Source organism: Fistularia commersonii, chromosome 15 (genome assembly GCF_037954325.1).
Source record: "Fistularia commersonii isolate RoL2024-O1a breed Wild chromosome 15, RoL_Fcom_v1.0, whole genome shotgun sequence".
Taxonomy (NCBI): Eukaryota; Metazoa; Chordata; class Actinopteri; order Syngnathiformes; family Fistulariidae; genus Fistularia; species Fistularia commersonii.
The window spans coordinates 310,649-547,596 of record NC_141298.1 but is presented as its reverse complement, the minus strand read 5'-3'; the positions used below and the strand labels follow the sequence as shown (position 1 = coordinate 547,596).

The 236,948-nt window shown below is 43.0% G+C and overlaps 12 protein-coding genes, 1 long non-coding RNA gene and 2 pseudogenes across 23 annotated transcripts; 8 read left to right on the top strand and 7 right to left on the bottom strand.

Moving 5' to 3' along the window:
- Positions 1-11,128: 11,128 nt before the first annotated feature.
- Positions 11,129-22,551, bottom strand: LOC147226201 (arf-GAP with Rho-GAP domain, ANK repeat and PH domain-containing protein 1). 3 transcript variants are annotated; one of them, XM_086160225.1, is made up of 26 exons: positions 22,440-22,551; positions 21,749-21,858; positions 21,504-21,562; positions 19,989-20,201; positions 18,386-18,463; positions 18,114-18,306; positions 17,932-18,024; positions 17,513-17,614; positions 17,165-17,225; positions 16,970-17,090; positions 15,666-15,930; positions 15,200-15,399; positions 14,957-15,042; positions 14,659-14,841; positions 14,510-14,578; positions 14,110-14,212; positions 13,969-14,025; positions 13,746-13,872; positions 13,156-13,255; positions 12,864-13,065; positions 12,728-12,773; positions 12,461-12,657; positions 12,097-12,306; positions 11,823-11,928; positions 11,579-11,720; positions 11,129-11,434 (listed from the first exon to the last, which is right to left on the bottom strand). In XM_086160225.1, exons 2-26 carry the CDS (start codon positions 21,826-21,828, stop codon positions 11,387-11,389), a joined length of 3,141 nt encoding a protein of 1,046 aa, XP_086016351.1. In that variant the 5' UTR covers positions 21,829-21,858; positions 22,440-22,551; the 3' UTR covers positions 11,129-11,386. The 3 variants fall into 3 exon arrangements, with proteins under 3 accessions (XP_086016351.1, XP_086016350.1, XP_086016352.1); XM_086160224.1 differs by having other exon boundaries at positions 21,749-21,855; positions 22,440-22,505; XM_086160226.1 differs by lacking the exon at positions 22,440-22,551 and having other exon boundaries at positions 21,504-21,524; positions 21,749-21,844.
- An 886-nt stretch (positions 22,552-23,437) lies between these two features.
- Positions 23,438-33,857, top strand: csf1rb (colony stimulating factor 1 receptor, b). 3 transcript variants are annotated; one of them, XM_086160228.1, is made up of 21 exons: positions 23,438-23,650; positions 26,813-27,061; positions 27,231-27,536; positions 27,608-27,744; positions 27,874-28,033; positions 28,114-28,402; positions 28,498-28,613; positions 28,697-28,805; positions 28,900-29,066; positions 29,151-29,260; positions 29,555-29,684; positions 29,874-29,975; positions 30,065-30,175; positions 30,316-30,472; positions 30,758-30,831; positions 30,920-31,005; positions 31,074-31,196; positions 31,922-32,033; positions 32,109-32,208; positions 32,315-32,424; positions 32,645-33,857. In XM_086160228.1, exons 1-21 carry the CDS (start codon positions 23,599-23,601, stop codon positions 32,674-32,676), a joined length of 2,832 nt encoding a protein of 943 aa, XP_086016354.1. In that variant the 5' UTR covers positions 23,438-23,598; the 3' UTR covers positions 32,677-33,857. The 3 variants fall into 3 exon arrangements, with proteins under 3 accessions (XP_086016354.1, XP_086016353.1, XP_086016355.1); XM_086160227.1 differs by having other exon boundaries at positions 32,315-32,432; XM_086160229.1 differs by lacking the exons at positions 32,315-32,424; positions 32,645-33,857 and having other exon boundaries at positions 32,109-32,212.
- Positions 33,858-34,438: 581 nt separating this feature from the next.
- tmprss15 (transmembrane serine protease 15) lies at positions 34,439-51,143 on the top strand. 2 transcript variants are annotated; one of them, XM_086160231.1, is made up of 24 exons: positions 34,439-34,623; positions 34,701-34,837; positions 35,018-35,137; positions 38,817-38,922; positions 39,021-39,130; positions 39,256-39,396; positions 39,473-39,622; positions 39,946-40,051; positions 40,457-40,604; positions 40,678-40,819; positions 40,954-41,043; positions 41,232-41,357; positions 41,441-41,584; positions 42,378-42,488; positions 42,624-42,747; positions 42,827-42,925; positions 45,108-45,157; positions 47,599-47,658; positions 47,739-47,883; positions 47,955-48,136; positions 48,418-48,513; positions 48,586-48,725; positions 48,801-48,855; positions 50,685-51,142. In XM_086160231.1, exons 3-24 carry the CDS (start codon positions 35,059-35,061, stop codon positions 50,810-50,812), a joined length of 2,532 nt encoding a protein of 843 aa, XP_086016357.1. In that variant the 5' UTR covers positions 34,439-34,623; positions 34,701-34,837; positions 35,018-35,058; the 3' UTR covers positions 50,813-51,142. The 2 variants fall into 2 exon arrangements, with proteins under 2 accessions (XP_086016357.1, XP_086016356.1); XM_086160230.1 differs by lacking the exon at positions 34,439-34,623 and having other exon boundaries at positions 34,673-34,837; positions 50,685-51,143.
- Positions 51,144-53,313: 2,170 nt separating this feature from the next.
- LOC147226198 (A disintegrin and metalloproteinase with thrombospondin motifs 2-like) lies at positions 53,314-73,937 on the top strand. The gene is made up of 25 exons (XM_086160884.1): positions 53,314-53,495; positions 53,824-54,296; positions 56,496-56,676; positions 58,483-58,586; positions 58,661-58,744; positions 58,825-58,908; positions 59,200-59,353; positions 59,472-59,577; positions 59,969-60,112; positions 60,372-60,504; positions 60,848-60,961; positions 61,174-61,319; positions 61,389-61,478; positions 65,331-65,413; positions 65,723-65,856; positions 66,950-67,073; positions 67,150-67,230; positions 67,322-67,485; positions 67,557-67,716; positions 67,803-67,935; positions 68,407-68,614; positions 68,686-68,815; positions 68,884-68,955; positions 69,031-69,178; positions 72,824-73,937. Exons 1-25 carry the CDS (start codon positions 53,411-53,413, stop codon positions 73,398-73,400), a joined length of 3,912 nt encoding a protein of 1,303 aa, XP_086017010.1. The 5' UTR covers positions 53,314-53,410; the 3' UTR covers positions 73,401-73,937.
- Positions 73,938-75,208: 1,271 nt separating this feature from the next.
- ndufa2 (NADH:ubiquinone oxidoreductase subunit A2) lies at positions 75,209-76,787 on the top strand. Its single transcript, XM_086160577.1, has 3 exons — positions 75,209-75,367; positions 76,045-76,151; positions 76,599-76,787. The coding sequence occupies exons 1-3, from the start codon at positions 75,264-75,266 to the stop codon at positions 76,688-76,690; spliced, it is 303 nt and encodes a 100-aa protein (XP_086016703.1). The 5' UTR covers positions 75,209-75,263; the 3' UTR covers positions 76,691-76,787.
- Positions 76,788-77,665: 878 nt separating this feature from the next.
- On the top strand, positions 77,666-85,815 carry ik (IK cytokine). The gene is made up of 19 exons (XM_086161027.1): positions 77,666-77,810; positions 78,479-78,545; positions 78,632-78,724; positions 78,797-78,856; positions 79,211-79,378; positions 79,543-79,657; positions 79,874-79,944; positions 80,037-80,083; positions 80,158-80,321; positions 80,651-80,759; positions 84,144-84,183; positions 84,252-84,420; positions 84,608-84,699; positions 84,839-84,922; positions 85,004-85,061; positions 85,151-85,239; positions 85,322-85,430; positions 85,510-85,544; positions 85,613-85,815. The coding sequence occupies exons 1-19, from the start codon at positions 77,801-77,803 to the stop codon at positions 85,638-85,640; spliced, it is 1,608 nt and encodes a 535-aa protein (XP_086017153.1). The 5' UTR covers positions 77,666-77,800; the 3' UTR covers positions 85,641-85,815.
- Positions 85,816-88,455: 2,640 nt separating this feature from the next.
- On the top strand, positions 88,456-109,031 carry chm (CHM Rab escort protein). Of its 2 annotated transcripts, none has more exons than XM_086160182.1 (17): positions 88,456-88,562; positions 90,915-90,981; positions 91,188-91,260; positions 91,353-91,477; positions 91,644-91,729; positions 93,807-93,859; positions 93,946-94,104; positions 94,362-94,478; positions 94,556-94,667; positions 94,756-94,978; positions 99,018-99,095; positions 99,927-100,034; positions 100,389-100,452; positions 100,529-100,622; positions 107,484-107,582; positions 107,808-107,953; positions 108,028-109,031. In XM_086160182.1, exons 1-17 carry the CDS (start codon positions 88,511-88,513, stop codon positions 108,238-108,240), a joined length of 1,869 nt encoding a protein of 622 aa, XP_086016308.1. In that variant the 5' UTR covers positions 88,456-88,510; the 3' UTR covers positions 108,241-109,031. The 2 variants fall into 2 exon arrangements, with proteins under 2 accessions (XP_086016308.1, XP_086016309.1); XM_086160183.1 differs by having other exon boundaries at positions 88,459-88,562; positions 93,961-94,104.
- Positions 109,032-113,510: 4,479 nt separating this feature from the next.
- rps14 (ribosomal protein S14) lies at positions 113,511-116,210 on the top strand. Its single transcript, XM_086160580.1, has 5 exons — positions 113,511-113,554; positions 114,727-114,878; positions 115,006-115,167; positions 115,235-115,311; positions 116,106-116,210. The coding sequence occupies exons 2-5, from the start codon at positions 114,730-114,732 to the stop codon at positions 116,171-116,173; spliced, it is 456 nt and encodes a 151-aa protein (XP_086016706.1). The 5' UTR covers positions 113,511-113,554; positions 114,727-114,729; the 3' UTR covers positions 116,174-116,210.
- Positions 116,211-119,234: 3,024 nt separating this feature from the next.
- On the bottom strand, positions 119,235-140,142 carry camk2a (calcium/calmodulin-dependent protein kinase II alpha). Its single transcript, XM_086160260.1, has 18 exons — positions 139,904-140,142; positions 138,273-138,367; positions 136,369-136,428; positions 131,686-131,740; positions 131,442-131,507; positions 131,185-131,257; positions 130,980-131,082; positions 130,679-130,762; positions 130,163-130,257; positions 129,944-130,066; positions 129,778-129,861; positions 129,028-129,070; positions 128,193-128,233; positions 127,551-127,599; positions 124,416-124,491; positions 124,090-124,184; positions 123,660-123,888; positions 119,235-122,882 (listed from the first exon to the last, which is right to left on the bottom strand). The coding sequence occupies exons 1-18, from the start codon at positions 139,963-139,965 to the stop codon at positions 122,879-122,881; spliced, it is 1,437 nt and encodes a 478-aa protein (XP_086016386.1). The 5' UTR covers positions 139,966-140,142; the 3' UTR covers positions 119,235-122,878.
- A 5,637-nt stretch (positions 140,143-145,779) lies between these two features.
- On the bottom strand, positions 145,780-150,128 carry sra1 (steroid receptor RNA activator 1). Of its 2 annotated transcripts, XM_086160324.1 has the most exons (6): positions 149,864-150,128; positions 149,283-149,387; positions 148,041-148,121; positions 147,827-147,963; positions 147,212-147,320; positions 145,780-146,731 (listed from the first exon to the last, which is right to left on the bottom strand). In XM_086160324.1, exons 1-6 carry the CDS (start codon positions 149,886-149,888, stop codon positions 146,469-146,471), a joined length of 720 nt encoding a protein of 239 aa, XP_086016450.1. In that variant the 5' UTR covers positions 149,889-150,128; the 3' UTR covers positions 145,780-146,468. The 2 variants fall into 2 exon arrangements, with proteins under 2 accessions (XP_086016450.1, XP_086016451.1); XM_086160325.1 differs by lacking the exon at positions 148,041-148,121.
- A 930-nt stretch (positions 150,129-151,058) lies between these two features.
- Positions 151,059-165,783, top strand: apbb3 (amyloid beta (A4) precursor protein-binding, family B, member 3). 4 transcript variants are annotated; one of them, XM_086160760.1, is made up of 12 exons: positions 151,059-151,370; positions 153,810-153,982; positions 154,079-154,131; positions 156,742-156,790; positions 157,331-157,480; positions 157,603-157,730; positions 158,145-158,259; positions 160,681-160,762; positions 160,838-160,921; positions 161,587-161,654; positions 164,268-164,447; positions 165,050-165,783. In XM_086160760.1, exons 1-12 carry the CDS (start codon positions 151,322-151,324, stop codon positions 165,290-165,292), a joined length of 1,374 nt encoding a protein of 457 aa, XP_086016886.1. In that variant the 5' UTR covers positions 151,059-151,321; the 3' UTR covers positions 165,293-165,783. The 4 variants fall into 4 exon arrangements, with proteins under 4 accessions (XP_086016886.1, XP_086016885.1, XP_086016887.1 ...); XM_086160759.1 differs by having other exon boundaries at positions 161,539-161,654; XM_086160761.1 differs by lacking the exon at positions 156,742-156,790 and having other exon boundaries at positions 157,345-157,480; positions 161,539-161,654.
- A 13,024-nt stretch (positions 165,784-178,807) lies between these two features.
- LOC147226190 (homeodomain-interacting protein kinase 1-like) lies at positions 178,808-181,698 on the bottom strand. Its single transcript, XM_086161088.1, has 2 exons — positions 180,920-181,698; positions 178,808-178,897 (listed from the first exon to the last, which is right to left on the bottom strand). Exons 1-2 carry the CDS (start codon positions 181,658-181,660, stop codon positions 178,808-178,810), a joined length of 831 nt encoding a protein of 276 aa, XP_086017214.1. The 5' UTR covers positions 181,661-181,698.
- A 2,468-nt stretch (positions 181,699-184,166) lies between these two features.
- Positions 184,167-187,382, bottom strand: LOC147226189 (uncharacterized; annotated as a pseudogene).
- Positions 187,383-217,767: 30,385 nt separating this feature from the next.
- On the bottom strand, positions 217,768-223,693 carry LOC147226188 (uncharacterized; annotated as a pseudogene).
- A 1,055-nt stretch (positions 223,694-224,748) lies between these two features.
- LOC147226187 (uncharacterized) lies at positions 224,749-232,408 on the bottom strand. Its single transcript, XR_015107202.1, has 3 exons — positions 232,296-232,408; positions 227,793-227,866; positions 224,749-227,702 (listed from the first exon to the last, which is right to left on the bottom strand). It is a non-coding gene; the product is annotated as an uncharacterized LOC147226187 (long non-coding RNA).
- Positions 232,409-236,948: the final 4,540 nt, after the last annotated feature.

Sequence of the window (236,948 nt, the reverse complement as noted above, 5' to 3'; positions counted from 1 at the left end):
TCCATCCTGCTTGCTGGCACTTATTGACCAGTCCTGTGTACTTGGAAAGCTTCCTTTCAAAAGCCTCTTCCAGGCAGTCTTCCCACGGGACGGTCAACTCCAGCATTATCACTTGCTTGGTGGCCTCTGATACAAGGACAATGTCAGGACGGAGGGTGGTGGTTGCAATATGGCTAGGGAACTAGCAGCCTAGCTCCAGCTGTTTGTACGGCCTCTTCTGCCTTCCACTTTCTGCCCGTCCTTACCTGGATTCCAGCATTAGTCACCTTCGGATCGCTGGAATCCCTGTACAGCACCACTTCTCTGGCTCTGGCAACCTTGAACTCCTTCTCCAAGGACTTGAAGGGCAGCTGCAGTTTGTTGTTGCGCCCATAGAGAGCAATGCTGCTCAGGCTCTTTGGTAACCCCAGCCATCTCCGGAGGTGGCTACTGACTTTCCTCTCCAGGGTTTCTACTGTGGAGAGTGGGACGGCATAGATGAGGAGCGGCAACAGGATCCTGGGGAGGATGTCGTGCTGGTAGACCCAAGCCTTGAATTTTCCAGGTAGACTGGACTTGTCCACAGACTTCAACCAGACATCCAACTCACCAAAGCTGTCTTGATGGATGCTGCATCTTTGAGAGAGCTGTTGAACATCTTGCCCAGACTCTTGACTGGCCTCTCTGAAATTGTAGGGATAGCTGCACCTGCGATGTTAAAGCGAAACTTGTCTTCTACCTTCCCTTTCCTGAGCACCATCGACCAAGATTTGGCAGGTTTGAAGCTCATTTGGGCCCACACCATCATCTTGTCCAGCCCCTTCAGAATCTACCAACATCCAGGAACTGATTCTGTGGTGACTGTTAGGTCATCCATAAATGCCCTAATGGGTGGCTGTCGTTGTCCAGAGCTCGTCAGGGGCCCTCTGCACTCTGGCTCAGCAGACTTGGTGAGCATATTCATGGCCAGGGAGAATAGCGTCACAGAGATGGTACACCCTGTGATGATGCCAATCTCCACCTTGTGCCAGCTGGATGAAAATGCTCCTGAAGAAGTTGTTGTAGTAGTCAGCGATGAGGTCTCTACATCTGCTTGGCACATGATGTTTCGCCAGAGTGAGCTGGACTAACTTATGGGGTATGGAGCCGAATGCATTGGCCAGGTCGAACCATAACACTGACAAATTGCCCCTCTGCTCTCTGGCCTCCTGGATTAGCTGCGTCACTACCCCTGTATGCTCCACACAGCCTGACATCCCTGACACGCCACCTTTCTGAACTGATGTGTCGATGTAGGTGTTTCTAGCCAGGTATGAGCCCAGTCTCTTGGCAATAGGGCTAAAGAAGATCTTTGATTCAACGCATAGGAGGGAGATGATGCGGAACTGGTCAAGCTGGGTGGAGCCTTCTTCTTTTGGAATCCATACTCCTTCGGCCCTTCACCATTGCTCTGGTATCTTCCCCTTTCTCCTGAAGACTCAGGATTTTCCACAGATGAATAAGCAGTTTGGGACAGTTTTTGTACACTTTATACGAAGTGCCGTTTGGTCCTGGAGCAGAGCATTCTCTGGCTTTATGGACAACCTCCTTGATTTCCATTAGCCTCAGCTCCGACATGTCAAACTGCACCTCTGGTGCAGAGGGATCAATGAAGATGCAGCAGTCTTCCAGCTCCATTTCTCTTCTGGGGTCGCCAAACATCTATTAGAGGTCTTGATCGATGTCTTCCCTTGAGGAGGTAAGTTTGCCACCATGTTTCTGGCCTAGTACATCTTTTGTAAACTTGAAGGGGTTCTCGATAAAGGTGAACCCCTTTATCGGAATCCCCTCCTGCGTCCCACCAGGTGGAACACCTGTGCGTTGTGTTGCTCCTGCTTCCCCCAAGCACTTCTTCTGCCTGGTGGATTTTCAAGCCGTGCATGTTTTGCAAACCTTTCCACAAATACACTGTGAGCTTGCAGTCGTTTGTCCATTGCTTTGGTCTGTTACCAATGAATCCGTCCTGTTGGGGTGCTCATCCCCCCCTCGGAAAAATTTACACAGCAAGCAGTCTTGTTCGTGGTGCCTTCACATTGTTGCCCCAGGTACATCAACCACCGCCCTCCATTTCTGCAAAGATTCTAGACTGACAATGCAGGGGTCCTATAACCTTGCCAGCCAGAACCTGTGATTGATACAGTGAGAGGTGATGCTCAAGAGTCTCCCCCAACATCTTTGTGCTCAACCATGACAGTATTGGTGCTGAGGTTGGTGTATTTTCAACCCAACAGTCCTGGATAAGCAGATGACACCAGGGTGGCCTCTGTGGTTCCTATGTTGGACATCTATCTGCCCTCCTGGCTCTTTGTCATGGTGGTTGCAGGGGTGCACTTGAGGCCTGGCTGGTTACCTCCTCATTGTGACTCACCATGTAGTCGGTTTGACAGGCTATTTCTCTCATACTGGGAGCACATGCTCCTGCCTCAAGATTGTTCTCCACTCGCACTGCCAAGGTCTTTGAAGTTCAGAGGCAGATGTGTTGCAGGCCCCGGATAAAACCTTTAAGGGCCAGTTCTTCCTGCATTGCAGTGCTGAAGGTGGGGTGCATGGACCTGGAGATCTGCACCATAGGCAGAATCAGTACTGTGGCTATAGGTCTTTGATGATACTACCCTCAAGGCAAGGGCAAAATGGGTTGCTGTTTCCTCCAGGGACCAGTTATAGAGCTGTACTTCTAGTTTCACTTGAAGGTGTTTTTCCGTCATACTGGGGAAGCTTCATCATCTTCTGCTGGTCCTCTGATGATGTCTGTGGCAGAAATACCGCATGGTGATTTTGCAAGGATTTCCCCAATTTCTCCATGCATTCTTGCCATGTGCTTCCCAATTTCAGCCAATATGACGTACACTTTGAGGTAAGCTGGAGCTGCAGCATTAAATTGACATTAAAGATTCACTTCTTTGTGTGTAACGATTATTACTGATATTGCGTGCAACAATCATACATCAAATACAAAAAACCTGAGGCCTAATTCACACAAAAAATCAGTCAAATTCATGGTACCTTCATTCTGTCCTCCCTGTCATGCAAAATCACAGTATCACCTGTGCACCTGTAAGGACACCCAAATAAACACCTGAGCTTTCAGGTGTTATAATACAGGAGACCAGCAAATTTCAGTGTCAAAGCTAAGAATGCTGGGAAGACTCCCGTGCAGTCTTCCCACAACACATCACTACATATTTGTTTTGGTGAGTTAGCATCTCATTGACCCATGAAGATGTCAGAGGAGAGCAATGATAACCTGAGCCCCTCTTCATTAATCTTTTCATTAAATTTTCAAATGTTTTGTCACTTTTAACCCCCAGCTAAAATGTGCAATCTAAGAGATAATATTAAAATCAGCAATATTCAACATCCTGTCTTGTTCATGGACAGCTTTGCTTTGGCCAAGTCAGTAGGCGATAAGAGAGTGCCCAAGGAAACAAAATAACTGATGGCATTGTCATGAACTTGCAAATGTAAATTATGTTTTATATGAATGCAGCTTGAATGGAAGTGTGTATTAGAAATGGCATGAATATAAGTCTAATTGTTCGGGCGTTCTGTTGACACTTCATTTCTGAAAGTCTCTTTAGTCACAGTTGATGGATTGTTCAAAGTGCCTAGAGCATGCCTGAATACTTGCTATTTATGTGGTTCTTTCCTATTCAGTCTCAGGTAGATATTCTCATTGCCCATGTAGACCTATTTACAGGTCAGACGACTCAAGAGACATGCTTGACAATTGCTTATTGCTGTACACCAGTGCTTCTTAATTATCTTCTGTTATGCCCCCCCCACCCCCGGGATGAAGAAAACATTTTGCGCTCCCTCTCTCCGCCGCAACAAGTAGTATAATTTGTCTCTAAGATTGTTATATGTACGCCTCTGCATAAACATTGTATCCTTATTAACATTAAAGAAAAGAAAAAAGAACGAAATATAGATCAACTTGCATAAACTTTATCGCACTATGCCACACCTTCCCCCTTTTCAACCAGAGCCACTTTGAAGCCTTCTCAGCTGCTTCCAAGATGTTCTTGGTGGCTCTTCACCTCTGCAGTCCGCAAATTCCCAGGAGTACAAGGGCATGATGTAGGGATCTGCCTGTGAAGCCCCTGCAGCCCACCTCAATGGGTCGGCAATCGTACTTGTCAGAGTTGAGCAGCCAGGCCAAAAGTGCAACAAAATGATAATGGTCAAGGAAATTAAGGCTTACAAGGTACATTCTTCAGATCTAAATTTCATTACTAACTGAAATAAGGCCAAAGAAGCCATTGAAACAGTTCACAAGGGAGGAAACTGACTCGGAATCTATAGCTGAAGTAAAAAAACAGTTTAGCCTTTGAGCCCATTATCCCCCTGAGAAAAACACAGCCCCCAAAGGAACATAGAACATGACCCATTGTCACTTCCTTAAACATACTACACGGATTGTTTTACTAATTTAACATGTCCACTTTTAGCAGAAACCAGCGTATTTCTGTTAAAAAAATTCCAACAGATGAAATCCCCTTTGAATTTATATAATTATCTCAGAAATTGGTTGTGGTTTGTAACTTGGTAGTTTAAACAAAACATTTTCATTTAATATTCAGAGTTGTCCTCTTTTGGCTTTTCGCTTCAGGGGTCACCACAGCGAATCAACCACCTTATCAAACTCTATCCTCTGTGTCCTCTCCTCTCACACCAACTAACTCACTCTTTGCTCTTCCTCTAGACCTCCTGCCTGGAAGCTCCAACCCGAGAATCCTTCTACCAATATATATGCAATATCATTCCTCTGTACGTGACTGGATCCATCTGAGTCTGGCTTCTTCAACCTCATCTCCAAAACATCTAACATGTGCTGTCTATCTGATACTTCCGATCCTATGCATCCACATAATTTCCAACGAGAGCCTCATCTTCTCCGCTGCTACATGCAGGTCTGTCTTCAATCTTTTCTTCAATGCCACTGCCTCCAAACCCTACAGCATCACTGGTCTCAACTGTTTTGCACGTCTCCCCTTTCATTCTGGCTGATATTCTTCTATTGCATAGTAACCTAGCTGTTCCAAATTGCTCTAATCAATTTTCATCATCTCTTTTGAAACACTCAATTGTTCTGGAGCTCACCTCCACCTCGAAATTCTCTGTCACACCTAGAGCACACCTCATCACTCTCTCACATCTCGCATACATGTCCTGCACCAGACAAATTGTCACGAGGCGCTGGGGGGTGGACTCGGGCAGGGAACCACACCTTCAAGGCCGAAGTCAGGGTTGAAGCGCTTTCTTTAGGTAGACAGGCAGGTAGGGTGTCGCTGGCAATTCCCTGGCCCCGAGACAGAGTCGCACAAGGCTGGGTCTCACCAGGACGGGCCCCCGGGCAGGGTGGTGGCAGGGCTGGGTCAAGGCTGGATCTCAGACAGGGTCAGGGCAGGGCAGGGCAGGGCAGGGCAGGGCAGGGCAGGGCAGGGCAGGGCAGGGCAGGGCAGGGCAGGGCAGGGCAGGGCAGGGCAGGGCAGGGCTCCGGTCGTGACAGGGCTCCGCAGTGGTCAGGGTTGTTGGACAACCACAATCCCCCGGCACCAGGCAGAGCGTGCTGCTGCCCTTTATAGGGATCTTGATTAACGGCCACTGCTGCAGCTGGCGACGATTACGAATTGAACCCAGGCATGTCTCCTCTCGGCTGCCGAGAGGAGATCCTGACACTAACACAGCTTCTTTGCCACTCCAGACTTTCTCATACAATACCATAGTACATACAGTACCATATCTCAGCACTCTGTCATATGCTTTTCTAGGTCTACAAAGGCACAATGCAGCTGCAACTGGCCTTCTCTGTGCTTTTCTACAAGCATCCTTAAAGCAAATACTCCATCTGTGGAACTCTTTCTGGGCATGAAATACTACTGCTCACAAATGCTGACTTCTGCTCTCATTCTTGTTTCCACTTCTCTTTCCCATAACTTCATTGTAGGGCACATTAGACCTAAAATACACCTAGTGGTACAACCTGGACACATCTTCAGTGACATTCCCATTTTAAGACTAATGTCTTAAAATGGGCACCCTTAAACTTCTCCATTCCTCAGGCATCTTTTCACTCTCTAAAATCTTGATAAACAAACCAGAAACTCACTGCCTCTCCTCGGCACTTCCATACCTCCACAGGTATATGATCAGAACCAAATGCCTTTTCACTCTTCATCCTCATCAGTGCCCTCATCACTTCACCTTTACAAATTCTGCTCTTTTGTGGTCTACAATAGTAACCTCTTCTACCCTTCACTCTTTCATGTTCCTCATTCATCAGCTCTTCAAGCGCTCTTTCCCAAAAATACTCTTTAAAAAATGTTCTGGTTCCTGGAACTTTGGTTTCTGGAACTTCCCTGGTTCGATTCCCAGTTCCTCCTAGCCTGTCAAAGTGCTGTTGAGTAAGACACTGAACCCATAACTGCTCCCCTGGCACTGTTCTTTAGCTACCGTCTGTTCATGGTGCATCCATGATGGGTTGAAATCCAGTGGTCAAATTTTACTGATGTTGTGTTGTATGTGACTATAAAGGCATTTCTTCATCTTCCCATCACTCTTCTAGCATCTTTCAATACATTTCCCTCTCTATCCTTAACCACCCGAACCTGCAGTACATTTCTTTCTCTCTGTTGACACCTGTAAAAATCATTCTCTCCTCCCTACTGTCCAACCTAGCATACAAGTCATCATATGCCCTTTGTTTGGCCTTTACTCCCTCTACTTTAGCTTGCATTGCATATCCCTATACTCCTGTCTGTTCTCTTCAGTCCCCTCAGTGTCCCCCTTCCTTTTTGCTTCCACTAATGTCTTTGCATATGTTCCTGCACTTCCTCATTACATCACCAAGTCTCCTTATCTACTGTCACTTCCATACAACATACCAAGCACTCTTCTACCTCTCTCCCTGATCACAATGGCTGTATATGTCCAACCATCTGTAAGCAATCCCTGACCACCCAGAGCTTTTCTCAAGTCCTCCTTGAAAACCACACAACTCTCCATTTTCAGCTTCCACCACTTTGTCCTGTGCTCTGTCTTTTTCCTCTGTATCTCTCTGGTCACCAGATTGATCCTACAAACCACCATACTAAGCTGTCTGGCTCCACTCTCACCTGCCACTACTTTGCAGTCACTGATCTTTTTAAAATTATATTGTCTATACCAGATGTAGTCTGGTATAGACAATATAATGCTCATACCCCAGCTCCCCTCAGTTACCCTATGTTCCTGCCTTTTCTGGAAAAAAAATATTCACCTCAGCCATTTCCATCCTTTTTGCAGACAACCACCATCTGTCTCTCAGTGTTCCTATCCCAGATATCAAACCTGCCAATCACTTCTTCATCACCTTTATTGCCTGCACCAACATGTCCATTGAAGTCTGCACCAATTACCACTCACTCAACTCTGCAGATATTCTGCATCACTTCATCTAATGTGCTCCAGAAACTCTCCTTATCCTCTAACTCACAACCCAATAGTGGGGCATAGCCACAAACAACATTGTACATCACACCTTAATTTTCCATCTTCAGATTCATAATTCTAACTGGCGCTCTTTTCACCACCATAACATTCCTAACAAACTCCTCCTTCATAAGTCCTACTCAATTTCTCTTCCTGTCAATGCCATGATACTACAACTTCATACCTGCTCCAAAACTTCTTGCCTCACTACTTTTCTACCTGGTCTCCTGGACACACAGTATAGCCACTTTCCTTCTTTGCCTAATGTCAACCAACTCTCTAGCTTTTTCTGTCACCATCCCAATATTCAAAGTCCCTCCTCTCCTCTCTCTTTTCCTCTCTTCTCTCCGCTTCTGACATGCCTTCCTCCTCTCCTTCTTCAACCCACAGTTGTCACCTCTTTTAAAGGCACTGCTGGCAAAGATAGAGGCTTAGCCTCCAAATAACAGGTATTATCTCTGTAAATCACTGGGTTATGTGTTTTCCTGCCATCACTGTCTGCTTTGGATACTTAATTCAAACAATGACAAAGTCAAAAGGAATTTCATACAATTTCAGGGTGGCAATGTTGAAGCAGAGGCTCTGATGTTATAAGATCACGTACAAGGTTAACCGTATCAACAATCCCTTGTCATTTACTTCAAGTACTGCTGCTCCTATGAAGGTTAGAAAGAGGTAAACTGAAGACACCATAGCCTCCCAAACAAAGCAACATCCTGATTGTCAAATAAGTATTTTCACCAGACTAGCCCTGACATAGAATGAACAGGCCCTCAAACTTGAAGGGACATTGGGATACGGTGCACAGGCCTTGTCATCTGTCACGTGTCGCTGGGGCGGACTTGTCCCGTTTGCAACCCGTCCTGCCTGCAACCCGTCCTGGTGAGACCCAGCCCTGTGCAACTCTGTCTCGGGGCCAGGGGCTTACCAGCGACACCCTACCTGCCGTTTCAACGCAATAAAGCACTTTTGATCCAGATCCCTGCTCTGAAGTGTGGTTCCCTGCTCGAGTCCGCCTCAGCGACACGTGACATCATCACAGCATTGCAAGGGTGTGTTCAAACTGCATACTAATGTAATTACATAATGGATGTTTCTCATATGAGACTGTTTATAAGGAAGTTAGGTGGTATATTTTAAGCCGAATGAAAACCTGACTCTGAAGGCATCCTCAGACCAAGAATTAAATGAATCATGATGACTGGTTAGGACAATGTTGAATATCATGGTAGAGCTATGCTGCTGCAACCACATAATTGATTCGGATCCTATCTACATCAATGAGTAAAACACAAAGCTGACGTTCAGTGTGATGACATGAATTGACAATTATGGGTCCAATGTTTGGGCCTGATTTGCAGAAGAAAAAAAATATGATCATTTACTGTAGCAGGCAGTTGGCAATGAAGATACCAATGTGGAATAAAATAGATGAGACCCATAAAACACTTAAATTTCTCCACAGGTCTCTGGATCATAGGAGAAACTGTATTTCACTGCAAAATATCAGAGACAGACATCTATTTATCGCCTATATCGAAAACTCATATTCCTTAATGCAAGAGTCGGAATTTGCCTGAACCGTTCCGGACAAAACAGAAGAAGAGGGTCGATCAGAAGCTGACAGAGGCAGTATATCACAAACTGTATTAAGTAATTTCAACCAGCCAGCAGGTGGTGCTATGACCAAATGCAAATAAAAAGATGTTGACGTCCCAAGGTCTACACCGGAATGCAGGTGAAATGTAACATGTAATGTAAGACATCTGACTGAGAGCATGGTTAGTATGGAGAGTATTGTTACAGATGTTTGATTTCTCACAGATTTTTGCTAGAGCCTGTCTGATGGTAGGTTGTAAAAATTCATCCTGTAAATACATAGAGGTGAGAATGAAATGTGAATATTGTGTCAGATCTGACACGGAGGAGTCATGTTTAAATGTCAAAAATCAAAGTTTCCAACGTTCGCCTCCCCCACACTAGATAACAAAAAGTAACCATTTTCATAATGGCGACCAAATGAGGGGGATCAAATAAAGGGCAAAGGCCTTTTTGACCAAATGAGATGGATCAAACAAACCGGTAAGCAGTGGCATGTTAAAAATAAAAAATCATTCTCTTTGGCCTGTAATGAAACTTTGTGCATAAAGGTGACATGGAGAGAATATCTAATTCAACAATCTTCCTTGGAGAACTTAAGAAGCACTTTTGTACATCCATGATAAATGAAGATTATCATTTAATCGGAGGGAAATTTGTTGTGTTGATCATTTAAGTTTTTTTGGGGGGGGGGGTTATAAACATGTACATTTCACCACATATAACTGAAAGGGAAGAAACAACAAAATAACATACTAAATCGCTCATATAAATATTACTTTGGGACCTCAATAAAAAGAAGAAATTGGTTTCTAGACTGCAATAAATCTCCTCTTTATATCTTATTTATTTGAACCAGTAAAAGAAGGCCATTCCAAGCATAATTAATGAAGTTTTGGGTGGATTTGTCTTTTTCCACATTCTTCAAGCAGGTCTTGCTGTTTCACAGTGTCATCTAGAGGCAAAATGACTTAACATCTCAGGGGACCTAAGGGAGGGGATTTTGAAGTGGGCTGTCTTTTTCCCTGTACATTTTTGTAAGGATGTTTTTCCCGACAAGTAGAGCCATGGAACATTCTTACATGGACAGTATAATTGTGCAGGGAGAGCCAAGACACTGTGCAGGGGAAACTCATTTTGACTGCCACATATTCGTGGTCTTGTTTTTTCAGTCACATGACTATAGGTGGGGTTGGGAATGTAGATGGACTGGAAATGGAATACTTTACCTTTTGGGTCAGCTCCTTCTTTACCAAGACAGAGCCATAAAGAGTCTGAATTCCTGCTAACAAGATTCAAAATGTGTATTGTCTCTTTGAATCTTGTTAGCGAGAATGCTGGAACACTACATCATTATTCCTGTCAATCTTCTGCTCTCCCTCACACATGAACAAGACCCTCAGCCAGCAGACATTGTGATGACATGTATTCACATTAACCTGTGTCTGGGCCTGATTTTGAGATGACAAAAAAAAAGTTACTTTGGCAGACAATTGACAGTGTACATATCAATCTGGAACAAGGGTGGAGATTTTTCTGTTTTTGTGGATAGTAAGAGAACTGTTGTACTTTACTACCATGTGATACAGAGCGTTCAGTCACTCTGCTTCCGGGCTCTGGAATTCACCTCCCCCTGATATGAGAAATGCTGCTCTCTCCCTCTGCTTAGGTCAAAACTCAGAAACCATCTGTTCAAAATTGCCTAAAAGGTGTTGATTCCAACAGTTGTTAATCTTTTTCACCTTTTTTCTTTCATTTACCTTACTTGATGTTTTGTGATTTGACCTTGGGTTTAAAAAGGCACCCAAAAATAAATTGTGTTGTTATGATAATGATTACTGAATCTACATTTCAGTGGCAATAAAGAACAGCCTCCACCATGTTACCCACTTCAAGGGCAGGGAGGTCACAACAATTAATCTGAATACAATTTATTCACACTATAAATACTTAACATAAATGTTACTTCTACTCTGTTATTTTTAACTATATTGTTTACCAAGGATAGTAAATTAGAACTGTGGAAACACCGTAATGAAAGTTTCAAGTCACATTTTTTTATTAACTTTTAATTCTCTTGAATATCTTGACAGGAATCAAAGAATCACATATTCAGCTGTTGTTATAGGCAATTTAGTTATCATCACCTATCTCAGATTTTAGATTTCATAAAATAATACAAACTAATAACCTTCAAACACCAGCAGGAAGATAATAAAAATATGAAAAAAGAAAAAAAATTCATGATGGCAACAATTATACTTGGATTCAGATGTAGTTTGTCTCCTCTGCTTCATCCCTACAGGATTGTAATCTGCTCGTACTCTTCGTCATCCTTTTCAGGTTTCTGCAGGTGATCAGTCAACATATTAATAACTGTGTATGCGTGTGTATGTGTATGTGTATGTGTATGTGTATGTGTATGTGTATGTGTATGTGTATGTGTATGTGTATGTGTATGTGTATGTGTATGTGTATGTGTATGTCTTACCAAGAAGAGCAGTGAGTGGTGGATTATGAATTCCCAAGTGAGTCTCAGTAGGTCTGGACTGTGAATCTGGAAAAGAGACGGAACCAGAACCACAGCCAGATTGTGAGCTGACATCTTATTCACCTGCGAGAACAGCTGGACCCTGAGGGGAAAGAAAAGGGTTTGCCATTGATATTCTGTGTGTGTGTGTGTGTGTGTGTGTCTGTGTGTGTGTGTGTGTGTGTGTGTGTGTGTGTGTTTCTACATGTAAAAGTGTCCAAAAAAGGCGCTGAGCGTTGCTTGCTTATTGACAGACTGTTGTTGTATCAGCTCACGGTACGATGAAAATCTGCTGCGCTCGTCTGAAATGACTGAAAGAAAAAATTTAAAAAATAACAGTATTTCAGTCCTGCTACTGGTTTCGCATCTCATTTTGTCAGTGGTACATATTCTACAGCTTCTTATGTACTGGTGGATCTAATCAAATGTAGTCACAAGTGCTAAAGTACCAGATGAAAAGCTTTCAACTACTTCCTCACCGGCAGCCTGCAGCCAATCGTGTCTGTCTTTCTCTGGGAACAGCATTTCTTGTTGCCGAATATATTGTTTGAGAGCAGCAGCTACATCCAACACGCCTTGCTCATCACATTCCAGAGGGGCAGTGCTGGGTGATATAATCAGGGCCTCTACTAATCGAGCCACTTTAGTAGCAAGACCACAGCGACGGTAAATTCCCTCTACCTTCAGACCTTTGGAGATGGATAACAACATGAAGATAAGGGGAAGACACATGAGGATGGGACAACCAACGGAAAAGAAAATGAAGAACTCAGTAATGTTATGTAAAATAGAAGAAGTCCAGTAAAGACCATGACATTGCCAAGGGAGAGGAATCTTTCTAACCATGAGTCTTGATATGATTGATACAGCGTTCAACTGCAGGTGACACTGAACCTGTCATGCCTGCTCTAACCTCTGGGTATAAATGCGACATTTTATGACCGATGGTGGGAGCTGGAGCCATTGTTTGATTGGCTCCTTGCAGACAGCTGAACCAGGCATGGCAACTGTACTCCTCCTCAAAACGAAGTAACACACACCTGTGAGAGACAAAAATGTGAGCTCATTTAATTTCAGGACATGTTCTCTGGTGAAGAAATGTGGACACACCTGTCTGCAGTTGTCAGGGTGATGACATTCTCAGACAGATCAAGGCCTAAAAGAAAAGCAGAACATATCTATTTACATTTACATTTTGAGATAATAATGGCATGAAAGGTTGCATAAAGAGGAGAAGGGGAATTACTATGGTGACAGAGCATTCCGGGTTCTATCCTTAGAGGTTGTTGTATGCATCGCTGGACTGGGTAAATGCTCACTCCACCTTCCCACAGCAATAGCCAGGCATCAGACTGGTGTGGGGCTCTGGCTGCCTCAGCGACACACACCTTACTGACAGCTGAAGCCCCACCAACCTCTGCATAGGACACACCCGCTGGCAAGATCACCTGGACATAAAGTACCAGATAAGTCTGACTACAAAAACTGGAGGACCAATTATATTGTGATCAGACTTGAGTTGATGTCATCAGTCTGACCTTCATGATGTGCAGCAGGTGGGTCAGAAGTTCATCTTCATTGTCAGCAGCACAGATCAGCTGACTGTCTAATGTCACCATCTCAAACTGATGAACTGCCCTGAAGACAGCAAAATGCAATTTAATTTTGATGGAGTTTTGAAACACATTTGTATGGATGTCTTATTGGCATTCATATTGACAGTATACCCATATTAGTACTGACACAATTTTGAAATGATGACTAATGCAGTATTGGTGTTACATTTCTGCTTAAATCAGTTCTCCTGCTAGTTCTAAAATTATTACTGATATTATTACTTATCATGAAACTGATCTGATTACTGATATTGTGAGTGCTTAGATGAGTGCAAACACAGTACTGATGCAGAACTGACTTTGGTACTAATATTATGACAGTTTCAATACTGATACACCTTCCCTTATTCGTGTTGGAGCAGTTCTGACATTACTAGATATGTGTAAGTCATTTCATAAGTAGTAGTTTCTGCACCTGTATTAGTCTTAGTATCATTATTAGTATTATGAACGCCAGTAGAGATGGTAATGTCACAAGTATTAGTTGTATCAGAAGGGTCAGTAGTACTTACGCATCTTTGCGGAAGATGGAGAGAACCTCACGCAGATCAAGGACGTCGCATGCGGCTGAGTCATTCTCCAATGAAAACAGGAAACGATCATCCTCGAGCTTCCCATGAAGTTCCTCCTCCTGCTTACCTATATAAATATGCAATTGTTTGGAATAGTTAAATGACTTCCACATATTGTTGGCACATGTTTTCAAATTAGATTCAAATATCCAGATTTTCATACCTGAGAGGTTATAGTCAACTCTCCTATTGGTTAACTGGGGTTGATAGGGTGGGATCTCTGATGAATGAATCACAACAGGCGTTGTGACTGCCAATCAGTTTTATAGCAAAAGTGACATCAGTGCTGAAAGAGAGACATTACCTGTGTACTCATTGAGTCGGAGCAGCTCTATCTGCAGAGCCTTTCCAGCCCTCTCTGCCATCTGGATAGGGTTTGGGCTCCCATCCAGTGCTATTCGGCACACCTGGAGGCAGGTAATGAACCTCAGATCTCATTTAATCTCTTCCATTGATGGGCCTTTCAAATATCAGATCAAGTGCTCCTGTGCACCAAGTTACCAATAAAATGTCCAATCATCCAGGACATGTGTTAGTCATATTAATGATGCTCTGTCACACTGATTCAGTTCACAACTAAAATATGAAGTAAAACTATTCCAAACTTATCTGTGGATTCCTGGAAGCCCCCCTGGAGAGGCATCACTGGTTCCTGCCATACTTTAACATTTATGGTTTCAGTGATTTTATACAAAAGTACTAACCTTTGCCCCTGAACAGATGAGATACATTGTCTCCTCAATGTCATTGGTGCAGATTACCTCACGCAGCCTCTGAAACATATATACATGCAAAAAAATATTACACATACCTGTATTGATAATTCTATCAGGCTAGTCAGTGACTGACTCACCTGGTCCATTAGTTTCTGAGATGAAGCCAGTGCATGAACACGCCTGTAACGCCCCCTGCTATATTTATCTTGGATAAACTTTGACTTCTCCTTGTCAGCCCAATCTGGTTGCAGCTGCTCTGATGCTGGCACAACTGGAGCCCATATTTGATTGGCCAACCAGTTACCATAAGCAACAAATAGCTGAGAAGGGGGTGGGGTAGAGATCAGTGACAAAATAGCGATTCCTTCACTTTTATACCACCTGCAGATACACAAACAAACACCACATGTTGTGACTCAGTATGCTCTTCCTCACCTGTATTAGCGGTTCAGTCCAGACCTTGCTGTCCATCTTCAGACTTCGAACTTTTGACAGGTTGCTGCCCAGAGCACGATGCTGACCTAAGATTAATTACTGTCTTCAGCATTATGCATTACAATCCATTCTTCCTTAGCTATGTTAGTTTTCTGTATTAAACTCAACAGATCACTTAGTGATGTATTATATTTTAGGTATGGTTAGCTATGGTAGCTATGGTTAGCTATGGTAGACTCTGACCTGCACAGGACTGACAGATGACCAACAGCAGGTTGACTGATGCCCATTCAGGGCTGGCAGCACCGCAGTCCCCACAGACTGTGTTGCAGGGGTTTTCCCACAGACGCATAGCCACCTGGCTGTTTGACAGAGCACTGCAGATGGATGAGGACAGACAGTCCAGCCACGTAGGCAGATCCTTGACGGAATCAACAGACAGACTACAGCAAAAGAGGGATGGGGGCCATACAGAGACAAATCAGAGACAGAGGAAATCAACAGAGGAAGTAGAAAGAGGGGTATGCTTAAGCCAAGGGTCTCAAAGCTTGGCTTATGGATCCGCTGATGTTACTGGGGTCTCCTCGTTGAATTTTTGTTATAATTGACATACATTTTAAAAATACCTTCAATTGACAACTGAAATAAGTTACTGAACTACAGCACATTGCATGTCACATACAGGCAGCAAATTAGCTTTGATTCAGACCTGAAGCTCCTGTATGGTGTAATCAGTTGAAACGAGTGCCGTCCTGTAGATTTGACTGATGCAGTGTTCAGGGGGATGCAGTAAGAGGCCACACCCAGCTGGAAACCCTCTTTATTGGGATATATCCAGAGGTCGTGTCCCAAGACAGCACCATACACTTTGGTGCGAGGGTCTTTGATAGTGATTGGTCCATGGATTTTTGGGGAAGCAGGGCTTGGTTGACCTCGAGATGCGAGCAGAGATGTGACCCAAGTGTTCTGAACCTCTGGGAGACCAAAACAATAAGGTAGAAACATCAGGCACCAGAAAGTCCAGTGCACACTATTACAATCTGAAAGGTCCTTTACAGTGCATCATAGCCTGTTAGACTCTAGTGTAGCTTATCTTAGAAAAGGCATAATCACTTCAGTTGCTGGTCTTGAGTGATTGCTTTCCACTTGATGGGAGTTTTTAATCAAATTAAAAAGAAAAAGTTATCATATACATCCCAACCATCTATGCACTGAGCAAACCATCTCTCAAATGAAACTCTGTCTAGACCAGGGGTCGGCAACCCGCGGCTCCAGAGCCGCATGCGGCTCTTTGATCTTTACACTGCAGCTTGGGAAAATAAATTATAAATATTTAATTGAAGTGTATTTCACTTGTGTTAATTCCTTTTTTTTACTTTTAGTTCTGAGTTGGAAGATTATTGTGATCTTGAATTATTAAATGAAATTATGTTTATTATTTTTCACCGCTCAAAATAACGTCACACTCGCGGAAGCCGGTATACCCGCCAGCCGGTAAAGTCACGATTTGGAGATGCTGTGCGCAGAAGTTAAGGAGCAGAAGTCCCATAAACCAGGTAAAATAAATATTATATTTTGCAAATATTTATTTTTTATTGTTTACTGACACAGTGATTTTTTTCCCAATTTATTTTTAAAATTCAGGTCAAGGCTTCGCTACACGCTCTGAAAGCCCAAAGCTCAAAATGAGTTAATTACATAAATAGAATTTAATTTTCTCTGTAATACTTTGTACAAACAAGTGTGGAATGTGTTGCTTCTGAAATTCACAAAGTGTAAAGGTAATAAAAAGCAATATATACAGTGGTACCTTTATTTTAGACATCAAAAAGTAATTTCACCTCCCCGTGTTTTCTTTTCCGAGGAAACCGGGTCCAAATGGCTCTTTGGGTGTTAAGGGTTGCCAAGCCCTGGTCTAGACTATTATGGTCAAGCTGAATCGAGTACAGTCAAACAAGATGTAGAACTGTCTTTGACAGTCCATAAGAGTCCAGCAGAGTGAGTTTGTCTTACCATCATTATGAGCCATGAAGTCATAATGTTTCTTCCTGAAATAAATTGAAAATCTACACTTGTCTTGTTTTTTCACATTGGTTATGCTTGAGACGTGAAACAGGACCTCACTGAAGTGATCCTGTTGGAGAAAACAAATATGACCATCATTCATACGGAACAATGGATTGAGATAGAAGTTACAACATGACTTACTGTGCGCTTCTTCCACAGAGACATTAGCTGTCCATCCAATGTTGCCCATATGACGTTGTGTCTGTTAGAAATAAAGAGAATGGGTTTCTTATTGTTCTATTAATCTCTCTATCAATCCGCCAGTCCATCTGTCAATATAGTTATCAATCTAGTGATAACATTTAGCTTGTGAATTGCAATTAGACCCAATGTTCTCCAGGGATCCATCATATTACTATAATCTCTAATTAAACATCCAGGTTTTTAAAAAGTATCAAATATTTTAGAAAACAAGAAGAGGAAATCAGTGTTGTTCCTTCCATCTAACAGTTACTGATTTAAGTCCTGCAAAACAAAAATTATCATTACTTGAAGCCCTTCCAGACATCCAGCCAGCTGGATTGGATGACAGTGCCCTGTGGAACAGTAGTGCCAGCTTCCTTTTTCCGAGACACACGAATGGTTGCAGCTCTGCAATAAAAAATAAAGTAAAATAAGAAAATAATGCTTACTTCTGTGATTTAGTCTAACTGGCTACGTTCATTCTACATAAAACTAGGTCTAAATCAGGTTGGAAGTGGTTTAAATGAAGACAGACTTGCTTAGATTAAGGTTTAGGACTATTTGTAAGTTCAGATAGTAGTGGGTCAGGTACAGGCAGAACAGGATTTAGATCAAGAAATTAGTTTGTTCAGGTCTAATTAGAATAACCATATGTTCCTTAATAACAGAATTTGGTCCCAGGAGGACTAAGGTTCAGGTTAGCAGCAACTGTTGAGTAAATGTACCTTGGGGTCTTGTGTTTTCCTATCCTTCCTGGTAGACTGGAAGCACAAGGAGGAGGTGGGGCTGGCCGGGTTGGGATAGTACGACCTAAATTACTGAAGCGAAATGAACAGCTCCTCAATAGTAACATTGGTAGTCAATACAGTATTGACAGTATTGAGCAACTATTGTACTACTTGCATACTTGCTAGTATTGGAATGCTCAGACACAGGATCGTTCTTCATTGGTCCTTCAGATCCAGAGGTGGTAGAGTTTAATCCTGTATCTTCTTCTTCACTTGATAGCTCTGTATCTGCTTCCTCTTGACCCACCCAACAGGATAATACAGTTATATAAGGATTATATTCTTTAGGGATCATGGGTGGAGCTGCTGAACCTGGAAACAGGACAGAAAATTGAAATCAAAGTGGCAGGAAAGAACGTCCAAGAAGGGATGGAATGTGATCACGCTATACCTTCTTCTGCTGGCTTAGCAGTGCCCTCCACTGGAGGAAAATTGACATCAGTCACAAACTGTGACAACGCCCCCACATCTGGAAACACAAGAGCAGAAGATGGGGACTATGATACACATCTGTTGAGTGGTTCGGTAAGATCCGGCTCTAAACCTGGTCCCTGTGGAGTAAGCTTGTCTTAAAGGACCAGGATGTCTATTTATAGGACTTGAAAGTTGAAAGTAATGGATGCCAACCAGCACAAAACATGGCAGAGGAAGGATCTATATTGTAACCGTTGACTGACAGAATGGTCATATTGGGCTTGTCCTATTTGGGAGGTTTGTTTCGGTGGGTTGTTTTTTCTTCTCTTTCCAGGATCTTTACTTGCATGTAGTTTTTTTTCTATGTACTACACTAAAAATACAACGTTCTATTAGTTTGTACTGTGGTCCTTAAAGTTCCCACTACAAAAGGTTTCCATTCACAAGTAAAAGCCTTTCCAGCTGGTTAACTGCAGGAATTCCTGCAAGGAATGTAAGACTGTTTTTTTTCTTCCAAATTCTCCGTGGATCCCAATGTGTGTGTGTGTGTGTGTGTGTGTGTGTGTGTGTGTGTGTGTGTGTGTGTGTGTGTGTGTGTGTGTGTGTGTGTGTGTGTGTATGTGTGTGTGTGTGTGTGTGTGTGTGTGTGTGTGTGTGAAAAACAGGAGTCTGAGGTTTGTTTGAGGAAAATTGAATTCTCATTCAGCCATCAATTTTATTGCAGACTGTGAAAGAATTTAGCTAATTCAGGTTATGTTTTTTTTCCTCACTGCTTCTTGTTTAACTTAGAGGTGCTTTTTGTTCTGCTACTAATAACGGTGAGTTGATGTTTTTCATTTTGAGTTGATATGGCCTTGTTTCTCTTTGCCTGTAACTGTAATTAAATTAGACTGTGTAATTTCAATTCTTTTCGTGCTTAATTTCTTGCCTAGTGTTTGAATCAAAGGACTTTTAAAACTCAGACTGTTTTCATTTTAAACCTGTCAAGCATTCTTCCTGTATGATCATTTGTGTGTTAACTTTCTTCTGGTGTATTAAACCTTTGAGTTCCACTGTCTTTCTTGCAAGATTCTTGTGCTAAAGTGTTTGACCCTACTTTTGGAAGCTTTTAGATCTTCTTTGGGGGTACTTGATCCAGATTAAAAGTTCCTAAACTTTTGTTAGTGTCTCACTTTGTTTCCTTAAAAGCATGGAAAAATTACACAACATCTGATCTACATAGGTCTAGCTAAAACTAATTATATTTCAAGTACTACTATGGAAATGTCATTTTTGGTTTAGTTCAATGTTGAATGACAGAAGAAATGTATTATAACCAGTTTGCTGATCTAAATGGCAGGCTGATTATTGATCAGTTGTTTGATCAATGAACCTGTGGTAAAATTGGTTCTGGTGACTTTAAACGGATTTCTTGTTGTATAAGGCAGACCTGATGCAGTGGCTGGGGCTGTTCTGGAGCTAAAAGTAGGGTCAGTCATACCTGCCAACTAGATATGGTAGCAAATGAACTAAATCAGATCTAGTTGTCCTGCTTGAAGTGGCCACTGTGGCAGCCAGTTTAGCTACAATGCTAGCAGCACCTTCAAAATTAGGTGTGTGGCTGTAGTTAGTCACACAGTCTGTGGACAAAGGGGCTGTTGGGGAAGGCGGGTCACCGCATCTGATGGAGGTAGCAACACCATTCAAAGAGGGATTTGCAGCAGCACTGATATCAGTGACACCGGCCAGCGTAGGGTAGACCATGCCATGATGTCCCCCACTGGTAAGAGGAGGAGGAGGAGGAGCATCTTCATCTGTAACCATAATGATATCATCAACATCCATCATCAGTATGGGAAAACATCAGGGGTTAACACTCTTGTCTTACAAATTAAATTTAGTAAAACAAAAAAAAATGAAACAAATTTTACAAGACAAATGGTATGAAAAGACTTTTTGTTTTTGCCACAGTAACCAGAACATCCATCATATCTGCACTTAGGGTCAAGGGGATGTTGGAGCCTATCCCAGTTGCTACCGGGTTACACCCTGGATGGGTCGATAGTCGATCGCAGGGGCAAACAACCAGTCAATCTTTCATTCACACATCTAGACAAGTTTTCCAATTAACCTTCTGCATGTTTTGGGACTGTAGGAAACCTATGCAGACACAAGGAGAACATGCAAAATCCGCACAGAGTTGCCTGTTGGAACCAGGGTCCATTGTGCTGTGAGGCAGAAGCACTAACCACTATCCCTCAAGTGACTGGAGAATATGACCTTACTCCTTGCCTTACCTTCAATTTTGCCTGCAAGACACTTTGCAAATTCAGGTAGATGCTGTTCTCTGTCAGATCACCAGACACTAATTGAACATGAGCATGCAGCTTTAACACAAAAATGTGTTGGCATTATTAGCATGGAATCACCTGTTGGAGCTGTTCAACCAGTTTCACCATGAAAACAAAATGTTCAAGTTTCATGACATTGCTTTTTATAGTCAGGTTGGGCTCAGGGCCAGAACTCATTTAGATCAGATCAGAATCAGGACTATGAGCATTCCTAACTCGTTCACAACAGTTTGTTTGTGCATGGACATTTTGTATTTGATTTGGCTGATTTGTAACTGATGGCTAAAATGATAAAATCAGTGAGTTTCAGGACACACTAATGCAGTGGTCCCTAACCCCCGGGGAGAGAGGAGAGAAAAGGAGGAGAGCTTGTGAGTCTTAGCAAGATCACAAACATGCAGAAGCTGAAAGAAAAACAGCTCTACGTGATATGCGATATATTAAAGTTTCTTGACATTGACTCCATATTCTGAAATGTTTGAGATGTTCATGAAAGTATATATTTTTTAACAACTTTATTTTTGGCAGATCTGAATCTTATTTTGTAGGGATATTTAAATGTTACAATAGCAACAGAGGGCTCTGAGGCCAACCCCCTGGGCTGCAGTGACATTGTAGCGTTGAGCGGTCTGCGGTGGTAAATGGGTTTGGGACCACTGCACTAATGACACAACAAATGGTTTATCAACCAAAATGAAGCAAATTATTGGGTTGAGTAAACAACACCATAAAACTAGACTTTTTGATGGTATGTTGTGTGCTTACCTGCAATCAGATGATTTCCACCTGAGGAAGATTCAAATGGGTCAGGGTCAGTAGAGTCTCTGAAACACACACATTATATACATAAGTTTGTGGGTTGTGAGGGTGAATCCCTGTCTTATTGTTTTTGTTAGTGTGTACATGTGTGTTTTTGCAAGTATGTGAACTTGCATCTCAGAGTTTGCGTCTTTGTGTATATGTTCAAGATTTTGTGTCTATTGGTGTGTGTGTCTTTGTGTGTGACTCACTTGTGTGCAGAATGAGCGGGATCTAGGCTGTCCCAGCTGTATCTAGCCCGAGGTTTGGGTACTGGTGGAGGCGGAGCCATTATGAGGAAGTTTACACGTTGACAAGGCTGCTGATCAGAAGGAGAGTTACCTCAACATCAAAATCTTGCCACGGAGAAAATATTTCTTACAAGTTAAAAAGAGGACTGTATATAATTTAAAGTAATGGTCTATAATTCATATTTGGACCCTCAGTGGTCAAAAGACAAAATAAAAGCATTATTACATTTTAATCCTGACAATGCCCTGAAAGCAATCACAGTGTTGCAGCTGGAAAATTTACAGGAGAATTGTTTAAAATGATGAATATCTTTAATTTTTTATTACATGTACTCTGTTAGCTGGCCTATGTAAGAGGAATGATCACAAAATGTTGTATTATTTAATTACAGAAAATTTGGAAAGCTGTAGTTTTTGAGTTTTTCTTGTTTTATTTTGTTAACTCTAATAAATATCAATTGATATTGAGTTAAAATGACATTTAATGGTAAAAGCATATGCTTAAAGGAATACCTATGTTTAACACATGGAAATGACCAAGGTAAATCAAATTTTACAAATGGTCTTGCAAGTGGCCTTGATCATAGTTTTTTTGAACAAACATTCAAGTTTAGACAGCGTGAAACAGCAAAAAAGTAAAAAAGAGCTTTACCTGAGAACTGATTGAATTTCAAGCTGTTGCGTCTCTTTCTGCTTCACATGCTATCCTTCATTCTCATAAACAATATGGCTGATTCAACAACGCTTGCTGAACCTGCTGCAGGAATGTAGGCAGGTCCAAGTGTGTTTCCGTGTGTGTGTGTGTGTGTGTGTGTGTGTGTGTGTGTGTGTGCTTGTTATTGCAGTCAATTCTTATCTGATCAGATAAATAAGAATGGGAAGATAAAGAATGTCTCTTGCTCATCTGAAACTTCCTCATGAAAAATATTGTTCGAGGTAGGGGATTTCATAGAAAATATGTTTTTATGATATATTTTACAAAAAAAATACCTTCTCATCAAAATGGATCAATAAGATAATTTGTAAAGAAGACAAAATAAAGTAAATATAAGTCTCTCTTCCTTTTTCGGAGAACATTAAAAAAAAAAAGTTGTGTCAAAAGCCTTTTCTCAGATTTGAAAATATTTTTTTACAGTAGAATATTTAGATGGTTGTCCATACTGTAAGTAAAAATATTCCACCAGACAATAATTACTTAATCTGTCCCTTTCAGGGACTGACAGTAAAGCATCCAGTATAACCTGCAGAGCCTCCCAGAAGCTGATGATGTCATGATATTTTCTCTGTGACAACAGCCAGAAAAAACATGTAATACACTAAATAAATGAATCTATTTGAAGCAAAAACAAATTGAACAAGAAGTCTCAAGGGCTTGTTCACGGGCTCCTTTTGTTTCCTTAAGCCTACTTTGTTGACACAGGTTACACAAATTTTTAGGCGACATAATTTGGGTTCAACTGTCAGAGCAATTTAATACTTAAATCATTGTTCTAGCATCACCCTCTGTTCTACATCACCATTTTGTCATTGTGTTATAATAGCTGATTGTATTTTCTCTCCAAGCCATCTATAATATAATGAAGTTGCTTTCACTTCCCCACTAAAACTTAAGCTTCTTCCAATTCAGACTCACACAAGATGGAGCAAGAAACTCAGGAGCAGGACAATGCTTGTGACACTGGTCAGAGATTTAAACACAGGCACTTTCTGTTCCTGTTTTTGGACCAAACATATTAGGGGTGGGGAGTGTTGGATGAAGTTGTGGCTGACAGGAGGAAAATCTGTTTCAGTCTGAATAGCGAAAGACAAAGATGATGGTTTATTGTCTGTTGATATTTATTTTCCTTGGCTGCACAGCTGGAGGTGAGAAACTGACAAATATCAGGAATTACTGGCAATGTATGTGTTATTAATTAGCGTGCTATATAAAGAGTTTGTATGTCTATGAATAAGAGTTTGGTGACAGTTATATTCCTGGATATTGACTCTTGATTTAAAAAATATGCCCGTTCTTTAATGTCTGCAAGAAGGTAACAACACTAAGACATTGTGCAAATAAGTTGGGTTAGGGTTAAGGGTTAATTCGAGGTCTTCAAGTTGTAATTAAAGTGATGAATGACAGATTCAAGCAGTATATATGAGAAATATTTTAGGTACAGTAAATCCATAGGTAACAAAACATGTTTTGTTATGAGGCTGAAAATTGAAAGCAAAAATATTGAAACTTGCTTATTCTTATTGTTCAAAGATAACGTTGCCATCAGCACATCGTATTAGCTTCCAAATAAAGTGCTATTTTAAATTTGAGGATGATTAGAGCACCTTTCCAAACATTTCACACAGAGGAGTGTTGCCTTTTTATTTTATTTTTTTTAATATCTGGCTTTGGTTTTTGAATAAGAAGCACTTGAAAGTGATAGCGGCAGAAGTCATGTGCATCAAGTTCTATATATGATATAAGTAGGTGCAAATAGCCCTTTTGGTTCTGTTACATTTTGGGAAATTTTTTATGCACTGTCTATATTTTAGTTAATGTCAATGTTTAGCAACAATGAGTTTTCATGTCAGCAGAGGAGACAGCAAAAGTAGAAAAATTATAATAATGAAGAATAAAAGCAGCAGGTAAAGGAATATTTATCAATGTTGACTTTGACAAAGATCAGTCAGAAGATATTTACTGGAGTGATGCCTGGTGTAGTTGTTGTGTAGCAGCACCTTTATTAGGCATACTTTTTAATAATCTTAGTGATGCAAAATGCCCAAACATATTTCCATGACAATGGCTGCCTGGCACAGTACTCAGGAAGCATTTATGTGTATCTGTGTAAAATGTATTTCCTGAGGTTTCATCACTCCCTCAAACTGTTATATAATCAGCAAAAACCTTGTATTGCCATGTTATCCATTTGCGGCTGAGCTGTCACTCTGCTTGATCAATCAATCAATCAATCAATCAATCAATCAATCAATCAATCAATGTCAGTTTGAATTGTGTGAGATAAGTGAGAAACATACATTGTAAACATGACACCATCTCTGCTTTATAACTATATCTGAAAAAAATCAAATTAGTTGGAGCCTATTGGCCTATTAGTGAATAGGCACTCCTATCTCAAAGCACTAGGAGTCGTGGAAGGAGTAATAACTAAATCAAAACCATAAAGTAAGCAAGGAGGATGTAGCAAAAAGTAATTTCAGCATACCGACACATTCCATGGCTTCTCAATATTTTCAGAGTCTGTACTAGGAATAAGTGGATTTGAGATTTTCAGAGAAGGATAAGGAACAAAAGAAGAGGATCTGATTTCTTCCTTAGCAGAAGAAACTGCTGACAGAAATAAAACAGGGTTTCACTTCTGGTTTTCAATGAATGGACACTTACTGATTGTGAAATTTCGTGACCTGAATCCTCAACCGTTACCATCACAAGACAAAATTATTACATTCAGATACAAAGAGTATATTTTTCTGTTTACTATCAATTGCTTGTTTTAATCTGCAAGAAGAAAAAGCTAGAAATTATATTCACCTTGAATTTATTTCTTCAACAAGTTCTGTGGAGCAGCAACAATAATAAATCAACAGAATAAAAGCATGCCCAAACTTAAAATATTTAATTAAAAATATTTAACTGCAATTTGAAAGTCAAACGTAAAAACAGGTTTCTATATTTTCCTAATAATGTATTTCATTTTTTTCAATGTCTCTGAGAGACTCCTTCAAATATTTCACTAAGTCTTGGCATTTTTTGGTCAATGTCTAAGTAATTAACATGGTAAAATTCCATGTCTGGGGATTTGACTCTGAAATTTCCCTGGTGTTTTTCACCACCCACTCTCAAGTCAATGAAATAGCTGTGGATTCAGTTATGGCCATCAATCAAAGCAGATAACCACTCCATAACAGGGCTCTACTCCAAAAAATCATAGGAAAAAAACCTTTAGATTATCTTCACTGCAGGAAATCTCGCTGACAACCCACCCTCTGCCATGATGATGGGTGCCTCCAGCTCTCCTTTCCAATCAGGTGGTAATGTAGAGCAGCAGGAAGTACTCTGGCGGAAGGAAGTTCTGGAGCTTCTTAATCGGCTGGTCCAAATCCAGATTGACACTGCAGCAAGACACAGCGAGGTCATCAGACTGCTGGGCATGATGGACACTCAGGTGGGTTCAGACTCATGTGAGAGTAAGTTTAGACTAAGTCTGACTTTCAGCCTGATATGAACCTGTTCTTGTTTGGCTTGCTTCCCTTTGTGGTCTAGTCCCAGTCTCACCTATGACATTTTAATATTGACTTATGTCTAATGCACTGAAATGCATATTGAAAAATGTTTTTTTCTGCACAATAATATTTCACTGCTCTGTATAGCTGATCTCAATAAAGAAAAAACATAATCTAAAAATTGAAACAAAAAAACTAGTGGTGCATGTTTCCTCTATATGTTTAGTAGTCTAAGTAATTTTGCCCTAATCTGACCTCTGACTTGATGTAGCACCACACGATTCTGACCTGTAACTTGTTGTTGAGTCTCCAGGTATCCCAGCAGACACTGGCCTTGCAGAATGCTGCACGTCACCAGAGTCTCTTGAATGAACACCAGCAAGCCATGCTACTGCAGTTGTCTCGCATCTTCTCTGAACTCCAGGACTTGAGGAAACCTTCCACACCAGCTTACCAATGAGATTCTTCTATGATGTGATGATGCAGATCAGTCCTACCTTGGCCACTGTCAGTCAGGTCATTTCAACATCATATCATTGGTCAAAGTTTAGCTTCAGCTTTGATTTGAATAAATCTGAAATATGTACTCGTGATCAGTGACTGTGGATTAATCAAGTGTATCGCCTTCTTTTCAAGTATAATAAAAGTTTCTCAAAATATATGTGTTGCTTGTTCCATTCAAAATGGTTTTACTCACACATTCTGAAGCACAGTGGTGGGAATGGGGAATTTCAGGGGGTTCCTTGAACATGGCCATTTAGCAAACATATCAGGAAGTCTTCTTATCTCTCTTTTCTGTTGCAGATGATCATCACCCAGAGATCCAGCTCAATTCTATTCGAGTTCCAAACCAGACAGAGTCCGTTCTGACTGCTGGGACTGCCTTCAACCTCAGCTGCCAGGGAAATGACTCAGTTGGCTGGGTTACAAACGCAGTCCGTCCACTCAGGGGGCAGCTAAAAGTGCTGACGGTACTAGAGTCAAAACCTCAAGATACTGGAACCTACCTTTGCGGGTCACCCATACAGGCCTGGGTCCACTTGTACATCAAAGGTGAGGCCATTTTGCACTGACTCTACTTGATCTTCATCTTGTGCATTTTACCATGAGAGATAGTATCACCCATTCAGGCAGGTGTGAGGTCACACCCTCACATGGGTTTGAGCGCCTCAGAAAGTCTTGGTCAAACTTACCAATGAATCGTTGTGGCTCTGTCCTTTAGACACAACTGACCCATCCAGTGTGTTTGTCACACCACACCGCCACTCCAACGCCAAGGAGGGCAAGGATTTTCTGTTAAAGTGTCTGCTGACCGACCCATCTGTCACAAACGTCACCCTCCAATCAAGTGGGCATACTGGTGGCCAAGGAGGGGGTCTGCCCAAGGGCATGAATGTTACCTTTGATCCACGGAAAGGATTTCTAATCCAGAAAATGCAGAAGAGTTACAGTGGCTCTTACGTGTGTTCAGGATGGCAAAATGGACGAGAGACAAAATCACGTGACATTGACCTGTTGGTGATTCCAAGTAAGTCCCTGTCTTTTTCTTGCCTGTCTGTCTATCTGTCTCTCTCTTATCCGCTTGTCTGTCTCCCTCAGCACTAAATCATCCCCCATCAGTATCCGTCAGTGGTGAACAGTTTATCCATCTAAAGGGAGAAAAGTTTGAGGTTACCTGCTTGACCTCTAATCCCAACCACTTCTATGATGTAACCTGGAGAAACCAAAACAAAGAGGTGAGAGGTCAGAGGCCAAAGCTATTTTTCAATTACAAATTTTGAACTACAGTGTCAGAAGTTTTTATTCAGAAACAGAGGAACTGTGTTCACACCTGTGGTCACCTGACCTCCTTATATTCTTCTAAGGTACAAAACACCACAATCACCCTTCACTACAACAAACAATTATATATGAACAAAACACTGAGCATCGCAAACGTTACTCAATCCCACAGTGGGCAATACAACTGCACAGCCCGCAATGAAGTGGGAGTTGCTGTGGCAACTGCACATCTCAAGGTTTTAGGTAAGTAGTAAGTGTTTATATAAACAACCTGAGAAGTTGTGGCATTTCACAAAATTCCATCATCTTTTGTTCATCACCAGACGGTCCATACCTGAGGATTCATCTACAGCTAAGCCCTAATGCTAACTTTAAAACACTGGTGGTTCACGATGCCCAGTCCGCTAACATTAGCAACAGTACGATGGAAATTGACATGGCTAGCACGAATAACATAAGCGGCCGAATGGAGGTTTTTGAAGGGCAAGACGTGATGCTGAATGTCATCATTGAGGCATATCCTTCAATCATCAGCTACCACTGGATGATGCCAACTCACTCTAACTACAGCAGCGCAGTGCGCAAGCAACACTACATCAACAACACTTACAGGTTAGTAAATGGCCACATACTAAAATATATATATATATATTGTTGGCCAGCAAAGCTTGATGCAGAATGTCTAGGTGATATTTTCAATGGTGCAGGGCAGAGACAGGCCTCCAAGTGCTGCGAGTTCGTCCTGAGGACCAAGGAAAATATTCGCTACACATCAGTAACTCATTCTTCTACAGAGTAATTAACATTGACCTGCGAATATTTCGTATGAAGACCCTCTTTATCTTCCAATATATTTTAAGTTGATGTTTCTTGTAAAGGTGATAATCTGTGAAAATTATCTTCCAGGATCTCCTGCCACCACTGTCACTCAGGAAAACAACACTCTGACCTGCAGCAGTTCTGGATATCCCCCTCCCATAATCCTCTGGTTCACCTGCAGTGGCATACAGGACACGTACGTATGCGTAACTGATGTACTTGTCAGTTCATCCTGATTAGTGCCAGAACAAAGTGGTGATGAATCTTGATAGGTTTCAATAACCCTTCAGGTGTAGCAATTCCTCCAGCTATAAGGTTCCTCCATCTGATGCGATGTTATTAGATGAGGAAGAGGTGAGAAAGCCCTTGCCTTTGTCTGCACTGCCTGCTGATAGTGCCACTGCGGAGTGTGTGGCATACAACGATGTGGGACTGTCTCGCAATGTCTTCATCCTGCGTGAGTCATAAAACATTATTCATCTGCAGATGTTAGAAGGGAAGTGTTTGTTATCAATTTGTCAATTCCGTCTCATGTTCTTAGCAAACAGAAAGAAAAAATTGACCCTCCTCAACCCGACACTGATTGGAGCACTGAGTACAGCAACCATCCTCCTCCTCCTCCTTCTGATCGTATCCTACAAGTTACAACAGGTGCATTTGGTGACCGGTGGCAAGATGTGTGACTCCTAATAAGCACAGTTTCCATTATATTCTCACCTTTTTTTTCAAGTTTTCTTAAATACACAGGTGGAGTGATTTGTTGTTATAATTTCACGGAGCTTCATTTACCTTTCAATTATTTTTTCAGTCCTCATTTTGTTGGTCTTTGTGTAACTTTATGCAAATATTAACTGCTCATTATGTTTTATGGTTGTCATTACTAATTTTAAGATGTGAAATTCTTGCTACAAATACAAATATTTAAATGCATGGTACTTTTCTCAGAAACCCAAATATGAGATTCGCTGGAAGATCATTGAGACTATCGACGATGGAAACAATTACACCTTCCTGGACCCCAACCAGCTGCCCTACAACCACAAGTGGGAATTTCCCAGAGACAAACTCCGCCTTGGTGCGTTGCTCCACTCATGTTGTCAAGTTATCCAATTTACCCACCTGACAGCAGAATCAAAGTTTTAGACAGCATCAGTGGTAGCTCCTGCAGAGGGCTATGTAGTGATGTCATGCATGTTATGATAATGTCAATATAGCTGTAAAGGAGCTGTGCTGTTCATATTTTAACTTTGGGCCCTTCCATCAGGTGCTGTCTTAGGTTCTGGGGCATTTGGAAAGGTTGTTGAGGCAACAGCTTACGGCCTGGGAACCAACGATGTTACACGAGTTGCCGTCAAAATGCTCAAACGTCTGTGTAGTTTTGATCAGCCTTCAGCATCATCAAGACACAAAACTGTAACTATGGTAACTATTTCCACTTCATGCTCTCATGAACAGCAAGGGCTCACTCAGAAGAACGAGACGCTCTTATGTCAGAGCTTAAGATTCTCAGCCATCTTGGTTACCATAACAACATAGTGAACCTACTGGGGGCCTGCACCCGAGGAGGTGAGGTCATATGCTGTCCCTGTTGATGTCACTGATGAAGTATAGGACTATTTGTGATTTGAAAAAGTGGTAGTAATACATAATCTGATAAACACGAACAATGTTGTTCATGTGACCTTTCATTTGTTTATCTGCACTAGGTCCTATGCTGATGATCACAGAATACTGTAGTCATGGAGACCTACTAAACTTTCTGCGGGCGCACGCCCAGGATTACAAGGCGTCCATCCTGCATGTAGACGAAGTGAAGGATGGAGTTCACTACAGAAACATGAGTCAAAACATTTGGTCCCACAGGTTTGTTGAATCAAGCATGCAATATTCAATGTTCTTTTAAAGAAGAATTTGAGTTCAATTCAGAAGATAAGTGCATTTTAAAAGACACTTTGACACACTGGTAGGAGCAGGGAACCTAAACAGGAATGCTCGGTTGCAAAGACGATTGCTCTATCTCTTGTGCCACGACGCCTTGGTTGTTGCCTTTATTTGGAATGTCTCTCAAAAGAGCTAACATCAGTTTGTTCCCCATGGCAAATAACTTAAATATTCTGATGACTCTTGTTGTCTCTGGGTTTGGTACAGCGACAAGGGGTTCTTATGTTGCTCAGATTATCTGGAGATGCAGCCAATTCTGAGCCCAGGACACGAACATTCTGGTAAGACCTAACCTTGAAACTAAGCTGACCACACCGCACTTGAAACTTGATTTAAAGTGACATCTGAAGTCATCTGTTCATCTTTCAGGTGAGAAGGACAGTCTGTCTATGAGGGACCTCTTGAAGTTCTCTTACCAAGTGGCTCAGGGCATGGATTTCCTTGCAACTCAGAATGTAAGAATGATCAAGCACACAGATAAACACTCACAGGCCTGGTAGTCACCTACTGTTGTCTCTGTAAGTGTATCCACAGAGATGTGGCAGCTCGCAACGTCCTGCTGACAGACCGCCATGTTGCAAAGATCTGTGATTTCGGTTTAGCAAGAGACATCCGCAATGATGACAGTTACATCGTCCAGGGCAACGTGAGTGACAGCATTCAATTTTACATTGAAGAAAAACTGAAGAAAAATTCTGCAATGTTTTTTTTAATTGAAGCATTTTGTTTTCTTTGTAGATGGGTAAGTTCCTTTGTTGACATTCTGATTTGCACAGAACATCCACTGGTCCTCATCCTTGAATCAGCCTTGAAACAGAATGCATCAGGCATATCCTTGAATAACTGATTCAAGGATATGCCTGATACATTCTGTCAAAACATAGGTTAATCTTTATTTTGCAGAACAGCCTCCTACATTATATTTAGAAATACCCATCTGAATGAATAAGATTATGACAGTCAGTTTCTGTGTTTTACTTTGCATGACCAATCTGCTGGTCAAGACGATGCTTATTTAAGATTCTATTATTTTATCAAAAGCATTTCCCTGTCAAGATGTGTTTCATCTGCACAAGCCTTTCTTCTAGTCTCCAAGATGTCTTTTATTTTGATGGTGACATCATGTATTTTGTTGTTTAAGCTTGTCATAGTAACTGGACACCTTCAGTTCAGAATTAGAGACAAAACTATTCAAGAACCTTAATAAATACACTTGGTACACAACGACTTTAACTTTGACAGCCCTGACAACCCAATAAAGACTGTTTTAATTCAGTTTAATTTTATCTACGTGTTTATTTTAGTACGTTTTTATTGTTTGTTTGTTAGTTTTTAATTTTCACAGTAGCTTCCTTTAATTTATTTTGACAGGCTCGTCTACCCGTAAAGTGGATGGCTCCAGAAAGTATCTTCCAGTGCATTTATACAGTGCAGAGTGATGTCTGGTCGTACGGTGTGCTACTATGGGAAATTTTCTCCCTGGGTAATGACCATCACATTCATGTATTTAGTTCGATGTTCAATTCAATTACTGTCTCACGATGTTACAACTCCTCAGGTAAGAGTCCCTACCCAAACATTGCCGTGGATACCAACTTCTACAAGATGATCAAAGATGGTGGTCATATGGAGCAGCCAGACTTTGCTCCTGCAAAGATGTGAGTTCATCCAATTAAGTGTGTACTGACTGTTTGCTGACAGGCCAAATGAAAAATATTTTGACTGATATCTGACTGCTTTTAATGAAGTTATTTTGAATGACAGGTATCAGTTGATGATGCTCTGCTGGCGTTTGCAGCCAATAGACAGACCCACATTCAGCACAATTGGTCAGTTTATCAGCTGTCTCCTCCCCTCTGTAGGTGGAGGTAAAGGTAAGCAGGTGAGGAACAATCACACAGTGTTGACATTACCCAAGCAATCTGATTATCTATTCATTGTAGTTAATTATTTTCCAGATTTTTACAATTGTCTCTAACTCAGTGTGAGTCTGTTAATTCTGCCACTAGGAGCACAAAAGTGCATACATGTTTTTCCTGATGTTCACATCTCGTCTTTCCCCCATGTTCACATGTCTTCTTTAACCCCCATCAGGGAATCTACAGGAACATCGAGTCATGCCATGAGGAGGAAGAAGACTTGCTGGAGATGGTAAAAAAAAAAAATGAGCAGCTGCCCTGATGGCCTCATCGGTGATTCACTGGAGGTGGTTGATGTCCACCATCGGACTGCAGGAATGTCTTACTATGACTGTTCAGAAAGTTTCTTTAACTGACATCCAACCCATCAATCCAAATTTAGAAGAGGCAGGAATCCAGGAATTTGGAATGTGTTATCTTACAATTGACTGGTTACCAAAAATAAAACAAAACCAATCTAATAGCTGAATGTCAGTATTTTAGAATGGCACACACATGCACACACACAAAATATTTTTATTCTGCCAATTTTCATAGTCTGTAAAACCCATGCAATTTTTGCAGGTGTTCTGTTTTTTTGTTTTTTTAGTCAGCACTTCTTGTGGGGTCCCTGCTTGCTATTTTCATTTGGGAAATAACAGATTTTTGTATTTCCAACATTTAAATAAAATATGAGACCCAGCGGGACAAAATTGTTATTTAGATAGATTTGGTACTGTTGGGATGAGAAATAGCATTAATATGGAAATGAAGATTATTATCATTCAAATGATCAATGTATAAGAAGTCAAATCCCAGGCATTTGATCATGATCTGGGGACCTTCTTAGCTACTTATTACACTGAATAATCACTAATGATGATAAAACTAATATGACACAAAATGAGAAATTGATTGATTTTAATCACAATGTATACCATCATTATGTAATCAGTTCTTCGGGACCAATTCACAGTTGGGGATGGGGTGGGGAGAGGTCACAGTGAGCTGAACTCTGTTCACACATTTGACAGGTTTACAGCCAATGAACTTTAGAGCCTGATAAGAAAAAAAACCTGCATCTGGGTTCAGGTGACAAATCAAGGTGCTTCATACTTGACAGACAGGGGAGGAGTCCTAACCATATAATGTTGTCTATATGTCATGGAGTTTTTCCATTCCTGTGCTATTCATTCACATGACAGGTGAGGACCTATGAGGACCTATGTCACAATTATATCATCAAGGTGCATGCTAGTTTGACATTCATTTCAAGAATCATGACTCGTGGTTAAATGAGTTCCTGTTCAATGTTGTTAAAGATCATGGATCACTGGGCGGAGTTAATATTAATGATTATCAGTTTTGGAATATGAACTAATAAAAGCAGCTGACGGATCAAAGATCAACACTTCCTTTTTCTCATTTGTAAAGACAAAGCATTAGCATTTTACTAAACCCTCTGGATTTCCTCATTCTGGATATTGAAGTAATCACATGGTATACTACTTTGTCTTTTTCATTACCAATTACAAAGTTTGAAATGGGTATTCTAACTTCAATAACAATACACCTGTCCTGTTGATGAGTTAGGGTTCTCGCACTTGATTACAAGGTAGAGTATATGCGCGGTTATTCCAGTCACTCAAGGCTTTCAAAGATGAAGCGTCCCTCACTTCTGGAGTTCATACTTGCCATCACCTTGTTGCTGCTGGTCTGCTGCGTTGGACTTATTGTTGTTTGCTGGATCATTCTTCATCCTGAAGGTAACAATTATTTGCTGCTTTGCCCATTGTAGATGCTCATCGGTGATATGTATAAATGTGTGTGAAGTTAAAACAGGCCCGGCAGCCCTCAGCGGGACCATGGTGATCACAGACGGAGCCATTTTCTCAGATGAACTGAACAATCCCAGCAGTCCCCAGTTTAAAGCCCTGGCCTTTGACATCCAGCAGCTGGTGAAAAAAAAATGTTTCAGATTCACAGAGAGATGATCGAAACTGTTAGACTTTTGGGGTGTTGAGATTGGTCTCTTAAGTCTGAGATGAGATTGTTTCCTTGAAATTGGTCAACTGGTCATGATTTGTTGATGTTGATTGGTCTGTAGGTCTGGGAGGCATTCCACCATGGCAACCCCAATTCCCATTTCAGGTGGTGCCAGGTTACACACTTTGGGTGAGTCTCTTGTAGTTTCTTGATTATTGATTGTTGTCATCCATAAACGTGATGGATGATGGTCTGTGTGCCTTCAGACAAGGCAGTGTAGTGGTGACCTTTAACCTCAAGTTTGATAAGCTCATTGACCCAGTGGAAGTGCAGGAGCAATTAAGCACAGGGCTTCAGGACAGCAGGGGATTGGTCTTTAATAAGGAAAGCATCAACATTACAGGTGAGGTCACATGCTCTCTGTCACCCAATCACTGCAGCTCCTTGAGTTGTAATATCATAAATATAACTTCAGAATTCAAAATTAGTATTTTGATTTATTCCAAAACCAGTTCATTTTCTCATAAAGTCGGGGGTTTCTCGTGAGCTATAAGGGTTTCTGATGTATCACCTACATCCCCAGCATCATGTCATCCTCATCATGCTCCGTGCCCCGATCAACTGATGTGTATATCCACCGATCGCTTCTGTGACGGCGTTGAAGACTGTCTTGGTGGCTCGGATGAGGATGCCACTCGCTGTGGTCAGTGATATTTAATACCCCAATTATTGTATGTTTTTTATTCTGATTTTGTTGCTCTAGAGTCTAGATAAATCTTCTTCTTCTTCTTCTTCTTTCGGCTCTTTTCCGTCAGGGGTCGCCACAGCGAGTCAACTTTCTCCATTTAACCCTATTCTCTTTATCCTCCTCTCTCACACCAACTACCTTCATATCCTCTCTCACTACGTCCATAAATCTTCTCTTTGGTCTTCCTCGAGACCTCTTGCCTGGCAGCTCCAATTCCAGAATCCGTCTACCAATATATTCTCTATCCCTCCTCTGTACATGACCGAACCATCTCAGTCTGGCTTCTTTGACCTTCTCTCCAAAACATCTGACATGTGCTGTTCCTCTGATAGACTCATTCCTGATCCTATCCATCCTGGTCACTCCCAAAGAGAACCTCTACATCCTCATCTCTGCAACCTCTAGTTCTGCCTGCTGTCTTTTGGTCATTATAACAGTTTCTAGTCCATACAGCATCGCTGGTCTCACCACTGTCTTGTACACCTTTCCTTTTATTCTGGCTGAAAGTCTTCTATCACATAGTACCCCTGACACTTTTCTCCACCCATTCCAACCTGCTTGGACCCGTCTCTTCACCTCTTTTCTACACTCTCCGTTGCTCTGGACTGTTGACCCTAAGTACCTGAAATCCTCCAGCTTCTTGATCTCCACTCCCTGTAGCCTCACCATTCCACCCGAGTTCCCCTCATTGACAGACATATATTCTGTCATGCTGCGACTAACTTTCATTCCTCTCCTTTCCAGAGCACACATCCACCTCTCTAGATTTTCCTCTACCTGTTGTCTGCTCACTACAGATCACAATGTCATCCGCAAACATCATGGTCCATGGGGATTCCTGTCTGACCTCATCTGTCAGCCTATCCATCACCATTGCGAACAAGAAGGGACTCAGAGCTGATCCCTGATGGAGTCCCACCTCCACCTTGAACTTCTCTGTTACCCCTACAGCACACTGTAGGACAGTGTCTCATAGCTAGCATACATGTCCTGCACCAGTCTAACATACTTCTCTGCCACTCCAGACTTCCTCATACAATACCAGAGCTCCTCTCTTGGCACCCTGTCATATGCTTTTTCTCGGTCTACAAAAACACAATGCAGCTCCCTCTGGCCTTCTCTGTACTTTTCTATTAGCATTCTCACAGCAAATACTGCATCTGTAGTACTCTTTCTAGGCATGACGCCATACTGCTGTTCACAAATGCTGACTTCTGCTCTCAGTCTAGTTTCCCCTACTCTTTCCCATAACTTCATTCTATGGCTCATCAACTTTATCCCTCTATAGTTGCCACAATTCTGCACATCCCCTTTATTCTTAAAAATAGGCACCATCACACTTTGTCTCCATTCTTTAGGCATCTTCTCACTATCTAAGATCCTGTTGAATAATCTAGTCAGAAAATCTACCGCTGCCTCTCCTAGACACTTCCACACCTCCACAGGTATATCATCAGGACCAACTGCTTTTCCACTCTTCATCCTCTTCAATGCCTTCCTCACTTCACTTTTACTAATTTGTGCTACTTTGTGGTCTACAATAGTACGTCTTCTACCCTTGCCTCTCTTTCATTTTCCACATTCATCAGCTCTTCAAAGTACTCTTTCCATCTTCCCATCACTCTTCTAGTATCTGTCAATACATTTCCCTCTCTGTCCCTAATCACCCGGACCTGTTGTCCATCCTTCCCATCTTTATCTCTGTTTCGCCAACCTGTATAGATCATTCTCACCCTCCTTACTATCCAACCGAGCATACAAGTCATCGTATGCCCTTTGTTTGGCCTTTGCTACCTCTATCTTTACCTTTTGCCGCATCTCCCTGAACTCCTGTCTGTTCTCTTCAGTCCTCTCAGTATCCCAGTTCTTCTTTGCTAACCGCTTTCTCCGTATATACTCTTGCACTTCCTCATTCCACCACCAAGTCTCCTTATCTACTTTCCTTCCAGATGACACACCAAGTACTCTTCTACCTGTCTCCCTGATAACACTAGCTGTAGTTGTCCAATCATCTGGAAGCTCACCCTGACCACCCAGACCCTTTCTCAACTCCTCCCTGAAAACCATGCAATACTCTTCCCTTTTCAGCTTCCACCACTTTGTTCTCTGCTCTGCCTTTGTCCTCTTCATCTTCCTTGTCACCAGAGTCATCCTACAAACCACCATCCTATGCTGTCTGGCTACACTCTCACCTACAACTATTTTGCAGTCACTGATCTCTTTCAGGATACCTCGTCTATACAAGAGCCTACCTGCGTGCTCCTACCTCCGCTCTTATAAGTTACCCTATGTTCCTGTTTTTTCTGGAAAAAGGTATTCACTACAGCCAATTTCCATCCTTTTTGCAAAATCTACCACCATCTGTCCCTCTGCATTCCTATCCTGGATACCATATCTGCCCATCACTTCCTCATCCCCTCTATTGCCTTCACCAACATGTCCGTTGAAGTCTGCACCAATTACCACTCTCTCATTTCTGGGAATACTCTGCATCACTTCATCCAACTCATTCCAGAACTTCTCCTTCTCTTCAGATTCACATCCCACCTGTGGGGCATAGCCACTAACAACATTAAGCATCACACCTTCAATTTTCAATTTCAGACTCATAAGTCTATCTGACATTCTTTTCACCTCTAGGACGTTCTCACAAACTCCTCCTTCAAGATAACTCCAACTCAATTTCTCTTCTTGTCAGTACCATAATAGTACAACTTAAAGCCTGCTCTTAAGCTTCTAGCCTTACTACCTTTCCACCTGGTCTCCTGGACACACAGTATATCCACTTTCCTTCTCTGCATCATGTCAACCAACTCTCTACCTTTTCCTGTCATAGTCCCAATATTCAGAGTCCCTACTCTCAGTCCCAGGCTCTTTCCTTTCCTCCTCTCTCTCTGTTTCCGAACACGCACTCCTCCTCTTCTTGTTCTTGTTCTTTGACCCACAGTAGCCCAATTTCCATTAGTACCCTGTAGGTCATCAGTACCAATGGTGGTCGTTGTTAACCTGGTCCGCGACCGATCCGGTATGGTATAGTTATGGTTGACTCGCATGTTTGGTTTTGGCAAAAGTTTTACGCTGGATGCCCTTCCTGACGCAACCCTCTGCAATTATCAGGCCTTGGGACCGGCACAGGGAGACACTGGTCCGTGTCCCCCCAAGGCAGGCTTGGAGAGACACTGCCGCCCTGCCGCCCTGAGGCTGCATATCTAGAGTCTAGATAAATACATTTGATTATTCTGGCTATGGGGGCAGCATATGGTGCAGATTGCTTTGAATCCCCCATCTTATGGACATTTCTAAAAGGAGTTTGCATACAGAACTGTGTCTCCAGTTATCATCCCATGTCCAAAAACAGTCAGTAGGTTAAGGGAAGACAAAATTTTCCATATGATTGGATGAAAGAATGAATGTTTGTATGTCTGCAATTTTGGCCCTGCGATAAAGCAGTGACAGGGCCAGATGAAAACCTACCCAGCATTGCATGACCCCCAGGTGGCTAATTGGTACAGACACTGAACAACATACTTATCTAGCTAGATAGAAGAAAGAACCAACCATTTGATATGATTATATTCCCTAAAGATTTTCATGATGCCTATCAAACTTTACATCCTAATCATTGTCTCCATAGCAACGCCATGTGACGGACAGTTCCTGCTGCATGGACCCAGTGGCTACTTCAGCTCATCAAACCAACTAGAGATGTACAACAGCAGGTTCTGTCGCTGGATCATAAGGTCAGAGGTTACAGTACTGCGAAACATGGTACGACTGCAAAAGAAAGTAACCAGTCAGTAGATGCTAGAATATTATATGTTTTGGAAAATGATTTCAGAGTTGAGAGGGATTCCTCGATCCAGATTGATTTCCTGAGTTTTGATACAGAAGAGAACCAGGACCAGCTGAGACTTTATGAAGGAGTTGCAAGCAACAAGAAACTGACAGGTCTGGACTCTTAGGATCCTGTCCTGGACCAACACAAGGAACAGGGCCTGACTAGGATCACATCTCTAACCAGTAACAGGTCTTCGGTCAGGTGAATTAAATTACTGACTCATATGATTATCTAGCTGAGCTATCAGGCTCCATCCCTCCTGGGACCGTCTGGCTCCTGTCTGACCAGTCAACAATAGAGTTTTCCTCTGATGATGTCAACAACCTATCAGGGTTCAGTGCCACGTATCGCACCATCAACCTGTCAAGTCTCTCTAGTAAGCTTGACCTCTGCCCTTTTTATGACAATTTGTTGCCATACAAGATGTCTCATGTTCTATATTTTTTTTTAAGACAAGGAAAAGGTGTCTTGCACATTTGAGCATGGAATGTGTTTCTGGCGGCAGCAGCTTGATGATGATGCTGACTGGATTTTGATGCACGGACCCGCATTTCCTCTACTCACTGGGCCGAGTATTGACCACACGCTGGGAAACCAATCAGGTTGCTGTCATTGAAAATAAATGAGGGGCATAGACTAAAAGTGGTAGTACTGTGGTATCAACTGTACAAGTCTTATTAATAGCTGTGTAATCAACAGAAGTAATAGTAAGATTTTGTAAACTTATTTTTTGTTTCAGTACTATCAGTAGTGCAACTGTCGCACTTTGTGGCTGTGATATCAGCTGTACTAGTATTATCAATAGTATTAATAAGAGCAGTAGTATAAATAGCAGTAATGTCAGATGTACCAGTGGTATGTATTTTTCAGCACCAGCAGCACCAGTTGTAATAGCAGGGGTAGTATAATATTATTTATGTTGCAGGATTCTACCTCGTCACTCCCTTCAGTCCAGGCCAGTGGCTGAAGAGCTTCAGGATCCAGAGCTTACCCCTGGATCCATCCACCCAGCCCATGTGTCTGCACTTCTGGTAAACAAGGAGGCATCAACATACACACAGATCAAAAGTCATAATTCTGGATCAGGACCAGGTTCTGGGTTGGGCTTTAAGCAGAATTCCATCCGGAGAGGAACAGTATCTGTTTTGTTTCCCGAATTTCTGTCTCAGTTTCAGCTCTGTGTTCAGAGAATCTACTCTCTGGTAATTGTCATTGTTTTTGAACGTCTCTGCACCTTCTTAGAATAATTATACTTGCTTCTCAGGATCTTGCACTCTTTTGGATCTACCCACAATTTCTTCCTCCAGCCAAAACCTCCGTGCAAATACTTGCACAAACGCACACATAAATACACTAAACTAAAATTGGCTTCATCTTGCATTCTTTAATGGAGTGAAAATCTAATCAAAATCAATCAATATTTTATTGATTGGCAGGTACCACATGTTTGGAGAGGATGTCCATAGTCTCAGAGTCCTGCTCTTTCAAATGTCTTATGTCACACTGGCATTCCAGAAAGTGGGTAACTTTGGCGACAACTGGAACTACGGCCAAGTGACCCTTGACCTCACAGCAGAGACCACGGTTGGTGACGTCTTCCTGAATGTTGGCATCTGATCCCCAATCAGTCAGCTCAATTGGGTTCGGACTTCCCCAGGTGGTTTTTGAAGCTCTTAAGAATACAGGGATGCAGAATGATATCGCCCTTGATGACATAACACTGACTGATCAACCCTGTGGTCCCGCCCCTCCGGACCCTACCAATGTTCTTCCCCCTACACCACCGCCCCTTTTACCAGGTGGGACAAAGATGTTCTGTCTCCTTAAACCTCGCAAGGGGAAAAGTGTGAATGATGTGATGATGATGAACTGATAAAGGTCTAAGTGTATCGTGATTGGGTGTGTGCATATGATACCAATTTCTCTATTCCAGCGGATTGCGGAGGACCCTTTGAGCTTTGGGAGCCAAATTCAACTTTCACATCTCCAAATTACCCACATTCTTATGGGACCAATGCTCGCTGTGAGTCCACCTTAACTTTCAGTGTCATACTCCCTAATTTCTCTTGACAGAAAACATCATAATCTTTGAAAGAAAATTAAAAAAAACTGTTCTTTTGCACAATTTGAAGGACTCCTTGTTTAATGGAAACAAAAAGTATATGAAAAACATCAGTCACTACACACACAAAGAAACTTGTTTCTGTGAAGGTGTGTGGATACTCAACACCAAGCCAGGACAGAACATTCAACTCCACCTTCTTGACCTGGACATTGAATCCACCTTTGATGTTTTGGAGGTGCGAGATGGGGCTGGGCCAAATTCTACCATACTGGGTGAGCAGTTGCTTGAGTTTGGTGTGTCACCTCTCTGACATCCGTGACGGAGGTTCTTACAGATGTGCTTGTGTTTCCATCAGTTGTCCTCACCGGCGACGATGTGCCCCCTGGAGACTTTTTCTCCTCAGCCAATGAAATGACAGTTCGGTTCTTCACAGATGAGTCAGGTTACAGGCGAGGCTTCCGGGCCAACTTCACATCTGGGGTCAACTTGGGGTCACCAGGTGAGGCTTCAACTTCAAAACTGGTTCTGTTTCTGTTAAGTTGCTTCAAATATTGTAATTCTTTCAGAAATTCTTTTAAGAACATGAATAGAACTTGGTTTGGTTTCTTGAACATTACAATTATGTCACTTTGGTCAGAGAGCATTTTGAAAGTGTACAGTGTTGAACACAGAAAGTACCGTTTTGAAGACATACCCTCCAGCTCCTTTAAATGTTCTGGGAAAATCAATGCATGATGCCCCTTTCACCCCCTCACCCACCAAATAGCTTAATTATTGAAATCATTATGGACACTTTTCAAGGAAAACCTTGCTTAAATATTTCAGTGGGAACTTTCTAAAATGGTCTCAAAATGTTGAATCAGAACCCAGCAAGTCAGTATACCCACTTTAAATATGACTAAGTTAATGCTTAATGCAATATCTTAGACTTTTGTGGGTGCATTTTCTTTACATACATACAAAAAAACAGAAGGCCCTTTAATGTCAAGCACAGGGCTTTAAAATGCAATACTTTCATTGCAAGAGATCTTTTTTAAAATTCTTTAATGCTCCTGAATTCTCATTTCAATACTTTACGAATCACTCACTTCATCTCAAAAAATCTTTAGAGAACTTGAAGATAATTTTACACAAGACTCCACTCCTATGGTGGGCTCATTAGTTTACAGCTGTGGTTATTTAGTAACTACTCCTTAAAAATTGTCAGTATATTTTTCCCCAAACAAAAAAGTCAGTAAAATCTCAGTCTGGGCCCCCTGACCACTCTTCCCCTCTCTGCTCCTTGTGAGCAGTATCATGTGCAGACAGTCACTTCCAGTGTCAGACTGGAGAATGTATCCATGGCAAACGTCAGTGTGATGGAGTCGCTGACTGTCCCGATGCCTCAGACGAAGCAAACTGTGGTAGGTCAAAATAATAATGGCGTAAGATAAGGCCTAATCATTGTGGAGTGAACTTAAATTCTATATTCAAGGGACTTGTGCTGAACTGTCATTACTTGACATTAACAGATTTTGCTAGCTTAAAATGCCCTACAGTTATTTTGCAGGGTGAAGGTTCCGGTCGCCTCCACATTCAGGTTAATTCTTTGCTGCTCAGCGTCTGTTCAGATGGCTGGAACTCTCAGCTCTCCTCTTTCACTTGTCAGTACCTGGGATACAGGTAATCACCCTTCCAGTTTCGCCTGCCAAAGTCAACTCTCTCTCACCCGTCAGGATTACAGTACCTATCTGTCCCATAGGTCTGGTGAAGCCTCTTCACTTCCTGCTCTGCCTGAAGAGTCCTTGTTTGCCATCTTCAGAATTACCAGCAATAATGGGACCCTAGAGACCAGTATAAGGTACTTAAGACTAGAGTCAGAACAACAACTGTTACTGTAGTCCGTAGCATGTATGTGGAGATTCTTAGTCATCCAGATCATGGTGAATTCTTGTCAAAATCTTCTTGTCGTGGCAACTGGACTTGAATTTCTTCTCTTGAAGACATTTCACCCCTCATCCAAGAAGCTTTTAACTCTAAGGGAATTGTTACGCTAATGGGGTGTCGTTTCTTGGGATAAAAGAGCAACTTTTGTGATTACCTGAAATGAGTGATCACATGAACTGAGGCGCATGTGGAAGAAAAAAACATCTCTGAATAGAGAAGGGGGTCTAAGACACAACCTTTAACAAACGTATAATGCCGTACTGGGATCAATACCAAGACAGATTTGTACACGTGGACCAGGCCCATCTGCACCTTCTAAACAACCAGGAAAGATTCACCGCTAGAACCATTCCTGGTAACTTCCACATGAGTCTGAGTTCATGTGATCTAACAGGTTTCACTCCTTTATTTAGCTTTACCTTTTCACATTCCAATCCAGGTAATCCCACAAAAATTGCTCTCTCGTCCCATCGAACGACACCTCCATTAGCATAACAACCCCCTTAGTCCTAGTATCTGCCGATCAACTCTTACATTTACATAACAAACCAGCATGACCTAGACCCGCCCAAAACCCTGGCACATATATTCGGACACTGCCCCCCACATCATTAAAACTGAAGAAGTCCCTCAGGGAGGTGAAACATCTTCAAGTCCATTTACCATAACAGAAAGATTTTTACTGTAATCCATACAACTTTTTTTTATCAAGCGCAGCTTTATCGGCATTTACAGTATTCAGAGTCAAACTCAATAAGAGGAATTTTTGATACAACCCCTTATGTTTTAATCGTTTTTAATGGGGAGGTCTTTCGATATGGTCACCAGGCAGGGGAACATAGAACATAGAGGGAAGCAATGCAAGGGGACATGGGGAACGAAGGAGAACCCAGGCAGGAGAACATGGAGAGAAAAAAGGAATCGAAGGGAGAGAACAGAGGAAGACATACAGAGAAGAACAGGAAAGGGAACCTGGGATGAAAATATGGAGACAGCACAGAGAACCCCGGAAGGAGAACATGGAGAAAAGAGAAAACACAGGCAGGAGAACAAGGAGACCATAGAAAGAACCCAGGCGGGACAATGTGGAGATGAACCTTGGCAGGAGAACACAGAGAATAAACAAAGAGAACCCCTACAGGAAGACATGGATAGAACATGACAAAAGAAACCAGGCAAAAGAGCATGGAGAGAACAGTCAGCAGAACAAAGAGAAATCCCAGGAAGGAGAGCTTCCCCAGACAGGAGAACCTGGAGCAAACCCAGTCAGGGGACAATGGTGAGAACACACAAAGAGAATCCAGGAGAGAACTCCAGCTTGAGAGCATGGAGAGAACGCAAAGAGAGAACCCATGGAGGAGGTGAACATGGACAGAGCCCAGGCAGAAGAACATGGAGAGAAAGCAGAGAACCCTAGCATGAGAACAGAGAAGCCCCATGCAGGAGAACATAGAGATAGAACCCCGGAAGGGAACATGGAGACAACACAGAGAACACAGGCAGGAGAACAAGGAGAACATAGAGAGAAAATAGGCAGGAGGACATGGACAGAACATGAGAATTGCTCTACCAAGAAGTAGGTATGTTATATGCTTTGTTAATTCAAATAGCACCAGAGATACTTACCTTTCCAATTGGATCAGTTACATCCATTTTTGACATACTTGTGGCAAAAGTTCTCTGAGAGGACTTTGCACAACCAAATCACATCCTTTATACGTTTAAAGACTCATATCCCTTGATGGGATGTGTTCCAAAGTAGGGGTATGGATAAATTAATGGGATCTGGGGGGTGGCTACTATGCTGCTTTATCAGCGGGTCACATCATCAGTTGTGTTGGTCAGCATCACAGGGTGCTTAGGCCCTTTGTCACAAGATACCCTCTGCTGAACTAGGCCTTCCATAGCTTGATCAAGCCTGGGTGTGTCTTTTGTGGTTAATTAATCACCTTAGCTACCCAAGTGGTGTCACTTATAATTTGAACCAGAAGGAGAAAGACACTAAGATGTCAAATACAGTGGTCTGATGAAAGGTTGAATATCCCATGGCATATATTAACTGAAATTCTCATTCAATTTATTCTTCTGTTTTACAGTGAAACCTGCATCAGTAAGCGAGTGATTTCTCTCAACTGTGACAACCACCGTGAGTGAATATTTTACAATTTGCAGCTTGAGTAAATGTTAGGAGCAGCAATCAGATGGGGTTAAAGTAAGAATGAAAAACATTTTATGATATCCTGCACAGAAAAAGTATGCAGAGACCAGAAACCAAGATTAAAAGGGTTTTCTTCTCCTTTCGGCTTTCCCCTTGAGGGGTCGCCACAGCAAATCAACCTAATTCATCTAACCTTATTTTTTACTGTATCCTCTTCTCTCATTCCAACTACCTTCATATCCTCTCTCATTCCAACTACCCTCATATCCTCTCTCACTACGTCCATAAATCGTCTCTTTGGAGTTTCTCGAGACCTCCTGTGTGGCAGCTCCAATACCAGCATCCATCTACCAATATATACACTATCCCTCCTCTGTACATGACCAAATCCTCTCAGTTTGGCTTCTCTGACCTTCTCTCCAAAACATCTAATATGCTGTTCCTCTGACAGACTAATTTCTGATCCTATCTATCCTGGTCACTCCCAAAGTCATTGTGTTTTCGTCAATGTAACTGTTTCTAGAATATTCAGCATTGCTGGTCTTACCACTGTCTTGTACACCTTTCCTTTCAATCTGGCTGATAGCCTTCTATCGCAAGGTACCCCTGACACTTTTCTCCAACCATTTCAACATGCTTGAACCCATCTCTTTCCACACTCTCCGGTGCTCTGGACTATTGACCTCAAGTATCTGAAATCCTCCAACTTCTTGATTTCCACTCCTGTAGCCTCACCATTCCCCCCGGGTTCTTCTTATTCAAACACAAATACTCTGTCTTGCTGCAACAAACTTTCATTCCTCTCCTTTCCAGCTCACACCTGTACCTCTCTCGATTTTCCTCAACCTGTTCTCTGCTCTCACCACAGAGCCATCTGGTCCATGGAAATTCCTGTCTAAGCTCACCTGTTAGCCTGTCCATCACCACCGCAAACAAGAAGGGGCTCAGAGCTGATCACTGATGGAGTCCCACCTGTCATATGCTTTTTCTAGGTCTACAAAGGCACAATGCAGCTCCCTCTGACCTTCTCTGTGCTTTTCCACCAGCATTCTTAAAGCAAATACTGCATCTGTAGAACTCTTTCTAGAAATAAAAGACTGCTGCTCGCAAATGCTGTTCTCAGCCTAGTTTCCACTTCTCTTTCCAATAACTTCATTGTATAGCTCATCAACTTTATCCCTCTTCTTTTTCTCCTTTCGTCTTTTCTCTTAAGGGGTCGCCACAGCAAATCAACCGTCTCCATCTAACCCTATTCTCTGTATCCTTCTCTCTCACACCAACTACCTTCATATCCTCTCTCACTACGTCCATAAATCTTCTCCTTGGTCTTCTTCAAGACCTCCTGTCTGGCAGCTCCAATTCCAGCATCCATCTACCAATATATTCACTATCACGCCTCTGTAGATGACCGAACCATCTCAGTCTGGCCTCTCTAACCTTCTCTCCAAATCATCTAACATGACCATTCCCTCTAATAGACTTATTCCTGATCCTATCCATCCTGGTCAGTCCCAAAGAGAACCTTAGTATTTTCATCTCTGCAACCTCTGCCTCTGCCTCCTGCCGTTTTTCATTGGGCAATTACCACTCTATCATCTCTGGGGTGATTCTGCATCACTTCATCTAGCTCATTCCAGAACTTCTCCTTCTCTTCAAATTCAAATCCCACCTCGAGGGCACAGCCACTGACAACAGTGAGCATCACACCTTCAATTTCCAGTTTCAGACTCATACTGTAAGTCTATCTGACATTCTTTTCAACTCCAGAACATTCCTAACAAACTCCTCCTTCAAGATAGCTCCTACTCCATTTCTCTCTCTGTCAGTAACCATAATAGTACAACTTGAAGCCTACTCCCAAGCTTCTACCCTTACTACCTTTCCGCCTGGTCTCCTGGACACACAGTATATCCATCTTCCTTCTCAGCATCATGTCAACCAACTCTCTACCTTTTCCTGTCATAGTCCTGATATTCAAAGTCCTTACGCTCCATCCCAGACTTTTGCCTTTCCTCTTCTCTCTCTGCTTCCAAACAGGCCTTCCTCCTCTCCTTCTTTGACCTACAGTAGCCCAGTTTCAATTGGTACCCTGTAGGTCATTGGTACCAATGGTGGTCGTTGTTAACCGGGGCCTCGACCGATCCAGTATGATCCGGTTATTAGGTTTGATTCCCATGTTTGGGGGGGCAAAAGATTTACGCCAGATGCCCTCTGTGACGCGATCCTCTGCATTTATCCGGGCTTGGGACCGGCTCAGGACAACACAGACCCCGTGCCCCCCCGAGCCCGAGGCTGGCTCAGGGAGACACCGGCCCTTGCTGCCTTGAAGCTGCATTAGCAAAATTAAAAGGATAAGCCTCAATAAATGTTACAACTACCAAGTGTTTCAAGTTTTGAATTTTAATTTAGACTTTCTGTCTGTGTGTCAGCATGTGGTGTTCGTTTTGCCATCAATGACACAGCAGGGGAAAAGCAGTCAAAGAGTCATGGTAAGAAGAAAACTGTTAGCAATGTTTGTGATAGCATTAAATCTGGAAGTGGGATTTTTTAATTTTTGTCTAACTGACAGGTGATGTCAAAGTGGTGGGTGGAGTGGACACAGAAAAAGGCGCATGGCCTTGGATGGTGTCTCTGCACTGGAAAGGGCACCACTGCTGCGGTGCATCAGTGCTCAACTCTGACTGGCTGTTGACTGCTGCACACTGTGTGTACGGGTAAGACACTGTCAGCGATGGTGCTCCTTGTAAACATGTGATATCACAGTGAAATGTGAACTGTCATACAGTAAGAACCTACACACCCAGTGGTGGACTGCCAAGTTTGGTCTTCATGCTCAGAATGAGGCAAGCTCTTCGCAGGTTCAGATTCGGCACATTGATCAAATCATCATCAACGGACAATATGATCGTCTGACAAAACAGGCTGACATTGCCATGATTCACCTCCAGCACCCGATCAACTTCACAGGTCAGTAGTCCTCCCTTAATTTGATGTTTCTCTTGTTCATCTGAGATTTAAAAAGTTTGTGAAAAAAGAATGGATGACTATGGCAATTCATTGAGGACATAACGTTCTAAAAAAAAACACTGCAGCAAACAAAGGTCATGCCCATCTTCATTACTTCCTGATTTTATGAGTGTCTTCATTGGTTCCTTCATGTGTGTGTGCGTGCGTGCGTGCGTGCGTGCGTGCGTGCGTGCGTGCGTGCGTGCGTGCGTGCGTGCGTGCGTGCGTGCGTGCGTGTGCAGACTTTGTCCAGCCAGTTTGTCTACCTGAAGCAGGCCAACAAGTCATTGCAGGAAAGATGTGTTTCATCGCCGGTTGGGGGCGAGATGCTGAAGGGGGTGAGATTGTCAGTCAATTTCTTGTGTTTTTATCTTATCCATCTGTTTAATTTTCACCTTGGTGTCTCGCAGGTTCCTACCCTAACATCCTCCAGGAGGCGCAGGTTCCTTTGTTGCCCAATGCTCAGTGTCAACGTGAATTACCCGAATATGTGATTACATCTAGCATGGTTTGTGCTGGCTACCCATGGGGTGGAGTGGACTCCTGTCAGGTGACCTAAAACACATAGCAATTTGTTCCACAGATAACTGAAGTCCTTCTTGAGTAAAATTTGATTCATATCCAGGGAGACTCGGGTGGTCCTCTGATGTGTCTGGATGATGGATACTGGACTCTCATTGGTCAGTTGGAAGCTAACACACACACACACACACACACACACACACACACATACACACACACAGGCACACACAGAAGCAGACAGAAGCAGACAAAGAGAGAAAGAGAGAACAAACAAATTAAATTCTTTTGTCAACGGGAAAGAAAAGGCAATTTTGCAGTCCTTATTTTGCTGAATTTTTTGAGATTAAGGTCAAAGGTATCAACTTGTGAAGCACAAATCGCCTTTCCATTCAAAAGTGCTTTCCACCTGTTCACATTCACCAATTCACTCTCAAACAAATGGTGGCAGAACTTCTATGCAAGGCACAAGATTATCAAGAGCAATTATTTAGGGTCGTGCCAAAAGACTCCTCCCTGAGCTTCCACCCTATCGTGATGGAGGGGTTTGCATGTCCCAGTGATCCGCGGAGTTATGTTGTCAGGGGCTTTATGTCCCTGGAATGGTCACCCAAGTCATATTGGTCCCAGGTGAGGGACCAGACAAATCGTGACTCAAAGACCCTCATGAAGAACAACATGATTGGACACAGTATTCTCCTGCCTATACACAGGCGACCCCCGCCCCCACACACACACACACACACACACACCCCTTGAGCCAGGCCCAGGGGCGGTGATGGTGAGGGCTGGGTGGCTGGGCCTGCACCCAAGGGGCTCAGGCGGGCACAGCCCAAAGAGATCGCATGGGTCACTCTTCCCCTGGGCTCACCACACATGGCAAGGACCAAGGGGGTCAGGTGCAGTGTGAGCTGGGCGGTGGCTAGAGCAGGGGATCTTGGCGGTCTGACCTTTGGCTGCAGAAGCTGGATCTAGGGACATGGAACGTCACCTCCCTGGTGGGGAAGGAGCCCAAGCTGTTGCGTGAGGCGGAGAGATTCTGAACAGATATATTTGGGCTCACCTCGATGTACAGCATGGGTCTGGAACCAGGCATCTTTAGAGGGGTTGAACTCTTTTTTACTCTTTTTTAATCTTTACCCTGGTGAACAATGCCGGGCAGGTGTGGGCATGTTGCTTGCCCCCCCGACTCAGCGCCTGCACATTGGGGGTTCAAGAGGTTAGCCTCCCTCTGCCTTCAGGTGGAGAGACGGGTAGCGACTGTTGTTTGCGGCTATGCACCCAACAGCAGTTCAGTTTACCCACCCTTCTTCGGGTCCTTATAGGGGCCGTTAGAGAGCGCTCCTACTGGGGACTCCCTTATTCCACTCGGAGACATCAACACTCACGTGAGCAAAGTGGTGTTTTGTTATTGGACTTCTGTGGCTTGTCACCTATGGCTTCTCACCTATGGTCACGGCTATGGGTAGTGACCAAAAGAACGAGATTGCAGATACAAGAAGCCGAAATTCATTTTCTCTGTAGAGTGGCTGGACTCTCCCTTAGAGATAGGGTAAGAAGTTCGGCCATCCGGGAGGAGCTCAGAGTAGAGTTGCTGCTCCTCCGTATAGAGAGAAGTCAAATGAGTTGGCTCGGGCATCTGGTCAGGTTGCATGTCCATCTGGAAGGAAGCTACGAGGAAAACCCAAGACGCACACACTGGAGAGACTATATCTCCTGGCTGGCCAGGGAGCACCTTGGGATTCCCCCAGAAGAGCTGGACCATGTGGCTGGACCATGTGGCTAGGGAGACGGAAGTCTGGGCTTCCCTGCTCTGGCTGCTCTCGCGACATGACTTCAGATAAGCGGCAGAAGATGGATGGATGGATGGATGTTGTGCCCAAGGACACTTCAACATGCAGACAGGAGGAACTTAGAATTTAACTGCCAATTCTGCAGGGAACAAAATTTTGTTTTGGAGATCATTTTTCCTTTTCTTTGGGTCCTGCAGGTGTGACATCATTTGGTGTTGGTTGTGGGCAACCAAAAAGACCAGGAGTGTATGCCCATGTGTCATCCTTTATCAACTGGATCAGTCAGATGCGACGGTCATCCCTCAACATGTCCTGGTGGAGCTGATGACATAACAGACCCGTGGCTCCTCAGATTTAGTGCAGTTTGCTGTTCAACAGCAAGAGATAGGCTGGCAGAAAAAAAAATCAATAAATACAATTTTGGTGAAATGACTGTAAAGCCTGCATTGCTGTAATTTAGAGTCTGTGTTGCAATGACAATGCAAAGAACTTGAAACAGAATGGAATTATCACTGCTGATGAAAGAAGGTCCATGTTGACTTGAGTGCATAGATTTTATGATCTAAAATACAACTGTCCTTCTTGACCTTCACTGGGCAAATTAAAACAGTATAAATTCCAATTAAAAAATCTGAGCAAAAAAAAAATTACCTGAGTTGATTCTGTTTTGATGACTCTACATGTAATTAACAAATATTAACATTAACAGTGCGGCGCAGGAGGTAGCCCTATCGTCTTTGGAACCTGGTTCGATTCCCGGCTCCTCCAACAGTGCCGAAGTGCTTTTCAGCAAGACACTGAACCCCTGACGGCATGCCCACTACTCATGGTTCATCCATGATGGGTTAATTACAGAGAGCAAATTTTCCCACCAGGATTAATAAAGGATGAATTATTATTCTTAAAGCATTCTGGACTGTATGAATACAAAGGAGGTGAATTCTGGAGGATGATAGCAACCCATTTGAACATGTTTTGCTGAGATAATTACATTAGAAGACTCTGCATTAGCTGAGCATGATAGAAACAGCTGAAAAAAGTTTGCCTGAGAAGCATAACTTTTGGGTTGTTGCATCTTTTATTCTGCACAACACACATGACTGAACAAAAAAGAGAAAGAAAACTTAAGCTAATTCTCAAGTTTCTTGTTGAGTTGAGAACCAGGAGAATGAGAATAAGAAGTAAATGTTAATGTTATCTTTCCCATGGTGAACTGTGGCTTTGTCTCCAGTTAGGTTACCACGTTACCACTGGAACTAAATATCCCAACTCTGAAAAAGACAAAAAAATAGCTGCCAGGAAAAAAGCATCACTTCTGGTTGGCTGGCCTTTTATCTTCTAAGGCAGTTTTAAACTCACCCTACATTCTTCTGCCTCTTGGCAGAAATGATGTTTCTGTGCAATATGTGTATTTTGCATCCATATAGCATCTGACCCCCTTCCTTGCACTTCGATTTGCTGCACAGTCTGTCTGTCCTCTCCAGCTGGCAGCTTTCTTTGGTCTTTCTGCCTTGTGGCTCCAAACCTCTGACATCTGAGAATCATGTAAATACAGTCCTTAAAAGAAGAATTACAATAATTACATGTGTCTCAGGCTTTGGCTACTATGAAGTTCACTTAGTCTCCTGAGCTGAGTCTGTGACCACAAGCATGAAGAAATACATCATTTATTTTCTGTACGTTATTTGGTAAAATAGTTTATCAGCAGTAAAAAAATATAGTGCTTTTCACCTGTTAAATAGATAAACCATTCAAATAAATAAATGAAAAAAAATTGTTCTCTGCATTTATTTAGAAAATAAATACATTTTCTATATTAATACAAATTAATTTATAGGAGTTTGGTGGCCACATTCACAAAGTTTGGTGGCCACATTCACAAAAGAAATATGGCAGTTTTTATATTTCTGCTGTGTAATATTCATTCAAATATCCAACCATCCATTGTCTATCCCACAGTGGGATGCTCGAGCCTATCCTGGCTGCCATCGGGCGACAGGTTAGGTACACCCTGGACTGGTCGACAATCAATTGCAGTACCACATAAACAGACAACCATTCACTCTCATTTGCACATATGAGCAATTTTACCAATCACCAGCTGCGTGTTTTTGGCCTGTTGGGAGGAAGCAGGAGAGGCGGAAGGAAAACCATGCATGGATTAAACTAGTGCCCCTCCAGTTGTGAGGCCTAAGTGCCACCGTGTTGCCCCTCATTCAAATATTTTTAAATTAATTGGTGGTAAAATACTTGTTTTATTTTGTCATGTTAAAAAATGGTGAATTGATTTTAAGTCGTACAGCAGAAAAGTAAAGTAGTATCAGTATAGTAGTAGGGAGTCGGTATTTATAATTAATAATAAAATAACTTATCCTTTATTAATCTCCGTGGGGGAAATTCATTCTCTGCAATTAACCCATCACGGTTCAACCATGAGCAGTTGGCATGCCGTCCACCAGCACCAGGGGAGCAGTTAGCAGTTCAGTGTCTTGCTCAACAACCCTCCAACACTGTAGGAGGAGCTGGGAATCGAACCAGAAATGTTCGGTTCCCAAGACGATTGCACTACCTCCTGCACCAAAATTATTAGGCATTTCTCATGTGAACGATTAAGTAAAGAGACTGAAAGTACTTTGCCGTCAGTGATTTTTCCTCCCAGTTGTGAAAAGAGAACCAGATGTGCTGAGTGGGTGGAGTCAGGAACTGGGTGGGTGGGGTAGGGTGCCGAGCAGGTCGAGTTGAGTGGGCAAAGCCTCAGTCATGTGGGCGGGGACTCCATCAGACGGATGTGGGAGGAGATGATGACACAAACAGACTGAAGTTCAGGGGGATCACAGTTCAGTTTCTTTCAGTCTCACCGTTTGCCTCTCAAAAGTGGATAGATCTGAATCTTCACTCTCCATCTACCTTCGTCTGCCTCAGGATGGGCATGTGTCATTTGGGATTACTGATTGCGATTCTGCAACAGATGAACTCTTTATATGCCACATATATCACTGACAGCACAGGTGAGGTATTAATGATACTACTTTCATTATATAAGCATTAGGAAAGAAAAACTAGTAGCATTGTCACTAAGCATTGTTAGCTTTACTTGTGCTTCTTGTAATACTCTCACTACTGCAAGAAACTGTACTGATACACAAGTACAAGTGTTAGTACCTCTTCTACTGACAATCCTGACACTTTTAGTGTAGGTTTTACATGCACTACTGTCACTATAACCACCCAAGTAATGTGAAGGATCCATCTGAGAACAGATCACATCTTATTTTTTCTTTTTTAAATTCTTTTGTGATGACATAATAGTCTCTGCAAATTAATCTTCTCTGTTAGATTTCCTCCATCAGGTTCTGTCAGAGTTTGAAATTGTTCGTCCAATCAGAACTAGCTCAGAGGGAAAATTCTTGTCAGCATCAGTCTCTGCCAACCACATGCGCAGCAAAAGACACACCTATTCTGGTGAGGACACACCCGCTGGCATTAATAAGGACAGGCCCAAAGCAGAAGTTACACGAGACACCTTGCTGATGGACACACCCCAAGGGACATTGTCATCAAACCATACAGCTTGGGGGGACCGAGGTCACTTGGCTGAAGTCTTCTACAATGTGACAGTTTTTGGGAAGGAGCTCCACTTAAGATTGCTTCCCAATTGGCGTCTGGTTGCCCCTGCTGCCACCATGGACTGGTTAGAAGAATCAGGACAGAAATATTCACAGCCAATAGGAGACATTGGCTGCCTCTACAAGGGAGAGGTGTCCAACATGGAGGATACTTCGGTTGCTATTAGCAACTGTGATGGATTGGTAAGTGCCACCTCAGTTCTGAGAGAAAGCTTCAAGCACTAAACATTTGCTGACCTAAACAAGAGAGGTGTGAAGGAACATATTATAAAGTTGGAATAAACAAACTAAGTGGATCATTGTTCTTTGTTGAAACTCGACCATAACAATTCAACCATGTAAATATAATAATTAAAGTATAAATATGTTATATTTCAACTGATGGAATGATGGGAACTGATGAAAAAACAATTTAACCAAGCAATGTTAAAAAACAATAATAAACATATAATTGTGACCACTCAGCTCTGCAAAAATAGGTCAAACATGTAAAAATTACAATCGCAACTAGCAAACCATTTTTATTCAACCAAGCAAATGTAAAAACGCAACCAACATCAAAGTTGTTGTGCGATGATGCAAACATGGAAATTCAAGCAGGTTGTAATTCTCAATAATTCTCATTCCCTCTACCATGTCAGTGATGATGATCACCATAATAACCCAGACTTAATTTGTTGATTAATTAATGATGCAGTCACACAATTATAGTTATATGACAGTGCAAACATAGTATTATTTGAACATGGCAATGGTTTACATGTATTCAACCAAACTAAAGCAATATTCACTACATAAATAGTTTCAACAACACAAATTTATAAAGGTGACCTCACGTTAAGCTTAACATTAAATAAACATTTGAATACATTTTATTATTCAACCATTCAAGCATAAAACATTTTTCAGTCATACACATGATTAATTAGCCCTTGACACATTCAACAAGTGATTGAACAAGTACAAAAATTATAATTCTACAAAAGTAACCCCTTTGATTTTTTTTAATAGAAATATAACTATATTTGTGCATGTGTGTGTGTGTGTGTGTGTGTGTGTGTGTGTTTGTCTTTACCACTTAGATCTTGCTGCAGGGTTTTTTTATTTTCTTATTTTCTTATTTTTCTTATTGTTGCTGTTGCTGATGCTCGTTAAACTTTTCTGTTATTCAGATTATCTTTATTTGCTAGTTCTGAGGCAGACTTCTGCTGATGTGAGGGCCATTTCTTTGCGATTTTCATCATGGTGCTGTCTTGTGTTTGCGGTTGGAAATAAACCGATGCTAACCAAGCTTTTATTAAACCAGGGCTTGCGAAATGAATATTTCCAGGATGATTCCAGTCAGTCTCATGTGTTGGCCCACCCGTTCTTAAGCTCCTTGATGTTTGTTCAGCTGCTGCTTGTTTCTGAGCTCCAGAGTTTCCATCCCACTTCAAGAAACAGGACAGAAAATCAGCTGCAGATTCATCCGCCATCTTAAATCACTGACAGGCGGAGCGTCAAACCCAGCGCAGCTGAGATTTCAGTTGATATGACGCCACGTTAGCAAGCATGTGTGTGCAAGTGTGTGTCTGTATGCAAGTATGTGTGTGTGTGTGTGTGTGTGTGTGTGTGTGTGTGTGTGTGTGTGTGTGTGTGTGTGTGTGTGTATGATTGAATCCAGATGTGGAGGTAAGATGAGATTTGTTTAAAGCCTGATGAAGGAAACGGACATAAACAGATTCTGTCAGAATCTGCAGGTGGACAAAATAACAGGAATGCCATTTAACCCATGGGTGCAGCCACAGAGTAAAGGGCAATTGAAATTAACTCTTGTTATCTAAAATGTCCTCATAAGATGCAATCTCAACTTTTTTTAAATGGTCTATAATGTTGATATAATATCTTGAAGAGAAGTTGATTTTTCTTATTTCTGTAAAAACATAACATTTTATATCAAGAGATAAATGTGTCCATGTCAGCTTTCCTGCACACTTGGTCATTTAGAAGATGGTGTCATTCACTGCTACAATTGGGTAATAGACAGGGTTAACCTAGAGTGTGGAACATAGGGCTGGGTCAATGTTCCTTTTCAACCTTTTTACATGTGTTTATTCTGTACCTCTGAAGGCACCGGTACTGAAGCAGAATCAAACATGAAAGTACCCTCTGAGGTAGATCCCCCAAAACTTTCACTTTCAGCACATCCTCAGTAGACCCTCACTTTTTTTCTTTTGTGAAACAGAACCTCCATTGACCTTTAGTAGCTCTTTACCAGAGCCAAAGCAAAACAATTTTTAGATACTCACTAAATCCATAACAGATCATTAGTAGATCAGCAATAGTTTCTGTAGATCTTTGGACAGTTATAATAATACCTCACTGGATCCTCTCTGTGTGCAGGCTGGCATGATTCGGATACATCAGGAGGAGTTTTTCATCGAACCGTTGGACCGTAGGAAAAGAAGAGGAGCTGGCCAAGATAATGAGGAGGAAAGACTGCAGCATATCATTTATCGATCATCGGCCATCATCAGTGGGAAAAACACTCCCATCAATGAAACTGGTACAGACTTCCTGTCAGGTGAGATTATCTGGTCAGGTTGATGGGAGGGTCAGACTTTTCTCATCTATGTTCCGATTATATGTCTGTCAACTCACAGTTCTCTAGGTCCTAAAACCCCTGCTGATGATATTGAATTGGGTACTGTCAACAGCAGAATCTTTAGAAATGGAAGCATAAGAATATGAGAGCCTGGGAATATTAGATCCTTGGGGGGATTAAACCCTCAGAATATAGGATGCTGGAAATACATAACTATGGGATACAGTGCTGTACAATTAGCCCTCCTGATAAAAGACTCCAGTGGACACAGTATTATAGGAATTTAAGACCCTTGGAATGTAAGACCCTTGGAATGTAAGACCCTTCGGACAAACTGGAAGATGGGACAAGAGAAGTTGGGACATACAATCTTGGAGGCATGAGACTCCTAGGACAACAGACTCTGGGCAACAGCACAATTACTCAAAGGTCTGTCTTGGATTAGAGAACGACTGACTGGTTTTGACCTCTAATCCACATGTTTGCTTATGTGGCTCATTCAGACATCAGAAGCTGCAGAATAACACACAAAAACCCTGATTTGTCCTAGAGTCCTAATCTCAATTTAACTTAGGTTTGTGCCAGAATCCTACAAATATTAAGTGACATTAGCGTTTCATTAGGGATGCAGCCTTTTTTTCCAAACAAACACACAATCTTATGATGAATATCAGCTGCAGCAGGGGGAAAATAGCCACACCCACCTACAAACACACACACACAAACACACACATGCACAACTGCACACATAGCAGATACAGACTCACACACAAAAAAGGTATTTGCACATGCACAAACACAAATACACATAAATAACATGAGGGAGGTTCAGAGTTTTAAAGGTTTCAGAGTTTTAAAGGTTTCTCAAGCTAGTTCTGAAAATCAGAAAATAATTCCTTCTGCTGAAACATTACTGCTAATATTGTTCCAAAGACAACAGCTTCAACAGAAATAAACCATAGTGAATTGCATTGTTTTCAGAATAAAAGCTTTTTTGAGACTGTGTCTTTTAGAACAAAAAGCTGCTGACACCTGCTAAAATACAGGTGTATGGTGAGATTTTTACTGCTGTGTACATTTTATCTAAATTTCAAATTGTTTTCAATGTCAGATCACAGCTAAGTATTTTCAGACCAGTGTGGCTCATTAACTATGATTCTGTTTTGCCTCTCAATGTGCTTCTCTATCTGTCAAACACCTGTATTCATAGACAGATTTTATGTTAATTAACAGTTAATATTAATATTGTAAGCAACAACAAACTTAAACTCTAACAGAAATACAAATTGTCCCTATCATCTTTGAATAGTTGTTTGCAGTTGCCGCTGGTTATCTCAAACAAACCAGTGATGAAAGATGAAGTTTCATGCAGCTGCAGGATAATAGAGATGTTAATAAAGGATGATGTAAATAATAAAATTGCTATACAATGTGAGGCAACTCTTAAGCAGTCAGTATGGTCACTCGCCACCAAATAGTGAAGTTCTGTGTTGTTACTCTGCCTGAATATAATTTAATGCCATATGAAGTCACTGTCAGTCAGCTGTGGCCAATATATAAAGGTTGTTTAAGGTTACGATATTGAGGACACTATAGGTCAACTGAGGTGACTTGATAAAGGTCAGCAGAGGTCAGCAGATGTAATGCAGCTGTAATGAAGGGTTCCGGAAGTCAACTTAGGTTTATATATGAAGGTCATCTGAGGTCATAATTAGAAGGTCAGTTCAAGTTAGATGACATCACCTAATGAGAATTTTCATTGTCTCTTCATTTCTGTGTCTCCAGCATCCCTTCTTGCATCTCTGAAACTGAATGCGTCACTGTCCAAGTTCAGCTCATCTCACAAGCGTCGCCGTCACATTGAGGAGGCAGAGCTGTTTCACATAGAGGTCAGAGGTCATCTCAAGGTGATGGTATGTTGACCATGTGAGTACAAACACTAAAGCTCTGTGTGGTACTGTAGGTCCTGCTGGCAGTTGATTATTCTGTGGTCCTGTTTCATGGCCGAGAAAATGTCCAGATGTACCTGCTGACTTTGATGAACATTGTGAGTCAAGTTAAAAGGTTCCATTGCCAAGAGAATTGCTGTCTTTGTCAATGACTGATGGTCTTCTCCTTAACTTATAGGTGAATGATATCTATCAGGATCCTTCTTTGGGGGCCAACATCAATGTGGTCCTGGTCCGTATCATCATGCTGTCTCCATCTAAGGTACAGTCTAACCAGAAAACATATCTTTGAATATAATCTCAAATATGAAATCGTCTGATAGACTTTTAAAACACACAAATCATTTTCATACAGAAATGTGGTATTTTCATCCAGGTCTATAAATTAATTTCCCAGGCAACTAATCACTTCAACATCAATCCTCAAAACATGATCAATGCTTAAACCACAAATTACATTTCTGACAACATTATACTACCTCTGTATTGACCTGATGCTGACCCTGTGTGGATGACATGATGCCCACTGAGTTTTGACACAATGGTTTTGCAGTCACAGCAGCTGATTTCGGTGGGAAATGCACAGAAGAGCCTCGAGAACGTGTGTGGCTGGTCATACCTGCTGCAGACAGAGCAGCGTCCTGAGGAGCAGCATGATCACGCCATTTATCTAACCCGGCAGGAATTTGGCCCTGTGGGCATGCAAGGTACGAAGATTTTTTGGTTGAGTGGACTAGTAAAAGTTCTAATTGTGCAGCTGATACTGCAGATCTTACTGTACATCATGAGCAGCACCAGCTGCTTACCACCTCCCTTGTCCTGCAGGTTATGCCCCTGTCACTGGAATGTGTCAGCTCCATCGAAGTTGTGTTCTAGTGATTGCAGACGGGTTCTCATCTGCATTTGTAGCCGCTCATGAGACAGGACATGTGTAAGTCTCTGAACCTTTGACCATTATGGTTATCATGAATTCCTAAGCCTTTTCTTTAATTTTTCTTTCAAAGCATTATATTATTGGATTCTTCCACAAGAGATGGACAACTGAGGGGCTTTCAGCACAAATGCAATTTCATTTGGCTAAATGGATAACATATCCAACGGAAAGTAAATGACATGGCAAGCCACCATGTTGTTCAGCAGTTTGATTTGATGATTTTACTGAAGTTCACAGCTAATTTTATGTCTGCATCCAATTATATTGCTAACGTTTGAAATAATCAGAGACTCATTTTCACTTATTAAGACACAATAATGTCTTGTTTCTTTTCCTATTTGTCTATTATTCTCTTTCTTCATTCATCTGGCCATTCATTTGTCTCTAGATTGGGGATGGAACATGATGGTGAGGCCAATGACTGTGAGGATGATGTCCCACTGGGCAGCATCATGTCTCCAAATGTTCAGGCATCCTTCTATCGGTACCACTGGTCACGCTGCAGCTGGAGAGAGTTGCACCAGTACCTGCAGTGAGCTCTTTAACTGCAAATAGTCCTGAAACTGCACATGTTTGGAACAAATACCTCAACTACTACTGTACACAGATGGAAAAAATATGCCACTACAGTCAATTTATTTAGTAGAACGAATATTCCTTTTTTAAATGTAAGTGATCAGCATGAGTACAGTGGAAAAGCATCAGGAAAAGCAATCGGGTATTAATACTGTGTTACAGTGTCACAATAGTAGTCTGAGAGTGTTACATTTAAAATGTGTTTGTTTTCTTAGCACCTATGACTGTCTCCGTGATGACCCCTTTGATCATGCCTGGCCAGCTCAGCCTCAGCTGCCGGGATTCCAGTACTCCACTGACCAACAGTGCCTCTTCAACTTTGGACCTGGACACAGCACCTGTACCGTTGTATGACCTTTGACCTAGAATTGGTTTCAAATTGCAACGTCAGCATGAAACTACATGAAAAATAGATGTTAGTGGGATTACTGAGGTTAATGTTCATCAGACTTTTAGATATTGCATTTTATTTTTCATTTACATATATTTTCATTTTAATATTTTTTTATATGTATATAGAAATCATTTTTTGTTATCTGGATTGGTTATTTTCTTCTTACTCTCTTACCTTTTCCTAGTCTACAGATTATATAATCAGTAATTTCTTACTATCGATAGTTTTGGGTTAAATAAAGTTGTTCTCATCTCATCTCATCTCATCTCATATTTTTTCACTTTTTTATGACTTCAGTACACCATCCTGGAGCCCTGCAAGCAGCTGTGGTGCCGTGACAACAGCAACCCCTTACATTGCAGTACAAAGAAAGGTCCACCACTTGACGGAACCAGCTGTGGGCCAGGAAAGGTGAGGTCACAGACATGACATCATAAGCTGAGGATGAGCAAAGTCCTATTATGCTTGTACAATATATGTACAACATGTTTGTATAACTGTTACATGCTAAGTTAAGCAAGGACATGCTTTATTATGCTCACCTGACAGACATTTATATTATTAACATTGGAGGGAGTAGATACCATCATCTCCATGGTAATGGGTCTCTGCTTTCCTCTCAGCATTGCTTCAAAGGTTACTGCGTTAAATTAACCCCTGAGCTTCTGAAACAAGATGGTGGCTGGGGATCTTGGAGTTCCTACGGCAAGTGCTCCAGAACCTGCGGGGGAGGTGTGCGATTCAGGGTCCGATTCTGCAACAGCCCAGTGTAAGACAATTGCCTGTGATGTCATGGGTCCCATGTGCGAATCAGACTATGACCTAAGATTGTCCTCAGTCCAGCCAATGGAGGGCGCACCTGCCTTGGAAACAGCTATGAGTTCCAGCTGTGTAACCAGGATGAGTGCCAGCTACTAACTGACTTCAGGTCTGTTGATCTACATTTCTGATTGTGGTTTTGTCTCTAGATTATAAGACGAAAGTAAGCAGGAGTTGAATAGGAACCTATTGTAAAAAGCTCTGATTCATTGCAGATTGTGATGAGAGAACATTAGGTACTTCAAGCAACATACATATTTAGTGTTCAGGGGACCTTATTTGTAGCTGCTAGTATCTCTTTTACCTTTGCCCTACAAAATTCCACTCCACATCTGGTGGGGGTCGAAAAGAATGTGGTATCTCTCCACTAAGTCCCATAAATTACCACTCTCTATCTAGACAGTTGTTTATGTCGAAGACTGTCCTGCTACAGTTACTATGGTTGTATGAGTTTAGCCCACAGTCTAACAAGTGCATGGCTATGATTCTCCCTTTTTTCTTGTTTCATTTTACTTGTTGACCATAAAGGTTAATTAGACTCCCTCTTCAAGTCTCTGCTGTGTTTCCTGTGTTTGAATTCCCTTTCCACTGAGAGCTTCTTGTGCAGACCTGACTTCTCAGAGCCTGTTAGAAGCAGACTGAATTATTGGCAAATAGAAATGAACAAACAAAGCCTAAGTTACATACTGGCAGTATATTGCATTCTTTTGTAAAGCTGTAACTAGTAAATGTCAAATTTAAGCAATGATGAAAATAGATTGCCTCCCCCCCACCCAAAAAAAAAGTTATTTATTTCAACAAATTTCTCTAGACAATGGATTTATCATTTGTGACTGGCTGTAACATTTTCAATCTCATTGACATTGAAACATTCATCAGTGCACTCACATCAACAGAAAACATAAGATCTGCCATCCAATTCATATCTGAGAGCTCTGGAATGTATTTTCTTCTCACAGAAGTCTTGAATCTCTACTTTCAAGTCCCAAACTCTTTTCACCACTTTACTGGGGCTGAGTCATCTGACAGCTATGTGGTTAGCCAATGTCACTATGTTCAGTCTCATGCTCTTCCAAGAGTCCAACACACTGTCTATGATTCAATGCTCGCGCCTTGATGAAATTTACTATTTTGGTTACAACTTTACTGATATGGTTTATTTTTAGGACTGACTTGCACAGCATATTCTCATATATAATACAATATAAAAATACCTATTTCCTATCACTTTATCTTGCATCCATTTCAAAAGTCCAACATTTTTCCCTGTCAGATTTGGGCAATTTTCTGTTGTGTTACTTGCTAGTCTGTCCCATTTCAGTCTCAACTGCTGCCACATCCTCTGTAATCTTGAAGTCCTTCAATATCCCATGGACAAATATGAGTAACTGAGGTGTGCCACATGTCACACCTCTCATTCAAAGCATAGGAGAAAAAGTCCAAATGGACAGGAGAACATTCTCATTTGTTTATTTTCTTCTTGAGTCATATTTGCACTACAGAGTTCACCAAGAACTCCTTGATGAACTCCCCCTCCAAGAATTACATAATGGTTTGAGGATTTTGGAATATTTTGTGGGATATCATAAAGCTGGTGTTGGTTGCTATGTCCCTGGATCTGTAAAGCTTGGTAAAATAGCATTGTTACATTTAACCGCTCAGCAAATTTCAGAATAAAACCAATGCAGAGGTAAAAATGCAGAGGTAAAAATTCTACTTTCACCTCATGTAAAAATAGAAAATGTGTTTATTTTTGGGGTCTGAATAATGCCCGGTTTGCCAAAGGCAAACATCAAAAACTTCAGATGTACTTAAGGAAACTGAAGACTGACTCAGCCTAATCGCAAGATCATAAGGTGCATTAAAGATGTGTCGCTCATAGAACTTTAGACATCCCATCAGTGAATGGATATTGCTTCTGCACACTGAATCAAGGGACCTTTAAGTTAACAATGTGGCTTCCAATTTCTTGGTTAATGGAAATATTGGAAACTGAAGATAATTATTAACTATGGATGACATTCCTGATTCTTAAAAGTGTATTTGATTAGGATTAATGACCAGTCTTGAGGTAGAAATAGATAACTCATGGTCCAGGCGTGCTGCTGAATGCCAGCCTCTACAAAAGAACGCTTGTGTTAATTGGGGAAAGCAATGAACATGCAAAGCAGGATTTCTTCATCCCCTTTCTCGACTGATACCATAGATTGGACGCAAATGGATCCTCAAGCTTTATACCCAGTTCTTTCAATGTTAGATCCGCACCATTTTCTGTAACCCTCAATTCTGATTTATTCTTGCCTTTTATCAGGAACTCCCATATCAACAACCCAAATGCTTCCTAACCTGTCTCAGCTGAGAATTTCACCTCTAAAATACATTAAGGAGCATAAGATCCTTGCCAACTAGGTTGAATGAAAGTATGCAAATTACTCCACATATTCATGTTAGATAATCTAACACAAGAAAATTGTAAAGTTGAGTATGCATATTATGGTGAGCCAGGGTTGCAGTAGGCAAATAAGGTAGAGGAAGATTTCTTTTTCAAGGATTATGCTCTTTAATATGTTTGTAGGTTAGAAACCATGAGACAAATAGAAAAGCCTCAGAGTGTGATTAAAAACACATTCTTATTCATGGTGCCTTCACATTCTGCCATACAGTCATGTAAAAGTAAAAATCCGGTATGGAAAAGCATCCAGTGACATTATTGTACTCCTCAAGAGGTCGATCCAAGGATGTCATTATCCAAGCCTGCCATTGCTGCTCCCACTGGCTCTCTCCCTCAATAAGTCTCTCCAGCATTACATAGGTGCTGTTTCATCTGGTGTCACCTCCTGGATCAGCTTCAGTTTGGGCTTCCCCATCCTTTCCCGAACAAGTGAAAGCCTCGTTTAAACATAAAATAAAATAAAATAAAGTTAGTAAAACAAAATTGTTGATGAACGTGCAGCAATACAAAACAGATAACATTAATAGATGAAAAGTAAAAAAAAAAAAAAGTGAAGTAACTTTTGCAGCTTTGCTGCTCCGGAAATACCACCAGCCTTTGCCCAGATAGAGGACAGCACAGCAGTCATATAGAGACCCTTCAAGCAAATTAAAGGTTTGCGCAATGCAGATGGCATGGCGCACCCTCAGTGCTTACCAAAGGCAATCATGTTTGCTGCACTATCATTGACAAAACAAGTCACCTTTGATTTAATGCCCCATTCATCCATGAGGGATGTTTTCACACTTGCCAACTGTGTGTGCATCTGGGAACTGCACTACTCTTCGTGCAGTTGATCTGAGATGGGTACATTCATCAATAAAATGACAAGTTAAAGCCAGATATTTATCCCTGTTTATGAATGTCCACATATCTGAGGTCAAACTAACAACTGTAATATTTTGGAGCTGTTGTTTGGCCTTTTGCTCCTCCTCCTCACATTTTGCCTTAACCACAGCCTCTACAGCCTAATGGAAAAGGAGTGGTTAGGCTTTGACATATATTCTAACGCTACTGTTATACAGTATTTTATCACCTAACACACCTTCTTTGTTGGGATTACATAGGTTGGATTCAGTTTGGCAGCAAATGATCTAAATCCCTGATCCTCCACAATGCTGAAAGGCTGGGTGTCTCCAACAATCATGGAGACCAAGATCTGATCCAGCTCCTTCTGCCTGTTTGCTGGCAGAAAACTAAGTCCTCTAAGTTCCATAAATTAATATTAGCTGTCTATACAATTATATGGTGAACCATCTTGCTATTATGATATCATTGAAGAATGTTCCTGGTTTATATGAATGAGGGTCATACTGCAACAATCACATGCCTTGGCTTGGCTATCAGATATTTGCTGGAGTTGATTTACAATCATAATGACTTTTTAATCCCTCTGCCTTTTTCCTTCAGACAGGAATACATGACTTTTCTGGATGGCTTTTTGTGATAATTCTGACTTGTGTCTTTCAGGCAGGATCAGTGTGAAGCTTGGAATGATTTCTTCGAATTTGAAGGAAAGAAGCATCACTGGATGCCCACTGAACACCCTGATGGTGAGGTCAAATTTTTGGCCTCAATAAAAGTCTTTAGTTTAGGTCAAAGTCACTGAATTCTCTCACACAGGTCTGTTAAGGTAATATACAATATAGGTCCCTAAATATGTCTGTAAAGTTCTTACTTTAATGATACGAATATGATGTTGCCCTTCAATCTAGCTACTCAAGTTGCTGCAAGACAAAGATTTTGACAAGAATTTAGGATAACATAACTAATAATTTGTCTGTCTGTTTTAACCTGTATGATATGATCACCGTGCGATCACATCATCTGTCTCTGTGAAATGACATCATTTCTTTCTGCAGCTGATGAACGCTGTCATCTCTTCTGTCAGTCCAAGGAAACGGCAGCAATAGTGTCCATGAACAGATCGGTGCATGATGGGACACCTTGCTCCTATAGTGATCCCTACAGCATCTGCGTCCGAGGAGAGTGTGAGGTCTTTATTTTGTTTTTTTAGGTCTTACTGGTAAACTCAAATATTCAGCCCCAAACATTCAGTTTGTTTTTTGTTCCCAATCATGCATTGTACCTAAACAGTTCCTTTTGCGCTGACCATATATATGTGCATTGTTCTGCATCTAAATTGTTCCAAGTGTGCTGGTCTAGAGGTTTAAGTACAGAATGAGACTATTGAGTAAAAATATACAAATGTTACTGCTCTGAAACAGCTTATTTAGATGTTTGATTATTCTTTCAAATATGAAATTCTTAGTGACATAAAACTTTTTATTCCTACAAATATTTATTCCTACCCAACTATTGTTGCCTTTTTGTGAGAAGGTTTGGCTGTCATTATGATTATACAGTGGACAATCCATCTTTGTCTCTGAAAAGCAGTGTACAACTGATACCACTGGAAGGGAGTGGTATTGCTCCATTGCTAACTCCTTGGCTTCAATGAGTGATACACACACACAAACACATACTCAATATTAACTCTTAGGACAAAGATTCTGGGTTGGGGCTGGATATTCCAGAGGAAGAGGGGACACTTCATGGGATCTCAATGAACAATGAATCTTCAGAGCTGATGTTGTATACACAGATTAATTAAAGGGAGACATATGAGCCAAAGCACTAATGATAAGTGGTAGATGTATTGTCCTGGAGGGATTAATAAGTCTGGGGGGAAAATGAAAAGACTGATTTGATCAGTGTCTGGAGATATATATCACGCTATTTACCAACATGTATGTCACACTGGAAGAAACAACAATCTTGCCTTACAAATTTGAAATAATTGATGATGGAGGAAGAGACTTGAGTGACACAGGAGAATCAATGAGAGTAAACACAAAGAAACAGAAGGAAACAAAAACTAGACCAGCAGTTTCCTGAAACTACAGACCAGTGACAGATGGCTTAGCCTCTGTTCTTGATTGACTACTAATGAAAAACTCAGCACAAGGGATGTGGAGGGGCGATTTGGTGGTGGTTACATTCCAGAATCAGGCAGAGGAGCCTTAGTGCATCAACAAATGATTGTGTCCTGTTATATCAACTATCTTTGTCTCCTCAACTCCACACAGCATGTTGGTTGTGATGGTCAGATTGCATCTGATAAGCAGGAGGATCGTTGTGGTGTCTGTGGGGGAGATAACTCCACCTGTAAGATCATCAGAGGAAACTTCACTCGCAGCACCAATAGGACAGGTGAGGTCAACGATCATGTTCTAGGTTGAAGATTGAGTTTAATCTTGTTTGTTCTCTGATTGACTCTGTGTGGCAGGTTTCCTCAAGATATTGGAAATTCCCAGAGGAGCCCGTCATCTACTGGTCCAAGAAGTCAGTGGGACACTGCATGTCCTGGGTAAGGGATGAAAGGACAGATTATGTGTTCAATATCATATCGTTGATCTCTGGTCTGTTACATACTGATGGAATCTGTTTCTTGTGTTCAGCACTGAAAAATCAGGATACAGGCCATGTATTTCTAAACAATCAGGAAGACTTCCCAAAATCACGTGTTGTGATTGAGAAGGGAGTTGCCTGGGAGTACACAGGCAGAACAGAGCAGGAGTCTATCCAGACTATTGGACCACTGAGATATGGTGTCCTTCTCATGGTAAGTTCCAGAACATGGGTTCAAGTAGCTTGGTCTAATTGGTTTCATGCTGACTCTCTGTGTGTCACCAGGTCCGCTCTGATGGTGATGCCAAGGTAACAGTGTCATACAGATTTGTGATCCAGGACAGTTTGCATACAGTGCTTGAGTCCAACCTGCTGCAGGAGGATACTGTCTTATACGAGTGGGGGTTGAAGAAATGGTCACAATGCTCCAAGCCTTGTGGCCATGGTATGCACCTTAGCAGCAAGCAGCTCAATCCAGTTTTCAAGGAAACAGTGAGTAACAGGCTAGTCAATGTTTCCTCTTTTTGCCAGGGAAGCAGTACACAAGATTTGGCTGCAGAAAGAAAGCTGATGGGGCTATGGTTCCTCGAACACTTTGCGCCAACATTGCTAAGCCCCGGGCTATCAATCGCAGCTGCAACACTGATGCCTGCAGCTCATCACGGTAATACCAGAACTGTCACTTTGCAGGTTGATATGCTTGCAATCATGTTACTCAGTAAGTCAACCGCGGTGAATACTCACCCAAAAGAATTCTGAAAATTCACAGCCTTGATGATTGACCTATGATAGAAATCCCTTTATATTCATATTCAGTTACACATACAGCACAACACAGTGAAATTTGACCACTGCATTCAACTCATCATGGAGGGGTTCAGTGCCTTGCTTAACAACACTACGACAGACTAGGAGGAGTGCAGGAATCTGACCAGGAATGTTTAGTGCCAAGGACCATTCTATCACCCTGCACTATACCATTGGGGCTTAAAGTGGTGCTTGTGGTTTAAGCAATGGCAGCTTTACCATTGGCCTGTCATTTTGTCATTGTAACAACTCATCATCTGTTGTCATTTCTCATCCACTTCTGTTGAAATACAAATGACACAACAGCGTTTCAACCCTTTCTACTCAGCTGGGTCACCAGCAGCTGGCAGCCCTGCAGTGCCACCTGTGGACAAACTGGTTGGCAACGGCGATACGTCAGTTGCCAGCAAGCGTCCACTAGTAGGCAATGGCGCTCAGTAAACAGCAATCTCTGCACTGATCCACGGCCCGAGACCAAGCAGCCCTGCAACCGCCATCAGTGCCCCCCAACATGGCGTACTGGGCCATGGACTCAGGTATGATGTGTTAACAAGTAAGTGACACCAAAACTGCAAGCACTTGTTGGTACGTTTGTGTCCCATTTCAGTGTTCTGTCAGTTGTGGAAATGGAACACAGGAACGTCAGGTGGCATGTGTCACACCTGAAGGGTCACAGGGACACTGTACCCAAATAAAGCCAATTACCATCCGCACCTGCAGAGCTCTCCCCTGTGGAGGTAGGCATCAACTGATCACATGGTAGATTTGAGTAGGTGACCAAGACTGACCATTTTTTTCCCACCAGGCGAGAAGAACTTCATCACCTATCCATTGCTTAAGTCTCGATCAAACATCTCAATTGCAACAATCATTTCCAGTAAGTCTCCGCCTCTTGTGCTCCAAACATCCAGATGTAGTATCTAATTGTAAGCTACTCCTGCTCTGTCTCCAGGGCAGCGTTGCCAAAGTGATCGCTCCATGCTCTGCAGAATGGAAGTGTTGAGTCACTACTGTTCCTTTGCTGGAGTCAGACAGATGTGCTGCAAGTCCTGCAACAGCTTCAACTCCAGCTCCAGAAGTCAACTAACCAGCAATAACAGGTTACAGCATTCTAAGAAAAAAAACATGATTTTGAGCTGGAAATAAATCAGAAAAATCTGATCAGATTGATATAATTTTCATAACATCAAACAAAGTTAAGTGACATGGTGCGGTGATTCAGACTTCCTTAAGCATGTTCCCGCTGGCTTCCATCAAGGTTCTCTTGTTTCCTCCTACAACACCAATACAATCAACAAAAATGACAACTGAGGTTTAACAATAGGGTATGTCTATTCGATCATGGTTAATTGTCAAATCTTGTCTTGGCAACTGGAATTGATTTTTTTCTCTATGGATGTTTCACCTCTAATCTGAAAAACTAAAGACACTTCTTCAATGAGAGGTGAAACATTCTCAAGAAAAAAAGTACAATTGTCATGACAAGATTTGACAATCCCCTTCTTTCGGCGTTTCCCTTCAGGGATCACCACAGCAATTCAACCCTCTCCATCTAACCCTAGTGTCTGTATCCTCCTCTCTCACACCACCTACCTTCATATCCTCTCTCACTACATCCATAAATCTTCTCTTTGGTCTTCCTTGAGACCTCCTGTCTGGCAGCTCCAATTCCAGCATCAATATACCAATATATTCACTATCTCTCCTTTGTACATGACCGAACCATCTCAGTTTGGCTTCTCTGACCTTCTCTCCAAAACATCTAACATGTGCTGTTCCTCTGATGAATTCATTCCTGATCCTATCCATCCTGGTCACTCCCAAAGATAACCTTAGCATCTTCATCTCTGCAACCTCTACCTCTGTCTCCTGTCTTTTCAGCATTGTAACTGTTTCTAGGCCATACAGTATTGCTGGTCTCACCACTGTCTTGCACACCTTTCCTTTCATTCTGGCTGATAGCCTTCTATCGCAACGTACCCCTGACACTTTTCTCCAACCATTTCAACATGCTTGAACCCGTCTCTTCACCTCTTTCTAGGCTGTCTTGCTGCAACTACCTTTCATTCCTCTCCTTTCATGCGCATATCTCCACCTCTCTAGATTTTCTCTGTTGTTCTTGTTCTCTGCTCTCACTACAGCTCACAATGTCATCTGCATACATCATGGTTCATGGAAATTCCTGTCTAACCTCATCTGCCAGCCTGTCCATCACCATTGCGAACAAGAAGGGGGTCAGAGCTGATCCCTGATGGAGTCGCGACTCCACCTTTAACATCTCTGTTACCCCTACACTGTACCACTGTCTCACAGCTAGCATACATGTCCTTCATCAGTCTAACATACTTCTCTGCCATTCCAGATTTCCTCATACAGTACCAGAGCTCCTCTCTTGACACCTTGTTATATGCTTTTTCTAGGTCTACAAAAACACAATGGAGCTCCCTCTGGCCTTCTCTGTACTTCTCTATTAGCATTCTCACAGCAAATACTGCATCTGTAGTACTCTTTCTACGCATGACGCCATACTGCTGTTCCGAAATGCTGACTTCTGCTCTCAGTCTAGTTTCCACTACTCTTTCCCATAACTTCATAGTATGGCTCATCAACTTTATCCCTCTATAGTTGCCGCAATTCTGCACATCCCCTTTATTCTCAAAAATAGGCACCATCACACTTTGTCTCCATTCTTCAGGCAGCGTCTCCCTCTCCAAGATCCTGTTGAATAATCTAGTCAGATAATCTACCACTGCCTCTCCTAGACACTTCCATACCTCCACAGGTATATCATCAGGACCAACTGCTCTTACACTCTTCATCCTCTTCAATGCCTTCCTCACTTCACTTTTACAAATTTTTGCTACTTTGTGGTCTACAATAGTCACCTCTTCTACCCTTGCCTCTCTTTCATTTTCCACATTCATCAGTTCTTCAAAGTACTCTTTCCATCTTCCCATCACTCTTCTAGCATCTGTCAATACGTTTCCCTCTCTGTCCTTTATCACCCGGACCTGTTGTACATCCTTTCCATCTTTATCTCTCTGTTTCGCCAACCTGTATAGATCATTCTCACCCTCCTTACTATCCAACCGAGCATACAAGTCATCGTACGCCCTTTGTTTTGCAATTGCTACCTCTATCTTAACCTTTTGCCGCAACTCCGTGAACTCCTGTCTGTTCTCTTCAGTCCTCTCAGTATCCCAGTTCTTCTTTGCTAACCGCTTTCTCTGTATATACTCCTGCACTTCCACCACCAAGTATCCTTATCTACTTTCCTTCCAGATGACACACCAAGTACTCTTCTATCTGTCTCCCTGATAACACTAGCTGTTGTTGTCCAATCATCTGGAAGCTCACCCTGACCACCCAGACCCTTTCTCAACTCCTCCCTGAAAACCATACAACACTCCTCCCTTTTCAGTTTCCACCATTTTGTCCTCTGTTCTCCCTTTGTCCTCTTCATCTTCCTTGTCACCAGAGTCATCCTACAAACCACCATCCTATGCTGTCTGGCTACACTCTCATCTACAACTACTTTGGAGTCACTGATCTCTTTCAGGTTACCTCGTCTATACAAGATGTAGTCTACCTGCGTGCTCCTACCTCCGCTCTTATAAGTTACCCTATGTTCCTGTTTTTTCTGGAAAGAGGTATTCACTACAGCCATTTCCATCCTTTTTGCAAAATCTACCACCATCTTTCCCTCTGTATTCCTATCCTGTATACCAAATCTGCCCATCACTTCTTCATCCCCTCTATTGCCTTCACCTACATGTCCATAGAAGTCTGCACCAATTCCCACTCTCTCATTTCTGGGAATATTCTGCATCACTTCATCTAACTCATTCCAGAACTTCTCCTTCTCTTCAAATTCACATCCCACCTGCGTGGCATAGCCACTAACAACATTGAGCATCACACCTTCAATTTCCAGTTTCAGACTCATAAGTCTATCTGACATTCTTTTCACCTCCAGAACGTAACAATCTCCTCCTTCAAGATCACCCTTCCACCTGGTCTCATGGACACACAGTATATCAACTTTCCTTCTCTGCATAATGTTGACCAACTCTCCACTTTTTCCTGTCACTGTCCAAATATTCAAAGTCCCCACTCTCAGTCCCAGACTCTTGCTCTTCTCTCTCTGCTTCAGAACCTGCCTTCTTCCTCCCCTTTTTGACCTACAGTAGCCCAGTTTTCATTGATTCCCCATGGGTCATTGGTGTCAATGGCGGTCTTTAATAACCCGGGCCTCGACTGATCCGGTATGATGTAATTATTATGATTGATTCACATGTTTGGTTTTGGCAAGAATTTTACGCCTGACGCAACCCTCCGCATTTATCCGGGCCTGGGACCAGCTCAGGGAGAGACTGGCCCATGGCCCCCCGAGGTTGGCTCAGGGACACACCGGCCCGTGCCGCCCTGAGGCTGCATTACGACAAAATTTGACAATGATTATCAATAAGGCAACTTTGGCTCTGTGATTGGTCAATGACATGCCCTGCTATTTGTTCAATGAAAGCTGAGATCCAGGAACCCAATGTGCAGTTTAAATGATATAAACAATGAATGAATGAATGCCAATTTGCGTGAGGTAAGTATTTAAGATGTTTATACAAAATTGATTAATTTAAAAAAAAACACTTTTCCTGTTTCACCCAAACTAGATGCTCAAAAGGCAGTTATGACAGGATCCGCTTCGTAAGTGATAAAAATGTCATCATCTTGTTTTTGTTTCATAGTGCCTGGTTTACAACAGCACCAGCATATAGCACTGCCGCAAAGTCTTCCTACAGCAAGAGCATTCCAATGACTAGCTCCACGGCAACTATGCCGCCCACCAGCAGAGGAGTTACCGACTTTGTTTATGTGGATTATGTTGATTATGAGGAGTATCCATCTTATGAGGACCAGGCAACCACTGTAGCCACATCTGCAACAACACCCAAGCCAGCATATGTACACACAATGGTCCCCATGGCAACAACAGCTTCACTTGTCGAGACTTTGGCTAATTCAGAGTTTCCTTCCTTGCCAAAAGTCAATGTAACATCCTCACCAAGAAGGGCATCGGGTATGGAGAGAGCATTCTTTGACTCACAGAAGGACAAAGTTGACGAAGTCTCGTACCGAGTTGTGGGATTGGACACTGATGTCCCCAGGGTACAGCAAAACTTCTTTGTACCCCGGATGCCCCCATTTCGCGAGAGAACACAAAACAAGAGAATTCAGCAGCTTCTGAATGAAAAGTGGCAGCAGGGACTCCTGAGGGGGCAAAGCAAAGGTGGAAAGGTCGAATCAAAAGATGCCAGCTTATAGAAACAAAGCCATAATGATGCTAACATTTGCTTGCTTCCTGCTCATGCTGATTAAGTCTAAACTGAACCATTTTAATTGGTAAGAGGGACTACAACAGTGAATGGTCTAGACTCAGATCCTGGTCTTGATCAAGGTTCATATCCTAGCCTTTGTCCCAGTTCAGGTCAAGGTTTAGATCAAGGCCTGTGTCTAGCCTGGTCCAAGTTAAGGTTCAGGTCTAGGCCCATGTCTTGATCTTTTTGCAGATTTAGAACAAAATCATATCTTCGACCAATACCCATGTCTAAGTATTGGTCCACTTCTAGATTATTTTAAGACCATGCTCCTGGTCTAGATCCTGATCAAGTTCAAGTAGGTTTGTACCATGTTGTTGTTTGTGACTTGAATAAAACAAAGTCTCATCCGATTATTATTGAATATGATATAACCTGATCCTGGTTTCAGGAGAGTCAGTCCTTTCTCCACACAATGAGTCAAAGCATGTAATATATCAGTTAATGATAGGAAGTATTTTATGGCTTTGTGATTACAATGATATCAAGAAACTAAAATGTGTTTTTTTTTTTAAATTGCATCTTTAAAGTTTACAATTTCCACATATTACTAATATATAATAATAACATATTTTATGTTATTATGTGTACATGATACAACTTATTTGTATAAGCTGTATCTTCAAGGGACCGGTATTTCCTCTAACTGTTTGAGTTTCAGGGAATTGACAGTCAGCTAATGAGGATTTAGGTGTTTAATATTTACACTACTTAAAATGGTCTACTGCACTCTGACAATTTTCATAGTTGGATTTCCCATCATTTAAAAAAAATTATTGCTGGGAGCCATTTTTTCAATAAAAAATACATAAAATGGCACTATCTAAAAGGAAAAACATTCCTGAGACTATAAAGATTCTCAATAGCCTAAACATTATCAAGATGTCTATGTAGGTAAAAAACTGTAATGGTAATAGTGCTCTTATATATATATATAGTAGCATTTTAGTCAGGGAAAGACCCGGTGACGGTAAAACATCTGTTACAATGAGCATGAGCTGTTGTTGGCCACAGCCACATCAAATGAGCCTGAAATATAACTAACTGTTCCCGCTCAATTCCAGGTAAAACAAAAACAGAATTCATTGCACCCCAAACCACACCCACATCATTCCCAGCAACCCCAAAATCACACAGAAAGCAAGCATCAACTTAAACTCATTCATTCATGACTCATTATACTTTATACACACACACACACACACACACACACACACACACACACACATACACACATACACACTAACACAAACACAAATACACACTAACACACACACACACACACACACACACACACACACACACACACATCGTAGTGCATTATGGGAGTTGTAGTATTAAGGGTGCTTGCCACAAGCTCTAATGGCTATTAAATATTGTCCTGCGGGCCAACGCTACTCCCACCATGGCCCGATTACGGCCTTGAGTATGACATGTATGCTCTCGGTCTTCTGCCTGGCACTTTCAGCCTCAGCAGCCTTCCACTAATGTATTCACTATTTCTCTTCTGTACATATCCTAATTATCTCAGTCTGGCCCCTCTGTTATCTCCAAACTCCGAACATGTGCTGTCCCTCTGTTGGACTCGTTCCTGATCCTATTCATTCTAATCACTTCCAAAGCGAACCTCAACATCTTCATCTCTGCTAATGCAGTTCCTTTTCCTGACATTTTACATGGTGGTTATATCCACAACTGTTGAACAAAATGCTCACAGCTAAAATACTAAAATGGTCGATAGGGGACGCTTTACGCGTCTCGGGCTGCTAAAAACGTACATAGGAAGAAGAAACAAACGCATCGATTGAAAATGGCCGCTACCGTAGTTCGTGGCCTTGGCTCTTCTTTTGGGAGAAACCTCCGAGAGGTCCGCGTCCACCTCTGCCAGACGTCTCTAGCTAGCCAAGGGGTCCGGTGAGTATGTAACTCGCAAACTGGGAAGCTGAGGAATAATTTCTCTGAAAAGAAACCGTTTTTAGAGTGATAGTGAGTTCTTTGCTAACGTCACCATGCTATCATACGCTAATATAACTCAGGATGACCTGCTGTACTTGCTGCCTCAAACGTCACAGATTGCATTCATGTGAATACATGCTAATTGTTAATCAAAACATTTTGTGAATTTCCCTTGATTGTATTCTCTTGGTATTTTTGTTTACGATCAAATGTTTATATCAAATCTTGGTAAATGCTTCCATCAAGCTGATTATTTTCAGGTCTTTTATCAGAACATTTAGTTTATCGTTCTTTGGTGGCAACAACCTGGAATTATTGCAAAGCGTTACTGTCTCCTGGCATTCAAAAGGTTTAGTATCACCCCTGCTTGTTATTGTGAGACTCCACATTGACTGATATCAGTAAAACACTGTCAAGGTTGTTCTATTTACATATCCTAATCCATAAGCCCTTGTTTTCACTCTATCTTGTATGAATATTACTAGATCAAAGCTATATTAAATATTTGTCAACCATCAGTAAACTTGCCCATCATACCCCCTGTGGAGCTGGTATTACGTGAATGCATACTTTTTTTGAGTGAGAAGTGTATTTGGTCCTCCGTCCTGTGTTTGACATCTCTGTTGGTATTTTAGAGACTTTGTGGAGCAGCACTATGTAGATCTGAAGAGGTCAAACCCTGACCTGCCCATCCTGATTCGGGAGTGTTCAGGGGTCCAGGCACAACTCTGGGCTCGATATGGTAAAACATTAGGGTGTTTTAGTTTGTATTCTACACAGCCTTGCCTAGTTCCACCATCCAGGAAGCTTCAAAGTTCTCAACCTCTTGGCCCTATGACGTTTGTCAAGTTGCCTCTGTATCTTGTAAATCACTTAATGTTTTTAAATTGATCTCTTAATCGGGATGAATTTTTTGATCCACTGGTTTATAGATTATTGTAAACTAAAGTGCTTCAAGAAATTAGTTAGACCCAAATGTGTTGCCATGTTTTTCTACCTTTATTGCAAAACAATTTTTGCTGCTTCCTTGTTCTTGTCTTCTTTGTTCATGTATCATACTGGTTCTGTTTATATCAGTATTAACACAATTCAATCTAAGAACATATGTATTTTAGACATATTTCAGGCCTCAGGTACGATTAGTTATAGTAATGTGTATTAACACTGTCATTATGCTTTCTTTCTCCAGACTTTGGGAAGGAGTGCAACATCTCACTGGACAACATGTCAGCTGACCAGGTGGCTCACAGTCTGCAGAGGCTTGCCTTGTCCAAACCATAACATCCCCTGCTCCCTGCTGCAGTGGTCCTGTCAGCCTCCTCTCAGTTCAAATGTATTGTGTTATCAATGTTTGATGTGAATAAATATTAGAAACAAATTCTTTGATTGTCTTTTTTTACAAACAGCTTGACCATGGTAACTGCTTATGGAAGGGTAAACCTTTAAATTTAAGCACCAGCTGGTCAATGTGAGCCTGTTGCTGTGACCCAGTCACCTGCAGTGGCAGCACTGAATTGCTAAGGATAATCTATTATAATAATCAAATCATGTTTTTTTGTTGTCAGTTGTTTTCTGCAGGTCATCAACTGAACTGACTTCAATGTCCTTGAAAAAAGTATTTTGTAAAATGCCAGTTACACCTTAAGTGTAGCCCTTTGTTAGATACAGAACACACACACATGCGCATACAAAGTAGAGAGAATTGGGGTAATTGCACTCCTTACTGCCTAAATAGTCCTGGAATACAGGAAATGTTGCACCCCTGCCGTAGATTTGGTTTCATTTGATTATTGTATAATAATAATGACTAATAATTTATTAATCCCCTCATGTGGAAATTTGTTCTCTACAATGAACTCACCATGGATGAACCATGAGCAGTAGCTGCCGTCCCTCAGCACCAGGGGAACAGTTAGGGATTCAATGTCTTGCTCCAAAACACTACGACAGCCAGGAATCGAACCAGGAATGTTCGGTTCCAGCGAGATAGTTGTTTGATAGGAGTTACAATTCTCTGTTTTCGAAGAATTTGTATGGACTTGAATTTTGTTGCTCGGTCGTCAGTGGTTATGGACGTAGTGAGAGAGGATATGAAGGTAGTTGGTGTGAGAGAGGAAGATACAGAGAATAGGGTTAGATGGAGAAAGTTGACTCGCTGTGGCGACCCCTGACGGGAAAAGCTTAAAGAAGAAGAAGGTCGTCAGTGGTTATACAAATAAACATCAGGGGGCGCAGTGTCGTGTCAAAATTTTAAGACAGGAGTGGGAAGTGACGTAACAGGACGCCGGTGACCAACAAGCCAAGTAGTCAACAAAATCACAAAAAGAAGCATTTCAATCGGAATACGCGTGTCCGCAATTGTTGAACCGACGGAACTTATCGTCCACAGAAATGCCTGAGAGTGAGTCCCAGCTTTGTTTGCAAGGCTGCAGCTTGCTTTGCACGACGTTCGCCTGTGACCGAGCAAATGCTAACAGTTAGCAAGTTGCGTGTTACCAAAATGTTAATTTCAAGCCAAATATTGAAAATGACGATAAAGTCTTCCTTTTTACAAATCGGGCGATTGTCTTTTGCTTGGATTGGTTGCGCTTCTGCCTTTTAACATCTTATATTCACTTTCTCCGCCTATGTGTTTTTTAGTACGTTCGTTATTGTATCAGATCAGTCTGGAAATGCGCAATATGTGTATACAGTAATGTAACTGTATAAGTTACATGTAGCCCGTACAAACTGAGTGGATTAAAAGGCTCTGGCCTGATAAAGCGTCTTATGAACCCCTCTTGTCAAGATTGTCTTTCAATTTCCCTTAATAGGTTGCACGCACAGACACGAAAAATCGGCCGCAAAAGTGCATGAAATGTTGGAGAAAAATCGATGAGATAGTGCAGCACTTTAATCTTGTTTCTAACGAAATGGGAGGATAACCTATTCACGAATTAGTCTAATTCGTGAATAGGTTTCAGTGCACACAGTTGCATTTTAGATAAGACTCTTTTGCAAGATAATGCATTAAGATATTTAAAGAAAATATTGCCAGTCACTCAAACACCATTGCAACTCTGTCTTCAGCGGAAAGTTACTCTAACCCCCTTGCGCCTGAAGGCCATGACGTGGACGACCATCGCGCGGCGGCTCAGTAAGTATGCTGGTGCGTGCGTGTGTGCGTCCGTGTGTGCATGTGTGAGTGTGTGCTTGTGTTACCAGCAGCTCATGTGCCCACAGGTCAAAGCTGACCAACGATGACTTCAGGAAACTGCTGATGACACCACGAGCAACACCCTCATCAGCACCACCCTCGAAATCACGACATCATGAGTAAGTATATCTCAATTTGGGAAACTTGTCTTCAATTGTAGTATAGAAATGTCAATATTTTGTTGTTTTTAGGATGCCAAGAGACTACAATGAGGATGAAGATCCTGCAGCGAGGAGAAGGAAGAAGAAGAGGTGAGGTCAACATTTTAACCTTCATTCAACAAAAACTATGGGTGTGTCTGTGAATACTCTCAGACATCAAGGTCATCATCAATTGCTGTCAACTTTTCTTGTGGCAACTCCACTTAGTTTTTCTCTATGAAGACATTTTACTTCTCATTCTGAAGGCTTCTTGATCTGAAGAAGGCTTTTGAATGAGAAGTAAAATGTCCTCAAAGAGAAAAAGTAAGTCCAGTTATCTCGAAGATTTGACTACAATTAATCTTGATCTTTAATCTTAGTGCCAACTGAATAGTAACACATAGTTACATGCATCTGGTATGCAAAAGCCATCACTTCTAATTCATTATTGATCTCATGTGATAGCTACTATGCTAAGCTACGTCAGCAAGAGATGGAGCGAGAAAGAGAACTGGCTGAGAAATACAGAGACAGAGCCAGAGAGCGTCGCGACGGTGTCAACAAGGACTATGAAGAAACAGAGCTGATTAGCACGACAGCAAACTATCGAGCTGTTGGCCCCACTGCTGAAGCGTGAGTAAAGTGAACATTCCTAACAGTGATCAGTTGTGGCAAGTCTGATAATGCTAGCAATTTATCACTGCTATCACAAACATTTCTTAAAAATTTTTTAAGTGAGGCTGCCATGAATGTAGTTTCTGTGCTGATCTTACTAACAGGACTCTTGTCTCTTTCAGAGACAAGTCAGCTGCTGAGAAACGACGTCAACTGATCCAGGAGTCCAAATTCTTGGGTGGTGACATGGAGCACACTCACTTGGTGAAAGGTCTTGACTTTGCACTACTGCAGAAGGTATGTGTAGAAACAGATTAGTACTTCAGTAGCAATGTGGTAAAAGATCCTATGAAATTAGTAACACACAGCCTGCACTTACTTAAAGCTAGTGTGAGTTCGGGGACCCAAGGTGATTGTTTGTAACAGGCTGTGTTAAATTTAGAAATAGGTGCCATGAACTTGGTGATGTCGGTTCAGTAACTACTGGTTTGTTTGACAACTTCCTTTGTTCAGGTCAGAGCTGAAATCACAAGCAAGGAGAAAGAAGAGGAGGATATGATGGAGAAAGTTCAGAAGGAGGCCAAGTATGATATTGTCTGTCAGAAAATTTGTGGCATTGTCAGTATCTTACTGATTGTGTATGCTAACAACCTCACTCTTGTGTATCCGTCAACAGGAAAGATGTTGAACCGGAGGAGAAGATGGAGTTTAAGACTCGCCTGGGTGAGTTTGATTATATGATATAGGCTTTTTTATCTATTTCTTCAGGGCCCTGGTTACATGTCTACACTCCTCAGGCAGGAACATCTACCGCATGGTGTTCAGGTCAGGCATGGTGGAGAGGAATGAGCTTTTCCTGCCCGGCAGGATGGCCTACGTGGTTGACCTTGATGATGAGTTTACAGACACCGACATCCCAACCACACTGATTCGCAGCAAGGCTGACTGTCCCAGTATGGAGGTATACTGATCTGTTGCTAATGATCTGAAATCAGTGCTTGTGTTGGCCGCATTAAATAGGAATTATGTGTTAAAATATAACCGCTGTTGATATTACAATCCCACACATTCCCCACAATTGAAACCATTGTCAGTGTGCTGCACCCTAAGATGGTAAATGTATATCCTCAGTGTCAGAACTGTTGCATTGTGACTTATAAGATAAATACACTTTCTTTGCATACCTTCATCAAATTACAGATCCAACCAATGGCTGACCTTGGTTTAACGACTTAGGTTGTCTTTGTATTTGTTATGGCAGCAATCTGAAAGTTGTCTTGTCATTTCCAGGCACAGACAACTTTGACCACCAATGATATTGTGATTTCGAAGCTGACCCAAATCCTGTCGTACCTCCGCCAGGGCACCCGCCACAAAAAGATCAAGAAAAAGGACAAAGGTAACACACTTTGCTAGTTAACCAGTCTTACAGTTAACCAGTTACAGGTACCTAATATGGTAATGGTACATACTGTAGCATTCATTTTATTATACATAGCATATACCATAGCACATATGGAAATTGGGCTACTGTGGGTCGAAGAACAAGAAGAAGAGGAAGAGAGCGTGTTCGGAATCAGAGAGAGAGGAGGAAAGGAAAGAGCCTGGGACTGAGAGTAGGGACTTTGAATATTTGGACTATGACAGGAAAAGGTAGAGTTGGTCAACATGATGCAGAGAAGGAAGGTGGATATACTGTGCGTCTAGGAGACCAGGTGGAAAGGTAGTAAGGCTAGAAGCTTAGGAGCAGGCTTTAAGTTGTACTATTATGGTACTGACAAGAAGAGAAATGGAGTAGGAGTTATCTTGAAGGAGGAGATCGTAAGGAACGTCCTAGAGGTGAAAAGAATGTCAGATAGACTAATGAGTCTGAAACTGGAAATTGAAGGTGTGATGCTCAATGTTGTTAGTGGCTATGCCCCACAGGTGGGATGTGAATCTGAAGAGAAGGAGAAGTTCTGGAATGAGTTGGATGAAGTGATGCAGAATATTCCCAGAAATGAGAGAGTGGTAATTGGTGCAGACGTCAATGGACATGTTGGTGAAGGCAATAGAGGGGATGAAGAAGTGATGGGCAGATTTGGTATACAGGATAGGAATACAGAGGGAAAGATGGTGGTAGATTTTGCAAAAAGGATGGAAATGGCTGTAGTGAATACCTTTTTCCAGTAAAAACAGGAATATAGGGTAACTTATAAGAGCGGAGGTAGGAGCATGCAGGTAGACTACATCTTGTATAGACGAGGTAACCTGAAAGAGCTCAGTGACTGCAAAATAGTTGTAGGTGAGAGTGTAGCCAGACAGCATAGGATGGTGGTTTGTAGGATGACTCTGGTGACAAGGAAGATGAAAAGGACAAAGGCAGAGCAGAGGACAAAATGGTGGAAGCTGAAAAGGGAGGAGTGTTGTATGGTTTTCAGGGAGGAGTTGAGAAAGGGTCTGGGTGGTCAGGGTGAGCTTCCAGATGATTGGACAACTACAGCTAGTGTTATCAGGGAGACAGATAGAAGAGTACTTGGTGTGTCATCTGGAAGGAAAATAGATAAGGAGACTTGGTGGTGGAATGAGGAAGTGCAGGAGTGTATACAGAGAAAGCGGTTAGCGAAAAAGAAGTGGGATACTGAGAGGACTGAAGAGAACAGACAGGAGTTCAGGGAGATGCGGCGAAAGGTAAAGATAGAGGTAGCAAAGGCAAAACAAAGGGCGTACGATGACTTGTATGCTCGGTTGGATAGTAAGGAGGGTGAGAATGATCCATACAGGTTGGCGAAACAGAGAGATAAAGATGGAAAGGATGTACAACAGGTCCGGGTGATTAAGGACAGAGAGGGAAATGTATTGACAGATGCTAGAAGAGTGATGGGAAGATGGAAAGAGTACTTTGAAGAGCTGATGAATGTGGAAAATGAAAGAGAGGCAAGGGTAGAAGAGGTGACTATTGTAGACCACAAAGTTGCAAAAATTAGTAAAAGTGAAGCGAGGAAGGCATTGAAGAGGATGAAGATTGGAAAAGCAGTTGGTCCTGATGATATACCTGTGGAGGTGTGGAAGTGTCTAGGAGAGGCAGCGGTAGATTTTCTGACTAGATTATTCAACAGGATCTTAGATAGTGAGAAGATGCCTAAAGAATGGAGACAAAGTGTGATGGTGCCTATTTTTAAGAATAAAGGGGATGCGCAGAATTGTGGCAACTATAGAGGGATAAAGTTGATGAGCCATACAATGAAGTTATGGGAAAGAGTAGTGGAAACTAGACTGAGAGCAGAAGTCAGCATTTGTGAACAGCAGTATGACTTTATGCCTAGAAAGAGTACTACAGATGCAGTATTTGCTGTGAGAATGCTAATAGAAAAGTACAGAGAAGGCCAAAGGGAGCTGCATTGTGTTTTTGTAGACCTAGAAAGTCATATGACAGGGTGCCAAGAGAGGAGCTCTGTTATTGTATGAGGAAGTCTGGAGTGGCAGAGAAGTATGTTAGACTGGTGCAGGACATGTATGCTAGCTATGAGACACTGGTACGGTGTGCTGCAGGGGTAACAGAGAAGTTCAAGGTGGAGGTGGGACTCCATCAGTGATCAGCTCTGAGCCCCTTCTTGTTCGCAATGGTGATGGATAGGCTGACAGATGAGGTTAGACAGGAATCCCCATGGACCATGATGTTTGCGGATGACATTGTGATCTGTAGTGAGCAGACAACAGGTAGAGGAAAATCTAGAGAGGTGGATGTATGCTCTGGAAAGGAGGTATGCTCTGGAAAGGAGAGGAATGAAAGTTAGTCGCAGCAAGACAGAATATATGTGTGTGAATGAGGGGAACTCGGGTGGAACGGTGAGGCTACAGGGAGTGGAGATCAAGAAGCTGGAAGATTTCAGGTACTTAGGGTCAACAGTCCAGAGCAACGGAGAGTGCGGAAAAGAGGTGAAGAGACGGGTCCAAGCAGGTTGGAATGGGTGGAGAAAAGTGTCAGGGGTACTATGTGATAGAAGACTTTCAGCCAGAATAAAAGGAAAGGTGTACAAGACAGTGGTGAGACCAGCGATGATGTATGGACTAGAAACTGTTACAATGACCAAAAGACAGCAGGCAGAACTAGAGGTTGCAGAGATGAGGATGTTGAGGTTCTCTTTGGGAGTGACCAGGATGGATAGGATCAGGAATGAGTCTATCAGAGGGACGGCACATGTTCAATGTTTTGGAGAGAAGGTCGGAGAAGCCAGACTGAGATGGTTCGGTCATGTGCAGAGGAGGGATAGAGAATATATTGGTAGACGGATGCTGGAATTGGAGCTGCCAGGCAAGAGGTCTCGAGGAAGACCAAAGAGAAGATTTATGGACGTAGTGAGAGAGGATATGAAGGTAGTTGGTGTGAGAGAGGAAGATACAGAGAATAGGGTAAGATGGAGAAAGTTGACTCGCTGTGGCGACCCCTGACGGGAAAAGCTGAACATAGCACACATCCTGTATTGAAGCTGGGTGCATCCCAGCTGTGACTGAGCAATATGTGGGGTATACCCTCAACTGGTGGGCAGTTGATTGCAGTGCATCATTGAGAGAGATTCAATCACTTACTCTCTCATTCCCACATCTGAGCAATTTTATTGTCTCTAATGAACCTACTGCATCTTTTTCGACTATGGGAAGAAACTGAAGAACAAAGTCCAAACAGAAAGGCCTCCCGTCAGGATCAAACCAGGGACCTTGTTGCTGTGAGGCAGAAGCCTTAATCACTGTGCCACCATGCTGTCATCTGTAATATTGTTATATTCATTGTTTCACTCTACAGGGAAAATGGATGACAAACGAGCTCCAGAAGCCGATCTAAGGTCAGTGTCTCCAATTATATGTTGGATATAATATTTCCAACTGCCTTTGACCTCATCTTCCATTGCAGCATCTTTGAAGACATTGGTGACTACATCCCATCCAGCACCATAGCTTCCAAATTGCCCAAAGACAAGGAGCGTCACAGAGAGCGAGACAGGAACCTGGAGCGGGAACGAGAGGAAGACAAGAGCCGCCGCCACACCTACTTTGAAAAGCCACGCGGAGATGAGCATCAGGTGGTTGATTGTGGCAGCAGTGACAGGACAATATCTATTACATTATAAATTGAGCGTGCGTGCGTGCGTGCGTGCGTGCGTGCGTGCGTGCGTGCGTGCGTGCGTGCGTGCGTGCGTGCATGTGTCAAGAACAAGCATATTTTACATGTTTTCTGATTGTATCAATTTGTTCATGTGACATCTTCAGGAGGTGGATGCAGGTCCAGGATCAGTCAGAGAACAGATTAAAATGATCAATGAGAAGTTTGCCGGAGCAGCAGGCAGTCAGTGGCAGGACCCATATCCTTTAATGATGAGTTATGGGTATCAAATATGTTTGGAAGTGACCTCGCTTCTGCACTGTGTTGACTTGAGCAACGTTTAGAACTTTCCATTCGTACCAAGGGTCATTGCTGTATGACTTCCTGAGCTACATTACTGTGTCTCAGAAGAGGGACAATAAGGAGCAGTTGGGAGATTTCTTTGGGGGATCAAACTCTTATGCTGAGTGTTATCCTGCAACGTAAGACATACACATACACACACACACAAACACACACACACGCTCATCATTGGCTAAATGTTTGTGTGTGTGCATTTCTAGGATGGATGACCTGGCTGTCGATAGTGATGAAGAGGTGGACTACAGTAAGATGGACCAGGTAACTATTTGCTCCTGCATTTGTTTAACCCCCCCCCCCCATCATGTGACCAAGTAGCCATCTTGTCACTTGCATATGTTGTGTCTCAGGGTAATAAGAAAGGCCCTCTGGGTCGCTGGGACTTCGATACCCAGGAGGAGTATTCTGACTACATGAACAACAAGGAAGCGCTTCCCAAGTAAGTCATTTCCTGTTACATGACTGCCATTCTGGCCCCAAGGTCTGACCTCTGGGTTTTCCTCACCCATCGTTACCCTTAGGGCAGCCTTCCAGTATGGCATCAAGATGTCTGAGGGCAGGAAGACACGGCGCTTTAAGGAAACAAACGAGAAGGCAGAGCTTGACCGTCAATGGAAGAAGATCAGCGCGGTGAGTCTCAATGTATTTGTCATGTCATGACATGCTGTTGAGGGCGTAGTGTAATGTCATGCGGTTTGCTGTGTTTCAGATCATCGAGAAGAGGAAGAAGATGGAGGCTGATGGGTGAGTAGACACAACTTGCAGACTCTAAAATGGAGAATCCGCAAACATTGATTCCTTTTGTCTTCCAGGGTTGATGTAAAGCGGCCAAAGTATTGAAGATACCAGACAACTGATACTGATCATTTATTGATCAGCTATCAGCTTAGTGCTGTTGTGTAAAAGTCAAAGTTTTCAGTCAGAATATGACCTGAGTGTATTTGATATTATTTGTGATTTCTTGGTAAAGATTTAATGTTATTTGATTGGGAATAAAGTTGTCTGACACTTTTAATGTTGTTCAATTGGTTCTTTTTCTCTAAAACACATAATTTCATATGTGTTAATAACTTATAATTTATACACAGTAACTACACCTCAGTAACATACATCCTTAGGTCTTGACCTCACAACTTCATCCTGAGAAAAGAGCAACAGCATGTGTTTAATGAGTGCTGGCTGAACTAGTTAAGGATCTTCTGGGAGATCTTCAAATAATTGTTAATAAGGGCTATGTTAATCAAAGAGATTTGTGGTTATTTATATCTGAATGTTCTCCAGCAACAAAGATGAATTTTGTAGTCTGAGCTTTTCTGAGTTTTGTTGTGATGTGGATAATGTCTTGTCTATTGCAGACTGAGTCACATACACTGCTGGAAATTAACTGGATATCTTAGAAACAGGGTTTCATCTATCACAGAATTTTAAATAAATGAAGTAATATACCTTTCTAATGAAAAATAGGCAAGTGCATTGTCTTGAAGAATGATCAGGATCAGATAGCACACCAAACTATGACCAAACTGACAAGGCATTGAATGATGGATAAGAAATATTTTGAGAGAGACATAACAACAATAATCATTATGAAGCCTCAGGAGGCACGAGCTCATGACCATAGGTGAGGATAGGAACATAGATCAGCCGGTAAATTGTGAGCTTCGTCTTTTGGCACAGCTCCTTCTTCACCATATGCAGGGTCCACACCATTGCTGACACTATACCGATCCTGTTCCATCCTTCTCTCACTTGTGAACCCCAAGATACCTGAACATCTCCACTCCAAACCTCCTCCCCTTCACTTTTTTCTGGCTGAGAACCCTGGTCTCAGATTTGGAGGTGCTGATCCTCATCCCAACTGCTTCACAGCTGTGAACTGCTCCAGCAAGAGTTCAAGATCTGATGAAGCCAACAGAACCATATCATCCACAGTAATCAGACACAATCCTGAGGTTAACAAACCAGATCCCGTCAACACCCTGGCTGTGCCTAGAAATTCTGTCCGTAAAAATTCTTGTCAAAATCTTATTGCCATAGCAACTGGACTTGATTTTCTTCATTTGAAGATGTTTCGCCCCTCATCTGAGAGGGTTCTTCAGTTCTACTGGCCTGTGGGAAATTTTCAATTATAACTGCCAGAGTTGGGGGTGGGTCTAGAATCTCATTGGTGAAAGTCATTCTTCATGGTTGCATAGTACCTATTGGCTGCCTCCGCAGTCCCACAGGCCAGAAAGGCTCAGTAGGACTCCTTCAGCTTGATGGCATCCTTCACTCCTGGGGTCCATTAGCAGGTTCAGGGGTTACTGTCTCGACAGGCACCAACTTCCTTAAGACCGCAGCTGCTACCTCGACAACGGAAGCACGGAACATGGCCCACTCGGACTCAATGTCCCCCGGCTCCCCTGGGACATGGTTGAGGGTCTGTTAAAACTCTTTGGGACAGGGGATTCTGCCAGATGTTCCCAGCAGACCCTCACGATGCATTTGGGTCTGCCAGGTCTGGTCATCCTCCTCGACCATCGGAGCCAGCTCACCACCAGGAGGTGATCAGTTGACAACTCCACCGCTCTCTGCACCTAAGGGTCCAGAACATGCTGCCTCAACTTCAATGATATGACCACAAAGTCAAGTCAAAAGTCAAAATCTAGGGTGTGCTGATGCCATGTGCTCATGTGCACACCTTTGAGCACAAACCTGCTCCAAACATGGGTTTTTTTATGGATAGTCCATTACGAGAACAGAACTCTAGTAAGAGAACACTGCTTGGGCTCAGATCAGGAGGACAGTTCCTCCCAATCACACTTTTCCAGGTCTTGCTGTCACTGCCCAGGTGAGCGTTAGAGTCCTACAGTAAAACAAGGAAGTGCCTGACAGGGGTGCACTCTAGCAGCCCCGTTAGGAACCCCAAAAAGAGTGGTTAGTCTAAACTGCTGTTGGGTGCATAGATACACACATCAGTTAGAGCCCGTCCCGCAGCCCGAAGGCAGAGGGAGGCTATTCTCCTATCCACCAGGTCGAAGTAAAAAAAAAAAAAAACATCTCATGTGGTCTATTGAATGGTATTATGGGTGTTGTTTTTCATTACAAGATAAACGCTTCTTAATATACGTGTATTAACCTTTCGAGTTGATTGTCAAAAAAATTCAAGAAAAATAATTAGATAAAATAAAACTCAATCATCTCGGTTTCATATCAAGAGAATCACATTAGCCTTTAAGAAGCTGATAAATGTGCAGGAGATATCAGCTTCATGCGCACACTCGGGTTTGAATTTCTGGCTGAATCAGGACTAAATCTTAGAAGTGTACTTTTAATCCATTGAAATTATTATTTTAAAACGTGTTGAGTTAAGACATGTTTTCTTATTTAAAGGGTACTGAAAAGGAAAAAAGTTCTAAAATCATCCATCTATCCATCTTCTTCCGCTTATTCTGCACTCAGGGTCGCGGTGGATGCTGGAGCTTATCCCAGCTGTCATCGGGCGAGGTACACCCTGGACTAGTCACCAGTCAATCGGGGCAATTTTTCCCAATTTACCTGCATGTTTTTGGAATGTGGGAGGAAACCTGAGTGCACCCACGCAGACACGGGGAGAACATGCAAACTCCACACAGGAAGGTCCCCTGGTCGGAATCGACCGGAGTCTTTCATGCTGAGGCGCTAACCGCAGCGCCTGTCACGTGATCCGGAGTGTTTTCTCGGTCAACAACATGGCGACGGAGGCTCTGCCGTCTGAGTTCGACGTTGTCATTCTGGGCACAGGTACACACAAACATGTCTGATACGAACGGGTCTGTCAGGGTCAAATATATCGTGAATTCAGACGTTGCTGTGACGACAGACTGATATGGTGATTTGCATGCTTTTTGGTACGCAGCTAAAGACCTGCTGGTGTTCATTGAGGGAAGCTAGTGGCTAATCTTAGTTTAATGATAATGCTTTGTCGTTACCTCATTGCGCATTGCGGCTGTGACAAACCCTAAGTCCATCCGACTCTTTGCTTCTAAAATCACCATCACAATTGAACGTTTCGTATGTTTTAACCCAATACTATCTCAGCGATCGTGTCTGACAGGCCTGCGAGGCACCCGGTAGTCACGTGATGTTAGCAATACGCTATTGTGATGAATCGTGGACTCTCAGTGATTATTGATCCAAGGTGATCTAGCAACACGATTTGAAGCAGAGTACTATCCTGTTTTGTTTCCCAATGATCTATCTAATAGTTGATCATGGAGACGCAACTAATGACCAGCTGGGAATCAATATCTGAGAGACAGAGACAACAGTTCTCACCTGGCGGTAATACATGGTAGGATCTGTGACATGATAGTGTAAAACAGGGGTGTCAAACTCATTTCTCATCGCGGGCCACATACGACCTAGGTAGATGTCAAGTGGGCCGGACCATTAAAATGGTAGCATACTCAGCAATAAACAACCAAAATGTCATGTCTTCCCTCTGTTTTGGTGTAAAGAAGTACAAGGGCATTAGGAAAATCTTGGAATTTAATGAACAATCCTTTAACAAAACATTTCATGAAACACCTCATATTTCCTTAGACAAACGTGTAATTTACTTTTATCACTCACATGTATGCATTGTAACTGTACAAAAGCGCAAAACTTTAACATGTAATTGGTATTGAAAAATATAGGAATGCACTTTAAGATTAAATAAGACTTATAAAGAAAGGGATTTTTAAACCATTTACACATGTGCATATGAAATCTAAACTGAATCCCTGCCTACACCTTACAAACTTAAGATAGTGCTACTAAATGTGTAAGGAAGAAAGTATTCACCTGTCCTGTAAATGTGTAAACTTCATACATGAAACATGCATACACATACAATACATACTGAAAATGTATGGAGTTGCATGAACAGTAGAATTCCACCATATTCTTTTAAAGTGAAAGTTATCTCTTCTCAGTTGTCCTTGCAAGCTGTCAGATTTTTCGCTGTTATGAGTCTCGTAGTGGCGCCGAATATTATATTCCTTAAGTACAAAAACTTGATGCAAACACACCAAGCACAAAGGTTTACCATGCGTCCCCGTAAATAAATAGGATTTAGTCCATTTTTCTTTGAAAATTCTACACTCTTTGTCTACTTTTTTCGGTTTTGATAACGACATTTTGGCTTATGAGGGAATAGCGGGGAGATAGAGAACAGGGTAGAAACAACGTAACAAGCAGCAGATGGCGCATTGATAACGCTGTTATGAGTCTCGTAGTGGCGCCGAATATTATATTCCTTAAGTACAAAAACTTGATGCAAACACACCAAGCACAAAGGTTTACCATGCGTCCCCGTAAATAAATAGGATGTAGTCCATTTTTCTTTGAAAATTCTACACTCTTTATCTACTTTTTTCGGTTTTGATAACAACATTTTGGCTTATGAGGGAATAGCGGGGAGATAGAGAACAGGGTAGAAACAACGTAACAAGCAGCAGATGGCGCATTGATAACGTCTGCTGATATGTCTGTCTCAGTGATGCGGCTTGTCTTCTACTCTGACCAAAATAATGCACCTCCTTGCGGAAAATTATTGAATTGCATTTAATTAAAAAAATTAAATCCTTGTCTTTTATGCATTTTTTCGCTTTCAAATTATTCTGTGAGCCTGATCGACCCCTTGCGGGCCGCCTCCAGCCTGCGGGCCGTATGTTTGACACTCCTAGTGTAAGACATGTCATTGGTCCTTGCTCCAACCCCATCTCCCCATAGCCTGTTACTACTACTGTCAAAGATTGGCTGCGGGTTCAACCTTATCAATGTCCTCTGGTTTGCATGGTCTCATGGGTTGAACTAGCTGTCCAAAACTAGACTTAATATTCTTTAATGCTGAAATGCCACCCATCTTTAAAGGAGGAAATTATTTCTGGATAAACTGTTAAAATGATCTTAAATCAAATCTGACACTCTGCCTCCTGTATTACCTTGATCTGTATTACCTAGACCTTTCTTGACACTCTTTGAGTGTCAAGAAAGGCGCCTTCAAATAGAATGCAATTTTATTATGGTTCGAGTTCCAGACTCTGTCAGGGTGTGAGACAACGGGTAAAGTATTCATGACTGATTGTCGATCCGCGATTGATTCATCAGGTCTGATTGAGTCGGTGGTGGCAGCTGCATGCTCCCGAGTTGGCCAGAGAGTTCTTCACCTAGACAGGTGGGTGACAGAACTATCAGTCCATTAAAGAATTACTGATACAGTATAATTCAGTGTGTAAGTTACTTGGCGGTATCAATCTCTCATTCATTTCAACACAGTCTCCATTTTTTCCCTTCAGTTGAATTGTCTCTTACTCTGTGTGTGTGTGTGTGTGTGCGTGCGTGTGTGTGTGCGTGCGTGTGTGCGCGTGTGTGCGTGTCCAGGAGGAGCTTCTATGCAGGCAACTGGTCAAGCTTCACCTTCAATGGCCTGCTGAACTGGATACAACAGTCAAGTGTTAGTGCAACGCAGCAGAGGGTTACCTCATGGCTGCTAAAATTACAAAGTGGTTAATCTTTGATCTGTATTGATCTAACCTGTCTCTGTAGGAGGAATCTCAGCCGGATGAGGTCCTGGATTTTTCAAGTCTGTTAGAGGAAGGGGAGGAGCTTATTTCCCTATCAAATCCAGACTCCCTCTCTATCAGGAACCTGGAGGTCTTCTGTTTCACCAGGTCAATGTGTAATCTAATTCTGATAATAACTTGATTACATTCTCTATTACCAGATCAAATATTAATTTGCTCAGTTTGATTCTCTTTGATCCAAGAGTTTAACTCCATGTATTTTACATGATGAATAAGGATGTAACTAGAACTTACTCTGTCATGTTCTTCCCAGTGAGGCAGATGAGGAGGAGAAAGTTGTAAACATCACAGAGGAGACGAGTGGAGCTGAAGAACTAGGGGTTCAAGAAACATCTGAAGGTACACTAACTACTGTGCAGCACGTGTTAGAAGGGTGTTGCACTTCCAGACTGTTCAGTTGTTTTTTTTTTAATTGCTGTCATATTCCCCATGTGATGTAAACTGGGTAGCATGGCTCAGGGAGGTTAGAGTGGTTGTCCTTGGAACCAAACATTCCTGGCTTGTTTCCCCACACTCCTCCTAGCCTGTCTAAGAGTTGTTGAAAAATACATTGAATCCCTACTCTCTCCCCTGGCGCCACCAAATGACTGCCAAACTGCTCACGGTTCATCCATGATTGGTGAGAGGCAGAGATATAATTTCCGGGGATAAATGGATTTTAATTAAATAAAAAAATTAATTATAGTAGCTCGAGTATCTTAAAGTTTCAGTGTAGACCAGGGGTTCTTAACCTTTCTGACCCTGAGGCCCATATTTTTCAGTACAGGGTGGCCCAGGGCCCAGTAAATATAATTTTAATATATATTATTTCTTCTTCTTCTTCTTTCGGCTTTTCCCGTTAGGGGTCGCCACAGCGAGTCAACTTTCTCCATCTAACCCTATTCTCCGTATCTTCCTCTCTCACACCAGCTACCTTCATATCCTCTCTCACTACGTCCATAAATCTTCTCTTTGGTCTTCCTCGAGACCTCTTACCTGGCAGCTCCAATTCCAGCATCCGTCTACCAATATATTCACTATCTCTTCTCTGTACATGACCGAACCATCTAAGTCTGGCTTCTCTGACCTTCTCTCCAAAACATCGAACATGTGCCGTCCCTCTGATAGATTCATTCCTGATCCTATCCATCCTGGTCACTCCCAAAGAGAACCTCAACATCTTCATCTCTGCAACCTCTAGTTCTGCCTGCTGTCTTTTGGTCATTGTAACAGTTTCTAGTCCATACATCATCGCTGGTCTCACCACTGTCTTGTGCACCTTTCCTTTTATTCTGGCCGATAGTCTTCTATCACATAGTACCCCTGACACTTTTCTCCACCCATTCCAACCTGCTTGGACCCGCCTCTTCACCTCTTTTCCGCACTCTCCGTTGCTCTGGACTGTTGACCCTAAGTACCTGAAATCCTCCTATTTATTATTATTAATTATATTCGATTATATATTATTTAATATGTATTATTTAATATATATACACTGTATAGGTTTATAATTATGGTGAATGGTTTCTTACTTTGTGCCACACGTCTGGCTACGAGGTAGCCAGCTTTCAGTGCACTTTTAGAGTTGCCATTCAGTGACACGATCGATCTTTTCTGCATCTGCAGCTCATCTTCTTTTCTCTTGAAAAATTCCACCGGCTTTCCCACAAGCGTCGGATGCTTGGTCTCTTGGTGCCGCTGTAGTTTTGACGGCTCAAGTGCTTCGTTAGACAGCGTTAACCCACACTCCACACACTGGGCTCTCGGCACTGCCTCGCTACCTCCGTTTACGAAGTCGTACTTAATGAAGTCGGGATTGTACTTGCGCAAAAATTTACTTTTTTCGTTTTAAATATTTCTCCATGTTGTTTGTTCACAGCTAGCTGAGTGTCTTCTTCTCCTTATTTATTGAGCTGGTTAAAGTAACAACTGACTGATGCATTAGCGCCACTACATGGTCGGGAGTTGTTATTGCGTCCCGCATCCCTCGCGGCCCACACGTGCAAAACAGATTTTTTGCGCCCCACTAGGTGGCGCTCGGGGCCCAAGTTTGGGCCGCGACCCTATGGTTAAGAATCACTGGTGTAGACGATAATGTTGGCAGAACTAGAGTTTCAGATTTTTCATTTGTGTGTGTTTTCAGCTCCAAAATAATAACTTCAATTTCACATAATACTGTTTTATCATCATTTTTTTTTTATTGCAGTAAACAGCGAAATTAACTTTTTTCATGATAAATCCATTTAAAGACACTAGAGCCTAATTAGGGAAATTTGGCTGGAACATTGTGATGATGCTCCTTGTTCATTCATGTAATTATCAAATTTTCCTGCATGGATCAGTTTCAATACAGTTTCCACCTTACATAATATCCTCATTGACACGACTGTAGTCACATCATCAGTAGCATCTTCCTTGAAAAATGTTTTTATTTCAGACAAGGACAAGGGGCTGGAGGATGTTATCAATGGAATGGGAGGAGGAGAGGAGGTGAAAATCAAATGATTTGATGATAATTTCACCACATATGATTGGTAATAACTTCAGAATAACCTTACTACAGCAGCATGATGGAGTTTGTCCAATCACAGGCTGTCCGGACAGAGAAAAAGGAGCAAAATTTGCAAACATGCCATGTGAATACTCTGAGCCAGCCAGAGCAAACCAGGAAGAAGATCAGCTTTGCTCAACTGGTAAAGGAAGGACGACGGTTCAACATCGACCTTGTCTCTAAGGTAATAATCATCAAAATCTAAACAATGCAACAAAGCAGAGACATTGATTTTATCTTCACTTTCCCCTTATATCTGCAGAGACAACAGAGACAAATCCATTTTGTTGGTCTTTTAAGGGCTGTGTGAAAATACACCCAATCTGTTTTTGGTATTATGATTTGACATTGCAGCAGATCAGTGAATTGTTATGACATCAATTCACTGATTTATCTCCAGCAAATCATGGGGCTGCGCTGATTGTTTCTTCTCCTTTGCAGCTCGTTTTTTCTCGGGGATCGTTGGTCGATCTTCTTATCAAATCAAATGTCAGTCGCTACGCAGAGTTCAAGAATGTTACCAGGATTCTAACCTATCGTACTGGAAGTGTAGAGCAGGTGAGGCAGCACATTGTTGTCTCTGCTCTCTGTATCAGCGGTTGGTGTCTCAACTGTCTGCCTCTTCTGTTCCTCAGGTCCCCTGCAGCAGAGCTGATGTCTTTGCCAATCGTCAGCTGTCTGTGGTAGAGAAGAGAAAATTGATGCGATTCCTGACTTCCTGCATGGAGGAGACTGAGGAGCAGCAGGGTGCAATGACCTCCCCTGCTCTTGTGACATCATCAGTCAAAGATGAGTACATCATAGACAATTTTGTCTTTTGTTCTTCTCCATCCAGCTTACTTTAGCCGGCCTTACAGTGAGTTCCTGCGAGACAAGCAAGTTGGCGACAACCTCCAGCACATCCTGCTACACTCCATTGCTATGGTGACTGAAGATGTTTCCACAGAAGAAGCCCTTGCCTCCACGCGTCACTTCCTGCGTTGCCTTGGCCGCTATGGCAACACACCATTCCTGTTTCCTGTGTATGGCCTTGGAGAGATACCTCAATGTTTCTGTCGGTAAGATCCCATTTTAGCACCAGGCCAAACTCAACAAAGTTGTGGCTCAATCTAATTCTACAGATTTCTTCATTCTCTGAATGATCCTGAACAAATTTATGAAAAGGAACTGATTCATTATCAGTACTTAAAGCCTGGTCCTGTTCCCAGTGAGCTGGGCTTGTCAATGAAGGGGAGTTGGGGATTTTTCAAACTCAAGTGAGCAGTGTTGCTGGAAATGTGGTTTCTTGTCTGATATCCTCCAGATCAAACTTACTGATGATCAATATATTTAGATATATATTTAGATTGAGACTTCACATTCTCTGTGACAATGTTTCAAAAAGACATTACTAGAAATTTGTGATAAACTGTTATATGACAGATATTGTTCCTTCTCACTCAGTATCAAATTAATCTCCCTTTTATTATCTTTATCAATGCTTTTGATTCACAGTCTATAGACATATTTATACACAAAAGATTTTTACTTAGTACCAGTCTTAAGTGTTTTCATCAAACCCAGTCAATTTTTCTCATGGTGGATGTTCAGCGTTAATTTAATCCTCACATGGCTAACCTGGCCTGTGTACAAATATCCCAGGTCCCCACCCAAAATGGTTTATCTTTGAACCATAGACACACACACACACACACACACACACACACACACACACACACACACACACACACACACACACACACACACACTTAGCTTGGCTTTCTGACTTTATAGTGACCAAAGAATGAAAAAGAATGTGAGCACACTCCCAGAAAGGTATGTGTGCTCAGGGCAGGTTATTTAATGTAAGTCTGATTTATGGAGTGAGACCATTAATTATTAGTTACAGGGGCAATCAGCCTTTTCTGTATTTGTACTGTTTTCAGTCTGACTGAAGATGAAAAGGGACTCTCATTCATAGCAATTTGTTTTATTTATGTTTTGCATCATGTTTGGGAACAGTGTTATTTAAACTTTCCCGTGCCAAATCACAATAGAGTTGGTTCATGACACTTAACATTAAAAGCTGGTCTGTATCACACTTGTTAAAAGGATTTACAGAAACCCACCATTCCCTCATGAGCTAGCACTTTGCGACAATAGCTCTGTCTCTCTTTACGAGACAGAGACCTTGGACAGATTCGAGTTTAATGTCGGCGGTCTTCTGTCTCAACCAGTTGACATAGAAAGAGATAGTGAACAAAGATACGAAGCAAGAGTGATAGTGTGACACTGTCCAGATAAGCTATATCATCAGGTATGGTGTTCTTATGATATTCATAGCCCATAATGGATGACTTCTGTTTTGCTGGAATTAAGACAACAAAGACAACAAAAAAAAGGTCGTCATCCACATTTTAATGTCCTCAAATCATTTCTCATTTTTAAAGAACCCACTGGTTTCATCTGGCTTCAATGATAGGTACAACTGGATGTTGAAGTGAAAATGTATCGTGCACTTCCTCGTCATATTGCCAATGGGAAAAATATGTTGGGCAAAGTATTGGTCCAAGCTCAGAACCTTGCAGAATTCTGCAGCTTAGTTTAGTACACGCAGAGGATCTATTGTTTACATCAATGATTTGGAACGTCTCATGTAAATAGAACTCGCTCCAGTCCAGTGCAGTTCCTCTGATGCCAATCGACTATTCCATTTTTTTTTTTTTTATTTTGTAAAATTTGATGATCAATGATCTGGAATATAGCAGTGAGATCTAAAAGGACCAGAACAGAGATTACGGTAGTCCCTTATTTAGTACAAGTAAAAGCTCTCAAGAGTCTGAGAGAGAAATGGGAGATTAGAAACGGGTCTATAGTTAACCAAAACCTATGGATCAAGGTTGTTTTTTTAAGGAGTAGTTTTATTACAGCTACCTTAAATGTCTATGGTATCTGTTAGAACAGATGGATTGATTGTATCAAGGATAGCATCGCTAACATAAGGAAAAACATCTTTGAGCTGGTTGATGGGGCACTGATCTAAGAGACATGTAGTCGAGATGAAAAGACCGTTGAAGATAGTTGATTGGTTTGGATAGATCTGTTGTGTCGGACTAGGTGTTGATATCCCTTGCTAAAAGCATACCTAAGGCACCAATGAGACTTTGTGGGCTTTAAGTGAGCAATGGCTTCCTTTCGGGTTGCCAAGTGAGCGCCCTCCTTCATGGATGTTCGCTGATTGGCCCACGACATCCCCAGAGGGTTCAGCAGTGAATCCCAGTGTCCCAGTATCACTCCCTAGATGCCATCAGCTCTCTTGAAGGCCCAAGTTGGATCTTTTCTCTTCAACCACAGCCACTGGCTCCCGCTCTCAGCAGCCCTGGAGAGTTCCTTGACTGCCTGTCTGTGGGTGTGTCCTTGTACTCCCATCTCTCTGAGTAGCCTAGATGTTGAGGTGGCCATGAAACCTCTGCAGCCTACGTCCACTGGATGAACCTTCACTTTCCGGCCTTGTTGCTGAGCATCTACAACAAGTTCAGCATATCTCAGCTTCTTCCATTCATAGGCCTCCTCCACTGCACCCTCCCAGGGCACCGTGAGCTCTATGATGTAGTTGAGCCTTAGTGACGATGACCACAGGTCTGGTTGCAGGTTGATGGATGGGATCTCAGCTGGGAAGCAAAGTTTCTTGTCCAGGTCCGCCAGCAGCTTCCAGTCCTGTGCACTGCCCAGTTGCCCAAGGTTAGCTCTCATTGGGGCGAGGCTGGCACGAATACAGTTGCGTGCCAACAGGATGATTGGGGAGGAAGGGCATTCATGCTTGTCCGGCGAGTTTCCAGCACAGCTGCAGGACATTTTAGTACCTGGTTGTGCTGCCAGGTATAACGGCCTTGGGTGAGGCTGGTCTTGCATCCCGCTAGGATGTGCTTCAGTGTTGCTGAACTTGAGCATAGAGGGCATGTAGGGTCTTCGCCACACCACTGGTTTAGATTTTCAGGAGAAGGCAGGACATCATAGGCCGTCCTGATGGTAAAGCTCGCCCTGAAGGCCTCCATCTCCCACAGATCTTTCCAGGAGATCTTCCGCTTCTCCACTCCCTCCCATGTCATCCACTGCCCTTGCTTTGCCTGTGACACAGCTTGTGCGCACCTTCCTGCTTCCTCTTCCTGGTGAACTTCCTGGACCACCAGCTTGCGTCTCTGGACTGGATTGACCTTGCTCCAGGCTGGTGTACTGGCCCAGAGGCCAAGTCCACTCCTCCCCTCCTGAACTCGGCCCATGATGTCCCTGTGTCTGAGGGCTGCCTTTGCCTGTTCAGTTGCAGCCAGCGGGGTCCACTTCTTCCCATTTGCCAGGATGGGCGGAGCTTGGGCTATAAATGGGTCGCTTGAATCCAATAGCATCATCTCCAATTATCTTGCCAATGTGGAAGCGATGGTCAAACAGTTTGCCCTTGACAGTGGAAATACTTCTGGACTTTCTCTGCTTGATCTTCATGCGAGCCAGCTCAATGTTATCTTGGAGCTTGCCAAGTAGCCGTAATGTACAAGCCTTGGTTGTGGTGAGTGTTGTGAGGTCATCCATGTAGGCTCTGACTGGTGGCAGCCTCAGTCCAGGTCTTATTCGCTGTCCACCAACCACCCACTGCGAGGCCCGTATGATGACCTCCATGGCCAAAGTGAAGGCCAGGGGGGAGATGGTGCAGCCGGCCATGATTCCCACCTCTAGCTGTTGCCATGCTGTGGAGATAGGAAAGAATCATTCTAGTCTTAATAGATTGTCCTTGTGTTGGTAGTTGGGGCAAAAGTTGATTAATTTTCTCATTAAAAAAGTTCAAAGTTATCACTTCTGCTTGGAGTGCTGAATAATAAGTTGATTGATTGCAAAAGGCATGGTTGTATGTTTTCACACTCTTTCCAGGCTACGCAAGACTTCCAATTTGGAGGAATGCCATTTTCTTTCTAATTTTTGGTGTTGTCTGTTTCAGTTTGTGGGTTGTACCATAGCACAGGTTTCCTGTGTTTTATAATCCTATTTTTTACTTCTTTTCACTTCTGTACTTTTTAATTCATAATTAACTTTTGTTATTGAGGTAACATACTACAGTTTCTGTTACAGGATGTGTGCTGTATTTGGAGGAACCTACTGCTTAAGACATTCAGTCCACAGTCTGCTTGTGGACAAGGATACCAACAGGTACTAGGCTGACCACCAGGGAGAGAACCAATCTGTCATTGTGTCTTTCCGTAACATTGTGTGTCTCTGCTGTGGAATATTTCCATAGAATAAGTGTTCTAAGGACCAAAAGAACAACTTTTCATTTGATTTTATTTGGGAAAATTCAAAAAAAGACAGAGTGCCTGAAGACATGCTGACTTTTTACCCCCCCAACCCCTACCCAGGACACATCCAGACTCAGTGAAACTGATTTTCAGCTTTTGTTCAATGCAGATTTTTCTGCTGTTGCTTAGTAATACCTTTCATATTATGTGATAGTGTAAAGGAAAACATCTTCATTGTAAATAATTAAAAGTCTCATTGTACGTGCATGTTCAAAGTTCATTTTTTGGAAGATTGGTGATAACCAGTAACATTTAATTCATGGGGAGGAAATTAAGGTCATAATTGATACTTCTCATCATCCTGTGTATAGACTGTCATTACATACATGGAATATGTTGCAGTGAAGAGATCAAGGACAAATAAAATTCAGTTTCTGCTGCAAAAAAAAACATTTTGAACTCTGAACTCTGAAGAAAAAGACTCTGGGCTAAAGGAGGGGCTTTCTTAATCTGTTTGAGTTCTCCTTATGTAGTGGGGTGTGCTGTCAGCTGTCACCCCAAATAAAAGAATGACTTCTCCACAAAACACTGCAAAATATATCTTTTCAAATGAAATTGCTAATTGAAATATTTATCATACCTGATTAATGTGATTTTGGCTCATGAACCTCAACACATAGCATCTATATGTCAGGGCAGGTCATCAATGTCATGCACATCTCAACTTTTACCCCATCTCTGTTAGGTGTAAGGCAGTGATTGACAGCCGTGGACAGCGCATCAGCTGCAGCAATTTTGTGGTGGAGGACAGCTATGTGGCGGCGGAGTGTAAGAGATTGACCACACCCCTGAGGTAAGAATCCCCTATTTCCTTCAGCACACATATGTATAACTATGTTACCTGTTAAACTTCAAGATGCTACTTGTATTGTAGGAAAAGAGTCTTGAACATAAACCTGCTCACTCTTTTTGATATGGCAAAAAAAGTTCTGTTCAATATCTGGTATATGATCAGTTCCAAGTTTTCATCATGAATCTCTGCCTTGCTACTAAAACAGTTGAGAGTGTGCCTCCCTTGTGCTGCTGCTGCAGGTGAAATGTCTGATCAGTCTGACCTGAAATGATGGTGTTGAATGAAGATAGGAGTTCTGTTACGCTGGAAGTTTAAACTTTTGACATAGTGTTCACATCAACCAACTCTCTGCAGGTACATCTCTAGAGCCATTCTGATTACTGATGGCTCTGTTTTGCCCTCTGAATCGGACCAACAGGTATGCACATAAGGATACAAATATTTGCATAAACTTTATAGGAATGGTAGATTGATTATTCCACATTTCCTTTCAGGTGTCTGTGTTAACAGTCCCTCCAGAACAAGGACGTCCTGCTGTGAGGGTGGTGGAGCTCTGTCCATACACCATGACTTGCATGCCTGGAACATGTGAGACCTAATTATGGCTTGCCATATATTTTTTGCGATTTTTGCAATTTTATTCAAAACTTAAAACTAAGATATCACATGTGCCTAAGTGTTTACAGCTTTTGCCATGAAACTGAAATTGAACTCCTGTTTTACATCCTGTTTCAACTGATCATCTGTGAGATGAGATCTTTCTGCAGCTTAATTGGATCCACCAGTGGCAAATTCCGTTGACTGAACATTTTGGAAAGGCACACACCTATTTACATAAAGTAATCTATAGATTAGTAATCCACCAATCACGTCTATATGGAAGAGTGGCCAGATGGAATTATCTCATTAGACAAAGATTTAACTTTGAAACGTGAAGTTGCTCAAGGTGCTGCTCATCACTTGGCTTATATTAACCAGTGAAGCATGAAAGTTGCAGCATCATGCTGTTGGGCTGTTTTTCAGCAACAGGAACCTGGAAACCAGTCATAGAGGTGAAAATGAATGCAGCGATTTACAGACATAGTAATTGAAAACCTGCTCCAGAGCGCTCTTGACCCCAGACTGTGGCGACAGTTCATCTTTTAGTAGGACAACTCTTAGCACAGAGCCAAGATATCAAACCAGTGGCTACAAGCCAACTCTGTAAATATTCTTGAGTGGCCCAGTCAAACCCAGATGTGAATTCGATTGTCAGCCCTTGAGTGATCTGAAAATGGCCGTGTATCAATGCTACCCTTCCAAACTGATAGAGCTTGCGAAGAGGGATGGGCGAAATTGGAAAAAGTATGCTGAGCTTGTGTCATCATATTCAAGAAGAGTTGAGGTTTTAATTGCTTCCACAGGTGCTTCAACAAAGCACTGAGAAAAGGCTGTGAACACAGATTTACATGTGATATCTTCGTCTTTTTCTTTTTAATAATTTTCCAGAAATGTGAAATGTTTTTGCATTGTCATTATGAGTAATTGTGTGTTGATTGTATTTTTTGGGAGGGCGCGATGAATTTCATCTATTTTGTAATGAGGTTTCGACATCGGAAAAAATGAGGATAGTCGAATAATAATCACACACTGATTCAAGGTTTTATGGACCACTTAAATCAGATTCTTTTGGTAACAAGAAATAGGAATATTGTAAATATTTATAAAAATGAATTGTCATTTAGGTTGAAGGGGGAATTATTAATAATCCTTTTGAAGTAATAGTTTAAATAAAGCAAACCCAATCAAACCATCACATTTTGAATTTATTTTGAACCTGTTAATTTCTTCACTACTGTAATGATGTGTATTATGCTACAAGTGAATTTCTCCATTGTGAGATCAGTAAGTCTAATCTTAGCTTAAAGGTGAACAACTGATCAACTTTATACATTAGCAATAAGTGATCTTAATCATGTATTTGCTTTGAGAATACGAATAGAGAAGTACAGAGAAGGCCAGGGGGACCTGCATTGTGTTTTTGTAGACCTAGAAAAAACATCTGATGGTGCCAAGAGGGGAACTCTGGTATTGTATGAGGAAATCTGGTGTGGCAGAGAAGTATGTTAGACTGGTACAGGACATGTATGCTAGCCATGAGACAATGGTATAGTGTGCTGTAGGAGTAACAGAGAAGTTCAAGTTGGAGGTGGGTTAACTGTGGGTTAAAGTTAACTGTTTTGGTTACAACTTACACGTTTACAACATGTTACATGGTTACAACACGTTACAACAACGTGATTCACTTTTTAACACTGACTTGCACAACACTTCCTGATGTATAATACAATGAAAAAATGTAATTTCTGCTCAGGGTTCTTTACTGCCACCTTGTCTTGGATTCTTTTTAAAAGACCAACCTTTTTTCCTGTGAAAATTGGGACAGCCATCTGTTGTGGGGACCACCAGTTCCTCCCATTTCAGTCCCAAGTTTTTGACACTTGCATTTACCTCGGTTAAGAAATCCCTCTCCGTTGTTGACCCTCTCATTGACTGTATGCCTGCCAGCTCCTCTGTGATTGTAAGATAAAAAACTTTATTGATCCCCATCTGAGAAATTCCTTTGTCACAGCAGTGTAACAGTTATAATGTCAAAGAATAAAAAAGTAAAATAAATATGAATATAAATACAAATAGAGAGACCAAAGACAGCAAGACATCCACGAATAAATAGACAGCAGCACTGCCACCAGTTGAAGATGGTCCTGGTTCAGTCCCACCACCGAGTGGGCTATCCTCACTATTTTATTGAGCCTATTGACCTCGCCAGTCCTGGCACCGCCCCACCAGCACATTATTCCAAAGAGTGCGCTCGCTACCATAGACTGGTAGAAAGTCTTTAAGAGCCTGCTTCAGATGCCAACAATTTTGAAGTCTGTGTTGATCCCCTACACGAAGATGACCAGCTGGCCAGTGTCCCGTATATCACAGCTCTCATCCAAAGCTAGAGAAAAGTACTCAGAGTCATTCAGGCTGTCTTTCAGTTGTAGCTCCAGGTTTTTTTGTGATGTCCTCAATCCTTCTCTTTACAGTGCAGCAGGAAAGGGAGACGTTCTTAGAAGCCTCTTTTTCAGGACATAGCGCAGACGGGTCCACCAAACTCTCCTTAATGAATTCCCCATCAGAAAATGGTTTGCTCTTTCTAGCAGTCTTGTGATATATGACAAAACCTGTCTTGACTGCTGCACCTCTGGATGCCAAGCGTTTTGTAAAAAGTGTTTTGAGTTTACAACTTGGCTAGCAATACAGACGACTCTGTGGCTCGTTCTTTAACTGAAAGGCTCTTGTATTTCTCCTCATGTTTAGTCACGTAGTGTTGATGGAGATTGTAACACATTTACTTGTGTAAAACAAACTAAACACACAGCTTTACCTTTAGACTTCTGTAAACAAATATTCCGCTGTCCATCTTCTTCTCCTATCATCTTTTCCCTTCAGGGATCGCCACCTTCTTCATCTAACCCTATTCTCTGTATCCTCCTCTCTCACTAACTACCTTCATATCCTCTCTCACTACGTCCATAAATCCTCTCCTTGGTCTTCCTCGAGACCTCCCACCTTGCAGCTCAAATTCCAGCATCCTTCTACCAATATTCACTCTATCCTCTGTGCATGGCCAAACCATCTCAGTCTGGTTTCTCTGACCTTCTCTCCAAAACATCTAACATGAGCCATCCCTCTGATAGACTCATTCCTGATCCTATCCATCCTGGTCACTCCCAAAGATAACCTTAGCATCTTCATCTCTGCAACCTCTAGCTCTGTCTCCTGTCTTTTTGTCATTGAAACTGTTTCTAGGCCTGGGTTGGGCAAACTTTTTGGTTCAGGGGCCGCATTGACTTTTACAATTTGACGGACGGGCTGAGTCAGCACAAGATACAATACATATAAAAAAAAAACACATTTCTTAACAGCAAATTTCAGACTCATCTGACATTTGCTTTGAAAATAAAACCAGCTTGATTTTGAAGGCTCTGACATTTGCTTGCGTTTCATGAACAAACTGTTTTTTCCCTTGTAGCTTCACGTGCAGTTCATTCATGTGTGTCAGTATGTCCACAGTAAAGGCTAAATCACAAAGCCAATCTGAGTCATCTAGCTCAGGAAAATTCTTCAGTAGCTCCAAAAATGAAATAATCTCCTGTTAGTGCTCCCTTATTCATTGATCCAATCATTCACATCAAGTATGAATTCTGTACCGATCTTTGGCGGGCTGGAGGAAAGAGACCAACGGGCTTGATGTGGCCCGTGGGCCATAGTTTGCCCACCCCTATTCTAGGCCATACAGCATCGCTGGTCTCACCCCTATCTTATATACCTGTCCTTTCATTCTGGCTGATAGTCTTCTATTGCATAGTACCCTTGACACTTTTCTCCACCCATCCCAGCCTGCTCGAACCCATCTCTTCACCTCATTTCCACACTCTCTGTTGCTCTTGACGTTGACCCAAAATACCTGAAATCCTCCACTTCTTGATCTCCACTCCCTGTAGCCTCACCGTTCTACCTGAGTTCCTCTCATTCACACGCATACTCTGTCTTGCTGTGACTAACTTTCATTACTCTCCTTTCCATCGAATGCCTCCACCTCTCTAGATTTTCCTCAACCTGTTCTACCTGCTCTCACTGCAGATCACAATGTCATCTGCAAACATCATGGTCCATGGAGATTCCTGTCTAACCTCATCTGCCAGCCTGTCCATCACTACTGCAAACAAGAAAGGGCTTGGGGGCTCCCGGCTCAGAACTGATTCCTTATGGAGTCCCACCTCCATCTCCACCTCTGTTACACCTACAGCACACTGTCTCATAGCTAGCATACATGTCATGCACCAGTCTAACATACATTTCTGCCATTCCAGATTTCCTCAAACAATACCAAAGCTCCTCTCTGGCACCCTGTCATATGCTTTTTTTAGGTTTACAGAAACACAATGCAGCTCCCTTTGGCCTTCTCTGTACTTCTGTGTTAGCATTTTCAAAGCAAATACTGCACCTGTAGTACTCTTTCTAGGCATGAAGCCATCCTGCTGTTCACAAATGCTGACCTCAGCTCTCAGTCTAGTTTCCACTACTCTTTACCATAACTTCATAATATGGCTTTATCCCCCCTATAGTTGCCGCAATTCTGCATATCCCCTTTATTCTTAAAAATGGGCACCATCACACTTCGTCTCCATTCTTCAGGCATCTTCTCACTCTCTAAGATCCTGTTGAATGAACTAGTCAGAAACTCTACTGCTGCCTCTCCTAGACACTTCCACACATTCACAGGTATATCGTCAGGACCAACTGCCTTTCCATTCTTCATCCTCTTCAGTGCCTTCCACACTTCATTTTTTCTAATCTTTACTTTGTGGTCTACAACACTCACCTCTTCTACCCTTGCCTCTCTTTCATTTCCCACATTCATCAGCTCTTCAAAGTACTCTTTCCATCGTTCCATTACTCTTCTAGCATCTGTCAATACATTTCCCTCTATATCCTTAATCACTTGGACCTGTTGTACATCCTTTCAGTCGTTATTACTGTGTTTTTGTGTATTTGGTTGCGTGGTCACTTCTGACCTCTGACTACTGGTACCTCGGATCTTCGGTGACTGAATTGCACTTTTTGTAAGTCGCTTTGGATAAAAGCGTTTGCCAAATGACCGTAATGTAATGTAATGTTTCGCCACCCTGTATAGATCATTCTCTCCCTCCTTACTGTCCAACCGAGCATACAAGTCATCGTATGCCCTTCGTTTTGCCTTTGCTACCTCTATCTTTACCTTAGGTTGTATCTCCCTGTATTCCTGTCTGTTCTCTTCAGTCCTCTCAGTGTCCCACTTCTTCTTTGCTAACCGCTCTCTCTGTATATACTCCTGCACTTCCTCATTCAACCACCAAGTCTCCATATCTACTTTCCTTCCATGTGATACACCAAGTACACCAAGTAAACTGCCTCCCTGATAGGAATAGCTTGTAGGTCTCCAATCATCTGGAAGCTCTCCCTGACCACTCAGAGCCTTTCTCAACTCCTCCCTGAAAACCATACAACACTCCTCCCTTGTCAGCTTCCACCACTTTACCTCTGCTCTGCCTTTGTCCTCTTAATCTTCCTTGTCACCAGAGTTCTCCTACGAACCAGTATCCTATGCTGCCTGGCTACACTCTCACCTACAACTACTTTGCAGTCACTGATCTCTTTCAGGTTACCTCATCTATACAAGATGTAGTCTATCTGGGTGCTCCTACCTCCGCTCTTATAAGTTACTCGATGTTCTTGTCTTTTCTGGAAAAAAGTATTCACTCCAGCTTTTTCTATCCTTTTTGAAAAATCATCCACCATCTGTCCCTCTGCCTTTCTATCCTCTATACCAGTGGTCACCAACCTTTTTAATCACCACGGACCGGGGGGTTTCGGTACACATAGATTGTTTATATTGTGACTATAATAACAAACATGAATCCACTGTGTGGATCCACGTATTCCCATTCGAACATAAACTTTCTGTCTGACTAACAAACTCCTCTTTCAAGATAACTCCTACTCCATTTCTCTTCCTGCCAGTTATATAATAGTACAACTTAAAACCTGCTCCTAAGCTTTTAGCCTTACTACTTTTCCATCTGGTCTCTTGGACACACTGTACATCCACTTTCGACCAATTCTACCTTTTCCTGTCATAGTCCCAATATTCAAAGTCCCTACTCTCAGTCCCAGACTTTTGCCTTTCCTCTTCTCTCTATGCGTCCGAACACGCCTTCCTCCTCTCCTTATTTGACCTACTGTAGCCGAGTTTCCATTGGTTTCCTGGAGGTCATCTGTACCGGATGCCCTTCCTGACGCAATCCTCTGCATTTTTTCTGGGCTCGGGCCCATGCCCCCCCCCCCCCCCCCAGGCTGGTTCAGGGAGACACCGACCAGTGTCGTACTGAGGCTGTATTAAATATTTCGCTGTCCATGCATTGTTGAAAACGTGACATTCACAATGAACAACGAACTTTACTTCTTTTTTTTTACCATGAGTTGACATTTTAGGGGGATCAGGGATATTTGGCTGCTAGCAAAACTTGTCCCTGTGTAGACAGTAGCATCAGTGTGTCGTGCACTAAACAATGCGTCAACCCTTCTCAAAATGAAAGAATGTTGCGTCACATCCACACAGAAATACATGTTTATTCATGACTGGTGGAACGCAGGCTGGACAGGGACTGTAGTCTGCAGGCCGTAAAATGCACAGGTATGCTCTTGAGTATCGTGGTACTGCTGTATTGTTGGTACTTGAATTAATATGAATTAATTGCATCATCACAGATCTGAGTTTTTTATAGTTCAGATGAAAAACTTGTGTTTAATTTATTGATCAGTTACTCAATCTTTTGACCAGTTGATTAAATCATACCATTTTTGTTTTTCTCTCTACAGATTTGGTTCATTTGACCTGTCAATCAGTTGGGTCAGCTTATGAGGACCTGTCACCGCTGGTTACTACCATGTTCTCCACAAAAGAATCACATGATGAAGGTAAAGTAATATGCACACACACACACACACACACACACGCACACTAAGGGTGAAAGGGACAGGTTTGTTCCTCACTAAAGGATTAATTTACCAGACCTTACCATGTTTCCTGCAATGAGACATTGGATAAATCCAATGGGCTCTAGTCTGGCAGCTTGACTTTAAGTTTAACTTATTCTCATCCTTTCTGAGTGGGACAGAACTGATTATTCCCTCCATCCACAGACAACCGTCCTTCTGTCCTCTGGTGTCTGTACTTTAACATGGAGGATGGCGCTGGGGTGATGGTTGAGGGTCACGATTTGCCGCTCAACGTGTATCTATGCTCCGGACCAGATGGAGCTCTGGGACACGAACATGCCATCAGACAGGTGGGTTTCTGCTGCTGAAAGATGATGCAAATGTTCTAATAACAATTATTTTTATTAACTCTTTGTTTCTCTAGGCTGAGTGCATCTTTCAGAAGATTCTCCCTGGCGAGGACTTCTGCCCTCCAGCCCCAAATCCTGAGGACATAATCTACGATGGTGACAACTGCTCTTCCCCCACAGGAGATGAGAAGACAAAGGAGACTGATGAGGAAAGGGAGGACACAAATGAGACTGATAAGGGAACAAAGGAGATAAATGAGGATAACAGGCTCGAGCCTGAAGAGTAACTTATAATGAGCTTGATGCAAAAGTGCATTCAGTGCAAAAAGTGCAAAAGTTGCCTTTATTTAATCTCCTACCATTTCTCCATTTTAACTCATTGCCTTCTTGCTATACATCTTAATACCAGAGACATGAGTGACGTCATACTGCTTTGTTTCATAATTGAAAGAGACATTGGTTTGTTGTGACACAATTACATCAATGGATGTTTGTGTTGAACTGGAACCATGTGACAAATAAATGCCCTTAAAACATGAAGACCTAATATGGATATATAATGTTAACAATCACAAAATTGCTCACAAAGTTTTTACAGGCAGAACAATAATTGAACATTGTTGTATGGGGACAGCAGCTGAAAATGGCCTGTTTAACAATAAGTCAGAATAATGATAGAAAAAAACATTTATGGCTAGAGGATGTATTGCGAAGAAACTGAAGAGAATAGAAGGTTCACGTGAGCCTGTTCAGTATCTGAGCTAGTCGGCAACAAACCTCAGTGGGTCTGGTTGTAGCCATGTACTGGTTTGTAGCATGTATGTGTGTACATGCGTGCCCTTCAAGTATTCAGCTATCCCAATCAATGGAGTCAATTAAAATCAGTCATAACCCAGATGAACACTGGATGAGGCTCCTGTTACCTTGATCCCCCCAGATGCATCTTTGATGAGGACTTGAGACAAGAAGATTGGAAAAAGATATGGGAAGAACCTAAAAATATTTTTCTATTTATGTTCATATTATTTCTTGTCAGCAGAGATTTTATTCTGTGAAACATTAAAATGCTTCAAAACACTTTTACTGACTACATTTTTTTCTTTTTGCCTCTTATTTCAGGCCATGAACATGGCTAATAAGCAGCAAGCATCGCTATCCTGTAGCACTGTGAACACATCCTAATATTTATTCAAATCAACTGTTAAAGTGTTAAAGTTATAAATCTTTTTGTGGGTTTGTTATGTCTTTGTAGAGCAGGCACTCCTACAATTGGATGGTTGGCATTTTGATTCCAGACTGGATACCGAAGTGTCCTTGTACAAGAAACTGAACTCCTGTCCTGTGGACATTTGATGCACATTTGAAACCACAAGGTGTTTAAAGAGCATTAGTATTATTATTACAAATTTTTTGTGTCCAGGAAAACCGTCCCACCCACATGCAGAAGCACACCTTCACTGCCGTTTACATGGATGTCATGGCAAAATAAATCACATTTTAACATGCTTTTCCACTTTTAAACTCAAAGTGCTAGAAATTAAAGTTTCCTAAACAAAGAACATGAGGATTATACTGATCCCTAAAAATAGTGAAAAAAGGTCTTGTTGAAATTATGTGCTGACCTGATGTTGCAGACCAATAACACTTTGATTGGCAGTAATTTATTTATATAAAAAATCCGGTAGGCATAGATTATTATTTTAAGTAAATCTACTTTTGAAATAATAATTCTAAAAACTGGAAGTCAACTCCCCACTGCTGGCAGAAGGTCCTTTCAAAACCCCCATCCCTGGAAATATTTCTGAACATCATAGATTAAGAAATTGCAAATTGAGTGTCAATGTTATTTTAGGTCTGGCCAAGTTCTTCATACACAAGAATGCAAAAATGTTCCCCCAATTTTACATTCTTTATAAACAAATTTGAATTATATAAGCGATCCTTAAAACTTATGGAAAAATCCAAAAAATATACAGTTTTATGACTGATATTCCTTTAAATCAATCGAGTTAAATACTTTTCAATACATTTTTTAAATTGTTATCATCATTAATTTTATTATTTTAATTTAGTAATTTTTACTCTTACAGTTAATTGATTGCATACACAATGAATGTCCTCCTGTTTCCTCGTACCTGTTTATATAATTGACTTCTTCTTCTTCTTTCGGCTTTTCCCGTTGGGGGTCGCCACAGCGAGTCAACTTTCTCCATCTAACCCTATTCTCTGTATCTTCCTCTCTCACACCAACTACCTTCATATCCTCTCTCACTACGTCCATAAATCTTCTCTTTGGTCTTCCTCGAGACCTCTTGCCTGGCAGCTCCAATTCCAGCATCCGTCTACCAATATATTCACTATCTCTTCTCTGTACATGACCGAACCATCTCAGTCTGGCTTCTCTGACCTTCTCTCCAAAACATCGAACATGTGCCGTCCCTCTGATAGATTCATTCCTGATCCTATCCATCCTGGTCACTCCCAAAGAAAACCTCAACATCTTCATCTCTGCAACCTCTAGTTCTGCCTGCTGTCTTTTGGTCATTGTAACAGTTTCTAGTCCATACATCATCGCTGGTCTCACCACTGTCTTGTACACCTTTCCTTTTATTCTGGCCGATAGTCTTCTATCACATAGTACCCCTGACACTTTTCTCCACCCATTCCAACCTGCTTGGACCCGTCTCTTCACCTCTTTTCCGCATTCTCCGTTGCTCTGGACTGTTGACCCTAAGTACCTGAAATCCTCCAGCTTCTTGGTCTCCATTCCCTGTAGCCTCACCGTTCCACCCGAGTTCCTCTTGTTCGCACACATATATTCTGTCTTGCTGCGACTAACTTTCATTCCTCTCCTTTCCAGAGCATACCTCCACCTCTCTGGATTTTCCTCTACCTGTTGTCTGCTCTCACTACAGATCACAATGTCATCCGCAAACATCATGGTCCATGGGGATTCCTGTCTAACCTCATCTGTCAGCCTATCCATCACCATTGCAAACAAGAAGGGGCTCAGAGCTGATCCCTGATGGAGTCCCACCTCCACCTTGAACTTCTCTGTTACCCCTACAGCACACCGTACCAGTGTCTCACAGCTGGCATACATGTCCTGCACCAGTCTAACATACTTCTCTGCCACTCCAGACTTCCTCATACAATACCAGAGCTCCTCTCTTGGCACCCTGTCATATGCTTTTTCTAGGTCTACAAAAACGCAATGCAACTCCCTCTGGCCTTCTCTGTACTTTTCTATTAGCATTCTCAACGCAAATACTGCATCTGTAGTACTCTTTCTAGGCATGAAGCCATACTGCTGTTCACAAATGCTGACTTCTGCTCTCAGTCTAGTTTCCACTACTCTTTCCCATAACTTCATTGTATGGCTCATCAACTTTATCCCTCTGTAGTTGCCACAATTCTGCACATCCCCTTTATTCTTAAAAATAGGCACCATCACACTTTGTCTCCATTCTTCAGGCATCTTCTCACTCTCTAAGATCCTGTTGAATAATCTAGTCAGAAAATCTACCACTGCCTCTCCTAGACACTTCCACACCTCCACAGGTATATCATCAGGACCAACTGCTTTTCCACTCTTCATCCTCTTCAATGCCTTCCTCACTTCACTTTTACTAATTTTTGCTACTTTGTGGTCTACAATAGTCACCTCTTCTACCCTTGCCTCTCTTTCATTTTCCACATTCATCAGTTCTTCAAAGTACTCTTTCCATCTTCCCATCACTCTTCTAGCATCTGTCAATACGTTTCCCTCTCTGTCCTTTATCACCCGGACCTGTTGTACATCCTTTCCATCTCTCTGTTTCGCCAGCCTGTATAGATCATTCTCACCCTCCTTACTATCCAACCGAGCATATAAATCATCATAAGCCCTTTGTTTTGCCTTTGCTACCTCTATCTTTACCTTTCGCCGCACCTCCCTGAACTCCTGTCTGTTCTCTTCAGTCCTCTCAGTATCCCACTTCTTCTTCGCTAACCGCTTTCTCTGTATACACTCCTGCACTTCCTCATTCCACCACCAAGTCTCCTTATCTACTTTCCTTCCAGATGACACACCAAGTACTCTTCGACCTGTCTCCCTGATAACACTAGCTGTTGTTGTCCAATCATCTGGAAGCTCATCCTGACCACCCAGAGCCTTTCTCAACTCCTCCCTGAAAACTTGCAACACTCCTCCCTTTTCAGCTTCCACCATTTTGTCCTCTGCTCTGCCTTTGTCCTCTTCATCTTCCTTGTCACCAGAGTCATCCTACAAGCCACCATCCTATGCTGTCTGGCTACACTCTCACCTACAACTACTTTGCAGTCACTGATCTCTTTCAGGTTACCTCGTCTATACAAGATGTAGTCTACCTGCGTGCTCCTACCTCCGCTCTTATAAGTTACCCTATGTTCCTGTTTTTTCTGGAAAAAGGTGTTCACTACAGCCATTTCCATCCTTTTTGCAAAATCTACCACCATCTGTCCCTCTGCATTCCTATCCTGGATACCAAATCTGCCCATCACTTCTTCATCATATTGCCTTCACCAACATGTCCATTGAAGTCTGCACCAATGACCACTCTCTCATTTCTGGGAATATTCTGCATCACTTCATCTAACTCATTCCAGAACTTCTCCTTCTCTTCAGATTCACATCCCACCTGCGGGGCATAGCCACTAACAACATTGAGCATCACACCTTCAATTTCCAGTTTCAGACTCATAAGTCTATCTGACATTCTTTTCACCTCTAGGACGTTCCTAACAAACTCCTCCTTCAAGATAACTCCTACTCCATTTCTCTTCTTGTCAGTACCATAATAGTACAGCTTAAAGCCTGCTCCTAAGCTTCTAGCCTTACTACCTTTCCACCTGGTCTCCTGGACACACAGTATATCCACCTTTCTTCTCTGCATCATGTCGACCAACTCTCTACCTTTTCCTGTCATAGTCCCAATATTCAGAGTCCCTACTCTCAGTCCCAGGCTCTTTCCTTTCCTCCTCTCTCTCTGCTTCTGAACACGCACTCCTCCTCTTCTTCTTGTTCTTGTTCTTCGACCCACAGTAGCCCAATTTCCATTAGTACCCTGTAGGTCATCAGTACCAATGGCGGTCGTTGTTAACCCGGTCCGCGACCGATCTGGTATGGCATAGTTTTGGTTGTCTCGCATATATGGTTTTGGCAAAAGTTTTACGCCGGATGCCCTTCCTGACGCAACCCTCTGCATTTATCCGGGCTTGGGACCGGCACAGGGAGACACTGCTCCGTGCCACCCCAAGGCAGGCTTGGAGAGGCACGGGCCAGTGCCGCCCTGAGGCTGCATTTGTTTATATAATTGACATTCGATTTTATTCAGGCGTGTTTGTTTGTTCATATGTTTTATCTGTTTATGTTTAAATAAATAAATCAATCGATCAATCAATCAATCAATCAATCAATCAATCAATCAATCAATATTAAGAAATTGCTTGAAAACAAACTGCATTTCCAGTTCCGACCGCGTATGGGCAGCAGCAACTCTTAAGCCTTTGCTTCTCTACATTAACCCCGGAAGCGGAAGTTCTTTCCTTTTCTTGTTTCTCCTGTTACAGAGACGCACAAAGGTAAATGCTCCCGAAAATTGTATCGCCTTCCATCGTTGTTTCAGCATATAATCGGGCTTTGCTAACCGTTTTATTCTTGTCTATGTTTTTCATTTCGCCTGTCTGCGATGGAATTGTTCCCCTTTGCCAAATACGATGTTATATTTCGATATGTGATTTTGTGTGTCCGGCGTCCAAACGCCATCTTACTACAACGGCTGCATCAGCGGCGCTAAACCCCGGTGTTACTGATACTTTTTTTTTCCTTATAAGGAAGACTTATTGGTAGCTTTATAGCGCTGTAAGCCGTGATTTGAGACAATGTGTAAGCGGGTAAGCTAACATTGGCATGTGTAGTGACTGCATCGGGACCTGGACGACCTATTTGTTTGCCTGGTCTTTATTAGACCTACGCATGGGAATCTTCGACATGAAGTAATCACGTTGCTTTGCTGCTGTGAGGTGCGTGTTAACATGCGGGTTGTTGGTTATGACAATGATTGATGGCTCGTTGGTGCTAGTTGCCATTTCTGTGTTTTTGCGGCCTTTCCGCTGCTTCCCAATTGTCGTGGGCATGGAAAAATGCCCTAACCAGCTATTCTCAGATTCAGGTACAGTGTTATCTTTCACATTAATGCTAGAGATTATGGTGAGTCTTCTGGACGGTCAATGGTCAGGCAACCGGCACACGTCTAAAATTGAAATATTCACTCGTGTCTAAAGGGTCCAGGAGAATTACTTGACCAGAATTTAAGTGTGAACCAGTTGAACCAGCTGTTTGCTTGTCTCAGTCAATTTTTTGATACATTATCTTTTTTTTCCATTGATAGCTTAGGAAAACAATATTTTATATATTATTATTTTTCATCGTTTGGAGTTTACACTTGAGCTTCCAGGTCAAAGAACTATTGTTAATGTGTTAATTGCTTCCGGATTACAATGAAACTTATTTCTCTGATTATCTAGTATACATTCATATTCTTTGAACGTCTCCATGGATGATGTTAGTGTATCAGTCCAGCCCTTATTTAATTTAACAGTTGCATTAACCGTTAGCAATGTCAACAAGTTATTTTCCTAAAAGCTAATATCAACATGTTTTCCGAATGATATACTGACATGAGAGCAATGCTAATTTATCTTAAATTTGTATGTTGCGGTGGTAACCACCATGTTGATGGTCTCCTTTCCAGACAATGGCTCCTCGCAAAGGCAAGGAAAAGAAGGAGGAGCAGGTGATCAGCCTGGGTCCTCAAGTGGCTGAAGGAGAAAATGTCTTTGGAGTTTGTCACATCTTTGCCTCTTTCAATGACACCTTTGTGCATGTGACCGACCTGTCTGGGAAGTAAGTTTCTCATCAATGCAGGGCAGCCTGCTAAATATTGCTGGTCAGGGTTAGTGCTCTCAAAATGTATGACCAATAGACAACAATGCTATTGCCGCTGTAACTGGTAACAACGTTGTGTTTCCAGGGAGACGATCTGCCGTGTAACTGGTGGAATGAAAGTGAAGGCTGACAGAGATGAATCATCTCCATATGCTGCTATGTTGGCAGCTCAGGATGTGGCACAGCGATGCAAAGAGCTGGGAATAACAGCACTTCACATCAAGCTGCGTGCCACTGGCGGAAACAGGTATGACCAGACCTTAACTGGTACGTGGATCATGTTGGGTTATTTATGAACAGTGTCTGTTTTTTAGGACCAAGACACCAGGACCAGGTGCTCAGTCAGCCCTCAGAGCCCTTGCTCGCTCTGGCATGAAGATTGGACGAATTGGTGAGTCACATTTTTTTGCATTAATGCTATTAGTCACAAATGCATGATTTCCTCCTAGCTCTCAATGAAGGGGCAGTCTTAATGTAAACCCAATTGATGTGTGTGGTCATTTAACAATCTCCTCTCGATGAATTTGTTAGGAGTGAAATGACCTTAAGGTGCGCTTGAGAATTGACTTAAACTTGTCACTTTTAAAACACCTCCCCAGGAAGTTTTTTTTCTCTCACAATTCAGATAGGTGATGAATGTTTTTCACAATTACCAGGTCCTGTAAGATGAAAAGCTGCTCAGTTGTTGTTGGGTAATTGTAAAAACAACAACCCCATTCAACAATTTCTGCAAATGCCTCTCATTAACATAGCAAGCCATCTCAACTGAGACCAAACCCCAGCATTGGCAATTATATTCTGAAAACTACAATCCATGACAACTGAAGAAGCCTCTCAGATGGGATATGGAATGTCTTCCAGGAATAGTCTTTAAGGAAAAAAAAAGTTTTTAACCCTGAATAATGATGATCATTAATATGAGATTTCATTTCACTTATATACCATAAATTTGTCCCCAGGAAAACATTTTAACTGCAGATGTAAATTTTTGGATTTTGAATTTAACCCCCCCCCCCCATTATGTGCTTATGCTCAAGGCATGGTCCAGTCAAAAGCTGTGTATTAAGTCAAGAGACATTAATGTTTGGAATGGTCAGTTTTTGCAAGAAAGTTAGCATCCCTTCAACTGATCAAAAGTCAATGTGGCTAAAGATGTAAAACTGATATTTTCTTCTCTTTGCCCAGAGGATGTCACTCCCATCCCATCGGACTCAACCAGGAGAAAGGGTGGACGACGTGGTCGCCGTCTGTAATTTCCATATTTCCCTTCAATAAAAGATGTGAAATCAGTGTTGAGTCTATCCCTTTATAGTCTAGGGCAGTGCTTCTCAATTATTTTCTGATACGCCTCTGCCCCCCGCATAACTAAGTTCCTTGTTTAACTGAACATTTTTTTTTAACTGAACAGTCATTTGATATTGATAAATGAAGTTAAATAAAATAAATTCAAATTGATCAGCATCAAGCTTTTTTTTTTCAAAATGAGGAAATTAAGATTAATGGCTACAATGAGCATGTTTTGCAACTTAGCTTTTCGAAGCAGGGTTAAAAGCATGACACTGCAACGTAGCTCACAGTGAACACTGATCTTTACTCACATCCCACTGTAGTTACATTGACGTTAAGCACTAAGTGTTTTTTGTTTTATTCCCCTTAACTTTTGGGTGACTTCAATTTATTTCATTATCTCACCTCTCACCCCTTCTTGTCCTGTTAAATATTTCCCATGGTATCTCTTAATAGTGTTTTCATATCTCCTGCTCTGTGCTGTGTGGCATGTAGGGGTCAAAAGAAAAACCACCATAGAGCCAGTAATCTGCACACACTGGTAATGAGCACCACTGCCACCCACTGGATGTGCAATAACACTTGAGTATTTAAGTAAGCAAAAACAAGAAAGTTTGTCAAGGCCACACATAACCCCACCCCCTACCACCTTGCCTAGTAGCTCCAATTCCAGCATCTGTCTACCAATGTATTCTCTATCCCTCCTACGTACATGACCGAACCATCTCAGTCTGGCTTACCTGACCTCTCCAAAACATCTAACATGTGCTGTTCCTCTGATAGACTCATTCCTGATAGTACCAATCTGGGTCACTCCCAAAGAGAACCTCAACATCTTCATCTCTGCAACCTCTAGCTCTGCCTCCTGTCTTTTTGTCATTGCAACAGTTTCTAGGCCATACAGCATCGCTGGTCTCACCACTGTCTTGTACACATTTCCTTTTATTCTGGCTGATAGTCTTCTATCACATAGTACCCCTGACACTTTCAGTTTAGTGCTAAACCCCAAACCAACCTAGCAACAAATTGAAGAGAATTGACCTGAAGTGAACTGAAAATTTGTGTCATGCCAAGAATCAGACTGACAATCATGTTGGTACCATGAAAATGCATCTGACTTGTGAACAACTTCTGAGGTCAGTGAAAGCAACCTGTGAAAGGTGGTGGAGGTGCTTCTACTTGCCTTATGTATGTCACAGAGATTGTCAGTATGGAAGCATATAATGACCATAATTCAAATAATGCAGTAGCAGAATTTTTTGCAGAATGTGGCATATTTTGACTCAAAATGTGTTATCCACATTGCAATTTGATTCTGTTTTTCCAGACTGGCTAGTCTGACTGATAAAATTTTCAAAATAAGCACATTCTTACCAAACTCAATTAGAAATCTCAAATTTGACAATTCAAATGCAAGTCATTTTGATTTCAATTGCTGAAAATTACTTTCGAAAAAAGGATTTAAATATCACAATTATTAGAATCACTTACCGAATTAGTTCTGGGATTACAGATTACTCAGATGCACATTGTGATAGTATGACAGATGAGGAAGAATAGACTGCTGGTTGAAGGGAAATTTAGAATATGAGGATCATACAGTGGGAATATTAAACATAAAAGGTGTTCTTTGCTCGTTCTCAGGAAAGAGTTTGTGTATTATATGAGCACCTCCTGTAATACACCTCAACAGCAAGCATGATGGTGCAAGTGGGCAGGTCAGTCATATTAATTTTGCTGTAATAGCATAGCAAGGCAACAACGTTGCCAGTTAAAACTTGACTACAAGCCCAGGCATGAACAATTCAATGTCCACGTTGGACAAATTGACCAATTCACTAGCAAGATGGAGTTCTGTGGACTGTAGACCACTCTCTACTGTAGGAGATAAGGGTTTACAAAAAGTGTTGCCATTTACTTCAGCTGAGGGAAATTACGAACTGCTCTCCAGAGAGTCAATGTGAAAAAAAGAAAACACTTCAATGATAGAAATATAAAACAGATCACTTGGAAAAGAGCCACAAATGTGTTTTCTGCAGTGGTCTATTGGTCTCTGTTGTGTTTCTGAAAAAGCTTTTCTTTTATTTTCTCGCAGGGTCAACAACTGACTGGAAAATAAAAAACCTTTTTCAGTTTTAGGTTATGCAAATGGACCTATGACATTGATGGATTAATCAATGGATTACTTACAAATTATCACTCTGATCATGTTGGGTTAGAAATAACTTTCTGTTTTGTTGAACACATATCAAACTTAGGGTCCCCTGTGAGTTGAGGAGTCTTGTGGGCATAAGAGAGCTAGGTATGCTGAGATGTAGAACAGCAAGGTTGGTGGGCTGCCGTGGTTTTGTTGCAAAGTCCCTCATTGTTCGACTTACTGAGTTGGGCATTCGCAGTCAGAGCCCGAAACTTGCGGTCAGCAACATGTTTCTGGCAGCAGGACAAGCAAGTGAATGTTTGTGCTTAAGGATGAAGCATGGTTGCTGGGTCGTCGCTATGGTGGGATTGTTTGCTTGAAGATTGGCTATGGTCAGCTTGGAGGGTTGTGTTTTCGGGACACTGGATTCCACTGTTAAGCCTTCTTGAGGTGTTGTGGGCCTAACTTCATGAAATATCGGTGAAAAAAGGTGTCCACTTGAAAACCCCAATGACAAGCTTCAGACTGCTGTTGGCTAGGGTAGGTAGTTGGTGATTGTATATTGTTTGTTAGGTTGTTAACTTGCTTATAGCTTGCTTGTTATGAGCTGTAATGCTTGTTAGGTTATTTATAATGTAAATTGTGTCTAGATGTGTTTTACCTTGGAATTTGGCAAAAAGGACAGTGACATTGTGTCCTGTGTACTAATGGATGTAGGACCAAGACCAAGAATTAATTAATTGCAATTTCTCAAGTCAACTGGATTTTTTCTGATGGACTCCAACTCCCTATCATGATACATGTATTGCCAACAGCCTCCATCCTCAGCCTCCATGCTGAAGTCAAGTTTAAGGTTAAATCAGGTTAAAAACAGAATGATCTGACAAAAGTTTTTGACCACTTCAGTTTATTTACAGAAAACTCTGAACACAATGCAGAAGATAATTAGTCCAAAAAGGAATAATAAGAAAAACACTCACTCACACACACACGTCCTGTCTCTCACACATTAACACACAAGCCATGCAGCAGAAATATCACATCACAATATCCATCATAACAGAAGAGTGGTTTGATTGTGGAGGAGCTTATTATTGTTCCTGCAGAGTGGATAGGCAAAAATAGGCCAAGCTAAATTTTACACAAATCAAAATATGAATGATCCATGGATGTAATAGGGAGCCACAAACCTTGAACCTTCAGTCTACTCAAATGAATCAAGGACATCAAATGTAAATAGTTAATAAAGTTAAACACAGAGCAGGGGTAGAATTGGAGAGGGTGGGGAGGGACCAAGAATGATTTATGTGACAAGTATCTAAATCATCACTGTGATAACCCAGTTGGACATTTTTGAGATTGTATATAAAGGTATAGAGTTGGTCCAAAATTTATAGATATAATGTCAGAGAATGTCAAATTTTATAACATAAATTTAAGTGATTCATTTCCCCCCTTCCTATGCCCAAGCTAAGAAGATGATTTTACTTTCGGAGACCCTGGTATTTGAATACAGATTTAATATCATGAAATGTAGTTTTTCTATTGATTCGAGTTTGATCTGACCCAGCTTTGTTTTAACAGAATGTTTGATAGAATATCATTTACTGAAACTTATCAATTCAACACTTTAAGCAGACATCTTGTGGAAAAAAGCTATACCAACATGATATCAAAAATCATGATGCTAAAAAACCCCAGGTAAAGTCCTCCTGCTTCCAGCCAATTTACAGTGGCAGCTTCCTCTCTGGTGAATATAATGTTAGTGGGGCGTCAACCAAACTTCCAACTCTATGACATTCAGATTTGGTTCCCATGAAGACATGAAGTTGCAGTGCAGCGTTGAACATAACTTCACAGGTTTAACATTTGAAAAGTGCTTTGAGATAAATTCCAAAGTTTCAAGCATAAACATCAAAACACTTCTCTAAAATGACATATTTGCAGTTCAAAGACAGATCCCACCTATTAAGTAATGTTTCTAGTGCCTGAAAAGCGTCATTTTTTTCTTTTCTGAAACAGACTACCTACTTTAAAATAAAAAAAAACACATTCAACTCATGGGCACCACCTGGAGTCCCGACCAATCTAATATCTTTTAAAAGACTGTAGGCCCTTATATAAGTCCAATGAAGCCAAACCACCCTTTACAATAAGCACGAAAAAAGTCAGGGTGACATATAGTAGTGTCTTGCAGGAAGTGAGACAGCCCCGTGTACTTATCAGCACTGCCATTAACAGAAGTAAAGTACTTTTTATGTCAATAATAGAATACCATGAAAATGAAAAGTAATGAGTTGACTGATTTTTTTTCACATGTTTAGATCTCTTTCTGACCATGTCATTAGCATCCATTCAAAGTCCTTTCTTTCCAAATTTGGGCTTATACATAGTACGCCAGGCAGCACCATGATCCGGCACTGCAGAGTCATCAGGCTAAAACACAGAACAACACCATTGGAGTCTGATAAGAGCGTTAAAAAGCCTCAATATACAAATGCATAATACTGAGATTATAATCTTAGTGGTATCTGATTGTACAAAGTTCTACATTTGCTGGATGGTTCAGAGCAGCTTGAAGTATTAGACAAACACAACAGGTCAAAAAGTTGCAGAATATCAAAGTGTAGCATTTTAGTGGGGCTGGAATTGAGCAGAGGTTGCAGCCCCCCAGTGAGGGATCATAACAAAGCAGAGCCTGGAACCGCAAGCCAAGCCGCAACCCAAAACACTAAACACCAAGTCCAGCATGCAGAAAATCACAGGATCTGTACGTGAAACACCATCACTGAAGAAAAAAACAAACTGTACAAAACCCCACCCTCATATCTCATATTTCATCACCGAACCTCATATCTCCTAAAGAAAAAAGTGATTTGACTTAAGAATCTGAGATACATTGGGAAAATTGATCATTAAGGCTCCAAAAGGGATTAACCCAAAAGAGATATGAGATTTCATACAGTGACCACACCCCCCTGACTGACTAAAGTGACCATCTCCAACAAAAATAAAAATTCATATATGGAATTATTTTCTTTCTGCCTTATCAGCCTTGTCGTTTTTCAAGAATAACCAAGTGGATATCTTTATAATTTCAATTAATTGACCAGACCTGATTGAACAAATAATGGCAATAATTTTGGTATAATTTTGATCAGTTTATTGCCTTTAGACAATAAAAGAAAGGAAAAGGCAGCATTTACAAATTCATTGATTCCTTAGACTTATCTGGTGATTCTGAGTGTCACTGTGACTTTATTTGATTTCTAAGCTACCCGAAATCATTGGATTTTAGCAAAGATCAAACTATAAAGTTTCACTTAATTTAGTCTCTGATGTTATCTGACATTTTCTTACTCTGTCTCATCTGTCTTCACAATCCCACTGATCAAGTTTCTCTTCCCACAAAATGTCAGAGGGGAGCAGAGCAGCAGACAATCAGCTTGTTAAAGAACCTCTCAGGATCGTGTTAGAAACCTCAGTCAGTGGTTGACGCGAGGCAGTGGAGGTGTGGCCTTTCATGGAAGATTGCAGGTTTGTGAGCATAAGGAAGATGTGAAGCACTCAGACCTTGACGGAAGCAAATCAGTGAAAAAAATGATAAACTTGATGCTGAGACATGCCAGTAAATATCCTCAAGATCTTGACCTCATTGACATTGAAATTATGGCAAATAATCTCCAGGTTTATAATTTTAAGAAAGTCTGAGTAATTCTCAGGGGTCTGACTGTATAAATATTACATATGATCTTTTTCACAGAATGAAATCCAATTTCTTGTTTGTTGACTAATTTAATTTTTGAAAATTTCAAAATCGGACATTTTCAGAAGCTCCATGCAGTAGGGATGAAAGCTGAGGTTGCGATCAGGAATTAGGAAGTTTGAATAACACAACGGAGACTCTAAATCTGCACGCGATAAAAACTTTGTCTCATAGGTGGACACCTCGTATCTTAGCAAGCTGCATTCATCACTATCTTAACTAGAAAGAAAGATAATTCATCCACATGTTCATTACCCCCTACACCACAGCTGCTCCCCTTGTGGATGGCCACACCTCCAGGACAGGTTATTGAAACCCAAAACTGTCCCCACACTGATTCCACTAAATATCAAAACCAAATGCTCCCAGACTAAAGGGGGTTGGTGTGGTGTTGTCAGTAACTTGGCCACCTGTGAAGACACTGTCAGCCTTCAGTCATCCTGATATAAGATATTTTATAAAATTCCCGGAGTTACAAGGTTTTCACAAATGTTTCTATCCACCAAGAGAGATGATTGGTTAATCAAGAGGGGTGTGTGTCTAAAAGTCCAAAGGAGCTAAGAGGAGTAAGCTAATGGTTTGGTTGAAGTCTTATGTGGTTCTTTCTTGGACAGAGTTGGTGCTATGCTTCCTCGCCACCAGCTCCTCCTTTTCTTTTGTGTCAACTTCTCCAATCCTGACGATTGGTGTCATATGCCTGGCCTTCTGTCAATCAATCAGTTGTCAAGGCGACAGTTACCCCCCATCAACAAATGGCCCCTGTGGAAGTTAGCTGGACAGACAGAAACAGACAAAAACTTTCAGTGTCTCGCCGACAACAAAAAAAAAACATTTCATAGGCCAAGGTACAGGAGGTCTGGACGTACAGCTGCTTATTTAGAAAAATGTATGTTTTAACAATGAGTCAAGAAGAGGATGACAAGACAGATAAGTAGTGAGAATTTCTTGTTCCAATAATATTGGACCCCAGGTTTTCCCATTAACATATGCTGCCCTCTTTTGGTTAAGCCCACTCGCTTGTCCAGGGTTCGACAAATCAAACTTTTAAAGATAAAAACATTGATATAAACAACGATGAGCCATACAGTTAGCTTCAGCTCTGTTAATGTATTCATAAACAAATAATTATTTGCGGAAACCAGGATTTGACTTGGAAAAAAATCCTTAACTGGGTAGCCAGTAAGGTAAACAGGCAGGAACTTACAAAATCTGGTCTTTCACATTTCCTGACCTTTTCCATTATAATGAATCCCAGTATTTTTAGCGGCAAGACTTACACACTGACTCTTGATCAGGATACAGGATAAAATAGATATATAAATATTTGGTCCTATTCCCAACCACAAAATTACATTGGGGTATCATTTATAATTATTACTTTTGCAATGCATGCAATGTACAATGTATTTCTCTGTTTTCTGACATTGTTTACTGGCTAGACTACAAAACCATTTCCTCAGACCATAAAAGTATTTTTTATAAAAATCATTGTTATTGATCCTGTACATCACTGAGACATCACTAAGGCTGAACTTTAACCTGCTCATACTTGCTAAGTGTAGAGGCAGAGCCTGAGCGGTGGAAGTGGACGATCTGCCACTTCCCATCCCGGCGGTGCCAGACTCTAGTCTCCTCCGACTGAACTGTGCGTGGTGTCCCGTTGGCATCAATGTATTGCGTCACTCTGATGTAGGCAATGCAAGCAGCCTCATCCCCAACCAAGTGAATGTGAGGATTCAAGATTGTGGTGTGGACGGGTTTACTGTTCTTAGACCACACTGCAGAGACAAGAGACACAACCATTCCAACTGGTAGAAAAAGAACAGCTGACACTGGAATCATTGGAGAACAAGATGCAAAGACAAGAAAGAAAGGACAGGAATATCAAAAATGATTAAAAGGAGAGCAAAAACATGAGGGACAGATGTCATTAAAACAGTAATGAGACTTTGGCCAGTGGGAACATCTGTTCAGCTCACAGTTTTCAAAGTAAAAGCGGTGGAAGTCCAAGCCTTCAACCAGATTCCCTAATGCCTCAGGTTCGAACGCCGTCACAGCTGGGTCACACATTTTACTGAAATATGAAAAGAAAAAGCAGAAGCAAAGTAAAAGAAAAAAGTAGACCCTCGATTAATGTTGTTGCAAATACAGGAGCTGTCATTCTCTCTGTGGATGCTGCTGTGAGATGCTGCTTTGATCAAACTGATGACTGAACAGGGGTTCCTCTGGATCTCTGGATCACCCTTCTGTGAGCTTGTGTATGTATGTATGTGTGTGTGCATGTTTGTGTGTGTGTGTTACATACGTATAGCTCTCGAAGTCTCCGTTGCTGATGGCCTCAATGAGCATTTCCGTCACTTTAATGATATCCTGCTTCCTCACTGACACATGGAACCCCATCCAGGTTTACGAGAGACACATTTAAAGAAGAACACAGAATACTTTTATAATTCAATGTCTTTCAGTAAGGTAGTTTCCAGTATAGACATATCAAGGTACAAGTAGAATGCTTATGACGCAGCCACAAGGGGGCACCAGACAGTTTCCTCCTTGAGCTGTTCCCAGCCATGTATGACTGTGGCAGGATTGTGTCAGGAAGGGCATCTGAATTAAAACCTGTGCCAAACTAAACATGATGATGGAACCTATGTTTTTCATTCCAGATGTACATTAATGGCCACCATTGGTGTGGATAACCTACAGTGCATCAGAGGAAATTGGGCAACTGTGGGGTGAAGGAGAGGATGAACGAGAGAAGAGGAAAGGAAAGAGGTATTTGGAGTGTCGGGACAATGACAAGAAAAGCTAAAGCATTGGTTGACATGATGCAGAGGTGGAAGCTGGATATGCTGTGTATCAGGTAGCAGGTGGAAAGGCAGCAACGCTGGACACTTAGTGGCATGATTTAAGTTGTTGTAGTATGGTACTGATAGGAAGAGAAAGGGAATTGGAATTATCTTGAATGATGAGTTTGTCTGTAATGTTCGGGAGGTAAAAAGAGCTAGAAATTGAAGGTGTGATGTTCAATGGTGTGAGTACTAGAGAAGCAGAAATTCCAGAGTGAGTTAGATGAAGTCATGCAGAACATCCCTGGAGGTGATAGAGTGGTAATTGGTGCAGACTTCACAGGGGTTGTTGATGCAGACAACAGAGGTGATGAAGAAGACAAGCAGGTTTGGTATCCAGGATAGGACCACAGGGGAACTGATGGTGGTAGACTTTACAAAATAGATGGAAATGGATGCTGTGAAAAACTTCCTCCAAAAGCAACAGGAACATGGGGTAACTTCTAAGAGTAGACTTAGGAGCACAGAATTGGACTTCATCTTGTATAGACAGTAAGATCTGAAGGAGATCAGTGACTGCAAAGAAATGGTAGGTGAGAGTGTAGCCGGACAGCATAGGATGGTGATTTGCAGGATGACTCTGGTGACAAAGAAGACACATGATACAAAGGCAGAGCAGACAACAAAGTGGTGGAAACTGAAAAAAGAAGAGTGTTGTGTGATTTTCAGGGAGGAGCAGAGACATGCTCTGGGTGGTTTGGAGCTTTCAGATGAAGAGGATGAAAGATAGAGTACAGGGCTAGGTGTAATGTGTAATAAAAGATTATCACCAAGAATAAAAGGAAAGGTATATAGGTGTATTGTTTAAAGGAAAGGTTTATAGGAGTATTTTTGCGACCAGCACTGAATAGTTTAGAAACAGTGGTGCTGTGCAAAAGACAGGAGGCTTAGCTGGAGGTAACAGATATGCAAATGTTAAGGTTCTCTTTCGTCCAATGTCCAGCTGTAAAACTGTACCTGTTCCCTCAGGTTACCAAGTTAAATTGGTAATGGAATTCTCTGTTTTTTGTGGAGTCCTGTGTTGCTGCTTGAGTCCGACCCTGAACTGTGACAGTGACGATATGGGTAGAAGAAAGTTCTGGCTAGAATTAACAGGAAAGAGTCCAGAAGCATGGATCACCAACATGGTGCCCATGCAAATGTTTCCCGACAGGAAAACATTACTAAATAATCACTATTGAATTACAACTGGCTCTGTTGAACATACACTCATTATTGAGGGCCTAAATAATGTGTCTGTCCTACACAGCCTGGTTAATTTTTCAGTTAGAGAAAGACATCATATGTCATGTTGTAACATGTGATGGTTTTGTTTAAAATGCTGCAGATTGGGTGGTAAATTGAAAATGTGATAAGAATTACTTAAAATCGGAAAATTTATTTTTTCATGTTTCATACTTGATTTGTAAAAAAATGTTAGTGACTAGTAAAAACGGGACATTGTGATTTCCCAGGAAAATTTGGAGGTGGAATTTTTAAAATGTAAATACTTGCAGAGATTTACAGAAGTGTTGCATCTTTATTTTTTCTGTTTCCTACCTTGTTCAGTCATTGTTGATAATTACTTTGAGAAATCATTAACATGATCAGTGTCTTCACATGAATGAATATAATTAATTATCAATAATAGATATAATCAAATGAAAATTGAGCCTATAAGTTATTTCAGAAGTGTGTGTCACACTGGTAGCCCTTCACATTAATCGGTACCTAAAAAATAGCTCTCTTTTTAAAGGTAGCTCTCTTTTTAAAAAAAAAGTTGTGACCCCTGTCCATGAGGTCCATGAGGCAGACTGACGAGAAGTTTATGGATGTAGTGAAAGAGGACATGAAATTAATTGGCGTGAGAGAAGAGGATGCAGACGATAGGACTGGATGGAGGCAAATGATTTTCTGTGATGGCTCCTGAGGGAACAGCTACATAGAAAAACAATACTTATAAAAAAGTATGTAAAATGAATTGCAAGTACACAAGTGCGTGTGTGTGTATGTATGTGTGTATGTATGCCCCTGTATGTGTCAGGGTTCACACCTGATCCCAATTGTAATCGGCGCCACTGAAGCAGATGCCGCTAATCAAGATCCCTATTAAGGGCAGCGGCACGCTCTGCCTGGCGCCGGGGTATTGTGGCTCTCATACCACTGCGGAGCCCTGCCACGCCCCCGCCATTGTGGCTCTCATACCACTGCGGAGCCCTGCGGCGACCCGACGCCATCCCTGCCACGACTGGATCCTATCCCTGCCATTGTGGCTCTCAGATCACGGCAGAGCCCTGCCACGACCGGACCCCAGGTGTAACCTCTGTCCCCTCTCTCGTTACGACTGGACCCAGTCGGCCGGTGTAACCTCTGACCCCGCCTGCATCCCGTCCTGCCTGCAACCCGTCCCGTCTGCAACCCGTCCTGGTGAGACCCAGCCTCCGCAGTCCCGTCTGCAACCCGTCCTGGTGAGACCCAGTCTCTGTAGTCCCGCCTGCAACCCGTCCTGCCATTTCAACGCAATAAAAGCGCTTTCAACCCATCCCTGCTCTGAAGTGTGGTTCCCTGCTTGAGTCCGCCCCAGCGCCTCGTGACAGTGCCTGTTTTAGGTTCACCTCTAGTGTCTTCATCCTCGATGGTTGTGTTTGTGCTCTCCGATGATTCCTGCAACAGACAGTCAGAGGTTTTGTAAAATAAATGGTCTCCACTTACATACTGCTTTTAGCAACATGGGGATACAAAACATTTACTATAGATTACATTCACCCGATTCCAAAATCATACACCTATGGCGGCAAAGCTGACGTGCAAAGTGGAACCAGAGCATTAGGAGCAACTGGTAGTTCAGTGTCTTGCCCAAGGACAATTCAGCTTGCAGACAGGAGGAGCTGGAGATTGAACTGCCAACTTTCTGATCAGAGGGAAGCCTATCTATCAGCAGGCGCCTGCCAAAATAATGAAGCCAAACCTCAAAAATTGCCAATGTTTGAATAAAGTATTTAACATTTTTTCCTTGGAAAACAAATACAGCTGTATTTTCCCATTTGAAAATGTTTTCATGCAATTTCACCATATAAAATTGAACTAAAGGAGTAGATAAATCATAAGCTAATCAATTCCAAACAAGCTTCACACAACCAGTCTATCACAACAATGATTGAACTGCTACTACACAAGTATTAATAGTGCCAGTGCTACTACAACCACTGCTGCTTCTACTGCTAAACTATTTATTAACCAATTGTAAACAATATTACCTTAACACCGTCAGCCTTCTTGTTGCTGCTGCTCTTCCCTCCTGAATGCAGGACAAGTGCAAAGAGAGACAGTAGGAGAATTGTCACAAAAAATGTGACAAACGTCAGAAAGAGGATTGAAGGCATCACAGCAAGCTGATAGCAGGCGTCTTGGGATGAATACAGAAACTTGGATGACTGACGACTGAAACAATGAACTTTCAAGCCAGAGAAAAATTTAAAGTCAAAGCAGAATGGTCTGCAGGGTTAGAACAGAGGAACAAGCAAGGAGACTTTGAAGCCACAACTTGTCCCTCAGAGACTAAGGGCCAAATTTAGGATCCACTTGAGATGCTTGAGAGTTGAAACATTCCTGTTCTGATCAAGAATTGAAGTAACACCTTCACTGACTCAGAGTAATGTCCCTGCACAAACCCTTGCCTGTGCCAGGTCATGATGTCACAGTGCCCAAATGTGTGTGACAACAGAAGCTCAACAAGTTTATACTGTTTTGAGGGGAAGAAAGAGGATAGAGTGTGTGTGTATGTTGTGTTTGTGTTTGGTGTGTTGCTGCTATCAATAGATCTGTGTGTCTGACATGTAGTGACAGCTGCTACCACACACACATGCCCACACATACATATACACACAGTGTTAACCTGATAATAGTTTGTAAGCTTGCTGCTGATTGGACGATTCCTCTATTAGTATATATGTTTAATATTTGGATATGTTTAATATTTGGACTCTCAGCAACTGAACAAGTCAAATGTCACATACTCCATATCTGCTGCTTTATTCCTATCACTAGGTTTTGATCGCTGACTCCAGAGATGAAACGAGTTGCTATAGTTACCTGAGAAATTTCTGGTGGCCAACATAGTAGTCAAGATGGCACCCTGGGGGTAGGAAAGACATAAAGAGGGAAAGAGAAAGCAATGATGGAGGAAAGAGTGGAAGAAGGAAAGGGGGGCAAAAGAAAAGGGGAAGCAAAGACAAAGGTGGGCCGTAAGAAGAAAGGGTAGGGCAAGGATAGCAGGATAAAAGCAGGAAAATGGAGTAGAGGAGGCAAGGAACAATTTAAGAATAAGGTAAAGAATGAATTTTAAGGGGAAAATTGGGAGAATCAAGGATTGAGGAAAGATGGGGAAATGAAGGGAAAAACAACAATGAAAAAGGTTGTGAGGAAAAGAAGACAGAAAAAGACGGCAATAATATAGAAAAGAAGGAAAGGGCAAGTGGAAGGATCAAGCCAAGGAAGAGGCAATCACCAAAGAAAAATTTAATTGAAGGTGGGAAGAAAGAAAGACAAGGAGATGAGAGGAAGATGGTGAGGGAGGAAAAATGAAAGCAGGAAAGACAGTAATGGAAGGAATAGTTAAAAGAAATGAGAAAGAAAGGAAGGGTGGATGATGAGGACGAAGGAAACAAGGATCAGAACAGGAGAGAGAAGAGGAATGAGTCATGGAAGACAGGAAGTGAAAGAACAAACAATGCAGTTGAGGATGAATGATTTAGGAAGGAGGGAATTATACATAGTTTATAAATGTTGCGTATTACATTAGGATCCAATTAAATTGGTGGTTTATCTTTGACCTCAGCCCACCTTGAGTTTCCGCCGGGCATTGAATTTCTTCAGACACTCAACCGTTTCTTGCCGGTGCATGCAGGATGCGACCGTGGAGCGATGCTGAGGAAGAGCACACCCCATCATTATCATCATCTAGAAACAGTGGGATCATCAGATGAGAGGTGTGTGTCCACTGTCTCACAGAGATCCATGGGTGTTTCAGTGCCTCTGCAGCTGTGATGCGTTTGGAAGGATTGATAGTCAACATCTTGTTGATCAAATCTTTGGCTTCAGGCGTCACTGTATCCCATTCTGGAGATGGAAACTAGTAGGAGGACCAATGTCAGCTACATCATCACAAGTCTGGCTACTAGCATCCATACAGATTTATGAATGAGCTCCGTTATGCCATATGACCTACATCATAAGCTCCAGCTTTGATTTGCTGATACAGACGATGTTGATCTTCATCCCAGAATGGAGGGTACCCAACCAATAAAATGTAAAGGATAACACCTGCGAAAAGGAGACAAGCAGAAGAGGACACACCTGAGAGGAGACAAGGAGACACTGAAGAGGTGAGGAAACAAGGACACAACTGAAACAACAATAATAATGACATGAAAATCGGGAAATGTTTTGGAGGAGAGGAGAGGAGACAAATGGTCACACTTGGAGGGAAAGGAGAGGAAATGAGAATCATCTGACAGGAGATAAGGACAGACCTGAAAGGGGAGGAAATGAGGACTTGGGTGTGAGAGGAGGGGACAAAGGGACATTTAAGAGGAGACAAGGAGACAAGGACACACCTGAGAGGTGACAAGGAGACATCTGGAATGAGAAGAGACAGAGGACACCTGAGAGAGGAGGAGGTAAGGAGACAGGATAGGGGACAAAGAGGCAGAAGAGGGGAGAGCAGATTGGAGTGGAATCTGACCACAGGCCCAGAGGTCGACTGCTTTGCCATAAGGATCCTTCCTCAGAACCTCAGGGGACAGATAACCTGGAGTCCCCGCAAACCCTATGAATAAATGTGCTGACATCATCACTCAACAAACTGTACTGGTTGTAATAATACTTGCACTAGTAACACTAGCAGCAGGAATAATACAAGTACTGATAGCAATACTAGCAGCAGGGCAGCACTTCTAGCAACAATTTAACAGCAGAAACATTTGCAGTGGTTTCAACACTAACAGAAAAAACAGAACCCTACAGCAGTCGTTACTAGATCTTACCAAACCATGCCTGCTGGTCTCCCTCAACCTCAATGGCTAGCCCGAAGTCTGCCAATTTTACTGCAGCACCTTTCGACTTTGAGGCCAGTAGCAGGTTCTCCGGCTGAAGATAAGTGACATATGCTAACAGGCTCACACGTAAACATATTAAGAAGCTAATATGCTAACATGATAAGAACATCTAACACAACCACACAGTACCCACCTTTAGATCTCGGTGAACTACACCCATCTGGTGACAGTGAAGCACTGCCTCCAAAATCTGCTGGATACAGTGACTGTTCAGAGAAGGACTGAGGTCAGAGGTCAAGAGCACAACCATATTCACACATTTTTAGAACACTGTTGACTGAAACTCTGACCAGAGCAGTTTTAATGTGATCATGCCAACGTCAACTACCTTGACAGGCTTAGACACTTTTAGATGAAAACCACTTATTTTCGCTGCCAGTCATTTCCTACCTGGCGTCAGCTTCACTGTAATATTCTCTAGCTACAATGTCTTCAAACAGCTCACCGCCTGTGACCCTGTGACAATGCATTATTTGTCATGACAGTATAAATCATAACAAGCATTAAATCATGAAAGTCAGTCATACTGTAATTGAAAGGAACAATTAAAAATAAAACACAGCATCAGCACAAGATTGTAAAATTGTGTAGTATTTCCAATACAAAGCATATTTTATACGCAAGAAGGACTCACAGGTCAAAGATAAGGTAATGATGTGCCTCCTCTGAGATACTGTCATGTAGTCGAACTGAGAGAGGGAAAAATAGAACAGAAAAAGAAAACAGAGATTTTTTTTTTTCGCAACCTTAGTATTACACATTTTATCATAGTTTTCAAAAAATCCAGCGATATTTCATTTGAACAGGTTAAAAATAAAGAGGAAACCTTTGTAGAAATGTGTGTAAATTATTTAATGATATCTAATGATACAATTATTGAATATGACCACATGATCCCTACCAACCAATCAAGAGGAGGCAAAAGAGCTTAGCATCCAGCTGCAGCTATGTGTGGGCAGAGATGCTTTGTAGATACTGAGGGGGGTTACATAACAGTGACAGTGTGTTGCCAGGCAACAGTGTCCTTAGGTGAAAGCGTCAAACCCTCTCTCCTCCTACACGCACACACACACACACACACACACACACACACACACACACACACCTGTGTAAAACACTCAGAAAGAAATAATTAGGTTTTTCTCTCTAAACACTCCTACACAATGTAGCAGTGGGATGTGTGTGTGTGTGTGTGTGTGTGTGTGTGTGTGTGTGTGTGTGTGTGTGTGTGTGTGTGTGTGTGTGTGTGTGTGTGCGTGCGTGTGTGTGTGCTTGTGTGTGTGTGTGTGTGTGTGTTGGGGAGCAGCCATTATGCATCCTCTTATACAATAGATGTTATTTTAGCAATAGAAAAGCATAGAAAAGCTGCTCACAGTTCTCTTTTTCTACAGTCTCTAACGATGTACAGGTCCTTCTCAAAAAAATTAGCATATTGTGATAAAGTTCATTATTTTCCATAATGCTGTGATAAAAGATAAACTTTAATATATTTTAGAGTCATTGCACACCAACTGAAATATTTCAGGTCTTTTATTGTTTTAATACTGATGATTTTGGCATACATCTCATGAAAACCCCAAATTCCTATCTCAAAAAATTAGCATATCATGAAAAGGTTCTCTGAACGGGCTATTAACCTGATCATCTGAATCAACGAATTAACTCTAAACACCTGCAAAAGATTCCTGAGGCTTTTAAATACTCCTAGCCTGGTTCATTACTCAAAACCACAATCATGGGTAAGACTGCCGACCTGACTGCTGTCCAGAAGGCCATCATTGACATCCTCAAGCAAGAGGGTAAGACACAGAAAGAAGTCTGATAGAATAGGTCTGTTCCCAGACTGCTGTATCAAGACACCTCAGTGGGATATCTGTGGGAAGGAAAAAGTGTGGCAGAAAACGCTGCACAACCACAAGAGGTGACCAGACGCTGATTGTGGAGAGGGGCCAATACCAGACCTTGGGGGAGCTGTGGAAGCAGTGGACTGAGTCTGGTGTAGAAACGTCCAGAGCCACTGTGCACAGGCGTGTGCAGAAAATGGGTTAGAGGTGCCGGACCCCCGGGTCAAGCCACTTTTGAACCAGAAACAGCGGCAGAGGCGCCTGACCTGGGCTACAGAGAAGCAGCACTGGACTGCTGCTCAGTGGTCCAAAGTACTTTTTTCGGATGAAAGCAAATTTTGCATTTCATTCGGAAATCAAGCTGCCAGAGTCTGGGGGAGGACTGGTGAGAAGGAAATGCCAAAATGCCTGAAGTCCAGTGTCAAGTACCCACAGTCAGTGATGCTCTGGGGTGCCATGTCAGCTGCTGGTGTTGGTCCGCTGTGTTTTATCAAGGGCAGCTAGTCATCAGGAGATTTTGGAGCACTTAATGCTTCCATCTGCTGAGAAGCTTTATGGAGATGAAGATGTTTGAATAGTGATACAATAAAGCTGCATCAAAAGCTGCATCAAATATAATCCGATCTCGGGTTGTAGTAGAGGAAGTTGATTTGCTGTGGTTACACCTGAAGTGAGAATCCGAAAGAAGAAAAGGAATCCATGTTACACTGGGAATTTTTCATCTCGTTACAGATTATTGATCTGAATATGACTGATGTAGTTTGGCTACTGATCAAACCTGCCTCCTGAATGTCTGGTATTGCTGGTAAAACTTTTTGATTATGTTGGTGTTTGTTGTGAATCAGATATAAGTGGTTGAAGATTGGATAGGCTAGTATCTGGAACAGCGACATGCAGTACTTGTACTCAGGATGAAGTGTTATGTGAGGTCAGTGTTAGTTGGAACCTACTCTAATCACCATGATAGTCTCTATTATGAATTAGTGACTGGCTCCTCTGATAGGGAGAATGCCTGTGAGACATGGCAGACCCAAATGTATTTGAGAGTTTGTTAGGAATGTCCTGCAGAGTTCCCTGTCAGAGAGAGCTTCAACTCTCACCTCCAGAAGAGCTTCGACTACACCCCTGGGGAGATGGGGGAAAAACTGAAAGAATCCTATTAGGCCTTAGTTGCCTGTAGGGCTCTGGTGGAATATGATAGGTATCAGAAGGTCAAGTGGCATACGGCTATGGTAGGTTGCTGAGCCAAAACCTCAGGGGTGGCAGTTTTTTGTGGCTATGGAGACTTAAGACATTGTGGATCTGTGGACGGAATACTCCCAAGACCCCCTCAATCCCGACAACACGCCTTCCAATGTAGAAGTAGAGCCAGGGGACTTTGCGGGGGGCTACCCTATTTCTGGGGCTGAAGTTGTCGAGATAGTCAAAAAGCTCCTTGGTGGCAGGGCCTCGTGCGGTGGATCAGGTCCAACCTAGGTTTCTTAAGGCTCTGGATATTGTGGAGCTGTATTGACTGACACGCCTCTCCAACGCTCTGTGGATTGCGGGCGTAGTGCTTCTGGATTGGCAAAGTGGGTTGTGATCCCTCACTTTGAAAAGGGGGAATTGGAGGTTGTGCTACAACTACAGCAGGATCACACTCTTCAGCCTCCCTGGAAAGGTCTTCTTGGGGGTGTGGGTATTTGAATCTTGGTTTCAGGAGGAACAGTGTGCTTGTCATCCTGGTCGTGGAACAGTGGACCAGCTTTATAACCTTAGTAGAGTTCTCGAGGATGCATGGAGGTTTGCCAAGCCAGTTTATATTTGTTTTGTAGACCTGGAGAAGGCATTCGATCGTGTACCGCGGGCAATCCTGTGTGGGGTGCTCTGAGTGGATAAGGCCTGAAACCCTGTTATACAGGCTTTTTGATCCTTGTATGATCAGTGTCAGCTTGGTCTAAATTGCCAGCTGTAAGTCGTATTACTTTCTCGTGAGGCTTGGAGTCTGCCAGTGATGCCCTTTGTTACTGGTTATGTTCATAGAGTTTATGAATGATGATTTGGTTGTGTTGGCTTCATTAGACCGCAATCTTGAGCTCCCCGCTCTTCTGAATGTGAGAGGGTGTCTGGGCTGGCTCTCCCTTAGAAATGGGGTGAGGAGTCACTGCTCCTCCTCATTGAGAAAAGTCAGACATTGTGTCAGGATGCCTCCTAGATACCTCCCTGGTGAGGTGTTCCTGGCCATGTCACACGGGGAGGAGACCAAGAACATGCTTGAGAGACTATGTGTGGCAAGATAGCTGGACCAAGTAGTTCGGGAGAGGGAAGTGTGGCCCTCCCTTTTTCAGCTGCTGCCCCCACAACCCAAACCTCGGATAAGTGACAGAACATGGATGGATGGATGAATTAGTGATACTGCCCTGGTTATTGTTTGCAACACTAAAAGCTCCATAATTAATCATTATCATCCATTTCTAATCTGAATTCATTGCAGTAACAGTACACAGAACACCAGCACTAGTACTTATGATTGGATTACACAACACAGAGCTGCATTATGTATGTAATTCAGTAGTAACATCAGTAGAACCGGGGGTTTTAATCACAGTAAGGTTGCATAGAGTTGCAGTACTGACACAATACAACACATCATAGTCATTGTAAACTGCTGTAAACCTAAAAATACTCACAATACTGACACCCATAGCATTGCATTGACAATTTTGCATAGTACTGAAGCTCAGCAAACATTCACAGAGCTCTATACAATTTCTACTTGGAGTAGAAATGACAGTAACAGTAACAGTGCTTCATTGTTGACAGTGTACATTGACAGCTGTAGCAGCTGTGATGCTAAAAAAACTAACTTTACAGAGAACTGCTGTTCTATTGATACTTACATCATATTAGGACTAGAGTAATACAGGTAAGCAGAATCATCACAAACACAAATATGGTATACTCAGACAATATATCACAGTAAAAGTACACATAGCTGAAGTGCTACACATACTGCTTGCCGTCATGAGACACAAAACTGCACTACTAACACTACCGAGCAGCACATAGACCAAGCGGCTTGTACAATTCACTGCAGTGCAAAAAATTGTAGTACTTGGATTGCTCACTGCAATCGCAGCCCACAAAACTACATGCCAATATTACTAAATGCAGGGATAATACACAAAGCAGTAGTACAAGTACTCCAAAGTAGTCGCCCCATTTCTTTGGATTCCCCTCTCTGCTGGATGTTTGAGCCCTATAACTCAGATATCCAGCACTTGAGGTAATTATTGCAATATTACTTAAGTTACGGTAGTCCTCCTGCCACTTGTGTGTGAAAAAGTGACATTGGTACACCTATGCACAAATGAAATATTGTGACATAACTTGTTGTACCTGCAAAACCCATGTTGGGTAGACAGGAATAGACACTTTAGCTCGACCAGCAGTTACAGCAGAATAGCAGTTACAGAAGTACTGGCAGTACTCACCAATGTTCGGGTGTTTCAGTAAACGACAGATTCGAGCTTCACGATCCAATTTCTGATGATCTGAAAAAGAACCATTTATCAGTGATGATCGGCTGCCAGGAAGGAAACCCGAATAAATGTGGCGATTGTTAAAGATGGAAATACAAACAAATTGAAGCTGCAAAATATCAGAGGTTCATTTAACATGTGGGGAGACTTGAACTTTCCACTGACCCTGCTAGGACTACTGACCTGAGCTCCAAACTTACAGTAAACCTCACATGCACACACACACACACACACACACACACACACACACACACACACCAAAGAGGATTCTAATTATTTCCACTAAAGATGTTTTCCTTTAATCTCCAAACAGACATGAGTTCCAACAACGTCAACAATATCTGGAAAAACACACTATCACAAAATATGAAGGGTGTTGCTAAGCAATAGCAGAAATATCTGAGAGTCATAAAAATGTCAAGCAAAATCAAAAATCCAGTTTGTATGGGAGTCTGGAAGTGCCAGGGGTGGTGTATCACGAGATTCAGTTTCAGTTTAGCTTAAAAAGTTTATCAGGATAGTGTACAATTACATAAAGCACAGAGGCAGAGATGTTTGTACCAGATTGTAGCTCATAGCTAATTTCCATCTGTAGTCCTGGGAAGACAATACAAAAAAAAAAAAACTGTACAAATAGACAATATAAAATAACTATACAATATATAAACAGGCAATAAAATAAGTAAAACCCAAGTTGAAAGTGATATTGTTGTGATTTTTGTTTGGTCATCTGGGGGACATCAGATGTTACCCAGAAGGGTAACATCTGATGAGGAAATACCCGTCTGGTATTGTTAGTGTGAGCATGTTTGGTGCTCCAGAATCCAATTTTTAACAGCCCGTGCAAAGGTGTAAAAATCACTCATGTTCTTTAGATTGTCTGGAAGCCCATTCCATTCTTTGATGGCTTTACAGGAAAAGGCGGATTGAGAAAAGGCAGACTTTCTTTTAGGAACATTGCAGCCTCCTCTAGACACTGATCTTAACACTTGACTTGTGAGTTGGGAGCGAGGCTTGATGTAGGTCTTAAGAGGAGGTGGGGCGGCGTTATGTAAGATTTTGTGGACCAGACGGATATCCGAGTACCTGATCAAGTTGTTGTCACCAAGTCTTCACCTGTCTTAAGGCATCTCTATGTCGTGTTTTGAATTTTCTCACTGTATGATCAAATGAAAAGTTGCTTTTTTTCGCCCAACACTTATTCTATGGAAAACACAGCAGCAGAGACAGCCCATTGATTTGAAGGAAGAGGCACAGTCTAAAGTCCCTCACAGATTTTCCTCACTATGTCCCGAACTATTTGACCTCATTACATCCCAGGTATCGTAACTGAAGCGCAAACCAGAATCGCAAGTGTTGTAGCATCTTTGTTACTCATTACTGATGCTTTCATCTCTTGCCACTAACCACAAGTCATTTTTATTTGTATGTTACAAGGCTAACTTGATTAAGCTCAGAAAACACAGATGCTCCAAACAGGCATTTGCATCTGTTTCCAGAAAAAAAAAAAAAACGGGACTCAGGCTTGTAGGTTGACCGAGGGACGGCAACATTAAAGGGTAACTTTCCAGGGAACTGTTCTTTTTTTCTTTTTTACTGAACCTGGTTATTGTCACAGCCAGGACTGCAAAATCAAACCAAAACAGCTGTCTTCCCAAAACTGAGAAAATGAAGTGACATGTAATGTTAAATATTTACTGTTTGAATGATTGACAGGCACTGAATAAGAAATCTAGGTTGAGTGACATTATAAGTTGTTTTTTTTATTGATTTTGGAAGACAGAACAAACTGTAATGCACAAAGGGCTTTCGCAAAATAATTTCTCAACCGGTTCATATACTATCAATTGTCTCACCTCTCGCTGACAGTTTCTTGGTGTTGATGATCTTGGCTGCATATTCCTGTCCTGATAGCACCTTCACACAGCGCCGCACCACTGAGAATGCTCCCCTGGAAATACAGGGGTGGGAACAAATCAGCATCAATGGGAAACTCACAGACTTCCAAATGTCTTTGTCATAAAAATAAACCAGCATCTCGCTAAAAAGTTATCATGAGGTGGACATTGATTAACATTGCCAACACAATGGAATTATCAAAATTAAGATGGGTTACACTCACCAGTTTGTCTCAACTAATTTACTATCAGAAAGAAAGATTTATTGAGCCAGAATATTTAAAATCATTTTACGAAGAAAACCTTTATCAGAGATGCTGCCAGTACATCAAGTTCTCTGACATTAAGAGAAAATTTTGGAGTACACCAAGAAGTGAAATGATAAAACTTACAACTTACAACTGGCTGTAGGTCAGATAATTTATAAATTCACGTTATGTTACAGCATGTTAGACTGGAGCAGGACATCTACCCAGGCTGTGAGACAGTGGTGGGGTGTGCTGTAGGTGGAAGTGGGATTACATCAAGGATCAGCTCTGAGACCCTTCTTTTTTGCAGTGAGGGGAGGAATGAGTTAGCCGCAGCAGCACAGAATACATGTATGTGAATGAGACCAACCCAATTATAATAGTGAAGCAACAAGTAGGGGTGATACTCCTTGTTGTATGATGGTTGACTTAGGGTCAACAGTCCAGAGCAAGGTTGAAATTCCAAGATAGGAGGCCTGTAGGTAGACCAAACAAAAGATTTAAGGATGAAGTGACAGAGGACATGGAGTTTGTTGGTGTGAGGAAAGGGAATACAAAGAATGGGGTTACATGGAAAAGATTGATTTGCCGTGGCAATTGCTGAAGGGAGCAGCCAAAAGAAAAAGAAGATGTGATGTAACCATATGAGTTAAAGGGGTGGGGTTCATGACTACTCCTGCCTATTCAAACAGCATCCATGACATCAATGATGACTTTTACTGTAAAGTTATCGGTTTTTTTTTTCAAACTTTCAGAGACAACCGATGTCCCAGCAGTTTCAGTGATTCTTAGTCCGTAGTGCACTTATCATTTAGGCACACCCTTCATGACAAGACTAGCAGATGGACTTTGACCTGGCCATACGCGAGCTGCCAATCAATAATGCATGATATTGATGATGATTTCCTTCAACATGGAAAGACTCTGTTTGTGTTTCTCCTGAAAGCTGAAGGCTGCCACCCACCAGCCATTATGTAAGAGACCTGGCGAGAATGTGTCTGTGTGTGTGTGTGTGTGTGTGTGTGTGTGTGTGTATGTGAATGTGAATGTCTGTGTGAGGGTGGTGAGTAGGATGAAGTCAGAAAGGTGTTTCATCTCTCTGTTATGTAAAACAAATGAACATACAGGAAGTAAAAATTTAAATGTCAGGTAAACAAGTAAACTGAAGTATAGAAAGTAACATGAATTATATCATCAAAATATATCATCACTTTGTAAACATACAGTTTTCTTCAGAATTCACTCAACACTCTGGTGTATTTAATTTTAAATTAAAGATACAGGTGACATTTAAAGTATAAAATATGCAAAATAGTTGTAATCTTACTCCTTAGGACTTACTTTCCAAGCTCCTCATACAGCTGATACTCTTCAGTGAAGCGGGTGCAGATGACTGTTGCCATGGTGACCTGGCAGGGCGAGGGTCAGGGGGCTCCGTGTCTGTCTCTCTGAGGTGTTTGCTATGGTAATGATGGGGATGACAGTGCAGAGTAGATGTGTGTCTGAAAGATGAAGCAGACAGAGAGGAAAAGAGGAAGACTGTAATTTTGAGGATGATTCTGACAGAAGAGGAAGACGAAGAGAAGATGGAGGGATGAGGAGAGAGCCAGCCGCCTCTGTCTCTCTCCTCTGAGCAGCTCAGCCTACCCGCCCACTCGCCCTTCAGCCAATCACAGGTCGAGACTCACTCTTACGGTCACCATGGTAACTGCATCTGTCTGATCGGGGGGCTGTAAGTACTCTAATGCAATGGTATCAGTACTTGCTACTGATGTCACTGCAAATATTTTGGCAATACTATACTGTAATTACAGAAAGCACTGCAGTACGATAAATGTTACTGCAGTACTACAACTGTCCCGCGTATCCAGGCAATTGACTTAAATGACTTCAAACAGGATACTACTTTTGTTACTGTAATACTAATTTGTGACTGGATTTGTCGCTACAAGCACAACCGAAATTCTACCATTATTAAACACAATTCAGGCAGTACTTTTGTTAGTTGAAGCTGTAAACTACTGTGACACTACATGTTGCTGCAAACTGCTGTCATACCATTACCATCATTCCGATGGCACTAATGTATGAAAATAACACTACAAGCATTAAATACTGTTTTTAGTGCAAATAGTATGGCAACACTGCTATTGTCACCACAAACTCTTATGCTATAGTATTACTGTGACCACTGATAGTACTGCCATAATATACTACTACTATTTCACCAATCGGGGTTAGATCGGGGGGACCGTTCCTCCCAATCACACCTTTTGAGGTCCAACTGCTGCTGCCCACGTGCTGCCCAAGCGTTGATGTACCCCAGTAATATGAGGCTGTTCCCGACAGGTGTGCCCTCTAGCATTCCATCTAGGGTGTGTATTCTGAACTGCTATTGGGCGCATATGCACACAGTTAGGAACCGTCCCCAAACCAGAAGGCAGACAGAGGCTACTTTCTCAATCTCCAGGTTGTGGTCTGCCATCCCACGGCTCGGGATGGGAAGCAGTACGCTGTCAACACTGTACAGCGGGAATGGCAGGCTGCAGATCTCAACTTGGGGACGTTGTGGAATGAGGGAAGGAATACTTCCAAGGCTTCCTCAATGGAGCAGTGGACCAATGGACCAGCGGACCAGCTCTATATCCTCAGCAGGGTCCTTGAGGTCACATAGGAGTTTGCCGAAACCAGTCTATATGTGTTTTGGGGACCTGGAGAAGGCATTCGACTGTGTCCCATGGGGTATCCTATGGGTGATGCTCAAGGAATATGGGATTCCAAACCCTGTGATATGGGCTGTTTGGTCCTTGTATGATCTGTAGCATCAGAGCATGGTTTGTATTGTGGCAATACAAACTTACAATAATCAGAAGTCTCATTCATTTTCAGTGAGGGTTGGAATCTGACAGAGGTTCCCTTTGTCACGGATACTATTCATTACTTTTGTGGACAGAATTTCTAGGCACAGCCAGGGTGTTGAGGGGATCATGTTTGGGAGCCTCAGGATTGGGTCTCTGCTTTTTGCAGATGATGTGGTTCTGTTGGTTTCATTGGACTATGGCCTCCAGCTCCTGCTGGAGCAGTTTGCAGCAGCTGGGATGAGGATCAGCAACTCCAAATCTGAGACTGTTGTTCTCAGCTGGAAACAGGTTGAGTGCCCCCTCCAGGTCAGGGAAGAGGCCCTGCTTCAAGTGAAGAAGTTCAAGTATCTTGGGGTCTTGTTCATGAGTGAGGGAAGAATGGTACCGGAGATCAACATTCAAAAGTTGTGACAAAACCAGACATGAGATTTGAAACTATGACTCTGATACCAGATGTCATGGCCCAGGATAATAATGACTGCCACTGGTGCGGATAACCTAAAGGGTACCAGTGGAAATTGAAGGACATGCATCTTCAGAGGCAGAGAATGAAGAGGAAAGGCAAGATTCTGGGACTGAGAATAGGGACTTTGAAGACTGGGACAATGACAGTAAAAGCAAGAGTAGAGTTGGTTGACATGATGCAGAAAAGGTAGGTGGATATACTGTGTGTCCTGGAGACCAGGTGGAAAGGAAGCAGGGCTAGAGGCTTAGGTGCAGGTTTCAAGTCACACTCATAATATTGACAGGAAGAGAAATGGAGTAGGAATTATCTTTAAGGAGGCGTTGGGAATGTTCTGGAGGTGTAAAGTGCCAGAGTGATAAGTCTGAGGCTAGAAATTGAAGGTGTGATGTTGTTAGTGACTATGCCCCAAGGCGAGATGTTAGTAAGAAAAGAAGGACAAATTCTGGAGTAAGTCGGATGAAGTGATACAGAATATCCAGTGAAGCAAGAGTGTGGCAATTGGTGCTGACTTCACTGGACAAGTTGGTCCATGCAGTAGAGGTGATGTGCAGCTTTGGTAACAAGGTTAGGAACACAGACACAGATGGTACTAGACTTTGCAAAAACGATGGACATGGCTGTAGTGATTTTTTCCCCAGAAGAGGCAGGAACATAGAGTAACTTATTAGAGTAGAGGTAGACTACATGTTGTACAGATGATATAATCTGAAGGAGATCAGTTACTGCAAAATAATGGAAGGTGAGGGTGTAGCCAGACACCATAGGATGGTGGTTTGTAGGATGAATCTGTTGACAAGTAAGATGAAGAGGAAAAAGGAAGAACAGAGAACAAAGTAGTGGAAGCAGAAAAGGGAAGAGTGATGTGGGATTTTCTGGGAAGAGTACAGACAGGTTCTGGGTGGTCAGAAGGAGCTATGGCTAATGTGATCTGAGAGGCAGACAGGTAGGAGAGTACTTATGTTGTCTGGAAGGAAAGTAGATAGGGAGACTTGGCCATAATAAGGACGTGCAGGAGTATATACAGAAAAGGATTTTAGCAAAGAAGTGGGACACTGAGGGGACTGAAGAGAGCAGACCAGAGTGCGGGGAGATCCAGAGCAAGATGATGGTGGAGGTAGCAAAGGACAAGCAGATGGTGTATGGTGTATGACGACTTGTATGCTTTGTTTATACAGATTGGCAAAACAAAGAGATAGTGATGGGAAGGGGATGCAGCAGGTTTGGGTGATTAAGGATAGAGAGTAGACAAGTGATTCAAAAATGGAAAGAGTAATTTAAAGAGCTTATGAATGAGGAAAATGAAAGAGAGCAAAGGGCAGAAGAGGGTACTTTTCTGAGATGAGATGAGATGAGATGAGAACAACTTTATTTATCCCAAAGGAAATTGCTGTGCCAGAGTTTCAAGTAAAAACATAACAGTAATAGATAATAGTAGAAAGGAGGAAGAGTAAGAAATACTGAGGAGCTTCCTCATCATCCTCCTCTCTGAAACCTGCACAACAGACTCCAGCTCCACTCCCAGGACAGACCCAGCTCTCCTGATGAGCTTGTTGAGTCTGTTGGTGTCAGCTGTCTTGAGCCTGCTGCCCCAGCACACAACAGCGTAGAAGATGGTGCTGGACACCACCGAGTGGTAAAACATCTGCAGCATGGTCCTGCAGACGTTGAAAGATCTGAGCCTCTGACCCTTCTTGATGATGGCATCGGTGTTCAAGGTCCAGTCCAGTTTATTGTCCAAGTGGACACCCAGATATTTATAGGTGTCCACAATGTCCACTTCAGTACCCCTGATGGTGACCGGATTCAGGTGGGTCCTTTGTTTCCTGAAATCCACCACCAGCTCCTTTGTCTTAGACACATTGGGCTGCAGGTGGTTCAGTCCACACCACTCCACAAACCTGTCCACCTATTTCCTGTACTCCTCCTCCTGTTGATGCAGCCCACGATGGCAGTCATCTGACAATTTCAGCAGGTGGCAGGACTGGGAGGAGAACCCGAAGTCTGAGGTGTAGAGCGTTAACAGAAAGGGAGACAGGACCGTCCCCTGTGGCGCCCCCGTGTTGCTCACAATGGTGTCCAACGTGATGTTCCCCAGCCTCACTGTGATATTCTGAACTGTGATATTGCAGATATTAATGAAGGTGAAGTGAGGAGGGCACTAAAGAGGATGAAGAGTGGAAGGGCAGTTGGTCCTGATCATATACCTGTGCAATTATGGAAGTGTCTAGGAGAGGTGGTAGTAGAGTTTGTGGTTAGATTATTCAACGGGATTTTAGAGAGAGAGAAGATGTTTGAGGACTGGAGGAGGTGCCCAGTATTAAGAATAATGGAGATGTACAGATAATTGTAGAGGAAAAAAGTTGGCCAGCCATACAATGAAGTTATAGGAAAGAGTAGTGGAAACAAGACAGAGCAGAAGTCAACATTTGTAAGCATCAGTATGGCTTCATGCCTAGAAAGAGTACTACATATGCAGTATTTGCTTCAAGAATCTGGCAAAGACAGTTCATTGTGTCTTTTTAATTTTAGAAAAGACACAAACTATTGTACTGTATGAGAAAGTCTGAGCAGAGAAGTATGTTAGTCTGGTGCAGGACATGTATGCTAGCTGTGAGACGTTGGGGTGTGTGCTCTATTTGTAACAGAGAAGTTCAAAGAGGAGGACTGTCTACTACAGGGGTCAACTCTGAACCCCTTCTTTTTTGCAGTGGTGATGGACAGGCTGACAGATGAGGTTAAACAGGAATCTCTGTGGACCATGATATTTGTAGATGACATTGTGATCTGCAGTGAGAGCAGGGAGCAAGTGGAGAAAAATCTAGAAAGGTGGACGTATAACCATGAAAGGAGAGGAATGGAGGTTAGCCACAGCAGAAAAGAATACATATGTATGAATGAGAGCAACCCAAGTGGAATGGTAAAGCTACAGGGAGTGGAGATAAAGAAGGTGGAGGATTTTAGGTACTTAAGGTCATCAGTCCAGAGCAATGGAGCATGTTGAAAAAAAGGTGAGGAAATGTATTCAAGCGGGTTGAATAGTGGAGACAAGTGTCAGGGGTAATGTGTGACAAAAGTATGAATGAAAGGAAAGGTGTACAAGACAGTGGTGAGACCAGTGATACTGTGTGGTTTCAAGCTACTGACACTGAGGAAGACAGGAACCAACCCTGGGGGTAGCAGAGATGAAGATTTTGAGGCTCTCTTTTGGAGTGACAAGGATGGATAGGATCAGGAATGAGTCCATCAGAGGAACAGCGCATATTAGATGTTTTGGAGAAAAGGTTAGCAAATCCAGATTGAGATGGTTTGGTCATGTACAGAGGAGGGATAATGTATATTGGCAGAAGGATGCTGAGGTTTGAATTTCCAGGCAGGCCTAGAGGAAGATGGAGATTTATGGATATAGTGAAGGAGGACGTGAATTTAGTTGTGAGAAGAGAATAGGGTTAGATGGAGAATTTTGACTCGTTTAAGGGAGCAACTGAAAGGAATGCTTGGTAGGCCTAGATGTTAGAATCTCTAGATGAATACAAACCAAGTAGAACACTGCATTAGGTTTATTACACCTCACAAAGTAATGCACTGCACTTGGTTTTGCCACTATTACTACTCAAGTAAATGCAATACAGTAACTGTTTCTGTAAATATTACTCAGAATTCTTGTAAATATTTCAACTTTAAATGTAGCTACAGACAGCTCTAGCAATATTTGGAATATCACCAAAAACTGCTACTATGGTTCAAGTAACTCATCATGTATCCTAAATTAATGGCAGTGGTCTGCCTAGTACTGTTAATATCAATACGACATTTTCTTCAGGATTCTTGTACAAGAGTGAGTCAATATTACTTTAAATGACAAGGGGAGAATGTCATCTCTAAAACCAAACTGGATGGTAAACAATGGGATGTTTATTGTTTGGTTACAGCTGAAACAGTTAGTAAAAGCAAAATTCAGACCCACTCCTGAACTTTCACCCCCTCCTGACTAGAAAACAGTCAGCAGAGGGGTTTTGAAAACATGCGAAAAAAAAACAAACCCTGCAAGTCTTGTTGGAGGTGCTGGATCAAGAACGAGACTAGATTCAGATATGGGTCTGTGGAACCCAGATCCATCGACCGTAGTTATAAACCAGGGGAAAGACAAAGACAAACATGCAATTCCCAGCATTAGTCAAAAAAACATCTACATGGGTATAACATGTAGGTCCACATGTACATACCATCAGGAGTAACTCTACTGCAAGAGGCCTCAAAATATCAGGCACCTTAAATCATATTGACTTCATAGCAGCAGCAACGGGCAAAGGTAAGTCCAACTTGCATCATCTTGTGTTTAATGAAACACTGCACAAAGTAAATGACAATCCATATATTTTTATTTTCTAACTGTGAGTCAAGTTGAAAGTCTCTGAATGAATCGCTGCATGTTGGATCAAAAAGCTGATTCATCGGTACTCAGGTGGACTTCTTTTTCAACGAGGATCCATTAGTTCAACCTGCAGGAGAGCCAAGGTTTTTTGTTTTGGACATTTTTGCCCTTATTAGCAGATTAGAAATTTGAGTCTAAGTCTTGACCCTATTCTTTGTTCTGTGAATTAGGCCCCAGGATATGGACTGAAGAGTCCTCAATGACTTCTGATGGGTCTTCTACACATTTTGGGGAATCCTGGATTGGTTCCTCAGACTTTTTCAGTGTTTCTATGAGTTCTGGACTCAGTTTCCGGGTCTCAGCAATGAGTCTCTTTACTCCAACCATCCACTGGCTAACCTCGCTCACGTGGTCAACCATTAGGGATCGGTGAAGGTCATCAGCTGCATCCCAGTGACACATCTGAAATTCTGTATGGAGACAGAAAAATGAATCTGCAGGTTTGAAACAATAACACCTTGCAACACCCTTGACCCTGACCCTGACCCTTGACCAGACTGAGATAGACTATTTGTTATTAAGCTGTTAATATTACAAGTCTTCATGCCATATTAAAACTTCTCTTATTTTCACAATAACAAAAGCCAAATAAATGTAAATACAACAAATGTGGTTGATATTTGAATGAAAGGGATCTCTGAAGTGTAACTTCAGATGAGTCTAGCCTTTGATATTTCCTCCAGGCTTATCACCAGTGGGTCCTACTAATCAGTGTTGCTATGAAGATCAGGCCAGATCCAAACTGCACAGGAGTGGTTCAGGTCCCTAAACCATACGTGGTACTAAATGGGGGTTGACTATAAAGTTACTGGTTTTGGTACAGAAGCGGGGGAGGTGATTTATAAATTGGCAGTTTATGATACATCAGATGAGACAGACAAGCAGGTTACCTTGGATCAAGTTCGTCATCCGTCTCCTCACAGGTACACTCAGTCTCCCAGATATCCAACTGTCTTGCAGGAGGTGGAGTCTCTTTGCCATGTCATTACACACCTGGGGCTGCGTTGGCCATACATTTGTCCCATTCACACATGCAACATTAAAAAAACAGATATTCAGAATAGAGCTGTGGAGAGCTGCCCCCTGCTGATACCTTGCTGTGACTACAAAACATTATAATGCCTGCAATAATAAAACACACCCATCGATGTCTTGGTTTCATTTCAAAACATTGAAAATGTCCTTATTAATTTTTACTAAACTGGTGGAAAAAAAATGAAAATTATAGAGAAAAAACATGTGGTGTATGTGAAGGTTCTCATTCATCAAAAATGGCCAATAGCTGTCAAATGTTATTGTGACAACTGGACTTTCCTTGACTTTTTCACCACTAGTCCAAGAGGCTTCTTCATTTCATGAGTTTTTTTTTATGAACACCAATTAAATTTGTCAATGATGAACCAATAAATCCAAAAAATGCTGCATTTATTTTTTTAAAGGTAAATTGTTTTTTTCCAATGACTGACCAGTAGTCATTAATGAAATTGATCAACAGTTTGACTCACAGCAACAGTCTGCCTGCAGGCTGCTAGAGCGCCCTCAAACACAGAGAAGCCCATGAGGTCATGCTTGCTCTCCACCTGGTTGTCACTGTTCTCTCGGGGAGCACCAGGGGACATAGCCAACCAGCAAGGGGAATGACCTTTGACGTAGAGATAAACAGCATTAACTGAGATTATTCAGCTTTTGCTGCAGCAATCGTGTTCCTTTAGCCCGTACCTGGAGGGGGCGGTGCTACACTGGCTGGGGGTGGAGCTAAAGGGTCAGCACGTGGAGGAGAGGTGGGTGGGGCTCCTGTATCTGTGGATCAACATGATTTTAGAAATCAGTTGATTGGATAGGCCCTATAAATGTGGGACATATTCAGAGTAAAATTTTAAAATTTGTATTTGTGTTGTTATGTCTGCATATTGATCCCAGGGGTAGCAAAACTTTATCTAAAATCCCAGGTTAAAAAAAAAATAACAATAAATCAACTTCACAGACCTATGTTTTAATGCTACTGCAGAAGTCATTCAAATCCTGAAATGAGGCCAAAAACAATCCATCCAATCATCCATCCTTGTTCTCCTGCTCATCCGGGGTCAGCATCCAAAGCAGAGAGGCTCAGACTTCCCTCTCCCCAGCCACTTGGTCCAGCTCTTCCGGGGGGATCCCAAGGCATACCCAGGCCAGCCAAGAGACATGGTCCTTCCAGCATGTCCTGGGTGTTCTTCAGAGCTTCGTCATGGTAGAACATGCCCTAAAAACTTCACCAAGAGGCCAGACTAAATTCCTGAGCCACCTCATCTGACTACTCGCAATGCATAGGAGCAGTGTCTCAAATCTGACCCCCTTGCAGATTCTGGAACTCCACACTATATCTCTAAGGGAGACTCTGGACACCCTGTAGAGAAAACTACTTTTGCCCACTTGGATCCATGATCTCATTCTTTCAGTCACTAGTTGCAGTTTCTGACCATAGGGGAGGGTAGAAACATACTGTAGATTGACCAGTAAACTGTTGGCTCAGCTCATTCTTCACCAACACAGACTGGCGGAGTCCGCATCACTGCTGATGCTGTATCGATCCAACTGTTGATCTCACTTTTCATCCTTCCTTAAAACGTGAATAAGACCCCAAGAGACTTGAGCTAAGGTGCACTTCTAACTTCTGTTAGACGTATTTCTAACATAAGTAAGAAATACACCTCAGTGTTGCCAAAGTGTAGTACAGCTTTGGATAATGGCTTGGGTGTATAGTTGTGGCATGACGGTATGGTTCTTGTTTTTAGTAAAACTGCTTTACTGGACACAAGGGTCCAGTACTGACCATTCCAGTGAGAAGTTTGAGAAACTGGTAGAGAAGTTGATGCCACACCTTATAAGAATTGACATAGGGATCTTTTTATTTCAGTATCATTCAGCCTGACGAAGAGCAGAGGAACTATAACTTGATTGATAGTTCCTCTGTCTCCTTACCAGTTGTTGGAGCTCTCTTATTCAGAAGGTTCCTGTGAGTCCCGTGGGCCTTCTGGAAGCCATAAGAAAACTGAGGGGGATCATTCCAGCCTCGCTCCTGGTTACCTGGGTAACAGACACATGACAAAAAAAAGTTTGTCAGCTCAAAAGAATTTACTAAAATGGTTGAAAACTTGGTCAAATGCAGCCTCAGGGCGGCACTGTCCGGTGTCTCCCCGAGCCAGCCTTGGGGGGGAGGGGGGCACACATACCAACTCGGTCTCAAGAAAATGACACGTCAACCTCGGTAGAAAGGATCATTTATACCTTTGACTTTAATGTTTGCTAAAATATCTGCACGCTAACCTAATAACCGTACTTTAATACTTAAACATTATCGACAATTTCAATAAAATATGAATTTGCCATGGGAAACGCTTACTTCCTAGCTCTTGAAATGCAATTCCTGTAGCCGCAGTGTGACTAATTATAGCAGACGGGGAAAAGTAGAGGAATATTAATGCTAACTAACCATCAAGGCTGAACGGCATACATCGGTATATTCCAAGTACAAAAACCGCAGACGACTAAATGACTCTCACCTGGTTTTACGTACATGTCCTCCATGTTGGACCCCAGAGCTCCTGTTCTGTAGACAAGCTAACGCCCGAGCAAGGGACTACACTATACAGAGCAGCTGCGACGACGATAATGTTTTTTTTTCTTATCTTTATGTAACTTAACGGCACACATGTAAAACAACCCTTGGGTATCAGCTGTTGTGTCTGAACCCCCTGTGTGATATTTCACTTTATTTCAAGTTACAGGGAGTAAAGGTAGCTTTTTTATGAGACATTTCCCAACGTCCTCCAGACTTTACGACAGTAGTTCCCGTTCGACAGCAAGGCGGAGATATTTGAACCCCCCCCCCACAAACACACACACACACACACACACACATATATATATATATATATATATATATATATATATATATATATATATATATATATGAGATAACATTTCATTGGTCAGTATTTGTCAGAATCTTGAAGACTACCCGTGTCTGCATGTCATTGGGTATCCCGCCGTAAACGAGCTCGGTCTGTCGCGAGGACATCGACGTCATCACGACTCGTCAATCCGCAAATTCATGGTTTTATTTTTTTTAGCATAAAAACGTTTCCAACAAATTACATATCAAATAAATACATTTCCAGTGAATAAGTTTATTCAAAATACAGAACAACCTAGCTGTCTGAAGAAAATTATCATGAGAAACAAAAGAAATATCGATGCACAGGACAAATTATTTGTTTAAAAGCCACAAGATTCTTGAGTTTGTCATTTTAGCATTACTGTTATCAAAAATAGTTTTTCTCTTGTTTCATTGTGCGAAAGCTCCGTGTCATACAGCATTCATGTAAATAAAATTTGAATGATAATTAGAAAACTTGAAATTTGCCTGACTTGAGCATTTCAGTTAATAAATGCTGTATTGTATAACTTTGATGTAATGTAGATATTTGAGAATCATATCTTCCTGTCATCGCAACACGAAATTATTTGACAAAGTTTTTGGTGTTTTTTTTTAGCTGGCTGCATCTTTTAGTGTTGTGCTCCTGAACGACTACCTCAGTAACAATTACAATGTGCCGACCACGTTATCTTACGTATGGGATGTGTGCAGTTGCTATGGAAATGCACTTGAACGTCTTTCCTCTAGCAGTGAAGGGCGAGCGAAGCGGTATGTCAGAGAGGGAGGAGCGTCGTGACATCAATAGGATGAGAGCTTGGTACTACCTCCGTCATTGAGCATCCGTCATCTCATCGAAGAGAGAGAGGGAGACGCTGGGATGACGATGTTGTAGAAGAAAGAAAATAGAACAATAAGAAGAGGTTAAGGAATGTGATGGTTTCATTGTTCAGAAGTACGACAGACACAGGGACAGACGGAGAAAGAAAAACAACCGGGCAGAGGACAGTGTAATATCTGGGCCTCTGTGTATGTGTGTGAGCTGGATCAGCTGATTGGAACACACACCCTTGAGGGCGGAGCCATGATGGGCAAAGATTATATGTTGGCCATCATTATTGTCAACTATGACGGTAAGATGCACACATTCTACTATCCGTTCTAAGTGAAGATATTCAGCGTCACGAGACATCCCAAGTATCCTCGGAAGCAGTCGACATCAAACTCAGTGTTTCTGATTGTACTCACTGGAAATAAATGTCTTCACCGCTTTGGCAATTGGGGTGGTTCCTCAGCTTCTCACAATGTTTCTTTGGGTTTAGGCATTTTTCCATGTCCAAATGTCCTCATTGTTTCCAGGTTTTTCCCCTTTGATGAGGAAGTTTGTTTTTGTAGGTATTTGTTATTCCTTTCTCCTTTTATAATATTAATTTTTCCTAATTGTCCAGTATTTGTCTTATTTTTTATATATTCACTTTGCTTATTTATCACTAAGTTTTTTTTTCTACCAAAGCCTGGTTTATTTCAAAAGCTAGAAAAATGTTTTGTTAAATGATACTATAATCAAATTGAAAATAAAAAATAAAATAAAATCAGAACATAGAAAAAGATAAAAAACTTAGTGACAGAAACAAATTTGTCAAGATGCTGTTGCCAAAAACAAACTAAAGGTTGATGTGAGCTCAGAATTGTGATCTGCTAACAGTCATCTAAATTTCAGCCTGAAATACAGGCTGAAATTTATAGCAGCTGCAGGAAATCATCTGTCTTTAGGGGTCAAATGTTGATGATGAGGCCTCATCCTGATCGATGATTGTCTCTTGATCAGCTGATGGAGAGTAACCTATTGGAGGTTTTTAATTATTTACAGGCTCTTCCTTGTTAGCTAATTGATAACACTGCAATACTCAAACATCTTGAGGTTGCTAATTCAGATACTGCTCCCGAGCTCACTGAAGCCCAAAGTGTAGACAGTGTAGACAGAAATGAGCGAACAAAGTGTGTTTTGAAGTTTAATTTAGCACACATTTTATTTAGCCAAATAATTTGCCAACCTATCTTGAGCGCTGTGCCTTTTGCTGTAGCAATACTTAAATTTCCCCACTGTTGGATCAATAAAGTTGTATCTTATCTTATCTTATCTTATCTTATCTTATCTTATCTTATCTTATCTTATCTTATCTTATCTTATCTTATCTTATCTTATCTTATTTTATCTTAAAACTAAGCATAGTATGTAGTTAATAGTTTGGAGTACAGTGCAAAGACATTAAAAAGAAGAAATGGTAACAAATGCATTTAATTCAAACAATAGTTACTTTAACAATTACAGTAAAATTATGTGCAATTATCAGCCTAAAATGAAATACCAATTTACAAAAATAACTTAAAAATTCAACATCATAATCAACATTTTTTTTTGTTAATATTCAAATAAATTTGCATATATATCCATAAGGATTTTTTCTGTGATGTATTTTTTATGAAGGTTTTTGTGGCCTCTACCAGAGAAAACTAGTCTCAATCAGGAACTAAAATGGAGACAAATTTAAATTCCCTACATATAAGACAGGGGCAACTGTTTTAAAAGTCAATTTCTCTGTTGTCTTTCTTCTATAATGAGTTGTCTGTGAATGTCAAGCATCATTCTAAAGAAAAAAAAACACATCTTTAAGCCATAAAGCCAGTCTAGATTTTTTTTCTCTGTAATGGAACAGCAGGAATCTACATGAAAATATATATGATACGGATTATGATAATAATAATAATTAATATTTCACTTACCTCTGAAAAACTCAAGTCACCTTGAGCTGAAATGAATCAGCAGTATTGGATTATGTTTCTGCTGACATGTTACTCTTTGTTAATCAATATTTTCTCATCACTTACAATATCAAATTGTCCCCAATCCAGTAACTGTTAATGGGTTGAAAGGATACAGACGAGGAAGAAAATCTAAGGACTCTTAATTATCTGTCAACTGAAATGGGAGTTCGTGGACAGATGTATGACATTGTTGTGACATCAGTGGAACCACTGACGTACCACAAAGAGAGTTCTCAGACAGTTCCTATGTCAGTAGCCGTTCTCTAACCATTTTGGGAATGGGGTACAAAAACAACTAAGAAGCTTTTTTTCATGCTTTCTTTTAAATTATCCAAATGTTCCAGTTCACAAAATTCTGAGAACTGAAGATACTCAGGTCTCTTAAACTGTCTTAAAAGAAACATTTTCTTGTGACCCATAAGCAACCATGTGACATTGGTCTCTTTGTTTTTCCTCTTCATTAGATAACAAAGATTGAGTCCCTCTAACATCACAGAGGGACTTTTTGGAACAAGATGATTTTTGAGGAACAATCATCAGTAGAATTATACTATTTTTGATTTATTTATTAGAGAACCTCCTAGAACCTGTTGTGAAACTCAGGATGTAGTTCGTCAGAGGGTCACATGACTCCAGCCGGAAAGCTTCTGTAAAAACAAATCTGCCTGGCAAAACCAGCTGATCATATGAACACTCTGACCTGAACAGTTGTGAAAGAATTAGGATTAAGATTGTGGTCCCCTCAGACAACATTTGGACAGACCAGAACCTGTTGGTGGACCAAGACCTTCCCTCTGGCTGGAGGACCATCAAAGACTCCACAGGAACCTACTACTGGCATGTTCCTACTGGTGCCACCCAATGGCAACATCCCCGCTTTGGCTGGATACCACCACAGCTAGAGGCCCAGGGACAAAAGGTATGGCATCATGGTAACTCAGCTTAGTTCTTTGTCTTCTTGCCATCTTTTGCAACATTTTGTTTTTTTTTTCTTTTCCTTTTTCAACTAAAACAGGAGGATGCTGAATCTCAGACTCCTGCCAGTCAGACAGACACTACACAAGACAGGTACACACACACACACGCTTCTTTCAGCAGTCACTCATCGAGTAGGACTGTCCTTTCATGGTAGGGTCGTTTAATATGTAGGTCCCAAGGTGGTTGTGGAGGCAGATCTGTGACCCATATATCTTGCTGTAGTGAGGACATGGGGAGGATGAAGCAATGGATGGGGGTGGGGCCCTTTCCTGTCTGTCCTTATGGTATTGACGAGTTGCTTCTACGCATGGTGGAATGCAGACTCATGCTGCACTGCACCTTCCTGCACTGTGTCCCTCCAGCGGTGCCTGCTTTGCACAAGGTCTGCCCAGTTTAAGGAAGTAATGTACTTTTTCAGGCTGGTTTTATTATTCTCCTTAAATCTTTTATTTGGCCCACCAGAGGCTCCTTGTCTGTTTTTTTACCTGGGAGTTCAGGATCTGCTTTGAGAGATGGTTGTTGGGTATGCGGATGGCGTGGCCTATTCATCGGAGTTGCTGTTGGTAGTAATGTTGGTAGTAATGCTTGGCATGTTGGTTTCCTCACGAATACTGGGGCCGGTGCACCTGTCTTCCCAGTATGTCATCAGGATCTTCCACAGAGCTCTTTGATGGAATACTTCCAAGGCTTTTAAATATCTGCTATGGTGGTGGTCCATAATTCGGCTCCATACAGGCTCCATACGGGAGGGTTGGTAGAATCACAGCTTTGAAGACCAAAAGCTTTGTTTGAGCCCTCAGATCTTGGTCATCGAAGATCTTTGTTTTGAGTTTGGCATAGGCTCTACTGGCATAGCTTGGGCGATGGTTTATCTCAGCCTCTATGTCGGCTTTGGGGGAAAGAAGACTCCCAAGTTAGGGGAAGTGGTCCATGTTTTTCAGAGTGATATTGTCCACATTGATGATGAGCTGGTATGATGGGTGTTTGTATGGTGGTTGGTACAGATCTTGGGTCTTCTTGATGTATAAGGCAAGACCAAGGGTTCTTTTTGGTCTGGATGTCTTCTGGGGAGTGTGCTGAAATAGTGTTGTCATCAGTGTATTGCAGTTCCATGATGGTGGTGTGTCTGACTTTACCCTTGGCTTTGAACCTGTTAAGGTTGAAGGACCTGCCATCAGTTCTGTAAAGGATTATGATCCCCCATAAGGCTGCAATGAGTATAGCTATAATAATGGTCTTTGTTTGACCCATGTTTCTGTGGTGAATGGCTCAGATTTGGAACCACTGTTTCTGAGTCCTGGGGCGGACATGTTGTCATGCAGTAGCCTCAATATGCTAATGCATTTGTCATGGCAACCGGACCGTCATAGTGTACTTCATAGTGCCGTTCGAGTAACATCCAAGGCCTTTGTCAGGTCTACGAAGGCCATGTACAGAGGCAGTTGTTGTTCCCGGCACTTATCCTGGAGTTGGCATGCAGTGAAGATAATGTCTGTTGTTGCCCCGGATGGTTGGAAGCTGTATGTGATTCAAGGAGTACCTCCTCATATAGTGGTAACGGGCAGTTGGCGAGGACGCAAGGAAGGACTTTGACAGTTGTTGATAAGACTGAGTAGCAGTAACCCTGTAGTTTCCACATTGAGCCATGTCCCCTTTCTTCACTATGGTCATTTTTTGGGTATCCTGGAAATCTGAGGGGAGCTCCTCTCTTTTCCAGATCTTGAGGAGTAGATGGTGGATGTGGTGCCAGAGCTTTGGTCCCTTTTAGGCATGTTAGGAAAGCAGAGTTGATCCTGAGTATGGCTGCTTAGTCATGGCTGCAGCTAGTGAAAGAATCTTCTGCCTAATTCCGAGAGCCCAGCAATTGTACCTGACACCCACCACCTGATGTGTCAGCTCATAACTATTGGCTTCCAGAGTGCACAAACCTGCCCCCACCACCACTTGCTGGTTGCCATTGGACTTAATCCTGGGCGGGTTCCCATTGTGGAGGATGCTTATTTGTAGTGTGGCTTAACAAGAGTAGGCTGGTCACTGACAGTCACCACACGGTCCTTGGCAGATTTCGGTCAGGATAAAGTGGTGTGGAGTCCAAGACAACCTGAGATCAATCTCAATCTCTTCCTATCATCCTCTGCCTTATTTGCCATTGAGGTCTTTTGTATGTTTTTTATCTTAGGTTGTGCTCCCTTAGCATTTACGAGTATAAACTGACTCAAAAAGGCAGTGGTACTAAATACCCATAGCTGGGGCCATGGTTGGCAGGTGCCAGGGCGTGTCCACCATGGTTGGCATATACACCATGCTTCTGGGGCCCACTGCTGCTCCAAGATCCCATACAGTTTGATAGGGACCTAGTTACCGTATGTGGCTGCGAAGAGACACTGTAGGAGTCTTGGTGGTGGAGAGGCTGTGTACTGGCAGGAAGAGACTATGCAATTCTTATCACCGTTATGAGAGGGCTAGCTGGTGGCATTAGCTAAAAGCAGAATGTAGCAGAAGCTGCATCCAACATGCACTAAATTACTACAAGCACAACTATCTAATACTACTGCATAGATGCAGTAGTATTGTAGTAATAGGCACTTGATACTCACACACACATACACACACACACACACACACACACACACACACACACACACACACACACGCACACACGCAGACGCAAATGTTAGTGGTATATTTCTGTGTTCCCAGCTTATCCTTGCATGAAGAGTCTCCCCTCATCTATGATGGCGACTCAAAGGTATGATATCCCAGGATACTCCACACACACACACACACACACACACACACACACACACACACACACACACACACACACACACACACACACACACACTCCAGGACCACTGGTCCAAGAGCAGAAAAAGACTAAGGATAAACAATTTGATGTTTATATTCATGATGTGGACAATATTTCAGTCTCATCTACTCTAATCAATCTCAGTCTTTTAATCAGATTTTAATCTGATTTAGTCTGCCTCTTCATGTCCTGGTTTTTCATCACCCAACCCCTCTATTTGGTCATGTATGTATGTATGTATGTATGTATGTATGTATGTATGTATGTATGTATGTATGTATGTATGTATGTATGTATGTATGTATGTATCTATCTACCTACCTACCTACCTACCTACCTACCTACCTACCTACCTACCTACCTATCTATCTATCTATCTATCTATCTATCTATCTATCTATCTATCTATCTATCTATCTATCGATACATACATACATCCATCTATCTATCCATACATCCATCCATCTGTCTATCTATCAGGTCTTCTGTGTCAGGTCTCTTGGGTGGCTGCAGGTGGAGGAGGAGGATTTGTCCCCAGGCCGTAGCAGCCTGGTTGTCAGTAATGTCATCCAGCAACTGTCTCATAGCAACAGTCCAGAACAGAGAGATAGACAGGGGGCCTGGGGGGAGGTGAGAAACATTCTGACTGATTAAGTGACTCACTGTCTATCAGTCTCTCTGACTGACCATCTTATGATCCCACAGAATGTGTCTGTATTAACTGATTTGATTGACTTACTGTATTTCTGCAGGGTCGCGAGATGACTCTAGTTCTCAAGAAAGACACTTTGACGCTGCTTGACCCCTTGGACCACACCCCATTGCACTGTCAGCCAATTATGAACATCCGAGTCTGGGGGGTGGGCTGTAACAACGGCAGGTGAGGCAAATAGTTGCGCACCAGTTCCCTTCTGCTTAAACTATTGCTGATCTGGGTTAACAATTCCTTTTGCTTCAAGTCTTTGTGCTAAGTCGGGTCTAAGTCTTTGTACAGTTAGGTCAACTGTTTCCAGTCTTTGTGGTAAGCTTGGCTGAGCCATGCAAACAGTATCCACCTGCTTTAAGTCTTTGTCTAAAGCTAGGCTAAAAGCTTATGTATTCTAACCACTCTCCCTGTGTTTGTTTCATGCTGCCCACCTCTTACCCAGGGACAGGTAACCAGGCATCACACCGTCATCAACAGCTCATATGACTTCATTTTCTGATAACATGCCAATTGTGTTTTTGTTTGCGTCCCTTAATGGTTGTGTGTGCATGTGTGTCTGTATATGTGTGTGTATATGTTTGTTTGTAGGGACTTTGCATTTGTGGCGGGTGACAAGGACAGCTGTGTGTTAAAGTGCCATGTGTTTCGCTGTGACGCTCCAGCTAAAGCCATTGCCACAGCACTCCACCAGATGTGTTCTAAGGTGAGTGCAATGACATGTTGTCAGAACAGCTGCTGATGTCTGTGTGTTTAGGACGGAAGATTTTAGGAGTCCAATGTCACTTGTTCAAGGCCGAGGCCTTCTTTTAAAGAATGAGTATGATGATGGCAGATGCACACATGCCCATATGTATTGTTAGATATCTTCATAGATATCAAATCTAGATTTATTAAGGGTGGAACTTTTGATTAGAATAATTGTGAAAAATAAGTCATTAAATAAATTAACACATTTTTAAAACACTTTAATTTGTACCGTAGAAAATTTCTCAGTGCACGAGTTCCAAGCAAACAGGTAACATCAACGCACAGTATGACAAGAAAGATGAGACCAACTTGGTCGAGGGGAAATTTAGATACAAGTGCTTCCAGATGGTGGCATAAACAAAATAATGTTCTTTGCACCTTATATGGGAGAGAGTTTGTAACTCATTTATCAATCGCATAAATAATGCGGGAAGGAGAAAGACCTCCAGTCTTCATTACCACCTTGGCACAAAATATGTTGTAGCTAGGGTGTAGGTTCACAATGTTAAACTCGCTGTGGAAGATAACAGTAATGCAAAAATGAGCAAATAGTGTTGCCAGTCGACACTCAGCCACTTGTTGGGGTTCAAATCCAGAAAGGAAATATCTACTGTATGTCCATGTCAGATAAATTGACCAGTGATGGAAGTGATGGAATGTTCTGGACTCTAGACCCCTCCATGATAGAATATAAGGTCTGATATAAGAGGAACTGCAGACTGATTCAGCTGATGCAGATTATGTACTGCTGTCAAGAGAGACAATGTCAAAAATATAAAGGAATTTGTGAAAGGGAACTTAAAGGGCACTTAAAGACATCTTGTTGAAGAGAGACGCAAATGGGTTTTCTGCATTCATCTATTTGTCTGTGTGGATGACTGAAGAGAAAATAAACAAGATTTTGAAGTTTAAGCTTATTTATATTGATTCATTCATCAAACAAACATTTTTCTTGTGTCATTTATTGAAATGTGATTGATAAATGAGTTACAAAGTCTCTAATTTATTTAATTTTTTTTAATCGAGTCCCACCCCTCATCCCTGATTCTGAATACCATTTGATTTTATTTACCGTATTTTCCGGACTATAGGTCGCGGTTTTTTTCATAGTTTGGTGGGGGGTACGACTAATACTCTGGAGCGACTTATGTGTGAAATTTTTAACACATTATTACCGGTACCGGTATATAATTTCACATGTTATTTTCACATTGAACCGCAAGAGGGCGCTATAGGCCTGTGATAATAATTTCAACATTAGCGAAGAACTTAACAAAAACGGCACCGAAAAGGAAATCGTATTCTGCTGATTACAAGCTGCAAGTAGTAAAATTTGCAGCCGAAAACAGTAATCGAGCTGCAGAGAGAAAGTTTGGAGTTAGCGAGAAGTTTGTAAGAGACTGGCTAAAAGCGGAGGTAACTCTAACTGAAATGAAGGCAACAAAAAAAGCCAATCGCGGGCTAAAAGCTAGGTGGCCACAGCTAGAGGAACGAATGCGCCGTGCAACTTTCGTGGAAGTTATTGAATGGATTGAAAAAGCATGGGCTTCGGTGACAACCGAAACCATTCTGGCAGGATTCAGCAAGGCTGGAATAGTTGGAACTGGAAGTGACGATGAGTCTGACGTAAGTGACGTAGAAGAGGAAGCGCCGGATCTTCTACCTCCGGAGTTAGCGGAGTTGATGAGAAGTGACACCGAGGATGAAGATTTCATGGGATTTTAGTTACCGGGTATTTGGAGTAACACGGATGGTTTTGGTAAACTTCTTATCATGTTATTTATGCTAGAGTTATCGGAATAACTGTTAGTATGTTATATTAACATACCACGCACTTTCTCAGTTGTGTCATGTAATGTAAGCATATCGTTCAGCCTGTTGTTGCCTCTATTCTATTTTCATTTTAAATTGTCCGTCATTAAAATTTTAAATGACATGTCTGTTCTTGTTGTATTTTATTAAATAAATCCCCCCCTCAAAATGCGACTTATACTCCAGTGCGACTTATGTATGTTTTTTTTCGTCCTCTATTATGCATTTTTGGCTGGTGTGACGTATAATCCGGAGCGACGTATAGTCCGAAAAATACGGTAGAATGATTCAGTGGAATTACAAAAAATAACTTTGTGTCATCTCAAAATTGTCAGCTTATCAAAAGTAGTCAGATTGTCATTTTGTGGACAAAGGTGACAGAGCGTGATGTCATGCTGCAAATCCCCAATGTGATGTCATCATTTCAGCATGAATTAGGTCAAGTGCATTTGTAAAAAATTTGTCTTGAAGCCTTCTTTTTATTAAGTCTATGATAAAGGTTTTGAATAACAAACAACAGGCTGCCGATATGATGTTGTCACTGAGTTGTGATGTCACTCTGTAGATGATGTCAGAGAAGGCACTGGCTAGGTCATCTCGGTCCATAACAATGGAGAGCATCTCACCGGATGACCTGCCCCGACAAGGTGACTTTGTTGTTCAGCTGCAGGACATCATCAGCAGTCATATGCTAAATAGCTCTTGCTCTCCCGTCTTTATAGTGAATTTTCTGGAGGCTATGAGGAACCAGGTCCAGAAGTTTCAGGTTCAGTATATTGGGACTCTGCCTGTCTCCAGAGCTATTGGTAAACAAGACATATATGCTTTTTTTGTACTAACAAACACACATATTTTGTATAGAAAGTGCTGGGACACATAGATATTAGAAGTATGGGAGCTTTAATGACACCACATTCTACATCCACAGGCTTTAATCCACAGTTGATCCTGAATACAAATTTTCAACTCCAGGGAAAGATCTTTCCACAAGGTTTTTGAGTGTGTCTGAGGATTTTTGCTAGTTCATGCAGTCATTTGTGGAGCATTTGTGGGTTTAGGTGCAGATGATGTACAGAGCGACATCCTGCTAATTATGCGTTCTAGTCCAGCCCAGAGGTTTTCTTTAAAGAAGCCTGCACTGTCAATATTATTCATGATTCATGATGATAAATTGCATGTTGTTTAGCCTATTTAGCTCGAAAATTTAAGAAAACTGATAGCAATTGGAAATATAGACTGTGGTTAACTGATAGTGATTAACTACATTAGATATTTTAAGAATGTAACTACTCTGATTATGTATCTATCTATTTATCTATCTATCAATACACACAAAAAAGGGTGTGTTTGTGTATGTGCGTGTGTGTGTGTGCGTGCGTGCGTGTGTGTGTGTGTGTGTGTGTGTGTGTGCGTGGGTTGACAGGTATGGAGGTACTGAATAGAGCGATTGAATGTATACTGAACTCGACAGACAGAGACGACTGGGAGCCGTCCGTCATCCATGTCACTGATAACATTTTATCGCTGTGGAAGGGAGAGGTACGATGATGAAATGATGATGTCACTCCATCCATTCATCCATCCTTCCATCCATCCATCCATCATCCATTTTCTGCTGCTCATCTGGGGTCAGATCAGGATACAGCAGCTGCAACAGGGAGACCAAGACTTCCATTGCTTGGAAACTTGGTCCAACTGTTTTTGGAATCCCAAGGTGTTCCGAGGCCAACCAAGAAACATTTTCCTAACAGTGTCCCGAGTACTCCCTCAGGGCCTCCTCCAGGTGGGAATGTCTAGAACACCATTCCAGAGGAGCATCCAAAAAGCCAAAAGGTGGTTTAGGCATCCTAGGATGCCCCTCTGGGCTTTATGGGCTTCAGAAAACCTTTCAGAGGAGATAGTAAAGTTGGTGAGGGCCAATTTGGACCACATCATTGGCAAAAAGCAGAGACCCAATCCTGAGGTCACCAAACCAGATTTCCTGAAAATCCTAGCTGCATCTAGAAATTTTGACCATAGAGGTTATGAACAGAAACAGCGAAAAGGGACAGCCCTGGCCCAGTCCAACTCTCACTGAAAACAAATCCGACTGACAGTGGAAATACAGCCAAGGCTGTGAATGGCCCATATCACTGTAATTGGTACCCCATACTCCTAGGACTCCCCGCAGGACTCCCGGAAGGACGGGTGCATGCCTTCTCAAGGTCCAGAAAATAAATGTAGACTGGGCGGGGAAACTCCCATTCACCCCACGACCTTGCTGAGGCTGTTGAGCTGCTCCACTGTTCTGCGACCAAGATGAAAACCCCATTGCTCCTCTTGAATCCCAGATTCAGCTATTCAAGGAACCCTCTTCTCCAGGACCTTTGAATAGACCTTTACAGGGAGGCTGAGGTCCGTGATCCCCTGTAATTAGAACACACCCATCAATCTCCTTTTTAAAGAGGTGGATCATCACTCCAGTTAGCTCATTCAGAGGCACTGTCACTGATGCTCACATAATGTTGCAAAGATGTGCCAGGATAGCCCCACAACATCCACCGTGAGGATCTCATGGAGGTTCTGCCACACTTGGCGCCCTTTCAGCGGGGAGATGTTTTACCCCATCAGCAAATTCAGCCTCAGAAATAGGGGAGTCCCCAGAGTCATACAGTTTTTCATACGAAGTCTCAAGGCAACATCAGGACTGCTCCATCCCCACTATACAAAGTTTTAACAGTGCAATGCTTCTCCCTCTACTGGAAGGTGGACTAGAATCTTTTGAAGCTAACAGGAAGTCGTTCTCCATGGCGCCCATGAAGGATTTCCCATGTTTGAGATTTTGCTTTGGCGCCTGCCTCCAGAGCCCCATAGGCCAATAAGGCTCTATAGGACTCCCTTTTAGCAATGAGGGATGCCTCATTGCTGCCTCATTGCTGGACACCAGCAATGAGGGAGGTTACCGCCTCGACAGGCATGATCACTTTACGACCATAGCTCCTGTCTGTTGCCTCAACAATGGAGACAGAACATGGCTAACTCGGAAATGATATATCCAGCCTCCATTGCTGTGTTCAAAGTTGTGCGGGAGGTGGGACTTGAAGCGCTCCCTGATAAGGTACTCTGGCAAATGTTTCAAATGGATCCTTACAATATGTTGAGTGTCCAAAACCTGCAGTCACAGGTCCGATTGCACAACCACAAAGTCGATGATCAAAGTGTCACCAAAGGTGTGCTGGTGCCAAGTGCACATATGCACATCCTTGTCTGACAATGGTGTGCGTTAAAGACAGACTTGTTACATGCACAGAAGTACAGAAACAAAACCATGCTTAGGTTTAGATAATTCCTCCTAATCATGTCCAAGTCCTCCAGTAGAACAAGGGAGTCCCTGTAAGGAGTGCTCTCTAGCAGTCCCTCAAAGGACTCCAAAAAGGGCAGGCTCTCTGAACTGCTGTTTGGTGCGTAAGCACAAACAACAGTAGAATCCGTTCCCCTCGATGAAGGTGGAGGGAGTTTATCCCCTTGTCCATCAGGTTAAGCCCAAACGAAAGAGTCAGGGGCAATAAGTATGTCTTCACTTGCTCAGTGCCTCTCACTGGGGTCTATTCCAGTGTGGAAAAGAGTCTAAACCCCCTTGAGCAGACTGGTTCTGGAGCCCAAGCTGTATGACAGGGCAAGTCTCACTATTTTTAGCCTAAACCTTTCACCTTGGTGTTTCATACCAGCTCCGGTTCCTTCCTCACCAGAGAGGTGACATTCCAAGTTCCTAGAAGAAGCTTCTGCAGCTAAGGATTGGACCACCAAGGTCACCGACTTTGGCTACCATCCATTTCACACTGCCCACCTCTGGCCAACCTCTGGCCTTTAAATGGATGGTGAGCCCATGGGAAGGCAGACCCATATTATCTTTTAGACAGTGTCTGACCAGGCCCCATGGGTGCGGGCTCACCACCAGGCACCTGGCGTCGAGCCCCACCCCTGGCCATTGTTTTTATTGCTGTAATTGTTCATGGAAGGTCCTTTGATGGCCATGCTTTGTCTGGACCCTCACGTAGGATCATTTACCATGGTTTATGTCATATTATGTGAGAAAACTGCAAACTATTTCAAACTATGCTTGTCATTATGACTTTTTACTTTATTTTTACCAGTATTGTCTCTCTGTGGCAGGAAGGTGAGGAGCCATACTGGGAATGTCAGGTTCGCTTCCTAACCTTTCTAGGTGTAGGCCACGACAGTCATACCTTTGCTGTTATCGTAGATGGTGGCACACAGCGCTTTGAGTGCCACGTGTTCTGGTGTGAACCTGATGCAGGAGTCCTGTCGGAGGCTGTCCAGGCTGCTTGTATGGTGAGATTTCATTCCCAAAATTAAATTTGAATCCGTAATGAGAGAACCTGTTAACCGTTTGTCCTTAATCATGGGGACTTTGTGAATTTGACATTCAAAATAGTTACCACTTCCTTGTTTGAGGAAATTCTGAACTAATCATACTTTGTGACGTGATCCACTCTGAATACTTTGGCACAAAAGGTTTATCCACTGACCACCTGAAATATTATCATCTGTTATTACAGCCTTGTCGAGCCACATTTTGTAATAACAGTGTATTTTGTAATAAACGTCCAAAATGTTATAACTTGTTAAGTAATGCGGCAAAATTTATCACAAAATGCATTGGGGCAGTTTATTACAAAATGCGGCAGTTTATTACAAAATGCGGCTTTATTACAAAATGAAATGAAAAAGTTATTACATTTTGGATGTTTATTACAAAATGCACTCTTATTACAAAATGCGGCTCAACAAGCCTCCTCATAAAAATTTGGATTCCTTTCATCCTCAAAAATATTCCTTTAAAATGATTTGATGTCAATGTTAATTCTCTAGCTTTCATGAATCTAAAACTCATGCCATCCATTTGTGAATGATGCAGTTCTTCTCAACTTCAGGTTCAGTACCAGAAGTGTTTGGTGGCTCAGACTCCTCCACCAAGGCCTAAACTGTGGCATACCACCCCATCAAAGGTTAAGCGGGCCAACTCCATGGATAGTGCTGCCTTCCCCCCTGTCCCATCGCATCCCCACAGTGGCACAATGATGCCACGACGCTCCAAGGGTAGCAGTAGCAATGTCCGGAGGGGGATGATGGCATTTTTTGAAACCCTCCGAAACAAACAGGCTGCCACATCCTAATGGCAGAGGTGGGACCTTCAGAGCCACATGTCAGCTGGTTAGTATGACACAAACAAAAGAATGGAGTCCAGTTCTATCTGTCACTGTCAGTGGCGGGAAGGTATTGTTAACACAACAAAAAGAAAAAGCAGCTGTGACAAGAATGTCAGATTTTATGACTGGATTAAACTCTTCAACTTGACAACAGACTCAACATCTGAATCAGTCCAAGTTTCTGACTCATCAGGAGATTTCATATTTCGTTCCGCCTCGGTTAAGCTAGTTCTCACCGAGAAGCACAGGTTAAAATAAGTGTTAGCTTGATTCCATTAGCTGTGTAAGTTTTCAGCTCTTGTTTCGACAGACCCAACCAGAAAAAAGGCTGATGATGTCACTGCTGAACCCTTTCCGTTGCCAGCAGAGCCAATATGTTGGCTGGGAAGATATTACTTGTATTCTTTTTATGTGGTGATAAAATAAACTGATTCTCCCCTGAGGGGCTCCAGTTGGAACAATCGGAAACTACCTGCTTCCTGTTCCCAGTTCAAGTAACATGAGTCACCTTTAACAGACTCAATACAATCTGTGTTCTTGTTAAAGGGTCAGTCTGTCTTGTCTGAACAAGTTAATCCTCCAATGCCTGTTGCATTGCTATCATGTTTTTCTCATGAAGGGCCATTGAGTTACTGTGCTCTGGCAGAATAACAAATGAGCTCATAGAGCCTAGAGTTGCAATGTGTAACAAGTTTAGTAAGATGAACAGACAAGTCAACATCATGATGTCATAACTGATATGATTTAAATTTATTGCAATTAAATATTTGCATTCGGCCAGCTCTTGTCCTGATGGGCAGGTGAATACTTTACGTTTATTCATGTGAAGCTGTGCAACTTCTTGTTGCATAATTATCATTCATATTTTCTTTGAATGAACCATCCCCATTGAATACATCTCCCTACTTCTAGCTACTTTGCTAAAATTTAAACCTCAAAAAATTCAATGTCACCACAAGTCATTAAAAATATTAAGGCATCTTTTTGCACAACAGATGATTAGAAAAATAAATATAAAAGCAGAAGCTTAGGCTAATTGATACTTGGGTGTTTGTTGGTTTTATGATTGTCACTGTACTATTTACAGGCAATAGCATTAAAGTCAATTAAGTTCGTTCATAACATCGTCTTGTCCAAAACATAGTATGACAGAGGGGAATGGACACTGACAGTAGCTGCTGCAGTCACGTTAGGGCTGAATTCTGACAGCAGGTATTGTTGAAGGTGAGTCTAGCCCTTGACAGTGAAGTAACACTAAGCCTCATGCAAGAAGGTAATTTCTTTTCTCTCCCTGTTCGTCAGTTAGACTCACAGTGTTTGATAAATTATGATCAATTATGCTATTTTTGGCAAATTTTTGCCATTTGGCACAATTTGGCATGTGACAAGCAAGTCTTAATAACTCAAAACCTGATAACACTAAACAAATGTTACTTGTATATTACACAAGCTGACTGGCATATGGAAATATAATCACATTGAACCCACGTGGGCTGGTAACGTCATGAATTATGTGCAAAATTTCCTTGAACAACCCTAAAGCCACACCAACCGGGAATCATGATATATAATATATGATAAATATATAAATATAAAAAGAAACATTTTTTCATCCAGTTAGTCAGATATGTATGGACTTTTGCATATGTCAATGAACTCTCAAGTCAGGAGATTTTGGATGATGTATAAATGTGTTATTAATGATAAAGTCCTATATGTTGCATTAAAAACTAAGATATTAGAACAGCAGTCAGCAATTAACAAAAATATCTACATCCTAACCTGGAAATAAACATTTTGTTGAGGAATGATGAGGATATGAAGAACCTCTGTTGTAGAGTATACTGTAGATTAATTATGCAAAGCTAATTGTGGCAGTAAAGCTAGAAACCAAGAAGTGAATTGACTTGTGTGCTGAGTCAGAGCTTGTTGCATGAGGTCAACCCTTTTTGACATGTCAAGCCAGCATACCTCAGAGAAATAGCACTAAAATAGGGATTTAACAGGGAAAATTTTAATAGGGAAAAAGCTCACATTTAAATAATGTCACTAAAACATTAAACAAAAAAACTTGGGTATTCAATATGTTTACTATCTGTTGCTCCCGCTGGAAAAGTTTCACTGCAAATTAAACTGAAGTGATCAATGTTTTTTACAGTGTAATTACCTCAACTTCCCCTGAATCCACTATTTTTCAAGTTCAATGTTTTCCAACTGGGCACATTCCATTGCTCCCTGCGAAGTGATGATGTCATTTGATGCACAAAGATGAGGTTCTCGAGATCTGATTTGCAAAATGTATGTGGTTGCTTTCACCTTTGTTGTGAAAAGTGATGAGTGTTTCTTATTTCTAGAAGGCATTTAAGTGTAGTATTTACCAAGTCTGCTATTCTTCATGTTGTTGTGCAACAAGCCGCTGCAGCTTAGTGGCAAAAATTATATAATTTTTCTAGAATATGTATTGTACACAACATGGGAATCTAAGGTGTCAGAAAATTAAGATACTGTGTACTTTAATATTTACTTAAGGGTCTGGTGTATCAATAGTTAATGTTTAAAGAAATGAGGGTTAATTGTCTTGAAGATATTTAGGTTCAAACTCCTTCATAATAAAACTCCTTGATTAAACAAGTAAAAGTTAAATCTGGATGATCACATTGCTTGAACTTCTGGATAGCTTGATGTCTTGACAGTCAAATGTCCTGGTCGCACATTGACAGTTGAATGTCTCGGTGGTTGAAAATCTCAAGTTAAAATTCTTGAGATCAGTGTATCTTGATCAAACTACTTGAGCATTAAACTACCGGGAGGAGAATTCCTCAATGTTTGCCCACCTTCACCTCAATCAAAAATTGTACATTGTACTTCCTTGTACATGGTGGTGAAAAAAATAAGAAATTAGAAGGTGTTTCATTCCAGTCACATTTCATCTATACAGGATCATAGATGTTACCCAGGGTGAGGAGCTAATGGTAAATGTGACTGTGGGTTTTTTGAATGAGTGCGTTCCTGTTAATGTCACAATACATAATAATTGTGTAACCATGGCCATGAACCACAAATTTATATTTTTAAAAAAGATCAAAATGTCTGAAACAATAATCAGGCATTTACTTAATCCGCCTGATGTTTTGTTAGTTTGTATGTATGAGATTGTTTTTCCTTCATGTCCATAATTCTACATCTCCAAAAAATGTAATGTATGAATTAAAATTCAATTTAAAATTATTATTATTATTATGTTACAGTTTGGAAACATGTTTCTCTGTACAATGAAATTCTGACTTCACTTAATGTACTACATCCAGATAAGTATTGATAAATAAATAATAATAAACATACGGTTGTCACTAGATGTAAACAGTGCAGGGGGAATGCAAACAGTGCTGGGAAATGTAAACAGTATTAAGACAGTAAGCAGCGTTTACAATATGTGCAAGTTAAAATTGAGGTGCAGGTTGTCCGCAGACAGTTTCAATAGATATTTAAGTTACATGAACAGAAGAGTGCAGCACTGGCTGTGCTGGATATAAAGTTCAAATGTTGAATAAACAAGTATAAATCATTGTCTACGTGGATTTATAAATCCGTGTAAGCGAGAAGATGAACAGCCAACCAATTGATTAAGAAAACAGTGACAGTTTTTTTTCATTCTCGTCTTTGCAACTTTGAGATATAGTGCCAAATCAAACGGATTCTCCATTAATCATTCCCCCGGAAATTGAACCACCATCCTCCGTTGCGAAGCGCTGACCAGTTGGCCACCTGTTAGTATGAAATAAATAAATAAATAAATAAAATAAAAGCAATGAGACGCTGTGTATTTTCCGGGGTGTTACAACTTTAAGACAATGTGTTCCACTCGGTGCGCTCCTATCCACCCATCAGACGCGGAAACCAAGTTGAGGTAAGTCCCCGGCTCAAGACTTGATCTCAATTTTTAAACTTTTAATTTTAAAACTTGCCTTGCAAGTAAAATGTGCGTCTTGTTCCTCTACTGTATATTTAAACATTAGAAGAAGAAAAAATCCGACCAGAGGTCATTGAAGAGAGATTATTTCATCGAGGAAAAAAATATCTTTCAATTCTGCAACAATGAAAGATGGGATTTTTTTAAAATGTTATTTCGAAATTGATATCTAAACGGTTTTTGGTCAGAAAGACCACAGGAGCGCACCTATCTGAGGAACGTCAAATGACAACATCGAAGATTTTTTTTGTTTCATCATTACACATTTAAACTTATAAATGTGGTCACTTTGTCTATATACAAGTCTGTCTGAGAGCGGAGAGGCATGCTACCGTGGAAAGCGCTTGATTCAGTTAGCGCCGGAATGGGAACATTCGCTCAGCTGACGACTCCCTGAGTGGAGACGATTGTTCCACACATTATGACTCAAATCCTACATTATGGTGGTGCAACCCATGTGACACCAGTTGAACTTAACATGACATGTTTTCAATTTTACTTTTTCAGTGGGAAACAGCAGTCTTTAAATTTAAATAAAGCTCCAGAAACATCTGTCATACACCCATCCATCTTTGGTCCAGATGAATGAGCAGCCTCTCCCACATGGTCCCTATCCCCCAGGTACCCCGTCGGCAGCAGGCTTTCCTCCAGGTAGATGTTCATCCACTCAGATGTATATCCGCTTGATTTGCATTCCCAATTAAGATGAATTACAATCAAGGATGGAATGAAGTCAAATCAAAGCATGCCTTTATTATGGAAATGGTATCTGGATGAGGAAGTCTCTAAGGAGTACGATATTATTCTTAAAATGGTATGGGTTCATAAATGCCGCCACTGTTCAAATATGTTGCCAAGTCTTGTCGTGGTAACTGCACTTAGTTTTTCTTCTTCAAAGAAGAAAAGCATTGAGAAAAAGAAATCAAGAGGAAAAACTTGTTGAGCTGGCATGACAGGATTAGACAATGAATGACCATGACCTGGAAAGTTTTTATATCAAAACATATTCTTTAAATATAATATGTAGCTAAGTTTTATATTCTAATTGACTTTCTGCAAAAAAAAAAAAAAAATTACATATATATATATATATATATATATATTTTTTTTTTTTAACATGACACACACACACACACACATATATATATATATATATATATATATATATATGTGTGTGTGTATATGGTAGAAGGATGCTGGAATTGGAGCTGCCAGGCAGGAGGTCTCGAGGAAGACCAAAGAGAAGATTTATGGACGTGAGAGAGTAGTTAGAAAGGATATGAAGGTAGTTGGTGTGAGAGGAGGATACAGAGAGTAGGGTTAGATGGAGAAGGTTGATTGGCTGTGGCGACTCCTTTCGGGAAAAGCTGAAAGGAGACGAAGATATTGTTCTAAATGCAGCCTCGGGGCGGCACGGGCCGATGTCTTCCTGAGCCAGCCTGGGGATGGGGCATGGGTCAGTGTCCCCCTGAGCCGGTCCCAAGCCCGAATAAATGCAGAGGGTTGCGTTAGGAAGGGCATCCGGCGTAAAACTTTTGCCAAAACCAGACATGCAAATCAAACCGAATAACCAGATCATACAAGATTGGTCGAGGCCCAGATTACAACGACTGCCATTGGTACTGATGACATAAAGGTAACCAGTGGAAGCTGGGCTACTGTAGGTCAAAGAACGAGAGGAGGAAGGTGTGTTTGGAATCAGAGAGGAAAGGCAAGAGTCCCAGACTCTTGCCTTTCCTCTAGAGAGTAGAGAGAGGTAGCGAGTTGGCTGACATGATGCAGAGAAGGAAAGTGGATATACTGTGTGTCAAGGAAACCAGGTGGAAGATGAACAGTACTTTGAAGAGCTGATGAATGTGGAAAATGAAAGAGAGGCAAAGGTAGAGGAGGTGACTATTGTGGGCCACAAAGTAGCAGAGATTAGTAAAAGTGAAATGAGGAAGGCATTGAAGAGGATAAAGAGTGGAAAGGCTGTTGGTCCTGATGATAGACCTGTAGAAGTGTGGAAGTGTCAAGGATAGTTTTTGACTGGATTATTTAACAGGATCTTAGAGAGTGAGAGGATGCCTGAAGAATGGAGACAAAGTGTGATGGTGCCTATTTTTAAGAATAAGGGGGATGTGCAGAATTGCGGCAAATATAGAGGGATAAAGTTGATGAGCCATACAATGAAGCTATGGGAAAGAGTAGTGGAAACTCGACTGAGAGCAGAAGTTAACATTTGTGAACAGCAGTCTGGCTTCATGCCTGGAAAGAGTACCACAGATGCAGTATTTGCTTTGAGAATGCTGATAGAGAAGTTCAGAGGGAGGTCAGAGGGAGCTGCAATGTGTTTTGTAGACCTAGAAAAAGTACATGACGGGGGCCAAGAGAGGAACTGTGGTATTGTATGAGGAAATCTGGTATGGCAGAGAAGTATGTTAGACTGGTGCAGGACATGTATGCTAGCTGTGAGACAGTGATGCGGTGTGCTGTGGGGGTAACAGAGAAGTTCAAGATGGAGGTGGGACTCCATCAGGGATCAGCTTTGAGCCCCTTCTTGTTTGCAGTGGTGATGGACAGGGTGACAGATGAGGTTAGACCCCGATCTCCATGGACCATGATGTTTGCAGATGACATTGTGATCTGTAATGAGAAGAGGTCGAGGAAAATCTAGAGAGGTGGAGGTATGTGCTGGAAAGGACAGGAATGAAGATGAGTCGCAGTAAGACAGAGTATATGTGTGTGACTGAGAAGAACTTGGGTTGAAAAGTGAGGCTACAGGGAGTGGAAATCAAGAAGTTGGAGACTTCAGGTACTAGGGGTCAACAGTCAAGAGCAATGGAGAGTGTGGAAAAGAGGTGAAGAGACGGGGTCAAGCAGGTTGGAATGGGTGGACAAAATTATCAGGGGTACTATTTGATTATCAGCCAGAATGACAGGAAACATGTACAAGGCAGTGGTGAGAACAGCAATGCTGTGTGGCCTAGAAACAGTTAACAAAAAGACAGGAGGCAGAGCTAGAGGTTGCAGAGATGAAGATGCTAAGGTTCTCTTTTGGAGTGACAAGGGTGGATAGGATCAGGAATGAGTCTATCAGAGGAACAACACATGCTAGATGTTTTGGACAGAAGGTCAGAGGAGACAGACTGAGATGGTTCGGTCATGTGCAGAGGAGGTATAGTGATTATATTGGTAGATGGATGCTGGAATTGGAGTGCAGGAGGTCTCGAGGCAGACTAAAGAGAAGATTTATGGACCTAGTGAGAGAGCATGTGAAGGTATTTGGTGTGAGAGAGGAGAATACAGAGAATAGGGTTAGATGGAGGAGGCTGATTCGCTGTGGCAACCCCTGAAGGGAAAAGCCAAAAGGAGGAGGAAAACAAGAGTGCTAAACGCAGGTTGCCTTTATTTAATTTACTTGCTCTGGAATTAAACTACCCAAGATTAAAGTGAGGATTTGGAAGGAAAAACCTCAGGGTCTGATTAAATGTACAACAAGTTCCAGTTATGGTGCCACCACATTCCACGTTCCCAACATGGAAAATTACAAAGTACAGCATGGGTCACTGTGCAGCTTCTTTGGCACCCCAAAGCAGCAAAACATTTTGTCTACTAGGTGACCAATAGTGGTAATGGCCCTCCGGTAGAGAGGTATCTCTTGGCTTAGGATGTTGACGCTCACGTGTTCCATGGAGGCACCCACCTGGCCTGGTGATGCTGTAGAGCTTCAATGCTGTAGAGCATCTACTGGGCACTGCAGGCGTCACAGCGGTGCCTTGCTGAGGGCAGGCCACTTCTGGCAGCGATACATCTTGGTTTATGGGCCTGGCCCAGTGCAAGTAGAGGGCCTTATTCTCTGTGTCCATTATCAAAGCAGCTTGTCCTGCTGGTTGCTGACCTGCTTTTATCCATCTTTGAACATGAGAGAGGGCAGTGTAGTTGCTCTGTTCATTCTAGAGCTGTTCTTGGTTAATGTGTCCAGAGTCGTAGGCTTGCAAAGGGACCTTGGTGTCACCTGCACTGCTGCTTTGGGGTCATTTTCAGCTGGGGTGTCACGCAGGATTGCAACTACTGGAGTCCCCTCATCCTTCTACTCCACACACTGGCAATATCGGCAGTCCTCTTCCTCATCGGGTCACCTAATAGTGCATCTGTGTGGTGTGGTGGCGATTGGCCAGTGGAAGATTTCAAAGTTGTAGTCCTGAATTGCCTCAGGTCACCAGGCCAGCTGCTGTTCTGATTCCTGGTTAATTGAGAAGCCAGGTGAGGGAAGCAGGTTGGTGCGCAGGAGGTACCTCTGCCTATAGTCCAACCTGATTATGCAGGGGTCTCCTCGCCAGTCAGAACTTGGATCAACACTGTAGAAAGCAACAGTCAATGGGAGAGTCCTTTCCCTCAGCATTTTGGCGAGCATGCAGGTGACATGATGAGCTTGGTGATGATGAGCTTGGTTTGTTTCCAGTCCCATGGTCTTGGCCCATTGGTGCCATATAGGACCCCCGGGTAGATTGTTGAGATGATGAAGGCCCTGTTTAGGGTGCAATTGATTCTACAGTCTACAAATAATACCTGAGTTCGGTGAAGATGGCCAAGTGGTAGTTGTGACCTGCTAGCAGAGGTGACTGGGGTCACAGTTGGCAGTTTTTTGAGTGTGCCACCCTTCTCAGTTCAGCACTAGCTACATAGCTGTACTCTTGATGCTCGCTCTGGGTAGCAGTATGCAATGTGGCCTGGTTCCCAGTCCTGGTGGCTGCAGGTGTGCACTCAAGGCCTTGTGGTGTGCTCCTCTGTAGTTGGTTCAACAGGCTGTCACACTGAGGGCAGAACATGGTGCACTTGCCCACCTTTCACTGAGGGTCCCAGCCAAGGTCTTTGGAGCACACAGGCAGATATGGTCTTGGGGTCGTACTGTTTGGAGGCCACAGGTAAAAGCTTGTAGGGCCAGCTCATCCTGTTTGGTGGTGATAAGGTGGGGTCCTGTTGTAGTCCTGTTCTGCATAAACCTGGATACACAGTGTATGCACAAAGAACTTTCCCCCTCTCCTCTGACAAGCCACAATACACGTACACTATGTAAATATATAATAAAAACAGAGCTTTATTTTGATAATTTTTGACTGTTTTCAATGTTTATTACTCTCTTCTGGAAATATTTGTACGTTTTTTTGTGTTTTGACAACTTAAGAAAAGTACAAAGTAACTGTGGTTCACATTGCTTATACAGCATTTATATGATTATGGAGTCATTTAACTCTATCCATCCATTATCTGACGCTTATCCTGCATAGGGTCGTGGGGGATGCAGTAGACCAGTGTTTCCCAACCTTTTTTAATCACAGAACATATCTTACATCAGACAAATCACACCGCACACCACTAAATAAATATGTCAAAACATTTATAATGAAATAGAATTTAAACTACAGTCTCAATTTACTTACTCAGTGTGGGGCTATTGCTTTAACAGCGCCAGGACCGAGCATTTCTTCTATGATAATTATGCAGGACAGTAATATTAATGTTTCAGCCACGATGTGTGGCTGTTTGGATTCAACGATGAGTTAAGCAACTATATAGCTAGCTTTCAGAGCTTTCTCACTTATCTTGGTGGTTTTCTTCAACAACACTGCCTGTTTCTCAATCTGTTTACGCAGATGAACAAAATAGACTGTGTTCTTATCTTGAAATGAAGGGTGTTTTAGTTTGCTTGGAACATTGACATTGTTGGACAGCTTTTCCCTGCACACCAGGCATAATGGAGATGTCTGAGTTTGTTCCCCAGTAACGATGAATCCAAACACAATATTCAAGATTCGAGATTTTTAATTGTCATTGAACAGACACAGTGAAATTTTGCAGTGAGAGCTCCTGGCTTGGAGCATGTACAGGATGATAAATATACAGGTTATATAAATCGTGCAAACACATGATCTATACGTGGTGTGAATAGTATATACAGAAGGACATCGTATATACATATAGCAGCAGGATGGCATGAATATGACTGAGTTTAAGATGCAGCTTAGTGCAAGGTGTTGGGTGTGAGAATGTCTCTGTTTGGGTTGAGAATGGAGTAGTTGTAGGCAGGGTGGCATTGTGTTAGTGTGTGGCTAAACAGGTAGGGGTTCAGTTGTGAGTGTAAGTGCTCTGGCGGGGGATTGGGTGTGGTAGATTGCAAGTGAGGTGGGCATTGCTTTTTCAGCTCTTGGATAGAAGCTGTTTGTCAGCTGAGATGTGTGGGCTTTTATTGTCCTGTGCTGTACAAGTGGCACAAACAAACTGTTGCAATGTTCTTGGCCTTCTTCTGCATCCAGGCATCATAGATAGAACCCAGATCCAGGAGATGACATCCCACATTGCCCTGTACTGTTCTCACCGCCCGGGCCAGCTCCTTTCTTTCTCGTGCAGCCACCTTACCATTCTGTAGTGCTGAGACAGGTGATGGTTTCTATTGTTGATCTGTAAAAGTTAGTGAGCAGCTGAGAGGAGAGCCCAGCTTGCTTCAGCTTCCTGAGGAAGACTTGTTGTTGGGCTCTCTTCACCAGGTGTGAGATGTTAGCGGCCCAGGTCAGGTCGGATGAGATGTGGATACCCAGGAACCTGAAACTGTCAACGCGCTCCCCTGAATTTTTTTTTTTAGAGGGGAGCATATGCCATTCTTCTGGACCTTCTGTGGGTCTCATTGTCTGATATGAGATGCGCCACGGTTTTGTCATCTCCGAACTTGATGATGGTGTTGTTCGTGGGGTGAATGGCAAGGCAGTCGTGTGTTGAGAGGGTGAAGAGGACCGGGCTGAGTATGCAGCACTGGAGCGTGCCAGTGTTCAGGATCCAAAGGGAAGATTTAGAGTTCTCCAACCTCATCACCTGAGACCGGTTGGTGAGGAAGTCATAGATCCACAAACCCTGGGAGGCAGACAGTCCCAGGTTTCGCACGTTCAGGGCCCACTTGTCTGGGAGGACGGTGTTGAAGGCCACACTGAAGTCTATGAACAGCATCCGGATGTAGGTATTGGGGCGTTGTAGGTGGGACTGGGCCATGTGAAGGGCAAAGAAGACTTCAGGATCTGGCCTGACACCCCACCTGGTCCTATGGCCCAATTGGTGTTTATATTCCTCAGGGTAGAACTCACTTGATGCAGTTTCAGGGCGAGAAGCTTGTGGTGCACTTCTGGCTGAGGAAGATGTCTCGACTCTCTGCTCCTTGACAAGTCAAAGCGAGCAAAGAAGCTTTTCAGGGTGTCAGGCAGGATGGGGTCATGGCTGACCTGTTGGGCCCTGCCTTTGTAGTCTGTAATGGCCCAGGTGCCTCTCCACATGTGGTGTGGGTGGTTGTTATTGAAATGATCTTTAATGCCTTGTCTGTACCTGTTTCTTTCTTTCTCTATTCCCTTTCTCATATCGCTTGGGGCTGTGCTATAAGCCAGCCTGTCGCCTGCTCTATGGGCAGCATCCCAAGCTTTTAAGCAGGGGCTTCACTGTGCTGTCCATCCATGGCTTTTGGTTGAGATAGACAGTGATTGTCTTTGTGGATAGGACAGCGTTGGTGCAGAATTTTACATAAGACATATCTTGTCTTGAGCTCACCTTTTTTATTTTCTTCTGATCACTTTATACTTGGGTCTTCATCTGGGTCAAAAAGTTCTTCAGGACCAGAGGGTCTTGATTGAGTACTTTTTATTTTGAAATGTCTATCCATGGTGTATCACTGCTGCTGTCTCACTTGAAGCATCACTAATTACTCTGCTGTTTGAGCAGCAGCCGGTAGATACACAGGTTAATTGTTGCCGTCTAGTGGACGAGCATTTAATTTTTCTGCCGGTCACTGCATGCTGCCCACATGGATGTGTGATGACAAATTATTTGTGTTCAATGAATAATTTTTGGACCAATCAGGTGAAAGTGGGCATTTTTCCAACATTTTCAACTCTAGTATTTGCTGATATCACCTCTTCCCCTGTTTCTCTGCAGCCTTCAGCTCTCCTCCTGGAACTTTCCCTGGCATCTACCAGGTAACCAGCAGTGTCATTACAGCAGTCCTTCTCAAATAGTGGAACGCACCCGCCTAGGGGGGCGCAGTGCGATGCCAAGGAGGGGAGCGTGTGACCCTGGGGAACATGCTTTTTTGCCGTACTAGAACAAAGTGTGATTGCACATCCATTAGTTGGCAGTGACGCTCTCATTGTCAGAGTGTGTCCTGGTAGTATTAGCTCTATGGTGTAAGGTTTTATTTGAGGTGCAGTAAACAAACCCTCAAGAGACAACATGAAAAAAAAATTAACAGAGATGAAAAGAAAGGCGGAGAGACGAAGATAATGAGAAGCTCACCCAAAAGCTAAGACAAGGAAATATGACGAAGCGTGTGTAGCGCTTGGCTTCACTGTGACTACAGTGGGAGACGAGGAAAGGCGGTGTGTTTACTTTGTCTGTTACGGACTAAATACAATGTAAATAAAGTTATTCTTTGTTGTAAGTTGAAGTATATAAGGATATGATATTATGCAGAGGTGTACTTATAACAATATTATACATAGTCGCGGCGGAGAGTGTGTGTGTGTGTGGGGGGGGGGAAATTGTTTTCTTCTTGTTAGAGGTGGCGTAACAGAAATTAATTGAGACTGCATTACAGTGTAGAATTAATCGATTTTATTTTTTATTCAATTTAATGAAAACAAAATGTATTTGAAATCAAATCAGAAAAAAAATGCAATATAATAAGATTTATAACATTAGAATTATATTACAATATAATATTTATATTGTCGAAGAAGAATATTGTAGAATTATTATAAAAAGTTGCAATATTATAAGAATCACATTTAAACAATTTAAAATAGAAAATATAGTTAAAGGTGTAGTTTTTTTGCTGATGATGTATTTTTTTCTTGAAATGAAATATTTTCTTTCAGGTGAAACTTCCAAACTAAAATGTTGCTCTGTGTTGCTGTGTGCGACAGCCTGATAAACCCTCAAAACAGGATAGATGAAGTACAAAATTAGAGATCTGGTTAGCTCTTTCCCCTCAGGGCACTGGTTCAATTCTAATAGAGGGCGTTTGTCAAGTTTGCATGTTCTCCCTCTGTTTGAGTGGGTTTCTTTAGACTGTGCAGTTTTCTTCACAGTTCAAAAGTAATTAGTTAATTGAATACCCGAAATTGCCCAGACAGTGAATGAGGTAGTCAATAATTCTTTGTCTCAATATGGGGCCCTGTGACAGATTAGCGACCAGTCTGGGGTGTACCCTGCTTCTAGCCTGGTGGCAGTTGGGACAGGCCCAGTTTGACAGGCCCCTGCAATGCTGACTTCAAGATAAGCAGTATAGACAATAAATGCATTAAAGATGATTGATTTTCAAAGAAAAAGTAAAGCCAAAAAATGGGAGATAGTTTAGACCAATGACTGGTGAATCTAGTGTCCTCTATTAGTCACTATCAGTTACTGCAAATAACTTTCATATTGTGACATCATCAGTGGCTGCCTTGCAGGGTTTCCCCACTCAGTCATTCTACTACCAGGGGCTGCCCAGGCAGTCAGATGCCCAGGTCAATCAGCCTGATTGCCATGGCTACTATGGTGGAGCCCAGCCCCAGGAGCCGTCCTACCCCTGGGAAAGCCTGAGGCTGCATGGAGATCCAGCCAAACAAACAGGTACATCCACACCTTGGGGAATGCTTATAGCCACTTTCGCCAGTGACAGGGTTTGTAAGATTTAGAAATAAAGCTCAAACAAAATATTACTGATGATGACTTGTTCAAATTGGAGTTGGCTACAATCTTATTGCCCTTGAACATAACGTGAGCATTTCACATTGCTTTGGTATGCAGAGAAGCAGGTCAGAGACAGTTTAAAAAACTAACAGTCCATATATCAATTTACCATATGATGATGTTGAGGTGATGACGACTCCCAGCATGCTTGTTCATTTTTCAGATCATTGCATTTCTTGAAACTCTTCCCACTGATCACTGTACTCAGGATAGTGTCCCTCTACAAAATAACAAGAGCGATATGAACTTAACAGTACTGATGGCACCACAGTGGGTATACCACCGCAAGCAGATGGCCCCATCATGTTATGTTAGCATAGTTGCTATACAGTCTTGCTATGCCATAGCAAGACTGTGCTTTAATATTTGTCACCAAAGATAAACAACCAAAACTTCAACACTGATAATATTCAAGACATTTTTTTTTATAAAAAAGCCAAAACACATTTGGTGTAAAGTGGCTTTTTGTCATACTGTAAATATTTTGTATTATTTTTTTTAGATATGCTCCAATTCTAACTATTACTGTCTAACTAATCTTCATTGAGTATTATTATGATCATATTTGTGAATATCACAGCTTTATTGTTGAATGTTGGTTTGATTCACTAAATACTTTGCAGAAGGCGCTGTTTGCCCCTTTCTTACAATGGTATTTTGCCATAAAATGGCTTGATGATTCAACTCAGTCATCTAGCCAAAGATGAAGAAAAACAATATGCTCTTTGGTTAAAAAAAGGCAAAGCCTGACAAAGAAAACTTTCAGCGCTAACAGATAAAAAGAAACTCTCAGGATGCACTTTGGAAGAAACTCCTTCCTCCCTGGTACTGCAGCACAGCCTTCTCTCACTATTAAACTGATTTTCTACCTGTAACTTACATTTTCCACTATAGTCTCCTCAAGAGTATCAGACAGTTGCTTCCCCTCTGCTTATCCTTTCCAGGGGATACAGTGCCCTCAATGGTACCTCAAACAAAGTGTAACTCAACAAAGGGATATTAAGTGGCGAAAGTACCTCCTGTCGTTGTCAAAACCTCATCTACTTCCTACTGACATTGTATAAACCACTGGCAGAAAAGGAAATCAATGCAACAGTGGCTGGCTGCAGTCAATTTGAAGGTTTGATGTCAGCATGACCATCAGCAGATTATTTCACTGCCTGTTTGGGCTGAAACCTAGTGATGGTCATGCTGACATCAGCAGATTATTTAACTGTCTGTTTGGGCTGAAACCCAGTGATCTAAACGTGAGGCTCAGACTCTGGACATAGCACAGCATCAAAGCTCAGACCCCTGAAGATAACCAGATATGGTATTTGACTGTTTCGGCACATATTCAAAACCTCAAGAGACTCCGCATTGACAACGTCATAAGACAAAATCAGTATTTACTCCTGATGTTGGAGAATGAATTTCAAATGCTAATCCAATCTTTTTTTTTTCTTTTTGCACGTTTGATGTACAAGGGTAAAGATGGCTCTGGCTCTGCTGGTCTTACCAGACCGCCTGGGTCCAACAGCAGGTTTGTTGACTCCAGAAGCCTCCGATGCTGTGAGGTCATTTGTGGCTGCAACTGCTTGTTGGTATGTGTTAGTGATATAGGCTAGCTGAAGGGCTTCACTCGGAGATATTCTCTCGTCCCAGTTTGGATGCAACATCTGTTTCAGCAAGCAGATGAAGTCCTGCTCGTCCGGTTCAAGGGGTTCTCTCTCTGCTTTGGTCCAATCTGATGGACAGCGAGCATCTCTCAGATGGTCAAGAGTCTTTATTGGTTCAATGAGTCTCGGATCTTGTTTTCTTCCAAATCTGATTTGTTTTCTTAGCTTCCATCTTCCCTTCCCATGTTTAAAGAACTTTCCTGTTTTGACTCCAACGTCCAGGAGGCTTTTTCTCGGTTTCCCCACCCAGAGGTTCATGAGCTTCAGCATGTCATACTCACAGTGGGCGTTATCAAAAAGGTGTCTGCCGGTGAACAGGTAAGCCAAGACACAGCCAAGGGACCACATATCAATTGCGGGTGTGATTGGCAGGCCCAGGATGACCTCCGGTGACCTGTAGAGCAAGGGCTGCATTGTTGAGCCCTGACGGTTTTTGGAGGCCAGAAAAGCCAGACCAAAGTCAATAATTTTCACTTTAAATGGCTGCTCTTTGTGGTCAACCAGCATGATGTTCTCAGGCTTTATATCCGAGTGAATAATGGTCTTGTTGAGGGTCTCCAGCGCAATGAGGAGCTGTTGGGATATTTGGCGAATTTCTTTCAAATTAAGAAATCCTCTGATGTTGATCAGGCTCTCGAGACTCATGTCAAGTTTCTCAAACACCAGACAGACAAGGTCTTCATGGACAAAATGCTCAATAAAATGAACAAAATTGAGCTGATCTGGATCCAGATCATTAGTCTTGGTAAGCATTTTCTTTTCCTGTTCAGCTTCTTTCATTATATTGCGGCTTCTCTTCAAAATTTTGACTGCAACACTTTCCTGTGTGTCAGTTCGAATACAGTGGGCAACTTTTCCGAATGCCCCTTCCCCAAGAACCTTTTGCAGCTTGTAGTTGTAGTTGCTACTGGGCAGAATTTGTCCTTCCACTCCTACTTCTGAACCCAGAGTTTCCATTTAAGAGCCGTGCAGGGAGGGTTGTTTTTCTACTGTACTTCAGAGGAATTTGTGCACGGCTGAGCTTGTTTTCCCAGTGTGATGGATATTTCAATGAGAACAAAGTGGCTACTCAGAATCACAGCAGTGTGATGTGCCTGAAAGCTGTTGTTTGAAAATTCTAATTAAGATCTAGACTGAAAAAAAAACACCATCCAGGTTTTTGGGTTCCAGTTGAGTCACATTTATAAAGTAGGCCTGCTTCTCTGTAAGATGCACTCCCCTCAAATCACAGCTCTGTAATGCTGCTGTGATTGGGAATGGTGCATCACCTCCATATTTGTGCATGGTGGATTATTGTATTTAATGAAGGGTTTCATGAAGTTCTGCTGATTACAATAACAGGTTTCCACTCTGCTGGGGTCAAGGATGCAATTGGCTGCCTCTCTGGCTCCACCCTGCTGATATCTCTTACTTATGATTTAAAATACTTGCCTTGCCTGCTTACTAGTTGCCAGTATCTAACAGGTTCCTTTTATTTCAGCAGGTTAAGTTTATTTCAGCTATGATTTAATTTCACAGTGGCATTGTAGTGACATCTCAGGAAGTTCTCACACCATGGTCCAGCTGACTAGTGTCAGACCAAATGTCCCATCACAGATTTCAGCAAGGTCTGTGTTCAGGAAACACAAGCAAATAGATGCTTTTAAAACATTGATATGTTTCATACAGCTAGCCCTGAGTTATTTAATGTGCCAGCATCCCATCGCATTGACACACACTCATATATACACACACAAAAACACACAAGTATCACACAAGTAATGGTGTGTCCCCCATGGGTGAGAGTGGCTGGTGACATTACTCAAAAGTGGTTGTAGCAATGTAAGGCTGTCAATTTAAGTCAATTTAAATCTGACATCTTTTTATTTTAAAGACAGTGCAGCATGCAATGCCATGGGGACTGAGCGCCCTCTAATCACTTGTATTCCTAGCCAACCGTTCATCTGTTGTTTAGATTACTACATTGCGATTTTAGTCATATTTTGTCTCTATTATTGCATCACAGTCTTGTTTTGTTTGTTTGTATTTTAGTTTATATGCTGGATCAGAATCAGCCAACCAGCAGGCACAGTCGGCCGGCGATGGATTCATGTCTGAATGCCTGCTCAGTGGCTCTTTGCTGCTGCTGCCTCTGGGACTTATTGACCCACAACTTATGCTGATCTTTGACCTTCAATTCAGTTTTGTCATACAGCAGCCTGAAAGAGGATTTCACTTTTTATTGTTAGCCCTAAAATCACAAGAGAGTGTTCCTTCATGCTTTGATGACAAAGTTGGTTCATTGTTAGTGTTTCTGCTTAATGGGTGACCTTTTTGTCTCTGAAGGAAATTAAAGTAACAGCTATGAGTTAAATGGATCGTTTTTGACTCTTTTTTTAACAGAAACAAATAAATCAGCTGCCAAAGATTCAACTTCCAACAGATGACCTAATTATCTTTTAAACAAGTAATCCAGAACTAATGATTAAGTATTTTAAAATCATCAGATGATAAAACACTGATTTTTCAGTTCAACATACATTTTATGTTTCATAAATTATAATTATTCTTATGATGCATCTTTCTTTATTTTTTTTCTTTTTAGTTTTTTTCTTTATTTCATGATTCTGTGTATTTTGTATTTTGTTCTTTTTACCCTGCTGTTGAAAAACTAAATGACATTCCACAGTTTAATACATATATATCATAAATTATTTAACATTGCTTATGACATAGTTATTAACATATTGCCTCCATGTCAAAAAATAAGTGAAAAAATTTAATTCAACATTCCATTAAATTATGGAGTAATCACAAAAACTCATAAAGCAATGCTTATGTTGAAGCTCTTTGTTTTGCGCTATGGGGAAAATTTTGGACTTATCTACTTCACAGTTATTATGATATAATTAAATCTAATAATTCCTGTCAACAGCCATCATAGCTTTATTTTTACAATAGATTTTAAATGATAATTTTCAACAAAAAAAAAAAAAATTCTCATGTCCTTTTCTGACGGTGATTCTGTCCTTTATTATTTGAGTGGGGCAGGGATCCTGTGACCCCAGGCATGTTAAATTGGTTACAGCAGATCTAGTACCATCAAGTCTCCATTTCTTAACTTGGACGGACAGATTACCCTGTAATAAGCAATTAAATTCTATTGCATTTCAACTTGAGGTAAGAAGTTCATTGGTAGGTTGGGTAACAAGTATAGGAAAGTAGATATCCACTGCATTTTTCTGCACTGATGTCAGCAGATTCCTTTGTCTATCACGTCACATTTCCCAGCTTGGTTCCAGGTTTAAAACTGAGTAGGAACTCAGTTGAGGTCAGTGGTTAGCAAATGTTTGTATCCTCCTTTTGCAATTTTATCTTCCAAATACACCTCTGGCTGACTGTCAAACCTAAAATACACCTGATGGTGCAACCTGGACATATCTTCAATGACTCTCCCGACATCACTTGGTGTTTCGGGTCTTAGTCATACACCCGCACTTGGGCGACCCAGCCGGGGTTGGTCAGTCCCCCAACTTGTGTCCATTTAGTGCATTACGCCACGCCTCCCCGCTTTTCAACCAGAGCCACCGTGAAGCCTCAGCTGCTTCCAAGATGTTCTTGGTGGCTCTTCGCCTCTGCAAATGCCTAGGAGTCCAAGGACGCGATGTAGGGATCTGCCTGTGAAGCCCCTGCAGCGCACCTCAATAGGCTTGCAGCGGGCATTCAAACCGTTCCTCCGGCACTCAGCCACAAGCTCTGCGTATTTTCCTCTTTTCCTCTCCTGGGCTTCCTCCATTCTGTCCTCCCAGGGAACTGTTATCTCGAGGAGCACCATCTGCCTGCTGGAAGTTGACATCAACACTATGTCCGGACGGAGTGGTTGTGATGGTTGCGATGTTGTCCGGGAAACACAGCTGCCTCTCCAGATCAACCAAGAGTTGCCAGTCCCGTGCTGTTGAAAGCAGCCCCCCTTTTGTCTTCTTGGAGGGTTTAGGTTTCCCCTGCTCGGACAAAGGCAATCGCTCTCTTGGTTGGCTGTTGTCCCTTGCTGATGTTGATGCCGGTGAAGATGGTGTCTGCTATTGCCTGCGGGACCTGGTCGTGGCTCCAGTGGTACCTCCAATCTCCCAAGGCCTTTGAGCAACAGCTGAGGATGTGTTCTAATGATCCCTTCCTCTGACAGAGCTGGCACTGGGGTGCATCTTTCAGGCCCCAGGTGGACACTTTAGCAGGGTTTGGAAGGACATCATACACAGATTGTATGAGTAACTTGAAATTATGTGGCTCCACCCTCCACAGATCAGTCCAGGTGATCTTGTGGCTCATGACCCACTTGGTCCAGGCCCCCTGCTTGCTCATGCCCATTGCTCTGGTGAAGCGAAACTCTTCCACTTCTGCTCGAACCTCATCTTGAATGAGCCTGCACCTCTCCTTCCTTTTGGCTCTGCTGTAGCAGGGCGTAGGGTTGCTGCCCAGCCCTGCCTGACCTGTGGGCACGGTACCCACTAAGGTACTGTGCCGCAGCCTTGCCTTGGCTCTTTCCACTGCGTCCTGGGCTCACCACTTTCTTCCTGTGTGAACCTCCACACCTGCTGAGGATATTTTCCCATCAGCGGAGTCTCTGTAGAGTGGAACTTCTTTTACCCGGGCAACCTTGAACTCCTCTGTGACACTGCTGAAAGGTAGCTGGAGCTTGGTCTCGTGTCCAAACAAAGCAATCGTGCTCAAACTTGCGTAGGTTTCTCTCAAAGCCCTCCACGGTTGTAACTGGGATTTCATACATCCACAGTGGCCACAATAGACGAGGCAGGATGCTGTGCTGATAGATGCAGGCCTTGAATTTCCCTGGTAGTCCAGACTTGTCCACAGCAGAAACCCATTGGTTGAGATCGGCGCTGGCTGTTGGGCGTGCAGCGGTGTCCTTCCGATCGCTGGTGAAGAGCTTTCCGAGACTCTTCACTGGTTTCTGGAATGGTGGTGTCACTCAGGCTGAATCAAAAGCGATCCGTCACCTTCCCTTTCCTCAAGACCAAGGACCTGGACTTTTTGGGCTTGAAGCTCATTCTTGCCCAAGTGATGAGTCAATCCAGACCTTGCAGGAGCCATCTGCATCCAGGCACTGGTGTTGTGGTTCCCATGAGATCATCCATGAATGCTCTGATTGGTGGCTGTCGGGCACCAGATCTAGACAGTGGGCCTCGGCACTCTACTTCTGCAGACTTCACCAGCGTATTCATGGCGTGGGCTAACAGGGACACCGAGATTGTACAGCGGGTGATAACACCTTTCTCCAGATGATGCCAATCAGATGTAGATGCCCCAGAGGACACCCTCAGTAATAGTCAAGGATGAGGATGCACACCTTTTCTGGGACATGGTATCTGCTCAGGGATAATTCCACCAGTTTATGTGAAAAAACACGCAAGCATTGGCAAGGTCCAGCTAAAGTACTGCCAGATCACCCCTGCTCTCTCTCGCTTTATGAATCAATTGGGCCACTACGCCAATGTGCTCGATACACTCTACACTGAGAGGGGGAAATTGATCTGAACTGTTTGATACCTTTCTCCTCCTTGGGAATCAATACTCCCTTTGCGTAATTCCACTGCTGGGGTACCTTCCCTCTTTTCCAGATCACTCTGAAGATCTTCCACAGGTACTCCAGCAGGCAGGGGTACTGTTTGAAGACCTTGCAGGGATCTCCGCTTGGGCCTGGTGCAGATGCCGCCCTAGAAGCTCTGATGACCTCTTTGACTTCCTTCAGGGTAGGTGCATTGGTGTCAAATAGGGCGAGGGGTTCAGGTGGGCATACAAGGACTTCACTGTGGCCAAGGTCTTGGTCTGTCATGCTATCACTTATTGTATTTCTAATGTGGTGTTAAAATTTAACTGCAAGACCGCAACAGGTGACGTCAAGGAATGCACAACACCGTACTTTTCCACTGACACCCCCTGTGTCCGGGGTGCGGCTTTGCTCGGCCCCGGATCCCAAGTGCCCACATTCCAAGAATGTGTAAAACAAGGAAGTAAACCCGACCTTAGGGTCAGAGGTATAAAATGCCTGATCCTTTGGCTCCGGGCCAGAATTTCTTTGTCTACACATTCGACTGGATGTGTCTCAGCGGGTGTCTACAGAAGCTGAATGATCCTCATGGGGTGACATTCATTCAGGCCCGTGATATCTCGTAAGTGATTTTTCCTGACTTTGAATAAACCATTCTTGCTTGGTTAGTTCCTGGCTGTTGTGACGTTTTTCCCTGAATAATAATCTGAACACTGGGACAACAAAGTCCGGTCCCGTGGCGAGAGCCGCAAAAATGGACAGTGGCGATTGATGTCTTCCTTCGGACATGAGAGCTGACCACTGCGTTTCTCTCCCAGCAGCTTCCTTGCAAATCCAAAAGGGTTCGCAAAGAAGGCACTGTGCTTGCGAGCCCTCTCCTTGCCACTCTTCCTGTGCCACTCGGCCCGACGGAGGGTGAGTAGCTTCTCCCTTACCACACTCCTCAGTTCTGCCAAGGCTTCCTTCTCATCGTCCTTCGCCTTCCTGAACTGGCTCCTCAGTGTCCTCAGCTCTTGCCTGAGTTGAGATATCTTTTTCTCACGCCAGTTTGGAATTGGTGCTTGTTGTAGGCTTGGTGGCTTGCTGCTCTTTGATGCCAAACCTGTCTGATGCGATGCTTGTAATGAACATGGTCATTGTCTTCAGCCAATGGTCCACACTACCTTTTGCTGTTACTTCCAGGGCTGAATCAACATCTTCATCAAATCGTTGCTACTCAGACTCCTTGTTGGCAGCGGACCACAAAATCTGTCGATGTTCTGATGGTCTGCTTTGGGGTGCCGTCAGCAGTCAGTAGTGCGTGGAGGCACTGGGCACTGTGTGTTGTCTCTGGGCTCCTCCCGGATCCTCCTCCATCTCACCAGATGCCATACAACACTATATTTTGCATCAGGGATTCCTTAGGCAGTGCATATTGGTCTGATGTATCTTTAGACCTTTCAGATTTTTGCAGACTTTGCCACATTTGCAGACTGTGCTCATGGTCGATTGTCCATTTGCAAGGGTCGTTACCAGAAAATCTGTCCGTTTGGGGTGTTCATCCCCCCCGGCACCCCTGGGGATATGTCTCTTTCGGGTTCTCTTTAGCATGTTGTGGGTTCTCCCTCGTGGGAGCTGCACCTTGGGATGCTACCCCTCCCTGCCCCAATTGCCATCTCTCCGAGCTGTCCTCTGTCTCTCCAGTTGTCACCACGCTTTTGAGGCTGTCATCCAGTTTTTTCTGATTGATTTTTAAAATATGTTTAGCTTCTGTTTCCTCCAACTTTTTAGGTAGTTTTCTGGTGTTTAAATATGATTATTCACAGTTTACTGTTTAAACATTTGCACACGTTATTGAAAGAAACTGAGCAGCAATTGAATCTGCAGAGAAAATTAATTTGATTCAATCCCCCAAAGAAACTGACAATAGACACTTAATTAACAGTAATAATAGCAGGATTGTCATATAGATATATACGGTGGATATTAATGAATTATTTAATTAAAAAATAATTAATAGGGGACCCATTTTAGCAGTGGATAAACAAATTTAGCTAACAACTCAGCAGACCAGGCGGCTTATAGCAGATCAGTCTTTGTTTTAACAGGTCCAGTCATTACATCTATAACTAACTAAGTGCTACAAAGTTTTTGGGGAGTCCAGTCTGAAATATCCAGACCCACACACACACACACACACACACACGTTCGGGCGCAGACTACAGGCACATACAACCACACATATATTTGATCACTTTTGCCTATTGTTAAGTTACATCGAATTAATGTAACTATGACCTTTAATGCATGAAAACTTCAAAATAACTAGGGCCTTTAACCCAATTTGTTGTCATAAGCCAGCTTTATGATCCCAAAATTGTTGTCATGACAACCTGTGTCCCTCCCTATGTAAGTATGACATGAGAGCACTATGCACGCACACACATATGCAAACACACAAACAAAAGCTTTGGGTGTATCCCTTCAAATACGGATGCTGACAATCCTCATCCCCCAGCTCCTGCCACTTCAGTGTCTTCCTCTTTCACCAATGATCCAGGTGAGATACCCTTCCTCCTCTTCATCTTTACTAATTCACTCTAGATTTTTCAAACAAATTCAATTTTCAGAAAAATAATTTTAAACAATCTTAATGCATTGATATCAGGCTCATTTCCCAAACATTCAACCACATCTGGAATCAAATAGATTTTTATGGCAACACAAAATATAATTTCACCATTTTTCCTCAATGGTCATTATTGTGTAGTAAAAACCATCCTCTTCCAGAATCCAATGAGAGTTTTCAACCCTTTGCAGGCTGTGGCTGACCTTGGCTACATCTATGCTTTTTATTATTTTCCATAAAAACAAAGAACATTACCCACAGAAAACATGCTTGAAGAATTTTTGTCTGAAAACCATGGCCTTGGATTTGGAGGTGCTGATCTCCCAGCCACCTCACACTTGGCTGTGAACCGCTCAAGTGAGAGCTGGAGATCATGGACCGATGAAGCCGACAGAACCACATTGTCTGCAAAAAGCAGAGATCAAATCCTGAGGTCACCAAACCATATCCCCTCAACATCCTGGTTGTGCCCGGTAATTCAGTCCATAAAAGTTATGAACAAAACTTGTGACAAAGGACAGCCCTGGTGCAGTCAGACTCACCGGAAACGAGTCCAACTTACAAGCCCCATTGTGAACCATGCTCTGGCACTGATCATAAAAGAATTGAACAGCCAATATCACAGGGTTCTGTATACTTATACTTCCAGAGTCCCCCCCCAACAGGATTACCCACAGAACACAGTTGAATGCCTTCTCTACGTCCACACAACACAGGTAGACTGGTTGTGCAAACTCCAATGAACCATCAGACACTGTCAAGGGTCTAGAGCTGGTCCACTGTTGCATGGCCAGGATGAAAAGTAAACTTTTCTAGGGAGGCTGAGGAGTGTGATTCGCCTGTAGCTGGCGAGTAACATCCGACCCCCCTTTTTAAAGAGGGAGATCATCACCCCAGTCTACCAAAACACACCTCAATCCAGATTGAATGTAAGGTCTTTAACTTACATTCAATCTGGAAACATGACCGTAGAAAAAGAGAACAATATGTTTTCTTTTAGCAAGATGTGAACCCACAGTAGGATTTAGGATATTTAGGTTATTTTTTCATCCATCCATCCATTCATCTTCCCCTGCTTATCCAGAGTTGGATCGCAGGGGAAGCAGCCTGAGCTGTGAGGCCCAGACCTCCCTCTCCCACATGGTCAAGCTTCTCTGGGGGGATCCCAAGGCGTTCCTGGGCCAGCTGAGAGATATAGTCCCTCCAGCGTGTCTTGGTTGTTCTCCATGGCCTCCTCCCAGATGGACATGCCGGAATACCTCCTCTGGGAGGCATCCACTAGGCATCTTGACCAAATGCCTCCTGGACCAGAACAGCCTGTATAACGGGGTTTGGTACCCCATACTCCTGGGGCATTCCCCGGAGGATCGCCCATGGGACACAGTCCAATGGCTTCTCCAGATCTACAAAACACATGTAGACTGGTTGGGTAAACTCCCATGTTTCCTTGAGGACCCTGCAGAGGGGCTAGAGCCTGTCCACTGTTCCAGGACCAGGTTGAAAACCACACTGCTCCTCCTGGATCCAAGGTTCAATGACCTGGCAGGTCCTGTTCTCCAGCACTGCTGAATAAACCTTACCAGGGAGGCTGACAAGTTTAATCCCCTGTAGTTGGAGCACATCCTCCAATCCCCTTTTTTTTAAAAGGGGGATGACCACCCCGTTCTGGCAGTCCAGCGGCACTGTCCCCACATCCACACAACACTGCAGAGGCATGTCAGCCAGGACAACTCTACAGCATCCGGAGCTTTGAGGAACCCAGGGCAGACCTCATCCACCCCTTGGGGCCAACTACTAAAGAGCTTTTTGACCGCTTCAGCAACTTCAGCCCCAGAGATAGGTGTGTCTGTTCCAGAGTCCCCCGCTCTGCTTCCTCATTGGAAGACATTTTGACGGGATCGAGGAGGTCATGGAAGTATTCCAGGTATTCCAGTATTCCAGGAAGTATTCAATCTCAGGGTTTTGTTCACGAGTCAGGGAAGGATCCAGCGGGAGATTGACAGGCAGATCAGTGCAGAGTCTGCAGTGATACGGACTCTATACCGGTCAGTCGTGGTGACGAAGGAGCTGAGCCAGAAGGTGAAGCTCTCAATTACCGGTCAATCTAATATCCTACCCTCGCCTATGGGCACAAACTGGGGGTGTTGACCGAAAGAACGAGATTGCGGATACAAATGGCCGAAATGAGTTTTCTCTGTAGGGTGGCTGTATTCTCCATTAAAGATATAGTGAGAAGTTTGGACATCTGGAAGAGGCTTGGGGTAGAGTTGCTGGTCCTCCGCATGGAGGGGTGTCAGATGAGGGGGCTGAAGCAACTGGTCAGGATGCCTCCTGAACACCTCCCAGTGGTGGTTTTCCGGACATGTCTATTTGGGAGAAGGTCACAGGGAAGGCCCAGGACACGCTGGGGAGACTACGTCTCTGCTGGCCCGGGAACACCTTGGGATCCCCCCAGAAAGCTGGACCATGTGGCTGGAGTGAGTGAAGTCTGGGCCGCTGTTCCGGCTGCTGCCCCCACGACCTGACTCTGGATAAGTGGGGGAAGATGGATAGATGGATGAACAAACATTCGTAAAACGCATGAACATGTGGCTCGTTGACACCCCCAAATGCCTGCGTCAAAGCGGTTAGCTGAACATTCTACGATCTCTCCACCTTTGCATATTATCTACAACTACACATAATACTAATACGTCATGATCTAACGCGAAACATTTTTAAAAGTTAAGTTAAGTTAAATTACAAAGTAAAATCAATGCAAGTGAGAAAGAATAGTTACAAAAAAAATTTAATGCAGCCCACTAGTAAGTAGCGTTCTTTAGAGCAAGAGCTTCTTTAGAACAAGCCCAGTTTCATGTGGTCCTTGCTGGCGAGCTGGTACCTGCAGGCACCACTGTGTTGACTGTAGAGGCAAAAGTTTCTGAAGTGAGGAGGCAATAAGTCTTCTGATATTACAAGAATTTATGACAGAAACGTCTTCTTCTTTTGGTCTTTTCCCTTCAGGGGTGGCTACAGCAAATCAATCTTCTCCATCTAACCCTTTTCTCTGTATCCTCCTCTCTCACACCAAGTACGGTTATATCCTCTCTCACTATGTCCCTAAATCTTCTCTTTGGTCTTCCTTGAGACCTCCTGCCTGGCATCTCCAATTTCACCATCTGTCTACCAATATATTCACTATCCCTCCTCTGTACATGACTGAACCATCTGAGTCTGGCTTCTCTGACCCTCTCTCCAAAACATCTAAGACAAGTTGTTCCTCTGATAGACTCATTCCTGGTCCTATCCATCCTATCCATCCTTGTCACTCCCACAGAGAAACATCACATCTTCATCTCTGTGACCTTCAGCTCTGCCTCCTGTCTTTTTGTCACTGAAACTGGTTCTAAGCCAAACAGCATTGCTGGTCTCATCACTGTCTTGTACACCTTTCCTTTCATTCTGGCTTACAGTTTTCTATCCCATAGTACCCCTGACACTTTTCCCCACCGATTCCAACCTGCTTGAACTCGTCTCTTCACCTCTTCCACACTCTCCGTTGCTCTGGACTGTTGACCCCAAGTACCTGAAATCCTCCAATTTCTTGATCTCCACTCCCTGTAGCCTCACCATTCTACCTGGGTTCCTCTCATTCACACACATATACTGTCTTACTGCGACTAACCATCATTCCTCTCCTTTCCGGCGCATACCTCCACCTCTCTAGATTTTCCTCAACCTATTTCACTGCACAAATCACTATATCATCTGCAGACATCATGGTCTATGGATATTTCTGTCTAACCTCATCTGTCAGCCTGTCCATCACCACTGCTCAGATCTGATCCTGATGGAGTCCCACCTCCAGCTTGAACTTCTCTGTTACCCCTGAAGCACACCGCACCACTGTCTCACAGCTAGCACACATGTCCTGGACCAGTCTAACATACTTCTCTGCCACTCCAGATTTCCTCATACAGTATTAGAGTTCCTCTCTTGGCACCCTGTCATATACTTCTTCTAGGTCTACAATATCACAATGCAGCTCTCTCTTCTGGCCTTCTCTATCCTTCTCTTTTAGCATCTCGAAGCAAATACTGCATCTGTAGTACTCTTTCCAGGCATGAAGCCATACTGTTGTTCTCAAATGCTGACTTCTGCTCTCAGTCTAGTTTCCACTACTCTTTAGATAACTTTGTTTTGTGGCTCATCAACTATCCCTTTACTCTTTTTATTTATTTTTCTTCAAATCCAAGATGGCAGCATGTCTGGTGTCTTTGCTCAGTGTTTGTCTGTTTAAAATAGTCTGTTTTAAATGGTTTTATATAGTCTGTTGTCTGTTTTATTAGTTTTATTATCTTTTCTTCATTTTAGTTTTATTAGTTATTTGTTTAATTAGTTTTAATTGCTTTTAGTATCTTGATTTACCATAGCTTGGATTTCCTTTGGAAGTCTACACCTGGGCTTGCTAGTCTGAATTTCCACCTGGAGCCTGCTACATCTTCCTGGGCCTGTTAGCCTGAACCGCCACCTAGAGCCTGCTACATCTGCCTGGGCCTGTTAGCCTGAACCTCCACCTGGAGCCTGCCACCTTCAGTAAGTGTTGGTAGGCTAATCAGTAGCTTTGGATTTTGAAGATGCTTGTTGACTATCTGGGATTCGAGAATAAGTCATGGATCCTGGGTGAATACACCTAGTAAAAGTGTGCTGGATATTTGGGATACATATTTTAGCGGCACCTGTTCCAGTGCTGTGAGGTATCCTAATCAAATACCAACTCACTTGTCTTGGGTTCTTGTGGTTTAATATGCCGTGGGAGGAACATTTACATTCATGTTTTGTTGCCTTACATAATCTTACTTTCTCACTTGAGGAAAGACTTCACTTGTCCTTAACACACGAACATTCTGGGCTAGAATCTAATGTCAAACAAAGGTCGTTAATGATTCTACTCCTACTTTTGTCTGGAATTGTACAACCAAACCCTGGCCCGGAGCTGCAATATATTCAGACTCCTGCTGATTTCAAATCAATGACTGGTCTCAAATGTGTCCATCTCAATGTTTGCAGCTTATTACCCAAGATAGACATGGTCAGAATATGGGTTAAGTCAACAGATGCTGACATTGTGATCATCTCTGAAACGTGTCTAATTCTACTCCAAATGAGAGCATTAACATTCCTGAGTATAATATGTTTGTTACTGACAGGCCCAAGAAAGGTGGAGATGTAGAAATGTATGTGAAATCATGATTTGTTGTTGAAGTTCTTTTATCTGAATCGATCTGTAAGCAATTGGAGTTATTGGCTTTTCATGTAGAAATTGTGAAATCCCTCTGTATAACGGTTGTTGGTTGCTATAGGCCTCCCTCTGCCAAAAAGGAAGCTTTGTCAACATTAATACATCTTTTATCTAGGCTTATGTATAATGAGCTCTTGCTGTCTGGGGACTTAAATTGGGACTGGTTAACTTCGGTTTCAGATGAGTTTAAATGTTTCTGTGACTCAAATAATGTAAGTCAATTGGTCAATATACCTACTCGGCCAAATTTTAAAAGTCCTGATAAATCTACTTTACTTGATTTAATCCTTGCAAATGTTCCTCATAAATTCTCATCTCTGGGAGTTTTCTACAACGATATGAGTGATCACTGTGCTTTTGCAGCGTGCCGGGACACTAAAATCCCTAAAAATAGTCCGCTCGTTATCCACAAGAGAAACTTAAACAATTCAGTGAGCACGCGTTTCACCATGATTTGTCCCTAGTTAATTGGAAACAGATGGAGCTGCTCCCAGATGTCGAGCTTGCTTGGAGTTTCTCTAAGGAAACTTTTATGACTATTGTGAACAAGCATGTGCCGATGTGGAAATTTAGAGTGAAAGGACAAGAAAATCCCTGATTTTCTCCAGAGTTGTCAGACATGATCCATCAGCGCAACTTGGCATGGCCAAAGCTAGGAAAAGTGATGCCACGGCTAAGTGGACTGTTTTCAGGCAACTAAGAAATAAATGCACTTCTCTTATCAAAAAGGCCAAATGAGAATATTACTTATCCGTCACAACTGACAATCTGAATAATCCATACAAATTCTGGAAGGTGATTAAAGTCTTTATAAGTAATTAAATCTGCACAGACCCTTCCAAAGTTTGTTCTAAAGAACTCGGTCCTGGTTTATGCAAAAGCTGAAATGTTAAATTGCTTTAACAAACGTTCAATCTTGTGCGGATCTTTGTTTGATCAAACAGATGCAGCTTCTGTAAACTCCTGCACAGATCCTCAATTTTTTACTGGCAATCCCTTCAACTTTATTTCATTTACCGTGCAGCAAGTGCAAAAAGCACTCAAAACTTGAGATCATAGAAAACCCTATGGTCCAGATATGATAGAATCCTATTTTCTGAAAATAGCAGAAATAGCAGTGTCTCACAGCTAGCATACATGTCCTGCACCAGTCTAACATACTTCTCTGCCACTCCAGACTTCCTCATACAATACCAGAGCTCCTCTCTTGGCACCCTGTCATATGCCTTTTCTAGGTCTACAAAAACACAATGCAGCTCCCTCTGGCCTTCTCTGTACTTTTCTATTAGCATTCTCAACGCAAATACTGCATCTGTAGTACTCTTTCTAGGCATAAAGCCATACTGCTGTTCACAGATGCTGACTTCTGCTCTCAGTCTAGTTTCCACTACTCTTTCCCATAACTTCATTGTATGGCTCATCAACTTTATCCCTCTATAGTTGCCACAATTCTGCACATCCCCTTTATTCTTAAAAATAGGCACCATCACACTTTGTCTCCATTCTTCAGGCATCTTCTCACTCTCTAAGATCCTGTTGAATAATCTAGTCAGGAAATCTACCGCTGCCTCTCCTAGACACTTCCACACCTCCACAGGTATATCATCAGGACCAACTGCTTTTCCACTCTTCATCCTCTTCAATGCCTTCCTCACTTCACTTTTACTAATTTTTGCTACTTTGTGGTCTACAATAGTCACCTCTTCTACCCTTGCCTCTCTTTCATTTTCCACATTCATCAGCTCTTCAAAGTACTCTTTCCATCTTCCCATCACTCTTCTTGCATGTGTCAATACATTTCCCTCTCTGTCCTTAATCACCCGGAGCTGTTGCACATCCTTTCCATCTTTATCTCTCTGTTTCGCCAACCTGTATAGATCATTCTCACCGTCCTTACTATCCAACCGAGCATACAAGTCATCGTACGCCCTTTGTTTTGCCTTTGCTACCTCTATCTTTACCTTTCTACGCATGTCCCTGAACTCCTGTCTGTTCTCTTCAGTCCTCTCAGAATCCCACTTCTTTTTCGCTAACCGCTTTCTCTGTATACACTCCTGCACTTCCTCATTCCGCCACCAAGTCTCCTTATCTACTTTCCTTCCAGATGACACACCAAGTACTCTTCGACCTGTCTCCCTGATAACACTAGCTGTAGTTGTCCAATCATCTGGAAGCTCACCCTGACCAGCCAGACCCTTTCTCAACTCCTCCCTGAAAACCATGCAACACTCCTCCCTTTTCAGCTTCCACCATTTTTTCCTCTGCTCTGCCTTTGTCCTCTTCATTTTCCTTGTCACTAGAGTCATCCTACAAACCACCATCCTATGCTGTCTGGCTACACTCTCACCTACAACTACTTTGCAGTCACTGATCTCTTTCAGGTTACCTCGTCTATACAAGATGTAGTCTACCTGCGTGCTCCTACCTCCGCTCTTGTAAGTTACCCTATGTTCCTGTTTTTTCTGGAAAGAGGCATTCACTACAGCCATTTCAATCCTTTTTGCAAAATCTACCACCATCTGTCCCTCTGTATTCCTATCCTGGATACCAAATCTGCCCATCACTTCTTTATCCCCTCTATTGCCTTCACCAACATGTCCATTGAAGTCTGCACCAATGACCACTCTCTCATTTCTGGGAATATTCTGCATCACTTCATCCAACTCATTCCAGAACTTCTCCCTCTCTTCAGATTCACATCCCACCTGTTGGGCATAGCCACTAACAACATTAACAAGATGATATGAAATATATACTGTGAAATATAGTATCAAGACATCAGAACACAACCTGTCTTGATAAAATGAGAAATGACAGCAAAAGTCCAACGGAAGTAATACACATCTCAATCAGCCTGATGTTTAGTGTTTACTGAGTTCTAATATCAGACTATATTGAATGAGTCTATGTACCAGGTGTCGGTGGATAATAGAAAGGAATCTGTTCTCCTGTGTTCACAGTCTAGCTGAGAACATTGGAATACCTTCTCAAGTGTGCTGGGTCCAAACCTTTTTGTGGAAATTGATAGCAGACTGTCACAAGCTAATGTGCAGAATTAAAAAAAAAAAGCTCCCAGAAACTTTCCTGAGATGAGGAATGGGCTATATTTTAAAATGAATTTATATTTTACAATAAATAACATATGTTGTTATAATTTGGCATGGTGCAGGAGGTCAGGAAAATCGTCTTGGGAATCAAACATTCCTGGTTTGGTTCCCGGCGTGTCGCAGTGTTGTTGAGCAAGACACTGAACCCTTAACTGCTCCCCTGACAGCCGTCTACTACTCATGGTTCATCAATAATTGGTTGATTGCAGAGAACGAATTTCTCCATGTGGGATAAATCATTATTATAAAAAAATTTTCATGCCAGGTGAACTCTTAGCTGTAAATTTGTGAATCCATCCATCCATCTTCTGCTGCTTATCCGAAGTCGGGTAAGGGGCAGCAGCCGGAGCAGAGAGGCTCAGACTTCCCTCTCTCCAGCCACATGGTCCAGCTCTTCTGGGGGATCCCATGGCATTCCCAGGCCAGCTGAGAGATGGAGTCTCTCCAGTGAGTGCTGGGTCTTCCCTGTGGCCTCCTCCCAGATGGACATGCCTGGACATACCTCCCCTGATAGGTGTCCAGGAGGCATCATGACCAGATGCCCAAGCCACCTCATCTGACTTCTCTGTAAACAGAGGACCAGCAACTCTAACTTATCTATAAGGGAGAGTCCAGCCCCTCTGTCCAGCCACATGGTAGATGTAGCCAATAGGGGAACACAGAGAGCAAGCGTTGCACAGCAGGATAACCCAGCCTCTGCAGGCCAAAAGTTGAGGGACAAACAACCAAGCTAGAACTGGGCACAGTGCAGCAGCAGCCACATTCATCTGCACCACATCCTGCTGAAAACATACACAGGCCAAGTCATCACCCCAGTAGGGGTGGTGAAAGTTAGGCCACAGATGAAATAAGCAAAGTGCATGGCTGCTCCTATAAGTGCTAAAAGGTAACACACCTGCCCTCTTTGACTGTGAGTGGTTGAGAAGTGTTAGACTTAACTGGAGAACAGTAGCATCAGCCAAATCCATTCATCAAATGTGGAAAGATGATACCTCGGGAACAGTTCTAGACAGCCACGCAGAGGTGTTCAAAGATGAACTGGGACCTTTGGACTTTGTGTAAGTACTGACAGCCCGATCATCAGCCCAAGTTCTGTCAGGTGCAGGTGATCCCTTATGCGCTCAGGCCCAAGGTGGAGGAAGAGCTGGAGCATACTACAGCAGCCAGAAGTGATTTCCCCAGTGCAGTTCAGTGAATGGGCCACCCCAATCATGCCCATCACAAAGAAAAAGGGGGATGTACGGAAAAAGGGGGATGTACGAATTTGCGGGGACTTCAAAGTGACCATCAACTCTGCACTCTGCAGAACATTATCCTATCCCCAGGACAGAGGATCTGTTTGCCTGGCTACCTGGGGGGAAGCGCTTCAGCAAACTGCATCCGTTGCATGCGTACCTGCAAGTGCCAGTTCAGGAGAGCTCATGCAAATATCTCGCCATCACATCACACGAAGGACTGATTTGTTACAACCGACTTTTCTCATTACGTCAGCACCCTCCATATTCCAGGAAGTCATCGATCAGGTGCTTCAGGGGGCGCTTTCTGGGTGACATTCTGATAACAGGACATAACGATGCTAAAAAACTTATTGATGGTACTGAGCCACTTGGGAAAAATTGGCCTCCATGTGCAGTGAGAAAAATGCAAGTTTTTCAGCGATTCACTGGAATGCCTAGGGCGGGGGTCGGCAACCCGCAGCTCCGGAGCCACATGCGGCTCTTTCATCTTTACACTGCGGCTCTGAGTGGCTTGGGAAAATAAATCATAAATATTTAATTGAAGTATATTTCATTTGCGTTAATTCCTTTTTTTTAACTTCAAGTTCTAAGTTGGAAGATTATTGTGATCTTGAAATATTAAATAAAATTATATATATTATTTTTTGCCGCTCAAAATAACGTCACACTTGCGGAAGCCGGTAGACCTGCCAGCCGATAAAGTCTGATTTGCAGATGCTGTGCGCAGAAGTTCAGGAGCAGAAGTCCCATAAACCAGGTATCCCATAAACCAGGTAAAATAAATATTTATGAAGATATTTTGCAAATATTTATTTTCTATTGTTTACTGACACAGTGATTTTTTTCCCGATTTATTTTTAAAATTCAGGTCAAGGCTCCGCTAAATGCCCAAAGCTCAAAATGAGTTCATTACATGAATAAAATTTAATTTTCTCTTTAATACTTTGTGAATTTCAGAAGCAACACACTACACATTTGTTTATACAAAGTGTAAAGGTAATAAAAAGCAATATATACAGTGGTACCTTTATTTTAGACGTCAAAAAGTAATTGTGGCTCCCAGTGTTTTCTTTTACGAGGAAACCGGGTCCAAATGGCTCTTTGGGTGTTACGGGTTGCCGACCCCTGGCCTAGGTCATATAACTGTTGCCACAGACCTCCATAAATCCCTGAAAAGCTCTGTGCGAGTGCAGTTGTCCCAACCTCAACCAATGTAGGCCAGCTATGCTCTTTCCTGGATTTAATAAATTACTATGGTAGGCTTGTCCCAAACATGACAGCCACACTCAGCCCCTGCATGCATTATTACACAAGGGAGTACAATAGAAATAACAATGAAAAAGTCAGTGGATAGGGTGCTGATACATCATCTGTACACTTGTGTGTAGCACAGATATTTGCAAAGAAACAAGGTATGACCCAGTGCTTACTCAAGTGATGGACAGGGTCCTCTCGGGCCAGTTCCCCATGACTCAAGGGCACGTCATTGCCCTGACATCCTTGAGAGATGACCGCTCACCGTGGTGCAGGGATGCCTTCTCTGGGGTAACCAGGTGATTGCGCCCCCAAGACCACAATTGCGGAAAGGGCTGCATGCAGGGCACCCTGGGTTGTGAAAATGAAAGCCATAGCTCAGAGTTATATCTGGTCGCCAGGGATTGATGCTCAGCAGGCTGCTGATGAACAGCAGGCTTAATTTTGTGACTCCTGTCAGCGCAACGAGAAGGCTCCCAGACACTCCCCACTGCACTCTTGAACATAGCCAGCGACTCAGTGGCAGCGATCAGATGTGGATTTTGTGGGCCCTTTTCGAGTGGTATATGTTTCTGTTGGTAGTTGATGCCCACTTGAAGCGGCTGGAAATATACTTAATGGATTCCACGATGACCGCTAAGACCATTTCGGGTCTTAGGCCTTCGTTCAGCCATCATAGATTATCCCAAGTCAGCGACAATGGCCCACAATTCACCCCAAGTGATTTTGCAGCTTTTCTCAAAGCGAATGGAGCGTCCCAAGAGTTATTACACAGCCACAACCACAGTTCAAGTACAGACAAATTAGCAGGATCAGAGGGCCCAATTTGCCATGGACAAATACTTTGCAGTGGGGGATTATGTTCTAGCCTGTGATTATAGGCGGGGGGAGGAGAAGTTAATGCCAGGTGTGGTGGTGGCGCAGGGATGGTGTCTTACACAGTGGATGTGGGCTCAGGAGTACTCTGGAAATGTCACACTCATCAGATGTAGGCCAGTGAGCTGGGAATGCTTGTATCCGGAAAGCCAAAACAACCAGCAGGACTGAGTCAACCACTTACAGTCCCCATGATAGAGCTGCAGACGGCTTCCCCAGTGGACAGAACAGAGTTCCCTCAGATAGATCATCCGGTCACCCAAACAAAGGCAGCCTCTCTAGAATAAGCTGACATGTCAGTCAAGGCTGTTCCTCCTCCAGAGACAATGAGGAGGTACCCTTCACGGGTTACCAAACCCCCTGACCGTCTAACCTTTTAAGAGGCTTGGGTTATGGGCCCTCACCCCACAATCTCCAGACAAACTCCAGTGAAGATCCAACAGCGTTCCAAATAAGTGGGGAGGAGATATGATGTTTTGGGTTGTGCTTGTCTGATCTGGTAATTTCCCCTGGGTGCCACCAGGGGGTGATAGTGTTTATTTGTGCTGTGGTTGAAGCCGTATTGTTTGTCTTCCTCTCCAGTTTGTTAATAAAGTACTTCCGGTATGGCCACTTCGCCACTGTTATTTTTAGTTAAGTCCTGACAATACATGTACTTAAGCACACTCACTTTGGCAACATAACAATAGGTGTGTCCGCTAAAGAACCCCCTGGCTCTGCTTCCTCACTGGAAGGAGTTTCACCGGGATTAAGGAGGTCTCTGAGGTACTTCCACCGATCTACAATGTTTCAAGTTGAGGTCAGGAGCGCCCCAATCGCACTGTACACAGTGTTGACAGAGCACTGCTTCCTTCCATGATCTGCTGGATGGTGGACCAGGATCTCCTCGAAGGCCACTGGAAGTCATTCCCCATAGTCTCCCTGAATTCTTCCCACGTCCCGGTTTTTGCCTCGCTGGCCATCGAGGCTGCATGTTGCTTGGCCGCCGGTACCTGTCAGCTGTGTCTGGAGCACAGTAGGCCAGATAGGACTACTTCTTCAGTTTGACAGCATCTCTCCCTGCTGGGGTCAACCAGCAGGTACGAGGGTTGCCGTCCCGCCAGGAGCCAACTGACTTATGGCTGCAGCTCCAGTCTGCTGGTTTGACAATGGAAGCATGGAATCACTTGACAGCTCAACCTATCTCTTCACCTGAGTGTCTAATACATATTGCCACAAGTCTATCGACACTACCACAAGGTCAATCAAAGAACAATGGCCTAAGGTGCGTTGGTGCACATATGAACACCTTTATGCCTGAACATGGTGTTCGTTATGGACAATCCGTAATAAGCACTGAAGTCCAATAACAAAACACTGCTTGAGTTCAGATCTGGGGGGGGGCATTCTTCCCATTCCACCCTTCCAAATTGTACTGTTGCTGGCCACCTGAGCTGGCTAATGACAGTCTCCCAGTAGAATGAATAGTGTAGCAGCGCTCTCTAGCAGCCTCTCTTGGGACTCCAAGAAGGGTGGGTAAACTGAACTGCTGTTGGGTGCATAGCTACAGATATCAGTCAGAACCTGTTCCCCCACCTGAAGGCAGAGGGATGCCACCCTCTCGTCCACTGGCTTGAACCTCAATGTCAATGAGAGGGTAGCATGTGAAGGTATGTGTCCAGTAGCAGACCAGACACATTCCAGACCCCACGCTGTGCATCACGATGAGTCTGACTACATCGAATTGGAATCTCTCAGCCTCGTGCACCAGCGAGGGATCTTTCCCTGCCAGATGTGAAATTCCATTCCCTAGAGCCAGCTTCTGTAGCTGAAGGTCAGAAAGCCAAGGTCCCTAGCTCCAGCCACCGCCCAGCTTACACTGCACCTGACCCCTTCCTATGAGTGGTTAGCCCATGGGAAGAGGGACCCATCCCATCCCTTCAGGCCATGCCTGGCCGAGCCCCATGTGTGCAGGCCACAAGGCACTTGCCATCGAGCTCTGCCCCTTGGTCTGGCATGCAAACCCCTTCACCACGATAATAAGGCAGCTCAGGGAGGGGTCACCTGTAAAGATCATATCAAATATGGATATAAAGAGCTTAAAGACTCAAGCTGAAAAGTGTTTATGGTCATAAGTACAGTCTTGAAATGTGTTTCTCCAAATTTATGTACAATGAAATTCTCATTTTGCTGTTCACAGTGAAGCCAGAGAGGTAGCAAAAAACACCAAAGCAATAGTCAGCATTTTGAATGAATACTTTATTGATCCGCAAGGGGAAATTTATGTGTTACAGTAGCATTTGAGCTGCTGCAACAGACTGCCATCTTCCAGTAGAGAACAAGGGGAAAGGAGAGCCACACCCAAAGTCCCCCTCTGTGCCCCTCCTGTAAGGGGGCACTGTTTGGAATTAGGAAAAAATACCTCAGCAGTCAGGAACACAATAAGTTATTACAGATAAGACATTACAATAGTACTTGAGACTTGCATGTGTAGGAGGGGGTAGGGTGTTGGGGTATGCCGCTCTGAGGGCTGGAAGCCAAGAAGGTGTTGAGTTGAGGGGATGTGTGCATTATGTATCTTTGTGCGTGGGTGTGTGTGAGCCTGCAGACTTCAATCTCCATCCAGTCACTCCCAAATATTTCAAATGACAAGTCCTTGCCGTGTACGGAGAGTTCTTAGGTGGGGGACAGAGTGGGGGAAGGAGCATCTTGTCTGCATAACAACCAGGAGACTGTAAAGATACCTGCCTTTCAAGGCTGGCGGCAGGGGGGCAATGAAGATAACAATTGTTTGGGTTCATGCCGACACTGTAGTTTTCTTTCTGCCTTAAGTCTTTCCTGGTTCTCCACCTCCCCCAGGAGTCCATTGTGTATCCAGCCAACAATGCCCTGTTGGTGCATGAGGGCTCATCTTCACCCTATCTTCTTGTTGAGAAAATTTGGCAGATTATGTTGAGAGACCAGTTAGTCAATTCCATTTTTGGATATTGGACAAAATGCGAAGGAGAGGCTCCAATTGTTCAGAAAGAGACAGCACAAGACAAATTGTAGTAAGCAGCAGAGACAATGTCAGGGTGGGAGAGGAGAGGAGAGGAGAGGAGAGGAGAGGAGAGGAGAGGAGAGGAGAGGAGAGGAGAGGAGAGGAGAGGAGAGAAGAAGAGAGAAGAAGAGAAGAGAAGAGAAGAGAAGAGAAGAGAAGAGAAGAGAAGAGAAGAGAAGAGAAGAGAAGAGAAGAGAAGAGTCTGCCTTTGTTGAGAGCCAGAGGAAACATGGGGAGTCTTTGGGAGACTGACAGGACAGTCTTCCCAATATCCTTTGCCAATGCAATGCTTTGCTGGCCTGCTGCAGTTTAACATCTGAAAGCCCAGGTGTTTAAGAGGGTTTGGTTCCAAGTGTTTGTACAATGTAAATATTGTGTTTAAGCATAATTCTTGAAAAATTGATACCACTGCTCTATTTGTTTATTGTACCTGTGCATTATATTATTATTCCATTATACTATTGCAAAAAGGTGTACACGTTGATAACTGGATGTGCAAGTTATAATAAAAACAGCTAAGGTGTGTGGAAAGGGCAGACAGATAGGTTGGCAGGTGGCGACCTGCCTTAGGCAGGTTGTTACAGACAGATAAACACTTAAGTTAAATGAACATTTGACTGCACTGGTTGACGGCACTGGCTGTGTTGAACAAGGTTTGGACTTATTCTCAATCACTCTACATTGTTCTGTCAGAGGAAATGCATCACAACTACAAGAGTGCTATAAAAGCACTTCAGTTGCAGACTATCATTACACAGAAACAGCTTCTTCGTTTTTAGTTATTATGGTTGCACTTAACCCTCAATCTACATTGCATCTACATGTGGCTGCACCATGTGTCCATAATAAGGCAAGTCCTTGTAAGAGCTGGACGACGGTCGAGGAGCCCTTCTCCGGTGGACTCATGGTGTCACTGCTGGGGGAATCAGTGCACAGTCTACACATGGAGGCCCTTCTCTTGGTGTGTATCAAGACACTTATCTGTCTAGACCGAGTTTCCAATGAAACTGTCTGGGCAAAAGCCTCTTGATAGATAGCTTGAGATCCAGCAAGATTTCAACTTTTCTCCTTAACATATTTCAACAGTTTTTCATCAATTAATGCTTAACATCATCATGCAAGAGTGGCACACATAAGTTGTCAAAATAGCAGTGTTGGGATCTAGGGCTAGGGCTCTGGGTGCAGCCCTCTCCACCAGTGAGCCTGATTGAGCAGGTGAATGATTCCAGCTGGGGGCTGATCAGGCCTCTTCAAGCGGAGGATAAAAGGAGCCTGCTGCCAGCCCTTTGGTGCCATATTCTTGGCTATTTCTTGCTTGTTCCTATTCCCTATGTTCTATGTCTCGCCTCTCCTTGCCAGGTACTGTGACACCTGATGTTTTTCCTCGCCAGCCCCTAGTTCCTGTGACTCCCAATGGCTCTCCTTGCCAGTTCCTAAGACTCCTGTGTCACCCCCCCCAGAAACAACCCGCCACCAGCACAGCTCTCAACTCACCTTCCTTGTCAAAAACCCCCTTAAGTAGCCCTGCCCCCTGAGTGTCCTTGCGTTTGGGTCAGGCACACCCTCCTTAAACATGACGAGCAGATCTATAAGTTCAACACATTCTGAGCTTGTAGATCAGCTATTTTCACCAATAATTACAATAATAAAGGAATGGTCTTAAACATACAAGGTTTCAACCCCAATGGCACTGGACCTGCAGAGGTGAGGTTTGAGGCCTGGATGAAAGGCAACCCTGGCAAGGAACCTGGAAAGGAGACGAAACTTCCGTTGCCACCATGTGTGCCGTCCTCAGCGCATCCAGCGTGACACACTCCCCAAGCCCACCCAGATCCAGAACGAAACTCTTAGGGCCTGCCTCTAGCATGCCCCATTGTACAGAGGCTGCAGAGGCGAGCAGTGAGTGTCATACCTAACAAAAATGAAATGAGCTGATATGAGCTCCACCTGCAAAAGACAGTGGGAAACAGTGGTGGACAGGGACTGTAAAATGCAAGCCCAGGGGTGTGACCGGATCCGTGAACAGGAGGTGGAGTGGATCTCTCTGGCAAAGACTCCCCTGGTCGCGGCTGGCTGAGCACAAGCTCAGAGGATGAGGTACTGAGGTTGTCCTTTATGGTGGAACGCAGCTCCAGCATGACCCACAGTAAACGATCTACCCATTTGTCACCTGAGGGCACGGCCCGTAATACTTCCTTGAGGGACCGGTGAAACGCACAAGCTGTTAGCCTGAGAGTGGTACACTGTTGTCCCCAAAGACTCTGCCAGTACCGACCAGAGCACTGACTCGAACTGCGGACCCCTGTCTGAAGTATTGTCGGACGGGGTCCCGAACCGGGCAGCCCATACCAGGCCAGACAAACTTGCCGCACACAAGTTTCACTGATGCCCTGACCCCCAGGTGTGAGAGTGAGTGCACAGAGTCAAAAACTCGCCACCGCGGGAACCACTGGGCAGTACAGACATCACATAGAAGGGTGAGGCCACCATCCCACACAGCCACGTCTTCCAGCTCAAGGCCAGTGTGTGAAAACTTCAGGGCGAGGATGTCTGCGTCACACAGGGCACACAAGAACCTGCAACAGGCAATCCGCAACAGGGTGGCCTTCCAAGCCACATGCGTAATGTCGATGTGAACTAAGAAAAGGCTGTAAAGTGTCGCTGCTGGCAGGCAGACAATGGCTCAGCCACTCTTGACATGGAGAAAGTCAATGGCTTGTGGTCCACATACGCCGTGAAGGAGCAGCCCTCCAAAAGAAAGCAGACGTGCTGCATCCCCAGATGCAGGGCCGACAACCCCCCGTCAAAAATGCTGTATTTGCGTTCACTGTTCCGCAATTTGGAGCTAAAGAACGCAAGGGGCTGCCAGGCATTCGCCATCTGCAGTTCGACCACAGCCACAACGGCAATGTCAGACCCATCGCTTGTCAACGCTGGGAGCTGTGAGCATGGGCTGGGCGAAGAGAGCTGCCTTAGCTAGGGCACGTTTGGCCTCGTCGAAAGCCCAAACCCAGACAAGTCCAGGCAACCGCATCCTTAGCTCGATGTGACTGTAATGCCCCATAAAGCAGCAGAATGAGGTGGGCAGAGTGAGGGAGGAACCGATCGTAAAAATTGACCATGCCCAAGAACTCCTGCAACGCCTTGACTGATGGCGAGTGAGGGAAATCAGACCCGGCCTGCTCTTTCGATGGCAATGGAACTGTCCCCTGTGGGGAAATGCGGTGCCTCAAGAAATCAAAGACAGAACAAACTGGCACTTAGCCGGGTTTAAAATGAGGCCGTGCTCATCCAGACAGCAGAAAACCTAAGTTAGGTGCTCCAGATGCACAGCAGTTGACAGGCTGGCCACCAGAATATCGTCAAGATAAACGAAGATGGCAGGAGGTCTCGCAGCACCAAGTCTATTAGCCTTTGGAAGGTCTTGGCAGCTCTCTTCAATCCGAAAGGCATACACAGAAACTCAAACAGGCCACATGGGCTGATCACTGCAGTCTTGGGCACGTACTCAGCTTGCACAGGCACCTGGGGATAAACACACAGCAGGTCCACCTCAGATACGATGGTGGCACCCGACAGCCACAGGGAGAAATCCTAGATGTGGGGAATGGGGTAGCGGACAGATGCCACGACCCATCCGCCTTGGCCACCATGTGAAGTGGGGAGGCCCAGGGGCCGTTAGACCACCTCACGATCCCCAGCTGCTCCATGGTGGCAAACTCCTCCCAAGCAGTTGGTAGTTTAGCTGCTAGGGAGGTGCCTTGCTCGCATAAAAACAGGTGGTCCTACTTTGGGTATGAAATGCTCCACACCATGTCTCATAGACACAGTGGAAAATGTAGACGTAGTCGACAACGGAAAATCTGTCAATAAACATTGGTAAACATCCCCCTAAACCAAAAGAATTGTGTTTGTATGTGGGCCAAACTCCTTCATCTCGCACGGATATGTGGCGAAAGACATTGTGTTGATAAGACGGCGGCTCACGACCTCCACCAACAGGCTGTTGGCGCACAGAAAATCTGTGTCAATGATGGGGGCCTTAATGGCACAGATTACAAACTCACACTCAAAATGATGGCCATCAAAGCAAACAGACACCGACCGTAAACCGAAAGTGTCTATGACAGACCTGTTAGTCTCAATACTCAATAGTGCGCCACTGCCTCTGGCCCAAATGTTTGCCTGCGTCAGGGGAAGCACGCTCTTCTGTGAGCCAGAGTCAAGCAGAAACCTGAGTCCATACCTCCAGTCCCTGACGAACAGCAGTTGGGTGTGCCCGCTGGCGCCCACAGCCGCTACCAAATGTCAGCTCTGTCGTTTCCTGGCCCCATGAACGAGCAGAAGGAAACACAACACCAAGCTCTGCTGCCGAACTGCTGGTGGAAAAAAAAGACGCCATTCCGATGTCTCCTTGGGGTAGATACCTTGGTCACCACCATTCACATCTCCAGGCGCTGTCTGTAGGGGCTCTGGCATGGCACTCTGGATGATGAACGGCCTGAATGTCAGCAAGATGCAGTCAGCCTCCTCAGCCAGTCCTCGGCGGGAGTTTGCCAGGATTCGCAAGTACCAGGGCCCGAAACTGACACAAAAAATATGTTGAAAAAGGAACCCGCCATTGTTGGATCCAAGCAGCGACAACATGTGATACATAAGAACATAAGATCCAGGGAAGACCCGTATCCCAGACATGGAAAGCAGCCTGTCTGTTCTGTGGCAAAGAGACTGTACCTCAGAGTTCCTCTGAGTTCCTCTGAGTTGGACATGCTCAGTTTAGGGTCACCAATGCAGTGTTTCATTGAGAAAAGATGGCGGAGGCATGGAGGACTTTAATACTTTAATAAAGAACCACCAGCAAACAACACTAAACTTGAACACCCGGGATTGCCCATATACAGGCCCAGAAATATTTGGCAGTGACACAATCTTCATGATTTGGGCTCTGCATGGCACCAGATTGGACATCAACATTTCTGCTATCTCTGATTGATTTCTCCTTTTTTTCAGCCTCAGGATGGTCTGTTTCACCTCCATTGATGACATGTTGTGTTCACAGCAACAGCTTCGAAATGCAAATGCCACATCTGGAATCAACTCCAGACCTTTTAACTGCTTAATTGATGACAGGTTACCGAGGGAAGAGCCCATGCAGCCTTGTTATTTATTTGCAGCTTTCTGAGCCAATTGTCCAATTACTTTTGGTCCCTTGAAAAAGAGGTGGCTACGTATTAAAGAGTTGTAATTCCTAAACTCTTGCTCCAATTTGGATGTGAATACTTTCAAATTATGGCTGAGAGTCTGCACTTGATTTATAAATGTATTCTGAATATGTTTTCATAAAAATTGAAAATAACAAAACTTGTGTCACTGTCCAAATATTTCTGGGCCAAACTATATTCCCGACTCAAACACGCCCGCCAGCCCTTAGTCCCGTGGGTGGGAGGCCACACCCTTTAGTGTCCGCCACACCGTAAAGGTTTATGAGTGAATACAAGACAATCAAATGTAAAATCAAAAGTACTCCAAATATTATAAAAATAGTCAAATGCTGCCATGTTAAGAAAATAGAATGGTCTTGAATATCAAACAAGAGAAAGAAAAAAATATGTAAATTATCAACCCGCCCTGTAACTAAGCCTTCTGATCTTTCTTAACAGCAGCCAAAATTATAATGTATTTGTAATGTGTTTTTTTGGCTCTTCGTTTAGACACATGGAGAATAGGAGCTGGTCTGAAATGTTACATCTTCTGGCATGTTTCAGTCACTCACTTAAACATGGGTCAATATGACAACAATTCCCTGCATGTTGTGCATGTACAGTAACAAACACATAAGCTAATGAACTGATGTTTGTGAAACGAAGCCAACTTTAGCCTGAAGTTTGCAGCCCATTTTCATCAAGAGAATTTGGATAGCTTACTGTAACATTACAAGGATATGTCTCATAAGACAACTGTCAAGTAATATTGTAAGCATATGAAATGTTTATAAGACTTACCTTTGAAAAAATATCTGTGTGATGAGCCTTCAGGTGCCGCTTGAGGTTGATGGTATTTCTTCCACCTACTTTGTGGCCACCATCTTCCTTTACAGTGCATTCAGTTTTTTCTGCTGGATTATATTAAAAATTCTTCCATATATTTTCTTATCGTTTCTGACCGCCAAGTACCTTCATCAATGCTTCTGTGGTCCAATGTGCCAAGTGACTACAAGTGTGTTGAGCAAGCCAGGTGGTGAGCATGACCAAGCAAGGATATAATGCAGCAGTAATGCAGACACTTTTTAGGGTTTCATTGCCTAATTGACGGATTCCACATACAATAAGCAGAAATGCCTGCTCTTGAGCATCTGATGGACCAACGGCTTATATTTACATCCCTTCTTGTCTTGTCAATGAAAACTCACAGACACTCAAGAGTTGAGCGTGTGAGACGACAAAAACTCAAGAGTTTAAGTCATCAGAGACCCATCTTAATGTTGTTACCATCTTGTTTTTGTTATGAAAAAAGGGGCGTCAACGAAATAATTTAGCCATTGTCATTGTCATAATTGACAAAACAATATTGATGAACACCCTACATTTGGAGTTAGGCATTCAATGTGGGAACTGGTCGCCTCGAGTGGTCGAGCAGTCGTCATGGAATCTAAAGTTCCTAGTTTGATCCTCAAGTTCATCCTGGCCTGTTGAGCAAGACACTGAACTCCTACTTGCTCCAAGGATGCTGCTCAGTTGCTGCCCGCTGCTCATGGCTCATCAATGAGTTAGATGCACAGGTTTCATACCGCGAGGGATGAAGAAAGTATTGATGTTCCTCACCATGCATATGTAAATTCGGAATACATGAATAGTTGGGACTCAAGAGCATTCAATTGATAAGTCTAAACACAATAGCTTCTGGGTTGTCTTAAAGCACTGTACTGATTTCTGCTATTCTAGAAGTATGGATTTGCAGATTTGTATACCTGGCAGAGAAACAGAAAGGCCATCAAGGAGTTTTGCCTTCATGACAGACCCCCAAGGCCAATGGACATGCTCTTAAAAAGATTCAAGATTCAAAGAGTTTATGGTCATATTTAGAGTCTGGAAACGTATTTTTCTATACAATGAAATTCTGATTTTTCCATCCACAGTGCATCCAGATAAGTGTGACAAATAAATAATAAACATACTGTTGTAACCTAATGTAATAGTGTAGAGAAATGCGTACAGTGAAGGGCACTGTAAACACACACAAATGTAAACAGTACTAGAAAATGTAAACAGTTGAAGTTAAAGTTGAGTGCAGCTTTGATTCTGCAACTCCCAGAATGCGCTGTAAACTCATAAAGTGCCGGTGTGCCAGTGGTCATATATAGATAGTTTAAATACAGTAAAGTGACATGAGTGGCATGAACAGAGCTGACTATATGGCAACATGGCGCCCTGCATGGCAGACATGTTAGCTCACTCCGCAGTTGAATGGCAGCTTTTCTTCAACTAGAGTGGACTCCTTCACTCTAAGGACAACTTTTTCTAAAGTGCGCGGATGCCTCCATGATCTTACAGCAGGCAGACATTTTGGATATTGCCAACCATCAAACACAGTCGAAATTTAGGTGGTGGCTTAAATGCCATCCCTATTATCTACCGTGGGAATTCACTGCCATGCTTTTAGCTGCTGTTTACTTCCCACCGCGGGCTAACCCCATGGCAGTGCTGGGCAAGTTCCATGATGTCATCAGTGGGCTGCAGATGGCACACCCTGATGCTGTTGTGATGACTGCTTGCGACTATAACCAGTGCAGCTTGTGGACCATACTCCCCACATACCACCAACATGTGGACTTTCCAATCCAAGATAAAAACACCCTGGACCACAAATACAGTAATGTCCGTGGCGCGCACAGGGTGACACAACGCAGCCACTTTGGATAGCCAGATCATATCTCCGTTTCTGTACCCCACCTACAGACTGAGACTGAAACAGACAAACGCTGTAACCAGAGAAATTAAACTCTGGACCCTGAATTCAGAGCCATCCTGCACAACTGTTTTGTTACTACCGACTGGGATGTGTTCAGGATCACATCCATTCAGGAGGACTCCAGTATGTGACCGGGTACATCAGCACTTGTGTTGACAACATTATGCCCACCATACGAGTCACGAAGCTCACCAACCAGAAGCCTTGGCTGAACAGTCAGGTCCGCAACATGGTGCGTGCCCACTCTCATGCGTTTAGGTCCGGCAATGAGATTGAGTACAAAGCTGCTAAGTTTAGACTGAGGATGACCATCAAAACAGCCAAGAGGCAGCACAGAGAGAAGCTGGATGGCTTCTACTCCACTGCTGACTATGTATGGATTTGGCAAGGCCTGCAGCACATCATGTACTGCAAGTCCACTACCAGCATCAGCATCTCTGCAGACAGCCTGCCGGACACGCTCAACATTTTCTATGCCAACTTCAAGAACCCCAACCACAACACAGAGGTGAGACCCACACACGATGGGACCTCTGATCCCCCTCTAACTCCTCTCTCCAGTATTATCAGACCAGGTACGCGGAGTGCTGAGAAGGATCAACCCCTGCAAGGAGGCCAGACAGAGCTTGTGCCAATGAGCTGGCTAATGTTCTCACCACCATCTTCAACCTCTCCCTCAGCCAGAGCACCATCCCCACCTGTTTCAAAAACACAACTATTGTCCCCGTCCTCAAGGGGAGCACACCCACCTGCCTGAATTACTACAGGCCAGTAGCACTCACTCCGATCATTATAAGGTGCTTCGACAGAGTGGTGCTGGCCCACATTCAGAATACGTCCTGGAAACCCTTGACCCTCTGCAGATTGCATACCGGCCCAACAAGTCCACCTTAGACGCAATAGCCGCCCCCCGCCACCCTCCACTCCCTCTCCTACCTAGAAAACAGAGACTCCTACATCAGGATGCTCTTTGTGCACTACAGCTCCACATTCAACGCAGTCATATCCAACAAACTCACACACAAAATGTCCACCCTTGGCCTGCACCCCACCCTCTGTGACTGGCTCCTGGACATCCTGACTGGCAGACCGCAATCTGCCAGTCAGACTGCAGTGGAGATGAAATGGTCTACAGGATAAAGGTGGCCAGTCTGGTGAAGCGGTGTGAGGACAACAACCTCACCCTCAACACGGAGAAGACCCAACACGGAGGAGATGATAGTGGACATGGAGAAGGAGAGGAGGCCACATCAGCCACTGTTCCTCCAAGGTCTCTAGGTTGAGCAGCTTCACATAGCTGGGTATCCACATAAGCGAGGACCTTACCTAGTCCCTCAACACCAGGCAGATGTTCAGGAGGACTCAACAGTGGATGTACTTCCTCAGGAGGCTGGGGAGGTATGGCATGTTGCCTAAGATCCTCAGCAACTTCTACAGCTGCATTGTTGAGAGCATCCTGACCAGCTGTATCACCATGTGGAATGGCAGCACCACTCTAAACCGCAGACGCCTGCAGCGAGAGGCAAAGACTACCGAGAGGATCACTAGAATTCCACTGCCTTCTCTGCAGAGCATCTACCACCACAGAGTCCACAGGAGAGCTGCCTCCATTGCCAAGAACCACACCGACTCTCAACATGGACTGCTCACACTCCTACCCTCCGGCCAGAGATACAGGAGTGTGAAATGTAGAAGAACATGACTGAAGAACTCATTCTACCGGACTGCCATCAGAATCCTGGACAGCTGACACTCCTTTTTCTCTTCTGTTCTTTAAATAAAGCACTGCACATGGAACTACTGTAATTTATACTGTACTCACCATTGCATCTCCGAGGCCAAGTACCTGCTATTATTTTGACTTATTGGTCTCCCCCCTCTGAATGGATACATGGGTTCAGATAATAAGCATAGTTTCCATAGAGTTACATTAAAGCTTTCCACAATTCTCCCCCCTTTTGAACATTCTTTGATCAACTAATAGTACAGACACAGTGATCATTTTTTTTCTGCAAATAAAATTCCGATAGGGGTTTGAGTATGCACTTCATTAATTCACGGTTGAAAATTACGCTGTTTTGCTTTCGCGATCAGAGTTTGGCAACTTTGCACTAAAGTTTTGGTAGAAGTCGGATAATACGATACTGGTAATACTAGCGACAACACAGTAGATGTGCAGTAGATGTGCACCAGTTGTCTGGCAGCCATCCTCGTAATGTTCTTTCCCCAGAAAACCCCCATGCTCTGGCTATGCTTAGTTTGGTCACATTCTCCCATTTAGTTGCATTTATGGTTTTCATACACCAACTTGGTTTCATATCTCCTACTTTTTCCCTGTTTTGTTGATGCGAGTCAGGCGTGTGTGATTGGCTTCCATGGATGTAAAAAACGGTGGCAGTGCATTTCCCTTTGCTATTGGGAAGAGTTTTTCAAATGATTTTCAGTTATTTGTTGAATTGTCATGCATGCACAATTCGAGTAGACAATAGCTGTAACCATCATGCTTTCCAGCCACAGATTTCTATCTTGGAAGCCTGTTTCTATGCTGTTGGCTTGTACCTTCATATAATTAGACTTTGTTTTTGTTAGTTGTGTGATTTTGAATCCTTGTGAAATTCTTGACGTTGCATCTTTTTGACGTTTGCATCTGTTTTCTACATCCGTAAACTTATTGGTCACACTGATTATGAATTGTCCCAGTGGATCAGTCCACATTCGGTATCTCCTCCAATACATGTATCCGTGTCCTTGGGATGAGGGTTGGTACGAGTGATCAGAATAAGGTTAGGGAATAGGGAACAGTGGACCAGCTCTATACCTTCGGTAGGGTGCTCAGGTAGCATAGGAGTGTGCCCAACCAGTCTACATGTGTTTTATGGATTTGGAGAAGGCATTCGACCGTGTCCTGCAGGAAATCTTGTGGGGTTCTGCGAGAGTATGGGGTACTGAACCTCGTCATACGGGCTGTTTGGTTCCTGTATGAACGGGGCTGGAGCTTGGACCGCATTGCCAGTTGTAAGTCGGACACGTTTCTGGTGAGAGTTGGACACTTCCTGGGCTGCCCTTTGTTACCGAGTCTGTTCATGTCGTTTATGGACAAAATTTCTGGGCACAGCCAGGCGTTGAGGGGATCCGGTTTGGTGGAGTCAGGATCGAGTCTTTACTCTTTACAGATGATGGTTCTGCTGGCTTCATCAGGCCATGATCTCCAGCGCTCTCTGGAACGGTTTGCAGCCAAGTGTGAAGCTGGGATGAGGATCAGCGCCTCCAAAGCTGAGACCATGGTGCTCAACTAGGAAAAGGTGGAATGCCCACACTGGGCAATAGTCAGAAAAATGAACAACGAATGAATAAGAGCACTTTAACCATTTAAAAATATTTAAAAAATTAGGAATATGAGGAACTCTAGAATGAAAGAAAAACATTTTAGTGATGCAGGGCAGGTATGAGAGCTATTAAATGGTGGTGAGGTGTGCCGTAGGTGTGATAGAGAAGTTCAGGACGGAGGGCCGACTGCATCAGGTATCAGCTCTCAGCCCCATCCTGTTTGCACAGGCTGACAGATGAGGTAAGACAGGAACTGCCATGTACTGTGATGTTTGCAGATGACATCCAGATCTTGGCTCTCTAGATTTTCCTCTACCTTTTTTCTGCTCTCACAACAGATTACAATGTCATCTGCAAACATCATGGTCCATGGAGATTCCTGTCTAACCTCATCTGTCAGCCTGTCCATTACCACTACAAACAAGAAGGGGCTCAGAGCTGATCCCTGATGGAGTCTCACCTCCACCTTGAACTTCTCTGTTACCCCTACAGCACACCGCACCCCTATTCCCGCACTCCAGACTTCCTCATATAATACCAGAGCTCCTATCTTGGCACCCTGTCATATGCCTTTTCTGGGTCTACAAAGACATAATGCAGCTCCCTCTGGCCTTCTCTGTCCTTCGCTTTTAGCATTCTCAAAGCAAACACTGCGCCTGTCGTACTCTTTCTAGGGATGAAGCCATACTGCTGTTTACAAATGCTGACTTCTGCTCTCAGTCTAGGTTCCACTACTCTTTCCCCAACTTAATTGTATGGCTCATCAACTTCATCCCTCTATAGTTGCTGCAATTCTGCATTCTAAAAAATGGGCACATCACGCTTCGTCTCCATTCTTCAGGCATGTTCTCACTCTCTATGATCCTGTTGAATAATCAGCGACTGGATCATAATAAGGGAACATTGTCAGATTAGGTGGAATCCCCATTCAGACTAGGATGACAGACTACTTGGAATCACCATTCAGATCCTCCTCATCACCCACACCGCCGTGAAAGTTGAGATCCATGCCAGCCACTGAGAGCCCTAACCCAAGCACATCCCCCTTATTCTTAAAAATAGGTACCGTCACTCTTCGTGTCCATTCTTCAGGCATCTTCTCACTCTCTAAGATCCTGTTGAATCATCTAGTCAGAAACTTTTACCACTGCCTCTCCTAGACACTTCCACATCCCCACAGGCATATCCTCAGGACCAACTGCCTTTCCACTCTTCATTCTCTTCACTTCACTTTGAATAATCTCTACTTTGTGGTCCGCAAAAGTCACCTCTTCTACCCTTGCCTCTCTTTCATTTTCCACATTCATCAGCTCTTCAAAGTACTCTTTCCATCTTCCCATTACTCTTCTTGCATCTGTCAATACATTTCCCTCTCTATTCTTGATCTCCTGGACCTGTTGTACATCCTTTCCATCATAATTTCTCTGTTTCACTAACCTGAACAGATCATTCTCTCCCTCCTGACTGTCCGACCAAGCATACAAGTCATCGTACGCCCCTTGTTTTGTGTTTGCTACCTCTGCCCATACCTTACGTTGTATCTCCCTGTACTCCTGTTTGTTCTCTTCAGGCCTCTCAGTGTCTCACTTCTTCTTTCCTATACGCTCCACCACTAAGTCTCCTTTTCTACTTTCCTTCCAGATGACACACCAAGTACTCTCCTGAAAACAATACAACATGCCTCCCTTTTCAGCTTCCACCACTTTGTCCTCTGCTCTGCCTTTGTCCTCTCGATCTTCCTTGTCACCCGAGTCAAACCACCATCCTATGCTGTTTGGCTACACTCTCATATACAACTACTTCGCAGTCACTGATCTCTTTCAGGTAACCTCATCTATACAAGATGTAGTCTACCTGTGTGCTCCTAGCTCCACTCTTATGACTGACCCTAAGTTCCTGTCTTTTCTGGAAAAAAGTGTTCACCACAGCCATCTCCATCCTTTTTCCGAAATCTACAACCATCTGTCCCTCTGCATTCCTATCCTGAAAACCAAATCTGCCTATCACGTCTTTATACCCTCTATTGCCTGCACCAACATGCCCATTGAAGTCTGTACGAATTACTATTCTCTCATCTCTGGGGTTATTCTGCATCACTTCATCTAGCTTATTCCAGAACTTTTCCTTCTCCTCAAACTCACATCATACATTGACATCTGACATTCTTTTCCCCTCCAGAACATTCCTAATAAACTCCTCCTTCAAGATAACTCCTACTCCATTTCTTTTATTGTCAGTACCATGATAGTACAACTTAAAGCCTGCTCTTAAGCTTCTAACCTTACTACCTATCCACCTGGTCTCCTGGACACACAGTATATCCACTTTCCTTCTCCTCATCATGTTGACCAACTCTCTACCTTTTTCTGTCATAGTTCAAATATACATGGCTGTGCAAATTAAAAAAGTGTGGATTGAAATGTAAAGTGTAGGGTTGAATGGAAAGAGCTGTGTTCAGCTTTGAGTGTGTGAATTCAGTGTAGTGCAGAATGAAAAGTAAAAACTAAAGGTCTCCTCTGGACTCTGAGGTAGTAGATGCTATGGGGAAGGCAGTGAGGTTCCAGTAATCCTCTCTGGAGACTTCCCCACTTAGTGCAGACATGCAGCAAGTGTCATTTCTGTCATTTGCGTAAAAAAGCAGTGTTGCTGCTGTACCATACGGTGATACAGCTGGTTAAGATGCACTCAACAATGCAGCTGCAGAAGTTGCTGATGTTATTTGACATGCAGAATTTCCTCAGTCTCCTAAATAGGAAAAAAATCGCTGTTGAGCCTTGTTATCTGACAGTGTGATGCTGAATGACCAGGTCCTTGCTCATGTGTATTTATAACTGCTCACCTTTTCTACTTTAGGCTTTCAGATTTCCTCATGTTCACTATCATCTCCATATTGTGAGTCAGGTTGCTGTCCTCATACCAAGACACCAAAATGGACAGCTCTATCCTGTAGGCTATTCCGTCTCTGCCAGTGATGCATCCTATCATTTCAGTGTCATCCACATACTTTATGATGATGTCCTTGTGGGAGGCAACACAGTTGTGGGTGAACAGCATGTAGGGGGTGGAGCTGAGGACACATCCCTTAGAAGTGCCTGTTTTTGTAATAATGCTGGCTAAAATCCTTTTACTGATGGTGACAGACCACAGTCTGTAAGTAAAGAGGGTGGGGTGCAGGTCGAAGATAGATATTCTGTTGGTGCATTTGTGGGGGATGACCATGTTCAAGGCTTTGGAAAGAACATCCTGATGTTGGAGTCTTTGTTTTCTACATGGGAGGTGAAGAAATGGAGAGCTGCATCTGAGATGGGCTAGCATGCAAACTACAGGGGGACCAGGGGGTCTGCAGTGGTGCTCTGTATGTGGGCCAGCACCACTCTCATAAAATACTTGATAATGATTGAAGTGATTGCTACTGGCATGTAATCATTCAGGCAAGTTAGTGGGCTCTTCTCAGGTAGTAGGACAATGGCTGTATTCAGTAAACAGGGGGAACGGAGCTCTGGCTGAGGGAGTGGTTGAAGATGGTAGTGACAACATCATCTTGCTCATTGGGACATGCTCTGACGGCCCACCCAGGGATGTTATTTAGATTGATCCTTCTCTGTGTGTTGTGTACCTGATCTGGCTGTTTGGTGTGTGTTTGTCTCCCCCCTATGCTCTCGTTGGAGGTTTTGAAGCAGGCGTAGAAGGTGTTGAGATCATCTGACAAACTGTCTGCTGATGCTGGTGGGAACTTGTAATTCTTGCTGTGCTGCAGATCTTGCCACATCCCTCCTGGGTCAGCAATTTTGAAAGCCATCCAGCTTCTCTCAGTACTGCCAGTTGGCTGTCCTGATGGCTTTCCTCAGTCCAATACTTCGCAGCTTTGTACTCTGACTCTAAATGCGAGAGAGCATGCATGCAGGAGGTGGTGTACCTGATTGTTCAACCAGGGCTTCTTTGTTGGGGAACTTCCTGAGCTGTATAGCTGTATAATGTATGGGTTTCACTTTCTAAATTGAATAACATAAAATATTTAACTTTTTCATTATATTACATTTTTTTGAGATTTACCTCTGAGTCCTCTCCCTGCATTTTATCCTTTCAGGAACTCCATGGTCAAACACCTTCTTTTATGTTACAACTGTCATTAGTTCCATTGATAACTAGTAGGAGCTGAACATTGTCTTTTATATTGTTACTTTCATCCAGTTCTAGTGAGAAACAGATTTTTTTTAAATGTGCCTTTGTTCTCCAGAAACAACAGACCAACATTCTTTATCATGCAGTCTTCAAAAAACCTGCCTTCTTAGAAAACTTTACTAGCCCTTGCTAATTTAAATGCCTTGTTATTTGATGCTTCACTTGCAGCTTGGTGGTGTTTTTTTTTTTTTTTTTTTTTTTTTCCTGAATCAGTAAATTAGCAGTAAATTAGCTAGAAGTAGCTGCCTTTCCCATGTGCAGGCATTGTTAGCATGCTTTGTGATAACATGACGGCTGATGTAGTCTTTTAAAACCACAATAGTTTCTTGGAATATCAGACATACATTGATTTGACATTGGTGAAAAAAATATTCTGTTGTCAACACATGGCAATCACTAAATACCTTTCTTTTCCTTGGTCTGATCATTTTTACAGAGTGTCTCATAGGGCAAAGCAAAAAAGTGAAGTAGAGTAATACATCACACCCCTGGAATACACAGTCTATTGGGGAAATGCTGGCATTGTAAGGAGAAGGCAAAATGAGCAAGGTGTAAAAATATAATTTAATAATGTAATTCAGACAGGTTTGGCAGGCAGAATTAAAGTCTAACAGGCTTTACATGACCTGTTGGGCCGTAGATCATTTGAAAAACTATCATTTCGATTTTATCATACATATATGTATGTGTGTGTGTAACTGTCTGTGACTGTAACACTGAATCAAAAAGTCTGATGTCCTACAGTCATATAAGAAAATCATTCTTGCTTATCATCATTCTTGTGTATTTGATAATAATATTTTGTCCTTTATTAATCTCCATGGGCAAATTTGTTCTCTGCAATTTAACCATCATGGATGAACCATGAGCAGTAGGCTGCCTTCGACCAGCGACAGGGGTTCAGTTAGGGGTTCAGTGTCTTGCTCAACAACACCCCCCCCCCCCAGCAGTACAGTTCTGTCATTCTACCTGTTGAGGGTAATGCTGAACCCCATGCAGCAGATTGGCTGCTTGCTCTGTGTGCTGAGTAGCACCCTGCTGGTCATCCATGCGCCAAAAGAGGAAGTTACATCCCTGCAAGAAATGACTAGCATGCTGCTAGAGCCAGGTTGGTCTTTTGTTGATACACACTTGTAAATCTGGCCAAGGTTTTGGTAAAAGGCAATTTTTTTTGCCACCCTCATCAAGTGCCTTGTCATTGGGGAATTTTGAGTGTCTGTAATTCATTTAAGTTGGTGCAAATCTGGTTTACATGTAAAGTGTCATGAATCAACTGTCTTATTGTGATTTAGCTATATGAATAAATCTGACTCGACTGGACATGCTAAGTTTTCAAAAGGTTGTCTGACAATGTTTCCAAGTGGAGGCCTCCATTTATCCCGGGTTTGTGTCCTTGTCCTGGTTTGGGTCTCAGGTAGAAGCACACTGGACGTGAAACCAGGAGCCCTGTTTCCTGTTCATCCTCTATTTCTCACCGTGAGTTTTGCATAAAAACATCCTATTTTACATCCGCATCTGTTCACTGATACTGTGTAGATACATATACTAATGCACCTGGACACATCCTCAGTGATGTTCCTGGGATTATTGGGTGTTTCGGGTCTTTAAACATCATACACCCTCATCCAGGTGACCCAGCCAGGGCTGATCAGACCCCGGCTTGTCTCCAGTTGGCACGCTAGCTGCCATGACTCCATGGCTCTCCTCTGAGGCCCTCTCAGCCGCTTCGGTGGTATTGCGGATGGCTCTTCTCTTATGCCGCCCAACAATGCCCAGACAACCCAGAGCACTGGCATAGGACCGGGCCACAAAGCCCCTGCAGCCCACTTCCACTGGAAGGCATTTTGCCCTCCATCCTGCTTGCTGGCACTCCCTGACCAGTCCTGTGTACTTGGAGAGCTTCCTCTCAAAAGCCTCTTCCAGGCGGTCTTCCCACAGGACGGTCAACTCCAGCATTATCACTTGAGTGGTGGCCTCTGATACAAGGACAATGTCAGGATGGAGGGTGGTGGTTGCAATATGGCTAGGGAACTTAAGCTGTTTTCCAAGGTCCACTAGCAGCTGCCAGTCTCTTGCAGATGTCAGGATGCCTGCTGGTGTTCTTTTGGCTGTGGCCGCCTGCTCCCCACCCCTGACAAAGCCAATGGAGTTCTTGGCTTTGCCCAAACCAACCCTGTGCTGAGTGCCTCAGCGATGGTCTTCAGGACTTGGTCATGCCTCCATCGGTAGCGCCCTTCTCCTAATGCTGTGGTGCAGCAGCTTAGGACGTGTTCTAAGGTGCCTCTCTTAGAACACAATGGGCAGGCTGGCGACTCCGCTAAGCCCCAAGTATGCAGGTTCGATGGACTGGGCAGCACATCATACACTGCCTGGACAAGAAATTTGATGCGATGGGGCTCAGCTTCCCAGATCTCCGTCCAGGTAACTTTCCTCTCAAGCGCATTTTCCCATCTTGTCCAGGCTCCCTGCTGTCTCATGCCCACCGCCTTTCAAGATCTCGATTCCTCCACAGACGCTCTCACCTCCTCTTGGACCAGGCGCCTCCTCTCCTTCCCCCTGGTGTTCATTTGGGGGGTTGGGAAGGAACCTAGGCCAGCTCGGCCCCGTGTGACGACTCCCACCAGAGTCCTATGGCGCAGCCTAGCTTCAGCTGTTTGTACAGCCTCTTCTACCTTCCACTTCCTGCCTGTCCTTACCTGGATTCCAGCATTAGCCACCTTTGGATTGCTCGAATCCCTGTACAGCACCACCTCTCTGGCTCTGGCTACCTTGAACTCCTCCTCCAAGGACTTGAAGGGCAGCTGCAGTTTGTTGTTGCGCCCATAGAGAGCAATGCTGCTCAGGCTCTTTGGTAACCCCAGCCATCTTCAGAGGTGGCTACTGACTTTCCTCTCCAGGGTTTCTACTGTGGAGAGTGGGACAGCATCGATGAGGAGCGGCCACAGGATCCTGGGGAGGATGCCGTGCTGGTAGACCCAAGCCTTGAATTTTCCAGGTAGACCGGACTTGTCCACAGACTTCAACCAGACATCCAACTCAACGCAAGCTGTCTTTATGGATGTTGCATCTTTGAGAGAGCTGTCAAACATCTTGCCCAGACTCTTGACTGGTCTCTCTGAGATTGTAGGGATAGCTGCACCTGCGATGTTGAAGCGAAACTTGTCTTCTACCTTCCCTTTCCTGAGCACCATTGACCTAGATTTGGCAGGTTTGAAGCTCATCCGGGCCCACACCATCACCTTCTCCAGCCCCTTCAGAATCCACCGACATCCCGGAACTGATTCTGTGGTAACTGTTAGGTCATCCATAAATGCCCTAATGGGTGGCTGTCGTTGTCCAGAGCTCATCAGGGGCCCTCTGCACTCTGGCTCAGCAGACTTTGTGAGCATATTCATGGCCAGGGAGAATAGCGTCACAGAGATGGTACAACCTGTGATGATGCCAATCTCCACCTTGTGCCAGCTGGATGAAATTGCTCCTGAAGAAACCCTCATGCTGAAGTTGTTGTAGTAGTCAGCGATGAGGTCTCTACATCTGCTCGGCACATGATGTTTCGCCAGAGTGAGCTGGACTAACTTATGGGGTATGGAGCCAAATGCATTGGCCAGGTCGAGCCATAACACTGTCAAATTGCCCCTCAGCTCTCTAGCCTCCCGGATTAGCTGTGTCACTACCCCTGTATGCTCCACACAGCCTGGCATTCCTGACACGCTACCTTTCTGAACTGATGTGTCGATGTAGGTGTTTCTAGCCAGGTATGAGCCCAGTCTCTTGGCGATAGTACTGAAGAAGATCTTTGATTCAACGTATAGGAGGGAGATGATGTGGAACTGATCAAACCGGGTGGAGCCTTCTTCCTTCGGAATCCATACTCCTTCGGCCCATCGCCATTGCTCTGGTATCTTCCCCTTTCTCCAGAAGACTCTCAGAATTTTCCACAGACGCATAAGCAGTTTGGGACAGTTTTTGTACACTTTGTACGAAGTACCGCTTGGTCCTGGAGCAGAGCATGCTCTGGCTTTATGGACAACCTCCTTGATTTCCATTAGCCTCAGCTGCAACATGTCAAACTGCACCTCTGGTTCAGGGGGATCAATGAGGATGTTGCAGTCTCCCAGCTCCATTTCTCTTCTGGGGTCGCCGAACATCTGTGAGAGGTCTCGATCGATGTCTTCCCTTGAAGAGGTAAGTTTGCCACTGTGTTTCTGGCATAGTAGGTCTTTTGTGAACTTGGAGGGGTTCTCGATAAAGCCCGTTCGTTTACGAGCCCTCTCACGTCGCCGCCTCCGATGCCACTCTGCTCGGCGTCGGACCCTTATCCTCTTCCGGTGGATGGCCATCAATTGGGTTAGGCCAGATCGCTCCTCCTCTCCTGCCTCCTTATACTGGCGCTTCAGCCCTCTCATCTCCCTTCTGATGAGACAGCTTTTACTGATACTGTTCGCCTTGCTATTGCCAGGTTCAGACACACAAGAATTGCTCTGAATAAAAGTACTTTGTAAGATACAGACCTTGGATTGACAGATTGAACATTAAAATCATGTCTCATGTTTCTCTTGTGTTTCATGAAGTTTCTGTGCTCATTCATCCTCAGGCCTTGGTCCTTCTGCTTACACGCATATCCACAATAACGCAAGCAAGACTGCTGTTGCAACATGTCTTAAAATTATATTTAACCCCAAAAAAAGTTAATGCTGTGCCTCCTTCTGTTGGCTTTATTTAATCCATTAAATTATATCTTCCATCAATGACCCATGAGTTGTACAGTATGTTAGAACATTACAATAATGTTTGTCTCATGGCTTTTTATTCCTTCTTGTGTAACTGCTGTAGGTCTGATCTGTTGAGTGACTCTAGACAAAAAAGGGATTCTTGTTTTCATATTTACATCAAAGGTTTGATTGTGATGTTCATCAATATTCATTATCATTATGTAATGGATGTTTATTCCCCCCCTACCTCCCTTCAGGTCAACTACCCAAACAAGTCCCTGGACTCATTCAACACGGTGGTTGTCTGGCACATCTACTATGCCCCCTTCACATCTGTGGTTCTCAACCACCTCAGTCACCCTCTTCCAGAAGTGAAGCAGCATGCCATCTGCGAATGTGGTCGACTTGCTGGGCGCCTTCCTGGTCATCATGGTGAGCGTGGCCATGCATTTATTCAAAGAGCTGCAGGTCAGTGGGTCGTCTGTTTCATCAAATTCATAACTACAACAAAAAACTGCCCTGAGAATATAGAGGAAGTGTAGTGCAATGAATTGCAGATAAAAATGGAACAGCTAACCAATCAGCTGTGCCAACCAGCAGAAGAGGCACCAGCAAATGACAGACAGTGGAAGGATGAGGGACACAAAGGACAGAGGAAAAACAGGGTCTAATGAACAAGGTGAAAGAGAGTTTCCGTCAGGGCCCAGAGTCTTCATCATCAGCTGAGGGGCTGAGCCTTGACATGTCCTCATCGGAGCGTTTCTCTGGTTGTATGGTCAACTGGTTGTCTGATGTGTGTTTCTCACAATCATCATCAGGTGTCAGTGATATCGTCACGGCCCCCCATCCTCAGTAATTTCAGTGCCCTCCCCCTCCTCCCCCAGCAAGATTCTTTACATTAGTTTCAGCTGGAGAACTTTGACATATGTCGCTATTTTATTCAAGCAGAAAAAATTCAGTTGACATTGCCACCTGATAAGCTGCTAAACCAGGGGGTCGTTTCTCATCTAGAACTGTCTTGCATGGTATTACATCATGAGAAACAACAAAAGAGGTGAGCAAGATATTATATTAATTATTAGCAAGTACCAGAATATCATTTTGGATATCAAGTTTAGTGTAGATTATAATTAACTTCACTTGTTGCCAGGGGCTTTATACCCCTGGAGGGGTCACCTTGGGCAAACAGGTCTCAGAGTAGGGATTAGACAAAGAGCGGCTCAGAAGACCCCCATGAAGAACAATATCATTGAACCCAGCTTTCCCCTGCCCAGATGCGGGTCACCAGGGTCCCCCCTGGAGCCAGGCCTCAGGGCAGGGCTCGTGGTGAGTGCCTGGCCCGGCCAGGCACAGCTCAAAGGAATGTCATAGATCTCTCTTCCCCTGGGCTCACCACCAACAGGACGGGCCAAGGGGGTTGGGTGCAGTGTGACCCAACGGTGGCCAGAGCAGGGGACCTTGGTGGTCTGACCCTCGGCTGCAGAAGTTGGCTTTTGGGACATAGACTGTCACCTCTCTGGTGGGGAAGGAGCCCAAGCTGGTGCATGAGGCTGAGAGATTATGGCTAGATTTAGTTGGACTCACCTTGATGCACAGTGTGGCATCTGGAATTAGGCCTCTTGAGAGGGGCTGGACTCCTTTTTATTCTGGAGTTTCCCCGGGGGAGAGGGGCAGGTATGGGCATCTTGATTGCCCCTCGTTTCGGTACCTGTACGTTGGGGTTCAAACCCAGTGGACGAGAGGGTAGCCTCCCTCTTCCTTCAAGTAGGGGGACAGGTTCTGTTGTTTGTGGCTATGCACACAACAGCAGTTCATTTTACCCACCCTTCCCTAGAGGGGCTGGCAGAGAGTGCCCCTACCTCGTTCCCCCTCGTTCTACGGGGGACTTCACACTCACATGGACAACGACACTACGACTTGAAAGGGCGTGATTGGGATGAATGGGCCCCTGATCTGAGCCTGAGTGATGTGTTGTTATTGGACTTCTGCGCTCAATATGGATTGTCCATAACAAACACCATGTTCATGCATAAAGGTGTCCATATGTGCACTTGGCACCAACGTACCTTGCAGCCTGGACACTCATGTCTGCATGTCCTGAACACTTGGGTGAAGAGAGGGGTGGAGCTGTCAACTGATCACCATCTGGTGGTTAGCTGACTCTGATGGTGGCGGAGGATGCTAGTCAGACCTGGCAGACCCAAACTTAACACGAGGGTCTGCTGGGAATGTCTGGCAGAGTCCCCTGTCAGAAGGAGTTTCAACTCCCACCTCTGGTGGAACTACAGCAACGTCCCGAGGGAGGCAGGGGACATTCTATTTGAAGTGGCCATGTTCCGTGCTTCCATTGTCAAGGGAGCAGACTGGAGCTGCAGCCATACGGTGGTCGGTGCCTGTCCAGGCGACAACCCTCGAACCCGCAGGTGGAACCCAGCGATGAGAGATGCCGTCAAAATGAAGAAGGATTCCTATCGGTGGTCCTGGCCCGTGGGGCTCAGGACGCAGCTGACAGTTAACGGGAAACCAAGCGGCATACAGCTTTGGTGGTCACCGAGGCAAAATTTCGGGCGTGGGGAAATCATGGAGAACGACTTCTGATGGGCATCAAGGAGATTCTGGTCCACCATCTGGCAACTCAGGAGGAGAAAGCAGTGCTCCGTCAACACGGTGTACAATGGGAGCAGGGTGCTGCTGACTTCAACTCAAGACATTGTAGATCGGTGGCAAGAATACTTCTGAGACCTCCTCATCCCCGTCGAAATGCAGCAAGGAAGCAGGGCCGGGGTACTCTGGAGCAGACACACTTAATTCCAGGCTGAAGTTGCTGGAGCAGTCAAAAAGCTCTTCAGTAGTGGGAACCTTGGGGTGATTCTGGGCTACCATGGGTTCCTCAAGGCTCTAGAGGGCTGTCCAGGCTGACACACCTCTGCAGCATTGTGTGGATGTTGGGGAGAGTGCTGCTGGACCAGTAGACCGGGGTGGTGATCCCCCTTTTTATAAAGGGGGATTGGAGGGTGCGCTCCAAATACAGGGGGATCACACTCCTCATCCTCTCTGCTAAGGCTTATTCAGCTGTGCTGGAGAAGAGGGTCCACTGCGTCGTTGAATCTCGGATCTCGGAGGAGCACTGTCGATTTTTGTCCTGGTTGTGGACTGGCTCTATACCCTCAACAGGGTTCTCGAGGAGACATGGGAGTTTCCCCAACCAGTCTATATGTGTTTTTTGGATCTGGACAGGATTGTTCCACGGGCAATCCTGTGGGGGTGGTCTGGGAGTATGGGGTATCAAACCCCATTATATGGGCTGTTGATTGATGTTGGAACTTGGTCCGCATTACTGGTTCGCAGCAGAGTGTGAAGCGGCTGGGATGGGGATCGGCACCTCCAAATCTGAGACCATGGTGCTCAACCAGACACGGGCGGAGTGCCTACTTCAGGTCAGGGTTGAGGTCCTGCCCCAAGAGGAGGAGTTCAAATATCTTGGGGTCTTGTTCACAAGTGAGGGAAGGATAGAGCGGCCGATTGACAGGCAAATTGGTGCAGCATCTGCAGTGATGCAGACTCTGTACCGATCTGTCATGATGAAGCTGAGCCATGGGAATTGGGTAGTGACCGAAAGAACGAGATTGCAGATACAAGCGCCCAAAATCAGTTTTCTCTGCTGGGTGGCCGGCCTCTCCCTTAGAGATAGGTTGAGAAGTTGTGTTGTCCAGGAGGAGCTTGGTGTAGAGTCCCTGTTCCTCCCCATAGAGAGGATTCAGACTGGGTGACTGAGGTATTCCGGCCATGTCCATCTGGGAGGAGGCTACAGGGAAGATCAGGTCATGCTGGAGAGACTATGTCTCTAGGCTGGCCTGGGAATGCCTTGGGGTCCCCCCAGAAGACCTGGACCATGTGGCAGGGAAGACTGGATAAGCGTTGGTAGATAGATGGGTGGATGGATATTTCACTTCAAATATACTGGTAAATACAGACCTGATGCTTTTCTAAACGGATGAATCTTTGAATTCCTTGTAGGCTCTTCCAGGTCATGACCAGGTCGTGAACAACTGAAAACAAAAGTGATCAGATTAATCAGATTGTCATTTATTCTTGGTTTTTATGTTGACATTCATTTATGGTATTATGAAAATTATGAACATTTTAGGAAGACTTTTGTGTAGTTACTTAGAAATTACATTGGCTCAAAGGTGTCTTCTTACAGTGTTCTTCAACTAATATTATCTCATTAAGGGTGGTTTTCCTTAATTTTGTTCATGTCATTATCAGGTAATGGTCACTTGAGGGATCACATTTTGATTGAGGCCCAAACCACATCACAAGATCAGAGAAATAAGGGATTTATCAAAAAGAAACTCAGTAATAATAAAAGATCTTTGTTTGTACCTCAGCTCCCTTGAGAAAGTTAATTTTGACTGCAATGCCAAAAGACTCGAAAGCCAACAAGCCTTTTAAAATGACACTTAAGAAAATTCCTCAATATTAATACTACTCACACTTGACATTTTTTATAATCAAAGATACAATATTGATTTGACATGTTAACATCTTATTGCAAACTGAGGGATTTGTATATATATTTTTGATCGTATGATTTTTACAGCTATTATAATTTTTCTTCAAACTATTTGGTTGTTATACCGTGATTTTATTTTCATATATTTTGTGTATAGCTGGGATCATGGGCTGCTGATCATGAATCTTGTGGGTTGTGGCAGAAATATTATATATTATATATTACAACATCCACAAGTTGTTGTTCTGATGGCTTCATAAGGCTCTAATTTTCAGGTCTCACTGTAGCTGCTTGTGAACTGGCCGAGATGAAAATCAGCAATCCCAGTTTTTTGTCTTCACTCCTATGTGCCTTCCGGCCACTGATGGTAGCCTTCGGACTACAACTGCCGCTATTTTTTGATTTTTTTTTTTTTTCCTGAGGCCGCTGCCTTTTACACACTCACCCACAAACACATTTCGGGTTGTCAAATAAACTTCATTATACTTTAAAAGGGGAGTTTCCTGGTATTCTGTGTGTGCATACTGTGACAAGACTGTGTGACAGGGTCAGTGCTCAAATTTACCGTATTTTTACGACCATAAGGCGCTCCGTACTAAAAGGTGCAGTCTCAGTGATGTGTGCCATTACTGTATTTAACAGACACATAAGGCGCACCTGATTATAGGGCGCGGGTTTTATATACAATCTACGCCCACACTTCTCCTTTTAACGTTCTCATGGTGTCCTCTACTACGTCACCTTTAAAACAACAACAAACACACAAGCATACAAGTGTGTGTATTTAAAAATAGAGCGGGAGCAAAACTGAGTTTGCTATTCAAATTTTTTATACCAGTAATCGTCATCAATCAAACCCATCGAAGTCCTCATCCTCTGTTTTTGATTTGAACAGCTGCGCTAAATCTCCGTCAAACATGCCAGGTTCACTTTCTTCACTGTCGGAGTCACTTTCCGTGCCTACAGCTCCTCAGAAATGATGCCGGTTTTTGCGAAAGCTGGAACCACAGTGCCACCAGACACGTTAGCCCAAGCATCTACAATCCATTCGCAATCCATTCCACTCTTAGTGAAACTGTGGTCTCCATCTGTCATTCATCGCTCCCACACTGCTCGCAGCCTTACTTTGAACGGCTGGTTCACACCAATGTCCAGTGATCCTTAATCGATTCATTAATCTTAAATTCTCTGGTGGCTGCTCGATTTCCATGTTCCTCCACGTAGCTGATGGCCTTCAGTTTAAACTATGCTTCATAAGCATGTCTCTGCCATTTTCAGGGTTGTTAAAACAACGATTTTCAGCATAACGCACATACCTGTTCTTTCATATACAATCAACGCCCACACTTCCCCCTGTAACGTTCTATTGGTGTTCTTTACTACATCTGCCTTACAACAATAACACACACGGCGCACTGCACTATAGGGCGCGCCGCACATTTTGAAGAAAAATCTAAGGCTTTTATGTGCATCTTATAGTCGTGGAAATATGGTACACCTTATTCATCCAAAATATAATTGTTGTTAAATATTGACATTTTTAGATAAGTACCCTTTTCTTAAGACTGTATTCCACTATTTAGTTATTATTTTCCAGTTTTGCTTGTGGTGACCCAAATTAAGTCTAATATCATTATTGAACCCTAACACAAATTGAGGCTATGGAGACAAGATAAACAATGATTTTACACAAGACCCTTACATCACCAGATCAATAAAGGAAAATTGAAAGGCCTGACCTGCATCCTCCACCACTATCAGTGTCAACTCACCACTAGGTGAGAAGTTGACAACAGCGCAGGATCTGCCAGAGCAGTGGTGTTCCATGTCCCTGGAGTTAGCTTCTTCAGCTGAGGATTGGACCACTAGTCTCCTGCCTTCAGCCACCATCTAGCTCACAGTCCACCCAACTCCTTTGCCTACATTATCTTTTTGCCTGTGTCCGGCCAGGCATCATGGGTGCAAGCCTGTACACTATCTCACTTTGCAACCCCATAATGAGGCAGGGCTCCAGAGTGTGGCCCTGGGGACCTGCATCTAGGCAAGAGAAAACCAAGTTCATTAGTTCTTTTCATCATGGGGAACTACTGAAGCACATTTTGTCTAGTCCCTCACCTTGGACCTGTTTGTGTTTTTTCTGCACATTTCTGTTATCAAAACCTTTTTATTTATTAAACCACCATGTGTTGACCGATGCTGCCTCAGGGTGGCACGGGCCAGTGTCTCCCTGAGCCGGGCCCAAGCCCAGATAGAAAGGCCATCCGGCATAAAACTTTTGCCAAAACCAAACAGGCGAATCAAAATTAATAACCAGGTCAGTCGAGGCCCTGGATAACAACGACTGCCATTGGTACCGATGACCTACAGGGAACCAATGGAAACTGGGCTACTGCAGGTCAAAGAATGAGAGGAGGAAGGTGTGTCTCACTATTATAGTTGTGTACCTTCCACCTAGGCCCTTTGGAGTATTTCTGGAGGAACTTGATGCACTCATATCACACTTCTCCATTGACGATTTCACTCTTACTCTTCTTAGTGACTTCAACTGTGGGGAAAAGTACAAGCTAGAACGCTAGTTTCTCCTTTGACCTTCACCTCTCTCCCTCGCCTGCCACCCATGTGGTCGGTCGTCAGCTTGACCTAATCTTCACCAGAAACTGCCCTCTTACTAACATCTTGGTCATGCCTGTTGATAAGAAACAGCTCTCAGATCACCATTTCATCACCTGCACCCTAGTCCTCTCCCCCTCTCCCTCAACTCCCCCCACTGCCCACCTGGTCTCTACACGCAGACACCTCCGTTCACTGAATCCCACAGATCTTGCCTCATCCACTACAGCTTCTCTCCCCTCAATCAATTCATTTTCCCTCCTCCCCGATGATGAAGCTACTGACACACTGATTTCCACCCTCTCCACCTCAACAGAACAACTCTGCCCCCTCACCTCCAGACCTGTTCGCTCAACCCCACCAGCTCCATGGCTATCTGACACTGTGACAGATGGACCCTAAGAGTGGCTGAACGCAAATGGATGAAGTCCCTACACCCTGATGACCTCCAAACCTTCCAATCGCTCCTATCCACCTTCTCCTCTATCTCTCAAAGGCGAAAGCCACCTTCTATCACTCCAAAATTCAATCCTCTGCATCTAATCCCAAGAAACTCTTTGAAACCTCCACTACACTTCTCCAACCCCCTCCTGCCCCTCCCACCTCTTCCCTTCTACCCGATGATTTCACAAACTTCTTCGAAAAGAAAGTAAATGACATTAGATCCTCTTTCTCTCACAACCCTACCAGCTCCACAGCCAACGTCCCCTCCTCTCCCTCACCACCTATTGGACCAGTCACTACCCTCCTCCAATCCATCGTCTTCATCCCCTCCTTACCCACCTCAGCCTACCCAACCCCACTTCAGCCCTCTCTCTCCCCCCAAGGTCCTCAAACTCATAACATTCAGCCGGCCGACCACCTGCTCCCTCGACCCGGTCCCCCCCTTACAATCCATAGCACAAGACCCTCTCCCCTTCCTATCTCACCTCATCAACACGTCCCTCCAGACAGGCTGCTTTCCATCTGTCTTCAAGTCTGTGAGGGTCACCCTTCTGCTCAAGAGACCAGCACTTGACCCATCTGACGTCAAAAACTATAGACCCGTCTCCCTACTACCCTTTCTCTCAAAAACACTTGAGTGCGCAGTCTTTAACCAACTCTCTCACTACCTTCAGCAAAACAACCTCCTGGACCCTCTTCAGTCAGGGTTTAAAGATGGTCACTCGAAAGAGACGGCCCTCCTTGCGGTGTAACAATCACTGCAGGAAGAAAGAGCAGCCTCTCTCTCATATGTGCTTATACTTCTTGACCTGTCAGCCGCGTTCTACACAGTCAAACACCAGATCCTTGTCACCACCCTCAATGGTCTGGGTGTCACAGGCTCTGCACTCTCCCTGTTGGCATCCTACCTGACAGGTCGCTCCTACCAGGTGACAGGGCGGGGGGCTGTGTCTGAACCACGCAGACTGTCGACCGGTGTTCCAAAAGGTTCGGTTTTCGCAGGCCCCCTCCTCTTCTCCCTGTACACAACATTGCTTCTGTCATCTGCTCACATGGCTTCTATTACCACTGCTGTTTAGCTGGGATTCCCCATCTAGGAATAATTTCCACTATCAGGGCTTTAGCCACTGCATGCGCATCTGCTTGTTTACTTGGAAATACTTCGACGTATTTTGACCACATATCTAACATTATTTTTTTTACATTACAATACCTTTTCCCTTCCGCAGGTGTCAGCTTGACAAAGTCCATCATGATGTGTTCATTTGGTCTTATTGGAGGCTGATGTGCTTCTGGTCAGATATTCTATGGTTTACATAGGTTGTTGTGTGCGGGAGTCATACATGCCCTGCAGTATTTGTCTGCATACTACATAAACCCCTTTGTGTACAAATACATTGCCATGATTGACATAACTTCCCCCTTTGGACACATGGTCTTTCACATGTGTCCACTTCGCAAAATGGGGGGAGAAATGTTTGGGTAGACAAGGCTTATTGTTTGAACCCCACCATATGTTGGTGTGGAATTTGCATCCGAAGCAAGCACATCTACATCAGAACAGACGGCATAGCCAAATCAGTTGGTACCATTATCATCATAGGAGGCTGATCCAATTATGTAGAGGATCATATCCAGGTTGATCAACAGGGCCTCTGACAGATCAGGTTGAGGAGAGCATATTTGTTCGAGTACTGAAATGCAGCAATGGTTTACTCCTTTAACTTCAAGGGGTAACAATGTGGCTGGGTTTAGCAGGGTGCATCGCTTGACAGTAATGTTGGACATATCCAATAAAGTGGTGGTATACCCCAAATAATGAGTGTTCTTTTGTTCTAGTAAAATGAGGGACCCGGCATGCAGAACCAAGAGAGTGAGTAGTGCATAGGCCACAAGCCTCGAGAGGCCAAGGCTATCACTCATGGACAGCAAGGCAGTCCAGCTGCTACCGTGTCCAATTTAGAGGAAAAATAGGTGAATGGACAGAGCCCATCCCCATGTTTTTGTAGTAGCACTGACACCATACGCCCACCCGTTTCATCGCAGGTTTGGATAAAGGGCTAAGAAGGGTCTGAAGCAATTGCTTTATCATGTTCTGTCTGCCTGTTCTGTCTCAGGAGTCCACCAAATTTTCTCAGAAGGAGCCATTCAAGTGCCATAAATTAAATCAGTCAGCAGAGTAGTGTGCATTGAATACTTTGGGATAAACTGCCTGCAGTAGGAGCAGAAGCCTAGGAAAGATCTCATCTGCTTCTTTGTGATTGGTTTTGGGATGTTTCGGATTGCTGCTATGCAGGCAGGAGATAGAGATTTCCCTCCGCCAAAACCATGTGGCGAAGGAATGTCACTTGGGTTTGCACAAACATTTCTCTCCATCCTTCAGGAGGTTGGTTTAAAAATGAGCGTCTGGCCCCATGGATACATGAGCAGTGCAACACACATTGTCCGAAGGCATGTAAGTCGAGTTTTGATGCCTCATGCGTTTCTTGGACAACTGTAAAAATTCCATGGTGTATTTTCCATCTGTGATTTTCCACACATACAGGTCATTGTAAGAGATGCCTGTCCATGCTGTCAGTGTTATATTTTTAGACGGGGTCACTTTTATGCCCTCGGGAGTTGAGATCAGACCAGTTCCCCATTTTTGCATCAGATCTCTTCCTAGCAGATTAACTAGGCCTCTCTAAGTGAAATTAGGAAACTATGATTATAATTGTCATGAACTGCCATCAAGGGTACTAAAAAACGCTCACACACTGTGTTTCCTGACGCTCCTATGGAATATATGGATTTGCCGCTTAACTCTACTGATGGTGGTTCCCCAGCCCTCATTACTGAATAGGTTGCGCCCTAATCAACTAAAAATGTGATCTGTTTCCCATGTACCTGTACTGTAAGGGTGGGCATGTTTAAATAAGATCGTGATGACATGTGTACCTATGTACCTTCCAATGAAGTTTTTGCTTCAGCAGTTACACTTTTTGTGAGAGTCCCGAGTGTCATCCAGCGCATAGCTCACATGTCCCTGCTCCATGATTTCGTTCTCAGGGGCTTCAGAGGTTTCTTGATTCGGTTGAAGTCAGTCTGCTTGGGTTGGGTTGATTGGTTGTTGCTCACGGAATTCATGGCTCCCACTCCATGAGGGCACTTTCTGGCTCAGTGCCCCTTTTCCCCACAGTGGAAGCATGTATCAGGGTCCCACTCTTTCCTTGGTCTCCCACAATCTCTTCTTCTTCCTCGTCCAGTCAGGCCATGTCAAAGGTCGTCAAAAAGACTACTGGGCTCTCCAAATTGGATTTTCACCCAACTTTCTCCATAAAACCCTATTCTCCGTATCCTCCTCTCTCATGACAACTACCTTCATATCCTCTCTCACTACGTCCATAAATCTTCTCTTTGGTCTTCCTCGAGACCTCTTGCCTGGCAGCTCCAATTCCAGCATCCGTCTACCAATATATGATAGACTCATTCCTGATCCTCTCCATCCTGGTCACTCCCAAAGAGAACCTCAACATCTTCATCTCTGCAACCTCTAGTTCTGCCAGCTGTCTTTTGGTTATTGTAACAGTTTCTAGTGCATACATCACTGCTGGTCTCACCACTGTCTTGTACACCTTTCCTTTTATTCTGCCTGATAGTCTTCTATCACATAGTACCCCTGACACTTTTCTCCACCCATTCCAACCTGCTTGGACCCGTCTCTTCACCTCTTTTCCACACTCTCCGTTGCTCTGGACTGTTGACCCTAAGTACCTGAAATCCTCCAGCTTCTTGATCTCCACTCCCTGTAGCCTCACCGTTCCACCCGAGTTCCTTTCATTCACACACATATATTCTGTCTTGCTGCGACTAACTTTCATTCCTCTCCTTTCCAGAGCATACCTCCATCTCTCTAGATTTTCCTGTACCTGTTGTCTGCTCTCACTACAGATCACAATGTCATCCGCAAACATCATGGTCCATGGGGATTCCTGTCTAACCTCATCTGTCAGCCTATCCATCACCATTCCAAACAAGAAGGGGGTCAGAGCTGATCCCTGATGGAGTTGCGACTCCACCTTTAACTTCTCTGTTACCCCTACAGCACACCGTACCAGTGTCTCACAGCTAGCATACATGTCCTGCACCAGTCTAACATACTTCTCTGCCACTCCAGACTTCCTCATTGATACCAGAGCTCCTCTCTTGGCACCCTGTCATATGCTTTTTCTAGGTCCACAAAAACACAATGCAGCTCCCTCTGCCCTTCTCTGTACTTTTCTATTAGCATTCTCAACGCAAATAATGCATCTGCAGTACTCTTCCTAGGCATGAAGCCATACTGCTGTTCACAAATGCTGACTTCTGCTCTCAGTCTAGTTTCCACTACTCTTTCCCATAACTTCATTGTTTGGCTCATCAACTTTATCCATCTATAGTTGACACAATTCTGCACATCCCCTTTATCCTTAAAAATAGGCACCATCACACTTTGTCTCCATTCTTCAGGCATCTTCTCACTCTCTAAGATCTTGTTGAATAATCTAGTCAGAAAATCTACCGCTGCCTCTCCTAGACACTTCCACACCTCCACAGGTATATCATCAGGACCAACTGCTTTTCCACTCTTCATCCTCTTCAATGCCTTCCTCACTTCACTTTTACTAATTTTTGCAACTTTGTGGTCTACAATAGTCACCTCTTCTACCCTTGCCTCTCTTTCATTTTCCACATTCATCAGCTCTTCAAAGTACTCTTTCCACCTTCCCATCACTCTTCTACAATCTGTCAATACATTTCCCTCTCTGTCCTTAATCACCCGGGCCTGTTGTACATCCTTTCCATCTTTATCTCTCTGTTTCGCCAACCTGTATAGATCATTCTCACCGTCCTTACTATCCAACCGAGCATACAAGTCATCGTACGCCCTTTGTTTTGCCTTTGCTACCTCTATCTTTACCTTTCTACGCATGTCCCTGAACTCCTGTCTGTTCTCTTCAGTCCTCTCAGTATCCCACTTCTTCTTTGCTAACCGCTTTCTCTGTATACACTCCTGCACTTCCTCATTCCACCACCAAGTCTCCTTTTCTACTTTTCTTCCAGATGACACACCAAGACCTCTTCTACCTGTCTCCCTGATAACACTAGCTGTAGTTGTCCAATCATCTGGAAGCTCACCCTGACCAGCCAGACCCTTTCTCAACTCCTCCCTGAAAACCATGCAACACTCCTCCCTTTTCAGCTTCCACCACTTTGTCCTCTGCTCTGCCTTTGTCCTCTTCATCTTCCTTGTCACCAGAGTCATCCTACAAACCACCATCCTATGCTGTCTGGCTATACTCTCGCCTACAACTACTTTGCAGTCACTGATCTCTTTTAGGTTACCTCGTCTATACAAGATGTAGTCTACCTGCATGCTCCTACCTCCGCTCTTATAAGTTACCATATGTTCCTGTCTTCTCTGGAAAAAAAGGTGTTCACTACAGCCATTTCCATCCTTTTTGCAAAATCTACCACCATCTGTCCCTCTGCATTCCTATCCTGGATACCAAATCTGCCCATCACTTCTTCATCCCCTCTAT

What these genes read in the sequence shown, in the direction of transcription:
- apbb3 (XM_086160759.1), top strand. Translation starts at nt 151,322, where the DNA reads ATGATGGGCAAAGATTATATGTTGGCCATCATTATTGTCAACTATGAC. An exon ending in ACAGACACTACACAAGACAG is followed by an intron (nt 154,132 to 156,741) that starts GTACACACACAC and finishes CTGTGTTCCCAG; the next exon opens with CTTATCCTTGCATGAAGAGT. An exon ending in GCCTGTCTCCAGAGCTATTG is followed by an intron (nt 160,922 to 161,538) that starts GTAAACAAGACA and finishes GTGGGTTGACAG; the next exon opens with GTATGGAGGTACTGAATAGA.
- rps14 (XM_086160580.1), top strand. Translation starts at nt 114,730, where the DNA reads ATGGCTCCTCGCAAAGGCAAGGAAAAGAAGGAGGAGCAGGTGATCAGC. An exon ending in GTGACCGACCTGTCTGGGAA is followed by an intron (nt 114,879 to 115,005) that starts GTAAGTTTCTCA and finishes TTGTGTTTCCAG; the next exon opens with GGAGACGATCTGCCGTGTAA. An exon ending in CGTGCCACTGGCGGAAACAG is followed by an intron (nt 115,168 to 115,234) that starts GTATGACCAGAC and finishes TCTGTTTTTTAG; the next exon opens with GACCAAGACACCAGGACCAG.
- LOC147226190 (XM_086161088.1), bottom strand. Translation starts at nt 181,660, where the DNA reads ATGGAAACTCTGGGTTCAGAAGTAGGAGTGGAAGGACAAATTCTGCCC. An exon ending in CGAGAAAAAGCCTCCTGGAC is followed by an intron (nt 178,898 to 180,919) that starts GTTGGAGTCAAA and finishes ATCTCCATGCAG; the next exon opens with CCTCAGGCTTTCCCAGGGGT.
- ik (XM_086161027.1), top strand. An exon ending in TCGAAATCACGACATCATGA is followed by an intron (nt 78,725 to 78,796) that starts GTAAGTATATCT and finishes TGTTGTTTTTAG; the next exon opens with GATGCCAAGAGACTACAATG. An exon ending in AACAAGGAAGCGCTTCCCAA is followed by an intron (nt 85,240 to 85,321) that starts GTAAGTCATTTC and finishes CGTTACCCTTAG; the next exon opens with GGCAGCCTTCCAGTATGGCA.
- chm (XM_086160182.1), top strand. Translation starts at nt 88,511, where the DNA reads ATGGCGACGGAGGCTCTGCCGTCTGAGTTCGACGTTGTCATTCTGGGC. An exon ending in ACTGGATACAACAGTCAAGT is followed by an intron (nt 91,261 to 91,352) that starts GTTAGTGCAACG and finishes CTGTCTCTGTAG; the next exon opens with GAGGAATCTCAGCCGGATGA. An exon ending in GGTTCAAGAAACATCTGAAG is followed by an intron (nt 91,730 to 93,806) that starts GTACACTAACTA and finishes TTTTTATTTCAG; the next exon opens with ACAAGGACAAGGGGCTGGAG.
- camk2a (XM_086160260.1), bottom strand. Translation starts at nt 139,965, where the DNA reads ATGGCAACAGTCATCTGCACCCGCTTCACTGAAGAGTATCAGCTGTAT. An exon ending in TCAAAGCTGGAGCTTATGAT is followed by an intron (nt 130,067 to 130,162) that starts GTAGGTCATATG and finishes TCCTCCTACTAG; the next exon opens with TTTCCATCTCCAGAATGGGA. An exon ending in CGAGGATGAAGACACTAGAG is followed by an intron (nt 124,492 to 127,550) that starts GTGAACCTAAAA and finishes TCCATGTGTCAG; the next exon opens with TGAGGAAGCAGGATATCATT.
- csf1rb (XM_086160227.1), top strand. Translation starts at nt 23,599, where the DNA reads ATGATGGTTTATTGTCTGTTGATATTTATTTTCCTTGGCTGCACAGCT. An exon ending in CCTTGGCTGCACAGCTGGAG is followed by an intron (nt 23,651 to 26,812) that starts GTGAGAAACTGA and finishes TTTCTGTTGCAG; the next exon opens with ATGATCATCACCCAGAGATC. An exon ending in GTGGAGGTAAAGGTAAGCAG is followed by an intron (nt 32,433 to 32,644) that starts GTGAGGAACAAT and finishes AACCCCCATCAG; the next exon opens with GGAATCTACAGGAACATCGA.
- LOC147226198 (XM_086160884.1), top strand. Translation starts at nt 53,411, where the DNA reads ATGGGCATGTGTCATTTGGGATTACTGATTGCGATTCTGCAACAGATG. An exon ending in GCGTCCGAGGAGAGTGTGAG is followed by an intron (nt 65,857 to 66,949) that starts GTCTTTATTTTG and finishes AACTCCACACAG; the next exon opens with CATGTTGGTTGTGATGGTCA. An exon ending in TCGCAGCACCAATAGGACAG is followed by an intron (nt 67,074 to 67,149) that starts GTGAGGTCAACG and finishes TCTGTGTGGCAG; the next exon opens with GTTTCCTCAAGATATTGGAA.
- LOC147226201 (XM_086160225.1), bottom strand. Translation starts at nt 21,828, where the DNA reads ATGGCTCCGCCTCCACCAGTACCCAAACCTCGGGCTAGATACAGCTGG. An exon ending in GAGCATTCCAATACTAGCAA is followed by an intron (nt 18,025 to 18,113) that starts GTATGCAAGTAG and finishes ATTTCGCTTCAG; the next exon opens with TAATTTAGGTCGTACTATCC. An exon ending in GGAAAACACAAGACCCCAAG is followed by an intron (nt 17,615 to 17,931) that starts GTACATTTACTC and finishes TTTTTATTGCAG; the next exon opens with AGCTGCAACCATTCGTGTGT.
- sra1 (XM_086160324.1), bottom strand. Translation starts at nt 149,888, where the DNA reads ATGGAGGACATGTACGTAAAACCAG. An exon ending in TGTAGCACCGCCCCCTCCAG is followed by an intron (nt 147,964 to 148,040) that starts GTACGGGCTAAA and finishes TCTACGTCAAAG; the next exon opens with GTCATTCCCCTTGCTGGTTG. An exon ending in GATGACGAACTTGATCCAAG is followed by an intron (nt 146,732 to 147,211) that starts GTAACCTGCTTG and finishes GTCTCCATACAG; the next exon opens with AATTTCAGATGTGTCACTGG.
- tmprss15 (XM_086160230.1), top strand. Translation starts at nt 34,675, where the DNA reads ATGGATGATGGTCTGTGTGCCTTCAGACAAGGCAGTGTAGTGGTGACC. An exon ending in TGTCAGTACCTGGGATACAG is followed by an intron (nt 42,748 to 42,826) that starts GTAATCACCCTT and finishes TCTGTCCCATAG; the next exon opens with GTCTGGTGAAGCCTCTTCAC. An exon ending in GTGGAGTGGACTCCTGTCAG is followed by an intron (nt 48,726 to 48,800) that starts GTGACCTAAAAC and finishes ATTCATATCCAG; the next exon opens with GGAGACTCGGGTGGTCCTCT.
- ndufa2 (XM_086160577.1), top strand. Translation starts at nt 75,264, where the DNA reads ATGGCCGCTACCGTAGTTCGTGGCCTTGGCTCTTCTTTTGGGAGAAAC. An exon ending in CTAGCTAGCCAAGGGGTCCG is followed by an intron (nt 75,368 to 76,044) that starts GTGAGTATGTAA and finishes TTGGTATTTTAG; the next exon opens with AGACTTTGTGGAGCAGCACT. An exon ending in ACAACTCTGGGCTCGATATG is followed by an intron (nt 76,152 to 76,598) that starts GTAAAACATTAG and finishes TTCTTTCTCCAG; the next exon opens with ACTTTGGGAAGGAGTGCAAC.